General features: G+C 40.4%; 12 protein-coding genes across 16 annotated transcripts; 8 read left to right on the top strand and 4 right to left on the bottom strand.

Moving 5' to 3' along the window:
• Positions 1–2,212: 2,212 nt before the first annotated feature.
• On the bottom strand, positions 2,213–3,802 carry LOC310951509 (UDP-glucuronosyltransferase 2A3-like; the record flags this gene model as incomplete). The annotated part of the gene is made up of 1 exon (XM_083919768.1): positions 2,213–3,802. One exon carries the CDS (start codon positions 3,800–3,802, stop codon positions 2,213–2,215), a length of 1,590 nt encoding a protein of 529 aa, XP_083775894.1.
• A 2,160-nt stretch (positions 3,803–5,962) lies between these two features.
• On the bottom strand, positions 5,963–15,161 carry chrna5 (cholinergic receptor, nicotinic, alpha 5; the record flags this gene model as incomplete). The annotated part of the gene is made up of 7 exons (XM_083916877.1): positions 5,963–6,121; positions 7,476–8,162; positions 8,240–8,417; positions 8,826–8,935; positions 10,185–10,229; positions 10,383–10,534; positions 15,071–15,161. The coding sequence occupies 7 exons, from the start codon at positions 15,159–15,161 to the stop codon at positions 5,963–5,965; spliced, it is 1,422 nt and encodes a 473-aa protein (XP_083773003.1).
• A 2,430-nt stretch (positions 15,162–17,591) lies between these two features.
• LOC310950525 (UDP-glucuronosyltransferase 2C1-like) lies at positions 17,592–20,257 on the top strand. The gene is made up of 2 exons (XM_083918378.1): positions 17,592–17,634; positions 18,586–20,257. Exon 2 carries the CDS (start codon positions 18,586–18,588, stop codon positions 20,167–20,169), a length of 1,584 nt encoding a protein of 527 aa, XP_083774504.1. The 5' UTR covers positions 17,592–17,634; the 3' UTR covers positions 20,170–20,257.
• A 4,492-nt stretch (positions 20,258–24,749) lies between these two features.
• On the top strand, positions 24,750–27,383 carry LOC310945349 (UDP-glucuronosyltransferase 2C1-like). Its single transcript, XM_083911429.1, has 2 exons — positions 24,750–24,826; positions 25,489–27,383. The coding sequence occupies exon 2, from the start codon at positions 25,489–25,491 to the stop codon at positions 27,070–27,072; it is 1,584 nt and encodes a 527-aa protein (XP_083767555.1). The 5' UTR covers positions 24,750–24,826; the 3' UTR covers positions 27,073–27,383.
• A 671-nt stretch (positions 27,384–28,054) lies between these two features.
• On the top strand, positions 28,055–36,431 carry LOC310951500 (UDP-glucuronosyltransferase 2A2-like; the record flags this gene model as incomplete). Its single annotated transcript, XM_083919756.1, has 4 exons — positions 28,055–28,126; positions 30,310–31,082; positions 34,589–35,341; positions 36,423–36,431. Exons 2-4 carry the CDS (start codon positions 30,336–30,338, stop codon positions 36,429–36,431), a joined length of 1,509 nt encoding a protein of 502 aa, XP_083775882.1. The 5' UTR covers positions 28,055–28,126; positions 30,310–30,335.
• Positions 36,432–41,257: 4,826 nt separating this feature from the next.
• On the top strand, positions 41,258–73,435 carry nptnb (neuroplastin b). Its single transcript, XM_083916964.1, has 9 exons — positions 41,258–41,797; positions 57,229–57,576; positions 61,553–61,727; positions 62,491–62,585; positions 66,917–67,050; positions 67,190–67,463; positions 71,920–71,941; positions 72,052–72,125; positions 72,218–73,435. The coding sequence occupies exons 1-8, from the start codon at positions 41,722–41,724 to the stop codon at positions 72,110–72,112; spliced, it is 1,185 nt and encodes a 394-aa protein (XP_083773090.1). The 5' UTR covers positions 41,258–41,721; the 3' UTR covers positions 72,113–72,125; positions 72,218–73,435.
• Positions 73,436–73,668: 233 nt separating this feature from the next.
• On the bottom strand, positions 73,669–85,275 carry rec114 (REC114 meiotic recombination protein; the record flags this gene model as incomplete). The annotated part of the gene is made up of 6 exons (XM_083919750.1): positions 73,669–73,833; positions 74,472–74,546; positions 75,763–75,933; positions 76,317–76,400; positions 82,499–82,588; positions 85,198–85,275. The coding sequence occupies 6 exons, from the start codon at positions 85,273–85,275 to the stop codon at positions 73,669–73,671; spliced, it is 663 nt and encodes a 220-aa protein (XP_083775876.1).
• A 4,021-nt stretch (positions 85,276–89,296) lies between these two features.
• Positions 89,297–159,609, top strand: hcn4 (hyperpolarization activated cyclic nucleotide-gated potassium channel 4; the record flags this gene model as incomplete). Its single annotated transcript, XM_083919412.1, has 8 exons — positions 89,297–89,976; positions 109,078–109,501; positions 127,610–127,771; positions 130,817–131,035; positions 144,192–144,338; positions 144,605–144,845; positions 155,396–155,560; positions 157,307–159,609. The coding sequence occupies 8 exons, from the start codon at positions 89,297–89,299 to the stop codon at positions 159,607–159,609; spliced, it is 4,341 nt and encodes a 1,446-aa protein (XP_083775538.1).
• A 24,677-nt stretch (positions 159,610–184,286) lies between these two features.
• On the top strand, positions 184,287–187,285 carry LOC310960762 (trans-1,2-dihydrobenzene-1,2-diol dehydrogenase-like; the record flags this gene model as incomplete). Its single annotated transcript, XM_083932560.1, has 7 exons — positions 184,287–184,376; positions 184,503–184,614; positions 184,710–184,873; positions 185,478–185,730; positions 186,350–186,474; positions 186,631–186,781; positions 187,176–187,285. The coding sequence occupies 7 exons, from the start codon at positions 184,287–184,289 to the stop codon at positions 187,283–187,285; spliced, it is 1,005 nt and encodes a 334-aa protein (XP_083788686.1).
• Positions 187,286–188,638: 1,353 nt separating this feature from the next.
• Positions 188,639–192,590, top strand: dhdh.2 (dihydrodiol dehydrogenase, tandem duplicate 2). Of its 2 annotated transcripts, XM_083932362.1 has the most exons (8): positions 188,639–188,758; positions 189,645–189,756; positions 189,930–190,093; positions 191,084–191,164; positions 191,267–191,336; positions 191,616–191,740; positions 191,963–192,113; positions 192,351–192,590. In XM_083932362.1, exons 1-8 carry the CDS (start codon positions 188,669–188,671, stop codon positions 192,458–192,460), a joined length of 903 nt encoding a protein of 300 aa, XP_083788488.1. In that variant the 5' UTR covers positions 188,639–188,668; the 3' UTR covers positions 192,461–192,590. The 2 variants fall into 2 exon arrangements, with proteins under 2 accessions (XP_083788488.1, XP_083788487.1); XM_083932361.1 differs by having other exon boundaries at positions 191,084–191,336.
• Positions 192,591–197,431: 4,841 nt separating this feature from the next.
• Positions 197,432–214,511, bottom strand: pkma (pyruvate kinase M1/2a). Of its 3 annotated transcripts, none has more exons than XM_083916386.1 (11): positions 214,429–214,511; positions 207,782–207,966; positions 207,313–207,404; positions 204,063–204,194; positions 203,750–203,936; positions 203,388–203,658; positions 203,063–203,213; positions 202,680–202,832; positions 200,725–200,891; positions 198,907–199,088; positions 197,432–198,725 (listed from the first exon to the last, which is right to left on the bottom strand). In XM_083916386.1, the coding sequence occupies exons 2-11, from the start codon at positions 207,936–207,938 to the stop codon at positions 198,619–198,621; spliced, it is 1,599 nt and encodes a 532-aa protein (XP_083772512.1). In that variant the 5' UTR covers positions 207,939–207,966; positions 214,429–214,511; the 3' UTR covers positions 197,432–198,618. The 3 variants fall into 3 exon arrangements, with proteins under 3 accessions (XP_083772512.1, XP_083772510.1, XP_083772511.1); XM_083916384.1 differs by lacking the exon at positions 214,429–214,511 and adding an exon at positions 211,938–212,213; XM_083916385.1 differs by lacking the exons at positions 200,725–200,891; positions 214,429–214,511 and adding exons at positions 200,108–200,274; positions 211,938–212,213.
• A 4,346-nt stretch (positions 214,512–218,857) lies between these two features.
• On the top strand, positions 218,858–240,004 carry LOC310949854 (protein mono-ADP-ribosyltransferase PARP6; the record flags this gene model as incomplete). Of its 2 annotated transcripts, XM_083917430.1 has the most annotated exons (22): positions 218,858–218,923; positions 219,432–219,509; positions 222,392–222,486; positions 222,717–222,777; positions 222,972–223,062; positions 223,235–223,301; positions 225,588–225,737; positions 227,228–227,378; positions 227,817–227,948; positions 228,109–228,204; positions 228,486–228,578; positions 228,893–229,018; positions 229,396–229,461; positions 229,826–229,893; positions 230,335–230,383; positions 230,544–230,656; positions 231,997–232,069; positions 234,654–234,723; positions 235,565–235,644; positions 235,946–236,009; positions 238,242–238,326; positions 239,178–240,004. In XM_083917430.1, 22 exons carry the CDS (start codon positions 218,921–218,923, stop codon positions 239,278–239,280), a joined length of 1,914 nt encoding a protein of 637 aa, XP_083773556.1. In that variant the 3' UTR covers positions 239,281–240,004. The 2 variants fall into 2 exon arrangements, with proteins under 2 accessions (XP_083773556.1, XP_083773555.1); XM_083917429.1 differs by lacking the exon at positions 218,858–218,923 and having other exon boundaries at positions 219,402–219,509.
• Positions 240,005–243,866: the final 3,862 nt, after the last annotated feature.

Raw genomic sequence — 243,866 nt, 5'->3', positions numbered from 1 at the left:
CGTGTAGCCATTAAGACATATTATTTATGATTATTTTTATTCATTGACATTTTCTCAGGTATCAGGATGCAGTGGTTGCTGAGGACTTCCCTTACTCTGATGATTTTGAGGGAGTTTACAGTGTTGCAGGTAAGTGGTAACCTATGTTGTGCGATTACAGAAGTAGTGCTTATTTGCCTATTGAAAGTCACATAGATGACTTTGATTTCTAACATGCAGATGAGGGTGATGATGGCTATGATGCAATTGATCAGATTCACAACAGATTTTGAGCGCTAAAGGTTCTGTAAAACATATCCTTAGTGCAATATTCTCATACATAGTGAGTAAAGCACAGTTGGCAATGTGAAGAGAAGAGTCAAATCTTATCAAATGCACGTTTTGCTCTTTATTTCTTCACACTGCTAACTAACAAAGCTACATGAACAGAAAAATAACAAAATAGTTTAGTTGCCATTATACGCAGCATGGCGTTGCAATGTTATTTCAGAGGAGCAGTGTTTTTTTCTGTTAGAGTTCAGTGCATCTTACAGGAAAACCACATCTTTATTTGTACCTGCAGCACAGATGTGAATAGCATTTCGTAGCATGCTCTCTGACTCACAAGAGCTAATTCCGTCATGACATGTAAAGAGAAACAGTCAAAGAACCTACAATAAATGCATGTGAACCTTAAAACATTTACCTGCTACCTAACTGTGAACTTCTTACTACAGATGATCCACCTGAAGGACCAAATCCAGCATGCGTGTATGCCTCCTCTACCAAATATAAAAAAAACCCAGATCCAGGCCTCACCTGATTTTAATTTCACTTTAATGCATGACTGGAACACACGTTGGTGATGCAGCCCTGTTTATTTCACTCCATGTCACATTTCATGAGAGTAAGGAAATGTTGATATTTAGAATAAATGGATGAATTTGTTTTCTGAAGGTGCAGTGGCTGTGGAAAAGGAGGATTTAAAAATGCACATGGATTCTTTCTGTGTTGCAGAGGGGTTAGATTAAATTTTTTGATTACATGAAATACAGTTTGTTTGTAAATTGCTTGATTTGACTTTGTATTAAACATCGTAGAAAACGGATCGGACACATTGTCTGTTGTGTTTTCCATTGTCCAGTCATCTAAAGCGCACACACACACACACACACACACACACACACACACACACACACACATATATATATATATATATATATATATATATATATATATATATATATATATATAGAGAGAGAGAGAGAGAGAGTATATACAGTATATAGAAAAGAAATGCAGAAAGAAAAAAAAAGTTTTTTTTAGGGTTAATTGCTTTCTGTCCATCAAACCCCCACTTTAGAAACATATAGGCCGACTAAAAAAGCATATATATTTGTGTGTGTATTGGGGTCCATGTATGAAGTACAGGTGTAACTAAACACAGACTAAAAAGGCCACAGACCCTGTTATGATTCAACCTTGTCTAATTGGTAAACTAGTATTTGCCTTCATCCACATTTACCAGAGGGTAACCTCATGAGAACCAAAATGTTCAGTGACTTTAACTGAAAAGGCACTCCATCAGCAGCAGTGACTGTAATGACCAACTGTTTTCTTTAGCTGACGAGTTTCCAATCAAGAGGAGCATCCGATATATTTGTCACTGCTGCTTTCCTCCCCTCTCTCATTACTGCTGCAGCTCCTGTGGGAAATACAACGACGGGGCTAATAGAAAGAAAGGAGCTAGGGCTATGTCAGTGAAAAATAATGAGCATTCATGTGCATTTCTGTAAATGTTCAAATTCTGGACATAGAGGCTGACGCATGTTAACTTGTTTTCATTCTGAACGTGTTACGTCACTACATACCAGAACATTTATTTTAGAGTAAAACAATAATATCTGCCATTCAGCTTGAAAATGTAATAGGATTGTTTCTTATAATGAGTGACTTCAGCATTAGTAGCCTGCTTTGAAAGCAAATGTCTAATCAGATGGCTCAGATGAAAGGTCATATAAGCAACTCAACCATAATTCCCCTGCTGTGGTGGTCCTGAGGACACGTTTTAGACTAAAATGTTGCTTCATGGCCACCACAGCAGGGTTAGGATTACAACTTTTAGGTGGTGTTTTTGTGAATTTAGTTTCAGTTGATAAAACATCCTCGGCTATATGATTATGTGTAATTTTTTTGTAGAATAGAAGGCAAGAGTTAAGTGACATGTCATTTTTTATAATTTTTTTCTTTTCAAGCATTTCTCAAGACATGTAAATCTGAAAAGCACAAGTGGGAGAAAAGTGATCGCTGCAACAGTTGCCAGAAAAGACATAACTACATCAACAGAGTGGAAGGAATACCAGGGAAGTCTGTAGGACTCTGTTCTCAGGTGAGCTGCACCTTTGTGTCTCATGACAAACTCTATCCAGAAGAGGGCGTTATCCAGCGGTGTTATTGGCTGATCTCTGTGTAGCCTGGAGAGTCTCTGCATGTTCATCCTGTAGGAGGGCTCATTCAGGACTTCTTGTATGGCCTTCAGAAAGTTGTTGTCTTTTTCCACTGTAGCTAATGTAAGAACCTTAGCCGCTCCTCTCTCTTGCAGACGAAGCAGGTTGTCATATTGGTCGAAAAACAAAGGCAGACCAACAACTGGGACTCCGTGATAAATTGCTTCTTGAACTCCGTTTGTTCCTCCGTGAGCCACAAATAGTTTCATCTTGGGATGTCCTAAAAGATCATTCTGTGGCATCCAGTCTACTATTAAAGTGTTGTTGCCCAGAGTGGCTGGTCTGTCACCTTTATGTCTCCAGATGACTTTCTGGGGTAATTTCGCGAAAGCTGCAGCGATCTCATTTGTTATATCAGCAGGGAGTTCTTTCACAAAAGTCCCCAGAGACATGATGATGACTCCATGCTCTCCAGAACTCTGCACAAACTCCTCAAGGTGTTCAGGAAGAGATTTTCCAGGTTTACACTGGAATCCGCCAATATAAACCACATTAGGCATGGTGGGACGAGGGAACTCAAACACAAAGTCCACTCTCATGAGCCACAGGTCTGCTCCCTGTAATAAGTCACTATATCTGACTTCTGGGCTGAAGAACTGATCACAAACAGCTTGATATTGAGGACGTATTAAAAATCGATCCTGAGCTTGCCAAATGACAGAGAAAATGGCATTTTGGACTCTTTGAATGAAAGTCATTTTGTCTGACAGTCCTGAGCCAGTCAATGGAATATAAGAAAGAGGAGAAGGTGCAATGGCCAAATGTCCCTCTCCGCTAGTTATCCACCGCACATTATAGACCAGAGGTAGCTTAAGTGCATGAGCCAACATTATACCTACACCCCATGCTGGGTCAGTAAGGACCAGGTCATACTTATTCTCATTTAAACTATTCATTAACTCTTTATCTGTAAACATGTGAGTGGCCATTTTGCACATTATTCTGTGAATGTTAAACATTGCAGTAAACATCTCAGCCTGCAAACTCGCAAAGCTAAACACTGAGCTCCCTCCCCTTTCTATAGCAATGATCTTTTTCAGGATCGGGTTAATGAAGTCATGATTAAAGGCTTCTGTGACAGAAACTGTGATTGTCTTGTAGTGCAGAGAGTCATCCTTGATGTACCAGCTTTTATTGGTTCGTACCACATCGACAAAGTGTCCTCGAGAGTGAAGAGCTTTGATCATGATGTCCATGTTCACCCAGTGGCTTCCCTCTAAAGGAACGATCAATATCTTCCCTCCATGACAAAGTCTACATGACAAGAACGCGATAGATAATGAGAGAAAGAAAGTTGCAATTCCGTGGGGGGTCATCTTTCACCTGCAAGGAAAAAATAAGTAAAACGGCATTCTTAATCACTCTAGCCTTAAAAAAAACTCTACTCTTAAACATATTAAGGTTCTCCCTTAACAAAGGCAAATTCAGTGATATTCAATTACATGCTAGATTGATCCGTAACATACCTGTTTTACATGAAGTAGCTCCTGGCATGTATCTGCTTCGATGTTGGTTAGAAACACCGAAGGTAGCACTAAATACACAACGACACATTCCAGGAAAGCTTACATAAGTAGATTATAGATAAGCTTTTCTTTGGACTTTTCGTCAGGAATTGACAACAATGTGGCCTCTTTGTTGAAGCTGTGGGCACAAATACGTTATAGCTGCTTATTTGTACCTCTTTGTGTGAATTCTGTTCTGAATTATTTTTATTCTACGTAGCATGTCACCTTCAGTGCTTCATATTTATAGTTGATAACATGCTCTTATTGGAGGAGGATTTTCAAGAAAAGAACGCAGGAAATTTATTTGACTGCTATGATGGAAGACACAGATAAAGGATGTTCTAATGTTAAACTAACCAATTCAGTTTAGGAGCCCTCACTTTCAGCTAGACTCTGCTTGATCTCTTCACCCCTTGTCTCATCCAACTTTGTTTGGTTTACACAGACAGGGAAACATGCCTAATTAACTGTGCTTGTTTTTGTTCACCATTTGTTATTTACCATCTTATATTTATGGAAGCAGTGACTGGAACATGAATGAAACCCATTTTAATACTGCATCACCAACTTGTCCATGTGGTCGTGCCTTTGTTGCTTTATCCAGCAGTAATGTGAAGACATGGCCATGCAGAGGCAGTGCAGGCTCAACCAAAGACTGAGCTTTTCAGCTGCTGGTGCACAGAGACTCTTCCTGGTGCTTGGAGATGCTAATAGTGGTGTAGTGAACCTACTGTAAGGCCCTTTAAAGTATTAATTTCTATATTACATCACCAGAAGTATCTGCATGCAACATCAAATAACACAGATTATGAATTGTTATATTGTCATTTTCACTTTAGATGGAGCTAGGTTTTGTGCTAAGCTATACTAGGCTAAACACATCCTGGACCCGCAGAGCCTCTGCACTGATCTGTTACTAAGGATCGTATTACAGTCCCCAAAAGAATGTGGGATTTGTCCTGAGGCTGAAGGAATGCCAGAGAAACTCAAGTCTGAACAAGAGAGTCCACCTCTCGTTCCAAAGCACAGTCAAGCAAAATGAATAAAAAAACTATTAAACCATGTCTGTCCCCTAAAGAGAAGTGTCTGACCTGCATAGTACTCTAAACAGTGATCTATAGATTGTGTTTGCGTGACTGTGGTCTTTACAGAGATTCATGTCTATTTTAAGAAGGATTATGTGGTTTTATTTTCACTTCCTTGTTCTTTCTCTTTATCACATTTGTGAAACAAGAGAAACAGAAAAAACAGAGTTGAACCATCACTTTTATTGGAATTACGCCCCAAAGATAGAGGGGGCACCTCTCAAAACGCTATACATAGCGATACGCAGACATATGGGAGTATGTAAAATGAGAATGAAGGTCTTCTCCTTTCTACTGTGGGTGTATTTGTCGATCTGGGAGGTGAGCTGCCATACAATTGCCCTGACAAAGATGTTGTTTAAAAGATGTTTCAGTAGTTGTTTTTAAATCAATTGGTATTCATCACTGTGTCCTGCAACCTGCATAAAGACAAGAGCCATTAGTGGGTCATTTATCCTGAATGATCCAGTGAGGACATGTTTTCTTGTCATTTTTAATCTATGAATCTCTGTCGTTACAAAGATAAATCTCCACTTTATGAAACCAGCAGGTATAGTGGGTGAAGTTAATCTACTGAGATGTGGACAAAAATGGATGAGACATGGTTGATTTTTTTATCATATGTATACCTCAAGTGACTGTCTTCATTATCTTTAGACACACACTAAAACAAACAAGCATGTCTCTGTGAGATACACTCATCAAATGAGGCCCCAAATCTGATCTCTTATCTGGCACAGCTGTGGCTCACAGAGTGACTAAGTAGAGAAAGACTGTATTTGAGTGGTTATCACAGTAGCTGAGTCTTTCAAATCTCAAATAAGACCAATAAGAAGCTGTTAATGTGCTTTGCCTCCAGTTGTGGTTAGTTGAACTGTGACTCTTAAAGGGTACTTCCAGCATGGATAGGGACTATGATGTTGGCCCATTTGTAAATAACTGGAATGAAGAGGAGAGCAGAGCCCAGGATTGACACCAGGAGGAAGGCCCAAAGAAACATTCGATCCAGGACCTGGGCTACAAATTTCCAGTCTTGAACCACCTGGAAAAAAAAAGAAGCATGTCAGACTCTAGGTATAAATTCAACACTGCAGAAAAGTGTGTAATCCAGATTTTAATAATCTATGTGGTAAATGAGTAACATACAGTATTTCAACATGTGAGGTTTATTACAGCCTTTGGCATGATTGTTTTTTTTGCTTTGTATCAGTAAGTATGGGGCCAAAATTGAATTTTTTTTCACCATTTACTATTTCTATCATTACTTAACAAGGTCAAAAGGTATACGACGGTATTACACGTATACTGTTTAACATAACAAGAGTGTACTTCAAAATAGATAAAGTTCAATTTCAATGTAGTAAAAATATCCATGTACTTATGAAACGTATAATTATTTTCAGATCCTATAAATCGCTGTTAGTGTGCTTTATTAAAGTGTACTTTAATTTCACTTCACTAGATGTGTTACTAAGAGTACACTGCAAAAACACTTCAAAGTATAACATTACACTTTTTTTCTATTAACATAATAGCACACAGTTAGAAAGTGCATTTTAAATATAACAAAAGCATGCTAGAATAATAGTAACAACAAAATACACTTCTACACTACAATCAACTGAAGTGTCATGCTTTTTTAGCATATTTCCAACACACTGGTGATAAAATACAACTGTACTTCAAGTGCGTTTTAAATGCTCACGAATCGTGTTTTTCACTGGTGTTAAAGTTTGTAACCAGTTGTGCCAATTTAGCATACTACTTAAATATACTCAAGCAGTACTTAAAGCCTACTTGAGTAGACCTAAGTATGCTTGAAGGCAACAAAAAACACAAAGTACAGTTACATACTAAAAGTATACTTTCCTTAACAAGTATAATTAAAGTATTTTCATCTTACAATTTCTACGGTTAGAGAAGTTAAGGTTTTCACAGAAGGGATCTTTGACAGCATAAGACAAAACTTTGGACCCACTTTTGGCTCTTATTAGTTATAGTCTCACTGTTATCCCTGATGATGCTGAGGACACTTCCTAATAACTGAAAGGGGAAAGCCCCCCCCCTTTTTTTTCGAGTTACTTTAATTATTTTTTACTGTTATCTACAGTTTTTACTCTCTTTTGTTTTATTTTACCTTAATTATCTATTTATGTTATATGTTATTTAATTACTTAGTTGTTTACTGCGACTACGTCTGACATGGGTTGTTGGGAGGGATAGTGGGAGTTATGTTGCGTTTTTTTTGTTATTCTTTTTTATCTAAAAGCAAATGCACTGACATATTCTACAATTGTTGTATTTTTTCCTTTCTATCTGTCTGCAAAAAATTGGGGGAAAAAATACTATTTCATCTGGGTATGAATGTACAAATATACAAAACCCATCATTCTCACCTCTCTGACCTCATTTTCTTTAACCACATGCATGGATATGTAACGAATAGAATCCAAAGCTGCTTGTAGGTTATGTCTGGTGTAGAGCAGAGGTGTTAGTTCAGGTGCTGAGTCCTTCTGTCCTACTGCTCCTCCTGTTCTGGCAACTCCAGCTGTGGCGTAACGGTCTGCATGGCTGCGCATGCACAGCAGCTTAGGCAGTCGATGCAGGAAGATCCTCCTCACCCAGGGTGCCATGCCATGATGTGTGGAAGAGGAGCGATGGTGGATGTTGATGGCAAAGACGGTGATGATGATGGAGAGCGTGACGAAGATCATAGTGAAGACCAGGTACTCCCCGATAAGAGGGATAGCCTTCGAAGAGGAAGGAATGATCTCCTCAATGACCAGGAGGAAAACGGTGAGCGACACCAGGACTGAAGTGCAGAGAGAGATCTTCTCACCACCGTTGGAGGGCAGATAGAAGACAAGGATGGTGAGGAAGGACAGGCCAATGCAGGGGATGATGAGGAAGAGGGTGTAGAAAAGAGGCAACCTGCGGATGATGAAGAAGTAGGTGATAGTGGGATAAGAAGAGCTGCCATCTTTCCTCAGACCACGGCTGCCTGTGGCCTTTACAATCTCCCATTCACCGTTGTCAAAATAGTCCTGCTTATCCACATGGAAGTCCTCCAGAATTATGTCCACCTGTTAAATACCGAGTGAAATCTCAAATCAATCACTTGTTGTGAATAACACCATTTTACTGTGGCGTAAATACTCACCTGGGAGCCATCATATGTCCAGGAGCCGAACTTCATTGAACAGTTCTGGAGGTCAAAAGGGAAGAAGGTGACGTCAATGGTGCAAGCTGATTTGTAATTGGCTGGTGGTGTCCATAATATGGTTCCATCATACTTAACAACTGCCTTGGTGACAGTACCCTCAAAACGCCCATCTGAACTGTTGAGGGAAAATGCATTTATTAATCTAAAAGAGTAACTGATCTGATCTGTTTCATACAGACCTGCATGTTTCTTTCAAGGTTTACAGGATTATCTACATTTTTAGAATATTTAATTACATTTTTTGAAATCCTTCAAAAATACTTTTTTATGACAAGTGCTGTCAGCATCAGTATGCATAATGTTAGCTTTCTAGCTTGTAGCTGGGGTTCTAGGAAATATCTCCCGTTTCCAAGTTGCAGATTTTGATTGCAAAACTGGATAATGCCTTTGGAGGCGTCCATAATCGAGAATTAATGGACTCCATAAAGGCGACTGTCTGACGTGCACGGCCTCCTTGTCATTCATGAATTCCTGATAATGGACACCATGAAGGGCATTATCCCTTACATATAATGACACATACTTATCATACAGTACAACGTCAGGGAGCCAGATCCTGTCAGAAGGGACTCGGATAGTTGTGATGCCCATATAGTCATTGGGGTTCCATCTGAGTTTCCTGTCAATCCACTCCTACATGAAGGAAGATGTAATTAAAAAACTAATTTAAAAAAGGGGCTTTGAAGAAAAGGTTTGAAATTTTTGGGTGATATGTTTATTGCTAAGTATACTGAGTATTGATAACTCCCAGCACCTCTAAAGCTAACAAATTAAGATGTTGTATCTCATTTGTTTAATACATACAAAAATAAGTGTACAATAACACATTGCTGTTTTATGGGGTGTTAGGTGTCAGTTTATACAAAGTCGTAATTAGTTAGCCTTAGAGGTGCTGATATATAGGTAGGATTTGGACAGAACAAGGCTAGCTGTGTCCCTGTTTCCAGACTTGCTAAGCTAAGCTATCCGGTTGCTGGTGGTAGCTTTATGTGTACTGTACAGATGTAAGAGATCAATTTTATTCATAATAATTTTATTTATAACTCATCACATATGTCCGTCGCTTGTCAACGGACTGGGAGGCACTGCACCTCAAAATTTGACTCTACTGATACTGTTTTAAACACAGGGAGATGTGGTTTATGCTGTGTATTCAAACAAAACAAATTGTTTATGATTTGTTCGTGGGTGGCGTAAAAATAAGTTGTTATGTTTTATTTTTCACTTCCAGGCCACAGGTAAGGATACATTGACAAGCAAATATAACATTATTACATTAACATTAACTATTATTAGATTATTAAAAAGCAAATCTATTTTATTTGTTAGATATGCTGTACATGCTTAATACCTTGAGAAAGAATAATCTGGAACAAAAAGGTGACCGCCAAACAAAGGAGATACAATAACTAACGTCTGACATACTTAACAAAAGGCATGTATGATAGATAGACATCACTGACAGGGCCATTGCCCTTCCATAGCCCTGTTTGCATGATGCGATCCATCACTGTGAAAGGGAGCAACTGACCCGAACGGCAGAGCCTGGTCTGTGGGGATAACTCAGAAAATGCATGACAGACAGGACACCCAAGACCATGAATAAGGCTGACAGGAGCTGGAGTGGAGAAGAGGCGGCTTGCAGAGGCAGGTGTGTGGGCACAGGGCCGGAAGGACTCATATAGATGAGGACTGTCAGTGAAATGCCACCAGACCAGATTAAAAAGAGGTGACTTGTTAACTCTTAATGTCAGGTAGTGCCAGAGGTTGTTTAAGAATATTTCTCGACCATAAAAAAACACAGTCACACCCAAACTTCCCCTGCATTTTACTGAAGATCGAGAAATGTGATGTTTAGGTTACATAGTGTAAATCTACTTGCCTGTTTCATCCACACATTGGTTGTCATTCGTTGATTTTTCTCATCCTAGAATGGTGAAACAAGTTTTAGATTTAAAAAGTACCGTAGTCAAGTTGAAAGCACTGTGTTTTTCAACCCTACTTTTTTTAAATGCAGTATATTGTAGTTAACACCTCAGTGACAGATATCAATAATTATTGCTAATTAGTTTTTCCTCACCACATCAACTAACTGGGAGATGGCCAGTCCAAACTTCACACAGATCGTCTGGTTTAGGTATTCCACCGGACGGACCCATTTCTGATAGTTTCCAAAGAGATATTTGAAGAGCTTGTCCTCTGCTTTTGCAAAGGATGAAAGTTTTGGAACCCCTAAAATGTGTGAAAACATACAAAGTTAAATAGAACAATTACATGTTTATACAGTACTCACTTGTAGATAATTCAGCGAATACAGCACATTCACCTCTTTGACCTCACTACAGTGTGTATGTCGTTTAATGTTTGTGAATACGACCTCTGTGGTAACGTGTTGGTTTCATTAGGCAAAGAAACTAAAGCCTGGACCCAAACACACATTGAATATACAAAGGCCTGAAGGATCGTAATAAGATAATGATGTATGAAAGCCTAAAAAAACAATGCCAAAATGAATAGATTTGACCTCTGTCTATGTATCTATCTATCATCAACAAAGAAGAAGGTGTCCTTTATTTAATTAGTTTCATTTAATGGAGCCATTATCAAGGTCAAGGGTCTTATTCATTGTAGCGGTCATAAGGTGAGAGTCTTTAGTGTTATGTTGGGTTTTTAAAAAAATATATATAATTTGGTTTCTTGCTTGTCAACTGAAGAATTCTGTTTACTCTTAGTTCTGCTGCATTCTGTCCAGCTAACAGTACACAGTATGAGTCTCAAAGGATTTCCAGTCTCGTGTTTATGTTGTCACTTGTTATTACTCCAGAGTATAGCTGCAATAAAAAAAATAACTTTGAAAACAATGCATTGGACACAGGCATATTGATGAATCAACCAAGCAATTTTAAATATACGTAACTAACTTTAATCAGCCCAGACTGTATTTGCAAAAAATGTGCAATTGGATTATGGTTACATTTTCAAGGATTAGTTCAAGGATCTTTAAAATATGTTGTTTTTAATGATGATTTATGGACAATGGTTTTTATTCATTTTTTATTTATATTGCCAATGGAATATGGACATTTTGAGTAGGGGGTCCATGTAACTTGATTAAAAAAAAGAGCAGCAACAAAAACTGACACAAAGAAAACCAAACCACACATGTTGTAGATGACACAGAACATATGCAGTTCATGCCAATACAGTTTTTGTAAGGATAGTTTGATTTGACCAACTGTAAATGTTGAATATGCAACGTTTAAAGCATTGAACCGGCATCATTTCCCAGGCAAGTTCAGGGACCTCATATTGGACTATTATAACAGTTTGGGCTCGCATGAGTTTCAAGCCGGTGAGGTCGAGATCTCTAGTGCTGAAGAAAGGGAAAGCCATCGACGAGTTTGCAATCGGGAGAACGCAGATACCATCTATCACCAAGAAACCTGTGAAGAGCCTGGGGAAGGTGTTTGACTGCAGCCTGAGAGACACTGCATCCATTCGAGCAACCAACCAAGAGCTGGAAGCCTGGCTAACTGCAGTGGACAAGACCCGTCTTCCTGGCAAGTTTAAGGCCAAGACTTACTAGCATGACATCCTGATATGATATCCATAGTGGAGGGCTTTGAGGGGAGGGTCAGCAGGTTCCCAGAGATGCTGCAATACCAGTAGTCCTGCGACCCAAAAGTCTCCCAGGCTGAGATTGAGCTCAGGACGGAATGGAAGACGAAGGCTGCAGCGGTTGTCAATGTTGCTGGGCCATGGCTAAGGCACAGGGTGATGGTGGGGACAGTAGCTTGTGGAAGAACTGGCCTAGGTAGCAGCAAAACACCTCGCTACGACAAGGCACAGGGAAAGGACAAGAGGTCACTGATTCAAGAGGAGGTGCTAGAATCAGACGAAGAGTTGCCAACAAGCAGGATGGTTGGGATGTGGCAACAGGGAGCCTCGATGAGATGGGAGCAAGCTGTGGAGCACAAAGTTTCAATTGACCGAGCTTTGGAAAGCTGAGCCCCACCGAATAACATTCTTAATCCAGGCTGTCTATGACATTTTGCCAAGCCCATCCAACTTGTTTTCCTGGGGTACGGTTGAGTCACCAGCTTGCCCTCTGTGCCTGAAGAGAGGGACCCTGGAGCACACCCTCAGCTGCTGTTCAAAAGCCCTGGGAGAGGGGCGCTACCACTGGCACCATGACCAAGTACTAAAGGTCATATTGGACACCATCTGGAGTTGAATTAACCACTGCAAGCGCATCCACCCAGTGAAGAAAACAATCTCTTTCATCAAAGCTTGGGAGGAACCTACATCAGATGCCAGGACCACCTCCTCTGGCCTGCTAGAAATGGCACAAGACTGGGAACTGAAAGTTGACCTGGTGAAGTAATTGAAGTTCCCAGAAACTGTTGCCATAACATCGCTAAGGCCAGACATAGTGCTGATCTCGGAAATCTCCAAGCAGGTCATTCTCTTGGAGCTCATCGTGCCTTGGGACGACTGCATTGAGGAGACCAATGAGAGGAAGAGGGCAAAGTACACCGAACTGGTGGAAAAATGTCTAAGCAATGGGTGGCAAGCAAGGTGCGAGCTCATTAAAAAATGCGCTTGCAAAGGCGAGTACGATTGGATCAAGTTCAGAGAACGGACCTTGCGGGAGAGGCTATGTCCAGTTTTTATACAGTCTATGCTGTTTACCTGCTTTGCACTGTGGCTCATAGGAATCGGATTATTATAAATAATGCACTCTCAATTTTTAAAAATCACTGCTTTCTATTGGATCTTTGGAGATAAATATTTCTTGGACTGAAATTGAACAATGTGCAGGTCCAAAACTGGAAATTGGCACAAAAACAACAACAACAACAAAAAGAAAACAGGAAGCCTACAAAAACTATATGTTGCCAACGCATATTTCTTTCTAATTCACTATGAACTTCCTTTGTCCTCCAAAAAATCTATATAAACTCTATTTGTCCATCCAAACATGCATAAAAGCATGCAAGGGCTACTGTATATGCCAAGACTTGTAGTTATAGCATTTTGTGCAATTACAAGTAAATGAGCAGTTTTATACGACACCATTTTAATCACAGAGAGACTGCTGCACTGTTTTTCTGAAACAGAGATTCAATTTGAAATACAACTGATTTATTTCATCCCACTCTTTAAATCATTCACCAACACGGATATAAACTCAATTTATGGATGGAAAATGTGGCTGGAAATCTACTACAAGGCTGACCACAAATGTATGGTGTCCTCTCAGTGTGTGCAGATCAATACGGACAAGTCTGCAACACCCTCAATCAATGACTGTGTGATAAGCAAATTCATCATCTCTTCCATGACCATCACCAGTCTGCTGGATTCTGCATTACTCTCTGTTAGTGTGTTAAAAATTTAAGCTATGCAGTCAGAGACATACCAATAATAACATATGCGCTGTAAGGTAAAGGAAATGCTCATTTGCACCTCATGCTGAGTAAAATTAATATTTAATATGATCTGATGATCAAGGAGACCTGAGTTAATGCTGCCTGCCCGATGACAAAAAATAACAAATTAAACATGTAATACCTAATGTATGTGTGGTGTGCTACCATACAGATGGTGAAGATCACAGTGAGACATGTTGCTACAAACAGCCATATGCAGAACATCAGTAACAGAAATAGAGAAAGAGCGAGCAATAGAATGTGTAGCAGAAGGCAAAGAAACTCATATGGTTTATACACATATTGTAATGTTTACAATATGTGTATGTAATTGTATGCATGTATACAGTACATGCATACAATTACAGCTGATACAGTACATAAATGCACACACATATATACGCACTGTCTTGGCAACAGCAGTTCCTCTCTTCTCTCCCTTTCCTTCTGATACATACTGTTAATCTCTGTGATGTGTATGTAAAAAGCTCTTCCTACATTCCTCACCTGCCCATAAGCTGTCACTACAGAGTTTACTACCTGAGTTCATCACCTGACCCGGTCATATGAACCCGGTCGTCTGTCCAACCCAGCTTGATTCACCTCACTATATACAGAACAAAGTACAGATATCACTTTCCTAGTTACTTTAGCCGGACACATTTTATTCTGTTCTGTCTGTTCCTGTTGTTTGTCACTGTTCTGATGACCATTTGTCTGCTTTGACAACTACCTGCAAGCCTCTTAGCATTGCAGAGTATATCCGACTTGGTAATAATATGGAAGTTCAAACAAAAACCAAGCCAAGATGGGCTGCTCACATCACGTCAGTCACTCGTTCAATAAACTAAGAGAACCCACATTTAGTTGATATGTTGTTTAATGCACACTATTTTTAACTCTCACATGAACAGCTCTGACATTATACAACTTTCTGGAGTTCTCCCAAGTTGTAGCTATGGGCTTCTTTCAGATCCATCTGACATGACTACAACACCGCACTTAGCCCTTGGTTTATTGCATTATTATTGGATTGTAAATGGACTGCATTTTTAACACTTCTGTAGAACATACACATGAACTCAATAATTATGGCTTCCATGCACCTGAAGCCATAAATGCCAAATTTGATATGAGAAGGTAAGTAGTCACACTGACAACAATACTTTTTGTTTGACTTGCTCTCTTCACTGACTATTTGCCAATTCTTGAACCTTCTGTTTCTACATTATCACTAGAGTCCAATTTATCTCCAACTACGCCATCTGTCACACTGAGTCTATGACATTTCACCACGGTAAATTGAAGAGGCATTCCCAGTCCTTGGGAAACTTACGCAGTGAGTGGCACAGGTGGCAGCAGCACAACAAGGGCAGCAGCAGCAGCAGTGCGAGAGAGGTGGCTGCCCCTCCTGCTCTCAGCATCATATCAGAGGTAGCACTGGATCCACACAGCTGGTCCCTCGGGCATCACAGCGCTGGAAAAACAAATATTAAAAACAACTGTTACGTAAACAGCAGCATCTGTGTACAACGGGCAAACATCTGAGTGATTAGGAGTATGGCTTTAATCATGTATTGGGTTAAGGCTTCAAATCCCAAGGCAAAAACCCATGCTTTACCCCCTTATCCCTTTGGTAAAGCTACATGCAAACATGGTTACTGATTTCAGTGAATCAGCTGTGTAAAGCTAATCGTCCTAATGTCGTCTGAACTAAATAAACTGCATTCATCACACCTTTAACCATCACTCACAAGCCAAGAATGCACTACACCCTCACCTTGGAAACCTGACCCTCTTCAAGGTAATTATTACATTTCATACAGTAAGCATGCAGAGGCTCATACATACCTAATGCTGTATACACACCTGTTCTGAGTGTCTTCCATTGACACAGAATTCAGAGAGGCAGCAGCGGTGGAGGCAGTGGGAGTCTTGACGACAGCGACAGTGCTGCTCTAAAGCTCCTCCATTCCATGCAGGTTCTTTCTCTCGCCTCATACAGATGCTGCTCCACTCCTTGCTACCCCCAATTGTGCAAAGGCAATGCGTCCTCACCTCCTCCTCCTCCTTTTGCTACAGAGAGCCCGCCCTTCCTAGCATTCTCATGGTCACTAATCACAGACGGGGATAGTCGCTGCCTCGATTCAGCCCCCTCACTGCCTCTTCACAGCAGCTTCAGATTCTGCTGGTTGTGTGATGCTACATTTTGAACCTCTCTCAGTTGCTCGGAATCTATTTCAGCCTGTAGGATTATGTCTAAGATTTCTATTTTGCCTTTAGTTGTGTGATTTCTTTTTTTTAATGCATATTTAATGAGCATTATTGGAATGAGCAAGAGATCCAAGATTTTCATTGCCAACGGCTGCTTCTTGTAAATGTTGTGCACATGATAATACACAACTTGAATCTTGACTGTATTTGCATCTGTGAGTGTGTGCGCTTCCATGGCAACAGTTTATATTGTGGGACCCAGATATGTTGTATAGGATGGGGGAAGGAGGAATCAATATCTAGCTTGTGTTGTCTTAGTAATAGTTTCAGTTTACTTCAAATCTAATATAATGTCCAACGACCACGGCAAAGAAACACTTTCCTGTAGATTACTTTGGAGATTGGTTCATTGCACTATAATGAGTGAACAACCCTTAAAGAGAAAACCATTTAGTGTTGTTACATTCAGCAGAATGTAACACGAATCAGAAAGACAAATCAATATCTAGTTTGTGCACCAATTTTCCTACCATCACCTCTGAATATTTCATTTGGATTATGATCTTATTTTTCACTTTTTAGTATTTTGCTTGAAAAAACACTTTGCCATGGAAAATCTGACCTTTTTGGATCCGTTTTTTTTTTGTTTATTCTATCTTTAATATGTGGAGCTTTGGTAACACACACTCGCACACACTGAGTTACGCCACACACCTTCTGTTTCAGTCTTAGGAAAAGGGGTACTGGCCTGTCACAGAAATCAGTATTTATTGGTATGGTATGATATGCAAACTATTTTTTTACAGAACAGATAATGCAGAAATTGGTGCTTAAGTGATTAAGAAATGGTGTCATACAGCTATTTATTTTATTTTAAATCCTTCTTTATTTAAATTATTTCAAATTAATATCAAACACATAAAACACATACAACGATAAGTCCATGTAAAGTAAAGAATGCAGCTTTTTTAAAAAGAGAATTGCTGAGATTGAATTGATTTAAATGTGAAAACAAGTATAAGATTTTAATATTGTTTGTCAGTCATTGTGATTTTATTTTCATCACAGAGTGATGGCTAAAAACTGCTTACATACAGTACTTTAGATTGATGACAAGAAGGGTAAACATCCAGACACTTTAATGCTGCCAAAATAAGGCCACTGACAAATCTGACTGTTAGCAGCTAGTAGGCTAAAAAGACTGTAATGGAACAAAGCCAGAGCAGACTGATATTAGCCTGTGGCCTGTTGTATAATCCTTTTTTTAATGCCAAGTAACAAAATGATAGTAGACAAGGTCACCATCTTGTCATCTTGAGTTTGGCTGGTCTAATGAGGTCATGAATGGAGGTTAAACGGCCTAAATGTTGATGAATGACTTAATGAAACACTCACTTTTTAGCATAAAGTATAGACTTAGATTAGATTTAGTGTAGATTTACTGATTATAAGTAGGTCATTTAAACACAAGCCACTGATTCTGCAGGATAATGTAGCCTATAAAGTGATCCTATCAATCATCAACTTTGTTATCATATTGTTTGCAAGCACATTTACACATCTATGATCAGTACGACCGAGACTGTCTGTCTGCTCCTCCCCGCCGGGTGACATGAGTGGACTCTGGTGACGCTAAACAGAGCACTTCTCTGACTTTTCCTGTGTGGAGGAACATCACAGACCACAGTAAGTAGTTAAAAACCCTTCATATTAAGGATGTTTGGCCGCAAATATATAACTTTACGGTGTGTTAACGGAATGTAGATGCCGACTTTGCTGCTCAGTCAGTGGAGAAGTGAAGCGGTGCTCAAAATCCCGCAGCTGTTTGTAATCTCGCTGTGGTATTTTGCAAAAAGTAACGTTACTTGTGTGTGTGTGTGTGTGTGTGTGTGTGTGTGTGTGTGTGTGTGTGTGTGTGTGTGTGTGTGTGTGTGTGTGTGTGTGTGTGTGTGTGTGTGTGTGTGTGTGTGTGTGTGTGTGTGTGTGTGTGTGTGTGTCTGCATGAAGGAGAAATCATACCCAATGGACTACAGACGTAATATAATCACACAGTCAATTTGACGTCGGAAGAACTGACCTGATGAAAAAAAGCTAATACACATTATAGTTCCTATAGTTACTATAGGAATAACATTTTTAAAAATATTTTTTCTTGCAGCATGGACAGAATGACTTGTGTTGTTGTTTGTTTCTAGCCACAAAATAGTTAATATGCTATTGTTTTGTTTGTGTGTGTGTGTGTGTGTGTGTGTGTGTGTTTGTGTTTGAGTGTGTGCGTGCTTGTGTGGGTGTGCATCATGGTGGGGGAATGTCTTTGGACTGAGGGAGGAAGTTGTAGAACCTGGAGACCGGGACTGTCATACAGACAGCCATGTACATACACCTGGCAAAGTGCTCAAAACCACTTCAGTGATAGTTCCCGATTGTAGCTCTAAATTCATATAGGGCAGGAGTATTCGTGTTAACAGCCTGGTGAAGTTTTCAGGCTATTTAATTAAGATAAACACAGTGGACGGCTGCACGTAATGCCAATGTTCTCTGGCGTGATGCTGCCCTCACCAGTATGCAGTATATTTCATTATTGGCATTGTTTTTTTGTCATCATGGTCAATCGATTGCCCATTGTTTTCATTTCAGATGAGGCTGATCTACTGCTGCAGTGCTTTGCTGCTGCTCGTCCTCATTCCCAGAGCCTGTAAAGGTGGCAACATCTTGGTTTTTCCCATTGAGGGCAGCCACTGGATAAACATGGATATTCTTCTTCAAGCTTTGCACTCGAGAGGACACAACATAACTATAGTGCGTTCCAGTAAAAGCTGGTACATCAAGGAGAAATCCTCTTATTACAACACCCTTACAGTTCAAGTGGAGAGGAGCTTAGATGAAGAGTCCATTACAAAACTGGTATATAAGGTCATTGAATTTGAAAGGGGGGCTCTTCCCTTGACGAGCTTTCTCCACATGAATGTAGGAATGGTTGGCATGTTTGTTGATGCTCACACAGCCGTGGGAACATTTGTGACAACAATGCTAGACGACCAAGAGTTGATGAGAAACATGAAGGAAAGCAAGTTTGATCTGCTACTCACCGACCCCTGCTGGGGGGGTGGAGTCATTTTGGCCAAATATTTGAACCTGCCTTTGGTTTATAATGTTCGGTGGCTAATAGCTGGAGACGGTCATCTTGCCATTGCTCCTTCACCTTTATCATATATTCCTATAACAGGATCAGGATACACTGATAAGATGACCTTTTATCAGAGAGTTAAAAACATGGTGTTCTATCTAACTACCCTGACTCATCATCAGCTGGTGATTCAGATGGTATACCAGGAGATATGTGATAAATACCTTGGGCCCAGTCATGACTTTTACCAAATGGTGCTTGATGCAGACATTTGGCTCATGAGAGTGGACTTTGTGTTTGAGGTCCCTCGTCCCACCATGCCTAATGTTGTCTATATGGGAGGGTTCCAGTGTAAACCAGCGAAACCTCTTCCTGAACACTTGGAGGAGTTTGTGCAGAGTTCTGGAGAGCATGGAGTCATCCTCATGTCTCTGGGGACTTTTGTGAAAGAACTCCCTGTTGATATAACAAATGAGATCGCTGCAGCTTTCGCTAAATTACCCCAGAAAGTCATCTGGAGGCTTAAAGGTGACAGACCAGCCACTCTGGGCAACAACACTTTAATAGTAGACTGGATGCCACAAAATGATCTTTTAGGACATCCCAAGATGAAACTTTTTGTGGCTCACGGAGGAACAAACGGAGTTCAAGAAGCAATTTATCACGGAGTCCCAGTTGTTGGTCTGCCTTTGTTTTTCGACCAATATGACAACCTGCTTCGTCTGCAAGAGAGAGGAGCGGCGAAGATTTTGACCATTAAGACAGTGGAAAAAGACAACAACTTTCTGAAGGCCTTACAAGAAGTCCTGAATGAGCCCTTCTACAGGATGAACATGCAGAGACTCTCCAGGCTGCACAGAGATCAGCCAATAACGCCGCTGGATAACGCCCTCTTCTGGATAGAGTTTGTCATCAGACACAAAGGAGCAGCTCACCTGAAAGCGGAGGCCTACAGACTGCCCTGGTATTCCTACCACTCTGTTGATGTGATTTTGTTCCTGGCTGGAACTGTGCTGCTCATGTTTTTAACTATTTTTATTTGCATCCGGTGTTTATACACTACAGTGTGTAAACACAAAGCAAAACGTGACTAATCACTCAAACATATATATTTTTTACATTTGTAGAATACAAAAAAATCAATATTAAAATTGATTTTGGGAATATTATGAGAGACTGATTCATATGACTGCTTATTTCTGCAACATTTTGACAGTTACTAAGAAATGCTATTATTTTGCATGTTTTTGTAATTTGATAGCAAAGCATTTGTATGAATGGATGTTCTGACCTTTTTCAATGCTATAAGTAAAGTACTAGGAGTTAATGTAAATCGAATCATATTTCATTCATCCCAGTGAGGATATTTATGATCTGTATCTGTATTTAATATAAGAACAAATAAAGCCCACTGCAGTTGAACCGAATAAGATATTCAGAATAAGTTATTACAGTGTAGCATTTCTTATTATATTCATACAGTAACTACTCCTAAATTGAAATAGTGCATTCTCAGATGGTGTTTACAAGGTACAGTTCAAATATATTCAGTGGGCAATTATTCCAAAGATTGATGGCATGATAAATAACTGTTCTCTTTAAAGCATTTGATTTTGGGCGTGGTAACATCACTTGGCCATTATCAGCTGACCTAGTCAAATGAAAATGAACCTGATTACACCTAAAAATTTGGTTATGTAAGAAAATGGGTTGAGAAGAAAAGTGTTTCTGAAAAACCAGCCTGTTCTCTACCGTTAACCATGTGAGTCAACAATGCATACTGATAGTCTTTGTTCTTATGGGATGTAATACAAACCTGGCCGCTCTGTTCTGGTTCTGGGCAGTTTGTAATTACTTTATGCATATTTGGAATGAGCAAGAGATCCAAGATTTCCATTGCCAACGGCTGCTTCTTGTAAATCTTGTGCACATGATAATCAACAACTTTAATCTTGAATGTAATTGCATCTGTGAGTGTGTGCGCTTCCATGGCAACAGTTTATATTGTGGGACCCAGATATGTTGTATAGGATGGGGGGAGGAGGAATCAATATCTAGCTTGTGTTGTGGGAATTTTGGATATTTGTAATTCATCATCATATTTTTTTCAGGTCAGACACAGTTCAGTGTCTCCTCTGTCTCACCTTCTTAATGGATAATGCAAATAACTAACTCATGATGAGATATCGGCATATTTGTGCATCTGTACCCTGTGTTAGAGACCTTGTGATGAGAGAGGCTCAGAATGTTCAGAATTGTAATGTCTAAGGCATGTTTTTGTTTGATCTAAAGACGTCACCCAACCAAGGCTATTCGCAACCTGTCCCTTCCCCTAAAAGACTGTGTGAGATGTGGCTCATCGTCATTCCTGCTAGACTCTAACTTTGTGAGGATGCAGTGGTGAACGTATTTTTGTCTGCAGAGGAAAATGCTTTGGCAAAATAAACCACGGAGAAAAAGCTGATCCTGTTTGTTGATCTTTATTGAAGAATCCATTTCCACAACAAGTGTCTTAGTCGTAGTTTCAGTTTACTTCAAATCTAATATAATGTCCAACGACCACGGCAAAGAAACACTTTCCTGTAGATTACTTTGGAGATTGGTTCATTGCACTATAATGAGTGAACAACCCTTAAAGAGAAAACCATTTAGTGTTGTTACATTCAGCAGAATGTAACAAGAATAAGAAAGAAAAATCAATATCTAGTTTGTGCACCAATTTTCCTACCATCACCTCTGAATATTTCATTTGGATTATGATCTTATTTTTCACTTTTTGTGTATTTTGCTTGAAAAAACACTTTGCCATGGAAAATCTGACCTTTTTGGATCCGTTTTTTATTTTGTTTATTCTATCTTTAATATGTGGAGCTTTGGTAACACACACTCGCACACACTGAGTTACGCCACACACCTTCTGTTTCAGTCTTAGGAAAAGGGGTACTGGCCTGTCACAGAAATCAGTATTTATTGGTATGGTATGATATGCAAACTATTTTTTCACAGAACAGATAATGCAGAAATTGGTGCTTAAGTGATTAAGAAATGGTGTCATACAGCTATTTATTTTATTTTAAATACTTCTTTATTTAAATTATTTCATATTAATATCAAACACATAAAATACATACAACGATAAGTCCATGTAAAGTAAAGAATGCAGCTTTTTTTAAAAGAGAATTGCTGAGATTGAATTGATTTAAATGTGAAAACAGGTATAAGATTTTAATATTGTTTGTCAGTCATTGTGATTTTATTTTCATCACAGAGTGATGGCTAAAAACTGCTTACATACAGTACTTTAGATTGATGACAAGAAGGGTCAACATCCAGACACTTTAATGCTGCCAAAATAAGGCCACTGACAAATCTGACTGTTAGCAGCTAGTAGGCTAAAAAGACTGTAATGGAACAAAGCCAGAGAAGACTGATATTAGCCTGTGGCCTGTTGTATAATCCTTTTTTTAATGCCAAGTAACAAAATGATAGTAGACAAGATCATCATCTTGTCATCTTGAGTTTGGCTGGTCTAATGAGGTCATGAATGGAGGTTAAACGGCCTAAATGTTGATGAATAACTCAGAGGTAGAATATGAAGAATCTTTATAAAAGCATGGGGCGTTTTGAGGGGTACGGAATGAAAGTATTGCTTTATCATAAATAATATATTTAGTCTGAATTCATATTTTGAATTTTTTGTTTTGACTGGTTTGCCAATGACTTTCTGTCATGTTCTGTTTACATTGTACCAGCCAATAGAGGCCGGCATTGTGGGTTGCCAGGGTTGTCTGTTGTTCGGTGCAACCACTGTAGGCTGGCACTGGGTGAAGCAAAGGGGGCCTTATTTGTCCCAGCAGCTAAGTGACCGGAGACGGTCAAATACCAGAGTCAATATGGGCCAAGCATTCACTTGATGGACTGAGATAAAGGAGTTCAACGGCATTAAAATGCACACATAAATGGCTATGTTTCTCCTTGATCTGTACTTTTATGTTTACTAAGCTGTAACGGCTAACGGTAACTGTCGCTCAAACTTCTCTGCAATACTTGTTTTTATGGTGCGATTTGCCAGAGTGGATAGTTCAAACCAAGCCCACACTTCATCGACTCCCTTGTTGATTCAATACGGAAGTGCCAAAAACAGCAGTTCTCCGAGTGGCCACTAGGAGGAGTTTGCACAGTGGTGTGCAGAGTTTGTCATTGACCCCCATGTTAAATAGGCTGTTTTTCACAGCATAATTGAACCTATTTAAGGCCTGGTACAAAACATTCTACTATGTATGTTTTGGTCATATCTCCATGACAACACTGAGGGCGGTGAATTTGTTTTTGGACCAGGCTAGTTTTTTATTTTATTGGAGGTTAAAGTGTATGAGTAATTAGGGGCGTGGCCTCTTACGTTACAGCTAGAATCTGGCCCTCACTTCAAAATATGAATTCAGACTAAATATATATTTTTAAAGGATGAAGCAATACTTTCATTCTGTACCCCTCAAAACACCCCATGTATTATTATTTTTTTAGTTGTCAGGATTAGCTCGCTAACTCAGTCATCTTGACCTGGACTGCGGTCATTGGTGTAGTGTTGTTACTATAAGTGACAAGATGGTTTGCTCTTTGATCGACTGTAGAAACAGATGGTTTAGGAACACAACCTGTTAACGTTAGCTCTGTTATGCTAATTAAATAGCCGCACTTGCACCATGACCTGCAGTATGGCCTACTGTTGATCGCACATATACTAGATGCTAATCTGGAGCACCGGGAGTATTTGGGCCATGAGGGTCTGTGTTTTAAATTCTATGGGCATGGTACTGTGTTAATTATCAGTTTAAATCATAGATCATAAATGCTGCCTACACTCGACTCACCGAGCCGGCGTAATCTCCGCTAGAGACACGGAGTGCTGTGTCAGTTTCTGTCCTCTGAAAAATCCTGTTCCCGTAACAACATTTTAAAAAATGACTCCTGTTCCCTCCCAGTCCGGGGAAAATATCTCAACACGGACTCCCACTCCCGTTTATCTAGCAGCATGTGCTGTTAGCCTAGCTCCCGGGCGGTGGAGCTAATGTGGCTAATCCAGTATACATCAGCCAGACAGGTGTATCTCCCTCCCCCCAACATTACATCAATAACCTTTTTTGGTAAGAGGAAGTGAGGAGGAGTCAAAGTCTGACCAGATGGCGACTCTCAGAGGCGAGTACGATTGGATTAAGTTGAGAGAACGGACCACAGAGAGGCTGCATCCATTTTTTATACAGGCTATGGTTCAAACAGGCTCAAACCGACACCGGTCTCCTGTAGGCTACTGGGCCCGGTCTGACGAAGATGGCAACCCGACTATTGACTTATTTTGTTGTTGCCACTACGATCTTGAGACACTAGATGGCGGTGTTCTGCTCATTCTCCATATTAACCTTTAATGAAACACTCAAGCCAAGTGGCACTTTTAAGCCTAAGGTATAGACTTAGAACTCATTAAGCCTAAACGGATACATGAATGATTCTAAATAGGTCATTTAAACACACGCCACTGATTCTGCAGGATAATGTAGCCCATAGAGGGATCCTATCAATCATCAACTTTCTTATCATGCATTATGCACGTAGCCTACATTGTCAGTATGGCGGCTGGCCCAGACTGTCTGTCTGCTCCTCCCTGCCGAGGGTGACATGAGTGGACTCGCAGAGTTTGCAGTAAACAGAGCACTTCTCTGACTTTTCCTGCGTGGAGGAACATCACAGACCACAGTAAGTAGTTACAAACCCTTCGTATTAAGGATGTTTGGCCGCAAATATGCGACTTTACGGTGTGTTAAAGGGATGTAGATGCGGACTTTGCTGCTCGGTCAGTGGGGAAGTGAAGCGGTGCTCAAAATCCCGCAGCTGTTTATAATCTCGCTGTGGTGTTTTGCAAAAAGTAACGTTACGTGTGTGTGTGTGTGTGTGTGTGTGTGTGTGTGTGTGTGTGTGGGGGGGGGGGGGGGTATAATAGTTAGAAGTAATAGTGACTATAGAAATGATAGTTTTAAAAATATTTTTTCCTGGGACATGGACAGCATCACTATTTAACAGCCACAAGTCAGTTGCTCGGCTATTGTTTTGTTTTCTGTGTGTGTATGTGTGGACAAAATATGGCAGACAGTAATGCACAAACACCTGGCAAAGTGCTCAAAACCACTTCAGTGATAGTTCCCGATTGTAGCTGTTAATTCATATAGTGCAGGAGTATTCGTGTTAACAGCCTGGTGAAGTTTTCAGGCTATTTAATTAAAATAAACACAGTGGACGGCTGCACGTAATGCCAATGTGCTCTGGCGTGATGCTGCCCTCACCAGTATGCAGTATATTTCATTATTGGCATTGTTTTTTTGTCATCATGGTCAATCGATTGCCCATTGTTTTCATTTCAGATGAGGCTGATCTACTGCTGCAGTGCTTTGCTGCTGCTCGTCCTCATTCCCAGAGCCTGTAAAGGTGGCAACATCTTGGTTTTTCCCATTGAGGGCAGCCACTGGATAAACATGGATATTCTTCTTCAAGCTTTGCACTCGAGAGGACACAACATAACTATAGTGCGTTCCAGTAAAAGCTGGTACATCAAGGAGAAATCCTCTTATTACAACACCCTTACAGTTCAAGTGGAGAGGAGCTTAGATGAAGAGTCCATTACAAAACTGGTATATAAGATCATTGAATTTGAAAGGGGGGCTCTTCCCTTGACAAGCTTTCTCCACATGACTGTAGGAATGGTTGGCATGTTTGTTGATGCTCACACAGCCGTGGGAACATTTGTGACAAAAATGCTAGACGACCAAGAGTTGATGAGAAACATGAAGGAAAGCAAGTTTGATCTGCTACTCACCGACCCCTGCTGGGGGGGTGGAGTCATTTTGGCCAAATATTTGAACCTGCCTTTGGTTTATAATGTTCGGTGGCTAATAGCTGGAGACGGTCATCTTGCCATTGCTCCTTCACCTTTATCATATATTCCTATAACAGGATCAGGATACACTGATAAGATGACCTTTTTTCAGAGAGTTAAAAACATGGTTTTGTATCTAACTACCCTAACTCATCATCAGCTGGTGATTCAGATGGTATACCAGGAGATATGTGATAAATACCTTGGGCCCAATCATGACTTTTACCAGATGGTGCTTGATGCAGACATTTGGCTCATGAGAGTGGACTTTGTGTTTGAGTTCCCTCGTCCCACCATGCCTAATGTTGTCTATATGGGAGGGTTCCAGTGTAAACCTGCGAAACCTCTTCCTGAACACTTGGAGGAGTTTGTGCAGAGTTCTGGAGAGCATGGAGTCATCCTCATGTCTCTGGGGACTTTTGTGAAAGAACTCCCTGTTGATATAACAAATGAGATCGCTGCAGCTTTCGCTAAATTACCCCAGAAAGTCATCTGGAGGCTTAAAGGTGACAGACCAGCCACTCTGGGCAACAACACTTTAATAGTAGACTGGATGCCACAAAATGATCTTTTAGGACATCCCAAGATGAAACTATTTGTGGCTCACGGAGGAACAAACGGAGTTCAAGAGGCAATCTACCACGGAGTCCCAGTTGTTGGTCTGCCTTTGTTTTTCGACCAATATGACAACCTGCTTCGTCTGCAAGAGAGAGGAGCGGCGAAGATTTTGACCATTAAGACAGTGGAAAAAGACAACAACTTTCTGAAGGCCTTACAAGAAGTCCTGAATGAGCCCTCCTACAGGATGAACATGCAGAGACTCTCCAGGCTGCACAGAGATCAGCCAATAACGCCGCTGGATAACGCCCTCTTCTGGATAGAGTTTGTCGTCAGACACAAAGGAGCAGCTCACCTGAAAGCGGAGGCCTACAGACTGCCCTGGTATTCCTACCACTCTGTTGATGTGCTTTTGTTCCTGGCTGGAACTGTGCTGCTCATGTTTTTAACTATTTTTATTTTCATCTGGTGTTTATACACTACAGTGTGTAAACACAAAGCAAAACGTGACTAATCACTCAAACATATATATTTTTTACATTTGTTGAATACAAAAACATCAATATTAAAATTGATTTTGGGAATATTATGAGAGACTGATTCATATGTTTGACTGCTTATTTCTGCAACATTTTGACAGTTACTAAGAAATGCTATTATTTTGCATGTTTTTGTAATTTGATAGCAAAGCATTTGTATGAATGGATGTTCTGACCTTTTTCAATGCTACGAGTAAAGTACTAGGAGTTAATGTAAATCGAATCATATTTCATTCATCCCAGTGAGGATATTTATGATCTGTATCTGTATTTAATATAAGAACAAATAAAGCCCACTGCAGTTAAACCGTGTTTTTATCAAAGTTATCCACATTTAGTGTAGCTAAATGAAGCTCTATGAAAAACTAGTCACTGACAGAGATTTGACAGTTTGATTGTTCATGTCCAATTCATCCCAGAGAAGCTAAAATATGTTTTCTGATTCATGACTTTACATCTCCAACCAGCAGGTGGTGTTTCTTTCTTTTGACATAACTGAAGTAGATGTCCTTAAAGAGGTCATTGCAATCAGCTTCAGGTGTTGCTGCTTTGTTGTGACAACCAGACAGCTTTTGAACATGCTCCTGTCATGGAGAGCCACGGGCTTTTTTAGTTTATTTCCAATTTTGCGGTTTGTACTTTTTTGAGGGACATTTTGAAAGGAAATATTTGACAACACTAGATCAGCAAATGGTGAGCTGCGAAGAACATATACTAAATCAGTTTATCTTCTAACTGGGTATATATTGGAAGCACACAACTAATCTCATAATGACTTTATAAGGGTACATAGTTTCTACACTCTGCTGTATCTGTTTTTCATTATATAGTATGTTTAACTTTCTAAAAAAACAGGTTTCCCAAGAGGTGGAGTCTCTATCTCAAGGGTGTGTGCAGGTCTATGCAGGTACTGTGATTATAAAGGTGTGATCAGTGCCTGCCTTTTATTACAGAGCCAAAGCTCAAGATGAAGTCGTCTTGGATCCAAGTGTGTGTCAATGTTTGACTTTAGCCTGAAGATTAAGCTGAGTGAGTTCTATTCACCTTTACTAGTTTTACAGCGTACTACTTTATATTTTCATGTGTATAACTTTGGAGTTTTGCCTCATGGCACTAAAATGAGTGAACGTCCCTGTAAGAGACAATAATTTGTTATTTAATTTGTAAGCAGCTTTGTAAGTGGGGAGGCAGAAAAAAAACAACTTAAATTAGGAAATGGTTCTTCAGTCCCACTGGTTTGAACACAGCCCTGCACAGTCCTGCCTAAACAATATCCGGTAGAGGTTTAGCAAAGCCAAGAAGGTTTTGATGTTAGTTTTCTATTTCTAGATTTCATACTCGCTGCTTGTCTTAATATTTGTACATATGTTGCTATACTAAAAACAACTGAAAAGTAAATATCTTAGGCCCATTTTAATAGCTTTTGAAAGATGAACTTAATAATTTTACTAAATCAAGCCCATACATTTGAGGATTATGTGCATCAGAAGATGTATGTAAGAAATGTTACTGTACATTTTTCTGTATGACTGCTTTAGATTCCTCATTTTCTGTATGAATGTATTTGACCATATGTTGGTTAGTGAACTATCCAAATGACATTGTATGTGGTGCAAATGTAAAATCCATTATTACTTATTGTGTAAGTATGCACAATAAGTAATAATGATTGCCCATTGTTCAAAGGATCCCCATTAGCTGTCACCAAAGTTGGACAAGCCAGTCTTCTTGGGGTCAACAACAACATAAAAACATCACTTAATGATAATCAAAAGGCAGTAAAACATTGTAGACATCATTGTAAACATCATCAGAAATTATTCAGAATAAGATATTACAGCGTAGCATTCCTTATTATATTCATACAGTAACTACTCCCAAATTGAAATAGTGCATTCTCAGATGGTATTTACAAGGTACAGTTTAAATATATTCAGTGGGCAATTATTCCAAAGATTGATGGCATGATAAATAACTGTTCTCTTTGAAGCATTTGATTTTTGGTGTGGTAACATCACTTAGCCATTATCAGCTGATCTAGTCAAATGAGAATGAACCTAAAAATTTGGTTATATAAAAAAATGGTATAAGACTTAAGAATCAACGGTGCATACTGATAGTGTTTGTTTTTATGGGACAATGACCTGGCAGCTCTGTTTTGGGCAGTTTGTAAATCTTTAGTTGACCCTTAGATCCAGATGCCCATTCAGGTGCACAATAATCCAGGTGACATAAATGAAAGATTTAGCCGCCTGTTCCACGATGTGTGCAGGGACATAGGAAAGACATTTCCTCATCATGGGGACTTTTAGCAGGCACACATCTTACATAATTAATAAACAACCATGTTTTCAAATTTATTTTTTGATATCAGTAGTCCTAATACACAAGGTTCCACTGCATTTCAAGTACCACATATGTCTATTTATCATACAGAAACTATTTCCTGTTGATGACTCTGCAGTTCTGGCTTATTGCACCACAAGGACTATGCTTCCTTGATAAAGGGACAAGAATCTGTGGGTTGGACAAAAACAGGAAGTGTTTTATAGCCACACTGGTTTGACTTAAAGCTATTCAGTGAACTGCTTCGTTTTGTTTGGGTCTTAACTGGTGAGAGCTTTTTGACAGGAGTGCCAGAAAAGTTTTCACTATAAGCTTGACATTTAAAGATTTGTCTTATGGTTTTTGGGAAAAGAGTAAGTGATCGTTGTCGAGAGAGTATTGTAAGCAGCTGTTCGGTGCTGTAGGGGAAATGTTTGTTTCTAGCTTTTACCAGCTATTATTGAATCAAGATCATTGTTGAAAGATTAGAATCAATAGGAAAATAGGTGCATGGGATTAGTTACACAGGGATTATATGTTGTCTTAGATGGAAGCTCTTGAATATTTTTTCCATGCAGAATGAAAGCAGTTTTGGTTATGAAAACAATTCTTCTCAGGGAGATTGGGGTTTAAAACATAATGCATGTGGAGCTCTTGGCACAAAACAGCACTCCTAATTTCCTGAGAGAGGCTCCACGTGCTACAGCCACGTGACGGCTGTCAGAGTGATTTTTTTCCCCACACAAATACAGAAACAATTGAAGGGAATGTCATCGGAGCTCTCTGTTGTGGGCATCCTAGTGCTGTATCAGCCACCTTTGTGCACACATTTCCTGAAAATACTTAAGTAACAGCTTCTGTTTTTTTCTTTTCTACTTGTATTTCAGACTGCACCGTTTGAGAAGATTACAGGATGTTTCTATCACTGACTTCCATCATCTCTCTTTTAGCTGTCATTATTCCAGCTTCCCACTGTGGGAAGGTTCTGGTATTCCCACATGACGGCAGCCACTGGGTGAACATGAGGGTACTTGTTGAGGAGCTGCACTCAAGGGGACACACTGTGACTGTCATTCGGGCTGCAGACAGCTGGTACATCAGTGAAACATCTCCACATTACAAAACTGTCACAGTGGATATTGCCGGTGGTGCAAATGAGGATTTTTTTCGTCTCTTCGTGTCTGAAGTTATTCAAATCAAACGAAACAAGGGGTCCGTGTGGGCCCGTTTTGCTTTAGACATGGAGTTAAAAGAAAAGTTCTTTGAATTACACAAGAAAGTCTGTGAAGTGGTTGTGTACTTATTTCAAAACAAAGAGTTAATGAAGTCCTTTCAAGACACAAAGTATGATGCGGTTTTGACGGACCCTGCTAATGGAGGAGGAGTAATGCTGGCACACTATCTTGGTTTGCCGCTAGTGTTTAATGCTCGATGGACTGTTCATGGTGAAGCCCATTTTGCTATTGCACCCTCTCCGCTTTCCTATGTCCCACTTCCACCTTCAGAATTAACAGATCATATGACTTTTTTTGAGAGGGTCAAAAATGTTGTTTTTTACACCATGAGGATGCATCTGTACAAGCAGGTAGTTGGGCCACATTATTCTGCATTGTCCAGCCGCTACTTTGGCCCAGATGTGGACTACTTCTCCTTGTTTCAGTCTGCAGACCTGTGGCTCATGAGAGTGGACTTTGTGTTTGAGTTCCCTCGCCCCACCATGCCTAATGTTGTCTATATGGGAGGGTTCCAGTGTAAACCAGCGAAACCTCTTCCTGAACACCTGGAGGAGTTTGTGCAGAGTTCTGGAGAGCATGGAGTCATAATCATGTCCCTGGGGACTTTGATTGGAGAGCTTCCCCATGACCTAGCTGATGAGATCGCTGCAGCTTTCGCTAAATTACCCCAGAAAGTCATCTGGAGGCATAAAGGTGACAGACCAGCCACTCTGGGCAACAACACTTTACTAGTCGACTGGATGCCACAGAATGATCTTTTAGGACATCCCAATGTGAAACTGTTTGTGAGTCATGGAGGAACAAATGGAATATATGAGGCTATATATCATGGAGTTCCGATCGTAGGCATTCCCATTGTGTTCGATCAAGCTGACAATCTCTCCAGACTGAGAGCAAAAGGCGTTGCGAAGGTTATAGATGTTTCTGAACTGGATAGAAAAATATTTCAGAATGTCATACAAGAAGTCCTGAATGAGCCCTCCTACAGGATGAACATGCAGAGACTCTCCAGGCTGCACAGAGATCAGCCAATGAAACCGCTGGACCGTGCCCTCTTCTGGATAGAGTTTGTCGTCAGACACAAAGGTGCAGCTCACCTGAGAACAGAGTCCTTCAGACTGCCCTGGTATTCCTACCACTCTGTAGATGTCATACTATTTTTACTAACAGTTGCACTACTTTTTTTGTTATTTTTTGCTGTGTTGGTATGGTCATGCTTTAGAATGTGTTTAAAAAGAAAAGTGAAATCTGACTAACCTGGAAAGATAATTTCCAGGTTAGTCATAAGGCAGACAATCTGCCAGTGAAAAGTTAAAATATTGAATTGAAATAAGCTGTACTTAGAGTTACTTATTTTTCTAAAATAATATCTCCAATAAAAAATATATATTATTACCATTTTTGGTGAAAACTCAAGACTGGCATCTGTTTGGTTAGTTTGTCTAAAGTGGAGTCATTTAACTTCATCTGTTTAACATTTGCCCACACGATCTAACCAAATGAAAGTCTGAGAACTCACAGCAAATGCAAACTAACATAAGACTGGTAGACTAACTTTGTGACATGAGCTAAGATACAAATTTCAAGTCTCCTCATATACTTTATTTTAGTGTATACTACATTGTGCTAAAATTTAATTAATAAATGCAATTAAAGAAAGGATCCTGAAAAATAAATACTCACATTGTCAATAAAAAATAAAACAAGGTGGACATCAACCAGCTTTTGTTTGTCCTGAAAGATTTGTAAACAGATGTATTTTTCACGATTAAAAAAAACTTTATTTCTCCCCAGGTTATTAAAGGTAAGGCACGTAGAGCAGACATCGCAACAATGACAAAAAAGAAAAGAATGACCAAGACCTAATAGACAAATGAGTAGTGAATATAACAGAATAATAAAAAAAAAAAATGTACATGTTAACCAAGGTGCAAATGGGCAACGGGGTAGATTGATACCGAGTGCAAATGTGAAAAAATACATGTGTGGCAAAGTTCACAGCAAAGTCCATGTAATACTGAGTGGTATGTGCAAATTTAAGTTGTGCAGGGAGGGTGGTCAGCCCTGGGCACAAAGGTAGCCCTTCTCCTCTGTGTCCTGCAGGCAGAGCAGTGAAACCAGCGACCCGATGGGTGCCACTCAAACGATGAGGGCATATGAAGGGTCCTGCATGAGCCGGTTTGTTTATCCGCGTGTTAAATGTTCATACAAAGCAGACAGAGTCCTAAGGGGTAATCTAATGATTTGGGAACATACAGTGGCCTCTGCAGGCGAGGACTGCCACTAAATAAATGAACTGAGCTAAATGAACTGATCTAAATTAGGATTTGTTGACAACTTTTACAGCCAGCAGGTGATGATATTCAGCCATTAACAGTGTCTCCCTGGCCTGGTATGAAGTAAAATACCAGCTATTTTGAAATAAAATATTTTTTAGAGGACAAAAGAACACTCACTTGAGCATTGAATGACAAATAACTAAACTACCATCAATGCATGTTGCTGTAGCTTATTATTAAAAGTGGACGGAATTATGGATTTGCAATAAAATAAACAATTGAAACTGAATGTTTTCACAATCTGAACCTTTTATGTGACAAAAGGTTTTAACACAGGATACTAATCCTGCTGTTTTCAAAGTTATTTAGTTTTCCAGACATTTGCTTTTGTTACTATTTGCTTAAGAGTTAAACACCATGAATAACCTTTACTCCCCTCTGTAGTTTATCACCCATGACCTTTGCATATAAGAACATGGAATTGCAGTACTAAAGTCCTACTCGGGTTGGAACGTGGAAGGACCTACAGGTCTTCTGCTCTCATTTAAAGGAGAATATTGAAACGCATACATTGGATGCCAAAAAGGTAACACTAATAGCATGTTTCCTTTGCCAATATAAATGATTGATTACCATCAGTTTCTACTAATGTTTTTTTTTTCAAAAGTTAATTTTTAACTGATATGCAATACATTTTCACCATTAAGTTTCCTGTGATAAACTAGATATACACAAGTACTGCAAAAATACTAAAAGCTAAAAACTGTTTACTATTTTAAAACTTTAAAGTGAGGGTAACAGCAGGATTTCGATTTATGAATCACTGACATAAACTTTATTCTGTAAGTATATGTGTTTGATACAATCACTTAGATACAATATGCTTTCTTCCCACATTTAGAATAAAAATGTATCTTCCCTGGGTCTGGATCCCTCTCTTCTTGCTCTGTCCAACTGTGATTTATGGTGGCAAAGTTCTAGTTTTTCCAGTGGACGGAAGCCACTGGGTGAACATGAAGGTCATTATTGAGGAACTACATTCAAGGGGACACCAGATTTCTGTTGTGCGATCATCAAACAGCTGGTACATCAAGGCAACCTCCTCATTCTACACTTCAATTACACTTGATACGGATTCTGGATTTGATGAAGACTTTATAACTAAGTTTGTGACCCAGTTGCTGGAAATCCAGAGGGAAGGGAAGTCTGTCTGGACACGTTTTAAACTGGAAATGGAACAAGCACAAAAGTCCTCTGAGATGTATGAAAAAACAAGCAAAATGGTTGAGCTACTTCTTGAAAACAAAGATCTAATAGGGTCACTCCAGGATGCCAAGTATGACCTTGTCCTTACAGACCCTGTTACACCAGTGGGTGTTATACTTGCACACTACCTCAGGTTGCCTCTTGTTTACAATCTCAGATGGACTAGTCATGGTGAAGGCCATTTTTCAATTGCACCGTCTCCTCTTTCTTATATTCCAATGACAGGCAGCGAGCTTTCAGATAAAATGAGCTTTCTTGAGAGACTTCTTAACGTCATAATTTTTGGCTTCACGGAATATCAAGTTGCAGCGTATATTTTACCACATTATGTTGGCTTAATTGATAAATATTTAGGTCCAGGCAAAGACTACTTTTCTCTGTTTCAGTCTGCAGACCTGTGGCTCATGAGAGTGGACTTTGTGTTTGAGTTCCCTCGTCCCACCATGCCTAATGTTGTCTATATGGGAGGGTTCCAGTGTAAACCAGCGAAACCTCTTCCTGAACACTTGGAGGAGTTTGTGCAGAGTTCTGGAGAGCATGGAGTCATCATCATGTCCCTGGGGACTTTGATTGGAGAGCTTCCCCATGACCTAGCTGTTGAAATCGCTGCAGCTTTCGCTAAATTACCCCAGAAAGTCATCTGGAGGCATAAAGGTGACAGACCAGCCACTCTGGGCAACAACACGTTACTAGTAGACTGGATGCCACAAAATGATCTTTTAGGACATCCCAAGATGAAACTATTTGTGGCTCACGGAGGAACAAACGGAGTTCAAGAGGCAATCTACCACGGAGTTCCTATCGTAGGACTTCCATTGATTTTTGACCAGCGTGACAATCTACTTAGAATTGAAGTAAGAGGAGCAGGGAAGATAATTGATATTTTTAGTATGAATGAAGACATCTTCCTTCAGGGTATTCAAGAAGTCCTGAATGAGCCCTCTTACAGGATGAACATGCAGAGACTCTCCAGGCTGCACAGAGATCAGCCAATGAAGCCGTTAGATACCGCCCTCTTCTGGATAGAGTTTGTCATGAGACACAAAGGTGCAGCTCACCTGAGAACCGAGTCCTACAGACTGCCCTGGTATTCCTACCACTCTGTAGATGTGATGCTCCTCTTATTTGGAGTTGTGCTGGTAATTCTGGGCACATTTGCTGCTTTTATGAGGTGTGTATGCTCCATGTGTCTGAGAACAAAAAGAAAATGTGATTTAAAAAAATCTAAGTAGCGATCACAATGAAATCTAAACACATATTTTTACATTTTTGCTTTAAAGATACAAAACATGAAAATGTTGCGTTGGCTTTTTCAACTGTGAAAAAACAAAACAAATGACAATACAAATTGTAAAAAAAAATTCAACAACCCTAAATCATTTTGTGCTTTATGAATCTTGATTTTATCAACAAGGAAGAGCACATACTGTATGCTTAGGCTGACTATTTGATTTCAATATCATATTCTTACACTATTCTCACAAACCCCTTGATATGGATGTCCTTAGTGTGCACAAACAAAGCTTTAACATTTAAGAGAAAAGGTTAACAAAATGTAACACTGCTGCTTTTGAGAAAATAAAAGCAGTCCTTTCTTCTCTTAACTCCACTGATTTCCAAGAAATTCACTCTTACACTAAATATTCTTAGATTTTACATTTTTAAACAACTACATTCTTTCCTCAATGTGCACAGTATTGGGGATTTGTGTTGTTACCTCTTCGGCGCCAAGTGTAGTCTTGTATGGATTTAAAAACAACGAGGTTTACTTGGCCCAAATATGCACAAATCATTTCATTATGTATACCTTAATGTGTCTTTTTACCTGTAGGATTTTGTAAAACGGACATTTCTTTTAATTTCTTCAAGTTATGGTCTTTCACTTTTTATATTCCTGATGCATTGGTCCCCTCAAGAAAAAGAAAAGGGAGAGACATATCGTAGCTTGACAAGCTTGATCAGTAAGATGTGTAGCTGTAATATTATCTCATGATATACTTTTAGTGTCCCATCTGAAAAAATGCAGTCATTTTTGCCTTGACTTTACACAGGAACAACTGTCTCAGGTCCGGTTTTAAAATTGCTCTTGTAAGATGAGTTTTTTGACAAGCAGTGGTTGTGATGAACAATTTGGGCCCGAAGCCTTATAATATGGGATTTGTGGCTAAGGAGAGTTGTGAGCCATTGTGTTTAAATCTCCCTGTCTCATTGTCCCTTAAGCTGCCCTAGAATACTTGAATGTGGATATGTCTCTGGAGACTTTTGTAGGTGAAGTTCTAGTAATAAAAAAGTGAGATAGCTGCAGCATTTGCCAAATTACCTTTGAAAGTCACATGAGTGATGGTCAAACTAACAATATACCGTCAAGGTCATCCAAAAAGCTCATTGCCCACAAAATAAAGAAAAGTAGTTCTAGCCTCCACAAAGTCACAGTTTTTGGTTTTCCTTTGTTTGCCAATGAATACAAAGCCCTGCTGTGTCTAAAAGTGAGGGGAAAGTAGTGGGTAAAGACAACTTCCTCAGGACCATACAGTAAATCCTGAATAAGCTCTCCCACAGGATGAACATGCAGGGTCTGCCCCAATTTCTACACTTAATGGGCTTAACTGGCACTTAGGCAATGTTGTAAATAGCAAGAAATATAAGTCAGAGCTACTGACTTATATGTGTATTTGTCAGTTTTGGTAGACCTGCAGATAATCTCTAGGCTGCAGAGATAAGCCAATAAAGCAATCGAACCACAGTCTCCTCTGGATAAAGGTTGTACTAAAAAAATAAAGTGTTACTCACTTAAGAACCTACAGACTATTTGTAATAGTGATGTGCGGATTGCAGTTATGTCTGCGGGCACCACGGTTAATCTGTTGAGCGGGTGGGTGGATTCATAAAAAATAACATTCTGATAAACAGCGGATGGGTAGCAGGTGGGTGAAATAATACATCATTAAGGGAAATATTAATTACATTCTATAAATGGAGCACAGAGTAGAGCTCATATACTCTGCTACAGCAGACATTTTTTTTATCAGGTAAATGTCTCGGTGTTCCCATTAAATTAAACAGTGTGTGCGCATTTAAGAACCAAAAACAGCAGCTTAATTGATTATTTCATAAGCTTAATTATATCAAGATGAATATCATGCAATTTTAGCAAGCGTTACACTGATTAGTCTGCTGTTTGTTTGTTTTTTAACAAAGGGCCTCTGTTTCAGCAGTGTTAAGGTATTGAATGCCTGGCACTGAAAGGAATACTTCATACTTTTCTCGTATGCCTACACGGTAAATGATAGAAAATTCTACATTGACCATGGAGGGATGCGATAAAAACAAATTTTTCTTCAAGAATTCAAGGTAACACAGGGTGAGTAGTTGATATGAAAGTGATCATTTCGAGGGTGACGTATTCCTTTAATATAAACCCACAGTTGAAAGGATATTCCCAATGTTACCATGCATTGCTTTGAATGACAAAACCGCAGTATTTAAAATTCTAATGATCATCTTCTATCCTATACTGTATTGGTATTTGTAAAATTCACTTGTTAGAGCAATTTCACAGTAAAATCTAGTTTCACAACTGAGTTAATCACACTTTAAGACAAACTCAAATTACCAAGACTGCAGTTTTGTGAGGATTGCGGAAACTATCTGCTAACTAAATGCTATTATGACATGACTGTACACAATCCCTGAAGGTTTCTCTTAAAAAAATAAATTATTTTAATACAAAACAGTAAAAAAAACATACTGCAAATACTGTAACAAAATTTGTGTCTATATGCTGCTATTGACTGATTGCAGCCATGATACAAATCATCATGTACATGTTTTTACATCTCTAGCTGTCAAACAGGTAAACCATTAGGAATATCAGTTCAGTCTGAATCATCTCTGTTAGGTAGGTTTAGACATGATGGGCGTCCAACCCTTCATACATCTGGAGACATTTGCTGCCCAGGAGGGAAAACAAAATTATTTCAAGTGAAATTTCACCTTGATGGAATGTTTTCATTTTTGGCACACACTTAAAACAACAGTACAAGTCATCTAATATTAGTCAGATCAATATTAGCTGCCTGGTGGATTCCTCAACAATGAAATTCTATTTTCAACAAAGCACACGAAATGTGCCAAAAAGAAACATCACTTTGAAAAAATAGTTTGACATTTTGGGAAATATGCTCATTTGCCTTCTTGCTGAGAGTTTAGTGAGGAGGTAAGCTGAACTTAGCTAACAGACTAAAAAAGGGGGGCAAAGAGATAATTCACTGTTCTGGGGGGGGTTTATATTTACCAGACTATTTCTTGCAGTAATTTCCTAGGGTGTCCGCTGGTTGCCTGGCAACTGCTTCCATACAATAGTCCAGCACAAAACCCCTTGCAAAGTATTGTTTTTACACTTGTACAGATCAAACTAAAGACATATAGCAGATGAATTGGTGACCTTTAGAGGTTCTGGCAAGCGTTGTGTTATCTTTTGACAGAGCCAGGCTAGTTGTTTCCCCCTTTCAGTCTTTATGCTAAACTGAGCTAACTGGCTGCTGGTTGTAGCTTCATATCTACTGGACAGACATGAGAGTGGTATTGATCTTGCCATCTAACTCAAAAAGCAAAATTGCATATTTTCCAAAATATCTAAATAACTATTGCTTTAAAGATAGGTAAAAACGAGTTAGTTGCTGCACTGAAGTATGAGATAAACACAGGCACGAGACTGGTTACATATTCACTGGTAACAGAAAAAACACTGACACTTCATAGCACAGCATCACTGACCATTCAAAACCTATTCCCAATAATTTGGATATGGGGACATACTTTCAAACAACACTTAATGATAACAGTTATAAAAAGTCATAGAAAAGTCTTTTCAGGGTATTTACAAAGTGTCCATGCCAGCAGGGCAGGTGTGGTGGGCGGTGTAAGTCCTCTCATGATGTCCTGGTCCGTAGAGAGCTCATTCTGAGCACAGTAAGCTCTGCTACATCTGAATCCTGCATCTCCACCTCTTGTTGGCAGCTTTCTCTGATTACATACACTACGAGACCCACACAGATGAAAATGAGGAGGACTATGCCTATAACCTGGGGTACACAAGAGTAAAGCAACACTTTGTTAAGTTAACATCCACAGTAAATGTGTATTTTTTGACAGAGCTTTATTAATAGTTTCCAAAGATGAATCAGAAGGCATTACATTGTGGATATGTTATGTGTGGTGCATACTTTGAGGGACACACCATCCTACACAATCTTCTACAAACTAGAAAATATTCAACTCACCTGAGAAAAAACAAACAGCTGCTGTGAGCGGAGCATTAGTTCTTGAGGGGTGACATCTCCCTCACTAATTGGCTCACACCACTTCTGCGGAGCTGCCTTGTCCACTAGTACAAATCTACCCTCCCAGTCTGTCATAGCGCAAGCAAAGTATTGGCCATCGAGGAACAACAAAATCAGCCACACGATAGCAGGAACGAAACTTGAGAGGGAAACAGTTTTCCTGCACCATGTATCACATCTGCATCCTTGAATGATCAGCATCAACGTGAAGGCCATGACGGCAGGAATGATGAAGAATGCTGATGAAAACACACCGTTCCATGTAGGGTTGCAAGGACACTCAAACTCCAGCTCCACCAGCTTCTCTAGTCCCATGAGGATAAAGCCAAAAGCCACATTTGATACCAGAGGACTGTTGCTAAGTTCATTTTTCAGCCTGGTAAGCCATTGTTGTCTACTTTCCATACTAGATTGACCGAAAGATGAAGACAACCGCTGTAAAAAGCCCAAAAGAGGGTCCACCGTTGTGAACACATTGGCAACAGCTAAGTGATGCGTAATTAACTCATCCAGGGGTAAGTTTTCCCCTAGGGCAAAATGCCACACTTCCACTCTGATTGGTTTTGAACAAAGGAGGGTGTGCCGACTGCTCTGACATTTCTCTAGCTGATTGGTCTGTGCGAGGTTTCAGGTGGGGTTACATTTTAAATGTGGTCTCCCATAGACAAAGTGGAGGGAGGGCTGTAAAGTGGAGGGAAGTTTGTTCTGCAGATAAGCACAGACGGGCCCTTTGCAATAATCCAGCTAAAAACATGCATAGAGGCGTGGGCATTTATTAAAAGACGAGCCTCTACGTTGAAGAATCAAGTTACAGGCCCAAATGTTCACTAAAACTAAAGAGAAGAAGAACATGTTACGATTAAAAAGGTATTTTACAAAAAATGTTCCTGAATAAATCTTATTAAACTACAAGCCTATTTATACATGTATCAAGTGAGGTCAGGTGTTTTTAGTTGTGTTGCAATTGTCTACAATTAAAAATGGAATGAATACAGACTATTTTCAGTTTACCTCAACTGACCACATGAGGTCGCCTATGTAGCAGCCCAGATTAGGGGTAGAGAGGATTACAGGAGGCCATGTTGAACTTGCAAGAGGATGTGGAACATACAGCTCGAGAACACCCAGGCCTCTGATGTGATGACATAATTTATAAATGACCTCAGTGAGCTCAAGAGCATCACCATAATCGCCTCACATTAAAACCTGACAAGGGAAAATATTTGCAGGCTTGGAAAGATGTGGCTGGTTAAAGCTCTGGCTGGATTGATTTCAGTTCGTCTGCATAATCATTGCAAGTTGCCTGGAGAAATATCTGTCACTTGGTCAGCATAGTGACTTGACTACTGGTGATAACCGAGAAAACAGTTTATGGTTACAGTAATATTACAAGGGATGTTGAAAAGAGTATGGGAACCCTCTAGGAGAGGCTGTTACTGTAGTCGTCGAGTTTAGCAAATACTGTATGAGCAGGAGCAACATCCTCTAAATGGCAGATGTTGAAAATGTGCTCATCATATCGTTACAAAATCAAAATGACAGCTTGTCCGCGGAAAAGAAAATGATGGCTGAGGAGGCACATTATAACTAGTCCACAAACAACATCCATTACAAACGTGTCATTAGTGCGTGCGCGAGCGTGTCTGTGTGTCTTATCAACGGTCATGAGCGCATAGGGCACGCGCAGCTTGTCGTTGCTGCCGTTGGTGTCCTACCATCATCTGTTCCTCTTTTTGGAACATACTTGTGTTTCGGCTACATCTATTCCCGTCGGAAATAATTTCTGCGTTACTTTAATTTGAAATCACCGAACCGGGACCGCGAGAGCGCAAATGCGCATCGGTGTGCGCATCTTTGAGTCTTCACAACTACACTGTGGACAATCTCCCTGACATCCAAAGACCTCTCCTCCGCAATCCGACGAGGCTTCTTCGCCGCATATGGCCGCATATTGGCATCCTTGAGCCGCTGGCCTCGTCCTGGACCTTTCACTTATCGCAGTGCTCAAATCAGGAGACATTTCTACTAACGTTTTTTAGTCATCCTCCGCTGACAATTTTTTTTTAAAGAATCTGGTGCTATGCCGGGCCCATCTCTCTAGATCTTGTGATTAATACACGATCTCTCCTCCCACATTCGTCCGACCGAGACCCCGGTACTCTCATCGAGCCCCAGCAATGTATCCTAACGCAGTGATGCTGGCGGTGGTCTTTTTCGGGAACTTGCTGCTGCCTTTCATCTCGGCTCAAAACGGTAAGGAAGCAGATGTGACCATGGCATCATTGTAAACACCGCGTTGGAGGAAAGTGACCTGACTTGTGTGAGGACGCCCGAGCTGTATGCTTTTACAGATGTTTTTTTTTTTAGAACGACTGGTTAGTTTGTCGCAAACAATGTGATTTAATAACTTAGCATTAAACGACCTCTTAACTAATAAACCGGAAAGAAAACTGACGTTGTTGTGACATTTTTGCAATGTGATACACTGTCCACTGAATGTACTGTAGGTGAGTGAGAGAGGGATTAACTGCCACTTCCGGTAAAGTCAAATATGTTTTCTAATGTGTTTTAAAATAGACAACGAGTAGTGTTGCAACCTCAAATCTGAGGTTTGTACTTTAATGGAATTAGTTCTGAATAATTACATACAGTACCCTGGTAGCCTATGGGTAGCGATAGGCTGTCAGTGTGCAGTTTGTTTAGTCAGAGGGGGTTGGGTAGCATAGTGTGTCAAGCAAGACTAACCTGCTATGTTTTCTTATTTAGTAACATACTATCAACACCAAACACAGGCTTATGACTCGCCCAGTGTGTGTAAATACCCAGCCCCTCTGGATCACAGTTATTGGGCATATACATGTATTTGATTGGCAACACTACTCCCCTATTAAACCACATTTTCTGTCATGTCACCTTAACTGGATCTTTCTCTCTTGCTCAACTGGTTCAGTCTGTCCTCTCTGCACAACTACATGCATAAACAAACAACATCCTTTTATGATTCAAACACAGGGAATAGGACATTGTGTTCATGTGTGACTTTATTTTCAAAGGTTCACTGTGCAGTAATAATAAAACTGACATGATTTGGTTTAAGTAAATGTCAGTGGCATGCTGTTGGGTGTTCCAGGCTGCCCTTCTCTGACACAACATGGCCTGACTTCAAATTCTGTTGAATCACATCACCCAGAGGGGCGCGCAAATCAGTAGCCATTCATGAGATGGGAGGGAAATCTTTGAATCTCCATTTTTACTCTTTTTAAAAAAGAATAAAGAATGGGTCTCTTGCGCAACCCTGACATGATTGTGAAGATGCTGGCGCTTTGATGTACAAATGGAATAATGGAATAATTATAATTTAAAAAGCTCCTATACCCACATGCAAGACACCTGTGTTGGAATATCAACATCACTGATCAATCGCCTTTCAGAGAAAAATAAGGCAGGGAATTATTCCTCATACTTAAAACTGTAATGCTTACTGTCCACCTCGTCTTTTAGGTGGGATAATCAGCTACCCACTATGCAAGACTTAATAAAGACATACATTCTGATGAGAAGGTTGTGAAAATGGAAAATGTTCCATATTATTTATGTCTAAACAACTAAACTAAGTCCTGTACATGAGGACAGTTTATACTATTTATTGTACTATGTATTTGTGTGTGATGCCAGTAAAACATGCAGATTTTAAAGAAGCACAACAAGTAAAATCTAGATCATTTACAAGAAAGCACAGAAGCAAACTGTGTTTTAATCTTTTGGTGAGGGAAAAAAAAACTAAAATACCATAGTTATATAACAAAATGTTATCCCCTGACTTTCTTTCTTTTTTTCTTTGTTAATTTATTTGATGTGCTTGAAGTGTGTGCACACACAGTGAGGTGCTCTCTGATCTTGCTGTCTGGAAAATCAAATACCCAATAAGCCCTCCATCATTTGATAAAGCTCAAGCAAAGGCATTCCAAATACTTCCTGTGGTCTCAGTGTTAGCGCCCACTCACTGAGGCCCGCTTCACACCAGAAACAACGACACACATACAACCAGTGGGGTCAGTGGGATGCAGACTGGTGCCACCCAGTCACTGAATGTGTGGGTGCTTGATCTGTTAAACACAGAATTGCTAAGATCATAGCTAATCTACAGTCACAATTAATTTGCAGTAAACAGACCTTATACTCACCACAGGTTTGATCGCAGTTGTAATAAGCAACAGTTTTTGTTTAATGCTGTTGGTAATATTCCTATATTCGCTCACCTTGCATGCATCCAAAAGCCATTTAATGTCTCTCTCACAGTTCAGATTAAGGGTAATAGGTGCATTGCTTCTTATGCAATCCTATATTTTCCTGTGATATTGCAGAGTTCAGGCAGTGATGTGGGAGAGAATAATAATTATAAGTGCATGAGCTGTAATCACTGTATCTGGGAAGCAGAGGGAATTCATGACATTATTTCCTCATGTTCAGGGAAAAGTAGGCCTACTATAGGTGGCTGGAGTCTGCGACAGATATTTGGAGGACTGTAAATAGCACCCGTCCATTCTGCCTCGTTTCTATTTTTACCACCGAGACACAGCACTGAAAACTGTGGCTTTAAGGTCCTTTTGTGAAAGTGAATTCATTAACTCTTAATGGATGGCCTCCTTATGCACAGCTGCACAGCCTTCTATAGACTTGCTAGGTTGCTGTGAACGATTCAAGATGAGAGATTATGTGATCTTTATGCAAAGAAAATAAAGAAGGTGGCTGGTGCTGACCTGAGGAAGTGCTTTAGCGTATTATATAAGGTGCCCCCACGAAGCATGTAGCCTGCCTGCTGCCGTATTATCACTGCCTGTATGATCATGTCAGGACCTCCTTTGAAATAATGAGCTGATATTATTGCTTCCATGTTAAAAATGAACTATTTATATTTGTTCTCTCATTTGTTTTGTTGATTGAGCACACACAGCAGCAAAGATTGGTTCTCGTTAAGGTTACGCAATCAAAGTATAAGACAGGAAGTAGAGAAGGCTATGCCAACATGTATTGAAATCTACAGTATACTGCAATTATGATATGCATTTTTTTTCTTCTCTATGTCCCTTGTGCATTACCATCAACAGAGGCCAACATTGCAATTTAAGATAAGCATTTTACAGCTTCATACTATACAATCAATAGACTTATATGATATAGCAGCTTGTCCATTATCATGTTTCTGTCCACGCTCTGGACAAAGGCACATTTGTGAGTCTGGAAAAAATGCTGTAGGACTGAAGCCAGCTCTTACACTGAGTCACGCTTGCCCACTGTGAAATCTGATATGGACTGCACAGATAAGGAGCAGTATCACACAGTAGAAAACACACTGCAGGTATATACTGATGCACAACAGTAAGGTGAGCAATGTTTCTTTTAATGGTAATTTGTCCAGGGAATGTTTTTGCTGAGCATGCATGCTGTTTCTTTCAGCACCACCCTGCTTCACATTCATAGTTACACACATTCACAGCTGGAAGTTCCCCCAATTTAGCCACAGCCCTGTACTGCTGTCTGTTCTGCGAGAACAGCTCAGGCGGAGTGTGCTGGGCAGCTCAGAGACAGAAAACTCAAAGGGGTTACTTTCATTTATACCTGGCCCGATTTTCCCCATCAGCCTCAGTATTGTAACTAGTGACCTAGTAGGCTTGTCGCGGTTGTCAGCGTTACCAGTATTGTACATTGTGTTTGAACATATACCGATTACATTACTTGCCCATTGCCCCTACCATCGTTTTACATTTCTCAAATAGAAATAAAACCCATTTGCATCAGTACCCACATGTCTGCTCTGCACAGTAGCAGAGAGTAGGCTAGCAGGATTTAGATTTCACATAAAAAGGCCGACAAGACGATGGCGGAGGATTTGGTGTCAAAGCAAAAAAGAAAAGGGCAGAATCTGATCATTTATATCGTATATAATATATTGATGTAGTTTCTAATTGATTATTAGTTTGTTTTCTTGTCAGATTCCCTTGCAGCTTGTAGAGAAAGTAGACCAGAAACTAGATTACGAGCTGGCCACAAGCAGCCTAATAAGTTGACATCATATTTATGGTATATATATTCTATGATTAGCATGGGCGCCAAATGGAAGTAGGCAGCGATCTGGAGTGCTTCTGCTTCCTGTTATGAACCCGGAAGCTGCTAAATGGAGGGGCATAGCCGTGGTGCATCTGTAACACCGGTGTTGCCACAAGCTTATTTAACAAAATTTCCTTACTGTCACAAGGTTACTTTTTTCACCAGTGGCAGCTGGTCTTCAGCATATCAGGGTCATTTTAGTTCTTATACTTGGAAGTATATAGGAGGTAGAGGAATTGCACTTGTCACATCTGCAGAGAAATATTAGTAGTGGAAAACACTACCCTAAATTTGTGGTTCTTCTTATTTTAGAATTACTGTGTTATTTTGATGATGAGAATAACTGTCTCATGACACATCTGTCTCTGTGCTCCTTTGGTTTTACATTAAATCATTTGAATTCCCTTGTTTTGACCTCTGAAAGAGAAATATGAAGTGCTCACTGATTGGGGATGGGATTAGAGCATTTCTATCCTGCACAGGGGTTATTGGGATTTAAATTTCATTAAACTGTTGCCTCTCTTCTGTGAACAGACTCAAGTATTACCAGCAAAATGGAGATGGTTGGCCAAAAGCTTCCTTTTTCTTGGAATTAAGCTTTGCAAATAATGTCCATCACAGTGACATCAAATAACTTATAAATGATGCGATAAAGCCAGTGAGGAAAACTATGACCACTCTCAGTCATCTGTGTGAGATAGAGAATGAGATTCATTTTTAATGTTTTATTGTCCAGTTTATGATGATTTGAGAAATGTTTTTTTTTACTAAAATGTCTTCCATTAATGCTAATTTCTTTTGGAGGTTAGATGAATATGAAAAACGGTAGTTCTGCTTAAATAGGGAACCTTTTTGTAGCTAATTTTCTTGGTAAAGCCTGGGAAAGAAGAAGGAATATTTTGTTCAAATATCGAGCTGTATAATAATCTATCATTTTGAATGTAATGTACCCATGAGGGTTGGGCACCTCGTGTGCAGGACACAAAAAACATGATACATCATCAAAGCCTCTCTGCCACAAATCTGCATAGCTGCATACTACACATCACACCTACAATTCCAAGTGTATTGGAAGACCTTATATGGATATACATATGGATTTAGCAAATAAGATGTTAAAAAATAATCTATTGTCAGAGCAGATTCCATTTAAATTGAGATGCAAACATTATATTACATGACATACACGTTTCCACTATGGTCGATCACTTGGAATGAGGCAGAGGTCTGTCTCATCCAAAAACGTCCCTAATTTGCATGTGAGTCGCTCAGGAGGCTGTTTGACCGGGTAGAAAATGGCCCTGTCGGAGAGCAGGGCCTCTTTTGTCCCCTGAGATATAACCGATTGCTGATTGGATAACGCTAAGCAGGTTGTGACGTGTGGTAGTACAGACACCACAGCAATGCGGTGAAGTAGAGTAGACACTTTTATCCAGTGGTGTAGTAGAATGCAGCAGAGAAAAGTATCTGTGCACGCACTACTTTGCTCCCTCTCCCTCTCCCATTTACACACACACACATCGTAACATTAGTACTGCAGCGGGGTGACGGCCTGTCTATCAACACAAACTTTCACAGCGCCACGAATCTTTCAGGTGGAGTGTTTTCTTTCAAGTTACTTGTACATAAGTTGACATTGTGAATCATACAGGCCACCTTAAATCACACTATTCCGTATTTCTCACTTTGAGGAAGTGGAGCGCAGCGCTGTTTCACTGATCAGCTGATCACCGGCAATCTAAACCCATTCAGAGTGATACATCACCCCCAGAGTCCTTTTTTGTAATGTGAAAGGTCATTTGAGAGGGCGTGCCCTGAAACTTTCCAAGCAGCCACTCTATAGGGCTAGCGCTAACATGCCTATTGTTTAAAAATGTTCCTGTATAATATGTCAATATAGATATCTAGGATATATAGGAGGATTTGCCTATAGGGACAGGAACTGGCCTTCTATTGTGCTTTGCATGTATTAGCTTCTAAAATAAAACTATTAAATGTACTAAATAACAACACTCACATGAAAATTACTGCTGACTTTACGACAGACCATCTGACAATTACCTACGGTCTAAGCATACATTGTTTTACATGCATTTTGGTGTATATGAATATTGACACGTAACCTATAGTAACATGGGAACAATTTCCTTAATTATTCATTTGTTGTCAAAGTGGTTTTGCTAATTCAGTTGTGAGCAGTGTATGCTTCAAGCCGCCATTTTAATATAAGTATGTACCAGACTGAAGTATAGTTTGGCCTCTGGATTCCAGCAACAAAGCTTATGAATGACTGTCATGTCTTAAACCTGTTTTTGTGTGTGCACAGTGCACATAAAGAACAAGAACTGTCAAAAGACTGTAAAAACAGAAAGTACAGCTCGGGCTATGCCCTCAAACAAGTTATTAGTTAAGGAAAAATAGAAGCCACTGGATGTTTGATAAGTAGGAAATTACTTTAAAAACTCAAACTGTACACATGGTAGAATTTAAATAAATGGTTGGCAGTTATGTGAAACACTTGTGAGTTAAATAACATGCAAATCACTACGAATGTTTAACCTACTTACACCCCAAGGAAGATATTAAGGCACCCAGTGTCAAAAAATGTACCCTCAGTAGATAAAAAAGTAGTGAAAGGGTTAAGGAAAAGAAAACAACCAAAGACATACTGGGCCTCATTTATCAATCTTGCGTGAAAACGGGCGCAGATCTGAGCGCAGAATTGGTCGTAGGAAAGGACCCACGTGTGATTTATGAAACATTTGTATCTGACCAATCTCAGCGTATGAATGAGCGGGCCTTGAAAAATGCGGCAGCTGACTTCGATCGTCATTAACATGTTACGCCCTTAAATATTCCTGGTTCGGGGGCCTCGCCCACTGAGGTCAAACATGACGAGAAGAAACACTGGCACGAAAAGAAACTTTTCGGCATCCTGACAGCCGAGATAAAAATAAAGATGTGCTTTTTGGCAGTCTTAAGAGTGGAATAAAAGGGGCCCATAAAAACGCTGTATGGAAAAGAATTACGGAGGCACTCAACCCGAAGCAGCGCTCCACTGTGACCCGTGTGCGTGGGGGCACTGTTGAACCTGCGCTCCTGCTCTGTAGCGGGGTTTGCCAGCAGGGTTATTAGGTATTCTGTTAGAGGATAACCTTTGTCACCTAGAAGAACCATACCAAGATGTTAATCATCTGATACCTTGTTTGATTTAATGCAATTTATCGAGGGTAGCCACTAACCAAGGAGATGACTTTGGCTCTGCAGTGCGCTTTCCTTTTCATTCATTCATCTTCAACCGCTTGTCCCTGTCGGGGTCGCGGGGGGCTGGAGCCGAGTTGTTTTGGAATATAAAAGAATCGTGTGTGTCCCCCTGGCCACCCAGCAACCACGCTGAAAAGCGATAGCCTGGCATCACAAATTACCTGCACATTTATCGAGTGGTAGTTTTTGCGATTGATGAATGCGTAATCATTCATGGAAGGTGCCTTCAGACGCACATGAGTACAATCAACTGCTCCAACCACAATTTTTATTTTTTTAATTTGTTTTAAGAATCCATTCTGATCTGTTCTCAATATGTGACTGCTTATGCTTAATGACAGCTGGGGTTTGTTCATTATTTTCAGCCAGATTTTGCTGTGCTGCACCGCAAATCCAGAGGCTGAAATTTGCGTACACAATGTCAGACCTGCCGTGAGATTTGATCGTAGCTCCCACTCACGTCCAAATTGATAAATGTCGAAGTTTGCCTGGAAATGGTCGTACGCATGTTTTTCTGACGTACGTTCTTTTGATAAATGAGGGCCACTGTATCTACAAGGCTGACTCCATATATATGTATTAAAACAAAATATCAAGATACTGTGGCTGATCTAGACCCCCATAGTACCCACAGTCGACTCACACAGGTGTTTTGGACACTTATGCCTAATTTGACCTTTTGTTAGATCTGTTTGGCTGTTTGCAGACTGATGAGTCCCTGACTCATCTCATTTGTGTTGTGGGCAAGACAAGTTTCACCTTCCTGATTATTTTAGTTATTTAGAGACTGGTGACCTTGATGCAATCCCAGGGTTGCTTTACCAAACTTCAACCCAAAATGAGATCTCAATCATCTAAAATAACTGAAAACACCAATTTCACTAAGTAATGTCACTAGGTTAAATCCTTATTGCTTGATATTGTTTGAGTAAAACAAAAAACTTTATGGTCGGGTTCGTCTTGACTCAATTGTGGGACCAGGTGCTTTTCTCTATGTCGTTTTCCATTGTGGATAGTATCCCCTCAGTGTAGGCAGGATTCACAGCTGATCACCATAGTAAAGCCACATGAAACTACTATGCATCATCAAGTGTACAACATAGTTTTGCGTCTGCCATTTAAAAATAATCTGGGATACCATCTAATGTTAACGGCAGTTTGGTTATTGAAAAATGGAAATGGAAAAAATGCACTAGTGACTATTCTCTCTGACCAATCAGTGGTCTTCAGTGTTTTAACTCTTTTTTCTAGCATTGGCTAGCCAAAACCAAAAAAGCCCTTCTGTACCATGCAGTTTGAAATGCTGTATAATATTAGAGCATATACCACAACTGCCAATTACCTCATCTAACAACAGTGAGTGAAAGGTATTAATATAGAAACGATTGTCAAAACTATATGATCTATTGTGTCATACAAATGACCTGTAACGGCACACATATCTGTCACAGTACCATGCAGGTACAACAAAAATGCACCCGCACCCACAATCTGAAACACACACAAACACACTGGCTAGCACAAAACCAGTTCAGCAGCCGTAGGGGAGTTTCCTACTTCCTACGCTGCTTTCTCTGGTTGTAGGAAGGCAGCTGACTCACTCCCAGGCTGCATGGTGGTGGTGTGTAGCTTGCTGTCAATCCTCAGGGGAGCTCTCCTCTCTACCTACATCAGTGGAGTGTGTAGGCTGTAATGTCTGTGACTTCCACACAGCCCATAGCCCTATTCGGATGGGATTAGTTTTATGTGTGGACAGAGGGGGGGGGGGGGTTACCTCTGATCGTCTGTAATATAAATGGCCAATATGCACAGGATTAAGAAATTCCTGTATTTTTCTAGAAGTGGGAGGTGTACCTCGATTCACACAATGCTGTCACCTTCCTGACGCCATGTACGTGTTATGTAGCTTCCTGTGTGTACTACGTAGCTTCCTGATATCTATTATATGTTATGTATATAAATATATATATAATATATATATGTGTATATATATGATATCCTATTTTGACTGCTAACAGGATATAACGGAATAGCTAAATACATTTTACAGAGGGTCATATTCGGACAGGATTAGTATTATCTGTGGTATTTTTACGGACTGTTTTACAGAAGGTAAAAATCGCCGTACTTACATTCTTACATTCTCCAGAATAATTACTGACATGCTGCATTCAGACAGGACTGAAACCCTGGTAAAAATCACCTTATCCCACGTAAAATGAATCCCATCTGAATAGGGCTCAAGACAGGACTTCACAGACAGTTTTGTACTACTGTGCATTAAAGCATAGCGGCACTGTGCACTGTTAAACCATCTAATGTAAAAGTTCTACCTCCTTGCTTAGACATACAAGCCACTAAGGTTGTCACGATACTAGAATTTTACACTAAAAAAAACCCAACAACCCACACACAGTGCTGGTGCAGAAAAAACAGTTGATTTGCTTTCCTGTTGTTTCATTTGTGCAGCGTTGGGTTGAAAATCTGATTGTAGATCTGCTTTTTTTTTATAGCTTCTTTACTTTCGATGGACTGTGAATGGCGCATCATTTTAAAACATGTGGTACTGAAAAGTATGACTATACTTGTGACTACCTTAAAAACTACCACAACAACTACATTGCTGCACACATTGAATTGCAGATGTTACCCTTATTGTGTATTCAAATAGAAACGCCATGTCTCTTCTCTGTTTCAACTAACCTATAATATTCTTTTAAGAATGCTCCATTTAACATGTAAGACCCCCCAAATTACTGTGACACTGACCAGCAGGAACAGCCTCTACCACAGCTGAGTCTGTTAGGCTAATATTTTGGTTTGTACTCATTAATGTCTGTACAAGTATTGTGTTGGTCTTAACAGACAATGCAACATGTAAAATTACAATACACAACTAGCAGCCACTGGGAAGGATTAGTTCATTTAAACACCCCCTTTAGCTCAACAAGCATTAGCCACCTTTATCAACTAAGCAAATGTTGTTTTAACAGCTACAAAGCCTACAGACACCACATATTTGATACTCAAAAGATAGAATTTAGGTGGGGTTAATTGTGGACAGAGGCCTGGTCTACATTTCTGTAGAGTAGTAAAAGAGTACAATCAGTACCAGCATTCAGGAGTCCACCTAAATACAGACAAGTCTCTGTTTGGTTTAGACGAAGGGTGGCGCTTCGGTAGAAGGCACAACATGATGTGGATTACACCGCGGTTACAGAGCCGGTTCATAATTTATATTGTGTGTATATTGTTTTAAGTTTAATATCTTTTAGGTCCGACTGTTACTGGGACATAAATATTAATCTGAATACATCAATTTCATCATCAGACATTTTTTTCCGTTTACTGACATTTTGGACTAAACCACATATTGATTAAGTGAAAAATTGGTGGATTAGTGATTAAGACTTGCTGTTCATTGCAATCCCAAAAACATCTTACTGATGCCCATGTAAAGTAATGGGCATCTTACTTTACATGATAGACATGTAAGTAAGATGCCCATTACTCTACTGTACATATAAATACAGCATAGTATTGTGAGCGTTATCGTCATAACATAAGATGATATCATGCATAAAAATGAACTCGTCTTTTTTCTGTCACCAAGTTGCTGAGAGCTGACCACAATTCATCGCCGCTCTCTTTGTCACTTCCTGTCTCCCAGCACGCCTTTGAAATAAATGAGTACCGGTTGACTGCTTTGCTTTTTGTTTTCACTGCCAGTATAAGTTCCTTGTTTAAACGCGAAAATCGGTCTGCTTATTGGCCGGGTGTCCTAGTTTGGTCAGTGGGTATTTCTCCACAGAGCCTTCCTAAGCCTGAATATCAATGAAGTCATCTGTTCCTTTTTCTGATTTAATTTGTCATCACCTTGGAGGACATTCATTATTTTATAAAGCAGATACTATACTGTGATTATAAATACTTATGCATGGCTGACAATAGTTATGGTGCCATGTGCCGAGTCAATTTACTGTCATACCCATATACATAGTAAAGAATGCCATAGTAAATGTTCTGTTAAATTGGAATATTGCTTTAACAGTGTAGGCGTATAGGCCTGGATTCACCCTCTGGGATTATGTGGTGAGCATGATGGGCCCAGATGTTTCCAGAGAAAAGAAACAAATGCTAATTACTCCGCATATCTCTAGGCATTGCGCATAGAAACGCAAGTTGTAAGCACCAAATATCCTCAGACACATCTTCTAGCAGGAATACTACATTTATTATTATTATATTTATTTGCTGAATTTTCCTCAAAATTTCTTTTTCATCTAATTCATGATTATGTGGCTGTAAATCACAAACTAGTGTTAAGCAACAGACGTGTTGGTACTAAAATCCATGTATTGTTAAGGATGTGAAATATTCTGGCTGTACTTGGAGAGCCTTTTTTTGAGAATTATACTGTAAACCTTGTGGTATATATTTTCACCCGGCAGTAAAATTGACTGTAACTGTCTTCATAGTGGGGGCTGAGCTGAATGCAGTGGTTTACAGTCCTCACTCAGGCTTCCACAGGCTTATCTGTTCATGTGCTTGTGATACATTACTCTGAGCAGGGCAGACAATTCGGGGAGGGCCTGTAAGCTGTTGTATTTAGCCACAACGCACAGTCCAACACTCGAGAGACCGAAGGCTCTTTGTTCCCATTTCCTCTGCAATTCAGGGCAGAGTTAAGGCAACGTTTTTCTTCTTCTGATTTATTTAAGTACATGTGGTTTACAGCTGACAGGCTGCAGGGGCGGCAGAGAACAGTGTCTGTGGTCTAGGTGATTTGTCATGAGATGAGGTTCATTAAGGATGGCAGTGTATTGTTGGGCTAACTACTGATGTGAAACAGGGTCATGAATCAGACACATCATGGTACACTCATAGTTGTGGTGATAATGCTTATGGATCCTATTTTATGATGATTTCCACTGCACTTCTGTGCTGGGGATATGAATGCATACTCAGGTTCCACATTTGACTTGAATGCATTTTGCTTTAAAAGCACAAGTGTACTGTGTGTGATTGCATCCTAACTATACTTTTCCACTGTCACTACATGAATTTTGAAAACCTGCTCTTGAAGTCCAGCTTATTCAAAATGAGAGCTGGCTGACCTAATTTCTGGTGTCACCAGCAAGAGCTGATATAGATAAAGAGATTAGGTTTACACATATATACATATACATACATCAGTGGCGATTGCTCCAAGTCTCCAAGGGAAGCTCAGCTTCCCCTAAAATGTCACCGAAAAAAAAAAAGTGGTGAAATATGTACTGCTGTGTGTACTTTTCATGAACTAAATACGTGCTAGAAAGCCTTCATCTTTTGTTCAGAATCAGCTCCTTATCACAGGTAACCGGCGCAACTTCCTTCTCAATTCATCCCCACAGCGCCACAGCGATTTACACAGCCAGACGCTCAGCTTCTACTGACTTCAATGGGGAAGCGTAGAGCAGATTGTTCTGCTACAGGGAAACTAGACGGTCATTGCATAGATGCTGGGCTTTGTCCCGCCCATGGGACGTTCAGCGCCTTTGGGGGTCTATGGGACAGTGGGCTGGCCCTGATGCTGGGCTTCTGCATGATGATTGGATGAGCTGTCTGAGGCGGAATCCCTTTTTGATTGAGAGCTAAATGAGCGAATCAGCGATCAGTGATCTTGAATGATTAACATCCTACTGAGCATTTTCCAAGTTTTTCATTCCGTTGTTCTGAACTGATCCGGAGACTTTACCGATCCCCAGCGACTTTGTCTTTGGTAAAAACGACTAGCGTTGTGTTTGGCGTTTCTGTTCTGTCACTCTGCGGCAGGGGTGCCCAATCCTGCTCCTGGAGAACTACTGCCCTGCATGTACTCAGGTGTCTTAGAGCAGGGAGAAACCTAAAATATGTAGGGCAGTAGCTCTCCAGGAGCAGGATTGGGCACCCCTGCTCTGCGGTTTCTTTCCCCAACAAGCAGCGGCAGCAGCGGAGCTTTTCCCCCCGTCACGATCACTCACACTCACAGGCGGTCACATTTCACAGTCGCCTGGCGCAGCAGCTCCAGCTGGGCCAAGGCCGTTTAAGCAGCCTAGCTCTGCTGGCCATTGAGAGGACACCAGTCAAGTCCCAGGAAAAGCCTAGTTGGTACGACAAGGTCACAGATAATTTTCTTGAAAAGGAACAAAGGGTAGAATTTACATATAAATAAACAAAAACATTTCTGATGTAGGCCGGAAAAATGAGCTTCCTCTCCTTGAAAGAGCAGCAGCCGCCACTGACATACATATATAGCTACATTTTTGCCGATTTCTATGATTTGGTTTTTATAGCTATTTCAAGCTCTGTTTTCTCCTACAATCCAATGACATGATTGTTATGTAAACCAGTGACTCTAAATTGCCTGTAGGTAAGTAAACAAGTCTGAATTTGTTAGACCCGTGACAGACTGGCGACATGTCCAGGGTGTTCACTATCTACCCATGTGCGTCGGGATAGACTCCAGCACCCAGTGACCCTAAATTGTTCAAAAAATGGAATGATGTATACGAATATATACGAAATTTGGTGGAGGCGAAATATATTCTTTGCAAAAAATGGAAAAATAATGAATAAAAATGCTTCATTGCTTTCTAAATGCTCACCTTATGCCATCATTTATCATCGATGCCTTAATTTCACCCACCAACAAATAACTTGTTCCTTTGCCTGGGGCCTAACTTTACAGACTTTATTGATGAGATATTCCTCTAACAAACTTACTAACATCTTTGGTGGAGGCAATAACCTGATAGTTTTACGACGAACAACGCTCACTTTATGCAGGAATCCACATTATTGTACCTATTAATTTCAGCAGGTCTCCTACACTCCTTCCTGTGACAGAGTGGTAAGCTTGAGGGGAACATTTCCAAGCCAGTGATTTTATTCATCAATGACAGAGACTTGTAAGAAGTTTTCATGTCAATAGGGATGCCACTGATTGTTGCCACACAGTGAGTGTAGAAAAGGCTTGAGTGATTGTTTACCTACTTGACAAGCCTCTCTGATAAAAACGTTTTCAAGGAGACTGAATTAACTCAGTAAAGAATATGCAAAAAGTCCTCCTCATCATATACTTGAATGTTTTGTGAAATTTTAAGGTATGGTGTTTATGTATGCTGCATTCAATGTACTGTAACTGATGTTGGTGTTTTCTTAAGCACATGAAAGATTCTTTTCAAAAATCCCGTTAATTCCCTTCTTTATAGTGCTGGCTTCTTTATTGTCCCTGTAATGCGGTTTCCAGTAGACTCCATGGGACATCCTCCCCTGAAAAATTTACACTGGTGTCTACTGAAATGGAACAATTATGTTCTGGTCCTAGTCATTATCTGTCCTGCATTACATATATGATGTTTTTGCGTAATCAAATGATATTTTTTTTAATGTTAAGCGTTTGACAGTTTATTGTAAGATTGTTCAGTGAAAGGCTCTGGAAAAAGCGTAATGAGAATGACTGCATTTCATGTCGCCTATGTGACGTCACGTTCATCACGCTTTCCCTCCACTTCTCAACTCTGAGTGCTGCTTCCTAATCTTATGGTCAGTTGTAAATCAAAAGAAAGGACACCCGGTCTTGCTGGAATGTGGACATTCTGGCACAAAATACACTGGCATCTTGATCTCAATCTTGGCAGAAGACACAGCAGCTCTCAGAGTTGAGAAGTGGAGGGAAAGCGTGATGACGTGACGTCACATAGTCGACATAAAATGCAGTCATTCTCATTACGCTTTTTCCAGAGCCTTTCACTGAACAATCTTACAATAAACTGTCAAACGCTTAACATTAAAAAAATATATATAATTTGATTACGCAAAAACATCATATGTGTTATCCACGACAGATAATGACTGGAACCAGAAAATAATTGTTCCATTTGAATAGGTCCCATGGGGTCTACCCGGAACCTTATTACAGAGACTTAGCAGCCCTATAAGGTTAAAATGTGAGCGCGAAAGAGACAAAGAGAAAAGGAAAAAGATACCAGCACTACTTGCTGGCATTGACTGGTTGACTATGACTTCGTCTGACAGTTGTATGACCAGGCCAAGGAAGTTTGACATGGAACAGACTGGACCTACTTAATCATTAACGTTTTCTTTTTCCAACTATCAATGATTTTTCAAGCTTGCTTTTTTTCATTTGCCTTTAATCATCCACTTTTTTTTGTATATGTGATACTTTTTTAATTTCCTCTCCATCCTTTGGCCTTTCCACACCTTCCTACTTCTCTAACCCTCTTCTACTCTTTCCTCCCCTGCCAACCTGATACGCTTTTCCTCTCCAGCTGGGTTTGTGAAGTCGCCAATGTCTGAGACTAAGCTTACGGGGGATACCTTTGAGCTGTACTGCGACGTGGTTGGTAACCCCACTCCAGAGATCCAGTGGTGGTATGCTGAGATCAACCGAGCTGACTCCTTCAAGCAGCTGTGGGACGGAGCCCGCAAGCGTCGGGTTACCATCAACACAGCCTACGGCGCCAATGGGGTCAGTGTACTCGGCATCACGCGTCTTACACTGGAGGACTCTGGGACCTATGAGTGCCGGGCTAGCAACGACCCCAAGCGCAATGACCTCCGACAAAACCCTGCCATCACCTGGATCCGTGCCCAGGCCACCATTTCGGTGCTACAGAGTGAGTGGTCTATGTCCTGTAGTACCTAGATGATGAACTACCAATCCCCTGTCTTAACCACTCCAGCCCATAGACACCCCTCAATTGTCCAAATCCCTTATGCTAGTGGTTGCCTTTTGTGTTTTGTTTTCATTATTATCTAACTTTGTTTGATAAATATTTATGTTCCGTTCTAATAAACTCCGTAAACTCCCTGTCTCTCCCCAAATCCCTTGGGGGAGCATCTTGTTGTGCATGACCACAAACCCAGAACTTTACCCGGTCTCTTTCTACATTTCCTTCTTTCTTCCCACAACAAACCTTTGTTCTTACTGTCTCACGTGTCTTTTTTAACAATATTCTGATCATTATCTTTTGCTCAGTATCCTAATTTCACCCATTTCCTATTCCTGGATTTATTTGTAATAGTTGTTCCCTTAACCTTGTGTTGTGTGTCTTGCGTTACATCGATCGTTTTATTTACTTCAAAGCCCTGCCTGCTAAATGCAGCGGAAACCTAGTGGTGCTTTGAAGTAATGGTGCTTTTTATTTGTCTTTCACACTCTAAGCACTGTGTAAATGGGACTGTACGAGGACACAAGGAGGGATCTGTTAAGGCGTAAAAGAGTGATTCCTGCTGTCAACTTTTTCCTGATAAAAGCAAACATTTTCTGCTCTCAGATTTGTGTGTGGTAATCCAATAAAGGATAAGACCACGTGAGGACCTTGAGTGTCTCATTTGTCGTTCAGATGAGGCAGAGATTTCAATGCTACAAAACAGTCTCTCTGGACTTGCTTGTGCACTGTGTAACCTTGTGCCTTCTCAGCCATCAAGTGTGACTTTGAATCAGTAATGACATTATACCCTTTAACCCACTGCTCTATGCACACAAACATTCAAACAAACTGAATTTCAACTGGACCCTCCTAATCTGTACATGCTTCAGTGCTCTGCCCATTGGAGCACAAGGATATGTGGAATGTTGTTAGTCATAGTGAAGCTCTCTGAGAAGCTTAGAGGAGTTTGAATCTTGCTGGCTCTTCTGATTGGACTGACACATTTTGACTTCTGTGTGAGCACTATTTGATTAGGTTGATAAGGCTGATGCAAATTAAGAAGTGCAAAGGAATGGCAGCTGTTCACTTCTCACATACTGTATACTTACTTACTTACTCCTTTCCCTTCACAATGTAGGCCTAACTTATCGAACCTGCAAGTCCTCACTAACAATATTCTGTCATTACTGAGGAGTAAATGTTCTTCACACATGTACATACATGTAATATACAATTTATTACATGTATGTAACAGGCTATACAAAGTAGCCCATCAAAATGAATGTATAGTTTGTTGCCAAACAAACTAACATGCCAAAGTCTGACTGTCTTGGTTTGGCCTGTTGTTTAGTTTGTGAATGTGAATCACTCTTAATCATTGTACCCAAAATTAGTATATTTGCCTAGTAATTAATTTCAATTACAAAGCTTTTTAACTACTCATTGGAATTGGAATTTTTAGGAAAATTTCATTTAAATATAACATTCCCACAAAACATGAAGCAATTCAAGAGAAGAAAATCATGCATGCATGCATGATATCGACTTGAGGTACATGTTTTTAACATGTACGTTGTATATGTGCTTAAAGTGATACTCTATCCAGATCTAGCTTTTGAGAATGAAACACTCAAAGAAATTCTAGTTTTCTTAGTTTGACATTTTGGGAAATGTGCTAAATTGCCAAAGCTTTGCTTGTTTAATGACACCATGGATACCACTCTTATGTCTCATGCTGGTTTTCTTAGCTTAGCATAAAGACTACAGTAGAAACAGCAACCTAAGCTCATTAATTAACATGTTATATCATGTTGGTGTCAAGTGTCAAAAACATCGTAAATGTGGTTTTACCAGGGTGTGCTAGACTATTTCTTGGCCAGGAGCAGTGACTTCCTAGGGCTGAGTGTTTTTTCTTAGCACCAGGTTTTTTTTTTTAAATAATTCCCAATAAGAAGAGAGAGTATGTGGTGGTTGCATATGGAACAAAACCACAGGCTGCGCTAGAAAGCACTAGGGTGAAGCACTCCTAGCCCCCTGCCAGAGAAAAATGCTAAATGGACACAGGCCCTACAGCCAGGCTAGCTGTGTTTCCGTTTCCAGTCTCTATGCTAAGCTAATCTGCTAGGCTGCTGGATGTTGCTTCATAGTGTAAAAAAATGAGAATGGATGGTTCTTCTCTTCAATCCTCCTTAATTACTAGCAAGAAAGCATATAAGCATATTTCCCAAAATGATGTGCTATTACTTTAACAAAGAACTTCAGCTGTGATCAGTTTTTATTCATGTCAAATACAATGGATTCCAATTGTGACAAGTTGTCAAAACGTCCGTAGAAATTTCCCTAACCATTCTTGCATCGTTGTTGGATTTTACACCAACATATGTCTGAATACAGCGCTGCTGTGTCACTCTGCCTTTTCATCATAGTTCTTGAAACTAAATCAGTCCATTTAGCTGTATTTCGGTGAAACTGCTGTTTGGAATGTAATAATAGAGAGAAGTACAGTAGTTTAGGTGCAGGAGTGGTCTGTGGAAGATTTTCAATTTTTTCAAGTGTGAAAAAAAACGTCACCTTCGGAATTCCTTACACAAATTCAAGCTGAACTCCGCTAGTTTCTCTTTGAAAAACTAAACCTCAAATCTTTTCTTTTCTTTTTGATTTTTTTTTTAAATACTGAAATGAAAAGTATCACTTTAACTAATTACATAGATCTCAGTGGATTTTGAGTACAGACATACTACACACTTAAAAGTCAAGAAGCTATTTCAAAGCTTTTTAAAAAACAGTCATAATGGTATGCTGAGTTCTACTGTTTGTGTTGCAAAGTAGCACATATGTGTATTGTTCTAAATTAGACACACATGTATTGAAATTGCATATTCCTATTAAGAATGAATAGTTCAAATAATTTATCAAAACCAGATGTACGGGAGGCCAGCTATCCTCTCTGTGCCAGCATAGTTACTGGGACTTATCTCTGGCGGTGCACTTATGTATTGTACTGTAAGGTGCTTCAATATCATGATTTGGGGCCTGTCTTGCCTTTTACAATGATATAATGCTCCCCTCGATATAGACCTTACCAAGTTGGTGAGTATGCTATTTAGCAAGATAATAATAGATTGAATATATCTTGGCAAAATGTAACAGAATGAAACTCTACTGTACGTTTAATCAAAAGTGGTACTTTAATAAAGTAGAAGGGGATCAGGTAATTTCCTATTTTATTACATTCTGATGAGACCATTCAGTATCCAATTGTTTCCACATTTTAAGTGTGACAAGGTGTCCTACAAACAACCTGCTGGTTAAATTGCCTGTGGACCACTGTGCCGTGTCTGCTAAATGTTAATTTATGTACCTCATGTTGTGTGTATGCATGTCTCAAAGATACTATTAATAGTACATATGGTTCGGCTTGGTGGGGGAGAGAGAGAGATGTAAGGGGGGATGGGGGATGGGGGATGAGGGGGGGCTAACAGAAGTCACTTGCAGGTCTCAGTAGCCCTTCTTTCCCCTCTCCTCCCCTTTGCCCTGCTTGTGGCCTTGCAGCAGCAGCAGCAGCAAGGAGTAGGATTATAATGCTTCTCATCTCTGCTCCTCCCCTCGGGGGCTCCATCGTTGCCATGGTTGGTCCGCCCTGGAGGAGGAGGAGGGGCAGGGATGAGGAGGCTTCCTGCTCACTACTCAAATCAGTGCAAAGGGCGCCTTGCTCTCAGATGACACCTCCTGCATTCCTAAACGTCCTTGCGAAATGGACCCTGGTATTGTTTAGTAACCAGTGTGCTTAGCAATTTAGTGGGTGAAGTAATTTAGGTCATGGAACTCATTCTGCACCACTGTAAATTGTCAATAGACTGTGAAGTGTTTTTTCTAAATCTTCAGCCTGAAGTGTTAAGCCCCACTTCTGTGATAAGGTCTGACTGTCTTTGTCTTCCAGAACCAAAGATCAATGCCTCTGATCAGACCATCCTGACAGCGGAGACCCCTATCAAACCAGTTACCCTGACTTGTAACCTCACCAGTGCCCACATTCCACACAAAGAAAGCTTCTGGGTGAAGAATGGAAAGGAAATCGCAAACACACGGACAGAGCATAGGAACACTGCATACAGGTGACACTGCTCTGCCTATATGTAGTAAGTAGGACATGTTTTGGGAGAGAGGAAATTAAGGACAACAAGTGCTCCAAGAAATTGAAACTGAATGAGAATTTATCTATAGTTGACCTAAACGTTACATGGACGTTACAATATGCACACAAACTTTTGCATACAAAATCAAAAGAATTGATTAAAACAAATCAAAATTGCGTTCTCTATCACTAAAAGTTTTAAAGACCTCCAGACTGCTATTGATTGAGATAAATGCTGGCTTCCTCACCTATTTGATTTTCAAAAAAGAAATGCAGCATATCATGGTCTCAAGACAAATATTGAACTATACCTATGCATTTAACTACAAAAAAAACTACCATACCCTCAAGTACCAACTAGTTAGTAGTTCCTACTGTCACACAGTATAATCATTGGAGCACAAAGCTACTGTCGCCCCCATAGACATTCCACAGACTCTCCCTAGCCACAAGATAAGACCAATTGGTCACTTCCTTGTCACATTACATCAGTGATACTCTGGAGATAACAGCTAAAATGCCCATGGTGCCCTTCCCTGCAGAAGCCAGAGCTGCTGTTCCATAATACAACAGCATAATACCAACATTTTGTTTCCCAGGGCCTTGTAGGTCCCTCAAGCTTCCACTGCTGTAGTCCAAACTAATTACTACAGTCAAACTGAAATTAGTTGACTTTATTTACTTGACTACTTACAGTGTAAGTGACTGGTATATTAAAGCTAGTGTTTTGTATTTTGTTGTAGAATTGCTAAACCGCGGGCAGATGATTCTGGGGAATACATGTGCGTTTACACATTTTTCCTGGCACCGAATGCAAATGCTACAATTGAAGTAAAAGGTAAGATTTCTCATATTAACACCTGAACTGTTATGTACTGTATGCATGACACAAATATCATGCCAATGTCATATAATTGATTCCCTCTATGATGTATTCAAATTCTGAGAAAACCCTGGCTTTAGTTTCAGCTACCATGTTGCCTGTGGTTTTCTTTCGAGAAATGGAGAGATAAGGTGTCCTAGATAAGTTAACCTCACAAAGCTGTGTGAAGAGGGTCCTTGTTGACAAAGATATTTGACTTTATTGCAGGGTGTTGTCTGTCTTGGCGTTCACTAAGACAACAGTCTGATTCACAGTCTGAAATGGACAGGCACTGCACATGCTCACCAAAACCTGCAAACACAAAGCCCACTAGTAGGCTTCCTTAAAGTGGACCTATTATGCTTTTCCTTATTTTCTGTCATATACAGCATAGATCAGAATTAGAGAACAAAGTATTAAGAAGAATTCTGCTGTGTCTATACCAATGCTGTAGTACTATGTTTTTTGTAAATAACCAAAGCAAACTTTGAACGCCCAACCTCTCTGATGGCTTAGGGCGCACTCACATTGTCCTTCCGCACCGGGCCAAAACCGTTTTTTCAGCTAAAGCCTTGTGCGTTTGAGCAGTGTGAGTGCAACCGCTCCGCGCATAACTGCGGACAGCGGGCCGTCCACGGCCCGCCTGAGAGAGGTGGGCTTTTGTAGAGCCCGTTTGCACATGTACAAGCGCGTGTACGAGCACGAGCACGAGGCCTACGACGGTTCTGACGTAATTTATGTGCGCCTGTTCGCACATAGAAAAAAGAACGCGGGACCATGCGCGGACATTTAACAACAACAAGTGCGGTGAAAGGTTCACGTTTGTGTGATGCAGAGGTGGAGTGTTTACTGCAGATTTGGTCGATGAAAATATTCAAAAACAGTCGACGAGACGCACAAAAACTCTGAGGTCTACGGAAAGATTTGTAAACAAAGGGACTCATCGCAATGACGGTAATCAGTGCGTGTGACGTGTTACGGCCTGATGACGTATGGACACCAAGAAGCATTTGCGCGAGGCCCAGGCAGTGTGAGTACAAACGGGCCTGGGGCGCGGGGGGAGAGGGAGGGGGGGCAAGTACCCTAAAGCCTGGGGCGCGGTGCGGAAGGACAGTGTGAGTGCGCCCTTAGAGGGTCATCCCTTTGGCCTTCATCCTGACAACCTGCTGCCACAGGGTTTCAGTCACCTTACAGTGGCTTGCCAACTTGCAAAGTAACCAGGAGCGGTGCCAGATTAACACCAATAAGTGGGAGGTATCTGAACGTGTTCTCTAATTTTGCTCGCTGTATTTTTTCCCCCCACAAAATAAAGGTTTTTGTTTAAGTGCCTTTTTTAGTTAAAAAACATGCCAGGACAGCCGTGCTACAGCCATAGAGGATATTCTATCAAATTCTGAACAATTAAAGTATTTCAGAATAAATCAAAAATTAATACTTTGTTCCCCAATTCATGCTAAACATGACCAAAGTTTCAAACAATGATGTAAACTTGTTTATGGGTAACCAGTCTAACCACTCCTGCCAGGAGCTGCTAAGGATGCAGACTGCTGTCAACGCCTTCTTTTTTTTTACTGTCAGGCGCAACACACGTTGCAACAGAGCGTCTCAGGCAGAGGGTGCTGCAGCTATGCGCAGTATGAGAAAAATAGTGTTTTTTTCAATATTAAAGCATGTGAACATGTTCTAGTAGAAACACAAAATACATGTATGAACCTGTAAAAAGGGTATAATAGGTCCCCTTTAAGAGCAGTTCATTTTTTGTTTGTAAATTACTTTTATAGTATTTCAAAGAACGACAAATGGTTGAAGTTAAAATAAAGTTAACCAGGACAGTCTATGAAATAACAAAACAAGCTAACCAAATAACTACTGTGTTGATTTCATTCAAGCTGACAGTAAAATCATCAACTTGAATAAGGAATCTTCTCTGAGAAAGGGCAAGTGAAACCCTGTTCAAGAGAAGTGTGCCTGTGTGAAGTGCTTAAGCCAATTTGTTGTGGCATGGCTACGCATACTGAGCATGCCCTGCCTCTTATTCCACGGCTGTCTTAAAGCGCTGCCTGATTACATAACATGGGTGATGACCATGTGTGTTCTGCTTTCACTGGATTGTTTGATGATGGGACTCATCGCCAATCAAACTGAAGTGTCCTCGCCATCACTAGACTGCAGGCCTGTGATTGCTGAGGCTTGCTATCTGTTCCCTGGAGGGTCTTTTAACTAAAATGATGATGCATGCCTTTTAAATATGCCTACATTCTATGTCTGAAGAATATTAAAATAACAGAATGTTTAGAGGAGGTACCATTGCTGCATCTAAACAAAGTATTTTCTTCAGTTCTTAAATGCTCTTGTGATTTTCTAGAGGTGTTTGAGATCTTTCGTGACCCAGGTAGCAAGCCCACTGTTATGCTATCCAGCTTTGCACTGCGCTTCTGGCAGCAGTTCACTGAGATCCCTCGCCTACAGTGTCCTTGGCACACTCATCCTTGCAGGACTCAGCTCAGAGGCAACAGATGGAGGGTTCTGTGATGTTGTAGGATTAAGGCTGTGAATCCGGTCCCAGCCATCTCTGTTGCAGCAGTGGAGTTGATTGTCTGTGATACTAAGCTTACCACAGATATACATTTGGTACCTCATATTTCTCCAATTTAAGTAAAAGTTAAGCACATTTCTCTGTTAAACATTTGCATGCACACTGATAATATCACATTTTTCTCAAGTTATACAATGTTACACAAATTATTGCAATTGAAACATGTAGCCACTTAATATTAAGCAACTGATGAATGATTTGATTAAATGGCACTCAACACTTGATGTTATCTTAATCTGTTTTTTAAATTCTTTCTGACACCTTTAACCTTGCTCCTCCTCACACATCCTTCTCACATTCATACGTCACTTTACCTCTGTCTATCTCACAGCGACTGATAATCACAGTAATCGTAGTCAGGAGTGTGAAATGGAGGTTTCTGCCTGATTTGGTGCCACTCAGAGGGCTGTCGCTGTGCTGTCTGAAAGTGACATAATACAGTCAGCACAAGGAACAAATGAGCTTGGCCACTCCCCTGCCCAGGGAGCATGTGTGCACCATAATTAGAGCCGGGTGATGTCACCAAAGAGCTCAGACCCTTCCTGCTCCATTATCCATACGCAGCTGAAAAATGCTCACTACAGACCTCACACTTATCCTGCTTAATTGCATGGAAGGAATTATTGTAATTTTGAGGATTAGTGGAAAAGCAGGAACAGTTATCTTCTTGATGCTGTGTAGAGATGCATGGAGAGTCTGTGTCTTACCTTTGGGAAAGACTGTGTTCTATTGATGGATCAGTTTGACTAGGCATCTGTTGCAGTGCTTTATGACATATGCCAACATTAATTAAATTCACAACCCTTGTGTTGCATTTTATTAGCAGTTCATTCATTAATCAGGGACAATTTACACCATTGTCTTTTGGCTCAAAATCTCTTTGGTGGGATTCACTGTGGAATTATTCTGAATGGGAACATCTGGAAACACTCATATCCTGCTCCCCCTCTTCCCTGACCTCATTACGAATTGTATTGAAATGCTTTTATCTCTTGCAGAGTGATATTCCCCATTGCTAGGGTTTGGTGGAGGAGGTTTGAGTTCACAAAATAAGTACACATCCAAAACTATACTTTTTTTTATCGAGGTTACTCTGTTATTTATTTCATCCATCTATCTGATGCTGAAAAGTGAAACATGGTTATTTTGTCTGTTTTTCAAGCTTATCAGGTATTTTCTTCTAAAAAACTACTAGCATCTACTACAAAACAAAATATATTTATATCAGCAAAAGCCAAGTTTGTAAGCGTTCATCAACACCAGACCCTATGAGGTTTTGTCTTCACCTCAATGTAAGACTCATGGGAGCTGTAGTCTAATAATTAGAATATAATTAGTGCTACAGTATGTGTTAAAATTGTATTAGCAAGTACAGTAGCAGATATTCATATGATGCAATGTGATGCGTATGATTTTTGAAAATATCTGAAAAAAGCTCACTTACTTTCCTTCTTCTGTGCAAAAGCTTGAAGTTGAAGGAAAATGAGCCAATTCAGTGTATCAGTGTATAAGTGTAAAGAGACTGTTAATTACACTCCTCTCTCTTACATAGACATCTGAATAACACAAATTATTACCATAGCAGGAGCGGCCAATCATGCCTTCCATATTCATGCCATCTGGTAGCAGTTAAAATGTGCCTTTGAATATCTTGCTTCTGCCAACTCAGCTAATGATGGATTTTATTAATTTATTTATTTTACCTTTTCAGCAAAACCTGATGTCACTGGCCACAAGCGAAGTGAAAATAAAAACGAAGGGGAAAATGCAATGATTTACTGCAAGTCTGTTGGTTACCCACATCCCACCTGGACATGGCGGAAAATGGATGGAACATCCTATACGGTATGTAATAATATTATATAATACAGTATATAATATAAACTGAGAGACAGAGAAAGAAACAGATAGACGATTAAATAGGTAGATACAAAAGAAGGCATGCCATATATATATATGTATATAAATGGTTACTGTGTTCTAGGACATTGACAACTCCACTGGGCGATTCTTCATCACTATCAGAGACAACTACACAGAGCTTAACATACTAAATCTGGATATAAACAAAGATCCTGGAATATATCAATGCAATGCCACTAACGTGATTGGAAACACTGCTGAAACCACTATACTACGGGTACGCAGCCACCTTGCCCCGCTTTGGCCTTTCCTGGGTGTTCTCGCAGAAATCATAATCCTTGTAGTCATCATTGTTGTGTACGAGAAACGCAAGAGGCCAGACGACATAATTGATGGTAAGAAAAACTTTTCTATCTTATAAACAGTTCGCACTAATTCATAATAAAACTATAAAAGATATGTGATGCAATTTGTGTTCCAATTACAAAATTGCAAGTTGATTTTTGCCTGGTGTCTGACCTTTGCCAAAAAGGTATTGCAGAATTTTAAAAAATGCCTTACCTACATACAGTACAGACTGCCCTGAAACTGAGACTGAGACTATGTTTTGATTATAGCAGATCATTAAAGGTTTGCATGGCATTAATAAATGCACATTAGCTATACAATAGAGGGCTCACAGCTAACCTTTTGAGGGGTTGGTTATTTGTGTACTGTGCTAATGGCAATGGAACAGTAACAGCGCATTTGTCCCCATGTTGATAGCAGAAAAACAGTATTCATAAACGTGGGGTTACCAGCCTGTAACTATAAAACAAATCAATCAACCTATATATATATATAGTATATATGTGTATAAATGTGTATATATATATACACGTATATACGTATATATATGTGTATATATGTGTGTGTGTGTATATATATATACATACACACACATGTACACACACAAACACACACACACACACGTATATAACTTAATCGGTTACTATTCTTTTCCCCTTCCCCGTCTTTCCAAATGGCAACATAATCTAAATGGGTGGTAAGTGAGAGATTCTGCATGGTTTTGGAGATTTTATTTTTTTCTGTCAATTTATATGTTTTACGAGCCTATAGTCCATTAAAACAGAGAAATTATTGCTTTTAAATTAAGTTAGTTTTATACCAGTTATGATGAAATAAACACTTGTCTTCATTCATTTGCCTTTTCATTTGGTTGAACCCACCTGACATGTGTCCACAGGTGACAGTCAAATGTTTTGATAGGTTTGACATGGATTAAATTGCATATATCCCCAAAGAGCCATAATCTTTCGCCATATTAAATAGCAATCAATATTTGTTATTAATAAACATTTTGTGTTCCTCAACTGGTCCTTATTAAAATGTCAGCAGCCCTAATGTCACAGCCCAATCTAATCATGTAATTGAAAGACATGAGAAACAATTAAAGCCCACAGCTTCAGGCTTATGAGTAGAAGATAACTTTACCCACTGACTGTAGCAAAAAGACTTAGAACAGAACATTCCGAAATATTTAATTTTACTTATACATAATTAAATCCAAATCACCTGCATGTCTGGATTCAGTTTCACAATTTATATGCGTAACTACAGCCCCGGCCTGATGAATTCACCCCTTTCTAGTCATCTTATATTGACATATTTAAAACACAAGTGTTAACACTTATTTTGTCCTCTTTTTAGACTGAGTCACAGCACACAGTGCAGATGGGCTGATCCATCTAGCCTTGCAATATTAATGTTGTAAACCACCCATAACACTTTCTTACACTAACAGAACCACCACAGAAACGCACTGGTATTTGATTATTATTATAATTATAAATACTTTAGTTTAGTCCTATAGTACAGGTTGACCCTTGTTTGTCAATGTAATCTATAGAATAACTGACCTCAATCAAGGTTACACCTAAACGTCTGCAGTCTGGGTCTCAACATTATGCCCTAATTCAAAAACACTAATGTGGCCAAAGCAATTTAAGAGTTAATACAGACGTGACAAATTAAGTAAATCATTAATTCTGAATGCATTGACTCGTTTTCTGTTGATTTGGTCAATAAACATAACTGATGTATGCATTTATTTCAACTTAGTTTTTGTCTAGTATCTTCTGGATAACATTAGCTTTTCCATTTAACAAAAAAGGTAGGAAGGCATATAAAAATCAAATGATAAGAATATAACAAGATTAAAATGTCTTGAAAGCCCCAGAGCATTTCCAGTCACCACAGATTCTGTCTGACCTACTCATGTGGCTTTGTCTTTTTCTCATTTTGGAATAAAACATGAACACAAACAAAGTACAAAACCTCAACCACTAATATGAATCACCCCAACTGCACAACAGTTGTACTCCACTCTGTAATACAGACTAAACAAATAAAGCCTCAGGGTACATCCTGCTTTTCGTTTACTTAGCAAGCAGTCTAAAATTACAATTGTATTCCAAACACAATTATATTTACTCAGTAAAATGTGTAAGGAATATTAAGTAGATAAACTTGTTTTAGGCTTTACAGTCTTAAAGTGATCACCAGATGTGATGCTGTTTCTCTTTTCCATTTTCCTCAACTCTGCATTTACACTTCCCCCATCAATTCAGCCAATCTCACGGTAGGGCTTAGGTTTATGTTCAAGAGGATGTATTAATCATTTATTGGGGTTCAAAACAGTGTTTGATTCTCAGTATAAAAACATCAGAATATCAGTTGCAATACATATACACATATAACCTGATGTCCAGTTTTATTTAGTACTATAGACATCTGTTTATGATAACTACCAGAACCCATTTCGAAAGTTGAAAATATGTTAACTACTAACCATTATTTAATTTAATTTTTTTTCTTTACAGAATCAAAAATACACTGTGGTGGCTAACCGCATTTTCTATTCATTTATTATCTTTATTGAAATTACATTAGTTAATCATATAACATTATTTGTTTGTGACCTGTTAAAATAGTTAATTACTTGATCATTAGAAGAAAAAAAAAAATGCTTAAAAATCCATGCACATACACAAATCACACAGCTTAGCTAAGCTCTGTGCATGGCCCCTACTTTAGTTTCATCCGGAAAAATGAAGCGATTAAGGTGGATTATGTTTGCCGTGTTTATGCCATTCAAATCAGGAATGACGACTCCATGCTTACGATGCATAGCCTTTCTAAAATCTCCTTTTAGCATCCCGGATTCCCGGGGGTTTTGGCCCCTGTCTGCGTGCATTATGAATTCTGGTCTCTTGATGGCTTAGCTGTGTTTGAACACTTTTTATACTCCAGAGCCAAGGGCTCTGAGGCAGAGGCTGACATTTCTATCCTGTGTTTCAAAACCAGTTGCTAAAAATTGCAGAGTTTGCTGTGTGATTTGCTAAATAACAAATCTCTTTTTTTAGTAAGGCAAATTAAAAGAAAAGCCTGCATACACAAACTATGTTTTGAAGTTACATAAAAAAAGCTAACTTAAATTGATGCAATCAGACTTATAATGATAATTATCAATGTTCAACTATCAATCTCGCACAGTACATATCTGTTTTTTGTTCTGTGCTTGCAAAGCCATTATCATAAATACAGCTTTCGTTGTGTATGAGGTGTGAAAACGGTCGGATATGTTGACAGATGTTCTTCCTCCAAGTGATCACAGAATCATGTTTTTTTGTCTAACATTATAACTGCCATAATCTGCTCTGCCATGGAATGCTGCTAATGCTGCTTATCTCAGACTTATAACTGCATGGGAAATATCTCACTGTGTATGATTATTTACCTGTTGACACATTTTCATCTGTATGCCACACACCAACCACATTGTCAACCCCAAGGCTATGTTTCTGAACTAACTCACTCAATGCAACAATATTCACTATTAGTCACCACCAGTTCCGCTTGCTCCACTCTTTCTTAAAGTTACATTGTACTGTGTATTATTAATTGCGTGAGAGAGAATGACAATTTTATATCTTGGTCCAAATTAGAAATTGATTACTCAAAAATGGTGTTTAGTGTTGTTAATCTGAATGGAATTAGCACTGAATAGAGATATATTAACCAATGTGTACTGCAGGGAAATTGGTGCTGAGAGAAGTATTTGAAGACAGTCATGTTTTTATGCCAAGTCAGTCACAATGTCACATGTCACACCCACTAGGCTCTCTCAAAATCACTATGCAATCGAGTGTAATTAAAAGATGGCTTTAAGTGAGCCGTCTTTAACCCTCCTACACATATGTAGTCTGAAATGAACAGGGACCCCATGAAATCCCCATAGCATGTGAGGTTGAGTTTAGAAGGCTGGCATTAAAGATGTGGTTATTTAAGAGACCATACCAAATTTCTTCACATATTAACCCTTCTAGTACAAATATAGCACAGCCTTTGGCAGCCTTTAGTGTCGACTTTTTTTCAATGCAAGAAGCTTCTAATTTTGTGTTCACTTAATGTTTTCCTTCTGAGCTTGTTTATCAGACACAAGGCTTGTGCATACAAAGCTCTTCAGCAACTGACTCCCATATCAGTGATGTCAGAGCTTCCCACCAGGGCACGACTGTGCCACACCAGTATTCAAAGCAATCTGTGCTTTCAGCTGCATCATCCCACAATATTTATGTTCACTGAAGGATTTGGTAACCTATCTCTAGAAAATGTCAAGCTTCTGAAAGTTGAATTTCACACAAAATAAAGGCAAAGTGTGAAAACTGTAAAGTAAGGTACATCTTGTTTACCGTAAATGTGCTAAAACATGCAACATGGATATTTTGCTTTTATCTCATATTTGACTTCTGTGTTCTGTTTTTGTCCTGTTCTCGTCTCGTTTCAAAGATGATGAACCAGTTGGACCAATGTAAGTAAATAAATATTATTATACACATATAATTCATTCAGTAATTCTTGCTACTGTGATTTGAATAGCTATCATCTGTAGGAAACTAAATCATAACTCCTTTTTTCTAGGAATACAAATTCAACAAACAACCACAAGGACAAAAACATTCGCCAGAGGAATACAAAATAACCAATTTACTCAAGTAAGACACTGTTGTAGGGGATAGGGGCTAAATATAGAGCTCACTGTGAGGGTTATCCATAGTCACGCCTGCTCTTGATTTTCTCTTCACAGATGAGATGGCTGAACTGCATTTTTGGACTATATGAAGGTACCAGAGGTGGATAGCGCTCAGAGCAGTTTGAAAAAAGCATATCTTGTCTCATTTTATGAGAAACAATATCAGCATAACACTGGCAACAAAAGAACATAATGGCTGTCTTAAGCATGCCTTATTCAGTCTTGTGGAGATTTCAGGATGACGAATAATGACTAAATCCACCACAAAGGTGTACATTTTGTGCTGTTGATGTCTCCTTTATTATTTTTTATCATATCCTCTAATGAGGTTACCCTTTTGTATTACATATCATGTACAATGCATGCAAGATAATTACGCAATAGGATACTCAGAATAGACACTTTCTGTTGTTATCCCTCGTGTGGCTTTTTTTTAAATCTAAAATGACCTATGTTTTTTATGGAGTCATCCTTCATACACACACATACACACACAGACACACATATATATATATATATATATATACATACATATATATATACACATATACACACACATATATATATATATATATATATATACACATATATATACACACACACATATATATATATATACATATATATATATATATATATGTTTTATTCTTGAAAATTTGTATAGCATATCATGGTCATTTAACTGTTTGATTTTGTGACAATAAGTCCACTTTTAAGAGAACTTTTATTGTGAAGCCAGGGCTTCAATGACCTACAGTATTTTAATTGAATTGAGAGTGATTACAGAAGATGACTACTGTGTGTTTAACTATCTAAACAAAATGATAAGTGTATTATTTTGTCTTTTCTTTCCAGAGTAACTTAGCTGTCTTGTACATGTTGAAGTATGAGTGTTCAAATGATAGGAAATCTGTAAAAAATAATAATATTTTTTTTATATTTCCCAATTTCATTGATTTATTTTTTATTTTCTCTCTCTTAACTGTATAGCATGGCTATAATCCTATGCAATATGTATTCTTAAATAGATATATGGAGGGCAGTTTGTTTTACTCAGTGAAGCTTTAATATTGTGGGATCACTTGGAAGCTGGCATAGCAAAATTCACTGCTGTAGCTGCATGACTCCTCTTTCAATACAATGTATCCATGTGTGTTACGGTGGAAATGGGCCTGCTTTAAGATGAGAACAGAGGGACCAGAGTATATAGCCACGATCAAACATATGAGTGAGACCAATATTTTTTTTCTGAATAAAAAATGTAAAAATGAATCCAGATTTTTTTTTTTCCCCAAGTTATTTCTTTAACCAACTAATTTCAATACAATTAAAAGCATCATCTTCAGGCCATATACAGCATATTAACAAACAATGTGTAACATTTCAAACAAAATTAGCAGCACATGAAGAAACACCCCCATCAGGCACTGCCTACACAAACTATATAGGAAAAAAACACATCGCACTGACTTGACCATTCTCCCTTCAGCTGTTGTTGATATTCTTCACTCTTGAAGCAGTTTCCTCAGCTCCCCCTCCACGTTCTCCACAAATGCATGAAAGCTTGGATCCAGCAGGCAAACACGCACGATGGGCTCCAGGTCACCTAGTGCCAAAGAACTGTGGCGATATACTTGGGGCAGAGTCACAGTAGCCTCTCCCAACATGTGCTGTGGAAAGGCCAACAAATACTGTATTGAAATTAAAAGGAAGAAACTGTTAATTAAGCAGCTCATGTTCGTAACGTTCATAATTTTAAGGAAGGAAATTAGTGCAGCATCCTTTGCCTCATGCACCTTAGTTAAAGTCCCCCTCCACTCAAAAAAAAAAAGTTTTTCTTCTCTTTCTGTTCTCTAAAATGTCTGATATCGACTATTTTGTAGGGATGGGGAGGGAACCTTACTTGATACTTCCCCGTAAGCCAATTGCTGTCTAATATATGTAACACTATTTGATGGGGGGGACAACTTCGACACTCCACACTGGCAAAGAAACCTGAAACCTCCAGCTCAGAGCGGACTGTCAAAAAGAAAAGAAACAAAAGATGCTAACTACACTTCCATTCTGATATGCATGCTAGTTGCTGATTTTAGTGCGAAACATATTCCTCATCTGAGTCTGAATCTGACTGACACAGAAACTATAACTTGTGAGTGTGAGTGTATAAAGCATAGCAGAGTAGTTTTTAAATACTTTAACACATGTCTGGAGTGGGACTTTAAACTTGAAACAAAATTACTATAATTATGTTGCACATGGATGTTACATTTTGTTAGTTGTTAGCTATCACTTTTAACTGAATCACTACCTGAGTAAGACGCTTGATGGACAACGATCCTTGGACAACCTCAGGCTCAACTCCCACAGCCTTTCCCTGCCAAGTCTGCCGCACCACAAAAGAAGAAAAATGATTTGACGAAAACAGCATGACTCCACAAGGTTAAGAGGAGGCCAATCAATAACTTCATTACTAATTGAAACTTATCCGCCCCTCAAAGCCCTTTCATCTTTGCTGTGAACTCCTTCAGTGTGACTGTCCAATAAAGGTCACATTCATGCCCACAGCACAGTCCATTCCTTTCTTTGTCATTCATGTTAAATGTTGTGAGGTAGATGACTGGGTGTAAGTTTTACTCTGAATTTACTGCTAAACAACTGTATGCTCTGAATGTTTCAAAAGTAAATAAGAGGAAGCTATTGAAATAAAGCAGAATTGTATGATAAAGCACTAGCAATTTCATTCTCACAGGGTGACATTGGTAGAGTGTGAACTTCAACTGGTTAAATGCTTTGATGGCATGTTTTTATTGGTTTTTAGACTTTAGTTTGGTTGCTTGGGACAAAAATGTTTTCATAAATTAATAATTTGACTATTAAAGGCAATATAAGGAACTATTCTTTTCAGTGGCTTAAAGGGTATGCCCTTTTGTTGGTTGTATTTACTACATTCCTGTGTGTGTGTGTGTGTGTGTGTGTGTGTGTGTGTGTGTGTGTGTGTGTGTGTGTGTGTGTGTGTGTGTGTGTGTGTGTGTGTGTGTGTGTGTGTGTGTGTGTGTGTGTGTGTGTGTGTGTGTGTGTGCGCGTGCGTGCGTGCATTTGGTGTGGGACACCCTACACCATATATTGTATTGTGATTGGCTAATAATTCATGTACAGTATACTATATACTCTATATCAGTCCACCTACTGAAGCTGGAGTGTCACCTCTAAGAACAAGACAGTATTCTAAATAGCACCATCTAGTGAGGAAAATACAGTCACTGCTAGTTAAGCTGATCACATCATTGTAGCACAATACTGTCGATTATGCAATCAGTACCAACTATAAATTGTCAATTACGGCACTTTAAGTTACAATGATATAGTTTTTTTACAGCGTCTCATTTCTACCAAACATAGATGTTGCCAGGAAGACAACATCAGTAACTCTTTGATACTGTACAGCCATGAACTAGACACTCAGCTTCAAGTTGCCATCTATGTCATAAGCCTATTTTGGAGATTTCTATGGGCAACACTATTTAAACGTACAAATGATATGGGCATCAGTTCTGGCTACAATATTTAAACTGTATTTACTAAATTGTAAAGTGTGCAACCTGCGTCACTGTAGAGACCTCAGCAGGAGACTGATTGAGGGACAACGGGGCATCATCCTGGGCGGTGACAGGCATGTATGCCATCAGTTTTTCCATAGCACTTGAACACTCCTTTATAGCCTCTTCCCTGCTACTTCCATCAAACTGCATCCTCATCATGCGGCTCTCTCCCTACAGAAATCCACAAATGTATCAAGCATTATTTGTCAATCCAAACTGTGCCAATGTATGTTGCTTTAGTTAAATCAGCATCCCATTAAGGTATACACGGAGACATCCAAATGTACAGTATTGTTCAGGCAACTCATGTCTGATTATTACACTTTACAAGTTATCTGGGTAATAATTTCTTTATGAGAAAGCCGTGCATCCCAGCCCCTGAATCAACAGGACAAAAAACCTAATAATACAAACCAAGAGCATTAGTTTCCCCTTTCTATTTGTTATGGTGTTATACATATAATGATCCTGATCTTGCAAGGCAGTCAGGGTACTAGGATAGAACATAAGAAGATACTACCCATTGTGGGATTGCAGTGCACCTCATTGCTCACCTTCAGGGTAAAGCGAAACATCAGGTTGTCAGATTTCTGCCATATTTTGAGAAAATCAGATCCACAGAGCCAAGGGATTGTATCCTGAGATAAGACAAGAGAACACTCAGCAGCCAGGACAGGAAATAGGCTACATTAACACATGAATTACAAAAAAAAACCCAACATTTTTGTTAATTTTTAAGAATGTGAAATTGTCATCTTCTGTACTGCTCTAAGTAAAGTAGCTTGATTTCCACTTATTCATTCATTTAAATAACCGGATGAAATTAATTGACAACAGAGTGATTTACATTATTTAACCAAGCTGACTGGGAAAAAACATACCTAAAACTGTCTGCAGGGGTCTCTGTTTACTCAATAACCTCAGAGCCTCCGCTTTGAGCCTTATGATTAGCTTTTTTCACACAGAGAATCAAACAAGCAGATATATAAAACAATAGCATAATATTGTGACCAACTTATTTTGATACATGTGCTTTATAAATACATTTGTGTTGACAACAGGGCTTTGACAGGGCAAAAGGACTGCACCGGGACGTACTGTAGGTTCTCTACTATAATGTAGCACACACATCCATAGCACTATCATGCTTAGTAACTTAATAGTAAGTAATCATTAGCTCACCCAAGTGTCTCTGGTTTCATTGCAAACATATATATTGCTAGAAGTAAGAAACACTATTGTGAAAATAAACATATAATTTATATAATAAGGCAGACTTGTGAATTATGTGGATATGCTTGTATCCTCTGGGAAATAACTTGATTTGATTTGAATTTCATAATCCTTTATTAGGTCACCAACTGAAAAGTTTTTAATTAATTACAGGAAAATCTGAATACATGTGTGTAGAGAGCAAAAAAATGTAGATACTGTATGTTCATACCAGGCACGAGGGGTCACTAAATGGTTTGATGGGTATCTAAATCATGCAAATCATATTTTATGGCCTTCACACTCTTCAGCTCTCAACCCATTTGAAGACAGAGATTTTGGACGAGCGTATGAAACAGCACTCCGACCATCATCATCAAAACACCAAATGAGGGAATGTCTTTTCTAAGAATGGCGTTTTACAACCAATCACAGCAACAAGACAGTGGTGCTTACTCAGTAGAAAACAATGGCGGCCAGGTAACAAACATCTCAAATTACAGCTAAAGTACAAATGTGTCCTCAGACCTTACCATATATCCTATATGCCTAAGCTCTCTGTATTGGGAGTTCTTGAGCATTCACTGCCACAATCTATATTAGACCAGTCTATCATTCTCCATGAAGGCGCTCTGGAATCTGACCTGAATATCGGTCTGGCTCTGCACCCTGGTACAGTAAGACTGCTGTGTCACTTGCCATAACGACATTAATGAAACATTGAGTAGTCCCTCAAATTTCTGTTGTCTGCAGGAAGTTTCCTGTTTATGTCTAAAGGCCATAACAACTGGAAAAAGCCCCAGATGCAAGTTCAACTACTATTTTCCATGCTTACCCAGACTTTTACAATGTAACACAACTATAGATAAGGGTTACCCGTTTAATAAGTTGGCTTAACCACATTTTTTGTGGTGGCGACTTTGGTCATTTAATTCCCAGATTGTCCCCAACTGGTATGGGCCTACTTGTGGAATTGAGATATACAGTAGCTTACATTTCAATCTGCTGTGCCAAGGCTAGCAACAAACCATTGTTTGAACAGGACAACAAATGTCAAGTCTATGTTATATGAGGCATATAAAATTTAAATCAAATCAAGGCATGTAAACTCACACCCAACCTGACTACCACATAAAACATTTAATCAAAATCTTGACAATGGCTGAAGTGGGTTTTGGCTGTATGTAAGCCTAGAAAAAATCCTGATATTATTTAACTGATTTGGAACCTGTAACCAAAGGGTTTGGATAGACATTTGGCATGATCCAACCAAAAAAATCCAGACAAATGGTGTCAGATTTGAGCAGAAATATCAAATTCTTAAGTAGAATATTTCATATGGCCTTTATCAAAACCTTTTATCTGGAAAGCTGATTTCTGTTACAGTAAACATCCCAGAAAGTCTGCTGGGAGAATGGTGCATCATTCGGTGTAGGGTGTATTGAAAAATGTTACTACTTATACTGTCTTTAAAATAAAGATTATTCATTCCTTTATGTTCACAGATAAGTCTTGGTAAAAACAAAGCACACACATAAACACAAAAGCTACAATGTAGTGGTACATGATGCACGTACAATCTTTAAAGAGAGTGGCAAAGCAGTCAGATCCCATCCAGGAATGTCATCTTGGAGCATCATTACTAATATAATTCATATTCAATGTTCCCTTGATATGGGGGGTATGATTCAGGTCTACACAGTGTCAAGAACTGTTTTATTATCTGAGTCTAAACACAGTGTAGATGAAATGAGAGAATATTTGGACCAAGTCTTTCAACTTATAAATTCCTTGCAAGTTTCCAGAAGCGTGGACACGTGAGTTTGGCATCAATGTTTTGCAATATGCAACTGACAGAAAAAAACATTCAGGCACTAGTAAAAGAAACTGATAATCTTGCTTTCACACCTGACAAGTTTGGTAATGCTTTAAACAGAGGCCCGGGTTCCTACACCAACACATTACAAAAAGAAAAGAAAGTAAAAGGAGCCGGTATGCCGGTATGTATGTATGGATTTTGACTCTACTGTGTAATTGGCAAAGCAGCTCTGACGTAACCACGCAATGCGTGCAGGCAAAACAAGAAAATGATCTGGCCCGCCAGGGAATATTTTCTGGCCCTTTGAGTAGAAGCCTTTGTGGAAAAGTAACTCATGGCCGTAGTGGCCAATGTTAACTGCTGTCCTCTCTCGCATCTCAGCGCAACTGTCTTCTGTCGTTAAATACTGTCGTGCTGGTAGACTTGTATGGTAGGCCACCCAATTCAAATACACGTGAATTCTAACACCTTACCACATGCACAACGCGCTAACAACATGTAGTCGCATAATTTCTTCATGCGTTGTCAACGTGTTGTTAACGCGTTGTTAACTCGTTGTTAACGGGTTGTTAACGTGTTGTTAACGTGTTGTTAATGTGTTGTTAACGTGTTAAATCCATGGTTAAATCACCACCACAATATGTCTTTCTACTTTGGAAAAATGAAAGGTTGACACAGAAAACTGGCAATTCATTAGTGAATGGACAGAGAAGTATTTGTTTAACCGTCACTGTGGAGCCTGTGTGTTGACTCTACAATGAGCGTATCGGTGTGAAGCAAAAATCTTAAGTAACTAGTAACTTAATTTATCGGATAAATATAGGAGTAAAAAGTAGAATATTTCCCACTGAATCGTAGTGGAGTAGAAGTATAAAGAAGCATGAAAAAAAAGTAAAAACAAGAGCCTCAAACTAATAACTGTATAGTAATTCAAAAGCATTTATATAGAAATTTATACTCACAAACCCCCGGCTGAGCACCGCGGTGGTGGAGTTTACCCCGGTGGACGAGAGGGTCGCCTCCTTACGCCTGCGGGGGGTAGGGGGAAAACTCTGACTGTTGTTTGTGCATATGCACCGAACAGCAGTTCAGAGTATTTGGCCTTCTTGGAGACCCTGAATGGAGTCCTGCATGGGGCTCCAGTAGGGGACTCCATAGTTCTGCTGGGAGACTTCAAGGCCCACGTGGGCAGTGATGGAGACACTTGGAGAGGCGTGATTGGGAGGAACGGCCTCCCTGATCTAAATCTGAGCGGTCATCTGTTATTAGACTTCTGTGCTAGTCATGGATTGTCTATAACGAACACGATGTTCAAACATAAGGATGCTCATAAGTGTACGTGGTACCAGAGTGCCCTAGGCAAAAGGTCGATTTTGTAATCGTATCATCTGATCTGAGACCTAATGTTTTGGACACTCGAGTTAAGAGCTGGGCAGAGCTGTCAACTGAAGGGCTGCCGCCTCTGCTGTGTCAGAGGCAAAGCAGCGAGTGTGGGAGAAGTTCGGAGAAGTCATGGAGAAGGACTTTTGGGCGTCACCAAGGTGCTTCTGGAAAACCATTCAACCTCAGGAGGGGGAAATCATCCAAGCTGCTGTGGACGTTGGTGACCTCAGCTGATGAGGTAATCGGGCAGTGGAAGGAGCACTTTGAGGAACTCATTAATCCGACTAATACGCCCTCTTTTGTAGAGGCAGAGCTGGAGGATGATAGGGAATCATGGTCAATATTTCTGGCGGAAGTCACTGAGGTAGTCAAACAACTCCACAGTGGCAAAGCCCCAGGGATTGATGAGATTCGTCCTGAAATGCTGAAAGCTTTGGGTTTGGAGGGGCTGTCTTGGTTGACACGTCTCTTCAACACTGCTTGGAAGTCTGGGACAGTGCCAAGGTAGTGGCAGACCGGGGTGGTGGTTCCCCTATTTAAAAAGGGGGACCAGAGGGTGTGCCAATTACAGGGGTATCGCACTACTCAGCCTCCCTGGTAAAGTCTACTCCAAGGTGCTGGAAAGGAGGGTTCGTCCTATAGTCGAAGCTCAGATTGAAGAGGAACAATGTGGATTCCGTCCTGGACGTGGAGCAACGGACCAGCTCTTCACTCTCGCAAGGATCCTGAGGGGGCCTGGGAGTATGCCCATCCAGTCCACATCTGCTTTGTGGATCTGGAGAAGGCATATGACCAGGTCCCCCGGGAGATACTGTGGGAGGTGCTGCGGGAGTATGGGGTGAGGGGGTCACTTCTATGGGCCATCCAATCTCTTTACACCCAAAGCGAGAGCTGTGTCCGGATCCTCGGCAGTAAGTCAGATTCCTTCCCGGTGGGGGTTGGCCTCAGCCAGGGGTACGCTTTGTCACCAATCCTGTTTGTGATTTTCATGGACAGGATATCGAGGCGTTGTCGTGGTGGGGAGGGGTTGCAGTTTGTCGGGCTGAGCATCTCGTCTCTGCTTTTTTGCAGATGATGTGGTCCTGATGGCATTGTCGGTCAGTGACCTTTAGCACTCACTGGATCGTTCCGCAGCCGAGTGTGAAACAGCTGGGATGAGGATCAGCACCTCTAAATCAGGAAACTGGTGGATTGCCTACTCCAGGAAGGGAATGAGTCCTTACCCCAAGTGATGGAGTTCAAGTACCTCGGGATCTTGTTCACGAGTGAGGGGACGACGGAGCGTGAGTTTGGCCGGAGAATTAGAACAGCGAGGGCGGTATTGCAGTCGCTCTACCGCACCGTCGTGACGAAAAGAGAGCTGAGCCGGAAGGCAAAGCTCTCCATCTACCGGTCAATTATCGTTCCTACCCTCACCTATGGTCATGACCGAAATAACTAATTTGCGGGTACAAGCAGCCGAAAAGGGTTTTCTCAGGATGGTGGCTGGAGTCTCCCTTAGAGATAGGGTGAGAAGTTCAGCCATCCGTGAGGAACTCGGAGTAGAGCCGCTGCTCCTTTGCGCTGAAAGGAGGCAGTTGAGGTGGTTAGGGCATCTAGTAAGGATGCCCCCTGGGCGCCTCCCTAGGGAGGTGTTCCAGGCACGTCCAGTTGGGAGGAGGCCTCGGGGAAGACCCAGGACTAGGTGGAGAGATAATATCTCCACACTGGCCTGGGAATGCCTCAGGATCCCCAAATTAAAGCTGGTTAATGTGGCCCGGGAAAGGGAAGTTTGGGGTCCCCTGCTAGAGCTGCTGCCTCAACGACCCAACCCTGGATAAGCGGTTGAAGATGAGATGAGATGAGAGACAAGATTGAAGTCCATCTTGAAGGAGACTTTATATATAATTTTGTAAACAACGTTTGAATATAATATACTTATGATATTTTGTACTACAGTATTTTGAATCTACAATCTACAGTTACAGATCTTTCAGAATACATTTACAGTATAGTATTACAGAATACAGTATTTTTTTTGCATGTTTCTTTCTTTTCTCCTAAAGGGTAGGAGAGCCAGTTAATTTGAAAGATTGTAAGATTATACAGTGAACTGAAATTTAATTACCGACATTGTGAATCAAATGTTTGGTTTTAAATCACATTAAATGTTTTATACATCTTTAAAAGTTAGTTAAAAGAACAGACCTTCCTACAACCAACAAGCACTGCTGCATCTAAACATACAGTGTACCAGGATGGAAAATAAGGCTTAACCTTGAGGTGTTCTGTGCAAATCATGGGGGGGAATGCATGGAAAACAAAAACAACAGAGATTCTTACCAAGCTTTCCTGTCCTTGCAATACCAGTAAGTATCCAGATTCCACAATTGTGAGGAAAATTTCAGGTTTATTGTCATTTGCTTCAAATACCTGGTGAAGAGAAGACAATATTAGCCTGTGCAAAGTTATACTAATAACTAGTAATTTATTTTCCTGATGAGTTCATGATGGTAGGCACTAGCACTGTTTGGTTCAAAAGCCATCCATCCCAGTCTTAAGACTGAACATACAGCTCCAACTTGCCATCTAGAATTAGATGCTGTTAATATAATACAATATTACAATCCTTAAAAGTACAATTTCAAAATGTGTTAGAGATCACAACAGAATCCCCAAATCTCTGTAGTCCCAATTTACAGCTGAAAACTCAAATAGACAGGAAGTTGAAGGTTATGATAACTGAATTCCATTTAGCCTCGGTTTATTTTCAGGGTTTTGTGCATGTTGGCTTACTGTCACACTGTCCTTGCTTAATTCTATTAGTAACATCTGTGCTTTTGCTACTATAACAAGTCAGAATACCCAGTGTTTAAAGTCCTATGCTGCTACTGATACATTAGCTTCACATTATTTTGATTAGCTACTGTATATTCCATCTATTGCTAGAGATCTGTTTTTGAGCCTTGGAAGTGCATGTGAGTTGTTTTTTTCTCGTATCAATCACCATGCAAGTACCAAAACAGAATATAAAACAGGACTGGGAATCACTGCAAAACTGTGTCAAAGAAAGGTCCTATCATCATTCAACATGAATTATCTCCATCATAAAGTTGAAAGGTCGTTCTAAATTCCTTTTTACAGCTTCCCAAATGAAAGCTTTATGCAGTAAAAGCTGCTTTTCTGGCTGTTGCACAGGCAAAATAAGCATTCAGTTCATTAATTTGAGTTCTAACAACATGGTAGGGATGTTTTTATTATATTATATATATATTATTATATATTTTTAAGAAATGCAGAAGGAAAGACAGACTAATCAAACCACCACTTAAAATGGTTACTTGGGCAGCCAAATCCAACTTCCCAAGACTTTGCTCGTTTTAACTTTGTACTCAACCTGAGATAATTTGGGGCAGTAGACATGAATTAGAGACTTCTTTTAAATTGATGGAGCCTGATTGTGGTTTTGTTTACAGTAAATGTATTGATTTAAGGTATTGATGCCATCTGTTTATCAACAGTCTTTAGTAAGAATGGGTACCGAGTGCATATAAAAAAGTACCGGTAGCCAATTGGGTCAGTACTGGAGTACCGATAAGCTTCAGGACAAGCGGCACCGCGATCAGTATTTCAGTTTTTTCTTTTCTTCTCCTCCTGTGGTGTTAATGGCAAATGGAAAGCATATCTGTTGCTTGTCATTTTCACCGTCCCCTAATGATGACGAAGCTGCAGACGCTCGAGGATGACGCTGCAAACCTGTGTGTACAGAATGCGTTATTTTATCCAACCCGTGTTCCGCCTAGTCTCGCCTTACTGTTTACAACTGCACTATGGCGATTGGCGGATTGCTGGGACGAGTGGCTGGCTAGTTTGCTCGCAAGCAACAAAGATTTACCTGCGACAATGACCCAAACATACAGACTAAACTGGGTTTTTGCAACAGGCCTTAAATAGGTTTAATTATGCTGCGAAAACGACCTGTTTAACATGGGAGTCAATGAGAAATTGTTCTATAATAAAACCTGCCCCTAGTGGACACTCACAAACTGCATTTTTTGGCTCTTCCTTATCGGATGAACCTAATATGCACTGTGGTAAGGGCTTTGTGACATGGTGACATAAACCTAATATGAGTCCACCTTTACACACCAGGCGCATCTTTTTCGTGCCAATAATTTGTACTTTAATATATTTTCTCTTATGAATACTTTCACACAAACAGTGAATATTACAGGATCAAGGTCGATTTTACGAGGCTTCCGCATCGTGAATAAAGACATCAAACAATCAATCAATGAATCAGTAGCTCGGTTTTAGCTTTTCCTGCTTAGGCTTCCTCACTGTGTACAGAAATCACAGGAGGAGACGCGTTTATTTTGTCCGTCACTGCACTCCAGCAGAAACAGGCAAGTAACTGCACACACGCCTGAGTTGGTGTGAATATTCAAACATTTTATGTTGCACATTCGCATCGCCGCAGATGTCAGTAGCGCCGCTATAATACTGTCCTTCTCCGCTCTTTGACAACTGTTGTCTGTGTTCTGTTTACTGTGTTTCATGTTAGTTCACGAGTTGAGGTCTTGAATAAGTCGAGCCACCTTAAATGTCAAAATGACAACAAATCAATCGTCTTAGATTATTATGGAAATACATTTAAAACAGCAGTTTAACGTGTTAAAAAAAATATTTCTGCGGTTTTGAAAAGTTATCCCCGATTCATGGTGTCAGTAAATCAACGTTACAAACAAAAATACAACTGTGTGACGAAGTTGGGTCGTTGATGACGCACCTCAGAGACAGACTGGGACATCGTGTATCCTATCTAAGCGGTAGGTCTAACGTTAAACACTATTAACAAAATGTGAAGTGTCTGAATTCATATGTGTGCACACAATAATGTTGTAACAAGCCAATACATATTTGCTACCGCCATGGTGGTTAAATTAAGGGCGGCTAGTGCCAGACTACACAATCTTATATTAGCTAGCTCACTTTAACGTTATCATGATGCAGCTCAATAACTTCGCAGTAATGTCCGTTACCTTCCAGGGCTTTCCCCCTGTGGAGCCTGGGACGAAACGCCCGTAGCGTTTCAACCTCCATGCCTGACAGGTGGCCATTCCCAGTGAGTTCGGTCGAGATAGTTCTGGCTAACCAACTGGCTAACCAACAATGATGTGCTAGCGAGAGAGAGGCAGCCAGGTTCCTTTGGCGCGTTGGGCGCCCCGTGTCTCAGTGGTTAGAGTAGGTGCCCCATACAAAGGGGCCAACTGTCATCGCCGCAGTGGCGCGGGTTTGATTCCGGCTCTTTGCTGCATGTCGCTGCAAAATTACAGCTACATTGTCCTGGAAAAGCGCACACGTTTTACCCAGAATATGCTGCAAAATTAATTAATTAAGTACCCAGCCATTGATCGATGCGTAGTTATACCGTATGTCCCTCGTTAAAAGTATTTACAGAGCTAACAGTCCTTGTTATTTATTCGTTACACAAATACAAGCAAATAGCTATTTTATACAGGGAAGTATGAAAACACTGCCTGTTGACTGTATGTTAGGCCTATATTAAGAAGTTGAGGCCTGAACGGTGGTGAGGTGATTAGCACTGGCGCCTCACAGCAAGAGGGTTCTTGGATTGTATCCGGGCTGGGGCCCTTTCGTGTGCATGTTCTCCCGGTGTTTGCGTGGGTTCTCTCCAGGTTCTCCGGCTTCCTCCCACAGTCCAAAGACATGCTGTGTTAGATTAATTGATGACTCTAAATTGCCTGTAGGTGTGGGTGTGAATGGTTGTCTGTCTCTGTTTGTCTCTATGTGCCCTGTGATAGACTGGTGTCCTGTCCAGGGTGTACCCCGCCTCACGCCAGATGTCAGCTGGGATCTGCTCGAGCTACCCGCGAACCCGTAGGGACAAACGGTTGAAGATGGAAGGATGGATGGATGGGGCCTGAATGCTACTGTGACAAGTTTTGCGGTTCGTGGTAGTGTGAGGAATGCTCGAATACATTTTATGGACACCATATATCCTCAGATAGATTACCTTGACTGCAGAGGGTAACAGTACATTTGGCCATATTTTAGTACAAAGGTTTGATCGTTTCAATCTGCTCCCGGTTGTTAGAGTTAGAAATTCTGCATTAAAGCTGTTAATAATAACTCAACGTTTCCTGTATCTTTTTAAAAAATAAAAGCCATCTACCGTTTCATTGGAAGCAAACGCTTAATTTCTTAACAAGGCTTTTATTGTGAAACGTGTGGAAAATGCATTGATTTGTGACGTGTGTACTTTAAGCCCAGTTCAGACCAAAGAATCTCGGCGAGATGAGTTGAAACTTGCAACTACTTGCAATGTGCAGGTCTGCAACATTCTGAAGCCTGCCAGTTTACACCAGTGAGATAAGGGAAAAAAGGTGTATCATTACTATTGGTACTACAAAATAGGCTACAGTGGCCAGCTGGTGGCTGAGTGGTTAGAGCAGTCGCCCCATGTAAAGAAGCTGAAGGTCCTCAAGGCAGAGGCCGCGGGTTCGACTTTGACCTGCGCCCCCTTGCTGCATGTCTCCCCTTCTCTCTCTCACCCCGTTTCATGTCTGTCCTAGCTAATAAATGCTTGAAACGAAAAAATCTAAAAAAAAAATAGGCTACAGCTCGGCAGAGACATTAACACACATACCCACAGTGACTGAAATCGGACAATAACGCCTTAAACCACTCCAGAACCAGAAAATAGGATGACTATATTGTTGAATAAATTAAAAGCTATTACAATATGCTTAGTTAGCATGCACATAAAGTTATTGCCACTAGGAGTTTTTCCACCCCAGTTTTTTTCCTTGGCCTGTACTGTATTTGGCCATCATTTGAAACCATGCTTTATTTGACTCCTGGTAATAAACTGAGGAAAATAAGGTGATACAAATAGGCTACCTAACCCTATGGCTTTATACACAAGTAGTTTATATGTGACCAAATGCACAGCCACTTTTACCTGACAATACAGGCGTATTCTGTGCATGTTCTAGCACAATGTCTATACATTATATTATAAAATATGTATGAATGTATATGTATGGTATTGCACACTAAGTGTCGAACACATGATAACAGGTGGTTGTATATTGATGGGAGATTATAACCCCTGGGGAGGTCTGTTCTTTCCCCACCATATAATAATAAAATGTCTGGTGTGATTTGGTCAGCTATAGGTCTACTAGCCATACTACCTTATAGTCCTAGTTTATGCCTCTTAGAGATCACCTTGTATGACACATAACCAATATTTAAAGTTACCAGGTTTTGCGGTGATATTTTTCTTGCTTTGTACAAAACAAGTAATCATCTGCCATATTTTTTGGTTTCAAGAATTTGGGGAAACAATTCAATATTTTTGTTTCCAGCTAGAGAAGTCTACTTTTTTTTCATACAGTATCTTCCATATGCAATATACTTATACGGTATATCAAACGTTGATACTTTATATCCTAGGATGATGTCAGCCTAACATGAAATATCAATACATTCACACACAAGACAATGAAGTGGTGGAATCCTTTACAATTAAACCTGTGCTCTCTGGTGGACAAACTGGTGACTCTGTTTCTAAAAGTTACCTCAAAAACTATAGGCATTTCAGTTCTGCAATTTCTTGAGACGTATTGTCCAATATATACACACATATCTATGTCTTATCTTTTTGATGTTACTGCTATTCATGTATATTATTATTTTGTTTTGTTATTGTAACAGTCCTGAAATGTTTTTGTTTCCAGCTCAACTAAAGCACGTTGTACCTTTGTTTGGAAAAATAATTTATAAATAAAGTTGATGATGATGATGATGATGATGATGATGATGATGATGATGAAAGCAGTTCGCTTGATAGCCTCTGATCTCCCCTCTGTATGTTTTTCTTACCAGCTAGTAACTTGACCTAACAAGAGAGGCAGAGCCCAGGTAGGACATATACAATCTTTAAAAAGTACACCTTTTATTTTAATAATTGTGTCCAAGACATGTACTGAGTAGGGCATTTTACTCTTAAAAATGAAACTTGTCAGTGCTCTTTAAACTTAAATGGCATCACTGTTAATAAATGATGATGATTATTGGTCACTACAAATCATTACGGTTGATATCACATAATTGTGCTTCTGTAAGAGAGATGTATATTGTGAATTACAAATCCATCACTAGAAAAAAAAAATACAATGCAAGCATGTAGCCCACTTATTTATTGCCATTTGAGAGACCACTTGCATACGAACAGCAGCAGAGAGTCTGTTTAATAAAACACCTTTTTGCCAATTTATAAGACTATTACAGCATGAAATGTTGTCATGTGCGCAAATTACGCAGCGGATCAGACTAGAACTACTCCGAATAGAGATGACATGCTTCTTGGTTGTTGTTTTTTTCAAAGTGAAGAACACAGCAGGATGGGTTTGCATTGCCTATCTGTAGCCTTAACTTAGGAGAACAGGGGAGCTTTTTTTAAGAATGGGAAGAGCATTCCCCTTTAAAGAAGGTGGGCTGAGCTTATTTGCAGTTCTCGCTCCTATGGCAACCCAATAGATCAGCATCATGAATATTCACACTTCGCCAAAACGCACCATGACTATGGATCAGTGATGTCAGCGGTCCCTGAAATGATCTACTGTATTTTTGCATGATTGTGTCGCGTTGTTTGATGGCAGCTGGCAAGACATCTGGTGAAAAGAGCATCCTTCGTCGTGCCTGACCTTTCCCTCGTCTCCATATCACCGTCCTTCGGCACGTCCCTCACATGTCACGCTAAGGTGACTTTCAAGCAGTTTTTTCCACTTTTGCGCACAATGTCGGAACGGCAAAAAGATGTACACTGGGTACGAATTGGCCAAGCGGACCGCCCAGGCTGCGCGTGAGGACATATGCAAACTGTCAGGTAGTCTAATTATGAGAAAGAGTATCTCTCATCTCTTCCAGTAGAGCCACGACGGTCCATGTCATGTGTAGCGGGCTTGCAGGGATTCAGATTAGCTCCAGACTGATCGCTCTCACAAACAGAAAGGGAGCGTGGGGCTGGTAGTGGGCATTAATCGTTACTATACAGCCTAACAATCTGGATTTATTTTTATTTTATTTTTTCCGCTAAGTCTCAATGTCATAATGGATAGGTTGCACTCCTCCATGCGTAAAAGGCTCTACAGTTTGCCACAGCACATTGGACAGAAAGCATCTATAATGGGCGAAGGAGAAGACGCAGACAAGGACACCCGGAGGAAGAGTCTCAGGATGAAGCCTCTGCCGTCACCGACCTCTGGGGGAAGCTGCAAAGGGATCGGGGAGACCAAAAGTGGGGAGTCTGTGATCATGGAGACGGACATAGGGAAACACATGAAGACCAGCTCAAATGGAGATTGCCGTAGATTTCGAGGCAGCCTCTCGTCCATCACAAGTCGCCATGTGCACGACTCTGACTCGGCGGAGGGGAAGCGCCTCATTACCGAGGGGGATGTCACCCCGAGCGAGGAGAGCCCCCCTGGAACCATCGGCGATGGGCCGCCGGATCAAGACGCGCAAGGGGCCAGCGGTGGCGATGGTAACCAAAAAGATTCCCCAGACCAGCAGTCAGGGTTTATAAAGTTAGACGGCACTGATCAAATTATGCCGGACGACGAGAGATTATATCAAGCCGGGTTCATACACAGACAGTTTGGAGCAATGCTTCAACCAGGGGTAAACAAGTTCTCCCTGAGGATGTTTGGAAGTGAAAAGGCTGTTGAACGGGAACAAGAGCGGGTTAAATCCGCCGGATTTTGGATAATTCACCCATACAGTGATTTCAGGTAAATTCAATCACCTTAATACTCTTTATGCTTTCCAAACAAGAGAATGATTAAAATGAAGCGGGTCCAGCTGTTTTTCTCAGTGTGTTTATCATTTTTAAGTGAATTCATCAGCTCAAGAGCAGCCCGTTCATTGTTTTATTCATCTTCACCTTAATTAGGCTACTTATCTTGGGCATTCACTTGATGGTGATATTTTATCAAAGCTTGGCATGGCTTTACTGCTTTATTCAAATCATTAGAATTATATTTGTTGGTTTCAGGGTATGGATATAATAGTAAGGATACCTAAATGCACTGTGTTGTGTTGTAGAACAACCTTTGCTAATTAGACCAATTTACCTATCTTGGATAGATGCTATCCAAATGGATGCATAATTAAATCCCTTTAGTGGTTTCTTCTGTATTTGAGAGAACTTGTGCTCAGAGGACATCATTTATCATTGATTAGGGCTAGTTTTGAGGCCTTAACCTAACATTGTCTTTGCTTACATATTGATTTTCTTATCCTTGTTTCATACATGTTTTTTTGACTAATATCAGGGTTAATTCATTTTATTTGAAATAGTACTGATAAACAGTTAAAGTTCCAACTGCAGTTCTTTGTTAGAATGTTTTACATTCAATAGTGTTGTCTACTCCAGTGACAAACTGTATCTGGAAAACTAAATTGACAAAGCCCATGAACACTCTTTTGTTGGCCTACAGATTCTTCTCTGCTGTTAGTGCCCTTGAGTTTGTTATTGGCCTTATGCATCTGCATGGAGGCTCCTGCTAAGCAAGACTAGATTGGTTGAATTAAAGTGAGCTGTTCATATACACTAGGTTTTGATAGAAAAGTGTTCACATGATTTGCTTTCTTATACCTATCCAATTAAATTAAATTTTAACAGAATCTATTCTATCTAATCTATTTCGACTACTTCATAGCTTGTATTATAAGTAGGTAATGAACCATAGCTTTTAAAATTCAACACATTTTCCTCTGGTTTAATAATTCAAGTGTTTCATTACAAGCTGTGTCAGTTTTTGCATTTAGTTCACATATGCACTTACACATACTGTAGTTCTCCTTGTCTGTGACATGTCTGTGACATTGAATGTTGTCTAGCCTGCCTGGTGTTTGATTGGCTATGATGGTATAATGGCACATTATATAGAACTTGCCATTAAACTCACTTACCGCTAAAGTGTTTTCTGCCTCAAGAACAAGATATCTGACATTGAATTGTAGTGCGAGTTGCTCACAGGCCCGGGGTAACAGTGGAAAAGGCTAAATGAGCCTCTTCCTAGAATAGAAAACAAACACATTTATCTGCCCGTTTAGAGAATGGACAACTGTGGTGTCTAACACAAGTGATGTTACATTTCAGATTGACTGTGACTGTGCTGGAAATTATTTTTTAATTGAACTGTTGCTGTGTATTTGAGAGAGATATATGTACATTTGCATTAAAGGAAAATGCTTTTTTGTAACATTACACTTCAGCCAACCTTACATTTGATTCAGGCACATCCAGACCCAGAGGATGAGCTGTGTTGTTTAGTGTTTCCAATCTGTGATTGGTTTATTCTGCATTAAGATATCTGCTTGTCTCCATATATTATTTTGCCATTGTAAAAGCTCAGGAGGCATGTATTAGACAGTTTGCCATTTTTTATTATGTTCCTCCCAGCTGGTTGCATTTGCACTGACCCCCTCTGCTCTCTTACTCACTGTGTTTAATGTCATGAGGAAGGGTGATTTGGGGATACTGTCCTAATACTGAAAGGTCAGAGATTTGGCACCAGTCATCATCAGTTGAAGTGTCTTTGAGCAAGATGCTGAAACAGGGGCTCAACACTAGAGTGTGGCTCAGGACCCATATTTCTGTCCTAACCCGATCCTGAGTAGTAACCGAGCCCAACCTGAACCCTACAGGCATACTGTGTTTTATGGCTAAACCTGATCCAAGCAGTTAATATAGGCTGAAGCACTTAGTTTGCGATACAAAATATTTACATGGATTTTATGTTGCTTTCATGCATTGTCATATAGACTAAACAACAAGATCCAGAACAATAAGTAGTCCAACATAATCCTTAGGTCCATCATTTTTATTTAGTTAACACGATATTTTCACTAAAAAGAACTTTAAGCACCATGTCAAGTAGGCCGAACCAGAACATCACTTGTGAATATTTGTCGAAACCCGGCGTACACTCACACACCCTCATATGGTCTCCACACTACTCCACACTCCACTTGAAAGTAATGGACGCGTGACTCTTCCAGTGAAATGTCCCAAAATAAAATGAAAATGCACTGAGAGAGAAGTGCTCTAAAAATGAGGTTTGCCACCTACTTGTTCGGGGTTGAGACTGAATACTTTATATTACCATCAAACGTTTGGCCGATCTGAAAACAGTTTGCCTGTGCTTCAGTCACTTCAACTTTACTTAATCATTCAACTCTGAAGAAGAATACAGAGCATACATAAACTCCTTAATTCACAAATAGATTAGAGGATAATGGGCTTTTACCGAAAGGTGTCAATATCGATGACACCTTTTTATCCTTATTATAATGCTTCAAATAATATGTGAAACCCATCTCTGTGTGAGATGGAGAAAAAAAGTACATGTTATTGAGTTATATTAGCATGTTGAGATTAGATACAGCTAGTATTTTATTTTTAATGAACTGAAGGAGAAACGTGATATTTGGACGCCTACTCCCTCCAAAATTAGTATCAGACAGGCAGGACAAGATGACTGTAATTAAAGTCCATAAGGGGATGAGGGGGACCTTTTAATGGGCCCAGAGAAGAGAAGGGTCTCTGCGACTAAAAGTTTTATTCCCATGTCTGCATCAAAGCTTTGGCTTTATAAGCTCAAATTAGAGTGTCACTAGGAATCACATAGTCATCACTGCGCCGAAATTCAGCAAAATCTCCACTTGTGAAGTATTGTATAACGCTAAGATGCAAGGGAGGAGCAATATCTTGCAAGGGAAAAGGACAGATTAAAAATGGCATCATAATCCAATCTACAGCCTCATTTCCAGATGCAAAGCTGAACAGCCTCCTCTGATTTAGAACAAGCATCTCCCAGTGAGCAGATGTGGCCAGTTAACCGGAGAGAGACATCCTCAACCTGAAAAAAAGGAGAGTAGCGCTCTTACAAAAAGAAGGATTCATAAGGAGTCTTTTAAATAAGGATGATTATCACTTTCCTTAAGCAAATGCTAACCATGAACTATCTTTGGGTCTTTGAAAGGATTGTTAAACAATACATATGATTTGGGTTGAGATTACTGCCCCCTTTGCACTGATCCTCACTGGATGCTTCTTGTGGATATCTGCCCTCTCTGATATCTCACTTGTCGCTGTCATGAATATGACTTTATGTTTGTTGTATAAAAGATGCTGTACCGTGAACTGTGCTGAGACCCATCAATGCTGCATGTCCTTGGTCGTAAATAGAGATTGATAAAAGTCATATATAAAGTGGATAGCCCCTTTTGAAGATAATAGAATATTTGATTGACAAAATGATACCATTCTCACACAATGGATCCTCTATCTGGGCATGATGACAACCAGGGGATTTTTTTTCTTACCTGTTTCCATAGAGCCCTTTAGGTGGATTCTATCAATGCATCAGTATTGTGCAGCGTGCTAAACAAATGATGCGGCACAATATCAGAATGCAGCCCTCTGATCGTCAAGTGCCTTTTATTTATCTTGTGATTCAGAGCCCAGAGGACACATCTGTTGGAAAGTCTTCCACATTTCCCTGGAGAGATAGAAAAGAAGGTGTTGCACATTAGAACTTTTTTTGTTGCTGTTGCACTGAATGCTCTATTAATTCCCCATTTTCCCTTTAGAACCGCGTTGCCAACACTATCAGAGAGGGGGGGTTGGCTGTCCTGCAGTTTCTGTCAATCAGTTAAATCCCTTTGCAACAGTCAGGCGAATCCTTCCACCCCCTCTGCAAAGTCCGTTTTTTCTACAGCCTTTTATTTCTCCTGCACATCCAGCTTTGTTTCCCCAGAAGACACTTACCTAGACAGTGGCAAAAATAAATCCTCTGAAAAGACAACTTACAACTTGTGCTATTTTTTTTTGTAAAGAATACATTAAAGAAAAGTAGAGCGGATGTAGTTAACAATGTGCACATTAGGGCTGTGATATAGTCAAAGGTAAAGTAACTTTTAGGGCAAAGTGTTGACTAAATGAAAAATTGCACTGTTTCTGGAAGTGTTAATGTTACCTATAATGGCACCACACAATGGCATGGCTGTGTTGACTTTTGCACGTTTGCATAACTAGGAGACTAAAATTTTAAGGAAAAGTTCAGTTTTCTCTATAAGAACAAAACAACAATGACAACTGTGCTACCTGGACTTAGACTGATCTTGTATTGTGTTGGGGGATCCTGGGAAAATAAATCCCATGGTTATTATTTCTTTGAATTTTGAGATATTTGAATACTGCACATATTCTGCACCTTCACTTTACAGTCCTTATCAAGCATTAGCAGCTACTATTGGCTACAGGCTTTCTGTTGAACATACAGTACTCTTACTGTATCAAGGTATGCATGTGTCTGTGTGTATTATGTTTCTGAGTGTAGGGGATCAGATTTAATACTGGTTGATTACGGTTGATTTGAGAGTATGTTCTGCTATTGATTTGTTTGGGTCTTGTGGGGCCTCTAGCTTGACATCTGTGAATTTATTGTAAAATGAGATGAAAAAACCTACACGGCTGCAGCAAAGGTGATTCCCCTTCTTGGCAGGAGTCGTAGTCTGGGTGAGAGTTACACAAAGGTCAAGGTAAGGTGCTGGAGATGCAGTAGAGGAATGTATAGCCTGGACATTTTGATCCACAATGAAACAGTTTTTGACAGTGTTTCAGTGAAGAAAGTCTTGAATGATGATTGCAAGATCCACACAAGATCAACATATTTTAAATAAAATATGCATGAATTGAGTCCAGACTGTAGTGTTAGCTTGAGCCCTTATGGACCATGTTTTCTTACATACTTTACTGCAGTGCTCATCTCCTTGGGAAGGTGTGGGGGGAAAGTGTTTTGACACTACATAGGATGAATGGCACTCTATTCCTTTCAGTCTCCATTAAATAATTCCTCCTTTAATTTAGTGAGGGTAAAACATGGGGATTACAGATGGTTCTGGCTGGGCCTGAAAGTGGGGTAATCAAAATCAGCTGCTGTGCTCATCCACGGATATTAGGAGCCAAGAGATTATTACAGCACAATTTATTTAATGGAGGGAGCCCAGGGATGATGTGCGGGCCGGTGGGTGGAAGGTTGCCTGTCATAGTGGCAGAATGATTGAACGGTACCGCGTGACCTCGCCAGGCACACTTTTGTGGCAGTGTGAAATAAGGACAAAAGATCACAACTGTAACCCCCCCACACACACACACACACACACACACAAACATTTTTTTGCATGTCAGTGGTTTTTTTGCCCTTCTGATATGTCATTTAATTCAGCTTTACCTATTAGGAAGAGAGCTGAGTTTAACCTTGGCAAAGTGATGGTAATCTCAAGGTGAGATTATATTGATTGATTGGACATCATATACATTTTGAAAATGAAAAAGCCTGCTGGAAGCATTCTCTGTTAAGTGCCATCTCCAAGCTGGTATGCTTGATGTATTTTAGTCACCTGACAAATGCAATGTCGTGTGCCCTTCCTGCACCACCATACTCTGCAATGCAACATCAATTTATAATCTCTCCAGGTGGATACACAACACTAGTCAGCGAAGAGTTTTTCCTCTTCACATTTCAGTGTCAAATTTACTTCTCTTGCCACTAGACAGATGCGATTATTGTCGCACTGACCAGAGGTCGGTTTCACTTATCTTTCACTTATCTCAACATTGCAGGGTGGGTTGATAGCGAGAAGGTGCATTTTTTGTATTATTTTTAAACAAATTGTCAACTTTTTATAGGATGGTCTGGGTGAAGACACAATTCAGATTGTCTACAGGGTGTCTATTAGGACTGGGACAATATTCGTTTTTATCCCGAATGTGATAAAAAAAAACACTCACATAAGTTAATCTTGGTGAATTTCCATTATCGGGATAATCGAGAATTGACTCTGAATTGTACTAGTTTGTAGTCTAACCGTAATATTGATTTGGACACAATTCATAAGTAACAGTGGAAATCAAGTAGTGAAAGTGTTCATTGTAAGTTAGCATCACTGTGCATGTATTTATCAACCACAACGACAAATTTAAGTTTGATCATTTAATAGGCTCTCCATGATCGATGCAAGTCAGTTCCGATGCAATTTTATTTATGACGTTTTTAACCAAGAAGACTTTATGATCTCTCTCTTAAGAACTCTCTTTAACAGTTTTGATTAATCTCATTAGTGGACACCTTAAGTACACATCAAGTAGTTCCAGTGCAACTGTCTGTTAACTGTTCTAAATAATGGACCTTACCTGGATAATTAAATCAAAGAAGAAGAAGATAAAACAGATGAGATCAACACACAAAAAAATATATCAACAAAATTGGAAGTTATTATACTGGAGACTTCCTTGCAAAAAAACAAATTGGCTCCAACTTGAGATCTACACCGCCTAGGCTCTGAATATGCCGCGGCCACGTAAGCAATCATCTCATCCCATTTGCTTCAACTTCCTACCTCAGGCTTTTGCCCACGTTGATGTTATACATGGCCTATCATTTGTTCGTGTAAATTTTGATGTTGATTTGGGGACAGTGACATGACTGGATAGCTTCTCTTGCTTTAAAACAAATTACTGTTTGTCAACCGTACGCAATGTTATTGTTATTGAATCTTACTAGCATAATGTTAGCTTTCTGGCTCAGCTGAGCCAAAGGGTTATATGAGCTGAGCGGACTAGAAATATCTGGGGTTGCCAAGTGCTAACTAAGGTTTGTCCTATTTACTTGAGTATCATGAAAGTGAACAACATTTTTATTGCATTAGAACCTTATGGGATGGTAATGATCGTTCCAGGTCTTTTTGGCAATGCTATGGCATTTTTAGCACCATTTTCCGGTTTGGAAAAGAGAGGAGCTGGAAAATATATTGAGAGTACTGCCACTCTCTCCATACAATGAACTGACACTTGTCCCTTGTTGACTCCACCCGTCCACTTGGCTGCAGGGGAGGAAACCAGTTACAGCCGCATTGGCGGAGCATTGGGATACTTAACATATGAATTGTGCAAAATGGGTGATGATTGTCACTCAGTGGAGATAAACACTGAATTTGCCAGTGATGCCATACTGTATGCTCCTTTGTTTTGCCTTAGACATAGTAGCAGTTATTTTCCATCCAAATAGTGCCTCTGGTTATTAATCTCATTTACATTTACACATTTAGTTTTAATTTAAATCTGACATTTGACTACTGGTCGAAAAGCAATTAACATAAACACAGATTATATACAGTCGGTGTAATCTTCCAATGATACCCAAGAGGGCATTATTTACCTTGATAACAAGTGCTGCAGTGATTCAGCCTTCTGCATCATCACCTAATTGACAACCAGACTACATAATATTATATCTGGTATTATTGCTTTTACTAACCCACGTGTAATGACTGAAGAATTTATTTGACTTGAAAAAAATTATTATTGGTTTCCAGCAATCAAGAAAGAACAGCATGCTGTATTTTATGGGAATTGTCAGCATGGTTGGAATTAATAATTAAGATTGCTGGGGTTAAAATACCTCCTCCTTTCCATTCTCTCTGATCCATTCAATATCCAGGCACACAGGCCCGGGTGAAATAATATACTTTTTTAGTTTCTGTTCATGCTTAGAGTAGTTAAGAGCCAAGCCTAATTTTAACAATGTAACAATGGCCAACAACACAAACGCTCAAATTATAAGGGAGCTCAGTACACCACTGTTTTTGACCTGAAACACAAAATGGCCTGATAAATGAAAGCCCATTCTTTTTGCACCACATGCAGGTTAGTATCAAACTATGTTTTGACCTTAATTCTTCCTTCAGAGACTGCTCAGTGTCGAATTTGCCAGATACCATTAACCTATGCATAGTTTGTAAAGTGTAGTAAGCAGGTTTCAACTTCCCTCGTGTTGACCTTTTCATGGACGCTGCAGCCACAGCATGTTCAATCCTCCTCACATAGATTCTAGTACATACAGGTTGACCTTTTTAGCCTTGCCGGTGTCCCAGGTGGATTCTCACACCCCCTGTTTCTCCAAAATTGGATTGCTTTTTTCAGCCTAGATAGGAAATGGCCAAGATGTCAAACTGGCACTGATAGGCTGCTACTGGTGGTGGAGAGGTATACAGGTATATAAGAAAAAACATATTAAAAAATGAATTGAAACTTAATGTAGTAACCTCATTATTACAAAGCTAGGTTCACAGACTAGTCCTATTAAGCCAAGAGGCTATTAGCATAATATATCAGAAACAATAATCAGTGCCACCTGCATGTGATGTAACAGAGATGGCAATGTGCCAAGACTGTCATTCCATTCCTCTAAATTTCCATCATCTTCATGTTTTACTTACCATTATTCTATTGCTTATATCACTCTCTGCTGCCATCTGTGCAGAACAGACATGGGAGGAGGATGGCATTTCCTTAGACAACCTCTACATGCATACTCTGTAAGAATGTATTGAAGCGCTTCAGAAACAATGGGGTTCCCACTCAGCGAGGACCAGAGTCCAATGCGCTGAATAAAGAGCTCTGTGTGTATCTGGCGTGATTCACAGAAAATACTTCCCTGGATCAATGTGTTTGGCCTGGCCCTGCCACACGCTGCGTGTCTAGAAGACTCAGACAAATGGCTGGATTATGAGACGTGCAGTGTTGAGATACAGATTGTTCCCTCTCCTCTAATATAGTGGGGTAGGGACTCCTGATTTATCCTCACCATCTCCATAGTCGTAAGCATGCCCTCGTTTTCCCCACACCAATTTTGGTTGTACGAAGTTACCCAGTATTTGATTGAATAGGGAGGCAGCAGCAAAGCTGGTGTGTATAAATCCAACCCTGACCCTGTTTAGCATGTACAATCGAGAAATTATAGAGCTAACAAATAAACATGATAAATCCTGCCCTGTTTGGTTTAACTGTCAGATAAGCCTCTGCTTTTGCTTACTCACGCAGACCAGCAAAAATCAGCTAAACTGCATCTCCTCTCTGATTTGATTTGATTTCATGCTCAGAGTGTCTTCTTAGTGAGGCTTTTCCATCAGCTTTTAAGCTGTATTAATTTTGGTTTCATTCACCTCCACATTTGTGTAATGTTGCACAAAACACAGTGTAGAAAAAAAAAGAACAGATGATCTCTATAACCGGAAGGCCATACTGTCATGGATCCCTCCTTATACACTTCCTCTCCTGGTTTGTCCCTGTCCTTTTGTCCTAATATGTTGTACAGTCTCATTTTCTCTCAGTTTCCACATTTCCTCTCCCCTTATTTTTTCTCTTCGTGTCCTTGTCACCCTTTGACCTTAGATCCCCGTTTTGGAGATTGATAGAAAAGACTTTCATTGTGGCTGATCCATTTGCTGATTGCAGCACCTGAAGTGGTGAAGATAATGGCTCAGTACTGGTGCAGCCCTCTAATACCAGCTCCTGGTATTATAGACATTACTTTATCTTATCACTTCATCTATGTTACGAGAAAGCCCGTTCCTCTATCTCTCTCTGGCTCTTTCCGGTCCAACAGGGCAACAGGCTTGCTGGGGTCTGTGTTGAGTTGGGAGATACTGGCCAGTGTTTCCTCTGCCACACTCTGTGGCTGGCTGACGGAGGACCCCTTTGACATGACCCTAAGGACCCTGTGGGAGATAACAAGGCATCATGATAAACACAGATGCAATTAATGGCAGGATGACAGTCCACAAAGCTGGAGAGCAAATACTGGCACATGCTAGAAGGATAAGTGCATGCCGATGGAACCCGCAGGAGAGAATTGTCTCCTCTCTGTGTCTTTGTGTCTTCGGAGAGAAGACAATCCCCCGTACGTCTGGTCACTTTATAAAGTAGCTTTGGTGATCTCATGATTTAGTCAGAGCTCTTAAAGTGCACACTTCTGAGCTATTCAAACATCAGAGTTTAGGCTGGACCTTCAATAAGTGGAACTCGACGCTGTGGCATTTACAGTTTCCCTAAAATGGTTAGCCTGGTTCAAGACCTTTGAATCACTGCCCAAATCTCCAACTTTGATAGACGATGAGGGAGAAAGAAACAATTACTGCATTTAAAACCAATGCTTGAGAATCATCATTTAAAGAATGTGCTGTGTTGGTTTTTTTTGTAAGTACCCCCTGTGATCAAGTCAGAAGCACTAACAAGTCTGTATGTTTTTACATCACATTCAATCCAAAGCCAACTGTACAGTGATCAAACTGAATATGTTGTGGAATCATATTATGAGCAATATAATGCACCAAACACAGTGTGGCACTAAGAGAGACAGAGGAAGTTGAGGACTTTTCTTTGTTTTTAATTTTTTTTTTTTTAATTTGACCGTATGCATGTGAAATGCCTCACCAACATAGCAAGACCAACATAGTTTGGACTATGATGATAATAATGATGAATGCAGGCTACTTTCCCTGCTATGCTGATAATAATTACTGATAGAGATCCAGTTCTTGTCATGTTAGTCTGCGATTCAAAAGACCTGGTTTTGCGCCTGCTTCTTTCCCATTTTTTAGGGCTTACCTTAAAGGGGACAGACCTCTATCTGTTAGAAATTGTTCTGTAGCAGATGTGACATTGTCTTTAGCATTGTCTCTCTCTTGGATGTGTTCAATAACAGTCCTAGACAGAGCTGGGTGAATGAGAAATAATACACTGTACCCTTACCTTATTGTCCTAGCATATAACTACTTGTAATCTTATTTCTGGATCTCTTCTTCTCCTTCTGTAGGTATTTAGTAAATCCCTCTGTTTTCTTGTAGCCTAAGGTTGGGGAAATTTGCCTCTTCCTCTGATGAAATCTTCTTAGCCTAGGTTTGATAAAAAAAAACAGTGTGTCCTAAATATAGCCACCTGTGTCTGCAGAGCCCCGGTGTCAGTGATGTGCTTGCAGTGTGCCTGCTGGCTGTGCTTGGCAAAGACAGCACCGTTATGACAGTTCATTGGAGCGGTTGACAACAAAAATAGGATTAACCCTTTTAACCTGTTTTTTTTTTTCTTCTTCTTCTCCTAGACACTTAAATCTTTCTGTGTTTGCCAACTGGCTTGTTTAAACCAATGGGCTGCTCTTTTATGGGCAATGCACAGGCATGTTTTGTTGTTACAGATGTTGTTCCCCGCTTAAGTGTGACAGCTATATCATAGATTACCTCTTCCTCTAGCTAAATGTAGCTTATGTAAAATGATCTTATTTTCTCCCTTTCTCACAAAAGCCTTTCATGCTTAATTTTCATTCATCCCCCAAATGTATTCATTCAAAAATGGCAGTGGACTTAATGAGGCTGTTGCTCTGCCAGTTATATTTTAAGTTTAACTGCAATTTAGAACAAGTTGAATTAAATTGGTGCTACAACAGCTATTTGCAACTACTTTGGAAGTTTGCTTCAAACAGTAAAGTAATATACAGTAATACAGTAATACATTACCTTCACTCTGGCTTTAAATATTATGGACACAGTTTAAATGAAATTATAGGATATTTAATTAGCCTCAAGATAAGATAGTTGCCTATTAAACATCATACATGGCCAAATACATCATGCATTACAATACTGAAATGACCTGAGCGGTGAAGTGGTTTCTCCAATGATGGCTAAGAGCAGGGGTCAATCAAATTGGTAAATTTCAGCAATCAGTGTTTACATTTTCCTGAGTAGAAACTTCTTGGGGTCGAAATTTTAGCGGACGGAATTTAACCAAACCGTAATCAGAGAGTTGACAAATGACATGGTAACCTTTGTGACTGGCCATTTTTTTAGTGGCTGCTTTCTCAAATCACATTTATAGTGCACACACAGTGTTGGCTGGAGGTGCCCTTGTGCAAGTGCATTCTGGGAGCACCCACTGTTCTTCTGCTGTTCCCATTCAATCAGTTTGGTGCAGAATAAAGGGAGACACTGTTAAATGCTGTCTGCCACTTGTACCTGACATGACAGATGATCTGCTTGCATGCCATGCCATCATTCTCCCAGCATGGCAGCCAACAGATACACATCTCTACAAGGGAAATTTAAAAAACTGCATGCAAAAACTGCATGCAAAAATACAAACATATACCCCGTTTATAGATATATATGCAGGAGTATACAGTATATAGGCTATTCATGTTTTCCCTGTTCAATTTAAATATAGGTTACTCCTGAAAGGTAAGTGTGTGTCCATCTCTAGCTGTTTGTGGTGGCTCTCACAGTCCCTTTCAGGTAGCCTGGCTGGCAGGGTGAGGAGAAGGAGAGAGGCTTATCGTGTAGTCAGATGCACTCTGAGGGTGACAACATGTTCCTGCTGTCCCTGGTCACCCCACCTGAGAGCAGAGTGGGCTGTGCCCCTGTCCCTACAGACATCAAAATGTCAGGGCTCCCTTCATCATTGCATCCTCAGCACCACAACAAGTTAGGTGTGAGCTATTCTGTTTTTTTAGTCCTGTTCTTTGTTGTGCTGACAATCACGGAATTAAACGAAGACACGCCTAAAAACTTCATAATCTGAGGTTTATATATTTTTTCTAATTATTTGTCATGCATATAATAAGTCTTTAATTGCTGTCATAGCTTTAAAAAACATATTGTCATTTTTTGTTACTTCTAAAAACATAAAGTAAAACTTCTAGGCCGCTGTATTATGCTTTCATTTTATTGGTGGTATACCACCACACACCATGAGTCAGTGATTTGGGATGCACACAGATATGGGATTGTTTATTGCCTTTGAAATGTCCGCCAAACACCCTGCACTTGGCAAACTGTATTTATAGAACAATGTTCTTCTATGTCAGGGTCCCAGTGAATAATAAAACACAGTAAATGGATCCCTGCTATGTTTAGGTGGCCTGACCTCTATTACGAGGCAACCACAAAAGTGAAAAGGAGCGTTTACTTTACACATGCACACACACACACACACACACACACACACACACACACACACACACACACACACACACACACACACACACACACACACACACACACACACACACACACATAAGTGCATGTTAAACCACAGTCTGCACGTAAACATAAAAACACTCAAGAATCCACAAGGATTCCTGCACAGCTCTTTAAAAATGTACATACTGAGGGATTTATCAAAAAACTATCTTACTGGGTCAATCACATTTTTTCATGCCAGAGTCTTAAATTTAAAATAATTGTATGTGAGTCATAACCAAAAACAAGTAGGCGTAAATGTGTAATTTTTCAAAACATGTATTGAAACAAACCACAACGTTGTTGTTTCTTTTTAAAGCAAGCTAACATAGCTTTGATGTGTAGAAAGGGGTATATGTCTGACAATATTTGTAATCACTTACTATGACAAAGTTAAATTACAAGATAGCACGAATGGAAGCCTGTTCATATTCTGCATGACAACAGTTAGAGTGTAATTCCGGTGCAAAATCATCCCATGGCCTTTTGGGACAATTATACATCAAATAAACCATTGAGACAGTTTTTTTTCATGTATCAACTATTAAGATAGAAAACCGTGAGAGTTGCTAACAGCCAGATTTGGCTAACACTGATTAACTCGGGGCAGTATAGTGAAGGCATTAAAACGGCTTCTTTAACCACTAATATTGCTCAAAATAACACCAAACCTCTGCAGAGATATGGGCTCCTTACTGTTGGATTTCTTTTGGTGATCGACTTGAATGGACTTTACTACGAAAGGAGCTGGTACCGGGGCCTCTAGGTAAGTCTTTTAAAACACTCTTTTAATAAACTCTGGGTTTGCTAACTTTTATCATGATACTGCAGAGGTTTGATGTTATTTTGAGCAATATTAGTGGTTAAAGAAGCCGTTTTAATGCCTTCACCATACTGCCCCGAGTTAATCAGTGGCTGTTAGGTTTGCTAAATACGTTGTTGGTGCTTAATTAAATATAAAAATATAAAAAAATACAGGTAGCGTTAGTTCACTATAGGTCAGTGGGTCGCATTAGTGTCCAAGCATTACTAGACGGAAAGATTGAACACTCAAATAGGAACCGAAATGAGTCTTCAGTCAGACCGCTAATTGACTTGTATGGACCACCTATCAACATGGACCTACTGGTAAGACACAGACTTCTAAAACAGTCTTTTTCAATAAACTCTGGGTTTGCTAACTACGTTGTTGGTGCTTAGTTTTATGTGTAGAGACTCTTGGATCTGTAAGCGTTTCTCCGTGCTTTCTCCATACATGGTTGATGAATGGAAAAAAAACTGTCCCTGGCTTATTTGCTGTATTTTCATGCCGAAAAAGACCATAGGGTCATTTACGCCGGACTTACACAACATGGGCATATAGATCACAGCACCACAAGTGGACTCTTAGTCTCGTTGTTATGTATACTATTTCAACTTGTTTGCAGATGTATACATGTGCCAACCATGGAATATCACTCTCAGTTTTTAAATAGTATCTTGAATAGACAAAACCAGTGTTTGTTTATTTTGTAATTTAACAATTTAAACCAAAGTATTTGAAATAATGTTTTAGAAGCCTAACGTAATTTTTTGTCAAAGTTACACTGGTGTTCTGGGCTAATCCTTTGTTAACTTACAGTTTCCTTGCAACAATAATGTGACAACATGAGTTACCTAAGTTTCAAGTCTCTTTAAATTTTTACCATTGTGAGGAAAACCAAGCTTGCCTGGAATAATGGAAAATGCATTTGAATTTTGACTTTTGATCTTAAATTCTATGGTATCCCACAGAAAATGGTTGCTATTTGTGATTGTAATTTGTAGAAAAGAAGCTGAAAAAATACAAAAACAATGACATTGTCCTTAACAGTAAATGTGACATGAAGTATTATGTGTTTGGTTGAGTCATTATAGTTGATACAAATAGAAAAACAGTGGCAAGTTATTTGCATGTGTTTCTGAAAGAAACAGATAATCTTATTTCTTTGTTGTTATACCCTGTCAAGTACTAGGAGCACATCCTATTAGTAAGCTGTGTAGCTTTGGGGATACAACAAATGCACAGGCTATCTGTTAGATAATGTTGGAGAACATGGCAATATGAAGAACAAATGCCATCACCTATGTTTGCGGTTCTTCCTTTGAAATTTTCCTTGTCCTCTTAGGCTTTAAGTCTTAACATGAGCAAACGCAGTGATGGCAAGGTATGTCTAAATATAACTCCACTTGACAACAAGCTGAAACAGTAGATACCCTTTTACTTTGAGGAATTCCAATTACTGTCACTGTTTCCAAGGTGTGTGTGTGTGTGTGTGTGTGTGTTTGTGACATGAAACTGAGATGTGTGTCTGTGTTTACCGTATATTCACGTATTCATGTTTAAATGTGAGATGCTCCTGCATCTGCTACATAGCAGCCCCTGTACTTTTGCAGTATTTTACAGTAATTATTTATTCAAATTTGGCTGAGTTTAAAAAATACATTTTCAAAATAATAAATGTTGTAACTAATGACTAAAATATTTAAAGAAACTTTAAATTGTTACATTTCAGAAGAGAGTTTTTGTGTGGGAGTAGAATGGGTTAGGTATGGTTTGACGATGAAATAATAAGCCCTCTTAATTATTTTAGTCTATTTCTTTTTTATCATGTTGCTGTTGCCAGTTTGAACCCACAGTTTTGTATTTTAATATGTAGACATTTGTTTAATTTTGTTGCACTATACAATGACATACAGTTTGTCAAAATAGAAGGAACATATAAAAATAGAACAGACAATAGAACACGTCTGTCCGTCCACTTCTTGTGAACATGATATCTCAGGAATCTCTGGAGGGATTGTTACGCACAGAACCTTACACACCGAGTCTGATGTTTCGTCTCTCGGTCCTTCTCTTATTTACTCTCCCCTGGCTGTCGCCCCTCTCCGACCATGTTTTGCATTTGGCACCATTGCTACCTACCTCCCTGTCTCAATCCCACTGTTGCTCTCCCTCTCTGCTTATGTGCTGTTCACCCCCTTCTCATTATTATTCACCTGAATGTTACTAATCTGATCGGTTGAAAGTAGGCTGTAATCGGAGTAATGATATTTTAAATTTTGGATCTCTTTGTCGAAAAAGTGCTTTGTACTGGGAGACAAAGTGAATCAATCATTTAACCAGATGGTTTGGAGGATTACCTTTGCATGTGTTTTGGAATGGTATGGAGTGGTAAAAAGGCCTTTTAAAGGACCTGAAAAATGCAGAAAATCAAACCTGTTCCGAAAACGTTAATGATGAGCAAAAGTTTTGAGGACTGTGTGTGAGGTAGTATTTATTTTTAGGAATGTGCTTAGAATTAGAATAAAAAATATTTGGTTTGCAAGGCTTTTAGAGACAATGAGACCTTTTGTGTCCAAATGCAACCATGACATACGAAAACCTGGAAAAGTGCTGCCATTACTGATGTCTTTTGCATCAGTAATATTATTAAGTCATGATAACAGAAAGTAAATAGATTATTGTTAGCGAATATCTCATATTATTAGCTGTGACCAAGTCTGCACCATTTAAATAACTTTTCTTTAATAGGGCATTTCAGAATGTTTGTTAACGACAGGCATCCAGATCGTTCCGGTTGGCAAAACGCCAGCACCTTCCACTGACCTGAAGAGTTCCAGCTCCTACTGTAAACAGTGTGACATAGTTAAAAATGTAATTGTGTTTTGTTTGGTGTTGCCCAGCCTGATATACAGCAAAAGGTCTAGGGTTTTTATCGATTTCCTTCAGAAAATACTAAATTTATATACTGGAACCTGTGGGTTAGGAGGTTAAAGCGCGTGTACGTCGTCAAAAGTACTAGTGCTATAGACTTCTTATCTTTGTAGCCAAATATCGTTTTAACGGCCTGATTTATCTTTGTGTTTACAATAGTGGTCAAAAGGACGCTGACACTGGTGAATCAGCCGTGTGCTCCTCTCGGCCCTAGTCGGACACCTCCTCGTCGATCTCCTCGCCGTAAACACTGGGAGCAGCTGGTCATCACATTAACATTAACAAAAAAAACACCTGGGACCATACTTCAGTGCTTTACAATAAAATTACATGCTTTAAAAGCTCCAAAATATACCATAAAGTCTTCTTCATTTTCATTTTTAATGTAAATCACCACCTGAGCCGCTCAGGCTTGACGTCGCCCAAAAGTTCTGACTGCATTCTCTTATCAAGGAGACTTTATTTTACTAATCTGATATGTAAATGTTCTTGTACAAATAGGAAATTTACCTTGGAGATTCTTAGAAGTGTGTAAATAAATTCTACTTCCACTTCGGTGCAGATAACCCAGTAATTTGAGCCATTTACTCTTTTTTCTCGATCAGAAGTTTACTAGTGGTGCCATCGGAGAACGCTTCGGCTTTTGCCAGCCGGAAGAACAAATATTGTTGTGACGTCATGGTGAATTGGTCTATAGCAACATGGAGCATTACTGATTCTAATTGCATCAATGGGAAAACTTAGGTACAATGTATAAGGGTAAAAACTATTTGAGGTTGTTGCACTTCAACACAAGCATGTATCAAAGGACTTAAAAGATAAAAGGCAAGTTTAGATCTAATTCTATTTATTCATTCTCTTCATCTATAAAATAATAAACTGTACACCATCCAACAAAACAAGCACAGGGAAGCAAAGGAAAAACACCCTTTTCTATTGTTGTTATATCTTGACCAGGTCTCTCTTGAGAATGAGACCCAATGTCTCAATGAGATACCTGGAAGAAGGTTAAATAAAATTAAAAAAGGTGGGTGGCTGAGTAAATCATCTAAGTTCACTGGGGCGGCCCACCACGCAGAATCCCCTCATGTCACGATCTATGGAGTCTCTAAGATATATTACCCTCAACACAAAAGAACCAATCTGGATTCAATTACCAAGCCAGCAAAGAGTGCAATTTGTATCCAAACTCTTAGGACTAGAAGACGGATGAGGTCACAGTAAACTTTGGAATTAATAGTTAACCCTAATTGACCTTTGAGTGTGATTTACAGTACAAATATAAATAACTTAAGCTGCCACCTTGCATGGTAAGGAGGTTACATACAGTATGTATAGGTTACTACAATAGCATTACACTTTGTTTGTATACAATCGCGTCCACCACACATGCACAACACCCAAAGGTACCTAAGGTTAAAATAGGCTTGTGATGAGTGACATGATGGGTCCCATCCCTGGTTGTTTATTTAGTAAATCAGTGGTTGTATAGATAACCAATTAAAATAGTAATGCAGTGTTTGCCAAGCAGTTGCAGTGTGTTTATTGATCATCATCTAGGAAAATGTAGTGTGAGGTAATAAACAGGCTCAACCAGTAAAGCAAACAATGTAAACGTGAATACAGGGAATAAAAGTTCAATGAATGCACTTGTGTTCTTTACAATATGTAATATATTACACAGAATAAATAATTAAACATGAATATGATACCAATATGCCACATATAAGCACTTTTAAAGCAGTATACATAATCAGTGCCTGTGACAGATTATGGTTGTGCGAAAAGTAAGTGTATGAAAAACTTTCATTACTCTGTTTTATTCAGGTGTCTCAGTAAGCCATGACAGTGAGCCAGCGGGAAACAATACCAGGACGCTGATACTGAAGCAGCTCAATGAAATTCAACCATTGTTTATTTTATATATACACTTTTCCTACTGTGAAATGTTAATGGCTTCTATGAAGAAGAAAAAAAGCTAGAGGTTACACACACATTTCACAATAAGAAGTTATTGCTCTGTGAGTCTTTTTAAGTGATGAGTCTAAGTGTGTTAATAGAAAATAGATTATAATTCTACCATTTTGCATTTGTTGGATGATTAGATAATAGACATATTGTATCCTTAACACAAGGTACCATGTAGTAGCTGCTAATAGTTAGCTGAAGAATTTTCCTATATTGTCATTCTCTCTTTCACCATCCTATCTCTGTCTCCATTTCTCTCACCAATAAGGTTTTACTGGGACTTGACCATGCTGTTGCTGATGGTGGGCAACCTCATCATCATCCCTGTGGGCATCACATTCTTCAAGGACGAGAACACGCCCCCCTGGATTGTGTTCAACGTTGTCTCCGACACCTTCTTCCTCATGGACCTGGTCCTTAACTTCAGGACGGGTATAGTCAAGGAGGACAACACAGAGATAATCCTGGATCCGCAACAGATCAAGATCAAGTACTTGCGGAGTTGGTTTGTGGTGGACTTCATCTCCTCCATCCCTGTGGACTACATTTTCCTCATTGTGGAGACACGCATCGATTCAGATTTTTACAAAACGGCGCGCGCCTTGCGGATTGTCCGCTTCACAAAGATCCTCAGCTTGCTACGACTCCTGCGTCTCTCTAGACTCATTCGCTACATCCACCAATGGGAAGAGGTAGGAAAGTGCATCTTACTATGTTTAATGTATGTGTACAGTTTTGCTGAATGTTGCTCACTTTCCTCTATGTTGTGCATATGTGTACTATTTTAAGTTGGCTCTGGCAAAGTGGATTCCCTGGATGTTGACAAGTGGATTCACACAGAGAGAAAAAATACGAGGAAATCTGAATGATAGAAAATCCTAAGTATAGTGTTTGATGAAGCTAGTCAAACACATCGGGCTTCACTACTTAAATCCAATTATAATCCAAGTGGTAATCCCATGCTGGGCCTTATTGTGATTATGTTTGCAGAGCTCTGTACCTTCCTATTTCCCCTGGGAAGGAAATATGGATAGATGCTGCTTCTGATTACATCCACCCTTGAAAGGAGTGGAGAGGCTCTTTTCTGTAACCCAGTCTCCAATAAGTTGATGAGGCAAGGATGCTGATTATAAGTTTCCCTCTGTGTGACCATCCAGCTAGCAATGGGACCACAGAGCCCAGAGAGGCATTGCTGTGACACAAGCATAATTATACACTAGAGATCAAAATTAGAGCACGTTATTAATACTTGATTTATTATGAAATGTTGTTATTCTTTATTGTTCAGAATTTGATAGAAATTTAGCTGTGGCTATAATACTGCTGGCCTAGCATGTTTTTTAAATAACCAAGGCACTTCAACAAAAACCTTTATTTTGTGAAAAAAAAAACAGTGAGTAAAATTAGAGAACACTTTTAGATACTTACCAGTTATTGTTGTTAATCTTTACTTAATTGTTGGACGCACCCTATTTATCTGGCAGCTCTGCTGGTTACTTTGATGGCAAGCCGTTCTAAGCTGACTGATATCCTGCAACCGCAGGTTGTCCAGATGAAGGCCAAGGGGATGACACTCTCACCATTGCAAGAGAGGTTGGACGTTCAAAGCCATTTCAAGACTATTGAAACTTTACAAGGACACAGATTCATTTAAGTCCCTCAAAAAGGCCAGGAGAGGACAGGATTATGCCTCTAATTGGGAAATCGGTTCAACACTGCAGCTGGAGTTGCTCACCAGTTCAGTGCTGAACAGGGCAAGTATCCTGTGTCGGTACACAGTGACTTGTCATTTAAGACAATTTGGACTGAAAGCCCATTCTACAGTGACCAGACCTCTCATCACCAGAAAGAAAAAAAAAGTTAGACTTGAAGACAATGCCCCCTGTCACACTGTAAAACAGGTTAAGCAGTTCCTTGAAGATAAAGATATGGAAACAATTAAATTGCCAGCCCAGAGTCCAGATCTAAACCTCATAGAGAATCTCTGGAAAATATTTGGCGACAAAGTAATGTCTAAGAAACCCACTACAGTTACCAAACTGTGAAAGAGACTGCACGAAGAATGGACCAAGATAATGTAGCCTGTGGAATTAGATGCCACAAAGGACACAATTACTTCTGGGGTTCTTGCAGCCTTAGTTTTATTTGATCAACCCAAATTGCTACCCTTTTTTTTACAGAGGGTGTGTTTACAAAAAAAATAAAATAAAATACGACAGTGGTCATTACTACAAACAGAAAACACAATTGGTTACACACACATTCCGTAACCCCACAGTTTCAAAAAGGTCACTAAATTATTAACCACTTACGTTTTCAACACACTTCACTTAGCGCCATGTGGATCTTCCCAACAAATTTCACCAGTCTTCCTCTCTAGACTGAATAACTTTGGTTGAAAACAACATTTCTCAGAATCTAAATCCCACTGCATGGCGTTACACTGGCTAGCATGTTTATGAAGTTGAACAGTATTACGTCGGTAACTAGCGCCCAAAATCTACAAATATCAAAGGTATACAAAATCCTTGGTTACAAATATCAACAGGTACCTCTGTATAAGGGTTTTATACAGCGATATTTAACAGTATATGTCAGTTTTTTACCCTCTTCACACAAATGGCATCGTATCACCGTCTACCTGACTGAAATATCTCCGTGGTCCACACGCAAAACAAAACAAAGACCATAATGCACTCGGCGCAGTTACAAATCCCCAGGGTAAATGCTGCCCTCTAGTGACAATATTTTAGCACTGACTGTGGCGAAACACAACCGCCTTCAGTTTTAACACATCGTTTTTAACATAGAAATGGCACCATCAGAATAAAACAACAAATAAACTTATGAAATAAACTTTACATTTTCCATGTATTTAATAACTCAATTGGAAACTCAAACATGCCTGGTTTTACTACCCGGTTACAATAAAACCAGAGCAGTGTGAGAAACAAGTTATTTCCTGTGGGCGCAGATGTCATTCAAGGCAAGGGCCTCTACGTTTCCTATTCATTTTTTAATCCTATAGCCCTAAGAAAACATTGTTAAAATCTTCTCTTCTGACACAATGTTCTCTATTATTGCTCACTGTTTTTTTGACAAAGTTTTTTGTTGGATTGTCTTTATTTAAAACTGCTACTACAGCAGTGATACAACCAAAGTGGATATTCTATCAAATTCTTACCAATGACAAATAGTATTTCCGAATCAATCAAGTATTTATAATTTGTTCTCTAATTTTGATCTCCAGTGTAATTGCAGCAATAATTAGAAAAATTCCCATTGCTCTTACTGGATGGATGTTGTTGTTTAGTCTTAGAGGTAAAAGGTGCCAATGAAGCATCAGTTTCTCAGCGTGAAGTAACGAGAACACATTCCACTAGAGGATGATATGGGACAGTCAGGGCTGCTAGGTTGGATAATTTAACATATTAAACCCATGAGCAGGACCATTTTTTGGAGGCTCAGTGCTTCCTAATAAACTGCTGTATGTCATTCAACGCATTCTCTCTAAAAGAAATTAAAGCCGACAGGCAATGGGCACTGCAGGCTGAAGGCTGTAGTTCAGGGTTTAGTGTCTTGATGAGTTCTTTGGCACAAGCAGGATGCATTGTCATAATACAGGTTGTATATTTTACTTTGGTTCAGTTCACACTGTTGTTGTTAATGATGTCAGGAATCCAAGCAACATTTTCAGTTTCTAGTCAGTTTGTGCACCTCCAGGCCCAGAGGCCATTTAACAGATGGATTCTGCACTCAATACAGCCCATACATCTCATTTATTACCCAGTATCAACTTTTGTACCCATATACATTTCATCCGATCACTAATTTTTAATTCAATCACAGTTTCGATAGTTATAGAATTGAATGGGAAATAATATGTGTTATTGCTATAAAACATTTGGAACAGACTGTAACATTTACAGAAAAAGTATAAAAGCACATAGAACAGTCCTGATCTGGGGCAATGCATATAAAATGTATTAATTTTGGTTTTGCTTCAATGTGAGTCAGGCTTTTTGTTTGTCTTTGTGGCACCAATAACTGGAGTCTTTTGACTCTATTTATGAAATGCACACAAGAACATTGTTTTGGTTAGTCTTTAAAATGATCATGGAACAATGAACATTTTCAGCAATTAGATCCCTTGCTCCTTTGTGTTGTGCTTTGAATTGTAGAGTGCACAGTGGGTTGCTCAAGGTCACATGAATAGAACATGGTACTTTTCTTTTAGTGTGAAATACTTTTGTCTTGATTTCACATTCACATACTCATGCGTTTACATGCAGTTTAAAATCTGATTATATTCGGGGTAAGGCAATACTCTGGTTTCTCAAACGGCTTGTAAACACCGTACCCCAGGTATAATCTGAGTTCTCATACCCTCAGTACCCCTACTATTCGTAAACAGTGTTCGTGGATTATCATCGATTTAAGCGCCTGTGCATGCTCTGTGTATTATACCTGCCCCTCCCGTCTCCGTGGCATTGGTTTGTGACCCGGAAATAGAATAGATCACGAAGCAACGGCACAACAACAACACCTCGTTACCGCATTACCTTTAAGCCGAGTGAGGACGTCGCCATGGCAAGTAACATTACTACTAATAAGAAAGTTTTTTGTATTAAAAAGCTGTATTACAAGCTGTAGAATAGCGGCAAGCCACCTACTGTACCGGAGGTCGAGTTACTATCATAATTTTCTCATTCAACCCTTTTCATGTATCTGCGGGGAATCTCAATAATACGATTATTCCCTTAAACGGGGAAAGACCATTTCTGGGTTACTGCTCTGCATGTAAACGCACTGACTGACAACACTCTACTGATATCTGTTAATTAATGTGTTTGCACACGGTTGTCAAAATGCAGTGCCACTCAGTCAGTCAGTGGGTGTGCTTAACGGGGTGAATGACATTACAGTACATGGACGATTGGAAAGGTTGGATAGCAAGCTGATCACACTGCAATATCCCCAGACTTGCCCACAGGCATTATTAAAAGTCCTGATTTTAAAATATCCAGATGGCACTGTGTGTAGAAAACAGTGTAGAAAAGTGTGGCGACATTAATCATGCAAAGCCTCTGTGATGTCATTTCAAAGAGAGGAAAAGTTCAAATGAATCACTGGGGGAGAATCCCTGTGCCACCTTGGGCCTCCATGCATTCCTGCTGGTGCACCACTGAACCCAAAATGAAGGCAGGGATGCATGCAGTTGAGGCCAGCCTTTATTTGAATAGGGTGAACACACGGACAGTGAGCCGTCACATGTTTAGCCTGCGCAAGGAGGCAACAAAGGAAGGGAAGTAGAAAGGAGGAAATGATAGAAGGAACTAAATGGAAGGAAAAACGAGAGACTAAAAAAGCAGTTTATCCTGCTGAACTAGCTTACAGACTCAGGTTATTTGGATGTAATCGACCACCACTCCAGATTAGTCCTCTGTTTTAGAAGGAAAGAAAGACATTTAGATGAGAACAAAACAAAGAGCAATCAATCATATTAATGTCGTTAAAAAAACGTGCAAGGACTTTGCAGGACAATGATGACTGCAGCATCTACAAACCACAGAAACAATCACACAGAGAGGTGACATTACATGCATGGAGCCAGCTGCCATTTACAAGTTATATGCATGTGTGGGTGGTGTGTGTGTGTGCATGTGTGTGTGTGAGGTTTGCTGATGAATGCTAGTTAGGCAGACAGAGTGAAAGGCCAGCTTTGCCTCAGTGCCAGAGAACTCCAGATGCAACCTCACAGAAATGTCATCTGTCAGTGCAGAATAACTTGTCGCTAAGATCTCACCACCTGACTGACTTTTTGACTTTTCCTATTGACAGCTACACTTCAGACAATGTGTATGTATCTCATCGCCATTTCGAATATTTTGGTAACACTTTACACCGACCTAACATTGGTCTATTCATCGCCATATTACAGTTTTTCTCGATTGCTAAGACACATTTCTTGAAAGCTTCTCTCCTTTTCTCTAAACTTTGAACACAAACCCCAATTTTCAAGCTACATTCACAAAACCTCAGACTCAAACTTTCACCTCAAAACAGTTCAATCTGTGCCCAAAACTGAACTTTGTTGTCAAATCGTGCCCCAAGTCAATCAAAATTAAAAACACTACTGAGCAGCCACTAAACACTACATAGAAAAATAGAAAACACAACGCTCAGGACATGAAGCTGAATGCTTGCTGCAAAACAAAAAAACTTGCATTTAGCACTTTACACAAAGACAAAAAACAGAAATCTTGTGCATTACTGTAACATGTAGCACTTGTACAGTACAAAAAACAAAGGTCTTTTGCATTTACAGTACACATAGCATTTGTACAAAACAAACAGAAACCGTATGCATTTGCCACTTGTGTACAGTTCGGCATTGTCCTCACGGACCATATCAAGAATTAGGGTCTCTTGGTGTGGGGAGAACATACCTGTCCTCACACCCTTATGTGACAGTCTTTCAATTCTACAAAAAGAGAACATGCAGTTACAAAAAATATACATGGAAAACTAGGCCTACAGACAGTTAGACTAACCCTCCATTACAATACTACAGTACATTGGCACAGTGATGTACTGAAACATATATTTACTTACAGTATACTGTGGTACAGTATATACTGTAATATGTCATACAGTAATTTGCTCTCAACATTTACATACTGTACTTTACAGTTTTTCTCGATTGCTAAGGCACATTTCTTGAAAGCTTCTCTACCTTTCTCTAAACTGTAAACACAAACCCCAATTTTCAAGCTACGTTCACAAAACCTCAGACTCTTCTTGCAAAACCAAATTTTCACCTCAAAACAGTTCAATCTGTGCCCAAAACTGAACTTTGTTGTCAAATCATGCCCCAAGTCAATCAAAATTAAAAACACTACTGAGCAGCCACTAAACACTACATAGAAAAATAGAAAACACAACGCTCAGGACATGAAGCTGAATGCATGTTGCAAAACAAAAAAACTTGCATTTAGCACTTTACACAAAGACAAAAAACAGAAATCTTGTGCATTACTGTAACATTTAGCACTTGTACAGTACAAAAAACAAAGATCTTTTGCATTTACAGTACACATATTATTTGTTCAAAACAAACAGAAACCGTATGCATTTGCCACTTGTGTACAGTTCGGCATTGTCCTCACGGACCATATCAACAATTAGGGGAGAGCATACCTGTCCTCACACCCTTATGTGACAGTCTTTCAATTCTACAAAAAGAGAACGTGCAGTTACAAAAAATACACATGGAATACTAGGCCTACAGACAGTTAGACTAACCCTCCATTACAATACTACAGTACATTGGCACAGTGATGTACTGAAACATATATTTACTTACAGTATACTGTGGTACAGTATATACTGTAATATGTCATACAGTAATTTGCTCTCAACATGTACATACTTTACTATAATGTCAAAAAAGATAATTACCTATTCTCTTCTCTAAATCTTCGGATTATGGTGGACACAGTGAATCTAGCGATGTTTGGTTGTACACTTTGTCCGGCCTCCCTCATCCTCATACCATGGACAAGAACATGGTCAATCACAGTAGCTCTGATTTCATCAGATATTACTGTTCTTTGTCTTCGCTGATCACCTTGACCACCTTGACCACCTTGACCACCTCGACCTCCTCTCACACAAACTCTTCCTCTTAGATTTCTATCTATTGTAGTGCCTCTCAAATCAGTGCTCTCTGAACTGACTTTATATATTCCCTCACATCATTAGCCACAAGTGTTATCAATTTTGAGTTGTTGTGTTCAAGTAGTGACAACCGTGCTTTAATTGTGTTTGACTTTTGCCACCTGTGCTTACCATTATGCAGCACATGTGAATCACAATGAAAATGTGTTGGTAAGTTGTGTCTAAATAGGTGAAAAGTGCTCATGGTTTTGCCAAAAGAGTGATTGATTCAATCAGTGTGTTCAGGCAACAGAGAAATTGGTTCAGACAACAGGGTTAAGTGTTTTAGCAATTGAGAAAAACTGTAAGCTTGGGAGAAAAATTAGAAATACGCAGTAATTCTGTGGTCACACTTTTATACTGTACCCCCATACGCATTCCGCCCTTTTCTGTTTTTAGTGTGTGGCGGTGGGGACCAGGGGTAGACAAAAGGTCAACAGTTGACTCTACATTTGGGTTTACCATTTTCAGGTAATAACTGTTTTTTTTACCGGTAAAATCTGTCTAAGTCGGACAACTTAAAAAAATCCAATGAAAATAATTCCCTCTTAGCTGCACGCTTCAATACTGCAGAAAAGGGTATCCAAATGAGTACATTGAAATGAGTCATTAATAGGTTATAGTTTTTTGTTTTTTTCATTTCGAGCCTATTTGTAATCATATTTTATCGGAGAAAAGAGCTAAGGTTATAACGAACGGAACTCTTCTACTATTTGATTTCAAATTGACAGCAGCACGACTTGCTATTATGATCCGGAGAGGCAGCCGCCATAGTTTAATAATAAACTGAAAATATAGGCTATTTACACTTCTCAACAGGTGGGGTCTGTGAAGTTTGTGAATTCAGGTACATTTTCATTCATTCATTCATCTTCAACCACTTATCCCGGGGTCGGGGTCGCGGGGGGTGCTGGAGCCGATCCCAGCTGACATGAAACTAAAAATATAAACTACTATAAGAGAGAAGATGGCCAAAATACACAGAGCTACTATGAGCCAAAGCCACACCACTGAAGACACACTGTGAAACGGAAAGCCCAGTTGTAATGGGAATGCAAATCCCCTGCTGTGCTGGGCTGGGCCGAACCAGACCATTGTATGGAAAAATGCCATGAATATGGTGCAGAGATGAGATGCACCTCTCTGACATGGCAGAGGCTGGGGACCGAAGCTGATTTATTTTACTCATATTTCTGAAATTCAAGTATCTGAAAGCTATAAATAGTCCTGCACAAATTCATTTGGAGTGTTATTGTTTGAGTTTAATTTCCTCCTCAAGAAGTCACTCAGAGGACACGTCTTCCGGGAAGTGCTGAATACGGCTCAGTGAACTGTACTGCATGGTTTAATGCCTCCCAGAGTGTTACTGTTGGGAACACATTTTAAAATTATAATCTTTTCTCATGTACTCTTTGTGGTGAATAGAGATTTTTAGGAATTCAGAAAAAGGACAAAGGACTCAAATACTGTTAATGTACTGAAGGCGCGGGTTGCCTGGTGCTCTGTGGTTAGAGCAGGCGCGCCCATATACAGAGGCTGAGGGCGCACTCACACTTGGCTCAGCTGATCCGAGCCGTGCTTCAGCATGATTTTTGACGTGATTTTTTGAAATGTGAAAATTACTACCCTTAAAAAAATAAGTACATTTACTGCACTACATTTATTTTAAAGCTTTCAAAAATAGTTACTTTGCAGATTCAGATTATTAATACAAAATATAATCAACAAATTATGGTTCATTATGTATTGTTATTATTATAGATTAAACTACCTGTCATAAAGTTAAAGTTACAATTAGATCTACCTTGCCAGCTGCAATGTTGAAATGATACATACATAATTGCATCAACAATTATTATACAATAATGTAATCCTAAAATTAGCCATTTTGCCCAATCAGTACTTCTGCTTTTGGTACTTTAAGGAAATTTTGGTGCTGATTCTTTTACTGCTGTGTACTTTTACTCACGTAAAATTTGTAATGCAGGACTTTTACTTGTCTAAGAGTACAACTACACTGTGTTATTGATACTTTTACTTAAGTAAAATATCTGTGTACCTCTTCTGCCATTGGATTTAATTATATTGGTATTGTATAATTTACATATTGTACAATCTTGAGTAGTATAATGTGTCTCCAGTTAATTTAGATTATTTTAAATTATTTATATTACATCTAGTATAAAATAGCTGTTATTATTTTACAGTTTTATTGTAGGGTTTTTTGCTAACGACATTTTGTTGGCCACCGTTTAGAATTTAATGAAAAGTCATGTTGCAATTACCAACTCTGCAAGTGCTTTTAATTTGACACAAAAGGTAAGAAACATCGAAGGCGTGCTCTGGAATCCGGGCGATTAATTTGCACGTAAATATAGTTTTTTGATCTGGTGTTTTTCTCTTGAGTACTGTCACACAGAACGCGATTATTACACAGAAGACTTATCGATTTTTTTAAGCTTTCGCACAGTATATAGAGACATCAACCAAACACGTTGTTTTGTTTATTAACATCCATGGATCAGACAGAAAACTATATTACTCCTGTTGGCCTGCCCATGCTGCTGATAACAACAGTTCGTCTTGACTCACTCAGAAGTTTGGGATGTAACATTTATGTTATCCAAACAGTAAAAGACTTGTGTGTGTCTGTTCAACCTATTTTCATCCTCACAGTTTGATTTTATCAAAATCTGAAATTCAATACAAAGCTACGTCTCAGCAAGTGACTTTTTTTTCTTTTTTTTTGTTGTTTTTTTTACAACCGCCATGTTGACAGAATGTCAAAGAGGTTTTGGTGGTGAAGGCAATGATAATGCTGTTATACAGTAATTTAAACACACACACACACACACGCGTCTCCCCTGTCTCCCTCTTGTCAGCTTCCTTTTGTCACTTTTCATCGGGATAAAAATAAAACTGTGACCGGATATTCTCCTCATTGGAGTCGTCTCCTGTTGACGAACCAGTGACTTGTATGAGATTAGTCATCCTGTTAAATCAGATTCAAGGCAGTGCACTAATGACTAAGCTCTGAGGGCTTCCTCCCATCGTGCCTGATGTCTACAACATAACCGTCTCGACTGGCCAACCCAGTAAACGCTGCTTTTAGCGTTGATGGAGATGAATTTATAAGACAAGAGCTGAGGCCTTTACTTTACTTTAGGGGCAGGCCAGTTAAAAGACATAGAAGTTATTTTATGGTAAGGTGTGAAGTTAAATTACTTAAAGTTGTACTGAGATAAATGAGAATAATTTGTTTCCAGCGGCCTCTTTGCCAGTAAAATGTAATTGCAGGTGAGTCTGTTCTTTCAGAGCCCTCCATCTTATCACGTTCATGGTCACTATGTGTGTTGAATGTATTTTGTTTTTTTTGCTCTTTTGTAAACTTTTGAAACACACTGTTCACACTTCCGTTCCAGCCCCTATATGTTACCCTCTTAAATCCATACACACACACACACATGTTCCTATTACACTTCTGCCCTTACTACAAGCCTGACTCAAGTTGAAAGTTCCCAATTACACGTGAACGCAGCACTACCGTTTGTGACAAGTTTGGCCAACAGACCAACCGCTGTCAGCAGCGTCACTAACATGACATCTTATTTACATATAGCCTGCGAATGTTGCCACAGACACGGATATTGTAATACTGTGCAAAAAGGCAAGTAGAAGTGCTTTCATTAGTCGGTCATATGATCAGTCACCATGGTTTTAAGTCACTCTTTGATAGGTAGTAACTTAAAAGACAATGTAATAGATGAAAATCTTAAGGAGTACATTTTTTAAGTGTAAGAAGCCACAAGGTCGCAGAACATCTGTCCCTAATATTGACATTTTGACATTTTTCAAGTGGCTGTGTGCTGCAGTCAGGGAGAAACAAACGATACGTTAGTGCTCAGGGGTTTTAAAAGAAGTCAGCCATGTGGCTGCCCTGTGGGTGCAGAGAAGAAGTTAGGAGCCTTTTGTTTCCACCCAGTAAATCTATACAAAAATATTTAAATAAGGTAAATCAACTAATCAGCCACCCACTCACTGACCCATTGCCTTGGCCAAGGACTGCTCTTGCAGAGATAAGAAAAGCAGGAAGAATAGATTTAATGGGCTATTATTGAGCACACAATGAGGCTTGCCAGCAACAGTGACAGGTCCTCAACATTCTGAATGAGCCTTGTGTGATATCAATACCCACAGTGGTTTTGCTTAAAAAAGTATTTCACAAAAAATGTGTAATCCTGCACAAACCAAATGGCGCATCTTGGTAGCGAGCGGAGTGAGAGTGTTTTTTGTGATCCAAAACCTCCAGGCCTGTTTAGACAGATGATGGAAGGGTGTTCCCAGTGGTCCACTCCCAGGCCTACTTCTCATTCTCCACATGTGCTTCATCCACCATGACAGCGTGCATGAGCATGACATTTTGGATGGGGAATTTATAGTGAGAAATCTAACCCTGCCCACAGCCTGCTCTCAGAATCTACCATCATGTGAGATGATTAAAATTAACACTGAGACATACATGGATTGATTTAGCTGATAAACTGTGTTACTCATCACAGTGAAATCATGTCTCGCTGGAAAAACAGGATGATGCAGCATGTGGCAGTATTTAGATCAATTTAATAAGTAATATTTCTAGAGGCAAAACAGATTACATTAAAATGACAAGGGTATCCATGAATGTATATGCAATGCATATATATATATATATATATACAGTATATAGTGTGTGTGTGTGTGTGCGCGTGTGTGTGTGTATGTTTGTATGTATAAGCCTTGGATCATGCTTTCCAATCCATTCTCCTGTTGCTTATTTTTGGACTGCACTAACAAAAGATTAGAGTAGATAAAATTCAACGTTATTTTTAGTGCACCAAACCCAGAGTATAGGTACTGAGACAACAAAATGCAGTTTAGCATCTGGGCCTAACCAATTAAAGTGTTGTAAACCCAACAATTATAAAGGACATCATTTGGTGTATATAGTAGCAGTGAAAATCAGAAGCAAATGGGGTTCGAGTGGAGATTTGAGGTAAGCAGGTGTTGAGGTTTAGTCAGCTAAATGGCTTCAGAAAAGGCAAGGCAAGGCATCTTTATTTATATAGCACATTTCATACAGAGGCAGCTCAGTGCTCACAGGGGCTGATTTCAGATCTGCTGGTAGTTTGTTCCAGTTGTGTGCAGCATAACAGCTAAATGCTGCCTCACCATGTCGAGTTTGAACTCTGTCCTCCACTATCTGACCTGAGTCAGTAGATCTCAGAGCTCTACTGGGTTTATTGAAAAAAAATAATATGAGAGAAGAATTGTGATTTCTCTTATGTGTCAGGTCGCCAGCACGCCCAAACATTCATCATCATTAGCAGCGTGAGCACCAAGCACCAGATGCCTCTGCATTGTGCTACATCAAATCTGTCTGGGCAGCTACCATTAGTACCATGGGACATATGCATCTATTCTCTCACCTGGATCACGCTCTTCTCACTCCATCTGTTTGAGATGACTCTGCAGCTGCCTGCAGGCCCACACAGGGTGGGTGACCACCCTGTGTGTGCCTGATAGCTGGCTTGCAAGGATTACAGATTAGTTTATGACTTCAGCACGTAACCCTATTTTTGAACCCTGTTAGGTGTATTGGTTTTTTATTTACCAGTCTTATTATTTATTTTTCTGTGAAACGCTGTTGATGTATTTAAGTAAAAGTCAATTTGTGTTCCAATGTGGTTTATTTGCATAAACTGTGGACATTAGGATATCGATATTTTTGCAGAAGTAGTAGTAGTAGTAGTAGTAAAAGTAGTAGTAGACAACAGGCCGGCGGGGTAAGATATTTTAGTAATAGTAGTATTTCTAGTAGTAGTTTTATTGTCAGTGTTTTCTTTCCAATGGCCGTTCTAAGAGAGGGATGCTCCCTTCGGATCCCTCCCCACCCTGTATTTAAAAGGTAATAGCATGCTTTTAAAGCTACAGTATATTGAAACTAGACAACTTAAGGCATCCATTCGTACCAACCATGTCATGTCTAGCTTGTCGGAAAGGGGGCTAAATAACACTAAAAAGTTAGGCTAAATTTTTGCAAAGGAAAAACTGGCATCGCCATTTTCAAAAGAGGTCCCTTGACCTCTGACCTCAAGATATCAGAATAAAAAAATGGTTCTAGGGGTACCCATGAGTCCCCCCTTTACATGCATACATGAAGATCTTGTGGATCCTGTAGTAACCATTTCATTGTAGTGGGACCATTTTTCAAACTTGACATCACAGCCTCATGAAATTATATGACCGTAAACTAGAGACCTAGGGCATCCAGATGACGTATGGCTTTCTTAGGTATATAAACAATAAGGTTGTTTCTGAGCTGCTTCAAGCACAGAAGTGCCATCCAGTTGCTTGAAAATGTAAGTCTTGCAGAAATCTTTAAATGCCATATTTCAAAATCACTGCATCAATTTGTCTGTGGTGTTCCTCAAGGTTGTGGTGTCTTGATGTGGTATTTTGGAGCTATATAGTAATTTCTTTTTATCAATTCTGATTTGGTAAAAATTTGAACCATATCTGTGTAACAAATCTATCAACCCAAAAGTTGCTGCAACATCTTATGAGAAATACACGAGAATTGTCATGAGAATGACAATCATATACTTAAATCATACTCTAAAATTACATGTTGCCCCAGCCTGGCTCTCCTTGTAACATTGACTGTGTTTTAAATGGCATTTCCCACACAAATAATGTTTTACCACAACACTGCAATTTCATTAGTTGCATTTATTAAACCCAAACATTGCCGTTGACTCCCTTTAGGTTATGTGATCTGACCCATGTGTTTGATTAAATAAAAGGCAAGCAGATATCAGCATGGCCTCTCATATGGAAAAACCTAATGAGGGTAGTGAAAGTAACAACAAGCTGTTGTGTTATGTCTCTATGCCCTCATCAATCAAAGCTCTCTTGTTTATGCTGACGCTAATACTGCCAGGCTCACTCTGTATCCCTATCAATTAAAAGAAAGTGGTCAGCAATCCATCATGCTCCATGTAGCACGCCATGTTGTTAACACGCAAACGGTGCGTGGATTCACATTTGTGTGCATTTTAGGAGGAGCAGTAGAAGGAGAGAGAGAATAGATACAGGTACCTTATTCCCTTGCCTCAGAATAATGATCCTTTAACAACCTTCTAACTGAACCAATCTTGGGAACAATTTTTCCGTAACTGGAAAGTCTGTTTCTGGTTGGCATGGGTGTATTTGAATTGATTACAGCTGTGAAGAGAGATAGGGGAATCACCTTCCTCCACTGACAACACACTTTGGGTTACAAAATGGAGATTTGCATGGCATTACCCGTGACAGTTCTCATAGGTTTCATTCTCCACACAGTGGTTAAATGCCAGAGGTCTTTTGAGAGCTCATCTACAGTAGGGCTGTAGCAGGAATTACTGTTGAACAGTAATGAGGTATTCATGCTGTGCCAAAAGATGATGAAAATAATTTATCCTGCTTCAGAAATACACTGACACTGTAGAGTGCAATATTATTTAATGTATTAACAGGTTCAAACACAAAATGCACTGAGACAGTGCATGACAAACTAAAGACAGTAGATCATTCTGTCCTCCATAAAAAGAGTAATTTCAAGAGTCACCTGATGACATGATTTATTCATTTTCCACAGAGTGAATTTAACACTGTAATGTTATGGAATGCCATTCAGGCTCCAGCTGGAATTTGACATTTCATATAACATAACTAATGTATCACTGTGTTTGAAGAAAATAATAAAAAGTCATTTCTCCAAATGAGCAAGTGCGATGCTCCTTTTTAGATGGGGCAGGGGACTCTGGTTTATCAAACTTTAAGGGCGTACTCACACTGTCCTTCCGTACCGCGACCCGGGCTTTAGGGTACTTGTCCCCCCTCCCTCTCCCCCCGCGCCCCAGCCCCGTTTGTACTCACACTGCCAGGGCCGGCCAATGCTTCTTGCTGTCCATACGCCATCACGCCGTAACACATCACACGCATTGATCGCGTGTGTGTGGCTTTGTTTACAAATCTTTCCACAGACCTCGGAGTTTTTTTGCGTCTTGTCAACTGTTTTTGAATATTTTCATCCGACCAAATCTGCAGTAAACACTCCACCTCCGCATCACATCAACGTGAACCTTTCACCGCCATTGTTGTTGTTGTTAAATGTCCGCGCATGGTCCGTCCTTCTATTTACATGTCCGAACAGGCGGACATAACGCTACTGCCGTAGGGCTCGTGCTCGTGCTTGTACACGTGCGCACGCTCGTGCTCGTACATGTGCAAACGGCTCCGCTAAAGCCCACCTCTTTCAAGCGGGCCGTGGCCGCAGTTATGCGCGGAACGGGTGCACTCACACTGCTTAAAGGTACTAGGCTTTAGCTGAAAAACGGTTTTGGCCCCGGCCAGAAGGACAGTGTGAGTGCGCCCTAAAGTATGTGGTGGTTTGTTTGTGGGCGTGTAGTTGTTAAAGGGGTACTCCATCACTCCATGTAGTATTGTACTGTATATCCAAGAGACATATTTTAAAATGAATGGTCTATATTTATGCAGCAGGCACCGAGATATCCGGACTTTTAGTTTTGACATGCTCCAAAAGTTATCATCAATCATCCTGCATTTCCCGTAATGCAACGTCTTTCATTGGACACGCTTGACCCACGTTTATCAAACTCCAAGTGCCCAGTTAGTAAGACAGGCTCTGATAAAAAAAACGTCTCCAAGCACAAAGGGAGATAACCCTGATGACATCACTATGACATCATCAAGGTTATTTTCACAAGACTTAGTGGTAACTAACAAGCAAGCTAATTTTGATGTATGAGTGTTGCTTTAAATTGGCTGTGTTTATATTGTGCCTATCTACATTACCAGATACTTGAAGCACCTTACTATTTCCCGGAGGCAGAGCTGCCATTCCTGCCTATTGGGAGCAACTTGGGGATCGGTGTCTTGCTCATTGGAGAAACTGGGGATTGAACCCACCTCTACAAGCTGAGCCACAGCCACCCCTTTAATTTTTGTCCTTTATCATTCCAAGCTGAAAAATAAAACAAATTTTGAAACAGCTTCTGGCCCGTACAGTTGTCATGAACAGGGAGATTGGCTACAGTGAAGTTGGGTATTTTAACATGGGGGTCTAGCCAGCCTCAAGTGGCAATTTAAGGAACTGCAGTTTTGGCACTTACACCTAAATATCCTGCTTCTACTGTATAATGTAGCATTTGACATAAAGAGACAGTTTATTCTTCTCCTTCAACAAAATATGCAGCTTCCATTTGCAGAGTGCCTGAGGGTTTATGTAACAGTGCAATGGTAATTATGCCAGAATCTCAAATGACTCATTTAAAAATAGTAACCTTAAATGTAAACACTACACGGTGTGCTTGCATGCTTTATATCTTTGTCAGTCCTTAATGTCTCAACAAGTTTTATACATTTAAAGCAGTCTGTGTTTTATAAGCGTTCCTTTCTGAAAATATGATTTCATAAATGAAAAATATATCAGGCTCAATGTGGGAAATGGAAAGGGGTACCTCATGATTTATTCATTTGCCACAGAGTGAAGTTAACACTGTAATGTTATGGAATGCCATTCTGGCTCCAGCTGGAAATTTGACATTGCATAACATTACTTACTAGATAACATAACTAATGTATCACTGTGCTTGAAGAAGATAATTAAATAGACAAACAATGGTACAAAAATTGCTGTGCAGCTGTGGATAGAAGTGTAGACATTTAGGGGATTTGGCAAGAAAAGGTGCAGCTGAGAGAATGATTAAGCTTAGGTGATGTAAAAGTGCCTATGGCTAAACATTTTGAACAAGAGCCCAAAGAAGAGTGTAGTAGAGAGACATGTTGAGTTTCAATATGTGTGTGTGTGTGTGTGTGTGTGTGTGTGTGTGTGTGTGTGTGTGTGTGTGTGTGTGTGTGTGTGTGTGTGTGTGTGTGTGTGTGTGTGTGTGTGTGTGTGTGTGTGTGTGTGTGTGTGTGTGTGTGTGTGTGTGTGTGTGTGTGTGTGTGTGTGTGTGTGTGTGTGTGTGTGTGTGTGTGTGTGTGTTTATGTGGACAGACAGAGAGTTCGTGAGAGGGGATGTCTTCATCCACTCTGAGAGAGCCTGGCTCCCCTCCTAGCCCGGGCACATTTTCCCAGGCACACCTCTGGCGAAGCTAAATTGATGTGATTTGATGGTGCAGCAGCACACACACTGTCCCGGTCAAACACAGCACTGATCCCTGCCAGCCTCCTTCTTAACACGCACACAGAAAAAAAAAAAATACACAAATGCATACTCTTTTGTATGTATACAGATGGAAACAGAAATATAAACAAGCCCAGTGATTTAGGAACAAGGACTAATATTAAAGTCTGTGTGACAAATATGTTGATGTCTTTATCTACCTCTTCATCATCACCTACTGCTGAAAAACAAAGTGAAGATGGAATATCCCCTCTCAATCACAAGCCCTTAATAGGCGCTTAGTGGATTTTAATAAGGAGTGGAGTGGTTAGCAGTGCACACCGTGGTCTTCAATGGGATTAAGGGGGCTTTGAATGGTTGAGGCCATTAAAATCTACAGTCCTGGAGCGTCTTATGAGTATATTTATCATTAGGATTAACAAACCCAGCCTTTGAACGCTCTCACCCAGGGAACGCAGCCACCTCTACCCTTATGCCATTATTATGTTTGGCTGAGTGGCTGATGATAAGAGCGGTTCAGCAGCAGGGGAGATAAAGCTCTGGTCCCAGTCTGCTGACCATCCTCAGTGGACCGTTCTCACAACAGCAACATCTGCATCCACCAGCTCATCCTTGTGTGATGTAAGAAGCTATGGTTTCTATAGGCTAAGCACATTGTTATTTCATTTCTAAACCGCGGACCCCCTGTGTGACGTGATCAAAGAATAGACCCAGAAGTCACTGACCTGTTTGTGGAGAAGGAAAATCTCCCTTGAGGACGTGTGTGCATGCTTTGTAATCTGGAAAAAATGTCAGGGATTTGACCATCAGACCGTAACCCATTTTCTGGTTCCTCCCTCTATCACCCCTCAGATTTTCCACATGACCTATGACCTAGCCAGTGCCATGGTGAGGATAGTCAACCTGATCGGCATGATGCTGCTGCTGTGTCACTGGGATGGCTGCCTGCAGTTCCTGGTGCCCATGCTGCAGGATTTCCCTGCAGACTGCTGGGTGTCCAAAAATAAGATGGTGGTAAGTGCTTCTCCTGCACCGAGTCCTCCCACTTGTTGAAATCAGATTATGCGCTGTTTTTTCTCATCCCTCAGCTTCAGTAATTACTGCACTAAAACCCTTTAGCATCCTGGGAAAGACTGCCTCGCATATCTGTCATTTTAAGCCCTAAATCAAATATATGAAGCTGCTACATTTGCCCACATTTATTCAATTTGCTGATTATTTGTGTGTATCTGGAACTTCCAACCTCTGTCCATATCGCGAAAGAAGGAAGACAGTGAGGTTGTGCGGGGAACATTCATTTTCGGAGGAAGAGGATAGATGGCCCTTATTCAATATTGGTTGAATATTGACAGTTTCCAGTGCACACTCATGCTGTGCTTTAATTTTGCTGTGTTGTCAAAACAGCTGCTGGAGTAAAGTCTCTGTTTAAGCCTGACTCATAATCGTTATCTTTTTTATCTGCTTATGGAGGCTGACCGTGTCACACCTGATGTGCGACTCTGAATCGCCCGCAGCTGATGGCTCTCATGCTGAATTAGCATGTTATAAAAGAGACAAGCTCCAAAGGAATTAGTTAATAGAGTAATTGTCAGGTTTTGTGGTGGGGCCCTCAATTGGGATTGATCTGACATCAGTGAATGTTTCTAATTTCAGTACAACAAACCAGTGAATCCATATATATTTTTAGCCCTCAAGCAGAGTAGAGTGGTTCCCTAACTGATGGCGTATCAATATAATAATAACATTGATAGTAATAATAATAATTACCTTATAGAGCACTTTAAAATCCAAATTACAATTGCTTCACAGAGGCAGCAAAAAAGGACATACAATCATCAGGTTTTTTAAAAGAAAACAGAAAAAAACACTTTGGTGTGTTAAAACTAATTCAGTGTAGGAAAAGGTAAGAATATGAAAACATATATTTTTAAGGAAATAAACAACAGTTCAAGAAAATTAAAACTCCGATAAGGCTCTCCGATAAAAGTATGTTTTAAGAAGGGACTTAAAGGAGATCTTACTCGGCCGACCTGATATCCTTCTGCATTCAGTTGTTTGGTATCCATCGAATTATCCTAGCCATTCTGTCACAATTCTCTTTGTAGAAAAATACATAACATTATTTTCACTATAATTTAATACTTATAATACAGGTTAAAACATTTTTTTTCAAGAAATGTAAAAGTTAAAGTTGCAGACATGCCAGATAACAAATTCAGGGAAGCCAACTTTGAGTTATACATAACCGCTTCAAATCAGCTGTATGTTTAGCTCTCCATTCCAGAACAGATGCCACATGAGTAGTTACATCGCTCAAGGTATGATGCATTTTGTTTGTTATGCCTCACTGCCTCCCTGACATGCTCACTTGTTATATTTAATCATAGGAAACAACAGATGTTGCACACCACTGTCCCTTGAGATGTTTCACACATTAACTAATTTTGGTTTATTTCCCTTACCTGTCCATGAGGAGTCACACACTCAGAGGGGTGAGATGGTCCTGCTCAGGCACAGCGTCAGTGCTGGGGCTCAAACAAGCAGCCGTGTGACTCCAGTTTAACCAACCTATTTGTCTTTCAGTCAATCAGATTAATATGGAGAAAAACAACAGATACACATTAAGCCAAGTTGCAATGGGATTATTTGAAGTTACATAAGGCTGAGCTGTCAGGCACGATAATGTAAACTCTGGCTCACATGCTATTTAAACCTTAAAGGCCTTGTTTAAGGCAGGAGAAAACCAGCAACTCCTGTGTTCTGTGAGGGTTAAATTATTGTTTTTGTCAATGAAGTATGGTAGCTTTTATCAGAGCATAGAACAGCTTCAATTCCCCCTACATAAACTCGGACTGTTTGACGGCAAAGTGGTGGAAATATTCTAGATAAACTGATTTTCCTGTTATCTGTTTAAATTTTCAGCGCAATGTTGACTTTATTCTTATGTTTTGAATAACAAGCCCTACATTTACCTTTCAATTTCTAAAATGTTTAAGCACTTCCATCCAGTTACTCTAGAATGTGGGCCCGCATGCCAAATGCCTTGTCACAAGATTAAGTCATGCAGTTCTTACTAGATTGTATTTAGGCGTTTTCTAATTCTACTACTATGCCTTTGCATCTAGGAGTGCAGAGGCCCTGAGATGTGAGAAAGGAACACTCATAATGTACTTAGTTTAAATCCTGTGTGAGGGATGTAGCCTCTCATTGCCATCAAAATGGGGGTAGTTTTATTTCAAACAGTAAACACTGTCTAATTAATTGCATTACGTAGAAGAATGGCTTTCAATGCGACAGAACAACTAATATATCTCTTTGTATTAATTCAAGCCTTGAGGCCAGACACCTCTTTGATGGAAAGCTCATCGTGTTTTGCTCACATTACCTGCCAGACAAGTGTTTGTATTGACCTAGTCACAGGTGGTTTGATTCTGATTAGAATCATTAGGACACATATTTTGTCTTCTTTTACAGTAGCTGTCCCATTATCTTGCTGGGTCATCGCTCCTTACCTTTTCAGGAGTGCTCTAATAAAATAGCTATCTCTCTCTCTGCTTTTCCGCTGTGGAAATGAGTTTGAAAGCAATTTGGACATGTCACCCCCAGGAGAGAGTTGATATTGATTTGCTATGAACTACCACCGGGATCTAAAGGAAAAGGGGCAATTTATCTATAAATGAGAAAACTCACGGAGAAATCACATTTTTCTAAATAGCTGACCTACTTTCTGTCATGCAAGCCTCTACTGTCTCACGCTCCATCCGCCCATTCTCAGGGCTGTGTTTTAGGCTCTTGCCCAAATGTCTGCTTGGTCCAAATGTTTTCATATTGAAATGTGTTTTACCCTGCCAGCTACTCTGTATTGAACCAACACAGTCTGAAGTAGATGTAACCATTATTTTGTCTTAAGTAATTGGATGTTTGCGTGAATGTGTGTCGTCTGTCCGGGTACTCATTGACCTTTGATGTGCCATCAACACCCTTTTGAGGGAGAGGGAGAGCAAGATGGAAAGATAAGGTGTTCCAATGTACTCACCCCATCTCTTCTGTTTCATCCAGAATGACACATGGGGACAACAGTACTCCTACGCACTTTTCAAAGCTATGAGCCACATGCTGTGTATTGGGTATGGCATGTACCCCCCGGTGGGCATGACAGACGTGTGGCTGACCATCCTCAGCATGATCGTGGGCGCTACCTGCTACGCCATGTTTGTGGGCCACGCCACCGCACTGATCCAATCCCTAGACTCATCTCGACGGCAGTACCAGGAGAAGGTGAGTCAAGATGACAGCGGTGTTGCCTCTTTCTCTTATTTTGAAGAGAGGACAGTAGTGGTAAGGCAGGAGGATGATTTGTCCTTAGCTTAAAGCTTGGTTTTATTTTTTAATGCAGGATTACAACCCAAAATTCTAGTTTTGGTAGACACTTAACACACATAGGCATCTAGGTGTTATGTGACAGATAAAAAACATGAAACATGAAACATAACAACGTAAAAAAAAAAATTGTGGGCTACAACTTGAGCCCTTTTCTTTTAAGCCTGTATTAGTCTAAATTTTGGCTAATTGGCTTCATTAAGTATGTCACATTAGCTTTTAGAAGTTTCTGTTTGCTGTGTACCCATGTATGTACAGACAGCTATCGCTGGATAACTTTGATACTGAAGGAAATACCAAAAAGGTCCTTGCATATTGGCTATATTGTGCAGAGAGTGCGTAGCCTACACTTACCTTTGAGTATAATAACTGAAACTGCATCGCCTCGTATAAGGCCCATCTGTAACTCTGCAGGCTAATAACATGAATGACAGGCACAATATCCCCTTTACAGCTCTATTGAAGAGAAATTATGCTGATTACGTTTTTGCTCTGTCATGGCAGTACGGGCACAGTCCACTGAGCTCCCCTCAGGTCGAAGCAGCGGAAGTCCAACAAGACACCGCCACGTGAGGGTACCTGACAGTCGGACTGCTAACGAATCTGACAGCAGGCTGGGCAGAGGCATTCAGTGCCGGCCAAGACTGTCCGTCACCTGTTTTAAAAGCAAAACAGTCTCTCCTGAGTCAGGTGCAGGCGGCAGTAGCTCAGTTGAGCTTTCAGGGAAATATAATAATAATTGAAAAGTAACTGGTGACTCTGAGAAGGAGAATTAGTGTCTTAAGAATTAGACTGTCTCAGTCTGCGAAGAGAAAGGAATGCCGCTTGGAGATACATGGTACAACACAAAAGGCACTATTGATAGATATTAGGGCATATTGAGCTAGGAGTCCTTTTCAGCTCCTTGGCTTGGCTTTTTATCTTTGGCTGGATGGGCTTTTGCGTTCGAACAGGAATCCCAGCCTCCCCACTTCAGGGAAAGGAAAGCCCTGACAGCTGGCTGTGAAGGCCAAGCCGTGTTCCACGGTGCCATGACCTCTGTGGGCCCAGCGTGGGTGATAATGAGCCAAGCTGAGGCTGCCACAATGCCAACCGTCTGTGGTAAGGAAGAGACGGGAGAGGATGATCTCCAGGGAATGGAGGCAGAGGCTCCAGAGATCCCACCCAAATGAAAGAGGGATAGTGCAAGTGAAAGAGGTCAGAGAAAAAGAACAAGGCAGATGAGCAGAGGAACAGATTAGCTGACGTAATGGGTATGTGTTGCTACATCTTCAAAAGGATAAAAAAGGGCACTAGATTAATTAACAGCTCTCTAATCTCAGGGTGAGTAACAAAGAGACTAGTTTTCCGACAGATTCTCACCAGCTAAAAAAATAAATAAATCCAAAAAGTTAAACATGTGAGTAGGTACATGACTAATGCAGCTGATCTGAGTAGCTGTTTAATGAAAGGGGGGAACAAACCATCTTGCCGCTCAGCGCTCTCCACTCGTCTGCTGCCCTGCTTCAGAGATGCCTTGCTGCCAAGTAGACTGAACAGCTGGCCTGTCTCAGCACCAGTCAGCATGTGGTACCAAAGCCCTTTGCTGCCGTTTCTGGGATCACCCCCTTACGCCAGCCAGCTAAAAAGGCTCCCCCGTGCTCCCACAGCTTCCCACGGTGCCTGCCTGCTGAAAGGTTATTACTGCAGACTGCAATTAATTTTTAAGAGTGCAAATTCTCTCATTTATCTTTCCACATGCCTCAGTGATAAGGCACTCCCTGGGTCATTGCTCATCTGGCTGTGGGAGCCAGATAGTAGCCATTTCTACTACACTGCACTATACCCCACTCCTCCTCCCTGCTTATCAGGGTTAGGTCCTTCAAAGACATAGACCTTTTTGTCATTTGCCCTCGCATCAGTTGTGTGACAATGGGATCTGCTTCCCGGAGATTTCACTCTGCTTTTCCATGTTGGACTAATACTATAATCCACACACTCAAGAAGTGGACAATCCATTGGTCAATCCCTGGAGTTTTGAGAAGCCAGGTGGCTGTTTTCAGATGACAATTGGGCTGCCATGACAGAGACAGCTGTTCCTTTCTGCTGGGACTGGAGCAAACTGTGCTAACAGAGACTAAGTGGAAGGGGTATTTGTATTTGCATGTGGACTTACTGTTAATCAACCTTTTAATAAATCATGCAGAATGTGATTTGATATGGCAGAAGCTACATAAATATAAAATACACCATGATAACATACGCTGATGAAAAGCCACAGCAGCATATACCAGGTATAATTATTCAAAGAGAAGAGAGATATGGCACACATTGAGTACAAATTAATGGTGTATCAAGGTACTCTGCATTAAAAAACTTTAAGTACACTGCTTTGAAATATCAAATAGAAACACTGTTCAAAGAAAATAATCTCTTTAGATGTTTGCATAATGTGTGGTGGGTACTTTAAATAATAGTATATGTGTTTATATTCATGTGTGCTCTCCTGTCAGGGCCTTTTTATGAGTGTTATTAAACTCACAAACTCCATCTCGGAGTGGCTACTCGAAGTACAAGGACACTGAAAAGCCATGATTCTCATCAAAACCAGAGTGTATTGGTAACACATTATATGAAATAGGATAGCACAAAGTGGTTGCTCGTGTTTTTAGTTTGTCATGAAAATTAAAGGTTAAAAAGAAAACCTTCAACTCTCAAAAATATGCTTACCTAAAGCTCCCTATTACTCATCTTGTAATACTTAATTTGGCGTGCTGACTCAACACATGCATAGCTGATGTTGCAGATTACCGTCCGTGAACTATAATGAATTGGACATTTTGACTCATTAGTAAATTCTGGAAAAGCTACCAGCCTCTTCCCTGTTGGCAAGCTGAAATGGATCTCAGTCTCTGCTGTAAGGAGTTTTTGTGTTCTGAAGCCAAACATGCCTATGTTTATATTCCAAAGACGCTGTCAGCAACACTAACAAAAATGCATAATTTTCATATACTACCAATCTGTGAATTGGGACTTACTTATCTACAATGTAGAAACTATGCAGCCCTATAAAATACTGGCATGTGTCTTGATAGCTGTGTGTATTGCACAGTAATTGCAAAATTCAAAAGTGAATGAGAGTATAAATAAAAGTGAACATTAGCTATGAAGCTGTATTTGACATGAGCCAGCTAGTACTGTAGGTAAACAGCCAATGTGCAACAACACAAATTCACACCCATAACTATCGCAGTGGTATGCAGGCTAGATACTGTTGAGTTAGTGAAAAAAACCCTCAAAAAGCAGTGCAGCAACATCACCACGTTAAAATGCTGGTTTTGATGTAACACAGGCTCTGCATTCATCCACTGTAAATTACCTTTAGAAAGTAGAGCATGGAGCCCTCGTGCACACAGCTGTATGTTCAAGATGGGAGGCCATCTGTCCAGGTGGCATGCAGAGGTGATGTTCAGGTAATGGTTACATTTAAATGGGAAACAAATTATTAAAAGCCCTTTTGGGGACTATGATGAAGAAAATCAGTCTATGAAGGAATCTCAGAAGAGTACGACAGGAAATAGGAAGGAAAGGACAGGACAAGAACAGCTCTTCCCTCAAAGATGATGAAAATTATCATCAGAAAGCCTGGGTTTAATCTGTTCTGAATAGAATTCTATTACAATGTGGCACCATGTGTTAAATGCCTGGGCTGTCAGAAGCTAGCAAGCAGACTTAAATGAGCTCTTGAATAGGAATTAGGCAGCCTGTTAACTGTTTCACAAAGTAGAGAGCCCAACAACCACACTAAATACTAGGGGTTGAAGTTTGGCTCACACAGAGATGAAAAACTGCTTTATTAGAATCATTTTCACTCTACTAAAAATAAATACCAGATGCCAGTCTTTTGCTGTGTGTAAACAGAGCCTGCGGGTGCATTTGCTACCTGTTTGCAACTCAGTTTGTTGCATATGTATCTGACTGCATGGGTTAGCGTAGGTCCACATTAGAACTGAATGGAAAAGAGACAGGTTTAAGCTGGAAATAGAGAAAAGCCTCTCCTAAGCGCTCCCTTCTTCTACTCAGATGCTGGAGGTGCAGAGTGCTCTAGTGATACACGCTGTGGTATCTATATTTGAAGTCTGTACTCCTTGGTAGTTGAGTTTACTAAACGGTGCTCTGATGTAGGGGATATTTGTTTTTATTATTGATTGTTCTGTGGGTATACATACAGATACAACTGGAAAAGACCCTGTATTATCTGTCTCTCCTGCTTCGTTTCCCACCCTCCTCCCCAGCCCAGGCCACCATGGAAACACAAATACAAACACAGCAGCATAATAATATTAACAGAGGGAATAAAAAGAAGAATGAAACAATAAACAATTTATATAAACTCAAATAGGTCAATTGTTTTTCAAATTAAAAGATCAATCGTTAAATTTGGCAAGTAGTGAAAAATGTCCTGATATGAATCACTCTCATTGTTTTGTCCAAATAACAATGATAATAAACAGAAAAATCTGCAAATATCATCATTTGAAAATCTAAAACCATTTATTGTTTGGCATTTGTTGCTTGATAAATGACAATTAGCAGAATGTGAAATGAATTGAATGGTTATTCTTCACGTTGTTTCAGCATTAGAAATGTAGTATTTAAATGTGACAAAAGGCTGTGAGGTACAACAGTGATTCGTCTTTTTATTCTACATTAGTCATTTTCGATACCAACCTTAATGCAATTTACCATAACTGTCACTACATGAGTAGAGTGTTACTCCTGAATTACACTGTAGTACAGAGTAGTAGTGCTGTAGTTTTTAGTATTTGACTGTAGTGTAGGCTTCTTTAGTATAACAATACCCTAGTAATAGAAGCATTTAATACTCTGTTGGGGTCTTTTCCCCCCACATTAAACTCCTGTATTACCCAGCAACCAGTTTTGCTACAGCACAGGCTAAACCATTGTGAATTGGAAAGGGTTAGACACCTGCCAAATTCCCTCAAGGATACTTCCCTCTTGTCTCAGGCAAGTTGAGAACTATTATCACACAAAGAGAATTACATCTCACCAGATTGGGGGCGCAAGATGGCTGCACATGTGATTGTGTATACAGGGTATGCCTGCCACTCCAGCTCTCTGTAAGCCGCTGCTTATCTGTCACTATGGCCCTCTGCAGTGAAAATGTATACGGAGATGGGGATAGGGACACCAAACAAAAGAGATAATCTCATTAATTTGTAGGTGACTTGTGATCCATGTTGTCTTTCTCACTTCATATAAGCTTTGTGATCCTTTTTTTCAGTTCTCCTCTCAGGTTTTTAATATTTCATTATAAACATTATTCAGCGTGGTGAGTGATGTTCTGTGTGTTGTTGGTAGTTAGTGATGAAATCAGGGATGCCCAGGAGGCCCTTAATTATGAGTAGCGTGTTGTGGCATGCCAGTCCCAAATGGCTGTAGACTGAAATGGCAGTGGGGTGCTACTGCCCCTCCCCTCTGAGTCTCTAATAAACACACTGCAATTAAACATGGCTCTTAGGGGGATAGTTAATAAGAGGCCTGGAGCTGATTATTTGTTGGTGAAGAGGCTCTAGAGATCTTTTGTTCCCCCACTTCAATCCCCCAATCAAGACCTTTGGAAATACAGTAAAAAGTCATCAGAGGAGGACTCTATTTACACTTACAGTATTGATTTGTTCCTTTCTTTCCAAGAGGATGAAAAATGGATTAATGCTGTCAATTTTTGTGTTTTTCTTAGTTCAGATAAATATTCACTCAGTAATGTCTTTGTTGATTGATTTTGAAAGCCTTAAAAACCCAGTATGAAAAAAGATGTTTCATCTAACAATAGCAATAACTTTGTCTGCCTTGCAGAGGTTAAGTCATGCTTTCCCCACACAGTTAACCCAAGGACACAGCTGTCAACATGTTGAGGAGATTAAGTCTGATTCTGCCTTACAGTAAGAGCCGTACTCATTAGTCTGGACCTGACTGATGGCAATAATATAAACCGTGATACATTCCCTTTTCCACCCCTGTCTGCCACACAACTTTTACTGCTACTGAATTAAGGACTGTTGACATGCCCCAGAGGTCATATAATAGTATAGCCAAAACCAAATCAAAAGTGCAACCAATGTCAATATACTGTATATTTATTATCACAATAAATGTATGCTTTCTGCAGCAGTGTTCATGTCTTGATACTCATTCCTACAGACGTTAGGCATTTTATTAGATATCAGTAGCAACATGGTCTTTGTAAAGAGCAAGGCACGGGAGGGAAATTTCCTTGCTTACAGTAAGTAGGCTAGGATGCACCACAGTGACCATTAACAAGACACACCCTCTTAACTAGCTTTGGCTTAATTACATCACTAAATAACACGGCACAAAATTATCAATACATGATACATCCTAATTCCCTTTAGCAGCTCAGAAGGTGACTTGGCAGTGTGTTCAGGGGATGTACCGAATATTTCGAATTTATAACACTGACATTGGAACTCTAAATCATTCTATCTAAACATAGTATTTCTGCAGTTGCAGATAAATATTTCTGTCCTAACTTAATGTGACATGAGTGAACATAAGAGAGAGACTGTTTAATTACATTGTTTTCTATTGGAATGTCCCAGCAGCATACTGTTTTGAGCTCTACATTTGAACTTGAGTGTATAAAGATAGACAACTTGGCGACTCCCCAGAAGTGAAGCCAAAACATCTCGATCCCCCCTGGTGGCTGGCTGCAGCATAGATCATAAAATCGCCCCATTCATGTTAGTGGACGGGAAGTTGGCCAAACTGAAAAGTCAAAGTACATGTTGAACTTTTCCCAAAGATGATTTCTGTCATTTTAGGCATGTCTGATCCCACTAATGTTTGTTCAAGTGTACGTTTTTCTAATAAGTTTGGTTTAAATAAGTTATTTGATGCTATAAAAACGGGATGCAATGTCATGATTGATATTGATGATGAAATTCTCAATGACTATTGCACAGACTCTGGTTGCAAGATTACATCATGGTGGCGCCCGTATCCAGGATAATTTGGCTTCACTTTTGTAAGGTGTGAGGAAGCACATTGTCCATCTTTATATACAGCATCCACTTGGCACCATGGATGTCTGTATTTAAGTTCATAGCAATGCATCCAGTGATTGTTGAGACATTTCAGTTTGCTATGACTATATGAGGTTTGATCATACGGCAACCTCCAGGGCTGAATAATGAAGCCAGTGTGGACGTGTCCAAAAATGCAGTTCCTTGTATGACCACAACCATTAAGCTAGCTGATTTACCTGCTGAGGACAACCATACAGAGTCTAAATTTTTACATAACTTAGCTGTTTAAATAATATTAAGGCTTAAAATTAATTATTAATTATTAATTAATTAATTAATTAATTAATTAATGACATGTTCCATTTGAGTGACAGATGGCTGCTGTCACAGATGGCTAGCATAGACTGTAGGCTTCATTCGGCCCACCTCACCTGTCTCAGAGTCGCATAATACTTAATATTATATAATAATAGATAATACTGAGCTGTTCTCCTACACTCATCACAAACAGAGAAGGTGGCGCATTCACTATTACATAGTGTGCAAATTTTTCTGTTGCTCATTTTTCATGAGTGCAAATATTTAAGACTTCAGTTAGCCTTATTACACAGTGTGACCCATACCTTTGCACCATGCAATACAATGTTATGAAGTAGGAGACAGACAGTGAAGAAAAATGAATGTTTAGAAAGTATAATTAAGTGACTTACATCTCTATTGGGGAATGAATTATTCATATGTTATTTGGTAAAAATTTGCATCTACTTGGAGAGCTGCATGAGAGAGAAGGAACTTGAAAAAAAATGAATTGCATGATAAAAGAGTATAGGCACAGAAAGAAAAAGAAAAGTACGAATGGTAAACACACCAAAGAATGGCCATGTGGAGAGAGATCAAAACTAAGAACGGGAGAGAAAGGATTTGTTAAAATGAAATGGCAATTCTATATAGCTCAGGGGGCAGAGTAAGCTACTGTAATATTGCCTAGACCGGAAGCTAATAGGCTCACCCACACACTCAAAATCATCTCTACTGTAACATACTTAGAAGATAGTAAGTTACAGTAAAGTACTTACTGTACAGTATATACAGAGGCACAGTTAAAGATGGATAAGATAGCTCATACCACCATTAATTGGTTGTGTCATAACGCAGCATTCATTGTGTCATTGCCTTTGATTATATTATGCACAACATTATCAAATATATATATCAAAATTCATCATCAACAGCACAAATTATACTTTGACCTATTCCGAGAAGACTGGGCCTCATGCAAGATCATTTCTGTATTCTTAACTTTCTCTGACTTTCTTCTCATACGGTGGGCTTGTATGTGTATCAAGTCAGATTCAGATAACTGTGTAAATGACCCACGTAAACAGTAGGAATGCCACCTGTGCGCAAATGAGCGTGCGTTCATGATAACTGTAAAATAAGATAATTAACACCCCAATATTACAATATAAGGCTCCGCGTCATGCCTCATATGTCCTATTGAAGTCCCGCTTTCAGAGATCCGTAAAGTATCATTTTAGCAGGGGAGTGTCACCTGAGAGTTGTACTTTCACTGAAATTAAAAATAAGTAGTCCCATATTAGAATGGCTTTCTAAAAACAAAAAAAAACAACAAACAAATAAAAACCTAAAACAAAAAGAAAATCCCCGCCACAGCAAAGTGATCAATGAGTGCAGTGGGAGGGGGGTAAATAATTGAGCCCATTTTGCAGTTTGAGATGTTCTTATTGGTATTTTAGTATTAAAGAACAACATCAACAGCATTCATAATGCGGATATCATTAGGGTATATGAATAAATTTAGAATTATATTATAATTAAAATTGCCCGGTCAAACAGGATAATGTCAGTATAATCATGAAGTGTAATTTATGTTGGATTTTCATCTACTGAAAAAATTTTGATAACAGCAGATGAACTGCACATCACTCCACGACAGGGCTGGACTACTCGTAAATTGTGTTTGTGCCAAAATAAAAGAAAAATTGGTGAATTTGGCAAGTTCTTCTAAATCACTCATAAAAGCTGCTTAAGAACAAATCTGTTCGTAAAAGTGCTTATTGCATGAGGCCCATTGATACCGTTCTCATATATATCCGTTAAATACAAAGCCTAGCATTGAGCCTGTTAGCTTAGCTTAGCATAAAGACTAGAAACAGTGGGAAACAACTAGCCTGTCACTGTCTCAGCTTATTCTGTTCAAAAACTAACATGTTATGGTTTTACAATAGTGATGTTACTGGCGAGGCACAGTAACTTCCTGGAGTCTTGTCTTGACCTTCTTAATAACCTCTAGACAAAGCCAGACTAGTTGTACTCTGTTTCCCCCTGTGCTGAGCTAACAGACTGCTTGTGGTTAGCGTGCAGATATTAAAAAAGAAGGTTGAATCTTTTTATCGGTTTAGCATATTTCCCAAAATGTCAAACTAAAGCAAGAAGGAAAGAAAGAAAGAAAGAAAGAAAGAATTAATCAATCCTGTGGTTCTCATCAGCTGCTTCTGAACCCCCTGATTTTCAGAGTGAATGCTGACTAGGATTTGATTTAGCCAAGTAAAGCAGTGGTGGCAGTGTGATGACGTCTGTGCAGCAATAAGATAATTTTGCATCACAGGGGGTGTTATCAGCCCAGTCACAGTATCAGGGGAGCACAGTCCCCCCATGGTCGTGTCTTTACATCCTTGTCAGCTCCTCCTCTCAGACTCAGCAGTTATTAGTAACTATGAAATGCCTTTGACTGAGACACTGAGCTCCTGTATATAGTACAGTTGTACTCATCACAATATAAAAGCAATAAAACATTATCTTGCATTTGTTCACTTGACTAGACTGACTTGACTGAGGATAAAATATTGTTTTTTTATGAATGTGAAAAAAGGGTAGAGAGGCATTCTGAAGGACATGCTAATCCACACCTTTGAAACAGAGCACCATGCTGTAGCATGTCTAATGCAGGAGACATGAAGACATTAGACAAGATGCAGAAATGTAGGCTACACCTGTCATCTTCACTGTGGCGTCCCACGCCGACAAGCCATCTACACTGCAATACTCTGTCGCCAATAGGACTGCAGCTGGAGATGCCTGTGATTGTTTTCTAGAGCTTTCTTTTGGGGGTAGAGGAGCAAAACTACTTATTTGTGCAAGGTTTCTATTTCATCATCAGATCAGTAAATGCTCAATTTTATGCCAAAGAGATCATGGGGATTAAGACTCAAACCTTTACCCCATGATAGAACTCATCCCTCCCTCTACACACGCACAGTGAACGGATATGTGTATATAACATATATGTTCACAAGATTCTTTCCACACCTTATTCTTGCTTCTGCAAGTATTTCACTTCATACAGCATCTCAAGAAGATTTGGTCTGGGAACCACCCATTCATTTTCTCATATTTGAGGCGTGGTTTAGGATTGCCCAGAGCAGTTTACCGGGCGCTATGAATGTCTTATCAAATGTGTCTGTACATAGCTCATAGCCAATTGTATTAATTTTACCAGATGACATATATGTAGATGTAAACAAACTACACACTGTCGGTGTGTCGCAAGTCTTCATCATCTTGCCGTCCCTCCCCATTCTGTAACTGGTTCCTTCGCTGAGGCGCAAATCGGTTCCATGGAATCCAGGCTGCCGAGCATGGCGGAATTAAATTGTGCAAAAGGCAGCATGGGTATACCCAGGCTACATATGCATTATCAAACCTTTCACTTGACATTCCTAAGAGGTGAACAGATATTTCAAGTATATAAGATGAGCAATTTATTAGTGTTGATAGTTCAGCTAAGCACCCTTATCTGCAGCATCCTTTATGTAGCCTGTGTGTGCATGTGTTTTCAGATGCACCCAATATACCCTTGCACTTGCACATATATGTTTACCTTGTAGTGTTGCCTTTATGCAGCTAACAATGTATTACAAATCACGATTACAAGCTGGGCCAAGAGTTTATAGCTAACTGTATACTATATTTATATAGTTGAGGGAGCTGTGTCATCCATATGCAAAGACTCACTCCAGACGGTTTTCTTTTTCTGTGAGGGACTCCAAATGCCCTGGTCAAAAATAACTAAAATCCATCTAAATTTGGCATTGTAGGGGCCTACAAACACAGCATGGTGTCAGTTGGTTGATTGTATCTGATCAAACTCATTTCAGGTGGTTATACAGTATACTCAGGCAGTGTGCTCTGCCTGAATAATTTTATATCACTGGATTCTAGCCACCATATGTATTTTTGTTTTCAACGCTACTCACATCTCTTGATTTTCAGGAGGTCGGACAGCTTTTCTAGTTTCACAAAAAGCAATCTGACTTGCATGAGACAGCCATCCTTATTTACTGCGCTATATTTCCTAAAGATTGGCCTTTTGATGATCTGCAAGATTAGTGGTGACTAGGGTAGTAGAGTGGCATAACAAAGAGGGAGACATCTGAGGTCAGCCATGTCATTGACTGGAAAGACAGCAGAGAAATGGTGATCAAAGAGCACCTTCAGCGTCACCCTATGAATGGTTAATTTATTTTTTTTCTTCTTCTTTTAATTTCTTTTTTTCTTTCACTGTGGCTAAAGGGTCCTACCTGTTATTATTCCTGTGGGATATTCCCATATTAGGGTGCTTTGATCTGCATCTCTGCTTTCTATACTATAGCATCAATGAAAAGCTATCCAACACATTATAATGCTTTTATTTTTAACAAGCAAGATAAAGGCTGGAGGATACAGACACACACAGGGTTCACTGTAAAACCTACAGTAAATATACTGTAAATACACACACAATTATGGCAATATTTACTTTATTTCGACAATGCTTTACATTCTGATCCGCCTCGATGTTGCATTCAAGTTCTCAACAAAATGAGGAAATACTCAGGACTTCAAATTTGAATTTACAGAAGTATACAAAAATAGGCCTTACAATGTGGTTGTCTAATATAATATTAAAATTACATTACCAGAAAGCATGCTATATTGTGATATATATTGTTATTGAGATGAAATTATCTACATTGTATAGAAGATTTTGGCCATATCGTCCAGCCCTAAGGGTCATTGATAGTACTTGAATTTATTTATTTTGTGCACAGGTAGTAATTGAAGTTCTTATATATATATTTTTTTTTTACTTAACATCAGTTATGCTACGATCCACTGTCTGCATGCGTGTCTCCCACAGAAAGCGTGACGTTCATGCGTGTGCATGAGTAATTGAACTTGAATGATGCAGGTTAAACAGAGGCAAGCAAGTGAGAAAACTAACATTAAGCAAATTTTCAGCTATGCCTGGAACATGTAAACAAATTTAAGCCTCTCTCATTTTTATTGCTGTCTTTTGGCATCAGTAAAGCCTGCTATTTATCAAATGTGAATAGACTTAGAATTAGACTTCTCTCCCGCAAGGAAATTGAGTTTCCAGCAGCTTAAAAAAACACAAGGGAGGTATAAAAAGTATAAGATAACCAATAAACTCTTAGCTAAATAAATACAAAAAGTACCAATGATGAATGTGAGGGAATTAGGCCTGGAAAGTCCTTGAATGTGATGTTTAAGAAGGTTTGGGAACCCTGTTTGTAATCACATCATCATCGCATCCCTTCTTTCCGCCACTTTCTATTTTTATACAGTAGCCTCCAAATACACACTATAATATCCTGCAACCGGTCATGTCAACAACAATAATCGCACCTCTCTAAATAAATGATCCAATATCTTTAGAGAAGATACTTAAAATAATATTGTATGTGCTATACATTCTCTCAGATTGCTTTCTCTCTGTTGAGAGACAGACAGACTTCAAGAGGAATGATCAAAGACAGGAAAAGTGATAACTTGCTAAGCGTAACCTGCAAGAGCCTGGATGGCCTATATGTATCCGTCTCCATTTCCTTGTGTGTCTGACCTCTTTTCCCTGTGGCTCTGTATCTGCGCTACAGCACTATGGCCTTCGAGTAACCTGATTGTTGTGTGTCTTTGTGTCCCTGCAGTACAAACAGGTGGAGCAGTACATGTCCTTCCACAAGCTGCCAGCAGATATGAGGCAGAGAATCCACGACTACTACGAGCACCGTTACCAGGGCAAGATGTTCGACGAGGAGAGCATCCTGGGAGAGCTGAACGAGCCACTCCGAGAGGTGGGATGAGTGTTCCTGTCTAGGGATCTTCTGCACATGTGCTTAATTCAAAAACTTGTGTACTGATATGACATTTGAGCTCATTTTTTTTTTTTTTTGAGTCCAAATCCAAGCAAATGTAAGACTGAGAGGAGCTCAGACAAGGAAAAAAACATTTTTGCCTTTGTTTCTCTAATATCCCTCTTTTTTGAAATTGTGACCAGCGCCAACTGTGCCAGCTCCTTGCTGCTGTTCTTGCTAACTGCTTTCTTTGTGTGCTCATGCAGGAAATCATCAACTTTAACTGTCGAAAGTTGGTGGCGTCCATGCCTCTGTTTGCCAACGCCGACCCCAACTTTGTCACCTCCATGCTCACCAAGCTGAGGTTTGAGGTGTTCCAGCCTGGGGATTATATCATCAGGGAGGGCACCATTGGCAAAAAAATGTACTTCATACAGCACGGGGTTGTCAGCGTACTAACCAAAGGCAATAAAGAGACCAAGCTGTCGGATGGCTCCTATTTTGGAGGTAAGACGAGCTGGCACTGCACCAGAATCACAAAGGTCACATAAACACACATATCTTTCTGTGGAGCTTAAATTCGCTCTGTTTTAATATTAATAAAGCTGTCCTTTGGCACCTTAAGAGGTTGGCTTGATTTAGATGTTTTATTTGTGAGGCATTTGGTTATTGCTATTCTGGCTCTGATATTAGTGAGCAAGAAGTGGTATGTTGTGCAGTGCTTGTCACCTCACTTAAAATTCTGCTTCATGGTTTATGCAGGACTTTTTCTGTAATTCACATCATGAGCTGTCTCTTAAATGTGTGGCAAACCCAAATCAGGAAAACAGTTCTTGCTGTAGTGCCAATTAAGAAATATGCATTCAAAGGTCAAAGGGGTCTGAAAGCTGTGAAATTACACACTATATGAATGCTACAGACTTGTGCAATAACCCAGAGTTGTTATGTACTTCAATTTAGTTATGTTCTTAATCAGGGTCAGATAATGCATAGCCCTCTCATGGTCCCACAGAGCCTATGACACATGTAGGAGACAATGCTGCCATACTGCCCTCACCAAATACCAATTAATTTTCCCAATGACAGCGTATCATTTAGACTACACTGTTAAGTAATGAGAAATGGTGGCAAAGCGTTTAACAGCACATGACCTGCCTGTGGAAGTTTAATTACGCCTTGCCTGCTCAAGTCCATCTCCATGCCCTCTCTCCGGGGGGTTCCAGAGAAATAATGAAAAGATGGCAGGCAATCTATCTCTACATATGCCAAAACTAATCAACAGTTTAGACAACACGGCCCCAGCTCTGTTCAAGGCCATGTTGTCCAAAATGATCCCTCCTTCGGTCCTTCGGTTTGTGTGAGAGCTTGGCGACTTTGCTGCTCAAAGACGCTGAACTGAGTGTACTCTAGGCATCTAAATGCAATAGAGTGAATACATCTACATTTCACTTTCTTTTTTTTCATTTGAGTAAACATTGGTAGACTAACCCACAAATGTGCTGGTTTCAGAACAGAAACGGGCTTGCTCGCTTTAATCTTAAGCCTTGAATCTGTAATTATTTTCCCCTCTTGCGCATTATAGGCACAAGGCTTTTGACTCCATTATCCTGTGACTATTCCTGGCAGTGTCAGTGCCTCTGAAGGGGGGAGGGGGTGCTAGTGAGGTAAGCCTAGAGCCACTGGGAGTTTGTTACCAAACACAAGTTAGTCGTTCATGAAATTTATTGGTGCAGGATCAGCACAGGGGGATATGTGGCACATGTGGAACTCAGTGTGGCTGTCGGCAAAAGCAAGAAATTCAAAAGCAATAGGTACCCTATACATGGAGGCCTGCTCCACATTGATGCTGGGTTTTCACTCTCTACCATGCATTTGAATGCAGAGCAGCAGCCGTTCAGATGTTGAGGAGCTTTCTATTTTATCGAAGACACTCGGCATCAGCAGGCTCCAGTTTACTGTACAAAAAATGTACGTATATGCTCATCAACATCTAACTCATGTACCATAACTCGTTCATTCATAGACGACCTGAATTATTTACACAATTATATACCCAGCAGTCTGCTCCAGTTTGTTAGCTGTTGGATTAGTTTGAGCCAGAGAGCCTAAAGTCTAAAGTAGGCACGACATGTCCTGGATGGGAGCATCGGCTGGGCACACAGCGATCCACTGGAGAGGGGAAATGCAATGTGACTGCAGTACTAACGCCAAGGGACACATGGATTGCTGCCAAGCCCACTCTCTGGATGCTGCTCTGGGCTCTGAAAGAAAACATGCACCCTCCACCCCCGCCTCCACTACCCCCTTTCTTTCCTTATAGTGCAGTATTGAAACACTTATCTGACCAGCATCTCCACTGCCCTCTCAGTGCCCAGGAAGAGCAGGTTATTCTGTTGTTACAGTTCATCCTTTGTTGCATGCAGTAGTTGATGTGTTGCCAGTGCGTACTGCGCCTCTCTCTTGATTGGAGCGGAGCTCAGTGACCTTGTGATAGCCCTACATGCCAGTCAGAGGTGCTTATCAAAAGCTGCCTTTGATTGCACCTCTAAGATGCCTCACTTTGTCTCTGTGTGAGTGGCGTGTAGCAGCTCTGTGAATGGAGGTAAAAAAGGAAAGCAAAACAGAGTAAGGAGGGGAGCAAGTTGACTACACAGTTTGCAATCTCCTGTCATCTTTTTGGATTTACTTATTGTCTGACTGGTTTCCTGTAAATGGTGTGCTCTTTATCCGTAGTCTTGTGAAGCCCTGGGTCAGGGAACTAACTCCCCTCCCATGTCCCCTCTCTCAGACATGGCAGTGCTATAGAGCTGCCAGATGGCCACCCTGACTGAGTGAGTCAGTGTGAAAGCCTGGCAGCAGCAACAGCCCAGGTAATCCTCCCGGTCCTTAACCCAGTTAACACCCCTGCACCTCTTATTCTGGAGCAGCAATAGCTGATTATCGAGGCACTGCAGTAGTGGACTGAGTGACAGAATGGGGGATATGGTGATGTATTCACTTGTATACGTTATGAAACATCGTTACGCTGCATCATCCAAACAGGGTGCAATGCAGTCGACTAGATAGGTATTGTGAATATGTATAGTGTTACTAGATAAGACAAAATGTGATACAATAAATGAAAATGCATGTCGTGAACGGTACAGAGATAACAAACAAAAATGGTGGACCCAATGCAGACATGGACACGAAGTAAAAGTACAAACAAAACGTTTAATAATACTAAACAGACAAACGCAAAACACTACAGAGAAAACAGGAAATACAAATAACAAGACGATCACGGGAAAAACAGGAACGAGGAGACGACGGAAGATCAGGGAGACGGACGGAAAACTGGAACATGGGAAACTACGGAGAAACAGAAAACAAACACGATTAGTATACTTTAGGACGGGGAGCGTGATAACCACAACGAGAAAGGGGATGCCAATCCGGGGGGAATAGTTTTACCAGTAAAGGGTCTACAACGGTCCGGCGCTGCATGCCTGTCAGCTCAGGGTATTTGTAGTGGTACAGGTGATCAGCGTAACAGGCTGCAGCTTGGGGGGGGGACGCCTACCGATTCTAGACAAAAAGGAACACACATACACAAGCAGGGATAGACAGACAGAGGGAGACAAACCAAACAAAAAGGAAGAGAGGAGGATACTGACTGCCTAGTCTTGACAATGTAGGAGGATATTTAATATGAATATTTATTTTTTGGTCAAAGTAGTTCAGTAGAAGGTACTTTACCAGCTTCCATCGTGGATATGCAACATGTCTTAATACCTGAACAACAAACTTGATCATTTGACAATTAATCCCAAACACATATGTGACCATTCTATTTAATGTTGTGAAACGGTCACAGTTTTAAATGCGTGGCCGCAAGTTTAAACACGTAGTTAACATTGTGAAAAAAAGGATTTTAATTTAGGCAACAAAAACACTTGGTTATAAAAATATCATGGACTGGCTTAAAATGAGTCGCAGACAGAACTACTGGGATCGCCACTTCAAAACCAACGTAACAATGGGTTATTATAAGCAGCTTGCGCAACCTACAGTATGCGGCTGGACGGGACAGTCTGGGATAGAGTGGCCCCCATGGGACCTCTGAGATTATAAAAAATGGATGGGTCTCAATGCAGATAATGTAATTGTTTGCTGGTCCCAGTCGTTATATGCCCCAAATTAGAAATATGTTGCGGATCGAACTGATAATTTTTCACCTCAAAAGTTTGACCGTTTATTGTGCAATTGTTCAGTCTAAGGCTGTATTGAAAACACAATGAGAAAGACTACATGTCATGTTGCTTATGTGACATCACGGCATCCCCTTTTCTCACAACGATTCGCAGTACCGATCAAACCAAGATGCCGGTGTGTTTTGTTCCTGAATGTGTGTCCAAAAATGTCAGAAAGCAGTAGTGCAGCAGTGATATCGCCATGTCTATACCAGATTACAAAGCGAGGGTAGGGATGTATATCATTTGCGTTGAGAGCAGCGAAGAGTTGTAGTTCACAAAGCGGCCTCACAAAAACCTACCATTATCAAACTTCTTCAGGATAAATCATATTTTTTTTGTATGAAAAATGATCTTTTAAAACCACAAACAACATATGTGAAATTCATGGAACAATTCAGACAGGACCAGAAAATACTTTTTATTAGCCATAGTAATTATGCATCAGAAATTCATATTGAGGCCCCATGTTCTGGAAGAACAAAGGTGGGACTTGACCACTCTATATGTGTTGCCATCATCAGCTGCGTTCTCTTAACCAAAAATTGGTTGATTTGTGTTATTGCAACTTCAGGTCCTTGAACACTGTTTTATTTTGTCTTTTGTCACTAACAAAGATATCAAACACCAGACACCAAATATCCCCAAACAGTCTATGCATGCTAGTCAAATGCTAGGTGGTAGCTATGCTATGCTAATTCTTTGAGGGACTGAGCATGGCATGTCATGGGGAATCAGGCAGCCCACTGCGGATCTTTCAAAGGTTAGAGAGTGTCCACTCCGTGGGCTGGGGGCAGTGTCGGGGAGGGAGATGGGAGCTGACAGCAGAAATCAGAGTCCAGGTGAGCTTTGCCAGACCAGGCTGCAGGACACAGATACTTTATCACAGACCAAGCAATCCTGCTCATACTGATTAGTTCACTCATGCACACTTAGCATAGCAGAGATAAAGCAGAGATAAAGGAATGTACACCCATACACACATGCACACTGCGCCTTTTTTAGAGCCCATTCAAAGGCCAAAATCCGCAGTCACTCAGATTCATGTAGGAGAAAACAGCACATGCATGTATCCGCTTTCCGTCACATGTGTAGATTTTGATGTATATCTTGACACAGATATTTTAGTTTCACACCTGTGCAGATTTCTGTGATTATGGTTTGATGCGGTTTTGTTTTTGTGATTTTCATACAGATATATTGCCAAACCCTAGCCCTAGTTGTAAGCCGCTTTGAATACTTTAATGAGCACAGCACTGTTACCATGTCAGTTATGTTTATCATTCTAGATACTGTATGATCTATTCAGTACAACCAGCTGTGAATGGAAAACAAGTTATGAATTGATATTTTTTATCTTACCTCAAGTAGAATTTACTACATTTTCACATGTCAACTTTCTTCTGTTTACCAGTGTGTTCATTGTCTAATTGAACGCATTCATCCCTTTACACTCTTGTGCATTGTCTTTCTTAGAGAATTATCTCTTTGGTATAAATGACCTCTAGAGCGTAAAATGTCATAGTTGTTTGTAACTTAGTGCTACAACAGCTTTACCTCATAAAGAGCTGTTTTTATGCCTTCGTTGGACGGCATTATTGAGTTGTCCGTCTGTCCATGCATCCTATTCTTGTGACGCAATATCTCAGGAACCCCTAGAGGGAATTTCATCGATTGCGGCACAAATATCCACTTGGACTCGAGAATGAACAGATTCGATTTTGGAGGTCAAAGGTCACTGTGACCTCACAAAATGCATTTTTAGCCATAACTCAAGAATTCCTATGACAACATTTCTATGAAATATAAAGGATACATTGATAAAGTGATGACATTTCATATCCAAAAGATCAAAGGTCAACCTTGCTGTGGCATCATAATGTTTCTGTCCATTATTCACCGGCATTACTCAGGAACAGAAGGGGACACATTTGAAACTGTGTGATTGTATTGATCTTCTATGCACTTAATACCTTTAATTAAATAAAATATATGATATATTATCAATACAGTACATATTTTATGTAAGTCTGGACGGATATGGATGTAAACTGGTTGGCGGAGGCATACAACCTCAAGGCGGTAATTCTCATTTATGGACTGTATTTTGCCCCCAGTAAAGATTTAGCCAAGTAAAAGTCTATAAAAATTTAAAGAGAGCAAACTTTGTAACCCTGTATTTATCTGTTCATGTAGACATGTCGTTACACTGTGGGCATACTTTACTCATAATGTAAAGACAGCAATTCACACAAAACGACACAATGTTCCATTTTTCTTCCTTTCATGCTTTCTCCCCCACACACTGACATCTTGCGTGGCATGCAGTCTGCTCTCCACTTTGTGCCGGGACTCAGGAGAAGCATTCTTCCAGTAAGAGCCCATGACACGTGGGCTTCACTGTCCAACAAAAGACCAGTCATGTGTGCTCTCTTTAAGGTCATTCTATAGCATCTAACATTGAAGTCCTCCTTTACCTGAACAACATCCAATTTTAATTGGTGTCATTCAGTTTTAATGAATGCTTTCACTTTGAATGCTTTCACAATGTGAAAATGAAACACATCATGGCTATGGCACAGTATCATCTTCTTGTGCACAGATGTATTTTTTCTCCTGGAAGCTGAGGCATCTTTGTGTCTGTAGAGCTAACGAGCCAAACATAGTTTGGGGAACAAGGTAAACGCAAGGCAGAGCAGGATAGCAGGGGGTCAGCGCAGAAAGATATATCAAGTAGACTGTTAAAGTTATTAAAGACTCAGAGTTGCAGGTTTGTTTTTTCTTTGTTACAAAATGCTATTTTTAGAATCAAAAATATAGAATTCCATGTAATATTTGATTAACAGCCAGTCATTTACCATGTGTCATGATGATATTATAGCTTTGCTAATTTGAGCTGACAAAACCCACAATTTTGGGCTGATTATGAATCATCTCATTGTTGGTGGGGACCACACAGAAATGGATAATTGTAGAAGCGGCAGTCAGTGTCAGGAGAAAACACACGCCCCTCACAGAATACAGGCAGAGCAACCAACTAAGCCTGTCCTTTAATTTCATGCAGGATTTGGGGAGTGTTGCAATGAGTCACAGTAGATGTGAGTAAGCAGTGGGAGTAGAGCGTTCATAAATAAATAGAATGTAACTCACGAACCAACCATAAAAGACATCTAGAGCTGAACACTGCAGTGTGATTGGTTGAATTGAGGGACTGTGACACTACCACTGTCATGAAAAAAGACATGAAATAAAAGTGTAATCCAGAGAATAAATTACTCAAATTAAATAAAGAATGATGAAACTGCAAAAGTAAGAAAAAATAAACAACATTCCATAATAATGAGCTAAGTTTTAATAATTAAATGATTTGATAATTTATGAACATACATCTAATTTGTTTCATACAAAATTGGTGAATATATTTTTTATTTTTTGGAGAGAGAGACAAACTGAGAGAAGATGTGATTTGTTATTTATTTATTTATTTATCCTTATTATCTTATTATTTATTATTGCTATTATTTTATTTTGCGTTTATATTTGCTTCAGTTTTGTTAGTAGGTTTCCAGTTGTTACAGTTTTTCCCCAAAAATGCACTTACCATTTTGTATGAAACCCATCATTTATATTTTCTACTTCTACAGTAAATCCAAATCTACTTTATTGTAACGTCATATTTACCTTGGCTCCTAATATTAAGGACAGTATTGATTGTATGACAGCAGCCTGCATTTAGCCCTTCAGCACTCAGAGATACCCACTAATCTGTTATTGTGCAGGACCCTGCCATGGACCCCCCCCCCCCCCCCCCCCCCCCCCCCTCCCTGCGCACTTGTAGTTAGGATGGCACCGCTAAGTGTCTGGGCTTCACTTGCTCTCTGCAAAGACAGTTAGATGAGGCCAGAGGGCTCACTGCAGCTCACCGCCTGCCTCATCTTGGCAGTGTTGGCTTCATCCAGAAAGCCACGGGACAAGAGGACTTAATACAGAGCTGTGATGCTCCTCTCCAGAGGGGATTACTGGAGCAGTGCTGCGGGAAAACGGACCCCCAGCACAGCTACAGCCAGGGCTGCCCCGCTAGCACACACACACACACACACACACACACACACACACACACACACACACACATGCTGTTCTAACACACACACAAACAGAAGAGCATGGTATTTTTACTCCTTCACACTCACACAGCTCTCTTGCTGACTTGGCCATTGGCCATTCACCCATGCTCTCACTCACCCACACACAAACAGTAATTAACTGCACATGATCTTGTTTTTATGCTTCATATAGAGCGCATATTCCTCATTCTCTGTCCTGTCAAATCATGCATTCTCCCTTTATCCATTCTCCTATCTCATTTTTCAAACCATCATACCCAACTATAACCACTTCACATTCAGTGACCAGAAAAAATGCAAATGCCTGCTCAATCTAATGTAATCCATTAAAATCACTGTTTAGTGAATGCTACTTATATGTAGTGTTGACATAGTTTTATGTTTACTTGGCTCTAAGGCAATTTTTGAGGCCATGTTTATTGGTAATTTTTTTATTGGCTTTTATCATATTGAGAGTTGTCACAAAGGAAATATGTTTTATTATAGGGCTGTTGTTTAAGATAACTTTGCATAGTACAGGTGTTTATATGTTTCTGTCCACATCTTAACTGTAGCGGGGGGTCAGATTTCTGTGTTTATTATTATCCAGATAAGCCTGAGTGTAGAGGTGACATTTCCATTGCGCAGTGGGGTTTTTTTTCCTTCTATGGAGCATATTTTGGCACCTTCCCAGTAGGAGGAGAAATGCAGTAGGGGAAGTGTCTTTGGCAATCGAGTAGCAATTTTGGAGTAAACATTGACAGCATTTTGTGACATCCACCTGCTCACAGTATGTGAACAATGCAATTCACTCCACCTGGCATGAACGCTATGATCGTTCAGCCCGGGCCCAATCAGGTTAGGGCAGAGAGTCAAAACTTTACCTGGCAACCCCTTAAAAATCCCTCCAAAATCACCCATTTTTATACTTTTTTTAAATTGTTGTTTAATTATCTTATCTGTTTCTTCTACCTGTAGGCTACACATCAAATTTCACCTTTTTTTTTAAATTCAGATTTTTTTAGTGATGCCAGGAAGGCAGAGTGAAGATTAAATATCTGGTGCTTACCAGCATCTGTCATCAACAACAGCTAACATGCTGTGGCTAATTACCTGAAAGGCTTTCACTCTCAGTTAATTATCTCCCTATGCAGCTGCCTGATATGACTATCCTTAACAGAAAGTTTTCCATCTGCACTTCCTAATGTAATTGCTGTGTGCATTGTGAAATTTAAATTGGTTAGTTTGATCAATAAATGTCTCTTATGGTTGAAGAACAACATGATGCAGTAGAATAAGATGAAAGATTCATGCCTCATTGTTCAAGTCATTGTTAAGTTTTATAGCATTTAACCAAGGCTACAATGTTTCCAACCTTTGCCTTCAGTATGAATATTATGCATATAGGCTCAGTATGAACGTACAGTATCATCAAAAAATGTGTGTGTGTGTCTTTTGTTAATATGTTGATATGAGCACTGCTTGAGGAGATGAGAAGAGCTGACGTGATTGGACATGATTGTTACTAGCTCATAATACATCCAGGCTGACAGCATCATTTTTTATCACCCACTCACACACAGCTTAATGTCACCATATCCACATATTAAAACACACACCAAAAAAAAGGGTTACTATGTTTGATTAACACAGACATTGCCCCGTTGCAGGTCAGGGAAATGTAAATACTAAACGCAGAACCACAAACATTTCATAAATGTGCAATATCCAAAAGCTGAAATGGGACAATGAAGAAAAAGACAACTATCTCGATAGAGTCAAACTATGCATGAGATTTCTGAAGATAAGTTGGATGAAGAGTTCTTTAAAAAAAATGATTTCATGGGGGCTGCAGAGGCGGAAGTAGGAAAAAGTATTCTGTGAGAGAATTGAGAGCATGTGTGTGTAGATGAGCTGGAAATGGGTTTCTGAGAAAGAGAGAGTGAGATAGTAAACACAGGAAGGGAGGGCAGAAGATGAGATGAAAGCTAAAGAGAAAAAACATTAGGGAATGTGTGCAAACACATGGCACACTAACACATACATACGTCAAAGTCACCTAACCCCTGTCCTTATAAATACACACATTAATACAATATATAACATTTATTTTTTTCTAGATGCATACAATACATTCATATTAGTTTATGCGTATACATTTTGTATATAAAGTATCTATAGACTATACGTATAGCCTTTATTTTCACTTTACTTTACTCTCCCATACTGCCTTGCTCTCATGAATAAAACACTGGCATGCATACACACAAAGTACTTTCACATACATTTATGTACATGTATATGCACAGAAACACACACTGCAGACACTAGCTCACACAGACACATCCTACTTGAAGTGTGCGTGCATGCACATGCAACATCTGCATACAGTACAGACGCACTTGCACTCTGGCACAAAGATGGTGTCTCTGTGCCAGAGCTCTACAGCAGTGCAGCTTGTTTAATGGAGCATTATTTTCCTGAGTGGGCATGGCAGATGAGGACTGGCAGACCTCTAAGCTTTGAAAATGGCATCAAGTGAAGCACCGAAAGTTAGAGTTGTGAATGCTTATAATAACAACACATCAGTTCAGCAAGGTTAAATTACAGATATCTATAGTAAAATCGGTATATATTTATTTTACTTAAACTCAAAGACAGTTGCACCTCTGGGTTTTACTCCACTACATTACCGTCTCTTGTCTGCTATATTTTGTTGCAGAGATTTGTTTGCTGACGCGGGGCAGAAGGACAGCCAGTGTCCGAGCGGACACGTACTGTCGCCTGTACTCGCTATCTGTGGACAACTTCAATGAGGTGCTGGAGGAGTATCCTATGATGAGAAGAGCCTTTGAGACTGTTGCCCTGGACCGACTGGACCGTATTGGTAAGAAAATTAAATTTAAACTACAAATATTAAAGAATCTTTATTTATGTAAAAAAAAAAGATGCCACCAAGTGCATTTTGCCACTTTTTAGCAGTTCATACTTCATTACTATGTTAAGATAAGCTGTGTCTCTGTTTGCTTTCTGTTTTTTATTTACTCATGAGTGTGTGTGTCCAGCATTGCACATGGACACTGATAAAAACAACAAAAATATTTCAAACCAGAGCCAAAGCTCTGTCCACACTGATACTCAATGACTGAAATAACCTTTAAAGTCATATGCATACAAGCATGCAGACAGAGCTCCAGTTTTGAAATCCCTGTGTGACTTCTCTTACACATACAATTGATATTCTTTCCATATCCATCGCTGTTCCCAGGCTCAGCCTGAGTAGATGAAAAATTCACAATGAAAGGCACGCCTGTATCATCACTCAGCCGTCACAGCATGCTCTGTTTTATCCTCAGCTATGTTTAGAATGGAAGATAGAGGAATTGCTTTAGGGGGTCTCTTTGTAGGAAAATGGCTGCTTTGAAAAGATGTGGTGGGCTGATAGTGATGTTTCTGTGAGAGGGTCTCCTGTGTATGTCCTGTCTCCTGGGCTTAATGGTCATGTACACCCTTCTTCGATAATTAAGTCACTCACACAGCAATGATCTACAAATTAATTACTGTCTTGATGGACTTCACACAATCTGATTGGAGATGTGCAAGCGATAAAGGGTCAAGTTTTACCAGGGTCTCCTGGGTGTAGATACAATTCCTCATTGCAACATATCTACTAATCTGCCAGGAGTCATACCAGAAAATTAAGAGGTTGATCTGGGCCTAATTGCATTCACAAAGTCTTCGGACTTCACAGCCTTTTGTTAGCACCAAATTGAAAATGGCACTAGTGTGAATTAACCCTGTCACTGCTAGTGCGACCATTCGACAATGCACACATTCCTCTAAGATGTTGGGTCAGCAGCTAGTATGCCTGTCATAGTGATGCAACTCCAACTTGTCTCTTTGACCTTGTGCTCGGCTCACAGGGACTCCAGGGTACATGCGTTCCTAGGGTGAAAATTGAAGGAAAACAAATATAATATGCTGTATGTATCTCGGTGGCTTAGCCGACAGACGTAGTACGTTAGAACAATACGATTACTAGTTTATCTCTGATTTCTTCAGATGCTTCCCTTTGATATTAGCAGCCAAAAGACACAAATAAGATAGTTGTAGGCTTGACCCATTACTCAGTGCAGATCACTCAATCACAGCCTGCATCTGCATCTTTTGGTACAATGTTTGCTTAATGTTTTGTCCCTGTTACCTAGGGAATCACAGTTAGAGCTAGTCAAACACACCGCCTACACCTTAAGCTGTCATCCTGAGCTTCTGTCTCCGGGTAGTTATCTCCCACCCATCTTTTGTTTTTCTCTTATTCCGTGCTCTTTAATGCTGTGTCGTCCTTCTTCTGTTCCATCCCCCTGTCTCTTTTCCTAAATCTCTTTTCCTCCCTTTTTCTTGCTTGTGATTTTCAGGTATATATTTTGTTCGTTATTTTCTACCTTCATAGCTGTTTTCCTGTGCTTGCTTCCTCTATTGGAAAGGATTGTTGGGAAAAAAGGGTGGTTTATCGAATATGCCCTAATGTCTGATTGTCTGATTCAAGATTAATGCTTATTTTTCTTTTATCTCTTTCTTCTTTCATCTTTTACTCACTATGTGTCTGTTTTTGTGTTTGTATGTGCTTCTACAGGCAAGAAGAACTCCATCCTGCAGCACAAGGTACAACACGACCTGAGCTCTGGTGTACTCAACTACCAGGAGAATGAGATCATCCAGCAGATTGTGCAGCATGACAGGGACATGGCCCACTGCGCCCACCTCTTGCAGAACGCCCCACCCCAGACGCCTCCTTCACCTACCCCTGTCATTTGGGCTCCCCTCATCCAGGCCCCTCTCCAAGCAGCAGCTGCCACCACCTCAGTAGCCATTGCCCTGACACACCATCCCCACCTTTCACAAAATCTTTTCAGGCCTCCGATTTCTGTTCTCGGTTCCCTAAAGGACCCTCCCAGCCGGTTTAAGAAGTTCCACACATTTGTTCCTCAGTCTACAGCACCTGGCTCTGCTGGGGACTCTCCCTCTAGCACACCCTCTAAACTGCACACTGGGGTGGACATGCCACTGCTGGCCTCTTTTCGGGCCCTGCACATGACGTCAGGTACAGGGGCAACTGGCTCTAGCCAGCAGGCCTCAGGTAGCGAAGGCCAGCATGGACCTATTGGGGCTGGCTCTGGGTCCAGTGGAGGAGGGCCCTCTGCCTTCCCCTTTGGACCATACTCTTCCTCCAGTTCACCCCCGTCTAGCATGGCTCAGCTACACCCACAACCACAGCATCAACAGCCGTTTCGCTCCAGCACCCCACCACTCTCAAACCTCTTCCACCAAGGATCTACAGGTGTAAGCACAGGGTCAGGAATAAGCGGAGGGGCAGTCGGAGCCTGTGGCGGTGCTACAGGGTGGTCTTCAAGTGGAGCGGTCAGAGGGTCTGTTGAAGGAGCCACAGGAGGAGACACTGCTTGGGCTGGAGAGGACTTTACAACTGGAACGACAGGACCGCTGCCTGAGGGGAACTTTGGGTTTGGAGGAGCTACTGGTGGATCAGCAGTAGAGATCTCAGGGGACTCAATGGGACGGATATCTGAAGGATCAATGGGTGCTGCTTGTGGCAGGTTAGCAGGCGGGGCATCGGGTGGATTAGTGGGGGGCAATACCTGCAGCTTAATTGGAGATGCAGCCAGGAGATCTATGGGAGGTTCTTTTAGTGGAACAATGGGAAGAGCCTCTTTGGGATCAGTGGGAGGGGCTTATGGAGAATCACAGGTGGTACCGACCACTGGAGGATCGTTAGGAGGGGCTTCAGGTGGATCAGTTGGAGTGGTTTCCGGGGAATTGACAGGAGGGGCCTCTGGGGGACCATTTGGAGGAGTTTCTGGTGAGTCTATGGTAGGGAATCCTGGAGGATTATTGGGAAGGGTTTCTTGTAGGTCCACAGCTAGCCCTATAGGAGGGGTCTCAAGTGTGCCAGGGGGAGGGATGATTGGAGGAAATTTTGGCAGAGCATCAGGAGGCAGCCATATAGGAGGGTCTACAGCATGTCCAGGAGCTGAGACTTCTGCACGAATTACAGCTGGACTTCTTAGCTCATCCCGTTGTCAGAGTCCTATATCTACCAGCTCATCCAGCCCTATGCCTGGTCAGCTTCTCCATAGCCAGCCACCTCCTAAGCCTCCTCAGGTGGCTCCTTTGCAGCAGTATACTGGGGGTGGCAGGACTAACAGTGGCTTAAACCTCTTCCATTCCCCCCCACAAGGCTCCCCATCCTCTAGCAAAGGACAGCACAGCCAGCAGCCTCCTGAGGGCTCCCCATCTTCCCTCAGCCATTTTAGTCTAGCAGGCCTCCAGTCTGGCTTACTGCCTCACCAGATGTCCCTGGAGAGGTCTGCCCTGGCCTCCCTGGCCCAGTATGGTTCAGCAAACGCCTCCCCCTGCCTTACTCCAGTGGCTCCCAGCCCTACCATTCAAAGCCCAGTTGCAGGCAGGACTTTTCACTACAGCGACCCCTTGAGTGCCCCGGGATCCCGCAGTTCTCTGCTCATGCCTCAGTCTTCTCTCCCTTCCCAGCTTCCCAGCCAGCCTCATACAACAGGGAGAGATTCTCCACTGGGTCGCTTTTCCGAGGACCTAAAGCTTTTATCCAGCTCGCACACATCTCTGCCCCAGGAGGTGGCCCAGGCCATAGGCCACCAAACTGCTTGCTACTCTGTTGAAACCGGATATTACCCCTCACCCTTTTCATCACCCACTCTAGTGCCCACACCCTGTAGCTCAGTGCCAGGGCGCATGACTCCTCCAATCCAGATGTCTCCGGGGCACCCTCACAAGACTCAGTCCCCTGGGGCCTCCCCGGCCTTGCCTCCACGGAGGGCCTCTGCTGCCTACTCATCAGATCTAGAACCTCAAACTGTCCGCTCTAAACTCCCTTCCAATTTGTGAGGATTGATCACACCCTCCTGTGCTCCTTCAAACTGAAACACACGCAAACTATCTCCATGTGTGGCATTCTTTTCTTTCTGTTTTCAGACTTCACTGTGTTCCACCTCACTCATTTTACCAAGAATTAAAAAAAAAAACTGTGATTTAAAAGACACTTACCGGGTAACTCGGAGCTCTAGAATACTCAATATTTTCTCTATGCTTTTTCCTCTTTTTTATTCATACATACTGTACATAGATAGAGATATATTTAAATGATAAGTTAATGAAGAGACTAGGAGGGTGTGAAAAACAATCTGTATTTAAAGGGTTTTTCTTTATTTCTATAACTATGCCAAATTCATCTGGTGATGTTTGGGAAGACAAATAAATGGACTATACAATAATATTTTTTTTCTGCAGGAACCTATGCACTAATACCTGCATGTATAAATGTTTTTTGTGTGTTCCAAAAAAAAGAAAATCTAAATTTTTAGCTAAAAAAACATGCTTCGAGATTGGCTGACTCTTGTACCATCTCATGTAAGGATCACATATTGTTGATCCTTACATGTATCTAATAGATTGTTCTTATTTATTCTCTGTATAAACTTTTCAAAACCTAATGAGAGATGGAAAAGAGATTTTAGGAAACCAAAAATACTTTTCCTGTGGGGTAATAATTCATTTCTTGGCCCGTCAATCCTTGTTTTATACCACTTTATCATAATAATACTGTTTTTTGAAGCAGGGGAAGAAGGGTTTAGCAAGCTACCCTCTATCTCAATATTGAGATAACAGTATGCCAGCGACTGGCTTTCTGCATAGTCCTCAACCATGTCCTAACAAGCTCACTTTGTCTTCCAAGCTCAACGCTAATGTGTGTAGTAAGCATGTGTGGTTTTTCTTCCTGACTGTGTGCAACTGTGATTGTGTGAGAATAAGTGTGTGATTCTGTGGAACAGTAAGATGCAAGGAAAGACCTTCCCCTGGACTGATCAAATGGATGTTTGCCTTTTTCACACAAAAAAAAACTAGTACTTCCAATTAACACAGCTTGTGTGTTGCATTGTGAATTGCTAAGACCATTCAAACATATAATAACCCCAAAACTAGACTTTCAGTCATTGCAATGCAGCATAGACAGTACACACGCTGAATTATCTGAAAAGTACTTGAAACGGAAATATGCCACTTGATGTTTAATTTGTGCATTCTTACTTACATTACTACTGTAGCTGCTATGTGATCTTCATATAAACGTTTCCTCGTTGAAGGCTAGTGCTGAGTTTGAGAACTTGAATGTATATAGATTTGGTGTTGCTAAAAGTAAGTAACCTGTAGCAATGGTGAATGCACTGAAGGCACTGTGGCCCCAGGGCTCAAGAGACTGTTCCATAAGTAAAAAAGTCATTGATTAAATATCTTTGACAGATAATTTCATTAGTAGCCATTTCTTCTGCCAAAGTGTCCTTTAGCAAGACACAGAACCAACTAAATTGTGAGGCAACTAAGATATACGACTTCCTAAAACAGCCCACTCTTTACCACTTGTTATATATTATAATTATAATATATATAATAATAATATTATAAGTACTGCAATACTGCTGCGCTGTAACTCTAACTCTATAGTTAAGAGAAATTATTTACATGAAGGTGCAGGGAAGACATTGGCAACCATTGGTTTGAGTTTTGTCACAATGAGCATTTTGAAAAGTACTGCACGTTATTGAAAGATTCAACCTTTTTAAAGTTTTGATTACACTGCTGCAGGTATCTCTGATGAGAACAGGTCCATTGTATATTATAATTCATTTAGAACCTGGTGCACTGGAGCCTCATTGTGGTCAAATAAACTGAATACACGGTAGAGGAAGGTATCACTGAACTCTCAAAGGAGAGGAGCAGTGATATGCTTCTACATGTTTGTCTGTAGCTCATCACCAAGACAGACCTGGGTTCCTCTCAGACAGCTGAGTCCCTAACTCAGTCACAGCACTCAGCCACAGCAGCCTAATTTAACAAGACATGCCTGTAATCCCTTGACCCTCACAGGCTATCATGGACTCACACACAGAGGTGCACAGTGACCATGCTCTACCCTCATTACAGCTCCCAGAGGTCCCTGTAATAAGGTATAGTGATACACATGACATGACACTCAGCTACACATATGCACATTTACAGGCATGCACACAACAGCAAGAGCACACATTCACTGCTTCTGGCAAAAATAGAGCTATTCCATGAGTGCTGATGTACAGTTCAACACCAATGGGACTGGTAACTACATGTATCACTCTGCTTTACAGGTGTTTGGAACCGTTAATGTAATAACCATTATCTATCTTAGATAATGGATAGATAAGACATATTTCCAGAAATAACATTTGAGTAAAATTATAACTGGTCATCAGAAGAGGAGAAAGGGAAATAAAGTGTGCTCTTATGACACCAGCCGACCTCGACAAAATAGAGAGGAGCAAAAATGAACACTGTAAAGCCCTATTCGGACGGGATTAGTTTTATGTGGGGAAGTGGGGTAAGACTATTTTTACCGGAGACTTTGGACTGTCCGAATGCACCATGTCAGTTATAATTCTGGAGAATGTCGGTAAAAATTACGGCGATTGTCTCCTTCTGTAAAACGGTACAGAAAAAATACCTCAGGTAGAACTAGTCCTGTCCAAATGCTTGAAGAAGCACTTACCACTTCTTTTAGATAATCGATTCTGTTTTGTGTTTAGTTTGTTTTGTGATATCAAGAAGCTATGTAGCACGACCGGGAGGTGACGTAGTTCGTAAATCGAGTTACCCCTCCCACCACTGGTAGAATACAGGGATTTCTTAATCCTGTGAAAAACTTTATATCACAGACATTCTGAGGTAAGAATATTTTACTCCACATCCCCACATTAAACTAATCCTGTCCGAATAGCTTTACATTGCTAAGATTGCTTTGCATTGTTTTCAGACTTGGCTAAGCCTGAAAGATATAAACACTTGCAGTAAGTTAACAAGACCTAGCTGAATACAGTCTTAAGGCAGTGCTATGGATCCACCCAGACAACTAAGGGGGAGCTCCACAGCATCAGCAGCCATGTTCAGCTTCGGGCTGGTTCAAACTGTTATATCACCAAACTTCCGGTTAGCCGTTCGTGGAATTGAATGCAGGACCCATAATTTACATCGGCTAATAATGTTTTTTTAAGCTATTGTAAAATAGAATAGAAGAGCAGAGAAAGACAAAACAACACCACCGCCCAATTCCACCGAAAGCCTAGCTCATCTTAAAATTATCTGAGCACTAAGTCCAGACAATCCAGACAGTTTACTGTTGAGAATGGAACAAAGTTTCACCATGACTTTCAACAAAGAAACAAAAATTCATAAAGGCCCACTGGGGTGAGACAGAGAAAACCAGGAGAGGGCAATGTTTGAGAATCAAGGAAATCCCCTCTGCCTGATAGCATCACTTGAAAAATACCTGAGCAAACTTCTGCCTGATGCCCAAGAGGGTAACCAGCTGCGACAGACAATTTTTGGTATACCAAAATTCCCCTGGGAGTAAACCAGCTGTAACAGATGTTACCCAGGATGTGCAAAGAGGCAGAGACACATAACCTATACCAACCACAGCCTTAGAGCCACCGCCATACAGAAACTGTCTGATGTGGGATTCGAGGCACATGCCACCAAAGCGACTGTCACAAGTCTTTCATTGGTTGCACAATAAATGGAAATATTCAGATAAAGTTTCAAAGAAGCTGGCCTGCGGTAACATGTAGACCTAGCTTACACAAATTAGCAAGCTAACGTTAGTGTTCAGGAAAATGTTTATGTGTTTCTAGGTCCAGCTGTAGGGCTATTTGTGTTGAAAAACATCTTCAGTTGAATTTGCAGTAATGCAATCTATGACCGATTTCCAACCTTCTCCTTGTAGTCAGATCAGGCCAGTTTTATAGCCAGCAGTTCTAACCACTAGTATGATTATTGATGTAATGTTTAATTTAATTTTAGTTTAAAGTGAAAATCATCCCAGTCTTTTTCGGCAAATACACTCATCAAATAAGCCATAGAGACAATTTTTTTTCCATGTAACAACTATTAACGGAGATATCTCAGAGAGTCGCTAACAGCCAAATGCGGCTAAAAATGATTAGCTCGGGGCAGCACCGTGAACGCATTAAAACTGCTTTTTCAACCACTACTACTGCTCAAGATAACACCAAACCTCTGCAGTAGCATGATAAGAGTCCTTACACATTAACTGAAGAACCAAATACGTAGTTAGTGAACCCGGAGTTTATTAAAAGAGTGTTTTGAAAGACTTACCTACTGGCCCCGGAAGCAGCTCCTCTCATAGTAAAGTCCATTCAAGTCAATTACCAAATGCAATCCAAAGGGAGGAGGCCATTGTTGCTTCCCTTAATGTATAGGGAGACTTATGCTACTGCATAGGTTTGGTGTTATCTTGAGCCGTATTAGTGGTTAAATAAGTTGTTTAAATGCGTTCACTGTAATGAGAGATTTGTCGCATTCGGCTGTTAGCGACTCTCCGGGATATCTCCGTTAATAGTTGTTACACGAAAAAAATTGTCTCGATGGCTTATTTGATGAGTGCATTTGCCGAAAAAGACCCTAGCATGATTTTACACCGGAATTTCCCTTTAAGGCATTAATACATGCACTGTTACACTTGGATATCAATACAAGTTCTACATATTTTATTGCCAAGACAGTGGAGCCTTAATTCGTAAAGATAAACACATTGTTTAATGCCCTGACAGTTGTCTTTTACATTTTCAAATTCTTCATTAAAAAGATAAGTTATGTGGTATTAAGTGTAAGATCATCGTAAGAGATATTGGGGCAACACTATCATTATAATAGTAGTCTTATATCATCCACCTAAAGGGCAGGTCTGTGTTACATTTCAGGAATGCAATGTGTTGTTTGATGATGTACCTTCTAATTTTTGTTTGGCCAAATGTAGAGATTATGACATGATGTTAAAACAATTCTATGATAGCGCTGAATATGAAGGACATTTAGCAACAATCAATGGTGGCAATTGTAATTTTTGCAAGTACGCACAAAACCATCAGCTGAATGCAGCATGTCCAGGCATGATCTCTGTTACTAGTCTTGTACAAATGACATAGAATTAGACGTGACAGAGTAAGAGGAAGTGGAAGTTCCTCATCATAATTACAGATTTGTTTTTGAAAAAGATTACAAGTGAAATCAATAATGGATCATAGCTTTCATCTGGATACGCATGACCTTTTCGTGGTCTTGTGACATGGAGCGGTGTTTTGTTCACTTATCCCACAGTTAACACCTCGTCTACATCTGCAGTAAACAAGTATCTAAAAGGCTCTGAAACATTAAGGCAGGCCTTGCGCCTCATGGTAGGAAGCCCAGGACTCTCAAGACCGCCATCCAGAGGGGCTCCGCGACAGAAAGTAAACATAAAACTGATTCACCTCTGGAATACTGATTGTCTTCACCAGTGTAGACGTAAAAAACCTCAGTCTTCCAGTAAATGCTAGCCTTGCACTGCATATAAGCAAATGCTGTGCCTTTTTTCCCTCACAATATGACCTTATTAAAGCATGGAGTTGGAGAACAGTTTGAAGCCCTTCTGTGAGACTAAGGTGTAGATGAGAGGGGACATTGATGCACTGAGGGAATATTGTAGTCAGACTTTTTGCCATGGGGAAGACCCTATGGGGTACTCATGTTGACGGGGGACCTGTTTCCTGTTGGGGACTTGTGGCATGTCACCTCCGTCCTTAGGACTGTACTTTAGTGCTAATGGATGTTTATCAGTGTGGGATTGAATGGACAGATGTGAGGGAAAGCTTTGAGCCTTTCTTTGTAGCTAGCAGCTAGTGCTTGTGTGTGTTTCCCACACTGCCTAGCAGGGTTGACGGCTGGGGCTGGACGCTGTCGGAGGAGGGTGGGACAGGGGAGGCACAGGTCATAGCATAGGGGGTAGATAGACATTGGACAGGGATTGATTAGTTGGCTTGAACTTAGTCTGGTCCATTATCACAGATAAGTGGTTTAGGGGAGGGTTGGGTGGGCACACAGTGTATCAGCCAAATCTGTCACTGTCAGTTAGGGAGCCGACTCAATCTGCATCATGTCCCGTTTGTTTCACCTGGGCCGACATCTTTGCAAAATATCCCATCTTGGACTTTTTATGCAAGAAAACTGCCAACTTTTATGAAATTAAGAAAAGCCATTTTTGATTGATGACCATGCAGCTTTGAAATTATGTAATGTAAATTTAAAAGGGGTTTCATAATAATGTTCTCAACTCACAGAAGACCATGTAATCCCACATTCTTGGTAAAGACATGAAAATAACGGAAATCGGAGTAACAAGACTTTTACCTGACAGCAATGTTTATTCTTCAAGGGGATTTGCTATTTCCATCCTCCCAGACTATTTGCTGCAGCCTCAAATGTAGCTTAATGTAGTACAGAGACAGGGTTTTTCAAAGGAATCAGCTGGGAATTAGATAAGGAGGCTTTGAAACTTTGTGTCTTTTGAGAGAAGCGAAAGAAGACAAAAACGGTGACTCACTTGCTCATTGCAGGGAACTATTTTCATGATGTCTCCCCATGTCACCGATCTAAACATTGGAAGTAAACGGCTGTATGAGAGCAACAGAGGAAATAGCAATGAAGGGCAGTTGAAGGATCACGACGGATGCCAGCGTTCTGTCCAAATGCTCAAAGCTCTTCAGAAATCAGCTCAGAGGAAATAGTGGGAAAGCACTTGACATGTCTGTGTTTTTGGTCGTGTAAGGTGTTATTGTTTCATTTTAATATCTTGTTTGAATGGGTTGCTCTATTTTTAACTGAATCTAATCCAGGTCAGGGTCTTGAGAATTAAACTGTATTTTGGAGTAAAATAAAAGGAAAATTCATATAAATTCATATTGTCTGGCAGAAGTTATTAATCGTTTACTCTGCCTGATGCCAAGCCTGGCACATGCCCTGCTATTGGCCCTAGCTTGATGTGTTGTGAAGCAGCTAGCAGGTTTGTAAGTTGCTTCAGCATAACCCCCACCTTCGCAGAGCTTTGGTGGAGATCCACATGTCACCTCACTACCATTTCCAAATTCATGGTCACTTCGGTAAAGCAGCATTCTCAGATTCACTTCCAATTCCGCTGCCTAATCTTAGTCTCCCTAACCCTTTGTGCTGCCCTACTTGCCCATAAATATGTGTTGGTGAATCAGTGACGCACACTAATGAAATAATTTGCTGTAATTGAGGATTAGATGTCAAAGCGGCGCAATCGAACCCACAATTTCTCCAGGGAGAGAGAAGCACGTGTTTTTCTGAGGGTTTCGTTATTCATTCATGACCACAAATCCCTCCTACCCTTCCAACACTCAATTTATTTTGTACACAAGCACCAGAATCAGGTGTTCCATGTGACAATGTACCTCAGAGTGATTGGATATGATATGGAGATTGCTATATGTGGTGAAAAGTTGTTTATCGTAGCGTCTAATATGACTGACCTCTTTTGCTGCCGCTCCAGCGAGATGGAATAACACAACAGTAATGTTATTTTGACCACAAAGTGAGCTGTTGGGCAGTGTAACCTGGATACGACCCAGTTTAGGGATACCGTGCAACAGTGCGGAGCATATAAATTTACACTAAGACTCACCTAAACACCCTTCAGGGTAACAGCATTCTGTTCAGCTATCTAGCAGGGGTCTGTCTTTGTAGCTCTTAATATGAAGTCATCGATTTAGCCTATTTTACAACTTGTTCATATTTAAAATTTGGACCTGGTTCTGTCAAATATACAAATTATATGTTAAGATTTGGTTCTGAAAATATATGGTTTCATATGTTTCTCTATTGGTTGTAGCTGATCAGAAAATCCTGTGTAGAAGCCAAAGGTGAGGCTGCTTTTTACTGGATTAGTCTGGGGGAAATCAGAAAGGGCACGCTCATACTATATTTGGAGAGATGAGGGTTTACAATCAAAATCCTGCTTCTCGAAGCTATCCTTCATTTGCTGAAGTATGTACTATAATTCCACTTAATCTGATGTTGGGAACATAATGACAACAGAGTTCTTACTTATACAGATTTATATATTTCCATAGGACCTATTTATATTTCTGTATTTATTTTAGACTCTCCTAATAAGTGATGTTAGTAGCATTACAGATATTGATAAGCAATGTTTGCCAAATGTGTGTATGTACAAAGTTCATGACATGTCACTGATTTTTAAGAAAATATGTATTTACATTGTATAATATCTTGGTGCGGCACAGGAGTGGGGACACTTTCGTTACATGATGCTACAGACCAAGACTTTCTACCTGAAGGCTAAACCCTTTTGTTTCATGAAGGCAGTGACTGGTTCGACACTTCTTACGAGGACGTGACCTTTTGGGGAGGACAGTATTTTGATCGCTTTGCTATTAATCAATGGATATCTATTTTTTCTGCATTTAACAAGAGAACTGTGGGGGGAAAAGCAATAAGGGAACTGTACAGGTATGGTGTGACTGGATGTGTACCTGCGGGACATTGGGCTGACCCACACACATACACACACACACACACACACACACACACACACACACACACACACACACACACACACGCACACTCACACACACACACACAGACACACACCCACACACATACACACACACACACACACACACACACACACACACACACACACACACACACACACACACACACACACTCACACACACACACACACAGTAGCTATGGCTAGTGGTTTGTGGGGTAGTGGAAGGAGTGAGGCAAAAACTGTGTTGTCGATAAGCACACATACTGGATGAAATAAAACGGTATAGAATAAAATAATAAGGAACACCTGCCTGAAGTGTTTTTCTTCTCTCTGTCAACATGCAGCATGCTCTCTTCACAAAGTCCTCTAGACAAAGCATGGTGCAATATGTGCACTTCTTTAGGGGCATTCAGATGCCATTTTTATTGCACGTTTTGGCCCACCTGTGAGAAATGGCTGATTTGTTAGGTTACTCATTGATCATTGCCCTCCATTTTGTGAGACTTGCCAATAAGCAAAAGTTGTGTTTTGCACATACACATCCACTCACAGATGCACGCAAAGAGCGGTCAAGAGACAGGTGAAGCTCCTCAGAATGCTGGAAATGTTGGCAGAATGCAAAAAAAAAAAAAGAAGGACAGTCTGCGTCTGCCCCTGTGAGCACTCAGCCATCTGCTTCATTAGAATTCCCCCTTGAGGTAACCTTCCCTTCTCCAAGAGCAACTCATTGAAAGTGAAGGGCTTTGTTTTAGATTGTCTATTGCAATTACACATTATTATTATTCTCTTATGCATGCCTGCTGCGATGAGCTGGCTGCGAGGAGCTGGCTGCAGTTGCCCGGTTGGCATCTGACAACGACAAAAGAGCACACAGGAGCTTGGTGTGAATGGTGCACAGCTGCCACGTGAGCCTCCTGTATGCTGCCTCTGTGTGGTTCCGAGCCGCGGGCCAAATCTGTGAGGCCATCCTTGCGGTTGAGGTGGCTGTGTCTCTGCTGCCATAGATGGAGGGACAACCAGCACTAATGCCTTCCTCTACAGCATCTGGGATAATCTGCTCTAGTTCTCCTTGGGTCAAAACTCAACAGTAATTAATCCTACCATTACCCTGCAGGCCTCAGGGTTTAAACAGTGTATATGCGTGTTTCTCAAGGTTTTGTCAAGACAGGCCCTTTCAACTCCAAAGTGCTGCTGGAGGAGGAGGAGAGAAAGTCGACTTTTACATAAATTAAAATGTTGTAATAGTGACATTTGAGAGAGAAATGGGGATTTGGGTGGATCTCGGGGAAGTTGAATGTCCTGAATGTCTAAGATCTGTACAGAGCAAAAAGAAGTAGAATTGTTAGATAAATTCAGTGCATTATCTTGTTTAACATCACCTTTTTTGCATTTTCCCTATCAGACTTATAAGTCTATGCGTTCATTTTTGAAGGAAAATGCTTTTATTTTTCCCACATCTTCTCACATTTGTATAATATGGAGGCATAGCACTATATTTTTTGGCAGCCCAGAGCTCTCAGAAACACACAGTAACTACAGCACATCCATATTAGTGCTTTTTTTCCCTCTAAAACCCTGCCGTCAAAGCCTTTTGACATCTGCCAGTTTGTTCACAAATATTGTCCAAATGCCAAATTTGCAATGCTCCAGTTTTTGACGCACATGGCTAAAAGTTTTCTTTTCGTGTCAATGTGTACGTGTGTTTGCATGCACGTGGGTGACTCCGTGTTCTTGTCTATGCCTCCTGGGATTAAGTTCATGAAAGCATACGCATGGATAACATCAGAAAGATGACCACAGGTTGCCAACCTGATGTCCCCACTCTGCCTCTTGCTCTGCCAACCCCCCGCGCAAAAAGCCCGGGTCCTCTATTCACTCCTTCCCTCCCTTGCTGAAATAACGTGATGGTCAGAATTGGGCCATATGTGCCCTACTTAGAGGTAGAGGAAAATGCTGACAAAATGACTCAACCATGTGTGGGTTTAGTATTAGACATAATATGCTGCTAAGGTCCATGCTAATAGTTCCCATCATCAGGAAAAGACGTGAAATGTGATTAGCCCAGCGGTGAATGCATATCTGTCAAATTGGATTTCCCTGTCCATGAGTTACATGGGCTTTGAGGGCACTCTATATTCCAGTGGTGGAAAGTAACATGTTGTACATTTGCTCAAGCACTGTACTTAAAAACAATTTCAAGGTACTTGAGTAGTTCTATCTTATTCTGCTGTACTTTATGTGTATATCCTACTACATATCAAAGGGGACATATTGTACTTTGTACTATTTATTTCACCTATGGGGTTTTAAATGGTTTCATTTAAATTAAAGTTTGAGTCCCAACAAAATCAAACACAGCAACGTATGACCCAAAAAAATGGAGAGATGTAAGTAGCATAACTACTGTATGTCTTTTTGTTTTTTTTCTGCTCCCATATATCATCTTCCCAAGGGGGAGGCTGTAGCTCCTTCCTCTCACAGGGTTGGTGGTTTGATCCCCAGCTCACTGTTCTCATGTTGAAATTGCAGCCAATGGTTAAGTCATTGGCTTACATGGTAGCTCACAGCCATTAAGTGTGAATGGGTGAGTAAGCATCAAATTGTAAACGACGTTGGATAAAAGTGCGACATGTGCTGTACTTAAGTACTTCCATCTATTTAAGTTGAATTTTAAATTGAGAATGGTTCCGCTTAATAGAGTATTTTACATTTGGATAATGGTTGTTTTACAAATCTGTTCTCATTACCAACTAAATATGGATACTTCATGTACCCCTCTGGTCCTATGTGAGACCAAAAGTCAACACTGACTTATTCAAACCTTCGTACATCATGTCAACCGAGTTGCCAGAAAAGAATGTTGGCATTGTTTCCACAGACACGTTAAATCTCAACATTTCTTAACTGCTGCAACCGGTTTTACATTTTCTACTCGTGTCACACTGTCACTTTCTGACGCTGTGTTTAACGTTGGGATTTCAGACAAAAATGATTAACATTACTTAGGTTTAGGCAAAAAAACTACTTTGTTCACTTTAGGAAAAGTTTGTGGTTTGGGTTCAAATAAGAGGCTCAGTGGTTAGAGCGGCTCCCCATAATCAGAGGCTGAAAGTCCTCAACGCAAATAAAGGCATGAAAAGGCCAAAAATAATAATATTTTTTAAAAATGAGAGTGTCAATAACAGGTCATATCGATCGTATCTATGTTTTGCAGATATGTACGGGGGGAGGGTCTTTTTTCATCCTCTCCTCCTGCCCTGCTCCTGTTATCCCCCCTTACCTACCCTCCTTTGTGAACTGAACGGAGTTTTCTTGAATCTTGAATTTTGAATCTTAAGTCACATACTTAACATTCTAAACTAACGCCATGTACGCAATGTACTTCATTTTAGCATGTATGTAACATACTTAAAGAGACACTGTGCAGCATTTTAAGTAATTTTTTACTTCAAATCAACGTCTTCATTCATGAATAAGTCTTCATTGGTGTACAACTACCTCTGCCAACAGCCTGACTTATCCTCCTGAGCGAATTATTTCTTATCTCTATTTTACATAGAACGTGTAAGCTCTATGGCTTCCATGACCTTCCTGGCTATAAAAAAACTATGAACCGGCTGAGAGGAACATAAAGCACTATGTGGTAACAGTAAGGCTAAACAGGTTTCCGCTTAGAGCCAGCGTGACTGTGGAAGACTGGAGTAGGAGCTTAGTGAGATGTGCTTGTAACTTACCCAGCAAATCTGAAAGCCTGCACTGCATTTTGGTTCATAATGTAAGTTCATTCTTTCGCCAAACCACAGGAGAAGGAATCCTCGTCGCCAAAAAGAGCAAAGGCAACCTCACAGGTGAATTCAGAAAACGAGGGTAAACAGCTTCTTGGCACAAAGCGCCTATTGTAGTTGCAACCACATTGCAACGCACATCAGAAAAAGCATGGAGCTAGAGAGCACTATTCGTTTGAATGAAATATACAATTTTACCATGATGGTTAAAGGATGGAAGATGAAGATCGGAGGAAAACCTACACAGTGCTGCTTTAACCCTAACTAACTTGTTTTTTGTTTTTTGACCCAAACCATAATCTTCCTATGCCTCACCAAGTAGTTGTGTTTGAATTCACAACAGACTACCCTGCATGTTGAAAAATTATGAAAAAGGTACCCATAGTATTAAAAAGTAACACCAAGGGGTCCTGAACAATCATCCCCATCTGACCGGATGATGATGACCGAGGAACATTTTACTTTTTTTTGTTAACCTTTTCTGATCATTTCTGTGTTATAAGGAGTTTTAATCGGGACCGAGACAGACAGACTTTGATGTGATGATGAGCTGCCTTGAGCTATGACCTCACTGTGATATGTCAACACAGGAACCAGCAGCTCAAGTTGTCACCCTGCCATCTGCTAACAGTCCGTCCTAAATGTCCGTTTCTAAGCGCAGTCAATCCCCCCTCCAGAGAACGGTCAGAGGCTGGCGCAGTTAGCTTCCTATTTATGACGAGAGAGGCTTAAATCCATCTTGCAATCCTCATAAAATGTTAAAATACTGTTTATTGAATCGGTCCTTGAGATTGAATTGCAATTCCAAAATGTGACTCCTACTTTGCTCAACTGATTGCCAGCACAAGAGGAAAATATATTATTGGGCTTTTAATTTAAAGGAGAGTGATGTTTAGTGTTGGTTTTTGAAATGCTGAACAGTAAGCTGATATAGTTTTCTCTCCCCAACAAACAGGATTTTGCAAAGAAACCAAATACACTTCAATATATTAGTATGCTATAATGATCAGTGGACTCTCTCTCTCCCTTCTGAAAATGATAGTAGAAAAAGAAATACAGAAGAACTCATTTGAAAGAGAGAAAAATACTGTTTTCTTATTTTTAGCAATGATAATCCTCCATGACTGTTGATGCCTGCAATACCATCATCGCCATCTACGTCCTCGTCCTTATCCTCTCCCCCAGTGACAATTGATGGGGGAAACGATCTCAAACACCAAAGAACCTGGATCCCTCACCATAGACCATCGCTTGATTTTCACTGGGTGAGGGTAAACCGTATAGTGCAGAAGGACCATACCCCCCCACCCCCCTGCAGCCTCTGTTCCCTGTTTATCATATTAGCCCATGCCCTTGAGCATTTTGCAGCCAGACTCATCCTTTGAACTAAGGAGAGAAAGCACACCAGGGCGGCCATACCATAAATCATGTGGGTTTAAATTCTGACAGTAAATGGCCTTGTACTAAACCATCACCAGGCTTTAGAATGGAGCGTCTTGATTGGCTGTGTTGGTAGGCTTGTGTTCCTGCCATGGCTCCTCTTCCAGCCCTGAGAGGGATCAGAAAAACACAGTCCTTTATTATTTTCTCTTTGGCTATGAAAACGAAATAAAAATTACCAGCACAATATATTGTGTGATAAAATCATGTCAATGTGGGAGTCGGCGATGAAGAGCTGGGGGAGCCGGGATCAAATTATCATCCACCATATGCATCGAGAATGGATTAATTACACCAGCACTAGCCATTGTTCGGAATAATTAAGAGAGTCATTACTGACTCCTGTAGTTATAACTTTGCAGAAGAGCCAGTCTGTTGAGCAGAATCACTCTTTGAGGGAAACAGAGAAGAGGAGCAAATTTGGAGTCAGCCACCCAATGCACCGAATGTTACACTCGCCCTGATGACCTCCATGCTTTACCTCAACTGCAAATGAATGTCTTCACTACTCATTCCCATTCATGTATAGTAGATTTCACTGGATGAATGGATCCAATGAATGGATGAATACATGAATGGGCTGGAGTCCTTCTCATCTGAAAAAACAAACAGTCTTTCCTGCAGTGGCCATCTTGATGCACGTCCCAAATTCATAAACAAATGTTTCTCATCAACAAGGTAACAGATGGAATGCACATGGCGAAAGAGTCACTACTAACATTGCTATCATCCTCCTTATGTCAAGTGGCCTGTATTTTATGTAATATAGCCCAGGAGAGCTGTTACCTACGCCAGCACTGAGCAAAATCAGAATAAACTGTGATTTTAGACATCGGTGCAATGGGAGCCCGAAAGGCCCTTCACTGAATGGTTTCTTTTCCCATTATGGAGCATAAAAATTCCTTGTCACTGACCACCCCTGGTGTGCTTAAGAGTCAGAAATAGATCTCACTATAAGGCTTAAAGGACCGTCGAACAATCAGCAGCACATTCACAAAGAGAGAGCTGTGGAGGGAGGAGGGTGAGGAAGGAGGGAGAATGAGAGGTGGGCAAAAAGGAAAGACCTTGAGCAAAATTAATTAAGATGAACACAATGGCTACATGTTCTAAATTATGACTACATAGTCTAATTTATGAAACACCTAGAATTCATTGACATCCCTTATTGACCAGGTCTGGCCCTCTTTTGGCTGCCATTGCAAAGGGCACTTTGAAATGATTTATGTGCTTTCGCCAATATGACTTCAGAAATAATCAAGTCACATACTGCTTTAGGAGATGTGCAGTTCATTCAGGTATCTGGTGATGCTGCTATTCTCTCCTTCTGCCTGTCATCATGGCAAAGTTTACGATAATACCGGTCTCTTGATAACAGATAGTACTACATGTGTAAAAAAAAAATATTTAAAACTACCATATGAATGGCTCAGAAACATACAAAACAGGTCGTTTCAAATCCCTGCTGCAAAACTACGACTGTTTATTGATCTTGCACAGCTATGGTAAAGGTTAGGGGGAAATCATGGTTTCGGTTAAAATAACTACAAGAATAAGGACAGACCTGCAATAGCACATTTTTCCTGCTGAGTGTCTCAGTGCTGGCCTGGTGTATCCTGTACCTTCTTCCTGACCTCAACAGGGACAAAATGCTGTTACCTGGGTGGTTGGGCTCTATGATGATTCTCATAGCCCTTTTCTTGCAGCCTCTGGTGTAAATACGTTCCTATCCGCTCTTGATTATGCAGGAGTAGACATTCCTCAGTACTTGAGGGGATACTTGTGATTTCAGGCGTCTAAGGTAAAAACAGTCCCTATATTGCCTTTCTAACCACTGAATCAGTATACAGTGCCCAGGTCAGACCCTCAGTGATGTGGAAACCAAGGTACTTGAAGCCGTTCACCTTCTCCACCAAGGTCGGATTGATATTAATGGGGTCGTAGTTCCTTCCCCGCTTATACCCAAAGTCCGCTATCATCCCTTGTTCTTGCTGACATCAGGAAAAGGTTGTTGTCCTGACAGCAGTGGGTCAAATCCTCTACTTCTTTCAGGTAGGCCTTTTCATTCTTATCTGTGATCAGGCCAACCACAGCTATGATGTCAGCAAACTTGATAATGGTGTTGGAGTCGAAAGTGGCCACATAGGTGTGTGTGTGTGGTTGTTTTAGAGTCGGGTATCTTACACAAAACTTGATCTGCCTTTCTGTATCAATACCAACAGCCATGTAGAGGCACGTTTCACAGAGGCTAGTCTTTGAAGGAAGCAGATGCTAATATGTGTAAAGGATGACTCACTTTCATTAGCAGAGGTGGATCCTTCTGAGCTGTTGTACCTTTGATGTTTCCTCCTCAGGTGTTTCACATGGATTCGTTTTTTTCATTATTTGCAAAATGGAAAATATTCATATTGCATGTGATTGTCTCTGCCTGTATGTATTGGGATATAACCACATAGTTTACACCAGTAGGTACAATAGACAGTTACAGTAGAGTGCCGGCTTCCCCAGGGCAAAACAGAGAAAAAACAACAAGAGGGAGGAGTGGGGAAAATTGTATTGTGTGTGCTGCGCGTGCGTGTGCTTATACATGTGACTGTGCTTCTTTGGTTCTTTGGTTGTGTCTATGAGTGTGTGTAGGATAGGTGTGTGTTGACACAAAAACTGTAAGTATGTCAGTATGTGCAAATGTGTGTTTTGTGTGTGATAAGAGGGATGGAGGAGAGAACCCCGAGCAGAGATGAGGAGGAGGAGGAAGTGAAAGGGTTGTGCAGGCAAGAGGAAAAGACCTGTAAGGTGACAGGGCAAGCCTTAGAGTGTGTCTGGCCATGGTGAGTGCACTGTAGGCATGCGTGTCTGTTTCTGAAGAATATGAGGAAGAGATGGACAGACAGAGAGAAAAAGAGGCGGTGTTTTTGAACATCCAGTCCTGCTTCCTTTCTAATCCTGGTTCAGCCGCTGGGATTAAAGGAGGCAGTTAAACTCTGAATATTTCATGATTTTCATGTCAACTACAAAGAAATTTATATTATTAGCATTCTTCTTTCTGCTGTGGTGATTAGAAGAGTCATGAGTGTTTGTTGTTTTTCTTGTTGACCTGTTTCCTGTTCACCCAAATTGATTGTTCACTAAACTCCTTCCCCGAACAGCAATTATCCAATCATAGTTTAGCACTCATAATCTGGCACGGTTTTAAATTGAAGTTCCATTGAAGGGAATTTCGGTATTTTTTAACCTGGACCCATTCCCCCATGTATTTCTGTGTAAGTGACTAATTTTTAAACTGGACCAGTATTGAGCCTGGCCTCTGTGAACCTGGCTGCAATGTAATCAAATGGGGCGCCTGCACACCGACAATATACATCCACTAAAAACTGACTATATTATGGAAAGATGGTGAAGTCTTGTTCTGAAATCTCACAGGCTGTTGCCAGAAGAGGGCGTAGTGGAACTTCAGAGAGGGAACGTGTTGCAAAGCATAGCTTTTTGTAATAATAGCGATCAATTATTATTTGATTTTGTGCATTTCACAATTGTGCCAACAGTATGTGGATATACAGTTCATGATCCATGTTTCTTGTTGCCCGTTGGCGTTGTGCATCTGGAACGCTTGAAGGTTGAAAGCTGGAAATCTAACTGGGGAATTCTGACCGCCGACTTTGACGGGAATGTAGCATTATTGCAAGATGTCATCACTATGTGTTATAAGGGTGCTCTAAGTGGACTTGATTTATGGCTTATTTCCTCAAACCCCAGCCCTTTTCCCCCATTTTTTGATCTTGCTCTTGCTCCTTTGTAATAGAATGATGTACAAGTATCTCAGTCCTGCAATGCAATATGCCTAATTTTATGCTGGTACAGTCAAATTCTACAAAGTAGAGACCACATTACTGATTTTCACGTTATGCAAATAAGCAAAAAAATCCATCATAGGTCTGTAAACCGGGGTAAGGTGATTATATTCCGTTTGAGAAACCGGGGTATTGTCCAAGAGGTTCTTTTGTAGAGCACAATGAGTTGTAGATAAGTTTAATATTTCTGGTCAATCAGACTTGATGTCCTTTTAAAGTTTTTACTTTTTTAATTAATTATTGCGCCGCCCTGGTTGGTTGGGTTACATGAGTCCCCTGTGGGTTGGGCTATAAATGCTGAAATCAAGGATCCATTGTATCAATAACTCCCATGAATATTGAGTAGGAAATTGTAAACCGCATATGTACTGTGCATGAAAGGAAAGCTTGACAGGCATAGCAATAACAGTAACACAGGATTCTGATTGATTTTATTGTTTGAATGGTAACTGCTCTGAACTGCTCATTGCTGTCCACTAAGAAAATATAGTAAAGAAGATCAAGACTGACCATGAAACATTTCAGAGACTTACACTTACCCTAGTTGGAAGAAATTGTGCATGCTTTGTGAGATAGTGTGACTAACTGGCTGTATCCAATCAGTGTGTCGAGTGACCGCAGAAAAATGTCTTAAAAGGCATGGAGGGAGTTGCTGAACGAATTCAATAATTCTCACATGTGATGAGCTTGCACTCAAAGAGGTGAAATTCACTTCCTAATCCCCTGCCAAAAACTCAGCTGGAAAAAAAAAGAGAGAATTGGTTTTTCCCTGGGTTTTATGTTGGTCAGCAGTTAGGCACTGGGTCTGCAATAAGGATTCTATGCTGTCTCTCGCTCTGGCTCCCCCACTGACATTTCTTCGTTCCTTCAACACCCTCTGAAGCCCTAAATCACACTGACAGTGGACAAGCATACAGTTAATAAACCTAACAGCCAGTAGGGAAGTGCTAGCGTTACAGCATGTGTGTATGTGTGTGCGAGAGGGCCAGGGGTAACCTTTGTACTGTATCTCTATATAAAGTCTCCAGGCAGGAAAAAAAGCACCATATCTGTTACTGATAGCAGCTTGAAATGATAAATCCATTTACCATATTTTCCAGAGCCATCTTTAAACCTCATAACCGTCGCCACAGTGGGGGAACAACCATATACTGTGTGTGAAAAGAAATTAGGTGATAATATTTGACAAAGCTCCAAAGTTCTGAAGACATGGTTCATTATCTGAAGCACAAGGATGATGAGGCATCAAAGCCAAAGCTGAATTTAGGTATGGATGTTCTGTGCTATGTCACAGCTGGGTCACACAGTTTGATATGCAGGTGCACAGAAGCCCTGGGTTTCCTGCAGCAAGCAGGCAGCTCGCTAGTCAGAGGTGTACTGAGGCATGACACGTGAACACACACACACACACACACACACACAAACACACACAAACACACACACACACACACACACACACACACTCCCCCATCTCCCCTCACGGCAGCCATCCACGACAGGACAGCTGATAAAAATATCACGAGCCCTATCAGGCAATTAAACAGGGAGACGCAGTGGTGTGTGTTGGCTTCTTAATGGCTTCGACCTCCCCGCAAAGGAGCCAGTGTGGCTGGCCAACAGGGGGGATACAGACCACTGATGGAGGGGGAAATCAAAAGTCGGGTGAAGCAGCTACATTGGTCTCAGTGAACAGTTTTTCAGTCACGTAGTGGTGGAATGGTGCTTGTGTATATCTTGCCACGTATTGAGGCAATCTTCATGTGGAAAAGCAGGTTTAAACTGTGTTAAAAAGTATAAGAACGAGATGAATCATCAATGTGAGTAAAATGAAAAATTAAGCCAACACGGAAGTACCAAAAAATGCAGTTCCTTGAATGGCCACAGAAAGTCAATCTCTATAGATTCCCCATGTTAAAATGCCCAACTTTCAAGCAGAATTTACACCCTGATCTTTAAGCTAAAAGACTGTAGGCTTCATTGAACCCACCTCAGCTTCATCTGCTAAAACTCTTTGCCCCTTTTTTGGATTAGTCTGAAGGTGCTGCAAAGATGGCGATGGTCACAGACACCAGGAGCTACCCACTTTGGGCTTTATTTTAGCTCTTCAGAAAAAGAAACTCTACCAGCCAGGTTCCCATCCTCAAAACCTTTAAATTGTAACTTCTTTGTAGCTCTTTCTTGCTTTTTCCTCCGGTTTGTAAGTTGTGACTGTGATGGATTTATTAATAGCTAATTAGTCATTCGTCATTCTTTAAAAATTTGTAATAATCCATTAATCACCAGCTCTGATACGGCTGCTCTGTATCCAACAGCACAGCCCTGGACACCCCTACAACAGTAACGCCCCTGTGCATGTAGACGTCATACCCCTGATTCTGCTTCCCCTCAAGATATGCATGGACATCGTGGAGGTGATTGATCTATACTCCATAATGGACATCATCAGCTGGATGACACAGGTTGATGCCTTGGCTCCCGGCATGTCTACCACTTTCACCTCAGGGGTTTTGTGATGGACTCCGTATCCCCTCACACAATCTCAGCCAGCCAACACAAAGTGGCACCACCATGGAGAGACACAACTTCTTTTTGGTTGTGTGTGTGTGTGTGTGTGTGTGTGTGTGTGTGTGTGTGTGTGTGTGTGTGTGTGAGAGAGAGAGAGAGAGAGAGAGAGAGTAAAGAAAAGGTGAAAGAGAGTGACAGTGTGTGTCCCATGTTCCCTAGATTCAGGCTACCATTAATGGAGACAGATAGTACTTTCTCCAGTGGAACAAAAACACTGATAGACTAGACACCTTGTTTAGCACTCAAACAGAAATAAACATTCACCATAGGGGCAAAACCTCTCCTCAGATGGCTTTACTCGTGGGTTGGAAAAACCTTTTTCAGCACCATTAGGTGTAAACATTACGGTAGTACATTTGTAATGAAAACTCACTTTGGTAAACCCATTCCTCTTCTGCCTGCAACTTTGGTCAGAGTATAATAGCTATTACTTAGTTTGTATACATAAAAATGTGGGCTGTTAGCGTTTACTTTTCGTACATATACCTATAAAAGTAATGCACTATAATTCATATGTAATCTACATAATCATGAATCAGAGAACATTTTCTCATCAGCAGGTTCGTATGATTTCTTCTATTGTGTATGTTTTATTTCATGCCATCAGATGGCGCCAGGATGTGTACCTCAATGGTTAAAATCAACAGAAGTTGACGGTTAGGTTCAAGCACCAAATCTACTGTTAATGGACCACTTTAGTTTAGGCAACAAAAAGGTGACGGCCAAGTTTAGGCACTAAAACATCTTGATTAGGATTAGAAAAACGGAGGTGATTTGGCATTTATAATAATAATAACAATAATAATAACTTTATTTATATAGCACCTTTCAAAACATAGTAACAAAGTGCTTTACAATAAAACAAGCAAATTAGAACAAAGAGCACATAAAACATACAAATAAAACAAAACAGGTGATGCAATAATCAAAATAAGACAACTTTGAAAAAGTTAGGGTAAACCATGCAATAAAAATAGGTCTTTAGATTAGACTTAAAATGTGACACTGAGTCAGCCTTTTATCTATTATTATTATGTCCTCAGGCAGCAGCTTATAATGCTTATAATGCCCCATTTTCCTGAACTTTTCTGTAAGCTATACGAACCGTTGTATGTGGATACCTTGAAATGCATCAATGTACATTTTGCTTAAAATGCGCTTGGAGTGTGTTGCTGTCAGATGTGAGTCACATTACTCAGGGGCATTTGTGCAGTTGGTACCAGTGCTTATTCTGAAATGTGCCATTAGCAGTGAAAAAATAGGACCTTTAACGGGCAACCAAGCAAGAGTAAAACTATCAACCATATAATATCGAGCCTGCTGACCGGTTGCCTCGTCTTTTCTGTCCTGTTCTGTCAATTATGCCTCAAAAATCCTGAAAAAAAATGTAGAGCGTGTCGAAATGAACGGTAGCTCAAGGTGATAACCCCATATTCAGATGTACTCTCTCTCTACATACTGTTCCCCTCCAATCAGCACTGACATCCAGATGAAGGGCTGCTAAGTCAGCTCTGGTCCAGCTTGCTCCTGCTCCAAAGCTCAGCCTCCCAGTGTGTGTCTGCTGCAGACAAAGATAGGACTCTCAAAGGGCCGGCACAATGCTGGGCAGCTCAAAGGCTCCCATTTCTGCTTGCTCCTCTCAGTCTCCCTCTATCACCCTTTTTCTAATGGAAAAAAAAAACCCGGCCCACACATCAGAACATGCTGTAGCATTGACAAAATGACTTATTACTCCTCACTGCACACTTCCCTCTCCCTCCCCTGGATTCATCAAGCTCCCAACCTCTCCTCAAAATGGCTGGTACCTCCTGGCGCTTGTCTAGCCTGTCACCCTTCCTCTGCAGTGACCTTGAGACAGAGATGAAGGAGTGATATTGCTCCCATAACTGCTGCATTACTGTTCCTCTCCTTCTACAAAAAAATAAATACATAGCAGCAAGATGGTTCTCGCTTACACTGACAACTTGAGGGGGGGAGGGGGGGTGTCTGCATATCCGCATCAATCAAAATAGGATTAGGATGCCTCTCTCTGGTCCTTTTTATTTCCCATTAACTTGAAGTTGCTGATGAAATACTGGGCTGTATGTGGTAACTGGGGTTGCAGAGCCGCAATGTTTAAGTAAACACAATCAAATAACAGGCTAGCTTTCATAAAAGTCCCACTAGTTATTGATGTTTGTGTTGTAACCCTCCTTTTTTTTTAGTACTGGCTAGATCATTGACATAATTTGAGTTAAGAGGCTTTTCTGTAACACTTAACACAGAGTCTTTTTGACAGCAAGATACAAAGATGAAATGACATGACAATGTGTGAAACAAAACTGTCTATTGTGATCAACCACTTTCACAGGCAAAAGGATTCACCCCCTCTAAGGAAACAGTTGTGACCGGTCACGTGACCTATCCGATGCCATTCTTTCTCGTCCTGGTGGAACAGGGACGCAGACAAGAGATGATGCATGGATTCTTAATTAAATAAAGACAATGAGAAGTGATAGGAGTGGAAGGCAATCGTCCTGGCCGTGCTGAATTAATGAGACGTTGGCATCCTTCCGCATGCCAGGTTTCTGAATGACTCGGCTCATCATCACTCTCTTTCTGGAGCCGTCGCTACCATCCGCCTCAATCCACCTCCATCCGTCTCCATCCGCCTCCATCCCTGGACCAGACTCAAACCCAGGGCTCCAAACTCGTAAAAACTGAAAGACTGATCAGTTTACAGACTCATTCTCCTCGTGACCTTGAGCTCATGCATTGGAGGGCAGCATAGTCTTCGCTGATAGCACCCATGGCTCAGCTGAGGGTGAGAGTGACGGGGTCCCAGTGCAAAGCATCCGCGCGACCCCGCCCAGAACACCCTTCTCTGAGCACCTGAGCCTCCGTGTTGTGTGCCCGTCAGCTGGCAATCGAGTCAGGAAGCACAGAATCAATTCATTGCTTCACACCAATTCAAAATCGAGTTACTCTTGCCCTGTCAGGTTTCACCTCCTCCTTCACACTTCTACCTCTTTTCTTAACACCTGTGGTGATGTCACCATGTAGTCCTGCCACGTAAATGCTCTGCTGTGTCCTTACTTAGTCCTTAAAGTAAAAAAAAAAAAAAAGGTACAAATTACTCAAGGAGGAGTTGTGCATTCCCATGGCAACCAGGTCCTGTGGTATAGGCAAGGATATCAGGCCAAACCCAATGCCATTTGCATACAAATTGCCCAGCTGGCACCTTGTTGTTATGACAACGGCACACAGCTCCCAGAATTCATTTGGAAGTGGAATAGAAAAGAAAGCAGCCAGCAAGGAGAGTCATTGATAAAATTCCTTTTCTTTTATAATGGAAATGTAGCTGACACTATGTTCTCATGTAAAATCCAATCACCATATAGTACCTTCAGGAAATGAGAAATAAATTCATATACTCAAGACTGGAATTAAGGATTGACTAGAATGTGGATCAAATTAATTGCAATATGAAATCGGAATGTATTAACGATATGCAAAAAAATCTTTGTAAAATTCAGTGAATGGTTGATAAAGTATGTAACTATCCTGACATGAAAATCAGCAAATGTCATATAACTTCAGGCAGATACTTTCCAAAGTGCATCTGCCTTCTCCTTAGTTCACCTGATTTTAAAAACCTTTATATAATTACTTACAATGAGCCGTGCAATATCCTCACAGCTTGATATAGAGAGTAAACTCTGCTGACAACACAGTGTCCTCTACTGGCAGCATGAGGCAGGAAGTTTACACAACCGCCTGTCCGTCTAAATGGATAATATTTAGCTCAAGGGCAACTGAGCTGAAGCTTTTCCATAGTCATCCTGGCTTAGCTTACTGGCCGGTTAAATTGCCCTGCTGTGGGCACCATGAGCATTCTGTGAAGCCAGCATATCTATTTATCCCAGCAAGACCCCCACAAGACTGTGGTTTAATCATTGGCTTCTGTGCGGCTGTCCACCATCACAGGCTAATCAGTGCCTCTCTCAGCGTGAAACAAATCAGCTCCTCGTTCCAATACTTGACCTGCACTAGTGTTGGAGAGTGCTGATCTGTGAGCAAGGTGAGCTTCTGCCCTGTACACATTGAACTGTGCACTTTTTCCCCCTTTAGTGTGTTAATAATGAGAGCCCCACTGATAGTCCTGTTACAGATTGTTAGAGACAACTGGTGCAAACCACTTCTGCCCAGATTGAAAGGTCTATATCAGCAACAACACAGCATTTTGTGTTTATGTGTGTTGCACCCTTTACCTTGGGGTGGGAGCAGAAGGAAGGTGACACATCCAGCCTCCCCAGCATATAAATTCAGCAGCCTTCTTGCTGAAGTGCCGCTGACTCGAAGGCATGACAGTTTAGTACTCTGCTTCCCTCTGAACGTGCAACCTCTACCAAGGTCACTACTCGCCAGTAGCTCAGATCTTTACTAAAGCACCATCTTTTTCATTTGTCACTTAGCATCCATTTCAACATGGCAACCCGATGGGGACTCTGTGGCGCGGGGAAGATCAGCAATGACTTCAGTGTGGCCATGAAGACTCTGCCTCCTGGAGATCACCAGGTACTCTATCCAAAAACAAGCTCACTACATCTTAATTTTCACACGAGATGTCTCACTTACACTGAAGAGAACTGCTGACAGAGCAACACTGTGATGAATGTGTGTGTTTTTCTCTCTTTTGTACAGATTGCAGTCGTTGCATCGAGGAGCTTGGTGCGTGCCAAAGAGTTTGCCAAGAAGCACAGTATTCCTAAGGCTTACGGCAGCTATGAGGAGCTGGCCGATGACCCAGACATTGGTGAGTTAAGAGCTGTGAGCGGGCTTGGCTGCACAGACAGAGATAATGTTGTACTGCTGTTTGAAGCCGAGCCTGTGACATCTGTTTCCTCACAGACATTGTGTACCTCGGAGTGCTGCACACAGAGCACTGGCGAGTCGGTCTGCTGTTCCTCAACGCCAGGAAAAACGTGCTGTGCGAGAAACCTTTTGCTATGAACTCCAGACAGGTGAAAGACCTTGTCGCCACAGCCAAGAAAAACAATGTCTTCCTGATGGAGGTAAAGTTGAAAGGATGCAGTCATTCATGTAGACCTTTTCCAAGGTCATTGCAGGTGCAACACAAAGGCGTGTTCAGAGGTTAAAAGCACACATACTTCTTCCCCTTTAGTATCTTGTGAAAGGCAAATGTATTAAATTCAGAAATATATTTTCTTGCTGTTTAACAATTTTTCTTTGACATTTTGAGAAATATGCAGTTTTATTTGCTGAGAATTAGATAAGAATACAGATATGATACTTATTTCTGTAAATATACTGCGAATATGATTTTGCTAGCTGTAGCTTCATATATATCTATACCAGTCCCTACACTACAATCTGCTGGTTGTAGCTGGATATTTACCGTACAGATGAGGTGGCTCCTAGACATTGGGATCTACATTAGTTACAGTTTGCAATTCATATTCCATTGCATTTAAGGTCGGCATTATAGAGCCCTGAATGTCCTGGGAATCTTTATGACTCATGGTGCAGGAAAACATCCTGTCATGTCATGTTTGACCAGCACATCTGCCGTGGTAATAAACCGCTGCTTAGGTGAAACTCCAGTTTAAGCTGTTTACTGTGCCAGTGGTGCGAGGTTGTCTGCTTTGTCCCTCTCAGGCCATCTGGTCCCGCTGCTTTCCCGTGCATGCTGAGGTGCGCAGGCTGCTGGCAGAGAAGGCAGTGGGGGAGCTGAAGCTGGTAAAGGCGTACTTCGGCTCCCCTCAGCTCCACATCCCCCGCTCAGTGGAGAAGGAGCTGGGTGGCGGAGCACTGCTGGATATCGGAGTGTACTGCCTGCAGTTTGTGCTGATGGTGTTCAATGGAGAGAGGCCAGAGTCCATCCAGGCCACAGGGGCACTGCTAGACTCAGGTATGATTCAGCACACAGGTCATGCAACAGAGGTGGGATGTAAATGAGTACCATGAATCAGTGGTCACAATCTTTTAAAAAACAGACAAAAATAAGAATCCTAAGTGTGATGCAGAAGAAATTTAGACACCTTTTTTTAAATGAACTGTCCAAAAAGTTAATACCTCAGGGAAGAATTCTTCTCACAGACTTATCTTTAAAATGTCAGACTAATCCAAATCCTCCCTGGAGAATACAGTAAAACTGACAGGGGAATATGCACCACATGTCTAACAGCAAGATATCCTTTAGTGTGAGACCATAACATCACATCACACTATACATATATTAAGCATTGCCTATTTCTCTTATTTAGCTTTATCTTACAAATTTGAGCATTTAATAACTATATGTGACCTATTTTTTCAGAAGGTAATGCCTGTGAAGCTGACAAGAATTGAACTGATTTGACCTACTGAAGCACTGATGAGCAGTGTATTGAAATGCAATGACGTAAACTTAACCGAGACGGACTTCATAGGCATTTTAACTGATATCAACAGCAATATTGATAACATTCTTTCGTCTTTTTGCTGCCCACTAATGTTTGAATGATTTACCTTTTCTAAACGTTTGACAGGAGTGGATGAGTCAGTGGTTGTGATGATGAAGTTCTCCGGGAACAGGGTGGCCTTCTGCGCCTTTTCAATTGCTGCTCGACTTCCGAACAATGCTGTCATCAGCGGTACTGAGGGCTCCATTAAGGTATGCTACGCTAGTCTTGTACAGGAACATTTGACTTAATTAAAATGATTGAGACGTGCAAAAACTGAGTTGACTGCTAATTACTTTCACGTTTAATTAAATTTAAGTATTCGGACAAGGATTAATGCAAAAATGCATTTCCTCTTTCCCCTCCAGGTTCTCGGCCCTATGCACTGCCCTACCACACTCGTGGTAAACGACAAGCGGATGGAGTACCCCCTGCCTGAGCCCTGCCTCCCTCTGAATTTCACTAACAGCACCGGGCTTCGCTACGAGGCAGAGGAAGTGAGGCAGTGTCTGCTTAAAGGTAGGTCATGATAAAAGGAAAGTTGTGTGTTTGTCTTCAAAGAGGTGAAATTGTTTGAACTGCCGAAACCACCGTTTTAAAAGGCGAGTCTGAAAGGAAGACGCTGCAATTCAGTGAAACAGTCGCTTTCCTGGAGCTTCTCCTGAGAATTTCGATGAATACACAAATGCACTCATCAGATTAATTCCAAATCCATGTTGCTTGCAGTCCTTGGAAAGTCCTCTAGCTTATACACTATTCCACTCCTATTGGTTTTGGTTCCTATATGAATTTACATAATCTTTACATCCCTGCATTGACATGATTTATGCTTCATTGTGAATATGTGCATGATTTAACTGTTGTTATAAACAGACATGTTGGATTTTCCTGTTAAACTCCTCTTCATCTGCAGGACTTAAGGAGAGCCCACGGATGCCTCTGGCAGAATCTGTCTTACTGACAGAGATCATGGATGAAATCCGGAAGCAGGTGGGAGTTTCCTTCAGCCAGGACAGCCAGTGACATCACTCCAAAGCAGGCCTGTTTCACCTGACCTAAACCTACTCAGATGGAACAGAAGGAGCTGCTTGGGACAGGGGGTGGATCTTTGGTATAAGCAGATCACTCGTGCCACTGTGTGACAAAGCCTGAGCAGACTCGGATGACATAGTGAGCTGCCACTGAATAAGAGATACAATCGGCATACAATGTAAATCTGTTTTCAATTTACTTTCTTTGCATTTCTTTGACCCATTAGCTCTTCAAACATTATCATTCTACCATAGAGTCACAATGTAAACACCTTGCAGGCCTTTATGATACAGTACACGACAAACACTATCTAAGTTTAAAGATGTCTTAAACCAAATAAATCACAATGTAAACAACACAGAACAACCATGTCCTGTAATCAAGTCCTTGGCGTTGGTGTGTGATTGATGAATCCAATAAAGGAGTGATTGTGAAAGCCTTGTTTCATATTAAATATCATCTGCTGGAGAGAAGAAGAGACTTCAAGTGGCACATTTGACTCAATGTGTTCTGTCATGTCTGACCCCTGCAGCCGCGTGCAAACAGATGCATGTTCTCCATACAAAAATAGTTTGCACTGTCTGCTTTTCAAGGTTAGGACAGAGAAAGGCCTTTTATGAGTCAGCAAAGAGCATGGCTCATTTAATACTTGTTCTCCAACATTTCGGGCTCGGACTCCTAAAAACTCAAGGGTGTCTCGTGGTCGTGTCTCATTGGATGTGGTCCATGAATGCAAAATGCCACATTTCATGCAGTAAAATGATCTTGCCCACTGGTTAATGAATAATGCTGACATTTTGCATTTATTCAAGAGGAAAACAATATTTGAGAGGAGATTAGAAACAACTACACACTTAATTCTTCCTATAGATGTTGTGCAGTTGTTTCTGTGCTGCAAGTTAATTACATTTACTCTTTTAAAAAAGAGGTTTTAAAAAGGACCATTCAGCCTGAAGCAATATATTGATAAATAGCAGGTCCAACAATGTCCTTGTACATATGAGCTCTTACCAGAATCAAGAGGGAGACAGAACCTTCCACACCGAAATAAAGAAACAGATTAGGATGACAAATTGTGAAATAGTGAATAGTAGATTTAATAAGAATAATCAGAATATTAGTAATAATAATAATAATACGAATAAGAATCACATGAATAAATAAAATGCACCTCTTCGTTTGTAAGTAAGAAGAGCTAAAATAATACAAAAACGTTTTTTTTCTAGTGTTATTTGTCACTATCTGAAGGTCACGTTTTTGTTCTGTTAGCAAATCGTCATGTTAGTTTTTGCAACGTCGCACAGGTAGATATGAAACTGTGTCTCCACCTTGTGGCAGAGAACGGACACTGCACCTTCACTCTTCCTGTTCAATATGGCAACCAGGTGGGGAATCTGCAGCGCAGGGAAGATCAGTCATGACTTCACTGTGGCCCTCAAGACTCTTCCTCCTGAAGACCACCAGGTATCTGTATGAGTAGATGGGTAGAAATTGAATGCGGCTTCTCGGGACAGGGTGAGACGTTTCTCTCCCTGCAGACTGGCTGTCTGCTGTTTCTGACCGCAATACAGTTTCGACGATCTGTTGTGCACACTGTTCAAATAAAAGGCTTAATGAAGTTTGTAAGGTCTGCAACCGGCAACTTTAACGAGCTCAATGACACCGACTCTGTACATCAATGCGTTTATGTACAATACAAGCTACAGTTTGTACCTTTTCGAACACTTTGGCACGCTTACTTTTTTCTCTTTTTTCTTTTTACCGTAAAACATGACCTAAATGTGCATCTACATTTTTGCAATCTATAACTCGGAATTAGGACTACAGGCCTACTTTTATTCCCAGGAATACTTACATTGAGGCAAAATAGATTAAAAAGCAGTTCCAGATGATTCAATTTTATCTAACGTTAAGAAGAAGAAGAAAAAAACTCATCAAGCCTTTAAGGCAATCACATTTCTTTAATAGCCTACATTATGTGTACAAAAACGTACTTTCTATATTTGATTTGCTATGTAAGAATGCTTTAATGATCCCCCCCCCTTTTTTTTATACTTTATGTGGGAAGCAATGTGTGCTCTTAGCTTGAAAAGTGCCATACAAATACAATTATTAAGATATTTATTGAACGATAGACTAATAAGTGGGAGACTGTAAGTAAGAAAACGTCTGGTCTATGTCCACCCTCCAACTACTGAGAAAAACACAGTCTAATAGCATTAACTAATTCAGAAAATTTAATATGGTAAGTCCATATAGACAGACTTGAACAAGTTACATTGTACCTTGGGGCTGTAGGTGGAACAGGAGCACTGTGTTCTAATAAATTATATTGTGAAACTATTCACAGGTTGTGGCTGTTGCAGCTCGCAAGTTAGAGGACGCACAGGAGTTTGCCAAAAAGCACAGCATCTCCCGAGCGTACGGCAGCTATGAGGAACTGGCCAGAGATCCAGACATAGGTTGGTTTGATTGGCTGATGGCTCTTTGCATTAATTTGAGCAACAGATATAAGGGATTTGCTTTTTCAGGACACTCCAGTGAGCTGAATCTGTAAAATACAGCAAAATTCAACCATCTATTGAATAATCTCTCTTCCTACAGCTCTCTAGTTTGTGTTTTTTTGTATGTGCAGATGTGGTGTATGTTGGAGTTATACATCCCTACCATCTGAGCATGTGTCTGCTCTTCACAAACGCCAAGAAGAATGTGCTGTGTGAGAAGCCGCTGGCCATGAACACCAAGGAGGTGAAGGAGATTCTGGCTTCCGCCAAAAGGAATGATGTCTTCCTCATGGAGGTACAGATGGTGCAGACCAAACAGAAAAACACGTATTCTCATCATAGAAATTATACAGTAGCAACACATTTTAAAAGCAAAATATAAGATAGAAATGAATACTGGTTATGAATCAATTCACCAGTAAGACTTCTACTGTATCTGTGTTTAAATACAGACGCAGCCATTTCTAAAGGTGGTTTCATGATAATTTAGTCATGTTGGCAAGACCAGTTAAAAATGAGGCAAAGTAACAAGAACTTGAAAGTTCTTCATAGTGATGTGATAACCCAATTAGCATGTACACAGTAGTTGAGTATATAAGCTTATTTTGAGCTGATTCATGGCACCTAGGGTGCACTCATACTGTCCATCCGTACCGTGCCCCGTGCTTTAGGGTACTTGTCCCCCCCTCCCTCTCCCCCGCAGGCCAGGCCCATTTTTACTCACACTACCTGTGCCTCGCGCGAATGCTTCTTGCCTGCCTATACGTCATCATGCCGTAACACGTCGCTTTGCTTTGTTTACAAATCTTTCCATAGACCTCGGAGTTTTTGTGAGTCTTGTCCAACTGTTTTTCAATATTTTCATCCGACCAAATCTGCAGTAAACACTCCATCACACCAACGTGAACCTTTTGCTGCCATTGTTTTAGATGTCCGCGCATGGTCCATCCTTCTTTTTCCTATGTCCGAACAGGTGCACATAAAATGACGTCAGAACCACCGTAGGCCTCATGCTCGTACACGTGCCCACGCTCGTGCTCGTACATGTGCAAACGCACTTTACAAAAGCCCACCTCTCCTAAAAGGTCCGTGGCCGGCAAGCGTGCCGCACCTAGGCGCAGTGCGGTTGCACGCACATTGGTCAAACGAACTAGACTTTAGCCGTGAAACGTGCTTGGGCATTGTACGGATGGACAGTGTGAGTACGCCCTTAGTCTAAGTTAACAGCTGCATAACACAACACCAAGCACCTAAAATGTAACTATATAACTGTCCTTTTCTCTAGGCTGTCTGGACCAGATTCTTCCCGGCCTCAGTGGAGATCAAACAGCTGCTGGCCCAGGGGGAAGTGGGGGAGGTTAAGATGGTGAGATGTGAATTTTGCGTGCCGATAGCGCACGTGCCGAGAGCTACGCAGAAGGAGCTGGGTGGAGGAGCAGTGCTTGATATTGGTATCTACTGCCTGCAGTTTATATGCATGGTGTATAATGGAGAGAAGCCAGAGTGCATCCAGGCCACAGGGTTCTGCCGGGACACAGGTAATGAAAAAGAGACCAGTAGGGTTAAATATAGCTCATTCATTTGCCCAAAAAAACCCACAAAAACAAAACCTTTGTTCAAATGAGTCTAAACTACATTTAGAAGCCTGTTGGCCAAATCAGTAACAGATGTGAATTTAACTTGGAGCTTTTAAAATCTTTTCCAGTCCGGTCCAGTTATTTATGTTGCACTTTTTAAAAACCAAATCACTAAATTCTCATATTTTGTTTTACGATCTCCTCATTGAATGTGACACTTATATGTGTATGTTATTGCAGGAGCGGATGAGACTGTAGTCGTCACTCTGAAGTTCTCCAAGAACAGGATGGCAGTGTTTACTTGCTCTTCAGGTGTACAGATGCCCAATGACGCTATTATTGTTGGCACAAAGGGCACCATCAGGGTAAGTCATCACCACAGGGTGTCTGCATCAGTTGCAGAACCAGTTTGCATTTCCATGTTGAATATAAAGTTAAAGTTTAGCAAGTGAACCAAGGTCAAGTGTGAAGAAATGGAGGAGGGAAATTAAGAAATTAAATGTGTATTATGTAACACAGATGGGAAGTATTTTCACTGCGCACACTTTCCTGTATATATATCATAACGATGTGTCTGCTGTCTTTAGATCCCTGAACATATGTGGTGCCCCACATCATTGGTGGTGAATGGGAAAGAGACCCAGTACCCGTTGCCAGAACCCTATTTGCCTCTCAACTTCATCAAGAGTACAGGGATGCGTTACGAAGCAGAAGCGGTTCGACAGTGTTTGCTCAAAGGTACTGTGACATTCAGAATATTCTGTATCTATATCACTACAAGAATGAATTAATGTATTAACAAAATAAGTCAAACAAGCATAATCAAATCAGTGGTTTTTGAATGTTCAGTTAGACGAACTTTCAACACAAGGTGGCATCAGAAACAGAAGTCTTAATTCACTATATTCATATACAGTATATGTTCATACTGAACAGTACACTGTCCATGTTCTTACAGTGTGATTTTCCGTGTAGGGCTGAAGGAGTGTGCAGTTATCTCCCATGCTGACTCCCTTCTGCTGGCTGAGGTGGAGGATGAGATTCGCAGGCAGGTGGGGGTGGTGTACAGCCAGGACTGCCAGTAAATGTTAACATGATCATTTCCCCTGGTTGAATAGAACAAGTTTGTGATGGAGAATAAATCGTTCTTAATGTTTTAACGCTGATACACTATCAAGGGACATGTTAACCTTTTGAGAGGACAAATAAAGACAATCTTAATCCTCTTCTTCCTTGGCTGATCATGATTTTATTTTAGTCAAGTCTCTCTGGAGTTTTTTGTAAATGTACTGCAGTACCACCCATAAACTAAAAAAAAATATTCATAGTCAAACAAAACATTCACAAGCTAGAGTGGAGTGTTGCTTGAAGAACTACCAAAGATAGATGAAGGTGGAGGGAGAGCCCTGTTGGCTGCTCTGCTTTGGCAGAACCACACACATGTTGGTGTAACCGGAGCCCACATGCGCCAGCCGATGACAACATCTCCAACTTTTAACTAAACATTACTATTACATATTTCCTTATCTCCTACGTAGGAGACAAATGAAGGTTTTGGCCAACATGAAAAATCACCTAGCCTTTCATGGCTTCTTCTGTATGCTATATTGTTTAAATACATTAATGGAGAGTGCAAGAATGTTGGCTTGGATCCTTACCATTATTTCTTGTGAATATAGAATTTCCCTAAACTAATAGCTAAAAAGGTGTATGTTAATGCACCATGTTCTTTTTGGTCTTAGATTAACATTTAGCATTAGACTACATTAAACATTTATTTTATTTTATTTAAGAATTTCCCTAAACTAATAGCTAAAAAGGTGTATGTTAATGCACCATGTTATTTTTGGTCTTAGATTAACATTTAGCATTAGACTACATTATTACATTTATTTTAGTCCACAGCAATCACACTTGTAATCAATATTCAGGTAAGTTTTGTATATAATGTTGTTGGCACATTGCTAATTTTAGTTCTAACTAGCCACTCTAGTCTGTTGTTTGTCATGTGACACAAGCAATAACAATAAAGCATTCTGATGCTGATTTGACTTATTTTATTCTGTTTCCAGTCACTCTTCTTGGATGAATCTGTTGATAAATTAACATTTAGTCACTGCTGCTGTTTTACAACTAGACCTGTGTGTGTGTGGGGTGAACATTGTTTAAAGACTGTGAAAAGGTAAGCGGAGATGCTGCTGTTGGATCAGTAAGATCATCAGTTTGATGGATGCTTCATCAAATCACCTGTCAAGTAATATTATTTAAGTGCCTGCTCTTTCCAAACAGTTTCCAGTGACGGTTCCTCGTTGGCTCTGCATAACTAACAAACCATCTGGCGGATCAGGTTCGTTTAATATGGCGACCAGGTGGGAATCTGTGGCGTGGGGAACATCAGTCATGACTTCACTGTGGCCCTGCACACTCGCCCTCCTGAAGACCACCAGGTTGAGCGCTGACTTGAGTTAAACAGTAAGGGTGAGAATAATGGGCATGTCAATGTATGATAATGCTGGGAAGGGTTCTAACACTTGGGTTCTGTGCGCTTAGCTATTTAACAGAAGGCCTTTACACTGGTAACTCTTCACAGCCACCTGAAGTCAACAGGTAGCCTATCTGTTCCGTGTGCAGCAGCATCTAACTGTATTGGAGCTTCAATTACGCACGGCACATCCGCAGCCACGAGCGGTGTAACAGACACAGAGCTTTTGAGGACACAGTTTCTTCTGCACGTCAAGTATTTTGGAGACTGAAACATTGAAAACAGTTCTCTCTCTCTCTCTCTCTCTCTCACACACACACACAAACACAATGACGAAAATGGTCACTCCGTTTTTAATTCCCTCAGGACCTTCCGTTCCTGTCCCTGTTACCTGAGTCTTTGCGCGTGTCATCTTTTTATTTTATTTTTAAACGAAGCTGTCCAAAATTTAAAATTAGAGGCTACAGGTAGATGTGTGCGGCTGTGATGAGCGACAACCATGAATATTATTCGGGTTCAAAACTAAAGTTTGATTCATTCAGCTCTGTTTAATGGAAGTGAAATTAGTTACTGTGTTTCTGATCCAACCTCGTGTCGAAGTGCGCCACAGGTGCACCAAGGGAGCCTTCGGCGTTGTAATGTGTTGAGTGCCAGCTTCACTTTGTGCCTAGTGTTTCCATGTTTGCTTGCAGAGTTTAAAATCAAAGGAAACATTACAGTACTTAGGTGTTGTTTTTGGTGATACGTTGACTGACCATATTTCATCACTGTTGGTCAAACTGAGCGCAGGCCTGTACTGCATGAGGGAGTTGCAGTCCTTTAATGTGAATTCTGAGGTAATGAAAATGTCTGCTCTCCCTGTGATATGTAGTGTGTGGAGCTACTGTGTCGTGGGATGGGGAGGGAATGCGGGGCTCACCGAGAAGAATAGGATCGTTAAGTTGAACAGAATGGCAGGAAATGACAACTAAGATTATGAAGACTCTGGTCACCCTCTCTATACTTGTCTGGGCAACAAGGTTAAGGTTCGGAGTGGTCGGCTAAGACCACCGGTGACACGCACTAAGCGGTATGCTACTGCGGTCAAGCCAGCCGTTACTTAGTAAACGACAGTCAAGCCAGACGACCCAGGTTTTTGCTGTACGTGTATATACTAGCCATTACGGTGATAGCGTCTAATCACTGGTTTCAAAATAAAAGCATTCCTCGGGTACATACTGAAAGACGATCAATAAAATAAAATACTGTCGAAGGAAATGTACTGACGTTGTGATATGTACTTTCAAAACAAAAGCCCAACTAATTGACACACGTAAGCTAATTCCGTTAGATTTTATTGGAATTGAACAATGGTCCGTTTTCTGACACTAATTCGAAATCAGGGTTATATAACACAACCTCATAGTGTCACCCAGGAGGTTTCAAGACATTCTGATGTATAGTTTCAAACTAAAAGCCAAGGACATTTTTAAATTATGAGAAATATTATATCTGGTTTTGGATTCATTTTTAAAGGAAACTTCCTGTTATCACTGATTAATTCCACTCCAGGTAAATCGTTAATGACCCCAGAGGGACACCCAGGAAGTTTCACGACTATAGCCGTATAGCCTAATAGATGTCTTAATCACACAAATGTCAGCCCCATCAAGCTATAAACTCCAAATGGGATCGTGATTATTCAGTTCCAAGAAACATTGTTTAACAAGTTTAAAAACAAGACATATCTTTGCTATACCCATGGATATATAGTTATGTATATTTGCATATTATGATTTAGATAAAAGCAGTTCACATATCTGTTGTCAGATCCTCTACAGGGGAGAGGTCAGAGCCCCTGCTGCTCAAAAGGTCTCTGTACGGCCCTGCACCACACATTGCTACCTAGTTTGTGGGAAACACTGTCACTAAATTCTCATATTTTGTTTTATGATCTCCTCATCGAACGTAATACTTATATGTGCATGTTATTGCAGGAGCGGATGAGACTGTAGTCGTCACTCTGAAGTTCTCCAAGAACAGGATGGCAGTGTTTACTTGTTCTTCAGTTGTACAGATGCCCAATGATGCCATTATTGTTGGCACAAAGGGCACCATCAGGGTAAGTCATCACCACAGGGTGTCTGCATCAGTTGCAGAACCAGGAAATTAAGAAGTTAAATGCGTGTTATGTAACACGGATGAGAAGTATTTTCACTGCACACACTTTCCTGTAAACTTGAGATCAGAATTAGAGAACAAATTATAAATACATGATTTATTCTGAAATATTATTATTTTTTACTGTCCATAATTTGATAGAATATCAACTGTTGCTATACCACTGCTGGCCCAGCATGGTTTTTTTTTTTAAATAACCAAGGCACATCAACAAAAACCTTTATTTTGTGAAAAAAACCTGTGGGCAAAATTAGAGAACACTTTCAGATACCTCCCACTTATTGTTGTTAATCTGGCATCTGGTGACTATTTACTCAATTGTCTGACACACCCTATTTATCTGGCAGCTCTCCTGGTTACTTTGCAAGATGGCAAGTCGCTCTAAGGTGAATTAAACCCTGAGATAGCAGGTTGTCCAGATGAAGGCCAGATGGAGGATGAGATTCACAGGCAGGTGGGGGTGGTGTACAGCCAGGATGGCCGATGAAGGCCAGATGGAGGATGAGATTCACAGGCAGGTGGGGGTGGTGTACAGCCAGGATGGCCGATGAAGGCCAGATGAAGACAACACATATATATATATATATATACATACATACATATATATATATATACATATACCGGTATATATATTTTGTCTTTAGATCCCTGAACATGTGTTGCCCCACATCATTGGGGGTGAATGGGAAGGAGACCCAGTAACCGGTGCCTCTCAACTTCATCAAGAGTACAGGGATGCGTTACAAAGCAGAAAAGGTTCGACAGTGTTTGCTGAAAGGTACTGTGACATTCAGAATATATAATATAGTAATACTGTACATCACTACAAGAATTAATTGATGTATTTTAAAATACTGTAAGTCAAACAAGCATAATCAAATCAGTGGTTTTTGAATGTTCAGTTAGACGAACTTTCAACACAAGGTGGCATCAGAAACAGAAATCTTAATTCACTATATTCATATACAGTATGTGTTCATACTGAACAGTACACTGTCCATGTTCTTACAGTGTGATTTTCCGTGTAGGGCTGAAGGAGTGTGCAGTTATCTCCCATGCTGACTCCCTTCTGCTGGCTGAGGTGGAGGATGAGATTCGCAGGCAGGTGGGGGTGGTGTACAGCCAGGACTGCCAGTAAATGTTAACACGATCGTTTCCCCTGGTTGAATAGAACAAGTTTGTGATGGAGAATAAATCGTTCTTAATGTTTTAACGCTGATACACTACCATCAAGGGACATGTTAACCTTTTGAGAGGACAAATAAAGACAATCTTAATACTCTTCTTCCATGGCTGATCATGATTTTGTTGTTTTGAGTTTTCTTTTAGGTGCATCCTTCACTTAGAAGCACCCATAAACTTAAATGCATGCTTATTCATTTTCAAACAAAACGTGCTGAAGACAGAGTTCAGGTAGATGGTCATCTCTTTTATTGATGGAAATCCAGTCTTTTATGACAGCTCAGTACACCAGCTAAACATTACAATACCCCTTTACATTTAGTTAGTTCTTACACTCTAGCATTACAATCAAAAGCATGGTAGACAAATGAAGACAGCTACAGTGGGTCACCACCATAAAAGGAGAAGGACAAGCAGAGGGGCTCTACCCCTCACCCACTAGGGTTGAGAGGGACAGGGTGTCATCACTTCATAGGTCCCCTGTGAAAAAGAAATCCTAAAAGTGCTCATTCATATCAGTCAACTTTAGTGAACCATACATGATTCATAAGTGCCAACTGCGATATAAAATGTAAAGGCTTTATGACATCTAATAACACAAATACAGTAACTAGCTCAAACACATGTGAGGTGGACATCCAAAACTAACATTTCTCTATAGTCAGACAAAATATAAGTAGTATTGGATGTCCGAAAACAAACCATTCACAAAAGTCAAGTATAATATCGAATGTAACATATTCTGGAGGATATTAGGAGTGCAACACTAACAGATACACTTAAATACAGTGATAGCTGGCGTTAAGAGGACACTTCATACAGACAGCACTACAGAAGGACCTGTTTGGGTGGAGTGGTGTTGCCAAGGCTGTGCTGTAGTAGGAGCCATTTGATTTAGGATGCAACAAGTTTGTTCGTTATACCGGCAGCAGAGCGTGATTAGTAAACTGTTACTCAAGGTGCTCTTTAAACATCAGCCCGACCCACCACCAACTCCATCTAAACAAGAGCCAGTATGCGCATGCACACAGACTAGGATGCATTCACTCTCAGACTGGTTCACCTTTAATAATACAAGTGTTGGAGTGAATAAATACAGCAGTTTCTGGTCAGGGTGTGTTAATCTGAGGCCCTGCAGACTGGTTTGATTGAGAGAATCGATGTGAAAGGAATGGAGACATAAAGTGGAATTGTACGAATCAAGCCTCCACTCCCACCCAAAATAGCTCTTTGGCCATGAAGGCTATACTATATTTATTCTTTATTTTCTTTGCATTTTTCCTATGATTAATTGTTCAGTAGAGTCTGTGAGCCTGGTTGTTGGATAACGAAGGCTGTGAGCTAGAGTGGAGTGTGGTTGAAGAGCTATCAAAGATAGATGAAGGTGGAGGGAGAAAGCAGAGCAGCCCTGTTGGCTGTTTAGGCCACCTGAACCACACGCATCGTGTTGGTGTAACCTGAGCCTGGGCGCCAGCCGGTCAACACAATGACAACATCTCCAGCTTTGAAGAAGCCTCGGGCTTTTCCTGGAAATACAACATAAAACATTTAACTAAACATTGCTTTTACAATGTATTTAGCAATGTTTGTAGTGTTTTTTTGGTTTTTAGTGTTAGCACAAAGCTTCACACCAACATATATTATGCTGTACACTTGTTCTTCTGCACTGTTGAACAGCTGAATACTAAAAAGGTGACAGATCCTCACCCATATCCATGGCAAAGTTGACGCGCATATCAACATCCTCTGCCCACACGTCATGGGCGGGTTTGGTGTAGAGGACGGGGAAGATGCCGCGGTACAGATGGGCCTGGCGAGCTGTCTGGGCGTTACGGGTCACAGCGAGGATGGGGGCACGGGGCCTGTACCTGGAGATCAGGTGAGCGGACCTGCACATGCACACACGGAAACATACAGCTAAGTATAAAAAAGATTACCTCCACGCATTCACATTTTGGATATCTTCTTTTAAACTAACAATTCCAGTATGACTAAATAATGACAATCAGAGAGGGAAACAGCTGAAAGTGAAATTTAAGTGCTAAAATACTAAGTCGTGTTTAATGCTGTGTGCACACAATGTGTTTACTTTTTGTTTTAAAAATCACTAAGAGATTCAGTTACTGTGGCAGCATAAGTATAGATTATTCAGATATATGTACATTCAAAAGCAGAAATTGGAGATAAATATATATATACACATTTGTATAAAAGATTACATCATAACATTTTCAGTACAGTACTGTATAGGCCAGTCACCTCAATACTCCGCACAGATGGATTCTTGGAGAAAGCGATTCAGTGTGATTAAAAACCCTGCACCCCACATACAGCAGGTGTTTTCCGATATGTTTGGCTGATTTTAAACTTAAGCAGAGCTCCTGTATACTGCTCAACAAATGCCATATACTTAACTTAACTAACAACAATAAAGGTAATGAGATGCTCTGCCCTAACAGGTGCATCCCAACTAACAGGATAGGCAGGGACGCTGAGCAGTCTTAACGCCCACACCGTCCAGAGAGATCTAATCTGCCAAAATATGGGCCTCATCAAAATGTCTCCTCTCACACACTCAGACTGCATTCCGGGTAAACCGATGAGGGCTCAGGGCTGAATGTTTTCTAATTTGATATGATTTCACATATTATATGAAGTGTAGAATAAAGTATGTGAAGGATCGAAATCGGAACTGGGCCAATGATAACCCCCTCTCTTGCAATCTCTTACTATCCCCACCCACCCTATACGACAGCGCACTTCAGACACACACATACACACAAAATCCGCGTAGAGAGGATTCGTGAGAGCATATTAGGTGTTGGAGGGAGAATCATGAGCTGTGTTTGGCGACACTTTACCTTCAGGAGGACCAAGATCATTTCACCTCTACCCTCGTCTTTCTTACCTCCCAGTCTTGGTGAGAACAATTATGGCACTAGCGCAGCATTTGAAGGCTGACTCAACGGCACCGACAGCTACGACCTCGGAGGGGTCTCTGGTCAGTTGAGAGTGTCTCCTCAGCTCCTCAAACAGCTGTCTGTGAAAGGTGGCCGCCTCAGCCTCCCGTGCTATCTGAGCCCAGAGGGACCATGGGGGAAGGGTGGGGTGGGGGCTGGGGTTACTCTCAATCACTCACACTACTACTACTGTACGCCGAGTCGTTCACACCACTGGGAGTGATTGGCAAATGCGCAGGTAGACTCAAGGTTAAAAGGTTAGTTGTTGGTTCAATGATAGGATCGTTTTTACTTAAAACCATGAATCAAATTGAAAGAGGCTAAAAGACATCTGTCAAACTTTTGGGTAATGTGTAGATTTGGGCCTTTTTACTGCAGGGCTCTAAAAAGCGCTTAAATTTGTCCACATGGGTATAAATCAACCAGCAGTCTTCTTACAGCCTTTGCCAGGCTCTCCAAGTTACTTCCTCAGTCAATCCCTGTCTGACCCTACTCTCCCTCTCTCAGAATCCTCAAGTACAGATATTGTCCTTTTCGACCTGCTTGGACCAGATAACCTGCGTACCTTCCAGAGCCAGTGAGCACAATCATCGCAGAGGCTAAGCTCTTAAAAGAGGCCTCAACGGCGCCGATTGCAATAGCCTCGGCTGGGTCTTTGCAGTGCGGCGTGGAACGACGCAGGTCCTCAAACACCTGCCGGTGGAACATGGCTGCCTCGGCTTCACGAGCAATCTGGCACAAGTGAGGGCAAGATGCATCAAGGAAAAGCATTCCAACACCAGGCACACACACATGGAAAGTGAGGAAAATGGGTGAAAAACGGAGAATGGACAGAAACACGAGAAACAGAGAGGTACATTAACCAAAGTTAAAGAATATAAGGGACAGGAGGGACAGTGAATACAAGAGTTGTTAGTGAGGGAAACAGCAACATTCAGCAAACATATCCAAAAGTTACAATTTTACTACAACCATTAACATGAGCTATTAGAATAAAAAAACAAAAAACAAACAGTTTAATACAACCCATGCTTATCTGTGCTGTTAATATAACCTTTATGAATGAACTTAAAAAAAAAAGATCAAAATGAGAGAGCGGACTTTGAATAATTTATATTGTCATTTTATTTTATTAAACTACCGAAAAAAAAAAAACTTAGTCAACTGGGAGTTGAAAAAAAGAATTAAACGTCACTCAATGCACACAAATGTAAAGAAATGGTTTAAACTGTCATGAGGGTTGAACAAGAAAAGAATTAGAAAGACTAAAGAAATTGAGTAGAGGACAATGGCCGATAACAAAAGTGGCTTCAGAATCCCTTGTGATGTTACAAGAAGTCTTCTCAATAAATGTGCGCAACTTAAGAATAAAAGGCTTAAAGGCAGGAGCTGCAGTACTGTTGAGTCATCCCTGCAGCTGCATAGCAGTGCAAAAACAGGGTGTAGCCAAGAACAGTGGAGGTTAGCAAAGAAAGGCCTGAGCAACGGACAGGCAAGGCGCCATTATGTACATTATCCATGCATGCAATTGTGATCTTGATGTAAGAATGCATTAAAACCTAATTATTAACAGTGTTTAATAATAAGACTTAACAAAGGTTTTACTTGTGTCTGTCCCTGACTGAAAGTAATAAAACAAAAACAGAAATTTAGGTATAACAAATGCAGTTTTCAATAATTGGTTAATCATTAAAAAAGTTTATTAAATAGAGAAAAGCATATTTTCCCTTAATACATGCACTGGTTGAGCCCCTATGTGCAGAAATGTGGCTCCCTCCTCAGCAGCCTTATTGTTATTTGAAAATTGGAGGCTAAGTACATCTTTGTAGTTAGGGGTGTGTCATGTGCACTGTAAATACTTGTTGACAAAAATTGGTCAGATCAGTTTGGGGATACCATGGCTAATTAAGAAATGGTGAAGAAGAGCAGCACAGTGAATTTGTTAGATGAAGAGATGCAGGTGAACATTTACCATAGTTTGAATGGACTCAAATGTTCCAACGTGCCTTTAAGGTAAGTTACACTTTTTAATGTGTTCCTACTGCATGTAAAAGCACATTTCAAAAATATCTCCAACTGAATGGAAATTATGCAGGTCCAGCCAATTAAAACAGGGATGCACAAATGGGGTTGTGTCAACTTGAATTCTGTCAATATCATTATATAACTAATTAAAACTGATCAAATGTTGTTCAATGATAATTCATAACCTAACATACAGTTGATATTGAAATGGAAATAAGTGGATGGATAAGTTAATGTATTGGAGGTACAACTACAACTGAATGAGAAGTCATAGATGTGTTCAGAACACAAAACACAAACTCAGGAAAAGAGAAAGAGCAGTCTTCCAGTAGAAGAGCGTGTTTAATGTTATAAATGACAAATCATGCAAGATAGTCCCATACACATAATTCTTTTCTCCAATCAATAAGCCGTACTATTTCAAAAATATAACTCTTTAGAATATTTTATTCAAAATCAAAGCATAATGTGCATATTGAATATACATTAACTCACCATGTGCTGTGTGCGTACTGCCTCCAGAGGGTAATCTCCCTTTGCAGTCTCTCCACTCAGCATGATGCAGTCAGCTCCGTCCAACACGGCATTGGCTACGTCACTGCCCTCAGCACGGGTGGGTCTGGGCTTCTTGATCATGCTCTCCAACATCTGAATGGTGTTCATGTGAGGTGTTATAAGGAAACATACACAAATCTCAAAATAACAGCCTTTTAAGGGGTACAAACAAAATTAATGCTAACATTATGTTTTACAAAGATTAAACTGAATCAGCCCTTCACGTTCACATAAATGCAGATAGACTTATAAGCTGACCAGTGAAGTTTTTATTTAATAAAACTCAGCTCCTTGGGGTCAAAGAGCTGAAAAAATACACAGACCTGAGTGGCACATGTGATCGGCTTGCCAGCTCTGTTGCAGCGACCGATCATCATCTTCTGGGCTAGAAAGACCTTTTCTGTGGGGATCTCAATTCCCAGGTCACCACGGGCAACCATGATGCCATCGCTGGCCTCCATGATCTCATCAAACCTACACAGCACACAGAAAATAATTATTTAAATCATAGAGTAAAACAGGTTTTCGGGCCATGTGAAAGAGGTGGACTCCATCTCAGCATGAATATGTCATAGTGTACACAAAATATCTCAATTACTGGATCCCAAATAGAAAATAAGATGAAAACACTATATCAACAAAACACACCTGCGTACACCCTCGTGGTTCTCGAGTTTACTAATGATCTTAATATCTTTGCCTTTCTCTCCCAGCACTGCTCTAACGGCGTGTACGTCTGCTGCTTTGCGGATGAAGGAGGCAAAGACCATGTCGACTCCGTGCTCCACGCCAAACTGCAGGTCCTGGATGTCCTTTTCTGAAACGGCAGGCAGGTCTACAGCAGCGCCGGGTAGGTTCACTCCCTTCTTGCTGCCCAGGGTACCACCGTTCTCAATCTCGCACATAAGGAAATCAGACCCTGAGGAGACAATAACATATTAATGGATTGAGTTCTTTCATTGGGCAGAAATACAGAGCAGTGGTTTTTCGTTCGTCTCTCCTCCACTCACCAATCTCCTTGACCTGCAGGGATACGAGTCCGTCGTCAATGTAGATATTACTACCAATTTCCACCACTTTGGTAATGTTCTTGTAGTCCAGCCAGAGGACCTCCTCACTGCATTTTTCCTGATAAGCATCGTCCAAGGTAATCTTGATCATGTTGCCCTTCTTCAGCTCCACCTCAGCTGTGCCGCTCTGTCAAATCATTAAATGAACATCATTTTACTTTCTGTTTGGTTTGTTTTTCCTGTAAAATGTTCTTGATTGTTAATATCAGCTAATAAGATGACTTTAAAGACTACTAGGCGATGCTAAACTCACTCCCTGGATGAGGCCAGTCCTGATCTCTGGGCCCTTGGTGTCCAGGGCAATGCCAATAGGTCTGTATTGGATACTGCCGGGCTCGAAACTCTCACACGCCTCACGCACGTTCTTGATCGTCTCTGCATGGTACTAAAGAAAGGAAGTGAAGTATAACTTGTTAAAAAATATCTCCAGAGAAAACACCAAACAAGATACTGATCACACATATGACCTCTAACCTTTCTAACTAACTTTCTGATGCTTTCACACACACATTGGACTGAAATGAAATCCCAATTTGGCAGAGGCACTGGTATAAGAGTTTCTAAAAGGTTTTATTCAACAGACAAAAGCCAGGGCAATTGAAAGATAAGGTGCGCCTGACAACTCACACAGTCATAAACGTCAGTCATACAGTCAGTATTACTGAGGGGTCATACAGTTGTTTTTATTGTTTATACCACTCTAACTGTGTTAAGTGTCACTGAGGAATCCGGGTGTACCAAGCAGAATAACTTTTTTTATTTTTTTATTTGTCATTAAAAAAGACCTAAGAGATTACATATACAGTATGACTTATATCATAGCATTATACAGGTACAGAATGTCATCGTATGTGTTCTTGACATTGCAATGTCCCGCCTCAGTTATTGTATTATAAGTGAGTCAGCTGAGGAAGTGCAATGTTAATCTAAAGAGGAAATTTCTCAGTGCAGTTGGTGGTGTCAATCATATCCTTTACAATTGGAAATGTCAACAGACTTGTGTAAAGTCATTACTCGTGTTGCCTGATATTGTTCACAGCATCAACTGAATCTGGTGGCTGACCTTGACCCTTAAAAATTGCTTTGGAAAATGACGGGAGAGAACTTGAAAAATTCAGTGCTGTCACATTACTGTTACAGCCACTTTGCCCCATCAGTGCAGGCTAATAAACACATACAGTAACACACGCTCAGATTTTGTTTTATTTGTGCAAATTTCTTTTTGTAGACATTTAATGTTGTTACAGTGCCTGTGGCCTAATCTTTTTATTGCCAACAATTACTGCTGTGATTGTTGTGCACATGACAAACAAATAACCTTGAATGGTTGTAGTACGGTGTTGGTGGATTTTAAGAGAGCTTTCTGCTGCACATGGCTTAAACTGCCCACCTGAGTAACCACAGCTTTCAGTAATAACTTAAGTGGCAGGTAATCACATTGGCTGCCGTTCACGCTGGCGACATACTGAGCTAACATTACACTCACTGTGCTGTGACTGAAAGAAAACCTGGACAGTCTGACCAACTGAAAAACAACAACGAATCCAAGATCATCATATCTAAAGCAAGTTTCCAAGATATTTAAAACTGCAATTAAAATTACGTCTAAAGTAGTCCAGCACTGAGGCTACAGGGTTTGAAATGCGATCTTTTGGGAATTTAGCTTCAGGAAGTTGAAATATCATGATGCCAGACCAGAAATAAATGTATGGATGTTCTTGGCAACTGTAGTAAGAGACAGAGGCGAGGTAGACAGTATAATGTTGCAAATGCCAAAGACCGATGTTGCTCAGGTGATTAACTATATATACACAATATGTGTACAGGTGAAGGTCCATACATTTATAATTAATTTATTTTTTACACAATTTCAAATTAAACTTCAGTTAATGTTCAGCCTAATTACTGTGACTGTGACTTTCTGGATTTGAAAAATAATCTACTTTCCACTTCCTACTTTAGTTTAAAGTGGACTGACCTTGGTGTTGGTTTGTGTACACACACACACACACATTACAGAGTCTAGGTGTGCTGCCTGCTGAGGAGATAAAGGGCAGGGCAGGAAGCTACAGATGACGTATTTATAATACCCCAAGCCAATAAAGCTCGGATTTTTTTTTTTGCTGTTCTCCAAATCGAGACTAACCTTTGATCTTGTTGAAACAACTAGATCCACAAACCATAGATATTTTTATTGTAAGGAGGACAAAATATCTCAAACAGAAAAAAATAATTTCTATATTCTCAGACAGTTATATGTGGCATTTATGAATCAGTGCACTCTAAAGCTGAAAATAAATTCTATGAGCATCTTGCAGAATCTACACGGTCGGTCCTCATATGGAAAATAGTCAAAATGTCAAATGACAAACGATTAAGTGACGCTTTGGAACAGTTTAAATGAACTCAAAGAACCCCACTCTGCAAATGCAGATGATTCTATGTTTGGATTTGTTGAGAAACCTGAGGACTATCTAAACAGGATTCTTAACTTCTTTCTGTCAGAGCCCCGAGGGCAGAGTCGGGTTGTCATTGGGACACGGCTCACCTTGACTGACAGCCTGATTAGACTTTATAAGCTGGTGGCAGTCAGCCAGTCCCGCTTTCTCTTCCTTTCTCTCACTCTCTTTCTCCCCTTGCTTCCACGTCTTGTGTTAGTTGGGTTATATCCGGTCAGTGTTTGCTCTTGTACCATATTGCTTATTTTTGGGTAAAAATAAAAATTGTGCATCTGCCCTTTTGCTTAACCTTTAACTGAGTTGGGACATTAAAAGCAACTCACCTGACCATGCTTTCTTAAGAATGCCTGATACATTAACTTATTCATCTGATGTACTTTTTCATCATCATCATCATCATCATCATCAACCCAAGAGGTCAGTGATATTATAACTTATCTGGTGTTTAGATGCAAACTTGACAGACGGCAAGATTCATTAGCTAATTCTTTTTGCCAGTTGCAGAGATAAAATGCTAACAGTCAAGAGGGAGGTTTGTTTTTAAATTTTACGTTAGTGTTTTAATGGTTGGTGTAAAGGTAGGTGTAGTGTGCACTAATGAACAATAGGGTATTCATCTGTCCTCCAAAAAAACATAGAAGTTATCAGGCTGCATCACTTTGAGTTGAACCTGGTTATAAAGGCCACACTCTAATCTGAATTAAGTTAGTGCTACTTTTTTCTCTCCATTTGTGCTGGTTGGCCTAGTCGTGTTCAAAGTGCCAAGCTGATTGCAATTCATATTGAATAACTTTATTGTTCACTGTGTCCATTGTTGACCATCTACTTTCACCATAGATATATCATGAAAAGAGTTACCAACACTGCTTGAAAGAAGCTAGACAAGAAAAACTGCCTCAAAGACTGCCTCCAAGTTCAACATACCAATCAATACCATTCTGTAATAAAGCTCAGAGCCATGTTTGATGGAAATTATCAGCACAGTTTAAATGGGACTTTTAACAATTTGACTGCCTGTCTCATTTACACTATGGACAGACCCACCTCATGTGAACCATGGGAGAAGTTCATGCGTGCAATGTTCATTCCAGACTTGATCATCTCCTTCAGCGTATCCACAGAGCGGGAAACCGGCCCTGCAGGCAGTTATTGAAAGGATAGGATTAGGACCAAACTTTTTAAAATGTTACATTCATTTCACTTCTCTTGGTAATGTAGAGAATGCATGTCCAGAATAACTTATATGGTACGTTATATTTAGGTGAGGGAAGACTAATTTTGATTTAATGATCAGCTAGTAGGTTTCTATCAGGTGATGTTTATGAGTTCATGAAGTTTAGTGTTTGAACGAACACAGGTTTTAAATGTTAATATGCAATAAAACCTGCCCTGTTCCCAAAGTTGCAGTCGCAATCTCAAAATTTAAAATAACAATTGTGACTATTGAGCTGATGGTGCAGCCCTACAAGTTGTAGCTAAATATCTGCTTAAACTAAAGAAAAAGTTGACCAACCAATGGTGCAGATGATGCCAGTGTTGCGTGCAGTGGTTGGCATGGAGTCAATGTCCAGTAGGCACATGTGTTCCAGGAAGGTGTCAGCCATGGCAGCATTGAGCTGCTGTGTCTGGATGAAGGCAGAGCCCATGTCCAGGGACTTTAACTGAGGCATGGCAATCAGTGGTGCAACTGGAGAAGTCCTGCAGAAAAGTAAAATGGAGAAAAAGATAGAGAAGTCAGTGAGAGCAACACTCAGCTTTCTTCTGTTGATCACTGATGGTCCAGGATTCTTTTCAAAATTAACCAGTCACTTTAAAAGCAAATCTGATTTTTTAACAATTGCTAGTATTCCAAGGCAGCAAAATCAAACATTTGTATTTTATCTTATTGTCATTGCAATGTCAACTGCGATATTGCACTTTGAATATTATAACAATGTATTAAATTGGATTCACATTGCTCTGGCCAATCAGATAGAGCTCTTGCTGAACAGACGAAAGTGCAAAGAGGAAACCGGTACTGTGCAAGTCTGAGTCAAGAACTGTGTACACTTTAATATCGTTATTGCAATACTCAACAACGTTGTGACATATTTTCCTCATATCGTGCAGCCCTTGTTTACATCAGGTGGCTGTGTACAAAAGTTACAACTTAGCAAGTTGCTGGTAGATAATTTCATAGCCAACATGTGCGCAGTCAAAGGAAAGGAGAATTTCCCAGTTGGAATCAATTAATCACGTTGATTGCTGAAGTACAGCATATCTATTTTTGACCAACCTCAAACGTCAACACTAGGGACATAAAGGCTATAAAGGATCTTTATTGTCTATTAAAGATTCGGCTAAATGTTGCCATTTTAATTCTATTAAAGAAAAAGGTTACTTTGGGCTACTTTGCACAAGACTGTCCTTTCTTGAGTTACTATTCCCTCAGGTTGCACAACCAACAGCTTATACAGTGAATAATACCTATGCTTGTGGAAAAAAAAACTCACACGTTTTCAGTTAGCTTCCAGTTGTTTACAATTTGATAACTTCTAAAGGAACATAAGGCTAATACTACTGCAGTGCACTGCCGCCATGTTCCCCACAGAGAGAGTAGAGTAGTATGATTTATTGAGATGCTACACCATACTGTACATTGTGTTCCCACCCACTTCTCCATGAGTCACCCATGGCAACGATGCTATCACGAAGCTAGTCTACGGGTCTGGACCAGCCAAGCTTTCATCAATCCTTTCTAACCAGAAAAAGGAAAACCTGCTGTACACAGCACATTAGAGCACAGAAGACTTAAAACATCAAAACACTATGCAGTGGTAGATGGCTCAATACTGTGCACACAGGGTGCACTGATGTGAAGTTTGCTTGAGAAACTTCCTTCTTTTTCCATCAGTCTATCCCTGACGGAATGAATGAATAACAGCAAGGCATGTTTCAACAAATAGCCAACACGGTGGGTGTATTTGAGCAGGGTGTTGCACGGCTTCTCTACAATGATGATCAGGAATGTTGCTTCTACTAGGGCTGTAGTTGTTGTGGTTACATAACTTCAGCAGAGCTGACTAAGGCTGAAATGCTTAGTTGAGCAGTCAATCTGGTGATATTATAGGAAGTAGAACTAGTTAGATTTAAGTACAATGTCCTCATGAGGTGGCCAGAATTTGCCCTTATTTTAATTTTCTACAGAAAGTGGGATTTAAAACTAGCAGGTATAGCATTACCAAAAGTAATTTAATAATTTAGGGTTAAGACCTTGCTGGAAAAAATGTTGCTTCAATAAATACAGTGTGTGAAACTGACTACTACATTTTCTACTGCAATACTCTGACGATGCATCATTTCCCAAGGGGAGGTGGATCTGCACACTAACCACCTTTTGTACTTTTCACGATCGATATATCCCATCAGTACAATACACAGTTTGAGAAAACTGCACATAATGCTGGATGGACCTTTTGAAAGATGTAAACATAAACATTCCAAAACAGTCCTAGTTTATTTCCTGTTGCAGTGTATGTGAATGACATCAGCTGACAGGACGTTACCAAGGACCGAGGCTGTTGCCTAGCAATGGAATTCCGTGGCACTTTTCCAAACAAGGATAGTGTTTTTTAAACAATGCAATATTATGACGATAATAAAATAAAGGAAATATATAAGCTGTAAATGTATAGACCCCTAGTCCTACAGTATGCACAACTCAGGCCACTGTTCAAACCACGCAGTGGACAGATAAAGTTCTCTGTGTTTAAATTATACATAGAAGCGCATGTCAACAAAGAACTCTCACTGATTGCTTTCCATGGCAGAGCAACAGGATAAACAGATATATCTTCAAGTGAACACCCCCCCCCCCCCCCCCATTATTTTCTGACCCCTTCAATGCAGATTCAAGACCTGTCCTGAATTATTGACCCTGAACATGTTGTCCTAATGGACACAGAACAAAATGTACATCTAGACCCAGCCATATATTAAACAATTCACTAAAAGTCTGTTCCATGTCAGACACTGAAGATTCCTGCTTAACTTTTACAAGTGACTGCTTGGTGCTATCTTGAACAGAACAGGCTGGAAAGGCTGATGTTGTACTCGTAAAGGAGAAGAGGTTCAACTGCAACTAAATGCATGCTCACTGCACATACATGTTCATTCCCAAAGTCTCTAGGATTAAAATCTATTGCACTCAACAGTAACACTAGTGGTCCGACCTCCTCATGCGCATCTTAATTACAAATGCATCATGGTGGGAGATTATAGGCAATGCCACTATACAAACAGGCTGCTTCAACTGGAGCTGCTGGCTGATGATGTAACACTTGAGTCAATGGGGCAGACCAGCGCTGTACGTGAGCACAGTCACATCCTACTACTGCAACCAACAGCCCTGAAAGGCTGGGGGCTGACATCCAAGTGGGCTGAACCACAGGAAAAGACTGCAGAGGGGGAAAATGAGTCTGAGTATTGGCATTCACTATAGAGTGCTTTGTTTTTGTAAATAATGTCCTGTTTCATTAATTAATCATATATTTAAGAGGATGGGTTTTTTTTTAAAGAAACATTTCATTTTAATATAAAAGTATTCTACATTGGCGTTTCTTCACAAAATGTTCATATAACATCTTTCTACTATTGGAGCCTTGGAGCATGACCAATCACAACTTTGCCGTTTAATGCAATACAACAGACAATGCAATACTGACGGTTGCAATTGCAAAATTGAAAGGGGATGCCCATTTGTTTAACAGGGAAAGGTTGAGAGACAAAGTTTTAGGAAGCTTTCCTCCAAGCCATTTTGCTACTTGACATATGTGGACTACAAATAAGATGCATGTCCAAAAAATAGCTATAATCAATTGTAGCCCAAAAGTAACAAATGAAATGCTTTCTCTTAATACATAAGAACATTACTGCCACAAAACAGTGAGAACACTGTAAAAAGATGTTTTTAAAGCAACCCAGAAAATGCAAAATGTCTGATATCCATAAACGTGCATCGGCCTCTTTGCATTATTTTCATAGGGTCAAATTTAATTTGCAAACAAGTCTTAGCCTGTATCAGTTTAATGACATTTCATCCTCAGGAAACTCAACCATACTGAATAATTTCCTCAGGTGAGGTATTATTTTTGGAGCCATTAGAGGAATTATGACATGCTTTCCTGATTTTTCTCTTCAAAACCAGGTAATAATGATCCCTCGCCAAGTGCAGTAATGTCTCCTGGTAGGAAAGACAAAATTACATAATTGGAAGAATGGCTGACTAACCGACATGGATAGCGAGTCTGACCGCAGGGCAGCCAGTGAGCAACCGCCACAAGCCAACAGCAGCCAAAGTAACCCTGACACAGATGCAGGGCTAACTTTAGAGCTGGCTGCTAATAATCCCCTCCAATCCCCTCCCAACACTTCTACCTCTGAAACATACTCTCTTATACCATGTCAGCCATTATATTCCCCTGCCTTTCTGAACAATTCCTTATCACTTATCTGGGAAATGTGCCAAGTGAAAACATACACAGCCATTGTAGCATTGCAGTCAGGGTGACATGACATGTACTATGGATGTGACATAACTCTGGGCTAATCCAAGTTGGCTCACAGAGACAGTAGACGGTTTCTACATCAGTCACACACACTCAATTTGCCATTTGCAGGTTGCTACATACCCCCAGTAGATCTTCCTGTTCCTCCTTGGGACAAACAGACACGTTACAACGAATGACCTCCACAACAACCCCAGTGTGTTGAAGCGTCCAGTGCCACTGAGCGAACCACTCCCTGCAACAGCAGTCCAAGCAGAACTGACCGCTGCAGTTCGCGTGCAGACACACAACACTTTCAGGTGCTCAAGAGTAAATCCCTTCAATAAGGATAAAGCATGAGAGTGCCTGCTGTGACCGGACGATCGCCATGACCGGATACAATGGACATACATGAGACTTCCACCACGACACACCAGAGCAGAGTCACACAAATGTTATTACCAGCCTAGGTCATACAACACCCCAGGCCTTAAACTGGAGTCGTGGCTAATAATAACACAGAGCATGCAGAGTCTGTTTGTAGAAATCTAATACTCAGAATGTATGATGGCTAATACACTCTGTACACCTGTAAACACCAAAACAAAGTAGGGTGTGTGGGGGGGGGGGTTAATTAACAGTACATCACGGTGTGCATATTGAATGTATTTACAAATGCTAAATCTGGCAAAATGTATAACTGAAGCACCAAATTACATCAAATTGAATGCTTAGAGTTTAGTCAGCGCAGCCAAGGGTGTCTGCAGTGGCAAAGGGATACCCATAATTGGTAGCCTTCCAGCCCATGGGTCCACGTAGCATTAGTCAGCAAACATGCAGCTATGGTGGAGAGAGACAGCATGAGAGCAGGGCCAGCTGCAAAAGGCCTAATCTACTGCACAGTCTACCACCTCAGCACCAACTGATCTACTGTACCTCTCCACAACAGCAGCACTTCAATCGAGAACACAAAATAAGTTTTGCCATCCATTAATTGCAGAAGCTGGTGGACTCACTCCAAAGCTAAAATTATAATTTAACAGTACTTACACAGTGTTGTTTTATTTCACTAGCAGTCAGATCTGTAGATGAATACATTTCAGAGTCTGGACTTCTATGACAAAAATGTTATAGACTTTTGAGAGTTAAGGAATGATGGTTTTACTGAGATATATTTAAAGAAACTGAGACTTAAGACCACATGGGCAAATATTAAAAAGGTCAACAACCTAGATTTAAGTAATAGGCACATTAACACTGAACACTGAACACTCCCATTGTTGAGCTCATTACTTCAACTATTATTAACATAATACTTAAAGAGACATACAACTTGACTGGTCCCCTGGGATAAAACCTCCATTTTGTCACCAGGGCCAGGAAGGACATAGCAATGACAATGTCTACAGATTGTTAAACACCAAAAACATATTTCTCATAACATACCACAGCACAAGCGGGATACACCTCAAACCCTAAGCATATCATACCTATGTCACAGTGGATGTCTCTGTCAAAGAATATGGCATAGCACTTTTAAATGAACATTTAGACAAGCCCAGCCTCGGTCAAATCATCCTCTTTCTGCTGTGTTCATACTGTTTTTAACCAAGGATAACGCAGTTCAAGCTGTCAGATAGAAAGCTGAAAGCCACAACTATTGACATCATAGACAGAGAGGGTTAGACCTGTCTTCGTACCCGTGTATTCAGTGTCAACAGGGCCTGTTGTCTATGGCATCACTGCAGCAAGCTACGGCAGTGCAGCTGCTTAGGCAATGGGCATTTATCATAGGATGGTTATTTCCTACAACATAAAGAAAGAGGTTCGGGTTCATTTTTAAAGTGTTTCTGAGAAAATAGGACGGTAAAGACCGATGTATAAAAGGACTATTGTCATGGAGATATCTACCGACTAACTGAACCATGTGGATAATAACACACAACTTTTAAATAATGCAAGGGGGATTTGGTTCGGCTGAATTTGTTTCTCCAGATAATACACATTAGTATTTGTACGATAGTATAATTAAATACACTGCAGACGATGCGCTTAAGGTCACGTTCTCATCCTGCGTCACATTTTCCTGATGTCGAGACATCACAGAGACTGACCAATGGGAGGCCGAGACGACGGAGCCGCCACACCCACAACAGGAGGCAACAGGAAGCGATTCTTCAACGTTCAACACCTCACGCATTACATTTAATTCCACAGTTGCAGATGTCATAACTGTGTTTAGCGATTAAACAATACTGCAACGTTTTAGTTAGTTACCGACAAAAGAGCTGCTCAGCACACGGCCGAACTCCCTCGGTTTATCCGTCTATTAACATAATTTTAAAATCACATTGTTGAACAATACCACGCTTAGCAAAAAAAAAAGCATAGCAGGACTAATAATGGCCTTTTCTAAGATTATCACACAAGCCCAGGTGTATTGGTATTTGAAAACATGATTGGTTTAAATCAAACACAGCTAGATTGTAAAGAGAGGAAACAAGCCACCAGTGACCGACGCATACATTCCCACACTTACTAGCTCACATGCTTTAGCTACAGATATAATAAAAGACATGTGACAGCACGAGTATCGATTAGCGACCGAGTTGCAGCACATGTTGAGGACACCCACCTTATCTAGCTGTTTGGACCCGATCGTTGTAACTGCCGTTACACTGAGACCAGCTCAAGGTGATCTCCCTAGTCACTCACTCTCTGGAACTACTTTCTAGGGATGCTGAGACATATCCATCCGAGTCTGTATCGAGTCAATAAAGATACATGAAACGATAATATACCGTCTTAACACATTTATACCATCCGCACTCATCACAACGACTCAAATTGATTCTTTGTTTCAGCATTACTCTTGTATAAAGTCTGGAAATGATAAGAAGTAAACGACGCGGAATGATACGCAGATGAGCGGTGGAAGTGCTTGGTAAAGTTAGGGAGCCAATCGCGAGCGGTGATGCATCAGTAGAGCATGGAGTCTGACATGTGACTGTGGATGGCGTGTTGCTTCCTGAAGAACGCAGTGGTTTGGTTACTATGGTTATTCAATCGGTCTTTCCCAGTTTAATGGCCCTTTAAGATTATTCAAAGATATTTGTCATGTTGGTATATTTTTTGGAGCAAGTCAAGCTGCCGAAATGGTTCATGGAAAGCAGCATCAAACGTGATGCTGGTGCAATATACGGTAACTGACTTATAAGATACCAATATATTGTTCACTCCTACCTATTTACTTACAACTGGTGCTGTAATTATGCCCACATAGGCCTACTGTGTATTTTCCCAAAATGCATCAGTAGTCACAGCCAGTCAGCGTGCATTTGAGCGATGCATCAAGGATTCTCTACTATCTTGCTAGTCTTGTCTACAGTGTTTGAGGCAATACCTCCATCTAGTGATGACAAATAATATAAGATCTTTTGTATTTAGGTACATCTAAGTTAAGGTACTTAAGGTTGTAGATGTTAGTTATTTACATGAATAACTTCACGTTTAATTCATAAAGTTTTAACCACATATTCCAAAATTGCATATTTTAAGGACAAAACCAATATTGTTATATCAATACCATTACACAAAATTCAGATAGATCTACCACCAGCAGAGTACTACTATACTGCTACTCCTACTGCCCGTAAAATAAATACAGTTATACATAATAACAATTACTTGATTAACAATTACTTGATTTACAAGAACATAAAGCCTGAAACACTACGTTGGAGGCGCACATTAAATTGCCAACTTTTTTCCTGACATAATTAGTGTAATGCCATCTCTTTGCTTATCAACTAGCAGACAGTAACTGTAAGACATGTGATGGTGTTTGTCCAGGGCAGACACAGGACAGCTATGTTGCAAATGATCCCAGGATGATTAATTCTGATGTTGTGATAATCAGCTCTGCCAAGGGGAAGGAGGCAGACAGAAACTAAATCCTGCTGTGCAGCCTTAGCCTATATCTCAACAATAGTGAAATTCAAATTCAATCAATTCAATCTAAACATTAAAACTTTGCAAAATAGATTGGTCGAGATACTCCTCAAAGTAGGTTACTATTTATACTTTACAGATACTGAAAGCACTGATGCTCACTCTTTGTGACCTATCTTAAGGTTGAACTCTTCACTGAGTCTATGTCTCCTCCTTCTATGTACCACTTTGTTCTCACCTGTTCACAGCTGTGGTGGGGTTAGCACTGCTGCTTCCACTTCCCATGGTGCTGTCTCACTGGCTGCTGGCAGCCTCTGCCTGGATCCACTCCACTCCACTACCTGAGGCCAATGGACTCACCTGTCCAGGTGAGAGACAGATCTGCTGTCCAGTCACTTTGTCCATTGGCCAAGCCCCTAGCTGTCAGTCAGTATTAATCGCTGCTAACCCCTGGGCCACGAGGTACAGTAAGACACTGTTGGAATATGCTCAGATAAATCTTAGAGATGAGCGTACAGGACATCCTTATGCTTCAGGGTGTATGATTACTGCATGAGTACAGCAGATGCTACCTATGATTAAATTAATATAAATACAAAGCAACTATGGCACTATGCTTATATTGTGCTGTCAGGGTCAATGCTCTTTAGTTTGCCTCATTGTGTGCCAAATAAATGTTTGAAGACAGAATTTTCTCTTCCTCCCCTGACTACAGCCTCACACTGAACGGACAGTTGTCCCACTGTAACACCTGTTAAATCTTTAGGTCAGTTCTTAATAAGATGCCTTGAGATAATCAGGGTACAGACTGATTAGCTCAATGCCTAATGGCCATTGTTTCATACATGCACACAATGACACAGTGTATCATAGACATAGAATATATAATATTTTTTTATTATGTACATTTTTGAAGATGTACCTGGAATATAACTATTACTATTGTGATATAATATGAATATTAGAACAAAACCTATGCAGTTCTGCATCCATACAGCATGCAGTGTAGCTACTAGTGTAAAGCACAAATGTAAAATTAAGCATATTTATGCTTTTGTTCTTTTTTTAATTCTTCTTAATACATTTAGACTCTTGAATATCAACCAGACACTGCTTTTAAAGCATGGTTGCACAGTCATAGACCCTGACTTATGCAATCACACACACAAACACAGAGGCAGACGCATACACGGGCAGAGCCATTTTTCCTCCATTTTTTCTCCATTTTTCCCTCTTCTCAGCAGCAGTGCAGTCAGCTGCAGGTCACATGACTGGCATGCCTGGTCTCACTGAGCATGCTCAGATCCCTTGGTGTTGTCAGGCAAAATATAAGACAGCAGTAGCAGCAGAGATCTGCAATAGATAAACACACAGACTCACATACACCAGCTGGATTGCTCGCAGACATAAACCACAAGCTTCGTGAGACAGACGCTGAAGAATGGGGGAACTGTGGCTCTGGTTTCTCTAATATCCTATTTTAATGGGCTCATTGTCATCATTCATTTCAGTGGAAAACAGCCTCTGAGAGAGAGGGAGCGAGAGAGAAAGCGAGGGAGAGAGAGGATAGAGAGAGGCAGGTGTGCCCTTTAAGAGGGGGAGCAGCTCAGGCAAGGACGGCATCACAGTCTCCATCCTCTGTGGAGGTAAGTGTGGATGGATGGGGTGGGGGGTGCTGAGTGTGGGGGGAGGGGAATTTTGCATGGCTGCATCTTTGTTTGTGTTAAATATGGTCAGAAAGCATAATCTGGACGATGGCAGTGCATGTATGTGTGTGTGTGTATGTGTGTGTGGGGGGGGGGGGGGGGCAGGGACCAAGGCAATGGTGGGGAGAGGGGGCTGGTGGAGGGGTGAAGATGCTAGCGTGGTTGAGGACATGGCAGGGCAGCAGACATATAGAGACCAGGAGAGGAACTGAAGTGGATGTAGCAATGATGGCGGAGCTTTGTTAAATAGGATGCAGTTGATGTCTGTAAGGGTGTTTTAGACAAGAAAGGAGGAAGTGAAATACACTGTATCATGATTATTTTGTGCAGATAATGTCCCGATCTAAAGAACAGATGATCTTAGTGTCCTATGTTAGTCCAGCAAACAAAGAGGAACTGTATAATTGGTGTTCATTTATTATATTGACCTAGTTATACAGAATATAGCATGGATGCCTTCATGCGTGATGGTTTTGTAAAGGCAGTCTGCTTTGTAGTGCCAAGCTACATTGCCATCCAGTCTTTGTTTACATGTCTCACGATTCAGTGCTGATAAATGTTAGAAAATCTTTATTATTTTGGTTTGACATGCCCAAGACTATGTAAATTGAAATTTGTATTCTGATGCTGCCGCATTAAAAATGCAACTCTGCATCTGCAGTCTTGTTGAAAGGGCTCCAAGCTCGTTGTTTACATGTCTGACAAAAGATGTGATGGGCCGCCATGAAATGCGGTGTACTGTTAGCTGCCTCTGGTATATCAGCTATGTTGTTTACCCTGGCAGTTTTTCCTTTGATTTTGTCATAATTAATCTCTAAATTTGGACCATATTAAAGTAAAGTTATTTTTTCTCATCATGACCTGTAACTATTCATTTGTAGGCAACCATGATTTTAATATGTCAAATTCTTGCGTAATGTCTTTGATTCTTTTTTTTTTTTTACTCAACACCGTGTGCCCACAATATACTCCGCTTTAACGCAGGAAATGACATGGCATTTCGAAGATTTTCTTTCATTTAATTGCAAGGCAAATCAAAGACGTCTATCAGTGCACTATGAGTGTCAATTATAGGTCCTTTGGTATTATTAGATGAAGTTCCTGGAAAAAAACAAAATAAACAAAGACATGGAGACATTCTGGGCACTGAACGTACAGCCCATACCTCCCACACATTCTCTCCACAGTGATTAATGCCACTCTGAAAGGAGGCAGAGATGGCTGTTGCTAGGATACATGGCAAGGTGAAGTGCAGACCATTTAAAGAAAAGAGGAGGAGGGCACCATTTACGAAGCATGGCATCACTCGAGATGGCCTCTTTGTTTCATGTTTTTTTCTTTTTACTGAATTTAAATTTCTCTCTCAGGTTTACTGTTCTCGTTTCCCTCCACCTGGAAAATGGGCTGCAATGGTTGGCAGTATTCAAAGGCATAAACCTGTCTGAGTGAGCCCTATGAACAACAGATCAAATGGTAAGACAGCAATGATTCTATTGGTGTATACTGCATATGATTAACCTTCATGGTGTATTTCAGATTTCGAAAGTGTTAAATTTAGCAAAATGATATTGCTGTGGATACTTTCCATAGATATTTAGATATTCTGTTAGCTTACTCAAAGTATATTAAATACTGTACGTTTATGCAACAGGACCTCCAGGCTTCCTGTTTTGCTGGGAAATTACAAGAGACATGTTTATTTTTCTACACGGAAATAGTTTCATTAACTCAGCATTGGTTTTACATTGTGTAATCTTTTGAAGGTTGGATTCAGAAAATATCCTGTCTTTTGGAAAGACATCACGCCTCTGTCTCTCTCTTTGAGATGCTATATAAAGCAGTGTTTTGAAGCTGAGTGTTTTGAACAGGAGGCTAAATAGGGAGATGTGAGAAAGGATGTGAGATGAAAGGATGATAGAGAGAGGTTGCATTTTCTTTCCGCTCCACTATAATGGCCTTTTCACAATGTGTGGGCCCACAGGACATCAAAGGCCAGTGTTGGACAGATGAGGAGTCGGATGGGGAGAACGAGTCGGAACAGTTCCTGTATGGCATTCAGGTACAGCAGAGGCTAATGTATTACCTATCAGTTTGTCAGGATATGGAAATGTTGTCAATATTCATCAAGTATTCATACTGATGCTCAACAGTATTGTTATGACAGTACTGTTATTTTACGTCACAATAATCTTTATATTAATGTTTTTTTAGTTCCCAACAAACTGTAAAAGAGCTGCATGTAGGATGTGTTTTGCAGACTTAGTTCTACTATTGTAATGTGTCGGCAGAAGTTTCGGACCTCCCACTAGGCAAAGTGCAATGTTATGCCTGTCACAGTGGAACCTCCTACTATCGAATTCAAGGGAGATCGACCTACCCCGGATTCACTAGTAGGAAGTTCCACTCTGACAGGCATTTCATTGCACTTTGCCTAGTTGGAGCTCCGAAACTTCGGACTTTCTCATGGCACTGGAACACAGCATTAACAGCGCAAGTAAAACGGAGTGACAGATGATTGGCAGGAGGCCCGGCAAATAATTCTATTCGGACCGAATATTTATCATAAATATATGAGCATTGAAAAGTTTTGAGTTTTAACACCTGGTGGTTTTATTATACATTTTAGTTTGCCCTACGCTTATTAGGAGCATTTTAATATTACAAAAGAAAAGTGTAAAAACGCAAGAACGGTAAGGATTGCTTTAATTGAATGAATGAAGTTTCACAGAAAACCAGCCACTAGTTGTCAAGATATTGTCTTAGATGTAGGTGTTGGTCAAGTGGAATGTTTTTACCTGATGTTGGTGCCAGACAATAAGTCCCCAAAATCATTTGGAATCATTCTTTTGGGGATCATGACTCTTTTGACCAAATGTCATGGTCATTTTTATCTGGTAGTGCAGAGCAGATGGACTGACTGACATTTCTATCTTAATGCCTCTCACATTGTAATTCATCTGAAGAAGGATACGCTATTAGAATGTAAGGCATGTGTCAATGTTTTGCAAGGTTCTGGGCTTGGTCTCAAATATGGATTTTTACAAACTGACAATAGCAAATATGAAATTTACCACTTAAGTGCAGGTTTAGTACTATCACCTTATGCGACCTTAAGTATCTATCCAAGCAACACTGTCCAATGAATTCCCATTGCCGGAATTTAATATATCATCTCATCTTGCAAAAGTTCAATACTTCACTTCCATATAAGATCTTAATCTGTTAGTCATCCCTTTTTACTGTTATCTTCCAAGTTCTGTGATTGAAATGTAAATCCAGTCTAGGACTTAAAGCTCATTTATATGCAGAGAACATGAAAGCAGCGTAGTGAAGATAAGGATGAAAGTGTAGGATCTGTTCTACACACTCAGAGCGGAGGAGATGAGAGTCTGACTTCAAGTCTAGACACCGGGAACACATAGGACAAACTTAGGTTAACTATTATTATTATTAATACTTGAAAATGATATTTAATGGACAACACCAAATGTACTCAGGTAACTACTGAACGTATTTAGTGAAAGGATGTAAAGCAATTACTACAAAAAGCCTACAGTTTAAGATATGTACGAATATAAATATTTGTTCCTTATGAAACTCTGAATTAGTGAATATATAACATTAATGTTGGATCAGAGCTACGAGCCGCTGACTAAATGGGACATGTCATCATTTCATGATATGCAAATGCCATGAGAGAGGTGTGGAGTGTGGTTGACGAGGTGAAAGATTAGTAGCACAGTTGAATTAAAAAAAATAAACATTTTTTTTTCATATTGAGTTAGCTGTCACATCTTAACACCACAGCATTTTTTGTGATTGAGAGTTGGTTAAATATGAGTAAGCAAGTAAGCTAAGATGTCTAAAAGCAATGGATTAATAGTTGAAATAGAAAGCTATAAATAATAAATAAAAAGTTCAAATGGTAAATTAAAAGCAGTGGATGAAAAGTTGATTTAGTTAAAAGTAATAGATAAAAAATTAAAATTAAAATTAAAAATTGGAGTCTGCTTTTTTCCATGCTATGATTTTCTCAAATATCACACTTATGTCTGAGTCACTTATTGAATATTAAAGCTTTTACAATCTGTATATTAACAAGCCCTCAAGGTCCTGGACAATAAACCATAAAAGCTACCATTACTATAATATACTTCCTATGGTGATGGTAGGATATGGTCTCCTTGGCTGGGGAAATTTCACAATGTTTATTTAATATTCAAAATTCTTCATGGATTAACATCTCCCCCATTTAGCACATTCATCTTTCAGAAACATGTTGGAGATGGATTAACCAGATCAATAATGAGAGGGAATGTCGTTGTCATAAGAAGGAAAACATCCAGACAGCTTTTACAGTTTAATATACAACATCCCAACTCTTACTGTTCCTTTACAAATAAACATAAAACTTGGCTAAATAGCAACCAGACCTGCCATCATACCTACCTTAGCCACTGCCTGCTTGGCCTGTCTGCTCTCATTTGCTTGAGTTTTTTTCTGTGTTTGTCAGATTGCATTTTACCTGTGTCTTCTGTAATGTAATGTGATTTTACGTTGTCATGTTTTAACTGTTTGTACTTTAAATGTCTGACTATTCATGACCTCCTCTAAGCCTTTTATCCTATTCAGATGTTCATGTTTTACTTTATCCACTTCTAATGCTATATCTTGTGTATGTTTTATTGCTGTTTAATGGCTAATTTAACATCTAGCCAAGGGACAAAATTAGCTTTATTAAACATGAGACAAAATTAATGTGATGTTGATCAATGTGCATTGTCCCTGGAATTAAATAAATAAATGAACACATTTGGAATGATGGGATGAAGGGGGGTCACTGAAGAGTACTTTAATTCATCTTTGAGGACTGTGAGGTGCGTGGGGAATAAAAGTTGGGAACTGTAATTCTGACCAGTGTTAATATACTGCTTGTTGCAGGGGAGCTGCGCTGCTGACCTGTATCGCCACCCTCAACTGGATGCAGATATTGAAGCAGTAAAAGACATCTACACTGACAGTGCTGTCTCTGTTAGGTACAGCGCAGATACACAGAAACATACACAACTGTTTGAGACCTATTTTGAATTTTGTACACAATGCAAAGATATTACATATTCATTTTAACTAGGCACTGTCTGGTAAAATATGAAAAAAGTAATCTGTATTCTCTCCCTCAAGGGATAATCAGTTTAAAGGGTTGGAGTTTAATGCATCCCATTACTTGTGATAAATGAACTGTATCGGGTGTTGTGTCTCTGAACAGGGAGTATGGAACCATTGATGACGTGGACATCGATCTTCATATTAACATTGGTTTCTTAGACGTGAGTCAGCATCCTTTTTTCCCTACACTCACTTCCTCCTTCTTTGTCGATTACTATTCCAACATTGACATTTTTGCAAAGTAACACAGCATTTATAATGCATCGTGCCCTTATAATTTATTTATGTAATGAGAAATGGCCCTAATTAGGATGCTAACTCTGTATATTTGTGTGTATGTGTGTGTCTGACTCAGGAGGAGGTTGCGACAGCTTGGAAAGTTATCAGAACAGAGCCCATTATTCTGAGACTGCGCTTTTCTCTTTCTCAGTACCTCGATGGACCTGGTGAGTAAAGATGTCAGTGTGGATGTTGGTTTTCTGGGAGGGACTTTAGGTATTTGTGCCACTCACTGAGCGTAGGAGGTGAGTACAATATGTGCTATACAAGAGGGATAGTGAGAGAAAGAGTCCGTGTGTATCTGTGCACTGTGTAATAATCTTAGTCATTTTTACTCAGAGCCATCAGTAGAAGTGTTCCAGCCCTCCAATAAAGAAGGCTTCAGCTTGGGTCTGCAGCTCAAAAAGTAAGTCATGTAATCTGTTGTAGTCAACACCTATAATGTTTTATAATAAATTGTAAATTTGATACTTTAAAGATCCCGTATTGTAAAAAGTGAGCTTTTTTAAATCATAAAGCAGGTTAAGTTGTGTATATAAATACCGTGAAAGTATTAAAATTCTCAATCCACAGATGCACACAGCCTGTATTCAGACACTGGGCCTTTGAATAATCCGTCAGGACTTACTGTACGGTTGTGATGTCACAGCTATACTATATTTAAGCAATAGCTCACAACAGGCCATTGTGAGCTATTGCTTTGCATCAGGCTGAACAATGCCCCTTAGCTGTGATATAATCCCAATATAACACGGCCTGAATTGAGTTTATACTTTTATAAAATGGCTACCAAGTATTGCAAAATTAGTAAGTGATGGACAGATTTAAATCTAAACCGTTTCTATTAACAGAAATCCTCCATAAAACATTGGTCTTCCAAAGAAATAGGCCCTACTGGCTGGTTGTTGCTATGGAATGTACTATTTTGACTTAAAAGTGAAATTCCGGCGTAAAATCATCCCTGGGTCTTTTTCTGCAAATACACTCATCAAATAAGCCATCAAGACCGTTTTTTTCATGTAACAACTATTAATGGGGGTACGCGGGTACAAGCGGCCGAAATGGGTTTTCTCAGGGGGGTGGGTGGAGTCGCCGTTAGAGATAGGGTGAGAAGTTCAGCCATCTTTGAGGAGCTCGGAGTAGAACCACTGCTCCTTTGCGTTGAAAGGAGCCAATGGAGGCTCCCTAGGGAGGTGTTCGAGGCACGTCCAGCTGGAAGGAGGCCTCGGGGAAGACCCAGGACTAGGTGGAGAGATATCTCCACACTGGCCTGGGAACGCCTCGGGATCCCCCAGTTGGAGCTGGTGAATGTGGCCCAGGAAAGGGAAGTTTGGGGTCCCCTGCTAAAGCTGCTGCCCCCGCAACCCGACCCCGGATAAGCAGTTGAAGATGAGATGATGAGAACTGTTAATGGAGATATCCCGGACAGCCGCCAACAGCCACATGTTGCAACACTGATTAGCTCGGGGCAGCACGGTGATGGCAATAAGACGGCTTTTTAACCACCGCACCAACAGTGTAGTTCGTGAACCCGGAGTGTTTTGAAAGACTTACCTACTGGCCCCGGTAGCAGCTCCTCTCATAGTAAGGTCGATTCAAGTCAATTACCAAATGCAATCCAAAAGAAAGGAGCCCACTGATGCTTCGGTTAATGTGTAAGGACTCTTATCATGCTACTGCAGAGGTTTGGTGTTATGTTGAGCGGAATTTCACTTTTACTTAGCCTGTTACTGCCTTGTTAGCTTAACCTACTGGTTTAGCCTTATCACTGCAGTCAACCCAACCTCATAACCTGTGTTATCAATCAATCAATCAATCAAGTTTATTTGTCACATGTAATCATATAAGGTATGATGGCAAGGTGGAGCTGTTCGGTGCAGGTCTTGTTTGCTTAAGCTAAACATAGCTCTCTGTCACCACCGTGTCACTGACACACCGGCACAGCTGATTGACATTTCCAATAACAGATTGTTGTAAAACATTAGACTAACCAATCATTTTAGAAATATATTGAAATATTCTGCAAATATAGCCTTGAAGTTAAAGTTCCTACATTGTTTAACAATATGAAAGGTGAGTGATGTTGAATTGTGTAACGGAATTAGAGGTCATCTCTGTCATATACAGGTATTATTTCAGCCTTAACAATCCATCAGATTGCTTGATACGAGCCACCCGTTTTATAAATAGGAATAAAAGGGACACTATGGAGCTGCAATAGTGGTGTAGAGAAGCAGAGAGCGAAGATGTGGAAAATCCAGGAACGCTAACCGATCAGAGCAGACTGGGCTTTTTCAAGAGGGGACTTAAAGAGATAGGCACTAAAAGAGAGCCTTTCAGACAGAGGGTTAATACAGGTATATTCACAGAAGTATGAAAAAAATAACATTAAAGCATGTAAACATGTTCAAGTAGAAACCCCAAATACAAGTATGAACCTGAAAATGAGCATAATATGGGACCTTTAACCTCAGATTTTGCATAACCAGATGTGCACCATCAGTAATACAAATTATTTACATAGATTACAGTTAAAGATTATACATTTTTCCATTTTTGGTGGACTAATTCACTCCCCAAATAATAATGCACAGACAGCAGCGCTAATGTAGTGAATTAAAGTGTAATTCACCAGAGGCCAAGTTCACTCACATACCTTCCTACTCGACTCTCTTTATTTGTAACATGGCAGGATCCTAAGCACATTCACCTCACAGCAGTGGAAGCACCTCAGTAATGAGTTCCTCAAGGCCCAGCAGGAGAAGAGGCACAGCTGGTTCAAAGCCGGAGGAACCATCAAGAAGTTCCGCGCAGGGCTCAGCATCTTCTCCCCGATACCCAAGTAGGTCTCTCTCTCACTGTGTATCTCTTTCAAAGCATCTACACAACCGTGCCTATGTTTCATATTCACTCCAATAAGTCAAAGTCAGTAACATCTTCAAATAAAACATTTTGGTGTTTTTGATAATAGATATTTGCTCATGTTATTGTGAAATTAACATGTCTGTAGTTTCCAGCAATGGAGCTCAGGTGTTATACTAAGATTGTGATGGAAGACCCTGTTTTATTAGTCATTGTCCTAATTTTGTTTTCTAAACACCTCAAGTACAGAAAACAATAAGGCTATTTATTATTTGGCATAACATCTGCAGTTTGCTTTTGCATTTTTCCTGTTCCTGTAGGTGAAAGCCATTTTTATAAGAAAAAACAGTTTTCTTCATTCATCACAAAGGTTTTTAGGAAATAACAGAAGGCTGTGGATTAAGTTGATCCATTTGTACAAGTTTAATTATCATTTAGAAATAACATATTATTGCTTTTGGACTTTTAATTCTAAAGATCGTATAGTACACCTAAACTTCAGGATTCATTGGTAACACCTCATTCTGGAGACATCTTTACTAGGAAATACTTTGTTCTAGAAAGGTTCTATATGAATTAATTCCCTTACTTTCATACATGTGAGCTATTTCCCCAAGACTGAAGATTTCTGTTGGAAGGCACTGATGGAAATACTTTGAGAAGATTTGTCTGTAAAAGACAAACTGTAGCAAAGAAGACAAGTAGAGAAAAGGAATCTCTGACACTGCATGTTGCAGATTGACTTAAATTCAAAATTTGACACACTCAACCAATTTCCCAAGGGGGGAAGTACTCTTCTCAGCCTCTGTCTCAGTCTGCGATGCTTTGACAGTTATGGGTGCACAGGGATTGAATTTCGACCTACTCGATGGAGTTCAGCCTCACTAACTACTAGACTGTCTTGACATCTTCACAACTTGACAGGAGTCTCATGTCAAGAGTGTACATATTGTACTGAGAGTGATAGTGGAAATGAACACTGGTTCTTGTATACCAGTTAGTGACTTGGTATAAGTTGTCAGAGCTAGTGAGTGTAGTGTGAGTGTGTAACATATCACTATACAATTACCCAGGTAGTGACCATGTTAAAGCATTGCAGTATTACAGTTGCGGAGATGTTGCCAATGATATTGTGAGCGTGTTCTTGCGGACTGGTGAAGGTCTTTGTATGTGAACTTAGTTATGTTGCATTTCTTAACAGCAGTTACTGTGTGTGTATGTGTCCAAGACACATTTCCTTCAGGACAATAAACACTATCTCATTGTATTATCTTATATCATCAATAATTAAGATTTTGTTCAAAGCAACATTATAATGATAGGTGGAAATGTCTGATATGGCCTTTGAAGCCAGACCCTTCACTATGTGATTTCTACAAAGACACGGACAATGACAACATTATCATCACATCATTGTAGAAAAGAAGTTGATGAAGTGATGGGCGTGTATTTTGTCTTGTTTTTTCCTAGGTCTCCAAGTTTTCCACTGATCCAAGACACAGTTTTAAAAGGGAAGCTGAGCGTCCCTGAGCTGAGAGTGACCCGCCTGATGAACCGCTCTATCTCATGTACCATGAAGAACCCCAAAGGGGAGCTCTTCAGCTATCCACCTAACAGTCAGGTCAGTGGTCACTTTGTTCAAATCAGTATCCATGCATCTATCAGATTCTTTCAGTTTAAAATTAAGGAGTAAAAAATTCCACGGTCCTCCCACTCCTTTGTCTTTAATTTGTCTCACTCACATGTCAAGTACTGGTCATAGTGTTTTTGTCACAACTCTGGGCCTCTAAACTTTACACTCCTTACATTAACTTATAGAAATGCTAGAAAACAATGATCCTATAATGGGTTCAGATCATCAACAATTCTACAAAATATTGGGGATGATTTCTGTTTTAAGGCACTGTATATTTCTGTTTTAATCCTCTGTGATCCACTCTGACCCTCTTCTCAGTCACCCGCCACCTGCACTGTTCCCACCTGAGCCTTTCCTTACCCCTACCGTAACATGGCTGGTGCGCCGTTTCCCATAATCCTTTGTCTTCACTTGACTCATCAGACTGTGGCTGTCCCGGCGGCCAGGGCCCCTGCGCAGATTACCACGAGGCAGCTGATTGAATTGTTTTTCTCATCCCAGGCGGGCGGCCACTGCAAGAACATCCCTACCTTGGAGTATGGCTTCTTAGTGCAGGTTAGACCTTAAAGAGAAATGAGTATGCGCTGCTTGCTGGCAGTGACGGGGTGGGGCTCAAAGTGCATTGTTGCGCTAGGACCTCTTAACAAGTTAAGCCTGTAACTGCATTAAAAAAGGTGGAAGTGATAACTTGGAACACTACTGTGCTTTTCACCAGATAATGAAGTACTCAGAGCAGAGGATCCCCACGCTCAACGAATACTGCGTGGTTTGCGACGAACAGCACGTCTTTCAAAATGGATCCATGCTAAAGGTATCAGAAACAAGAAAGAAATATACAGAAACAATTCCATATTGGTTAAAACAAACATTCTGAAGAGCGTGCACGTGATGTTTTCTCTTACAGTTAGTGATATGATCTTGTAAATGCACTTTCCACAATGGTAGTTGTAAGGAAGTAAGATAAAGAGCGAGAAAAAGCGTGTCAGTATGTGCGTGCATGAGTGTACTCATTTTTGTGTAGATATGTAGTACACTTTGAAATTAGTATATTTTCATCCCTCTTTGTCAATGCGTGTGTGTCTGTTTATATAGCCAGCTGTGTGCACCAGGGAGCTGTGTGTGTTCTCCTTCTACACTCTGGGTGTGATGTCTGGAGCTGCAGAAGAAGTGGCCACTGGAGCAGAGGTGACAAAAACACAACAGACACAAATCTGATTACTTGTTTGTTTGTTTTTACTAGCACATTTTTGGTATTTCTCCTACATTCCCTTTGGATTTTAGTTTAAAATATAAAAGCCTAACATATGGTGAAAGACTCAAGCATCAAACACTGACACACGTCATGATGTTCATTTGGGATTATTTGTATATATGCATTATGAACTGAGGCAGGTTCTTCTGTTGTATCGCACTAAAGAGTCAATAAAAGCATCAAAATGAGTCAATAACAGCATCAGATAAAGTAATATCATGTAAATATTAAATCTCTCTCTCCGCAGGTGGTGGACCTACTTGTAGCTATGTGTCGAGCTGCTCTTGAGTCTCCGCGTAAGAGCATCATCTTTGAGCCCTACCCATCAGTTGTTGACCCCAATGACCCCAAGACTCTGGCCTTTAACCCAAAGGTCAGCATCCTCATTACTAGTATTGTGATTACTAACTAAATCAAAACACGCATTTCATTCCAAGAGGACTTATCCACTTGTGAAACACAACCCCTACTTTGTTAAACCCACATTTGCTGTCAGAACGACACTAGAAAATATTATTGTACTTATTCACTAACTAAATGCATGATGTTATGTAACAGTAATGCTTAAGATTGTATTATTAGTTGTGTCTTTGAAGGATTGTGCAATGAGTATTTTTTTTTTTCAATAGATTGAAATAATTTAAATGTAACAATATTTCAGCAAACATTTGCCAAGGGATTTTAGATGTCTGTATGTTGTTCCCTCTCTCATTGCATACAATGGATGTTTGGCTCAACCGATGAACACAGAAGAAGAATTATGAGAGACTGCAGAAAGCATTGGACAGCGTCATGTCTATTCGGGAAATGACCCAGGTACAAGGTGTGAGGGAAAGAAGGGAATGGCCACAATGAATCTGATGTATAATCTTTAAGAGATAATATAAGCTATTTTAGTTTCGTCACTCTATGACCACCCCATGACTGAAAATGTCTGTAACACAGCCCAGTATTTGAACAGCATGGCTGGGGTCTTTGTTTATCAAAGTGACAGTTGTTACGGATAGTGTATCTTCTCTATTGCCCTTGCTTACTCCTGTTTACCCCCTGTGGCTTGACTGCATCAGTACTATGTATAAAACACATAATAACTCTAGATCTGAACACTTACTCATTTAGCTGTGGAAAAAAAATCCTGAAAACAACACCTCCTTGTGTGTGTGTGTATGTTTTTTTCCAGGGTTCATATCTAGAGATCAAGAAACAGATGGACAAACTTGATCCTTTGGCCCATCCCCTGCTACAGTGGTGAGTAGAGAAGATCTAGGTTTACTCTGCGTGTTAAAGCAATAATGTCAAAGATTTTCTAAAGCCTGAAAACAGACCCAGGAGGAGGTGCAGAAGTCTCGTTTTCTCTCAGAACACTTGAATTACAATGTGATAAAAGGTTATTTAGGATTTTTTGCATATATTACATATGGCTGGTTTCATTGTCCTGCTTTTCTGCATGTTGGCTCATTGTCACACTGTCACACTTACTGGGACACTTTCTGTTTACAGTATATAGAAAGAAGCCATTATTAATGTTATTAGCAACACCTGTGCTTTTCCTATTTTGACAAGTCAAAATTTCTGCTGTGAAAAACTCTTATTGGAGTTCAAGCAAAGTGTTAGCACAATGGCTACTATTTTAGATTCTGTTACACCTTATTTTATTCATGTTTTGATATTCTGTCTTTCTTTTTGCAGGATTATTTCCAGTAACAGGTCTCATATCGTCAAGCTGCCTCTGAGTAGGGTAGGAGATCAGAATGACATCCCCTCAAGTGTCCTATGTCAAATTTGATTATTTTTACTGCTACATTGTGTCACTTAATGTTTCATACTCACTCACTCTCTATCTGTCTGTTTGTCTCTCTCTTGCTCTCACTTGTCTCTTATGATGTCATTTGCGATAGCAACTGAAATTCATGCACACCTCCCACCAGTTCCTGCTGCTCAGCAGCCCTCCGGCCAAGGAGGCTCGTTTTCGCACTGCCAAGAAGCTATATGGCAGCACCTTCGCCTTCCAGTGAGTCCACTTTGTTCCTCTCATTAGCTGACACATCATTCGTATGATCAAATGTTTTCATTGATACGACTTCTTTGAAGCTTATAGCCTCAAAGTAGTCTTCAAAGCTAAAATCATTTAAGCCTTTATAAAATATATGATTAATTATACTGTTGTTAAGCTTCTGAATGCTAGGCAAATATAATGGGATAAATCACTCACTGTAAATAATTGATCTCAAATAAAGCAAAGTCACTAAAGGGAATGCATAATTTAGTATTACAGCAGTTCACTTTGTCACACATGAACATGTCTCAGTGTAACACCTGGTCAATATGTTACGGATGAAGGAGCCACTCTAGCAGATTTTTTTGGAACCCTAACAAACAACAGCACAAAGCAGTGACCGGTCTCTTGGACAGAGAAACCAACTTGCTAAGCCAGCACATGGAGCCAACACTATCTGTGAGATCAAGATTCGTACTGTAGCAGATGGGGCTTTGCTGAATATTTTAGATACACAAGGCCCATCTGGGCATTTGCAGGGTACAGCTAACACATGAACAGAGCTAACAGTCTCTTTATTCTGGTTAATGCTACAAATTTAATAATTCTCAACAGAAAAACAAACAAATTTGTATGCCAGCTTGGCATCATTTTATTTTGATATAAACGGAAATAGAAAATATAAATACATGTTCAGAATCAGATTTAATGACAAAATACGAGCTTTAGAAGGGAATCCATGCTCTCATAAGTGAAATTAGGAACTTTTGCCTTCATTTATTATATTGTGGGACCAAAAAGATACTGCTTCAAAACTAGTTAAAAATAACAGAACTCATGACACTGCTGTGACTGTTTATTTTAAGACAGTCCAGAAACCTGCACTGGGAGATGGTTTGTCATCATTGAGCTTCAGTTTTTATTACTTTTTTTAGTACTGAATATAAATTTTGAGTACACACACGTGCCTTGCACAAATTATATAAATAGATTACTACAGTAGCTCCTTTGTGGTTTGCAGAAGAGACCTTGAATCTTCTCTCTGCATTAATTTCTTATTCAAAGGTTTTATACATTACTGTATTATGTAATTACTTAAAAACTAAAAGCTGAAAAGCTAATTTCATTGATTCTTTTACAGTAATAATACATGGCATTTTCAATAACAGTAAATAATATAACAATGAATTGAATCATAGCAACCTTTCATTTGCTAGGTCACAGACAAAATGCGCCACGGTGTTATTTCGATATCTGGCCCACTACACCTCAGTGGATCCACACTGTTTATATTTAAACAGCACTTTGTTTTATCTCTTCTTTCTCATCTTTTCCTCTCTCTACACTTGCTCTAGTGGTTCCCATATAGAGAACTGGCACTCTGTTCTGAGAAATGGACTAGTCAATGCCTCTTATACCAAACTGCAGGTATGTAACCCTGGCAGTTGGCTGGAATTTACGATGCATCTCCTCTCGGACAGTAAACCTGCTCTCTGACAGAGCAGGCTCGCTGTCCGGCTGATTCATTTTTGCAGTTAATGGATGCCAGCTTCCCTGTCGTCAGCTTTGCAAATTGGCATTTTAGCGAGCGGGGCACACTGGGAGATTTTCCTGGCCAATGGCAGTTGCTTACTGCCGCCGCCGACAGCAGGTGACAGCACGTCTCTTCCTGTTGTGGGACAAAGGGAGGGGGCTGTGGTGTCAGCTGTGATGTCAGGAGGCTGCCTGTGTGCCTTGTTGGGGTTAACCACCTAGAGCACTGAGTAGGCTAGGTCCGAAGCTGAAGGATGCAAAGGACAAGCTCCATGGGAGTGAGTATAGACTTTGTGTGGTTGGATAAGGAGGGTTTTCATAAAAGGTCAGTAACTGACACCACTTATTATCTATTCAGACCTGGGTCAAATACGAGACTCTAGTCATGTAAACAGTTCCTTTAAAGTTTCCATATTGTAAAAAGTGAGATTTCCATATCTTTTTCGATAACAAAGTAGACTGAGGCTTGTGTACCGTTCACATTTGAACCGTGTGTGTGCGTGTGTGTGTGTGCGTGCGTGCGTGCGTGTGTGCGTGCGTGCGTGTGTGTGTGTGTGTGTGTGTGTGTGAGCTCAGCCTCACTCTCTGTCAAGCATGTGGAGTAGAGGACACAGAAGCTTGCACACATGCTCCCATGTGTCCATGTGTGCTGTCACATTTACTGTGATTTACTGTGAGTCGGTATGTGGTTATACTGATGTAATTTTGTCAGTATCCTTAAAAGTACGGAGTTCGGTAACCAACCCAAATTGAGGTGTTGCATAAATACTGCAGAAACTGTGCCTTTATACGAGCTGCCAGGACTTCTGTACAGTTGTGAAGTCAAAACGATTCTACTGTGTATATATAGGTAGAGAGGGCAGCTGTTATAGTCATTCCCTGGCTGCTGTAACGGTGCAGAGACGCAGAGAGAGATGATGTGGAAGATGCGAAAACACTGACCAATCAGAGTGGACAGGGCTTTTTCAGGAGGGGGGCTTAAAGTGATAGGTGCAAAAGTGGATCATTTCAGATAGAGTGAATACATGTATATTCAGACAGACAGTATGAGAAAAATAATGTGTTTTTTAACATTAAAGTATGTAAACATGTTCTAATAGAAACCCAAAATATAAAGCTGAAAATGAGCATAAAGTGGGACCTTTAAAGAGTTTTATTCAAACTTTGTTGATACTAGATGGGTAAGATTGAACAAATCATGACCGCAAAGATAGTTTCAAGACAGAAGCAGAAAACGATACTTTTCTTTCAAGTTTATTCCAGTTTTACTCAGGTCTGCAACCATCTGAATGTTTATATCGTTCTGCCAAGGCAGTTTTGCTCTTTGTGACCCAGGTCTGTAAAAAGATAAATAAATAATAAATAAAGTGAGCACTATAGAGCGCAGAATGGTCTCATTTGTACAATACGGCAGATAATGAGTGCTTGAAGATACACCGGCATGTCCTGAAAATAGAAGAAAAACAATTAAATGTGAAACCTCAAGGATCTTTGAAGCGCTCACACGTCGGCCGTGATTGCTCTATCATGTGGTTGTGTTTCATTTATGCCTTCTTTGTTCTCCAACTTTTTGAACTCTCCATCTTTGATCTCGCTTCAGCGCTCGTCTGCCTCCTCTCCTCTCTACACATCTCCTCTCCGTTTCACCTTGAGCATTGACACCCCCCCTCCGTCATTGTGTTTCACAGGAGGGTGAGGACTAAGTCCGCCTCCGGCTCCAACCATCACACAAAACCTCACGTCTAGTGTTCCTTTTGATTTCTTCCAGATGTGCCTCATCCTGACCTCCATCTCCCTCACATTTCATTCCCAAGCTATCAAGTTGCTCTTCGTTTTTTCTCTCGTTTCACTTTGCTCATGACCACGTGTCCACGTTACACCTGTGGTCACTTCCTCATTCTTGACATTCTTGACATTCTTGACATTCTTGTGTGGAGGCTCATCATCATCGGTCATCCTCATACTTATCCATCTTTAAGCCAGTATACAAGGTCTCATTTTTCGTGTTTCTCTCTCATGTTGAATACTAGAACATTTTATTCTAAATTTTATTCACAAAATTCAGCATCCTATGATGATGTCTCTAGACTACCTTATGTTGTAAGGGCAAAATAGGATTAATTTAAAGGTCTGACTGTGTGGGTTCTAGGAGCTGTTTCAGATGACTGGAATAATAAAACTATCTTTTCTTTATTTGGCTCTTTGTCATCCACCAATTTATCTCCGTGCGTGCGTGCGTGTGGGCAGGCGGCGTGCTTGGTTGGTAGGTAAACTGTCACTGAATCCTATGAAAAACCAACTTGTACAATATTTCCTGTGATTTAACCACAGTAGGTCTGGTATGTATTGCATTGTATGTGTGAGTACATTTGTGTGTGTGTGTGTGTGTGTGTGTGTGTGTGTGTGTGTGTGTAAATGAGGTTGTCCTGTGCAACTGCTCAGTGACCCTTCCCTCCTTCCTGCTCTTTTCAAACCCAAGCTGCACGGGGCAGCATATGGAAAGGGCATCTATCTGAGCCCCATCTCCAGCATATCTTTTGGATACTCAGGTAGGAATGGCTCATTCCTCGCCCCCCTCCTTTTTATTCCACCACGTTGACTGAGTATGCTCAATGTTTGTAACATGGCCTGATTGTCATCCTGGAACACTTCATTTTCACATGTGGGAGTTTTCCTCTATGCTATCCTGATGTGCTGCTCTATGTTGTGTGTCAATTTTTTGGGTGCTGGACCATGGGCCTTTTCTCTGAGCTTGTGTACCGCCTACCATACCATACATTATGTTGTGACTGTGTAAAGTGGTGCTGTCAGTGGATCTGTGTGTGTAACTATACTTCGTTGGCCTTTAATATTATGATCTTTCCTTTTAAACTTGAATTCCTTACCTTGAAACACAATTTCAGAGGTTGGTTTTGAGTGGTTTTGGTGCTGAGTATGTGGACAACAGGTTGCCAAAGAGGCCCACCTGTAAGCGTTATTAACAAACCCCTATGCAATAATTTCCCAGTTTTAAGGATTGGTGTGGAATTAATTATTATAAGATAAATACTTCAAAACCTCAATCAAAACCAATAAATACATACTTAAGTTGATTACACAGAAATCAGAACTAATGGTATTGTCTAAAGCATGCAACAGTGGTACTTGCTGTGTCATCTTTTTGTGTTGCTATTGAATGTTGCAATTCATTTGGGAATTTAATTTCTAAATGTAGACATTTTTTATAGCATTTTTGGAACGACCTTCATATGAAGGTTAGCACTGTGGGTAATAATTTCTCTGTACCAGGAGCTCAAGACCACTTGAGGAAGGTTTTTCTCAGCTTGAGTGACTTGAGGTAAGGTCGCTCTGACTCAGGGTTGTTTGCTCTCTGTGGGCTGTTTGTTGCAGGAATGGGGAAAGGACAGCACCGCATGCCCACCAAAGATGAACTAGTGCAGCGTTACAACCGCATGAATACCATACCACAGGTGAGAGAACTGGACATATTACATCCTCACCTACATATTGGATATATAAAATAAAAGATGCACCATAACTTTTTAAAAAGATAGTTGGACTCTATGAATCCAGATCCATATTTAGGGGCCTTGAGAGAAATCAACACTGACTGCCAGATGAAGGTGTTCTTTTTTGTATTCTGAGTTGAAATGTTTCCAACATTTCCAACAATCTGTACAGTATCAGTGGACACCATCATCAGCTCATTTAGATCATGGTATTTACTGTAGCAGTTGGGTGGAACTGAACTGTTGTCTCTTTTTTCAATAGAGCCGTCCAATACAATCAAGGTTTCTTCAGAGTCGAAATCTGAACTGCATCGCTCTGTGTGAAGGTAATCACAAGCAGAAGGTATCATACGTGTATCTGTCTTTAAATAAAAACATAAAAATAAAAAGAACATTATTATATTATTAGCTATATTTTATAGTAATGACCTACACACGTTTTAGTAAATACAAGACCTCTTTATCAAATTTGTAATTCATCCAAGACAAGCAAAACCAGAAGAAAAAACTGGGTAATGTAACTTGTGTCTTAATGTGCAGTTCAAAAAAGTCATGGCAATTATCTTAATGTAATGATGATCCTCATAATGGGTAAAACAAAGATAAACAAGATAAATAATATTGATCAGTTAGGATAACTGCGTTTAAGCCCTTTTTATTCTGTAAAATTTCATTTCTTAATTTCAAACATAACAAATAATAATAAATCTCAACAAATTAAACAACATAAATAAATATTACATGTCTGAAAAGGAGTGGTAAGATGTTTTCACTTACAGTATAAGGCACTACTATTTCCTTAACTCAGTCAATTCAATAATATTCATCATATACACAACTCACAAACAACAATGCTATTATGTACAACACAAATAGCTACCCAGTGTCAGTCACATATTAAAATTACCTCACATTCATCCTACCCATCCCCATACCTTTTTATTTTACTACTTCATTATGCCTTTTGCCTACAACACCTGGCACAGTGTTCTCTCCCTCCAGAGCTGCTCCTCCCTTGGTTCAGTGCAGGAGCACACACTTGTCCTGCTCCTCCTTTGGGTTGCTTACTCTCTGCTCCCAAGTGCTCAGTCTCATTCTGTGCTGTCATACCTTAAAGGGGTCTGGAAGAAGACTGCAAAGATTCTTATTGACCCCTTCCCGACACAACCTCTAGTATATGGGACACCTTGCTGCGTATTAGTAAATTCTCTTTCTATGGAAAGAATGGGTGCAGAGGGGTATTGCAGTGATTGGTTACCTTTACAAAGAGCAGGACCTCAAATCCTTCAATAGATTACATGCCAAATTCAAATTGGAGAAACAACAATGCTGGCATTATGTGCAAATGCATAGTTTAAGATCCCCCCCCACCCCCCCACCCCCCCAAAAAAAATGCAAACACTCCCTCTTTTATTACCCAGAGATACGGTAGATACGATAGCACTAATAGTTCCTTGAAAACTGTGTGGGAAACAGATTTTGGAATTACATTTACAGAAAAACAATCGGCCATCATCCTACGTGACGTAAAGTGCATGAGACTGCTCAACAATGGAAGTCAGCTCACGCTCCATCAGTCACATACTGGCATTATCGCTTGCTAGGGTGGCAGCGTATGAATGGATATGCAGCTCTTTGCTGGGCAGCATAGAACTGAATTATTTTAAATGGAAAGATTTCTTTACTGCGTTAACGGCCCTTAAAGACAAGCACAGGGCTTAACGCACTCCCTCCATTTAGAATAGAATAGAATAGAATGACTTTAATGATCCCAGACTGGGAAATTATTTTGTAACAGCAGTAGTGGGTCAGCAAATAAAAACTTTGTACATAACATAAATAGAATCCAATATAGACATAGTGTATATATACAGTGCACAGTGTGCTATAAACAATAAACAATTATAATATATAAACAATAATATATATACAACAAAAATATACTATACTAATAATAATATATACAAAACAATACAACAACAAAAAAAACAGCAGAGAGAGGGAATGTTAGGATGCAGCGTCTGTATCTGGGCAACAGCGGAGTGGATGACGTCACAGGCCAGCACTGCATCAGCTGAAGGAGGAACGGACACACCGATAATGATGGCAGACGTGAATTCCCGGGGCAAATAACAAGGCCTCATCCCCACAGTCAACAGTTCAATGTCCGGGGTACAGAGACGTCTCCCCACGCGAACGTGTCCGGGACCACACCACCTCTCACTCACGTACAGTGCAATCCCTCCTCCTTTTTTCTTTCCGCTGCTTGTCACGTCGCTGTCCGCCCGAACAGTGCTGAAACCGGGAATCGCCACGCTGTGGTCCGGGATGTTTGAGTGAAGCCATGTCTCCGTGAAACACAACACACTGCACTCACGATATTCCCTCAGAGCCTTTATCAGCGTGGCGAGCTCGTCTTGTTCCCCAGATAAAATTATATTATTATGTAGTACTACTACTACAGCCAAAATAATACAGATAGAATAAGAAGAAAGTAAGGTAAATACAAACCATCATTTCTTATTTTGTGGTGAAACAAGCTTCTCTCTCTTCAACAGTAATCACATCTAAGGATCTGCAGAAACATGGTAACATCTGGGTGTGCCCAGTATCCGACCACGTCTGTACTCGCTTCTTTTTTGTGTAAGTATTCCCAACGCTTTTTTTTAAAACTCCTTCTAAATTTCTACAGAATTAATTAATGTACATTAACCAAAGGAGCTGCCATAGCAACCAGGCAGCAAATATTAAAAAAAAGAATCCTCACACTTAAAATGAATAGTTCATCACTCTGGGTTTTTTCTTTTCCTGCTAAATCGCAGTTGATGAAGTTGATTCAATTAAGAATTATGGTTTACACTGCAGTTCTCGCTCATTACTCTTTCATTTTAAATCAGTGAATTAATTGTGCTGATTGCTGAGTCGTGTTACCTCTTCACTTAATGGTGTTCCTCTCAGGTCATAGTCATAGCAATTTGATGTTTTTAAAAATGCGTTTTGGAGCATAGGAAATAACACATAGCGTCCACACTGGCTGCTGATGTTGGGGCTTTGAGTTCAAGTTTTGGACACAGGCATTCACCAGATGGCAGAGTCTATTATTACGTCCATGGCTGTCTTCTGAGTTGGTAATTAGATTTGAAATGGCTTACAATCAAATTTCAATCACAGCTAAATGTTATTCAATTCAGATTTTTTGCGCAGTTTATGCTTGTGTTTTTCACCTTGTGTCAGACAACAATGCACTGTAATTCACTTGCTTCCTAGATAAGAGAAACTCACAAAGGCTTATTTGTCCAGGCCTTTTTATCACCAGTATTATCACTTTTTGATGAGAGAAGAACAAACTTATCTTCTGCTTATCTTCAAACTGGTCTTTTATACCACCGAGTCCTGGACAAAAATAAAGGAGTGAGCAAGTGAAGGTGATAAAAACTTATGCGACTATTGATTTAAAGAAATAATATGTCAACTCATCTACATATTATGTGCAGGTATGAGGATGGCCAAGTAGGAGATGCCAACATCAACACCCAGGAGCCTAAGGTGCAGAAGGAGATCATGCGTGTGATTGGGACCCAGATCTACTCCAGCTAATGGTGGTTCTCCATACGTCTCTGGCGGAGGAACACAGGCAGGAAGACAGCGAATGTTTGGGCGGGCTGACCTCAGGCCGGATACTGAAGGCTGAGGCAGCTTTTGAGCACATTATTTCTAAAGTCGTTTTGTTCTGGTCCTCTCATTTTTCTCTCCCTTCTTTGTCCCTCTTCTCAGAGTGGTCACACATTACATGTGCATTTAACCTTCAGTTACCTGGTTAAAGTCAGTCTGCTTTTCATACTTAACACACCCATCAAGAAAAAAAAGGAAGTAGCCACTGGAATGGATCTCAAAACATACACACACTTTCAAACCCTGATTCGACCGGGCTTTTTACTCTCTGGCTGCACTTTTACTGGTCGTTTGGACAAATAATCTCTATCTATCATTTCTCGTTGTGAATATCTCGTAAAAAGAAAATAAATAAAAAAGAATAATTTCAAACGATAATTAGATCCCTTTGTGGCGAATAAGTGATGGATTTACATGCACATAGAAGTTTGTTCTCTTATTGTGTTTGCAAAAAGGCATTAGCTCTGATCCGTTTATTTAATATTCTTTGACCGATGACATGAATTAACGTCTGTGACATTGTTATCCGTGGGGCAAGCACTGTTATTGTCATTTTGTCCTTGTTCGCTCCCAGAATCCAATAAGCGAGGTGTGGCTTGAAGTTACATAGACTATAGGCACTTTGTTTGTGATAACATTATCAAATGTAAAAATCCAGCCATTAACAGAATAATGATTTTTCATGACAGAATTATTCTCATTGATAATGCACTTTCAAAACATCACAGCCCCCAAATGCCAGACAAACAGCTATTAAAGAAAATAAAATAATTTTATCTGACTGGATGGAAGTGTGACATGACAAAATCAACAACAGGGTCATAAAATGAAAAAACAAAAAAACAAAAACAAAAACAGTGGACTTAATCTGTGGACAGACACATGTCTGTTTGCTGTGTTATATGTTAAAAAACAAAAACAAAAAACTACCACAATCTGTCGCACGCCATCATTTTGTTTAAGTAGTCATCACTTCTTTAAGTGGGGGATCTCTCATTTCAAAATGAATCTCTTTCTGTATGAACTACACTTCCCATTGGAGTCACAGCTTTCCAAAATCCACTGTACAGAAAATCATGGACAATGTTACCAAACTATCTACTGACAGTATCCAGCCCAGGTGAGCTCACATTCTCTCCAGCCCCTACCTGATGGAAACTGGATGTTACAGATCGGCATTAATCTGCAACTCTATGGTTTCACCTTGGAAAATGGCAACCTTGTATAGCTAATCAAGTTTATCAGTCATGTACTGTATTTATGTATGTACGTGTGGGTTTGTATTTTCTTGACATTATAATAGACATTGCACTTATTCAACGTTTGCCTAAACTGGAGAAACAGACTGTCCTCGGACCTGCAGTAGACGGGAAGCTGAGGGAAAGTGGTGAAAAAGTATGTATGGAGTCAGTAAGACTATAAAACCCAACATCCTAACCATGTCTGTATGGAGACCTCCTGGAACTGAAGATTCGGACTACTGAATGGACTTTGAGGCACTGAAAGAGAGTGAACTGTAAATAAGGACATTGGAGTATTCGTTGAAATGTATTGCCCTGAAAGAAGCGGACATGTACAGCTTTCTCATTGTGTTGCGGGGACTGTGCTAATCGCTGAAGTCTGTTTGGTTTTTTTTGTGAAAAGATTTGAACTTTGAGTCTGAGAATCTGTTCTCTGGCTCTCTGTCTCTGGCAAGTAATTTTTTCAAAGATGATATTGACGACAATGATGGTTATTATGATGATGATGATGAAAGGCGACGATGGAGGAAAAAAAATAAAGCCTGATTTTGCACAGTTTTACATACAGTCTCCTTTTCTTTGATGTCTCTGTGGAAAATATGTGTAACAATTAAATGTACAATTGTCTCTTGAGGCTGAGGCTTTGTACTAAATATTTTGAGCAGAAGGGGGCACCATTACTCCACCGACATACATAGAGTACCTGACTGTCTCATGATGTTGCATCCCCAAACCTTCCATTTGCGCCTTCCCTGATCTCCACGCTTGCCTCTTAACTTCTGTTTGAGTAAATGGAAGAATACTGCATGCTCATAAGCTAACAATATTTGTTTCCTTATGAAATTGCAAAACTGCATCTCACATATGCAAGCACATCATATTAACCATGACTTTCAAAGGTAATTTAGTTCTAGAGGAAGCGCTTCAGGACAGACCAATATGCCGACATATATACTGCAGTACCTACAGGCTTGCTAAAACTACATCTAATCAATTTATTGCATCGCAAATTCATTCAAGTATCCATTGATTTCCTTAAATCTAATATCTCCTGGTTAAATATGGCAGGTTATGCTTTCACCTCAGAGAGAGCAGTTCACTAATTGTTTGTCGACCCGCCAATGCTTACTCTCTCCTCCTCCCTTGCTCTCTCTCTTTCTCTCTCTCTCTCTCTCTGACCACAGAAAGCTCTCCTCTTTCAAACCAGCTAAACACATCTCATCGCTGCTCCGCTACAAAAAAAAAGAGTCAAGTCTGATGGCTGTTTTGGCAAAGGAGGCCCTGTATGTGTTTGACAAGTGCTGGGTGTGTAGAGAGTGGGTATAATCATGGGGAAGCTGAGGCACTCATGGGCCCTTGAAAGGCACTTTATGTGTGTATTTGTGGCTACGGTAATTGGACTCCTCCCTTTGTAAGATGACCCATTTGACAGGGCCCTGTGGCTGGGCCCTTGTACTGATATCTGTGTATGTGTGTGTGTGAATAGCAGATGATGTGTATGGTTCACGTGTTACTATGATCTCTGAAACCCAGCCCTCATGTTGGACAAGGTCCCCTGGTTTGGCTTTGTCCCCCCTTACCAAAGCCAGCTGGCTGGTGGCACACAACTGCACATTGCTTAGATCCAACCAGGGCTTCTTCTTGTGTAGTTCAACCATTTGCCACTGAGAGGAGCTCTGGTGTTTTTCTACTATGCCTGGGTTCAACTGCTTTCTTTGCATACTTAAAACACACACACACACACACACACACACACACACACACACACACACACACACACACACACACACACACACACACACACACACACACACACACACACACACACACACACACACACCCACCAGGCAATAGCATACACATGCAGGTAAACACACACACTACAGAGTAGTTGTTTGGTCAGATAAAGGAGTAGTGACGGGAGGGCAGAAGGTCACTGAGGATGTCTGGCCCTCTGCGGAAGCGGCTGCTCCTAACCTCCCTCTCCCCTGCCTCCGTAATAAGTGTGACCGTTTGATTTCTGCACAAAAGGAGCAATTACAGGGAGTTGTTTAATCACCCACACTTTTATTGAGCTTGGGGTCTCTTAGCTTGCAGCTCAGGCCTCCGTCGTCGGCAGCAGCGGGCGACAGGAGTGACAGAGAAGGTCGGTGGTTTAACGGGGCGCGAAGGGGTCTCGTTTGAGTTAAGACTTCGCAGGCTACTCTGCACGCTGCGGAGGCCCCCGGGACAGAGACAAAGAGGTAGACGAGACCAGAAGACAGGCTAGCCAGCCAGGCAGAGAGATAGATGAACTTAGAAGAGAGACAGAGACTAGAGGGCAGAGTTTGGGGGACACATCAGAATCACTTTATTCGGCAAGTAGGATAAATGTGCAGGAGTTTCTCTGGTGTTTTCACAGAGATACGGTAACAATTTAGGACACAAAGCAAAGAAGTACATTAGTTGTAGCCTACTTGTTGAGCAGGAGCTGTGATAAATTCTCAGGAGTGCAAAAGAAGCAGTGTCTAATGCTTTTTTGTTTTTCTGGGGGAGGGGGAGAAATTAAATAAGCTACAGTATATGAACAAAGCACAGACATGATTCCTGAACCTTACAAGCGGTGTAGCATGCGAGGACTTCTGTGGACATTGTGAGCACAGGGATGGCATACAAAAATGTTTTTTTAACAAAGAGAGAGAAGAAAAACAACAGAATTCGATTTTCCTACTTTACAGTCAGCCCAGAGCCCCAGTAAGCCCAATTCCCATTCAAAACAGTACCAAGCACTGTCAGTGTCTGTGCCTTTTATTGAATTTTCAGCCCGGGTGTTACTCTATATTTGTGTGCATGCCGAGTGCCTCCTCCTCCTCCCTAGATATGAATGATGGAGTACAAGTCCTTGTCTAGTCCCTCAGAGACGGCAAGGATGGTAGTGTGAGGTGGAAAAAAAGGGGGGTGGCGATGGATGGAAGAGCTGGCGGTGTTTTGGGGGGAGGAAGGGGGTGGTTATTTTAAAATGGCACAAACTGGAAAAGAACAGCACCACTGAGTGGTGACCAAGGTGAGACGTGTGTGTGTCTGTGTGTCTGTGTGTGTGGGTGTGTGTGTGTGTGTGTGTGTGTGTGTGTGTGGGGGGGGGGGGGTTGGGGGTGGAAAAGAAGAGGGTAGAAAAAGAGAGTGTAAGAGGGAGAGGGAGGGAGGAAGGGAGTACACCATTGCTGCTCATAAAGCCAACAGCTGTGTGGGTAATGTTTTGTGACACCGAGCCTCTCCGATCCCTTCTGTTTC

Source organism: Echiichthys vipera, assembly GCF_963691815.1.
Source record: "Echiichthys vipera genome assembly, chromosome: 1".
In the NCBI taxonomy this organism is placed as follows: Eukaryota; Metazoa; Chordata; class Actinopteri; order Perciformes; family Trachinidae; genus Echiichthys; species Echiichthys vipera.
Note: the sequence above shows the minus strand (reverse complement) of the source record. Positions and strands in the feature narration are given on the sequence as shown.

Coding starts and splice junctions, on each gene's coding strand:
- dhdh.2 (XM_083932361.1), top strand. CDS start 188,669: ATGGCAACCAGGTGGGGAATCTGCAGCGCAGGGAAGATCAGTCATGAC. Junction 191,741..191,962: donor GCACAAAGGGCACCATCAGG/GTAAGTCATCAC, acceptor TGCTGTCTTTAG/ATCCCTGAACATATGTGGTG. Junction 192,114..192,350: donor TCGACAGTGTTTGCTCAAAG/GTACTGTGACAT, acceptor TTTTCCGTGTAG/GGCTGAAGGAGTGTGCAGTT.
- pkma (XM_083916384.1), bottom strand. CDS start 212,206: ATGTATGTCCATTGTATCCGGTCATGGCGATCGTCCGGTCACAGCAGG. Junction 204,195..207,312: donor TCTCCCATGGTTCACATGAG/GTGGGTCTGTCC, acceptor TCCTTTCTTTAG/TACCATGCAGAGACGATCAA. Junction 199,089..200,724: donor GTGCTCACTGGCTCTGGAAG/GTACGCAGGTTA, acceptor GTGCATGTGCAG/GTCCGCTCACCTGATCTCCA.
- LOC310950525 (XM_083918378.1), top strand. CDS start 18,586: ATGAGGCTGATCTACTGCTGCAGTGCTTTGCTGCTGCTCGTCCTCATT.
- nptnb (XM_083916964.1), top strand. CDS start 41,722: ATGTATCCTAACGCAGTGATGCTGGCGGTGGTCTTTTTCGGGAACTTG. Junction 57,577..61,552: donor CACCATTTCGGTGCTACAGA/GTGAGTGGTCTA, acceptor TTTGTCTTCCAG/AACCAAAGATCAATGCCTCT. Junction 71,942..72,051: donor GATGAACCAGTTGGACCAAT/GTAAGTAAATAA, acceptor CCTTTTTTCTAG/GAATACAAATTCAACAAACA.
- LOC310945349 (XM_083911429.1), top strand. CDS start 25,489: ATGAGGCTGATCTACTGCTGCAGTGCTTTGCTGCTGCTCGTCCTCATT.